General features: G+C 45.3%; 1 long non-coding RNA gene across 1 annotated transcript; it reads left to right on the forward strand.

The window, feature by feature from the left end:
• Positions 1-42,808: 42,808 nt before the first annotated feature.
• Positions 42,809-182,822, forward strand: LOC138498640 (uncharacterized). Its single transcript, XR_011278802.1, has 2 exons — positions 42,809-42,946; positions 182,340-182,822. It is a non-coding gene; the product is annotated as an uncharacterized lncRNA (long non-coding RNA).
• The last annotated feature ends 105,536 nt before the right edge of the window (positions 182,823-288,358 follow it).

The following is a 288,358-nucleotide window of genomic DNA, read 5'->3' on the forward strand; positions in this document are numbered from 1 at the left end:
GACCATAATCTTTCTCCACCACTAATAATGATGGCTGTAAATATCTTTCATCAACCTGTGGCCACAATCTATTTATGTCAGAAACAACAATTACTGTAAATCACATCCATGAGTTTTCAGCAACAGTCTCTCTGTGCCAGTGATAATGGACACTGTAAATCACTTGCAGGAGACTGCGGCCACAATGTATGCAAGTAATAAATATCATTGTAGATCACTTGTTCAAAGCAGCGGCCACATTTGATCAATTCCACTAATAATGGACACTGTAAATCAGTTGCATGAGGCTACAGCCACAATCTGTCTATGCCAATAATAATGGTTATTGTAAATCACTTGCATGAGGCTGTTAGGAAGAATTATATGCAGTACCCTTTGGGAACACCACACACAATTAGGACTACAAATGACAGTACAAATTCACCTTTGGTACAAGCCTGTACTACACAGTAAAGTGGTAGCGATGGCTGAGCAGCCAGACTTATCTCAAAAGTAAAGTGAGCAGTATCAGTAGTTGCAGAAAGTACAGCAATTACTATGATTCAAACAAACACTGACTCAAGGTTTCTGAATAAAAGAATATACATTTATTTACACATCAGCCATTAAACATTTCACTATTATCAAGCAGTTGAAAAATTACATTACTAATACACTACACCGACGTTACTAATACACTACACTGCACCCAATAGATTCTGGACAAGTTAGGCTCAAAAGGAAGTGTGAGCAAAATGGCACCCCAGCAATTTAAAAGGGAGGGAAAGACAACGTTAAGCAGAAACTGAGCAGCACCAACGAGTAAGTAAGCAGGGCAATCTAGAAAAAGGAACTAGAGCGAGGAAATCAAATTCAAAGGGCCCTAGCCCAAAGTCAATGGACAAAATCTTTGCAGAGGATCACACAGTTCTGGGTAGTTTGCGGTTAAGTCTTGCCAAGAGTTCAGAACGAAGTTGGTCAGATGAAAAGTTACTTCAAAGAATGGAGAAGGACAAGCCCTCAGTTTGGCGAAAGATTTCACACACTTTCACTGTGGCTGGACGGAACGAACAACCAGGTTAGCACAGTACCTTAAAAACAGAAGAATGCTGTAGCTGAGGCAAACGTTCCTGGCAGGTCCTGCAGGTTCACGGTTCCTGAATCGACTGTTGGACTGACAAGAAGGAGGAAGACTGGAGAGTCATGCACCGCTCAGGGAAGAAACCAGCAGTGGAGCAAAGCAACAAATAAAGGGTGCGCTCCTTAAAACCCAAGCAGGGTCTGTTCTTCCTGGCTATCTGGTTCACTGTAGCTCTATACAGCCAATTCGACCAGAGAAGGGAGGCCTGGCTTGTAGTTTGGCGAACTGGTTGCTCCCCCAGCTCAAGGAGAGAAGATTTCTTGCAGATCTTCCCTATCAACGAAGTTTGGAGATTCGGCCCTGCAGCAGGGCTCCACCGGGAGGTTCAGTCGTGGTAAGGGTCCTCTTCTTCCAGCTTCTCTTCGGTTCTCTCATTCCAGTGGCGACTCTGACTTCCAAGCCCAAGAGACCTTCTTTTTGAGCAATTTTCCCCCATTCATACAGACTAGCTGTCAATCACGCAGCAGGGTGGCTGTCCCACCAGGACAGTCATCACAGCCAATCATACCAGAGTGTGACATGGGTCTCCAAGGAGACCCTGTGCAGGGAGTCCTAAACCTCTCCCTCACATCCTGTCCCCCTCAGACATTCAGGTGCCTAAGTAGGGCTTCTGTGCCGAAGCCCGTGAAAGGTCGGCGAACAAAGGAATCAAACCTGGTTTGGCATGCAGAGAAGAACACGAGAAAGACTTTTACAAAAAGAAATGGTGACTAAACCCAGCCGGAACTGTACAAAAATCCATATGGACCAGCAGGTTTAAGTTCGAGGCTACTAAGATAGCCTAAAACACCACAAGGGCTATTTAAGATAACCACGGTAGGAAAAATAGGGTAGTTACCACTGCCACCAGCCAAATCTTAATGAAAAGGGAACGAAACAATGTTCCATGAGAAACAGACAAAAAGGGGTGAATATTAACACTTTCCAGAACTCTATGTAAGATAGTTTGTACTGGGTCTGTGAGATTAAAAAGACTAATAAAGTCAATGGCAACTTTACATGTTTCTGGGAGACAGTAGTCAGTCCTATAAAATGGAGTCAGAGTTGGGAAGTCTGAAAAAGACAACCTTGTGTCACTGCACTGAAGGTGCTGTGTAACACACAGTAAAAAGATAATGCCTATGGAGTAGGTGAGGGTCCACAGTCTATGAACACAAGAAAATGTAAAACATACACAGCAAAACACATGTAAGAGTGGGGAAAAAAGGCTCACACTCTTACCAGGTGAACAAATAAATCCTAGAAATCCAGCAAAGCTGCTGAGGGACTCAGTAGGTAAGGTAAATTAGCCATTCTGTAGAATTTTCCCTAACACTGCCCCTCCCCCCCTTAGACTAAGGGACAGGAGGATTTAATCCACTCCTGGATGAATCTCTTTACTCTAGTGAGTTAGAAACATCCTAGAGAGACATCAGCATTTTGGTGGTGACATCCTGCTCTGTGTTCAATGGTGAAATCAAACCCTTGCAGGCAGATTGACCATCTTAGAGGTTTTGAGTTCTCCCCTTTCATTTGCATTAACCATCTCAAGGGTTGGTGGTCAGTTTGAATCACAAAAGTAGATCCATACAAGTATGGCCTACACGTCTTCAAAGACCACACAATGGCAAAGCATTCACGCTCTATGGTTGCCCACCTTGTTTCTGCTTCCTTCTGTTTCTTACTGAAGAAGCAAATGGGGTGCTCCCTACCGTTCTCATCCAGTTGACTAAGGACTGCACCTATACCTGTATTGGATGCATCTGTCTGCACAATGAAGGGTTGGTGATAATCAGGAGCTCTTGGGACAGGAGCCTGACAAAGGGCTTTCTTCAGACTTTCAAAGGCTTGAGTGCACTCCGTATTTCATCTAACCTTTTTAGGGGATTTTTGAGAGGAGATCACATTCAAGGGAGAAGCTATGGTCCCATAGTTCTCTATGAAATTTCTGTAGTACCCAGTGAGACCTAGGAAGGCTCCCACTTGGGTTTGAGTAGTAGGGGTGGCCCAGTTTTGTACATCTTGTACTTTGCTAGGCAATGGCCTTATTTCACCTCCTCTTACCTCCTGACCAAGGTAGACCTCTTTGCTCTGACCAATTTGACATTTGCTTGCCTTCATGGTCAGATGGGCCTGCTCAAGAGCTTGCAAAACATACCCTAAGTGATCAATATGTTCTTTCAAAGTAGGGCTGAACACTGCAATGTCATCCAAGTATGCCATGCGGTTACGCTCACCTGATATCCCTGGGGGCATCTGGGAGGCTCTGAGATCTGGAACCCTGGATGCGTAGTTTCCCAGTGCTGAATAATGAATCTGCAATTACAGAAGGAAGGATTTGTGATAACTGTCTCTAATGGGTGAATCTCCCACCTCCCTCTGACCGATTCCCTTCCCACTGGGTTCTTTTTTCACCTTCGTTATTTGTAGGGTGAGCTATCCGTCCTGCGTTTCTTGTGCAGGGGCGCTTGACGTTTGTTGGCGAGCTGCCCGAGTTGCTTCACTGGTGCAGTATGCCTTCCTTGGGCCCATGCGTGCTGTGACCCCGAATCTGCTGGTAGGCAGGTAGGTTTGTTAATTGTAAGTCTTTGTTCTGTTTATGGTGGGAATTCATTAATGTCTTTATCTCCTTCTTTTCAGGTGCAAAGGTCTTGATGCTGGCGTGCCGGATGGAGAGGCACGTTTCTAGGTAAGAAAATCGCAAAGCGCAGCGCCTTTATTGTCTTTTAAAGCTAACCTCTGTTTTCTTCTTCTTCTCCTCACAGGCCACTGTGGTGCTGCGAGTGGAAGAGAGCGTGATAAAAAAACAGGCCTCCAGAATCTGTTAAGGTAAGTACAGCGCTGTGCGGTTGTTTAATATTGAAAGCGAACCTGAATATGTCTCTTTTCCTTTGCAGATGTTGCTGTGGTGCTCCGGATGGAACTGTCGCATAGCGCGATGGAATTCAGGTAAGACTGATGGAATTCGATGTTTTGGAAGCACGCATTCTAATATTGTTTTTCCCTTTCTCGTTATTGCAGGTGGCAATGTTCGAACAGCAGCTGTGGTAGCGGTTCGCCTGATGTCCTTAAGCTAATACTCGCAGGTGAGTGATGTTTCTTCTTCTCTCGGTTTCCACAGATTGCAGCTGAGTTGAGATGCTGAGTGCTGGATGGTGTTTTCTCAGGTAAGATAGAATAATCTTGTTCTTGTTCTTGCAGGATTGCAGAAAGATGCTGAAGACCAGGAGCTGGAAACAGTGAGCATCACGCTGCTGGTGGCAGAATAACACGAAGCATGTTCTGCAGTCATGTTGTGGTTTCTATAGCCCAGGTAAAGTAGTACCGGGGAAAGTAGTTCTAGGCCTGCCACACCCAAAACACTACACCGCATGGCTTGGTTCTTAGAACGAGACTGTGTGGGTGCTTCCATGTTGGATTTAAAGGCCCATGTACATAAATGGGACCTAGTTTGAACAGCCCTTCCTTCCTACATATGAGCCTGGTGCCAAAGGCGCAAGGACTGGCTCCAGGACCCGTTTTGCAAAGGTTTTAAGGCCCTCTGGGATCTGGTGGGAGCCTGCTTGTGGCACAACTTGTGCCCCCTCACAGTGGTCATGACACATGCAGAAGTCCTCCATCCCATTCAGAACTTGATTGACCATCCTTTGGAATGTTGCAGGTGCATTTTCTAATCCAAAAGGCATAACCTTAAACTGATAGAGGCCTGCTGGGGTTGAGAATGCAGGTTTCTCCTTGGCATGGTCTGTCAGGGCTATTTGTCAATAGCCTGACGTCAGATCAAATCTACTGAGGTACTTGGCTGAATCAAGTCTGTCCACCAGTTAATCTGTCCTTGGTAAAGGATGGGCATCAGTCTTAGTAACTGCATTTATAGCTCTATAGTCCACAAAGAATCTCAACTCCTTGGATCCTGCCTTTGGTACTAGAACAACTGGACTAGACCATGGACTTGTAGAGGGCTCTATAACCCCGAGATCAAGCATCTTGTTGACCTCTCCTTTGATGTGGATCTCATATGTTCTGACATTCTGTAACCTCTGCTTTTCACAGGTAAACAGTCACCAGTGAGAATATCATGCTGGCGCCAATGGGTCAAACACGGTGAAAGTGAAAACAGGGAGGCAAAAGGTTTAACAGAACTTTGCACTACTCCTGCTGTTCAGCGGTCAGTTGAGAAGAGAGAGTGACTCCTTCTATGTTCTCATCCAAAGGTTGGCCTCTGAGTAGGTCAGGTAGAGGTTCACTTTCCTCCTCCTCTTGAGCTGAAGCTAGAAGCAAAGCTCCCATTTCTGGTCTCGAGACATATGCCTTTAAACGGTTGGTGTGAAAGACTCTGAGAGCCACCTTAGGTCTGCCTGAGTCCACCAAATAGTTCACCTTTTCAGGTTTGCCCACAACCTTGAAGGGTCCTATCCATTTGTCCTGCAAGGTCCTCTACCTTGTTGGCACCATAACTAGTACAAGCTGGTCTTGAGTAAACTCAACCATGCTGGCCTTCTGGTCATGCCAATGTTTGACCAGAGCCTGACCTGCTTTCAGGTTATCACTAGCTTCTGCCATCATGTGTAACATTCTCCTCCAGAGACCTATCACATAGTCATTCACTCTGACTGGCTCGAGGGAAGGAGCACTCTCCAACCCTTCCTTAATCAGTGCTAAGGGGCCTCTGACTGGATGGCCATAGAGAAGTTCAAAGGGACTGTAACCAACTCCCTCCTGGGGGACTTCTCTATAAGCAAAGAGAAGGCATGGTAGTAGAAGGTCCCACTTTCTTTTAAGGGGTTCCTCTAAAGCAACTATCATGCTCTTCATAGTACGATTAAACCTCTCTAACAGTCATTTGTCTGTGGATGGTAAGCTGTAGAGAACGTATAAGTGGAACCACAGTTTTTCCACATGGCTTGCATGTAGTGGGACATAAAATTGGATCCCCTGTCGGAAATCACTTCCTTAAGAAACCCTACTCTGGTAGAAATACAGAGTAGAGCATTAGCCACAGCCTGAGCCGTAACAGTCCTCATAGGTATAGCTTCTGGGTATCTAGTAGTATGGTCTAATACAACCAGGATAGACCTGTTCCCTGAAGATGTGGAAGGGGCAAGGGGACCAACAATGTTGATGCCCACCCTCGCCAAAGGAATTCCCACCAGTGAGAGAGGCAACAGGGGTACCACATTCTTGGCTCCACTCTTGCCAGAGGTTTGGCAAGTGTGACAGCTTCTACAGAATTTGTCAACTTCTAAACCCATCTTAGGCCAGTAGAAGTATAAGGAGAGCCTTTTCTTGGTCTTTTTGAAGCTCAAATGACCAGCCAAAGGTATCTCATGGGATAACTGTAGGAACTGGAGTCTGTTTGCTAGGGGCACTACAATTCTTTTGCAGTCCCCAGGGATAGCCTCAGTCGGTTCACTGTATAAGAGGCCATCTTCCCAGCTCAACCTATGCTTTCCAACTTCTTGCCCATCAAGTTGAGAAGCAGCCTGTTGTCGAAGACCCTCGAGAGTAGGACACTCTCTTTTTCCTCTGCTGAAGTCTGTCCGGTTGGGTCCACCTTCTGCCAGTAAAGGCTGTAGCTCAGGATGGTCAACAGGGTCAATATCTCCAACCAAAACAGCGTCTTCCTCCAGATCTGACTCTTCAGAAACTGGATCAACCACACAGGGTTGTACCTCACACTCTACCTCAGCAGGTGGAAGGGTCACAGGTGTGACCTTGGACAATCTTGGGGATGTCCTTGTTGGTAGCACAGGGGTGCCATCTGTCTTTTTCTTGGAGGTCTTGGGTTTTCGCTTTGCCTCTTTCTTTCCTGAAATAGCAGTGAGCAACTCCTGTGGAGTCGGAGTGATAGTTCCCTCTCAAGGTCCTCTCCCTTGCAGGCCTAGTGAGCTCTTGTCTCCTTTTACTGGGAGGCCTGGGGGTACTAGACACAACTCCAAGAGTTTTCAGGTCATTACCCAACAGGACTCTCCCAGGCACTTCACTCTGCACACTAACAGGTATTTTGATAGTCATATCATTACACTGGATGAGAGCTGGTAACTGGGGTAGCATTTGTTTGGTTCCTTAGCAACATCCTCCACCTTGAAAAATGATTCATCCACCACAGTTATGCTGGCTCCAGTGTCTCTGATGGCAGGAGACTCCTGGCCATTCACAAGGACACTATCTTTATAATACTCTTTAGTATTATCTGGGATGGAATTATAGACATCTAAATTTTGTTGTTCCACCAAGCCCATGGACACTAATGAAACACTAGCTGAGACTCTCATGGGTTCATCAGCTAGTAGGTGAAGGTTTACACTTGCCATAGGTACTTCTTCCTCTGGGGAGAAGGCTAAGGAGACATTGTGGACCCATGAAGGTTTACCCTTACATCTGGGATCCCCTTTCACATGGTCAGTTGACCCACAAACATAACGTTTCCCAAATGTCTTGATGAATGGGGGTTTGTTCTGACCTCGATCCGGTTTGGGTACAGATGGTGCACTATCCTGATTTTGTTTTCCCTTATGTTGCTGTTTGTGGCCCTCTTTTGGATTGGAGGTATTGGAATTCTCCTTGTTATCTTTCTTTGGCTGCTTCCCCTCATCCTTCTTCTGAGTAGCCCCAGAATCCTTGTGAGTAGCCCTGTTGGCAATCCACGAGTCAGAAGCCTTAGCTAACTTCTTTGGATCTATCTCCTTAGAATCAGCCAAGTGCTATCTGAGCTCAGGAGAGCAGGCATCATAAATTTACTCCAACATAACAAGATTTCTCATACCTTCATAAGTGTTCACTCTGTAACCCTTAACCAAACCATCTACGTTTTTCAAAAATCTGCATACCCAGGTAGCCCAAGGGGTACCGTCATGCTTTTTGAGGGTCCTAAACCTCTTAAGGTACTGGGAAGGGGTCTTCCCAAATCTAACAATTAAAGCTAGCTTCACACACTCATAATCCATCCTATCCACTTCCCCCAACTCCATTACAACATCAGATGCAACAGTGGGTAGCCTAGAGAAGAGCCAAGGAAGCAACTGATTCCCTATAATGTCTTGAATCCCCTAGTTATATTCAAACATTGCCAACCAATCCAAAATGTCAAGCTTAACCTCATACATACCCACATGTCTTTAAGCATACAGGGTCTCATAGGACTGGAAGACCTAGAAGACTCTGGGAGAGAAGCATTTTCCAAAGACAACTTTTTCATTTCTAAGGCATGGTTCATCTCCATTTCTCTGAGCGTGTGTTCTTGATGCTTTTGTTCAGTTTGAGCATTTAAACGTTTAAATTCCAATTCAAGCCTCATCTTTTCTATAGCAACGAATTCAGGACTGAGTGTAGGACCTGTAGGGGTCCCAGTGGACAAAGGTTGAGGTTGCTGAGTAGGTAAGGGAGCAGTGAGGCCTACATTGTGAGACACATCTGCCTCCTCTAACTCATCAATAACAGACAAATTATCATCCTCATTATTTTCCACATTTGGTGAGGGGTCAGGTATTTCAAACCCACCCTCCAGACTTTGTTTCTCTAACAACCTTTCAATCAATTCAGACTTTTGCCTTTAACAGAGAGATTCCATTCTCTACACAGATTTTTCAGATAATCCACAGTGTAACTAAGGAGGGTCTCCTGACTGCAGCTTTCCATATCAGACATGATTAATATTGCTTTTTAATGATGTTTAGCCTTGTGGTTAGTTGATCCAAGGTAATAGCAGCACTCCAAGTGTAATCACTATACTTGATCCCACTGCTGCCACCAGTGTTAGGCAGAATTATATGCAGTATCCTTTGGGAACACCACACACAATTAGGACTACAAGTGACAGTACCAATTCACCTTTAGTACAAGCCTGTACTACACAGTAAAGTGGTAGCGATGGCTGAGCAGCCAGACTTATCTCAAGAGTAAAGTGAGCAGTATCAATAGTTACGCAAAGGACAGCAATTACTATGATTCAAACAAACACTGACTCAAGGTTTCTGAGTAAAAGAATATACGTTTATTTACACATCAGTTATTAAACATTTCACTAGTATCAAGCAGTAGAAAAATCACATTACTAATACACTACACCACACCCAATAGATTCTGGACAAGTTAGGCTCAAAGTTAAGTGTGAGCAAAATGGCACTCCAGCAATTTAAAAGGGAGGGAAAGACAAAGTTAGGCAGAAATTGAGCAGCACCAATGTGTAAGTAAGCAGGGCAATCTAGAAAAAGGAACTGCAGTGAGGAAATCAAATTCAAAGGGGCCTGGCCCAAAGTCAATGGACAAAGTCTTTGCAGGGGATCACACAGTTCAGGGTAGTTCACGGTTAAGTCTTTGCCAAGAGTTCAGAACGAAGTTGGTCAGACAAAACGTTACTTTAAAGAATGGAGAAGGACAAGCCCTCGGTTTGGCGAAAGATTTCACACACTTTCACCGCGGCTGGACGAAACGAACAACCGGCTTAGCACAGTACCTTAAAAGCAGAAGAATGCTTTTAAGGTACTAAGGTACTTTTAAGGACACACACTTTCACCGCGGCTGGACGAAACGAACAACCGGCTTAGCACAGTACCTTAAAAGCAGAAGAATGCTGTAGCTGAGGCAGACGTTCCTGGCAGGTCCTGCAGGCTCACGGTTCCTGAAGCGACTGTCGGTCTGACAAGAAGGAGGAAGACTGGAGGGTCCTGCACTGCTCAGAGAAGAAACCAGCAGCGGAGCAAAGCGACAAATGAAAGGTGCGCTCCTTAAAACCCAAGCAGGGCCTGTTCCTCCTCGCTATCCGGTTCACTGTAGCTCTGTACAGCAAATTCGACCAGAGAAGGGAGGCCTGGCTCATAGTTTGGTGAACTGGTTGGTCCCACCAGCTGAAGGGGAGAAGATTCCTTGCAGATCTTCCCTGTCAACGAAGTTTGGAGATTCGAACCTGCAGCACGGCTCCACTGGGAGGTTCAGTCATGGTAAGGGTCCTCTTCTTCCAGCTTCTCTTCGGTTCTCTCTTTCCAGTGGCAACTCTGACTTCCAAGTCCAAGAGACCTGCTTTCTATGCAGTTTTCCCCCGTTCACACAGCCTAGCTGTGAATCACACAGCAGGGTGGCTGTCCCGCCAAGACAGTCACCACAGCCAATCATACCAGAGTGCGACATGGGTCTCCAAGGAGATCCTGTGAAGGGAGTCCTAAACCCCTCCCTCACATCTTGTCCCCCTCAGACATTCAGGCGCCTAAGTAGGGCTTCTGTGCAGAAGCCCGTGTAAGGTTGGTGAACAAAGGAATCAAACCTGGTTTGGCACGCAGAGAAGAACATGAGAAAGACTTTTACAAAAAGAAATGGCGACTAAACCCAGCCGGAACCATACAAAAATACATATAGACCAGCGGGTTTAAGTTCGAGGCTACTAAGATAGCCTAAAACACCACCAGGGCTATTTAAGATAACCGCGGTAGGAAAAATAGAGTAGTTACCACTGCCACCATCCAAATCTTAATGAAAAGGGAACAAAACAATGTTCCATGAGAAACAGACAAAAAGGGGTGAATATTAACCCTTTCCAGAACTCTATGTAAGATAGTTTGTACTGGGTCTGTGAGATTAAAAAGACTAATAGCGTCAATGGTAACTTTACATGTTCTGGGAGACAGTAGTCAGTCCCAGAAAATCGAGTCAGAGTTTGGAAGTCTGAAAATGACAATGCTGTGTCACTGTACTGAAGGTGCTGTGTAACACACAGTAAAAAGATGATGCCTGTGGAGTAGGTGAGGCTCCACAGTCTATGAACACAAGAAAATGTAAAACACACACAGCAAAACACATGTAAGAGTGGGAAAAAGGCTTACACTCTAAACAGGTGAAACAATAAATCCTAGAAATCCAGCAAAGCTGCTGAGGGACTCAGTAGGAAAGGGAAATTAGCCATTCTGGAGAATTCTCCCTAACAGAGGCTGAGGCCGCAATCTGTCTATGCCAATAATAATGATCACTGTACATCACTTGCATGGGATTGCGGCCACAATCTATCTATTGGCAATAATAATGGCCAATGTAAATCACCTGTGCAAGGCTTTAACCACAATCGCTCCAGGGCAGAAATAATGGCCACGGAGCATCACTTGCATGGGGCTGAGCCTGAACACAGAACAGAAATCAGCATTGCTACTATCTTGGAACTATGCAAACACACGCATACCTTGCATTCATGCTAACAATCATATCCAGACATCCACACACTCAACCAGATGCATGGGAGCAAACAAACACATACCCGCAGACCCTAAGATTTACACTTATAGACATATTGTATAGCTACAGCCTCATGCAACTCTTGCACAGAAGCACACACACAGATACACACATACACACTGCATACATTAAATAAAAATATTCATGCATACATTACAAGTGAAACACTTACCTTTAGGACTTCTGCTCCGTAGAAAATATTCTCTTTGTGAAGAGGAGGGAAGAAATGGGTGCCGGGTTCAAACGAATCCACACAGTACCAGAGCACCATAGAAGAATCACAATACTTGGGAATGCAGGCACCGCTGATCAAGGTGGTTGCTTTTTATCAACTTAGGGGCAAATGTGCAATGTGTTTTAGTGTGTGTGAGAGCAGCAAGTTACAGAAGTCGGGGTGGGGGGTAAACTGAGTACCGAAGAGGGGCTCTCATTCAATCCCTGGCTCTACCACTTGCCCACTTAGAAGAGTCTATAATCATATTTTAGCCCACTGGGCCTCATAGAAGTAGAAATATCCATTTGTTTTGCATTCTGGTCCTGTCCCAAAGAACAGTCAAACACCGAAATGCTAAGAGATCGCCAATGAAGAAGAGTACCAGCAGCAACCACAAACACTCTTTCTGATTATGCATTATCAATAAGACGTGACTGTGGTGCTGTGTACCTCTATGCACAGAGGGTAATCATCTTGATAACCCTTACTAATTTAGGATGAAATCCCAAGCACTCCAAAATGTGTCAACCATGTGGGAGCCCCTCCACTGATAACAAACAAGTCCAAATGACAGATTCTTTAGAATGGTGCCCACTCAGGATGGTCTGCAGTCACATTTTAGTTCACGGTGCCTTGCCAGAGGAGAGATGGCCATTTGCATACCAGCCTGGTTTGGATATAATTGCCTCACAAGCAGCATGAGATTCATATCTACAGTGGTCTGCATATTCCAGTTGCCATGATTAGTGTGTGTGTGTGTGTGTGTATGTGTGTGCATGCAGGTGTGTATGCATGTCTGTCTGCCAGGGGTGTTGCTAGGTCTGGAAAAGACCCGGGGCTACGCTGATGTCGGAACTGTAGGGACTGGGGGCTAGCTAACCTTTTGGTTGTAGCTCCGGAGATTCTATCCCGGGCTACAACCAAAAGACCTGGGTCTATAGCCCCGTTAGCCCCCCCTCCCCCCATAGCAACGCCTCTGGTGTCTGCGCACGTGTACATCTCTGTGTCTGTGTGCGTGTGTAAGTGTGTGATGTGCTGACAGCTATGAACTAAATTACGTGTGTAGCTCCACAGGAATGATTTTATGATACAAGGTAATCTTCAAGTCACAGTCCATCCTGTTCACTGTTCCAGTTTCTTGAACAGTGGGAAGGGTTTGTCACATATCTCACTCTGTGTTTTAGAAACTTCTAAACAAGCGGGGATTCAAACCCGAAATCATTTTGTAGGACAAGTGCCTGTATGCAGTGACCTGACCAACTGAGTCTTAAATAAACCAAAGTATCATTTTGCTCAGTAAGTTATCTCTTGCTTTTCTGACTTGAAGGGCATACCTCTGTGAGGCTCTGATCAGTTTCATCATCTGCAAGATTGAAGCTATACAGAGATGCATTGCAAAGAACAACATCTTTACAAAATATTGAAGCCATGTTCATTTTCTTCCGATGTCTACAGAAGAAAAACTTCCTTTGTTGAATTGGCTTTGTGCCACCTATAGACCCTTGTTTTGCCCTTGCAGCACCGGCAGATAAGCGTGGAATCGTATTGCAATTTGTAAATCAACCATTGCAACTTGGTGAGATTCCTTTATCACTTGAAGAATAAGTGATCACACCCCTGCTAAAAAATAAAAAAGCAGTCTCAGGATCATGCAATTCTTAAGAACTATCGTTCAATTTCCAGCCTTCGAGAAAGTGGTAATGCTGCAGGTACACTAATGTGTAGAAAGTCAGGGAATGCGTGACATTTTTCAATCTGGATTTGGAATAATACATGGAATGGAGTCTTCTTTGGCTGCAGTCTGTGATGATATTTTGCTGAATGCTGAAAAGGCATTTCTCTCTTCGCTGGTTATTTATGATATCTCTGCAGCATTCCACACCCTGGACCAGGACATTCTGTCTTGTCTTGACGTAATGTAACCAGTTTGGACGAGGCTGACAGCATACATGCATGCCTCCTTGCATGTCAGCAACAGCGCAGGAAGGCGCGGGCTTCCATCAGTGGATGAAGGACGGCAAGGTGCATCCCCTCTGAGGACCTTAGGTTGTGGAGCGTTGCCCTCTGGTACACCACTCAAGACGGCACATAGAGTGGCCATTGTTGCGTAAAGCTATACAGGCCATAATGAGCAATTTGCATTTCACACAGTAACCAGTGCAGTTCAAGCAGTGCGGTTTCCATGAAGCGTGAAAAATGTTGCATCATTCGGGCAGCATCATTCTGCATCATAAGTCATTTCCCTATTTGACGCCTATGATGCATTTCCATAGGCCAAACTCATCAAGCCTATGTATGAATTCGGATTTTAGATGTCTTGCCATCATAAAGGGGCACAAACATTTAACTACCCTGAAGTAAAGCTACCCAAATTTAAAACTGTGACACTTTATGTAACACAGGATGCATGCACATTAATGCCAAGCAAAAACAGGATGCAGAAGCTGCATACTTGGGCAATAGGGATGTGATATAGACCATTTAATAGTGGCTGCTCTAACTCTCCATATCCTAACATTAGGCACCTTCCCGAACCAACAATGATTATGGCCAGTTTACCTCCATCCAAGTGGCGGCTTTGGTCAGGCACAATGTCAGAGATTTAATGACCATTTTAGGACTGCCCTTGAATGGGAAATCTATCATCTAAATACTGATGACACTGCAAGGAATGCCACTGAATGATATCGCCCAGTGGCCTGATTGGTCTGATACCAGAAGTGTCATACAAAGGGCAGTGTTGCTGGAAGCTGAGGTAGTCCCTTTGCAGGGTGCATTGATAGTATTAGTGGGAATAAAGTGATGTATGACAGGGATACATACATACATGATGTTCATATCTACAATGGGCCAGTATGTACAAGACTACATTGAGCAAATCGTTGTATTGATGATTGTTTCATCACTGTAGGGCAGGCAGGTCAGTTGGGGGAGTGAGTGTAGGAAGGGTGCTAAGCTTGTCCATTTGCAAGCTAACAGGTGGAGCTGAAGCCTGGCCACGAATAGTGCCGCAGACTGGATCGCTGTGATGACAGGGGAAGAGCACTGCGGGTCCACTAAGTAGTGAATGAGCAGACGCATGAGGCTGCACCTGGGGAGGCAGAAGACGGAGAAGCTGGTGAGAGTAGATGAGCACAGGGCCTGATAGTGGGAGTATAGAGGGATGCAGCTGGGAAGGAGTGGGCAGCTTTGCTGTGGCTGAATGTAAAGATGAGCAATAGAAACTTGAAGAGGCACCGAGAGCCAAGTGAGGGGTGCCGGCGAGATGAGGTGGGAGAGGATCTAGGTAGGTTGTAGAGGGCATGAGTAGCTAAGTTAAGTACTTTGTTGAGTGATGCGAAAGAGTAGGGGGGAGGGACCAGGAGCAGACTGGCTAGAACAGCAATCTAGTTTTCTGAAGCAGAGGGTGGAGATTATTTGTTTTTCATAGTGGTGGTTGAGGTGTGGGCTGATCTTCCTGATATTTTGAAAGTGTTCCTGGCCACAGCGGAAGTGACAGTACATGAATTAATGAGTTTAAGTTGGGTGACTAAAATGACCCCAACGCTGTGAGCTAACGATGTTGGATTTATGAGATCAGGCATAAAGGATTTAGGGGATGGGAGAGTGGGGTGGGCCTTCAAGGCTGGTAGAAATATGACTTCTATGGAGGAGTATAACATCAGGCGGCGTAGAGCCATCCAGTGATGTGTGGTGGAAGGCATTGTGTGATGCATTCTGAAATGCAAGGCATGAAGGAGGGACCAGAGAAGTAGATCTAGATGTTGTCAGCAAAGAGGTGTTTGTGGAAGCCAAAGGAAGTGATGGATTTGTCCACTGAGGAGGTTCATAGGGTGAAGAGGAGTGGGCCCAGGACTGAACCTGGAGGAGGTGTCGGTGTTCCACGAGATGGAGAAGGAAAAGTCATAAAGAGAGAAGGCCACCCAGTCTAGTGAGGTGTCATTGAAGCCTAGTGGGGAGAGTGTTTGGATGAGAAATGGGTAGTCCACAATGCCAAAGGCAGTTGAGGGGTCAAGGATGCAGGTGAGGTGAGAGTGGTGAACAGTGATAGGAAAGTTGGAAACATGGGTGAGAGCGTTTCAGTGAAGTATTTACTGTGACACCCAGGTTGGAGGGGGTGGATAGTCCAGATATATATATGCAACTTGTCTTTCAAATCTTATCCCTTAAAATTCCCACCCTTTTCAAGTGACCATTATTTCCTTCTCATTTCAGAGAAAACTGAAAGGCGAACAGATGCAAGTGACCATAGAAGTATAGACCTCTGGAGTGAAAGCTAGTATACAATGACATAGAAAAAGGCGAGGAGACATGGAAGGGGTGCTTAATCATTTGCCACGTTGGGGTGGTCTGGGGCAATTAAAAATGAACACCTTTGCTTTCTCTCAAATAACTGAAGGCAATACTGGGAATTGCCAATGCAGATCCAGGGACTAAACACGCCTCTACATCCCCTCTCTAGCCGTCAGCTGTACCTGAGTTATGTTACGCTCTGATACTACTGCTCATATATTGTAAGACTCCCAGAAATGGGAATGTTATGCTGCCTTTATATGCCCTGTTATGTACTGTATCTGTAAGCACTGACCTCCTCACCTCGAAGTAACATAAACAAGTGCAACTACCCAACTAACATAAGAAATATGTTCCTTATAATATAATTAATACGAAATAAAGAAAACATATTGAAAATCGAAGTGATTGACTATAATTGAAAGTGTGAATTCTAGAGTGAAAATCCCCCAACATGTCAGTGTTGCTTTTCTAAAGCCAGTAAAGGCTGGCATAGATAAAGGCAGGAAGAGCATCGGAAGACCTGCATAATGATTGGCTGGTCTACTGGTGGAGGAATTAAGAGGGATCACCTTCGCTTCCCATCTCACAGCAGAAGGCAAGGGAGGGGAATCACTGATGCAGATCTGGTGACTGAATAACTCTCTGTATCGCCTCTCCTCTTGTCTTTCTAATGGTAGCCTTAATATACGGCTGTTCTAATTGTATTCATGCTTTTGCACCCTAATACTGCATACCCTTGTTGTGCAGTTTCCTGTTGCTTCACAGCCAGATGTGTGCTATATAAACCAAACAGATACAATACATAAATTGCGCACCACTCCAAACAGCTCTGCAAGCTGGTTACTTGAGAATGAATTCTCCTGGTGATATACAGCCTTTCTTCTGATTAAGGCTTTGCTTTATACCCATTGAAATATACTCAAAGCTGTCTGGTCTGCTTCCTTCTGGCTCTTGAGCCAAGAGAGTGCTTTCTTTGGTATATTCCTTTGAAATCGTCTGAGCTGATGGGAAGGCCATGAAATCACTCGGGCTCCTTCTTGAAGGTATTTTGTGGATAGTCATCAGCGGGTTGCCAAAGAGAGGCCCATTATTTTCCAAGCAAACATCCAGGTCATTGTCCTTGGCAAAAAGGGTAAAGTGAGGCTTTCTGAAATGGATTAGGCTTGAGCATCCCCTTGTGCCAGACGCAGGTGGACAGAGATGCCTCTGATCTGTCAAAATCACCATATCATCTATCCATAAGCAGTAAAAAAACGAACTTCCCTAACAGATAACTCCAGGGCGAAAACTGGGTTGCGTCTATGTCAATTTCTAGTGAATTCGATCACGGGCAAACTGACGCTGCTGATTGATGTAGAGGTTAATTTGAATTGGATCGTGTTACCTTCAGAAGTAAACAGGGAGGACATTTTGGAAATGATATCACTTTCTGGTTTATAACCTGCATAAACTCATCTAAATTGTGATCGATTGCATTTAACCCGCCGTGAGAATTGTGCACTGTGCACACCCACCTGTTCTCTCCGATGCAATTTAGCGGTGCTGTCATAGGCTGCTCATTGTTGTCCTGCAAAAGAAATTGCCATAACTTGCTGTGTCGCTCACATTTTAGCTTGCCATGACCTTATAACCAACTATTTGAAGGAAGGAGAGGCCCATCACATGGTTGTACAGTCATTCTGAACTTCAGTGTGGCAGCCCGGTGTCTTGCCAGTTTTTATTGGTTTTCTGTCAGATCTGGGTCTATTTGGTGGGGTACAACATTCAGCACCCACATTTTTTCAGTGTTAGTCGGCATTGTGAATATCATAATCTCATCAGCCTTTTGCATTGTAGCATGCTTTCGGTCAAAACATTGCTTCTAAGCACTTACTCCTCCAGGTGTACAACTCATGGAGGATTGAAAAGTATTTTTTTGTCATTCTGATTTTTATTGGTATTATAAAATGTACAACAAAACAAGGAAATAATACATATCGTATAAGACAGTGGGTAGTTCATTTGAGACATCAAAATATATTTTTTTAAAACCTTTTAGTTATCTTTGTTCTAGGAACGAGTTATTGTACTACTAAGTTAATCGCTTGACACCCAGGTTCCAGATACTTCACCACATGCCAAGCACCACTACACTCATACACACAGCTCATTCAGCCCAGTGCTAGGTCACAACACATCTCCTTCCTCAAAAGAAGAAAACGAAAGCTGTCACACCTGAGCTCAGACTGCTCCCTAAGAGCAAAATAACGTCACTAACATTTTCAACCAATCAACATAAACCTTGCTCCTTCTGTTCAGGCCTGCCACGCCCAAACCCTAGACCTGCCATACCTAGGCACAACCTCACCCACAGTACAGAGCACCCCAGTCTCTGCGGTGTGAGCAAACCACACTAGCGTCCCTAAATCCTTGGAGTCATAACACAATAGCTCATTAAGTCACACAGAGGGTAACGTCCATTCCGTGCACACTAAAGCTAACCACAATCATTAAATACCACCACTTCTCCTGCAACACTTAAAAGAAATGAAAAGATAGGAAAGTCACAAAGAACACAAAGAGCACCCTCAACAGAGACGCTACCACACAGGCATGGTGCGTAGGGATGCACAGGCCCAGTGGGGAGGCCCACCATCCCACCCGCATCACCAAAATGTGGTATCTGGGTTCGCAGGAATCATGAGCCAGCATGCAGGAACCAGTTGAGAGGCAGGTAAGTGTACAATGAAAGATGGCTTTAATGTTTCAAGGACAAAAAGGAAGGTAAGTAGGGAAAGCAGGTAAAATGCATCTTTCCTCTTTGGCTCTCTATCACTCAGTCCCTCAACCATCATTCCTGGAACCTGGGTGCGACCCAGGTTCCAGATAACTCATCACTTTCCAAGCACCACTACATTCATTCACACACAGCTCATCCAGTCTAGGGCTTAGGTCAAAACACAAACATTATTAAGAGGTTCTCAAAGATCTGAGAAGACCCTGCTATAATTCAGGAAGAATTACAGGTTATCACTGACTGTTATCACCCTACTTATGTTGACCTGAATCATTTGTTACAAGCAGTATTTCCCATGGATACCTTTACTTTGCTTAAGGTTAGCTCAAATTGGGCAGCCCGAAGAACCGGCTACCAAAAGGGATTTGATAGGCTGGTACAAACTATTATTGAGATTTGACCTCAAAAGACAGATTGGTCAAAGATTATTGCATGCAAGCAAGCAAAGGGAGAAAATCTGGCGGAATATCTTGAATGTTTGAAGAGATGTTTTTTGGAACGGTATTCACAGATTGTGGATGCAGCGCTGGTGGCACCGCAAGCTGTGGTGCCCAGTTTGTGATGGGATTGACACTGAAAGTGTCTGAAGGAATTGAGGCAGTGCTGATAGCATGGGAAGGAAAAGGATTAGTGGAAGTTTTGGTGGCCATACAGCACTTTCATGAGAAGGTTGAGAAACAAAACAAAACTACTGAAGCCAAGCTAATGGCACTGCAGATACAGACTTTGCAGTCTCTCCATGCGGGGAGTCCCAGCACTGGGTGGCCCAGGGGGACTGGGAAGGGGAGAGGAGCGCCTCAGTCATTTGTACTGGGGCAACCGGCTGAAAGGTTTTACCCCAACACTTATAACGACCAATACAAATATTGGAGGGCTGAGTGTCCACATCGGCCTAAGGATGATGGTTGAGGCGGGCAGACAACCGCACCAAGGGAAATGGTGAGGGTTCCTCCCCCACCGCCGTTACTGTCAACCAATGTTTACGATTACTAAGGGGTCCTTGAACTTATTGCACCACTTATTACAATTGATCCTACTGCCCTGTATTGACTGTATTGTTGCAGGTCACAAAATGTTGTATCTATTTGACACTGGAGCATCACGCTCCACCTTTAAAACTTCTTAGTTTTCACAAACAATGTATTCTGATGAGGTAGTTAATGTGGTGGGCAAAGGAGGGACTCCAATACCTCAACCTGTGTCCACTCCGCTTGAGGTTACAATAGGTTCCATTTCTGACCAACATGCTTTCTTGCTGAGCCCTTGTTCCCCGGTGAATTTGTTTGGATTTGTCTTGTTTTGTAAGCTGAGCTGCTCGATTCACTGTTCTCCTGAAAGTATGTGTCTTGATATTACTGCTCACAAGAGGCACGAAGTTGCTGGCAGTATTACAGGAGATTGCCCATTTGGATGCTGTGTACCAACCTGCCACTTTCTGTCCATGGGTGGGGTCAGAATCAAATGATGGTCAACTCATGCAAATGATACCGGATATATGATTAATGCTAAGCCAGTCAAAATTACCCTGAACCCTGCCAAGCCCTTGCCACATGCACTGCAGTATTCCTTCTCTAGAAAGGCTGAAGAAAGTATTCATCCGGTGATAGAATCGCTTCTCCAGACAAGGCATCATTGCCCCCAATTGCAGTCTCTGTAATACTCCTATTTTACCTATGAAGGACCCAGGTAAAGAGGTTAATCATTTTATTCAGGACCTGCTATTCAGCAGCTGCTGGCTTTTACGGTTTTTCCCATCCAGCTAATATTTTGTCATATATTTCGTATAAAGGCAAATATTTTTCTGTTGTGGATTTGTGTCCAGCCTTTTCCTCTACACCTGTACATCCAGACAGTAAGTATATTTTTGCATTCACACATAAATCAACTCTGTACATGTTCGCAAAGCTTCCAGTGGGTTACTTGGAAAAACATACTGTTTTCCCAAACTTTTCAAGAACGACTTGGATTCTGTATACTTTCCAGGAGGGTCAACATTGGTGCAATATGTAGATGATTTGCTAATAACTTCACCCACCTTGGAAGAATGTGTGGAAGACATGATGGTTCTGTTAACATCGCTCACTCAGAAGGGTCGCAAGGCACCTAAGGACAAATGCAGTATGTGGGCCATGAGATTTCTGCAGGAGAAAGACACGTGTCCCAGGATCAGATTGCAGCGATCCAGAAGGTCCCTAAGCCCTAAATCAAGAAGCAGATGAGAGGGTTCATTGCGATGGTAGGTTTCTGCAGGCAATGGGTACTCGGTTATGTGTCCACAGTTAAGCCCCTTCAAAATCTCACGCATAATTCGATCCCTGAACTCCTGCCATGGTTTCAGGTAGCCGAAGATGCCTTTTTCACACTTAAGCAATCGCTCATAATGGCTCCCGGCCTTAGGGCTGCCCGATTATAGAAAACCCTTTGTCTTGTTTTGTGACAAACGCAAAGGGTTTGCTCAAGAAATGTTGACTCAGTTGCATGATGACAAGCATCGGCCTGTATCATATCATAGTGTGCTAGTAGATCCAGTATCCGCAATATTGATGGAAAAACAGACTCCCTGGTACAAGGCCATCATGTCACAGTTTCTGTTCCTCATGCAGTATTGTCATTGTTACTTAAGGGAAAGACAGAGCATGGGTTAAATTTCTGTTTTACACGCTATAAGACGTTTCTCACCTATGCTACCAATGTCACCCTGAATTGTTGCTCTATTCTAAACCCTCCTTCACAGTTATTGACCCCGGTGGATGGGGAGCCCCACGACTGCCGCGTTGTAGTGGAAACACCTTTGTCTCCCCGTGTTGACCTATCTGATGTATTGTTGCTCATTTTGTTTGTGGATGGATTGTTCATGCATCTGCAGGAAAAAGGGGAATTGGTTTCAAGGTATTCTGTATGTTCCCATATGCTGCAATAGAAGCATATCAATTACCAGTGGCTAAGTCCGCTGCAGTGGCTGAGTTTGTGACTCTCACCAGCGCATGTACGGTTGTCTGGGGTAGATCGGCCATGATCTACACCAATTCCAGGCGCTCCCTCATGGTGGTCCATGTCTTTGGAGTTTTGTGGAAGCAGTGAGGGTATTGAACATCCACAGGTACCCCATTCCTAAATGAAAAATATGTGTCAGCCATACTAGAGGCATTGTTCGTCTCCGCAGCAGTAGCTATTGAAAAATGTAAAGTGCATGGTCCCGTACTGTCATTTACGGTGCATGGAAATGATTTGGCTGATGTGGCAGCTCATTCTGCGGCCTTCAGAGGGCCCCTGACTCCTAATGAATGTATTGTTTGTGTTGTAGTTCCACGGTCACCTATACCTTCCCTGACCAATCTGGCAATACTCCAAGATCAAGCCCCTGAACTGAAAGGTGACCTTGATGCAACGTAAGTGTTCACTGGGAGAATATTCCCTGTGGCATTCCCCAAACAGCCGCCTGGTGGCACTCAAGGTACTTCTCCCCTACTTATTCAGCTGAAGCTCACGGCGTGGCCCATTCAGGTAAAAATGACATGATTGTACATGTAAAACTCAATTGGATTGCTCCTGGATTAGCGACTGTGGCTTAATAATCATTGTGAGAATTGTATTATATTTCTGACCAACAGTATTGGGAGAGAGGTGCCCACAAAGCTGTCTGCATGTCCTGTACCAGACGGTCAATTTTTACACGTTCAGACTTCATACAGCGCCCCACGTGCATGTCATATCTTTATTGCCTGGTCATAGTGGATGTGTTATCTGGGTGGGCGGAGGTCTATCCATGTAGCAAAACAGATGCAGTCACGGTGACCAAAAAACTGTAAGTAGAATTTATACCTCAGTTTGGATTGCCTTCATGCATAGGCAGTGACTGAGGTACCCACTTTACTGGTCAGGTGATCAAGGAGGTGTGTGAAGCTTTAGGGATAAGACAACAATTCCACTGTGCTTATCATCCTTATTCCAGTGCAAATGAAACCTCAAGTTAAGGCTGTCTAAAGTGCATAAGGAGACCAGGTTGAAATGGGCCCATCCTCTGTCCCTGGTTTTGCTTGCCATGAGAAACAATCCCCAGTGCAAACATAGATTGTCGGCCCACAAGATTCTTACTGGTCACCCTATGAGAATGGGAACTGCACCACCAGCAGTCCCCCATATGAAAAGTCTGTGACTACGGGAAAACAACTTGATGAAATATTGTAGGACATTAATCAAAACTGTTCGATCTCTTCATGCCTAGGTTAGTGAATCTCTTCTCGAACCGGCTGTGGGACCCTACCACCCTCAGCACCCAGGACACTGGTGAAAGTTTATCAGAGGAAGTCTTTGCTAAACACCAACTCAGCACTAAAGTGCGCCAGCATCCTGGCCTGGATTCACGCAGCACATTGCCACAATATCACTGCCCCAGCTGATGACATCACCTTATCAGCCACCAATCTTCTGTGGATTGCCTCCAGTGACCCACGACCACCGGCACCACTGCCAGTGATGCTGTCCAGCATGTGTCAGTCTTTGACATTTCCAAGGTTCCTGGAACAAACTGATCAGTATAAGAGGGTGAGGGCATGGCCCTCGATCAGACAATATATCTACATACTGAACTGGGATCCGCAGCTTCTGAATCTATTTTACGCAATAAGAACGAAGAGGGAGCTGCTGATAAGATCCAGGAAGGGATGACTCTGAGCCAGTTCCCATTGTTGGTATACCACCTCCAGCGGCTGCTTCCACTGAAACTCACAACTCAACCATCCAGAGGTATGCACTACGATCCCGCAGAAGGATATCTGAGAGTCAGTCGTTCTAACCAAAGGACAACTGGCCAAGTTACTCACCTATGGATGTGTCTCCCCAATGAGAGCAGCTGCCACTGCTGCTGATTTTCCAGTGTCTACAGGTTATGGACCTTGCTGCTATCATGTATTGGTCAGCTTTTCGTTACTATGACTCTGATATTCATGTGGCTCTGTTACTATAGGTGTGTGTAGCTTGGACTTGTAGGTGGAACAGCCGACCATAAACTGAGAGCTGGGGAGTTCGCTGCCTGACACATGGCCAGCATGGGGGAATCCTGTAACAGTGATACTCTGTGTGTTATAGAGTACAAAGGACTTTGTTCATAAAGCTACCTCCGCCCCTCCCTCCACCGGAAAAACTCTACCTCCCCCCAATAACACCTCTCCCTCAAACACATCTCAGACCTGCCACCAATTCCCGCCTTCCGATTCTTCCACATTACAACCACGAGCCATCCACCTGACTCCTCCAACAATCCCTCTCTTCACTACTGCTCTCACCATTTCAACTTTCACCCTCGCTCACATCTACATCCTCTGTGTGAATAGCTCCTGGTAATATTTCAGGTCACCCTCTTGCACATCCACAGCTTCATGCTCATATATAGACCCCTGGGATACAATAGACGATTCACAGAATCCCTTAGTGACTCCTTAGCAGCCATAATGGTCTCCCATCCCCTCTTCACAATACAAGGGGACTTCAATATCTGGGTTCACATCTCACACAACCCTATGATATGATCGCTAATGGACAACCTGGAAACACTACATCTAGCACAACTAGTGTTGTTATGTTATAAAATGTAAATGGGGCGGCGACCACCCTAAGGCAACATGGTGCTGAGGACAACCAACGAGAAACCGGAACAACAGTTGTGATTGAAGGAGAAGAAATTTAGTTGAATAAAAGTGTCTTCAGATGGCAACGAAAAGCCAGATGGTCAGCAGTCATTCACAACGAGAGAGGGAGCATCTTCCAGAGGTGGGTGGCGGCAACAAAGAAAGCTCTGCCGCCAGTTCTAGGCCGATAAACTCTGGGAGCTTAGAAAGTCCCATGATGAGCAGAGTAGCCATGCATGAAGGGACATATCTGCAGATGTTTAACTGTATATAGTCTGCACCCGAGCCATTAAAGGCTTTGTGCACTAAACACAGAGATTTAAACTTAATGCAGTGAGCCACAGGCAGGCAATGAAGTTTGCATAGCACAGGAGAGATATGGTCACAAATGGATAAACCAGAAACAACCTGAGCCGCAGAATTTTGTAGCACTTGCAGCCTGTCGAACAAGTAGGCAGGCTGCGATAGATATAGTGCATTACAGTAAGCCAAAGTACTCATGATTAGAGAAGCCACAACCGGAGCACACAAAGGGGAGGAAGGAAAGGAATAACTTTGCGCAAAACTCTAAGTTTGAAATGACCCTGCAGACAAACCAAGATGACTTGTGCTTCCATGGAAAGGGAGGCAGATTTTTTCACTCCCAGGTTTTTTAACACTGACACTGGCTGTGGAAAGGGACCTAAGGATGCTGGGCAGAAATGAGGCATCCAAAGGGAAATGGCAGAGGGGGCGAGCCAACAATCAACACCTCAGATGTGTTGCCGTTAAGCTTAAGCCAGTTCTATCAGGCCCTACACACTCTGCAAGTCACATCCTTGACACCATATTTAGCTCACCAGACCTCATCACTGCACTGCCACCCCACCCACTCATCTGGACTGACCATGCAGCCATCTTTATCAATGTTTCCATGGTAACCCCTGCCCTCCAGCAGCCCCGGTCACATGTACCCACTCTCTCCCGTGGAAGAAAGTCAAAGTATTACCTGATCTTGCAGAATCCCTTCTGGCCTCCCTGAGATCCTCAATCCTCCATTCCAATCAGATCTCCATCACCCACTTCGATTGCTGGCTCTCTGAAGCTCTCACCCATCTTGCCCCTCACAGATCCTTATCTAATAGGCAATGCCTTTACCCCCAATGGTTCGCCACTGCCCTTAAAACACTCAAATTGCAGAACCACACCCTAGAACGCATACCTTTCACCAGCAAACAGACTAGCGTACACCTCCAAGATTAGGACTTACCGAGCAGAAATACACAAGGCCAAAAAATATATTACTGGAATAGAATCAGGGAACTCCACAAGCTCATCTCTGAATTCTATTCACCAGCATGCACCACCTCCAGACCATATGCACAAACCCTCTGCGACTTCCTGTGACTTCCTCTCGGACCACTTCCACATAATAGCGCTAGAAAGAAAGAACAACATTGCATCAAAAAAACTTTGCTCACGCCTCCCTCACACCAACCTTAATTGATACATCAGTTCCTCCTTCCACCCCCCCACTGCTCTTCTCATCCTTCATCCTTCACTCTTCTCTCCCACCCGGAATTTACCAAGCTACTAACTAACAGCTGTGCCTCAGGATCCCCCGGAGACCCCTGCCCATCCTCCTCCTCTACTTAAAGAAATCCTGACATCCACCTGCATCCATTGTCAACACATCTCTTACCTCCAGCATTTTCCCAGCAGAATTCAAAAACCTCCTACATCAAGCATCTCCTCAAAAAGCCCACAATCGACCCCATAATCCCAACCAGTTAAAGACCCATCTGAAACAACCGATTCATAGCTAAACCTGCCGCCCAATGGCATATTCACAACTAGACCAGTTCACAGAATCGAACCAGATCCTCAACCCTGCCCAATCTGGCTTCAGACCCCAACGAGGAACAGAATCTTGTCTAGTTTCCATCTTGATGATCTTAAAAGACACTCAGACTCAGAAGGTTGTGCCACCCTAATCCTACTCAACCTCTCAGCAGCCTTTGACACCATTGACCACCCCACCCTCATGGTCATCAGAGACACAGCTCTGAAGTGGATATCCTCCTTCCTCTGCACCAGATCCCAGTTAGTACACCTGCCTCCTTTCTCTTCTACCCCCTGCCCGGCACCCATGGTGTGCCGCAGGGGGCCTCTCTCTCCCCACTGCTCTTTAACCTCTACCGGAGACCCCTTCATGCACTCATCCAATCCCATGTCCTTACCTCCTACAACTATGCAGATGACACCCAAATCGACTTCAAAATCCCAAAGGACCACTCCACCTCATCACTCCATTTTGCAACATGCCTCTCAGAAATTGAGCACTGGATGACTGTGAACCACCTCACACTCAACACAGGAAAAACTCAGATCATGCTCTGCGGGAAGGCTGCCCTCTTTCCCCATCCACTCCATGGCCACTCTCTCTAGGCCCTCCGCTCACCTCCTCGAACACAATACAAAACCTTGGATTCATCATAGTCGCGGACTTGACCCTCTCACATCACATCAACTCCATGACAAACAGCTGCTACTTACACCTTTGCATTCTCTGACGCCTAACCCCTACCTGACCTTGCCTTACAGAGTCTCCGCAATGATGGCTACCATCCTTTCATGCTTAGACTATGCTAACGCCCTATACCTGGGAGCAACCGCATTGCAACTAAATTAACTCCAACGGGTACAAAACACTGCTGCTAGGCTCCTCCAAACCCTAGGCTCTAGAGAACACATCTAACCCGCCCTCTGTGCCCTTTAAGCTCTCTATTGGGAGGCAATCACGTTTAAGGAATTGTGCATCACCCACCGGGCACGCCACAACACAGGCACGGAATACCTGCCACAAAGAAACTCACAAAATACAGGCCCAACAGAAAACTCTGATCAGGCGCAGCACTTCTCCACATCATATCTGTGATCAAATCAACTAGAATAGGGGGATCATCTTTCTCAGTCCAAGCACCCACCATCTGGAACTCGATCCCTTTAACCATCCATTGCATAGAAGATCACGTAGCAGAAATGCTCTCAAAACCTGGCTCTTCCCTTCAACAGACTGACAAACTCAGACCAACTCCTGGAAGAATCTTTCTCACGCCTTAAGGGAATGCCGTTGGACCTGAGAATTCAACAAGGGAGGACACAACAATCCCCCCACCCCCCTGAAGGAACACCAGTCTAGATTTTATGACATGCTCAGCAACATCCTCTCCAAACAGGTATCAGTCTCTCGTCTATGGAATGGCAAGCACGCATCCACAACAAAATATACCAACATCCGCACTGGGGTGGTCCACCCACCTGCATACCTATCAATAAACTCTACTTGATTACACACACCCATAACATGCATTATCTCATCGCATAGAACACAGCTGAGACCCACGCAAAAATTCAGACCAGCTGTTCACATAATCTGGCCCTTCTGGCTATCGCAATGCTCTGACAACTTGCCACGACACCCATTCTCTGACAAGATAGCTACGAGTGGCCGGAAGCAACCTAGCTACCGCGACACAACTTTGTGCCGGCTAGCTAAAAATGCGCACACGCATTTTAGAAATCCTTCCTTCACCTCTTACATCTCTGAATAAAGTCTACTGAAGGGCATGCAACACCACAGTGCTTCAAGGCCATACCAATTGCAGTAGGTGCGATACAAGTGACATATAACATAACATAACATAACATAACTTTGGACTGGAGGGTTGGTCCAGAGAACAGTTTCAGCCAGTGTGTGTTGTACCTTATCTACCTTAATGAACTAGGAGAGGAACTTTGTCGGCAGGCCACACACTATTGTCTGGAAGGTGTGGCTCAAAGTCTGAAGTGGACCGCCGTCGAATAGAACCAGTGGCCAAATGGTGTACCACACTTCTGTTAGTATATAAGTTATTAGAATGTTGCTATATGTTATTTTATGGTTATTGAGGTTTTTCGAACAACATGCCATGAGATGGACGGGCCTTCGCAGAGGCATAGACAGGGTAGGGCCTGCGTGGGTAAGGCCCACCCAAAATCTGTAAATGTCCACTGAGCATCTCTGTGTGAGCATTTACAGATGATAATGTCACAATGGTGGGCCCATCTACATTAGCTTCAGGCCCCACCTTTTAGACAAACTTGGCTACGCATCTTCAGCCCAGCCTTGGGTGCACAGTTAAAACACATATTTTCACCTCCCCTGGCAGTATGGGTGTATTTGTTATGTAACTGACTGCTGGATGTGTGCCCAGCAGCGCCCACCTGCCCTAGGACTTGTCATCACGATTCCCTATGCCACCAATCCCCTTTCAGTGGGTGGATCTCTGCTTGGATCTTAAATTAATCTCTCAGTTACAAGGCCCGGAACCATGTAGGGATGCTCAGTCGCTGTTAGGATTCACGGCTCCTGCAAATTTCCCTGAGCCAAACTTAGTGCACTGAAAACCCACTGCCCTCCGCCTATCGTCTCCAGCAGTGAGACTCCTGTGTTGTACTTACCAAGTGTCGGTGTTCATGGGGACCAGCAGGTGCCAATATTACCTGTCCACTAACACAAGTGTGGTAATTTACAATGTCACATTTGCATTTGACCAGAGTTGTTACATGGGATGCCACACCTCTACATTATTATTAATATTATTATTATTTCTTATATAAGTGCAACACGCTACAGGGCGCCAGACCCCCCTACCTGCCCACCCCTTTCCTCGCACTTAGCATGTGGACCCTCACCCCCTGCACCCCATGCATTCCCTGGCACTTGCCCACCTGGCCTGCCTTTAGCACTTACCTAGCCTCTGTGTCCCTTGCCCCCTCCAACTCCCCTATTCACTTGCACTTTCTCCTCTTTGCCCTGCACTCCCTTTCTCACCCTACTCACCCCCCTTGCACTTCTTGTTACTGCACTTGCGTGATGTTACAAGGCCTAGAAGGACATTATTGTTATCTTTCTCCCTTGCCGCCCGCCCCTTTTTTGTCTTGTGATGCATTGAAACACCATTTGTTGTGTAGACGCCTTACAAATATCCAGTAAATAAAATAGATACCTGTTAAGATGGATTTCTGAACTCTGACCTGGAGGGGCAGAGGTTCAGAAGGTCAGCCTAGTTTCTTGGAACAGGGTAACCTCTGGACAAGCCAGACCAATCAGGGTAGCGATGGCGGCGGTCAAGACTAAGTCTCAAGAGGGGTGAGGGTGACTGAAAGACCTCAATGAGCCCACAAAGCAAGGACACTTATGAATTACTCCAGACAGGTGTTATATTAAAAATATAGACACATTTATTACAAGGCCTTTGTAACATAGACCATAGCAAAGAATCACAGTAACACTAAATTAAACCAATACATCACAATCAATACAATATATATACAAGACCGAGGGGTCTAAGGAGTTAACAGCACGGAATATGTAGACCACATAGATGGGGAGGAAAACAGGCAATGCAGGTGATCTTTAGACCCAGTTCATCATCAGAAATACACCTAACTAAGAGGCAGTCCAAGCCCTGCGAAAAGAGGAGCCTTATGCTCAATAGTACCTGCACGCGCTGGTGCCAATGGACAAGATAGGGTCTCTTCAAGGGTTGCTAGCAGCTCAGGAAGGTGGATGCGATCGATGAAGAACAAGTCCCCACTACTCAAGCAGGACCTCCACTTGCGGGCAGAGGCAGGTTAAGAGTGCGGGATGGAGTCACTATTTTGCACCAGCGGTAGAAAAGAAATGGGCTCCTGCGCTAGGGGCAACCGGTTGGGGTATGGACTACTCACCGGTCCCGGACGCAGGTAGACCCAGACTTCGCCAGTTACGTTCACTTTACTGGCAGGTTCGATTGCGACAATCAGGACATCTCGACACTGTGTAGTTTCCGCAGTAGTAGGATTCAGGGTCAGGGGGTCACAAATGCAGCGAACGTGCACAGGTCGTTGCCACAGCAGAGCAACACGGCAACCGCGTTTACTCTGGTCCGGGCGCACTCATCTCACTTCAGACCTGGGAATGCCAAGTGTACGAAATTCGGTGTGAGGGTGCCGTGGACACAGAGCTAGTAGTATGCCAAGTTTAGAGGGCTTCCCCAAAACGGCAGCGGTGACAGAGCAAATGTCCCGTGTAAGCTGGTCAGCCCACTGGTTGGCCCAGGGACATTTCCGAAGAGGCTTACTTGCAGGGTTTGATGAAGGTCAAGACTAGTTGGTCCCACTATTTCAATGGGTCGAAGCATCTTCACAGACCTTCTAGGACGATCAGATGCAGAGGGGTCCCACTGGACGACAGCGGGCTCAGGGTGCCAAATCTTCCAGCGGATTACCAGCGGTTCCTCGACTCGGCTTCTTATTGCAGGATACTTGGCTCCTTATCCTTTGTTCGGTGTGAACACAGGAGATCGACATGGTAGTGGTGTTTCCAGCCTCTTATCCAAAGTTCCCTTCGCGCCAAAACGGAGAGGACCCAATGGGAGATCTGCTCACAAACACTCACTCCATACGTGGACCAATCACGGACCACAGTGGTCCCAGGCATTCAGGACACTCTAGACTCTCTGGCACCCAAGATGTGTATTAAGAACAGACATCCCAGCCCACATCCTGGAGGCACACACACAAGGCATGCAGAAGCCCGTGAAAGCATTGGGTTTTGCGGGAAAGTGCATGACCAAATAAGGACTGGCCCGGGTCGGCTCGACCTGGGGAAGGTGAAGGGGCAAAATGGCCAAAGGAAAGGACAAAGAACCTCGTGGCGTGGCCATTTTGTAGCCAGGCCACCTATTCGTGCCAAACACGGTTAATGCGGTTAACATGGCATAAAAGGGTTCAAAACATAAGATAAACGATAGCTGCCACCAGTCCTGTCCGTGACACACCTACACAGTTCATAAATAAGTCCAGCAAGAGTTTCTAGCGCCTTTGGAATGACTAGAGACCCAAGTGTACTGTAAGGTAAGTTAAATTGTACACCTGTTACATGTTGCACAAAGCTGCAACATGAGGAAAGGACTAAGGGAAACGAAGTCTCCCAGTACTGACTGTCTTAAGGACATGTCAGTTTCCCCATAAGAATTGAGCAAAAGCCCAGAGGAGTGCGGCTGAGGGCTGCGCTTCTCTGGCAAAAGTTAGATAAGGGTGTAGAGCAGCAGCAAAAAGTTTGGGGGTTGACACATGGAGGGAAAATGACATCCAAATATGAAATCTTTCCTAACACTCGCCCTCCCCAGACTATGGACAGGGGGAACTAATCCACCCCTGGATGAGTCTCTTGTTCAGGTCGGTTAAACATTCTGGACAACCCATCAGCATTGCTATGTTGGACACCTGGCCTATGCTCATAGTGAAGTCAAAGCCTTGCAGACTTATGGACCACCTAAGCAACTTTGTATTCTCGCCCTTCATGCTCATTAGCCACTTTAAGGGCTTATGGTCAGTTTGCACAGTGAAGTGGGTCCCATAGAGGTAGGGCCTCAGTTTCCGAAGGGCCCACACAACAGAGAAACATTCTTTCTCTACTGTGGACCATCTGAGCTCTCTGTCCTTAAGCTGGCAACTAATGAAGCCAATAGGGTGTTCCTTACCCTTCTCATCTTGTGATAGTACTGCTCCTATCCCAGTGTCAGAGGCATCTGTCTGCACAATAAAAGGTCTTTGGTTATCAGGGGCCCTGAGAACAGGGACCTGTCAAAAGGAGTCTTTTAAGCCATTGAAGGCCTTCTCACACTCTTCAGACCAAGTTACCTTCTTGGGTTTCTTTGGAGTAGTGAGAGCAGTCAGAGGGGCAGCAATGGTACCATAGTCTGCCATGAAATTTCGGTAGTACCCAGTGAGTCCTAAGAAGGCTCTCACTTGGGTCTGTGTAGTGTGGGTAGGCCAGTCTTGTACTGCTTGTACTTTACTGGGTAGAGGCTGTATCCTCCCTCCACCTACTTCATGTCCAAGGTAGACCACTGATCCTTGTCCAATCTGGCACTTACTGGCCTTTATGGTCAAGTGGGCCTTCTGAAGAGCGTGTAGCACAATCCCAAGGTGTTTCACATGGTCTTCCCAGGTGGCACTGAAAACTGCTATATCATCCAGATATGCAAGACATAATTCGTCCAACCCATTCAACACATGATTCACAAGCCTCTGGAATGTGGCAGTTGCATTCTTCAACCCAAAAGGCATTACCCTGAACTGGTAAAGGCCCTCTGGAGTTGGGAAAGCTGTATTCTCCTTGGCATGTTCTGCAAGGGCTATTTGCCAATAGCCTGCAGTGAAGTCAAACGTGCTGAGGTAGTTGGAGGCACACAAGGTATCCACCAGCTCATCTGTTCTAGGCAAGGGGTGTGCATCTGTCTTGGTGACAGCATTCAGAGCCCTGTAATCCACACAGAACCTCAATTCAGAAGTACCTGCTTTTGGAACCAAAACCACAGGGCTGGACCAAGGACTACTAGAGGGTTCAATCACCCCAAGATCCAACATTTTGTTGACTTCTGTCTTAATGTAAGACCTTACTTTGTCTGACATTCTGTATCCCCTACTTTTGGTAGGAACATGTCTCGTGTGTCTATGTTATGTTTGCACCAAGGTGTCAAACCAGGGAACTGTAAAAACAGGGGGGAGAATTGCCTAAGCAAACTTTTCACCTCAGCCTGTTGATCAGAAGTCAGATGAGGGGACACTCGGACACCCTCAATGGAGCAATCTGAAGGACTGCTTTGGAGTAGGTCAGGGAGAGGTTCAGACTCCTCTTCCTCAGCATCTGAAGCCTATAGCAGTGCTGCGATTTCAACTCTTGGAATGAAAACCTTCAGCCTATTTACATGGAACACTTTTGGAGCCTGTCCCGGCCTTCCAAGGTCCACTAAATAGTTGACCTCACCCAGTGATTCCACCACTGTGTACGGGCCTCACCATTTATCCTGTAAAGCCCTGGGCCTTATGGGATTCATGATCAGGACTTTCTGACCAGGTGTAAAGTTAATGAGGGAAGCCTTCTGGTCATACCAATGTTTCACCATAGCTTTTCCTGCCTTCAACTTGTTACTAGCCAGACCCATCAGGAGTACCATCCTTTTTCTGAGCCCTACCACATAGTCCACTACGTTGGTAGTAATGGAATGAGTAGGCCTCTCCCATCTCTCTTTGACTATGGCTAAGGGTCCCCGTACTGGGTGACCAAACAGAAGTTCGAAGGGGCTGAAGCCAACACCCTCTTGTGGTACCTCTCTGTAGGCAAACAGTAAGCATGGTAAAAGAAAATCCATTTTTCTTCTTTGAGGTTCTTCCAGAGCCCCAATCATGCTTTTCAAGGTCCTGGTAAATCATTCCACCAGACCATTGGTCTGGGGTGGTATGCGGAAGAAACCTTATAGGTGACCCCACATTCCTTCCACATATCCTGCATATACTTAGACATAAAGTTGCTGCCTCTGTCCGACACACCTTCTTTAGGGAAGCCAACCCTAGTAAAGATGCCAAGTAACACTTTTGCAACTGACTTGGCAGTCACAGTTTTCAATGGGATGGCCTCAGGATACCTGGTGGCATGGTCAACCAGCACCAGGATAAACCTATTGCCTGAGGATGTTTGGGGGTCAAGGGGACCAACGTTGTCGATCCCTACCCTCTCAAATGGTACCCCCACAACTGGGAGTGGTACCAATGGAGCTTGGATTGTTGAGCCACTCTTACCAGATAACTGGCAGGAGGCACAACTCCTGCAGTGACTTTCTACTTGCACCCCCATCTTGGGCCAGTATAAGTGCATGGATAACCTTTGCTTGGTCCTCTTAATACCAAGGTGACCAGCAAGGGACACTTCATGTGCCAGCTGCAGGAGGAAGGGTCTTACAGCAAGGGGAACCACCAACCTCCTATGGTCTCCTTCTGTAGACTCTGTAGGCTCACTATACAGGATCCCACCTTCCCAATAAATCTGATGCTTCCCAGGAGGTTCACCATCAAGCTGGGAGTAGGCCTGTCTCCTTAGGCCTTCCATAGATGGGCACTCACGTTGGCCTTTACTGAATTCCTCCCCGTCAGGACCACCTTCTACTAACAAATCGTTTAGTTCAGGATGGTCGTTGGGGTCAAACACTTCAGTTATCACCACTTCCTCGTCAGGTCCTGGTGATGGACCAACTACCTCCACCTCAGTGGTAGGTGAGTTAGGGGGAATATTCTCTTTCCCTCGTTTTGGTTTTTTGACTCCTTTAGCCTTGGGTTTCCCCTTTGGCTGGGGCAGTGCATTGGTCTTGGCCAGTGCTGCCCTTGTTTGAGACCTTGTGTAGGGTCTGTCAGCAGTATCTCCCACAAGCCCTAGAGCTCTGACATCATTGCCCAACAAGACCTTTCCTGTGACACTCCTCTGAATGCTCACTGGAATCCTGACTGCTGTACCATTGATAGTAAAATTTACAGGTATTCCAGGAAACATGAGAGGTGGGCCGTCAGCCAACTTAGTGGGCATCAGAGTAGCTCTGGCAACTTCCTCTGGGTCTACCAAGGTAGAATCCACTACAGTTCAACTGCACCCACTATTCCTAAGAGCTGGAGTATCTACTCCATTGATCAGCACACTGTCATTAAAGTAGTGCTTGGTGTTATCTGGAATCCTAGCATAAGCCCCTGAGACTTTAGGCTCCCAGGAACCCAGGAAAACTAAAACTATCTCAGCTTCTATCCCACTGGGGAAGGAGACTGAGGAGAAGGATGCTCTTGTAATCTCTTCTTCCTCATAGGAGGAGAAGGCCAGATTAGCAGAGTGAACCCCCAAGGTTTTGACCTTACATCTGGGATCCCCCTTCACGTGGTCAGTTGCTCCACAAGCAAAACAAGATCCATTGGGTCTGTTCACATAGGGAGGCTTACCATAACCAGAGTTCTGTTTCGGAGGCTGACCTCCACTACCCTGTGAGTTATCTTGTGTCTTACCCTTATTTTTCTTTTTGTGGCCCTTTTGGGAAGACGATTTATCTGTTTCCCCACCCTCTTTATCTTTGGACTTTTTCCCTTCCTCCTGCTTACCAGGATGAGACTTGTCCTTATGGGTCACTTGATGTGACACCCACAAATCTGCTGCAATGGCCAGCTTCTTCGGATCTATCACCTTTGAATCTGCCAAGTGCTGCTTAAGCTCAGGGGAAGAAGATGCAACAATATGTTCCAGCATGTCAAGACTTATCATACCTTCAAAGGTAGAGACCTTATAACCTTCAACCCAGCCAGTCAAGTTTTTTAAGGATTCGGTTACATAAAATACCCAAGATACATAAGATACCTTCTTTTTTCTTATACTCTCTGAATCTTTTTAAGTATTGGGCAGGAGTCTTTCCAAACTTTAAGATGAGAGACTGCTTCAACATTGCAAAATCTGCTCTCTCAGCTTTTGACATTTCCATAATGGCACTGCAGCCAGAATGGCACTGCAGCCAGAATGGATGGCACTGCAGCCAGAATGGGGCAGTCTGTTAATTAACCAGGCAATTTTATCAGCATTGTCAACTTGTTGAACTTCACATGCATACTCAAATGTATTCAGCCAGTCCATAATGTAATTCTTTTCCTCATACACACTGAGCAGATCTTTTGGAAAACTTGGATGAGAGGAGGCCCCAGACCCATGTCCAGGACCCTTGGATCCATTGGCAACTTGAAGCTTGGCCAGTTCCAAATGGTAATCCCTGTCTTTCTGTTTTTCTGCCTGCTCTATCTTTAGTTTGGCCATATTGAACTCAAGCTCCTTCTGCCTAAACAGCAGTTCTTGCTTCTTGAATTCAAGTCTGGCCTCCCCGTCAGCACTGGCAGAGGAAACATTAGACATTACATCCTCCATGTCCTCATGGTTGCTGTGGATCAGTGCAGCGGCAGAACCATCAGTTCTACCAGTGAGAGTAGCCCCACCTGCTTCTGCCCTGTCCTCAGAAGCTATAGCTCTAAGCTGAGCTTCTTGCCAGTCAATGATTCTTTGGATCATTTCCACTTTCGTGCCTTGAGAGGAGACATCTTTCTTAATGTGTCGGATTTAGAAGCATTTAAAGTTAACAAGGTACTTGTTTCCATACTGTTAGATAGGACTATGGCCTTTAAAAAGCTATACTACAACAATTCACTATGTGTCCTGGTGAAATAACTCACAATGACTTCACTAGTGCGCAACACTGGATACCTTCAGTCCTATCCGACCGCTGTACACCAATTTGTTAAGACGGATTTCTGAACTCTGACCTGGTGGGCAGAAGTTCAGAAGGCCAGCCTAGTTTCTTGGAACAGGGTAACCTCTGGACAAGCCAGACCAATCAAGGTAGCTATTGCAGGAGGTCAAGACTAAGTCTCAGGAGGTGTGAGGGTGACTGAAAGATCTCAATGAGCACACAGAGCAAGGACACTTACAAATTACTCCCAGACAGATGTATATATCAAAAATATAAACACATTTATTACAAGGCCTTTGTAACTCAACAAACAGTAAAAGAATCACAGCAATCCTACTAAACCAACAGAACACAATCAATACAGGATATATACAAGACCATTGGGGTCTAAAGGGTTAAAGGCACGAAATATATTCACAACCTAGAGGGGAAGGAAAATAGGCAGTGCAGACAGTCTTTAGTCCCCTTCAACATCAAACACACACCTAACCAAGAGGCAGTGCAAACCCTAAGAAGAGAGGAGCCTTATGCTCAATAGTACACGCGGTTGCTCCAATGGGCAAAACAGGGTCTCTTCAGGAGTCTCTAGCAGCTCAGGAAGGTGGGTGAGGCGATGAAGAATAAATTCCCACTATTCAAGGAGGGTCCTCCACTTCAATGCAGAGGTGTTTTCCAAGGTTCGGAATGGTTTGCTAATTTGCACTAGCAGTGGAAAGGAGAGGAAACCCCAGGGGCCACTCGTGCGTAATAATGGATGGAGGCGCTGGGGCCAACGGTTAAGGTTAGGGTTACTCACCGGCTGCAGATGCACTCCGTACCAAATTTCGCCAGTCGAGTCCACTTTGGTTGCGGGTTCTATTGCGGCAATATGACGACTCTGCGGCTTTCAGTTCCAAAGATACAGTGAGGATTCCCAAATGGGACAGTGGCGATTTCTCCGCTCCTGGTGTATGGATCAGGCCAGTTTCACTGCAGCAAGCTTCAGGGGAAAGAGGGCCACAAATGCAGTGCACCTGCAAAGATCGTTGCCGCGGCTGGGCAACACGGTAACTGTGTTTGTCTGGTCCTGACACACTCGTCTCACTTCAGACCTGGGAATGCCAAGTGTTCAGAATTCGGTATGAGGGTGCCGGGGACACAGAGTTAGCAGTAAACCAAGTTTCGAGGGCCTCCTCGAAACGACGGCAGAGACAGAGCAAAGGTCCTGGTTGGCCCAGGGACACTTCCGAGAAGGCTTACTTGCAGGTTTTGTTGAAGGTCCCGAGAATAGTTGGTCCCACTATTCTAATGAGTCAAATCGTCTTCACAGACCTTCTAGGACAACCAGATGCAGAGTGGGTCCCACAGTACGACAGCGAGCTCAGGGTGCCAAACCTTCCAGCGGTTCACCAGCGGTTCCTCAACTCGGATCGACATGGTATGGGTGTTTTCTGCCTCCTCTTATCCAAAGTTCCATTTGCGCCAAAACAGAGAGGATCCAATGGGAGATCTGCTCACAAACACACACTCCATACGTGGACCAATCATGGACCACAGTGGACCCAGTCATTCACAGCACTCCAGACTCTCTGGCACCCATAATGTGTATTGGGGACAGACACCGCAGCCCACATCCTGGAGGCGCACACACAAGGCATTCAGAAGCCCGCAAAAGCTTGGCGTTTCGCGGGAAACTGCACGTCCAAATAAGGACTGACCCGGGTCGGCTCAACCTGGGGAAGGCAAAGGGGCAAGATGGCCAAAGAACAGGACACAGAACCTCATGGCATGGCCATTTTGGAGCCAGGCCACCTATTCGTGCCAAACGCGGTTAACGCGGTTTAAATGGCAGGAAAGCGTTAAAATTACATCAAAAGATAAGCTGCCACCAGCCCTGTCAATGACACATCTGCACATCTCCAAAAAAGTACTACGAGAGTATCTAGGGTCTATGGAATTGACTATGAAACCCAAGGGCACTTTACTGTAAGGTACATTGTGCACTTGTTACATGTTGCATAAAAGTTGCAACATTGGAAAAGGACTAAGGGAAACAAAGTCTCCCAGTACTGACTGTCTTAAGGGCATGTCAGTTTCCCCATAAAAAGTGAGCGAAAGCCCAGAGGAGTACAGCAGAAGGCTGTGCTCCCCTGGCAAAGTCAGACTAAGGTGTTTAAACAGCAGCAAAAAGTTTGGGGGTGTACAACTGGATGGAAAATTACATATAAAATGAAATCTTTCCTAAGACTGGGGAACACGCGGCGAGTGGGGAACTTTCTCGCTAACCGTGTCCCGGACCAAGAAACGGTCAGAAGCCTAATACATTCCGGCCCGTGGCGGTGAGCACCGTATGGCCCAAAGTACGGAGTGAGACTGCACTGCACTTACAATTTTCACTGCAGTCATAATTTTACCGAAGAAACTGTTGGAAGCTGAATACATTCCGGCCCGCGTCAGTGTGCACCAGTTGGTTCAAACGACAAATCGTGAGGACACACGCTTTCATTTGGATTATTGAGTGAACATCAGCCGTCGAGACCCATGGAGATCCACTTTTTGCTGCGTCCCTGGGATGAGGGTTTGCCGTTATGCGTCGCCGTTTTGTTGTGTTTCAGTGATGGGAGTCTGCATTAAGTCTGTTCTGGCAGCATTACAAGGACTTTCATTTACCGGAAGAGTTTGTTTAGGTAAGCCGTGTAGTCGGTTGCCGTTGTTAGAGGGCGTTGTCTGAGCTCATTCTCCTAAAAAGGGGCATATCAGCTATGTTGGCGGTGGTAGCTGAGTGCGCCATCATTGTTTATAGGACGGGATATTTAGGTTGTGCTAGATTCAGGAAATGCTTGGAGTGACTAGGTGCATACTGTAGCCGGTATGTATTACTGCATCCAGGAAGGGGAGCAGTATTTTGCATTGGTTAGTTAGCTTGTGGCGCAATGCGAAAGTGTTGGGGCTTAAAAAATATCGATAAAAATATCTGCATTCTCGGTAAAGTGAAAATGTGCTCGAACTGTCGTGCAGTAGTATGTTTTGGCGTTCAGCCTTTCAGGGTATAGAACTTATGAGAGGAGTGTGTGTCGTTAAGGAAGGGTGCTGTAGTCACATGAGGGGTTAAAATAAAATGGGTGTGCGAGCTTCCCTGCATCTGTTATATTTATGCAGAATGCCTCCCAATACACATTGGCAGGACGGGCAGGAGGGCAGTGGGGCTGCAAGGTCAGCCTGCGTGCACAACATATGCCTAATATTGTTTAGGAGGGTTGAGAGGTTGGTTAAAACATCTCGATGTGCACCTGTCTCAGTCTGTCTGGACCTCACCTCTCCGACTGTTCGCAGGTTTGTGGTATTTTCTAATAGACAATTTGATTGGGTTTAAGGAAATTCCATGAGCGAGTTGCCATCTCTGCTTCTACATCTATGCAGGCCCTTGGCACTGTATCGTAAAGCAGCTGGTCAGGTGGTTCACTACTGCTCACTTGGTGTACTGGTGATGGAGAAGTCCCTTTAAGGGACAGAGCGTGTTGGTGGTGCATACTGGCAAGGCCCTGCCAAGCATTGAGGGAAGGTGGATGGGCTTTGGTTTAACTAACGCGCTGGATCTATTGCACTGGGTTGGAATTATGGAATGTCTTCGCTGTAAGTGTAATGTTGGCACGATATCATGGCCTGAACGCAGCTATGGTAATTCACATACCCTATTTTCTGGGGTTAACTCACAATGAAACAAGTGGTCATCCTGTTTTATGTTTAATCTGGTCCCAACCAACGTATAGGTACCATCTAACCCCTCCCTGGACACCCCCATACTTTTGGATTGTGGGCGGTGCAATATATGCTTGCCGGAACGGCCTTTGGGATGCGTGGATGGGTTATGGTGGTATGCACACTCAGCATGGGTTATTTTGCAGTCCAGGCAGGAGGTGTGTGCTTAGTCAGCTGTAAGGGAAAGTATCTGAGGTCGGGGAAGTAATTGGGAAGTGGCTCAGAGCTGAGTCAATATGCAGAGTCATGGGGGGCATACGTTATTATGGCTGCCTCCCATCTCCCCCCTGCCCCTCCCGGGTGAGGGGCGCATTGTGTTTATGCATTACAATTGCGACAAGTTCAATTGCAGCTCAGGTGGCTGGGAACTGAGCAAAGTGCTACACTACAGGCACATCAGTTATCACTCGCCTCCAGTTATTATCTGGATGTTTTACCCCCGTTTCAACCCGAGTTGCCTGTCTGTTGTGTTCAGTTTGCGGGACAGACGGAGGGGTCGGGTGCACAGGAGGTCATGGTTTTATTGCGAATATGTTATCAGGTTATATGGTGCAATGGTGCAGGGGTGGGCTTGCGACCCTGGCGACTGCAGTTCGAATCCCCAGGTCGGCATACGTTCAAAGAAGTCAGTAAAATGTTTTCGCTGGGAGGTGCACCCGGTTGATATTACCGTTCCTATTCCGCAGCTGCAAGTTTTTACTAGAGGTATATTGTTAGTGCACGGGTAGCGGGAAGAGTTTTGGGCAAAATGAATGGTAAATGAGGACCAATGTGCTCCGATCGGTGGTTTAATAAGGTCCCTTTAGAGCACCATGGTTGATGTACGATGATATTTTGTGCTTGCAACATACAATCGCTGCAGCCTTGTTTCATGATTTCAGGGGGCTTCTGTGTGGTTTAAGGCCCATTTAAAACATCCTGGTTGATGTGTTCTTAGTTGAATGTGCTTGCAACATCCAAACGCTGCAACCTTGGTTCATGATTTTAAGAGGCTTCTGTGTGGTTTATGGCCTATTTAAAACACCCCGGTTGATGTGTTCTTACGTTGAATGTTTTGTGCTTAACATACAAGCGCTGCAGCCTTGTTTTCATGATTTTACAGGGCTTCTGTGTGGTTTAAGGCCCATTTAGAACACCTTGGTTGATGTGTTCTTACGTTGAATATTTTGTGCTTGCAACATACAAGCGCTGCAGCCTTGTTTTCATGATTTTAAGAGGCTTCTGTGTGGTTTATGGCCCATTTAAAACATCCTGGTTGATGTGTTCTTAGTTGAAGGTGCTTGCAACATCCAAACGCTGCAACCTTGGTTCATGATTTTAAGAGGCTTCTGTGTGGTTTATGGCCTATTTAAAACACCCCGGTTGATGTGTTCTTACGTTGAATGTTTTGTGCTTAACATACAAGCGCTGCAGCCTTGTTTTCATGATTTTACAGGGCTTCTGTGTGGTTTAAGGCCCATTTAGAACACCTTGGTTGATGTGTTCTTACGTTGAATATTTTGTGCTTGCAACATACAAGCGCTGCAGCCTTGTTTTCATGATTTTAAGAGGCTTCTGTGTGGTTTATGGCCCATTTAAAACATCCTGGTTGATGTCTTCTTAGTTGAATGTGCTTGCAACATCCAAACGCTGCAACCTTGGTTCATGATTTTAAGAGGCTTCTGTGTGGTTTATGGCCTATTTAAAACACCCCGGTTGATGTGTTCTTACGTTGAATGTTTTGTGCTTAACATACAAGCGCTGCAGCCTTGTTTTCATGATTTTAAGAGGCTTCTGTGTGGTTTATGGCCCACAGCGTTGGATTGAGCAGTCGGCCAACCGGCCCGTGGCCGATAAGAATTGGAGCTGTCTGGACTGTGGGCCGGTTTTATTTAGCACTTAGGGGCCGATTTATTAGTCACACACACACACGTAATAAATCATTCATTCCATTAGCATTTCCACTCTGGGCTGCCTCTGCTCTCAGCCTGATGGCGCCGGCAGTGCTGCCTGGGCGGGCGTGGTCCGTGGTGTTGTTATTTTGTTACATTTGCTAAAAGTAACAGGCTTCGTCCGGCGGAGCGCGCCCATGTGCCCACAGGTGAGAGAGCAGAGCAGGCCATTTAGCATTCAGTTTCGTTTCGCTTCCTTTCGAATTTTGCATTCAAAAGGAAGCGAGACTTCGAGTGCTGACTGCCTGCGGAGAGGATCAAAGTGCTCCCTGCAGAGGCTGTGGGGAAGGCGTGCACACAGTCATGGGGAAAGAACATAATCCGGCGAGCTGCAGAGGTTAGTTGGGAGGCACGCATAAACTTTGTTCTCCTTTCCCAGTGCGTGTGCGCCAGTTTTGGGATTGCTAAATGATGTTCTTGCTGACTGGCAGTGGAGCTTCAAGCACTAATTGTGCAGCCCGTACTATAGAAAATAATAGATTTTTTTTAAACTGACGCCATTCCTCAGACATACTCATGAAAGCAGACTTTCCTATTTGCAATGAAAGTGTGTCCTGTATAATAATTTCACCGCATCAGCCACACACACACACGTAATAAATCATTCATTCCATTAGCATTTCCACTCTGGGCTGCCTCTGCTCTCAGCCTGATGGCGCCGGCAGTGCTGCCTGGGCGGGCGTGGTGTTGTTACATTTGCTAAAAGTAACAGGTTTCATCCGGAGAGCGCGCCCATGTGCCCACAGGTGAGAGAGCAGAGCAGGCCATTTAGCATTCAGTTTCGTTTCGCTTCCTTTCGAATTTTGCATTCAAAAGGAAGCGAGACTTCGAGTGCTGACTGCCCGCGGAGAGGATCAAAGTGCTCCCTGCAGAGGCTGTGGGGAAGGCGTGCACACAGTCATGGGGAAAGAACATAATCCGGCGAGCTGCAGAGGTTAGTTGGCAGGCACGCATAAACTTTGTTCTCCTTTCCCAGTGCGTGTGCGCCAGTTTTGGGATTGCTAAATGATGTTCTTGCTGACTGGCAGTGGAGCTTCAAGCACTAATTGTGCAGCCCGTACTATAGAAAACAATAGATTTTTTTTAAACTGACGCCATTCCTCAGACATACTCATGAAAGCAGACTTTTTCCTATTTGCAATGAAAGTGTGTCCTGTATAATAATTACACCGCTCAAGCAGCTACTGCTGCTTTTTAAGTGTCTCCCTTTGCAATGCCTGCCCCATCCATCCGAGAGGAGTTGTTGAAATGGGCAGTGCGCAAGCAACACAAACCCTGCCACTGGCAAATAATTTCACAGGAACTCAACGCAGCGCATAGGCTGTGTTTAACCACTGCTTTAGAGCAATTGTGTTTCGTGTTGGAGATAGACCCGTTTTGATGCTTTAGACAGTAAATAATAGATATATCTCAAAGGCTGTAACTCCCATTAAAATGAATAGATTGTATTAGAACTAGAAGGGATGTGCAGTCCTGTTATTTGGTTTGTTTTGTAACTCTTAAAAAGGATGGATATTCTTTTCTCGCAGTTTGCATTCTGCCCATCGATTTGTTTCTTTTTAGTTTTTATGTAGCGCTGAAGCCCACTTTACAGTCACTTCAAAGCACTAGTTGGCAATAAGGTAAGAGAAGAGGATTGGCAGACAGAAGAGAATGATGCTCAGTGGGAAGTCTAGGGAACCGTGTGAAGTGATTAACATTAAGGGCCTGATTCATAGAATTTTTTCATGATGCAAAGTGACTTTTCACTGGTGCAAAGTGACTTTGCATTGACAACAAACACCCCGATTCATGAAACTGTGCAAAGTGTATTTTTGCAGTGCAAAGTCACTTTGAACCATGCAAACAAGTTAATGAATCAGGCCCTATCTCTATAGTTCTAATTAGAATTTCAGAGTTTAGGTTATTAAAGGCCTGGTTGAAGGTGAAGAAGCAGAGGTACATTGTCCCCGAGACTGGGGGCATGATGGTGGACAGACCTACACCTTCTGTGCTTATCTCAGATGGTATGAGGCCAGGAGGTTGTGGGGGGGCCAAGGCTTGCTTAGCAGAGTGCTTGTGCTCTAGTCAGGAATTGTGGCTCATTATAGTAGTGGAAGGATTTGTGGTGCAGTCAATAGATCTCGCATTTATGTGGAGGTCTCCTGCATCCGTAGTCCCATCACACCTTCCATGTTGTGTGTGACACCTTCGGACCGTACTATTTGCCAAATTTATTTTATATGCTGGGTTTTGCTGGCACATATTTTAAGAAGGAACAACAGAACTACAAGTCCCAGAATACAAAGTGCTCTGTGTGGTGATAGATTGTCGGTCGACACGACAACACATGACTTCAGGGACAGGGCGAGGCGGGTCAGGCTGGGCATACAATTGTCTCGGGGACCATCAAAAAAATGTCCCAGGCCAGTTGCAAATAGCAATTAATTACTTTTGTGACAGACTGTTTGAGTAGTACCCAGGGATTTTTTGATAAAACGTAATGCTAATTGTGCAATTTAAAGAATATTGATTCAGCAACAATGGTCAAAACTATTAGTCGCATAGTGAAGTTACTCATTCAACTGTAACTGGGCCATATTGGTCAAAAAAGTGTCCCACAGTTGCAAGTGGCTATTAATTCCTTTGGTGACACTGTTTGAATAGTAACCAAGGGGGAGTTTTTTAAAATAAAATGTGATGTAAATTGTGTATTTTAAAGAATATTTATTCAGCAACACTGGTCAAAACTACTAACCCCATAGTGAAGTAGCTCGTCAAACTGGCCCACATTGGCCAAGAAGTGGTCTACTTTGACCAAAAAAACTGGCCTAAACCAGCATTTAGCATTTTTGGTCTGGTCATGGAGGAAACTGCACAGGGGGCCGTGAGTACTGCGCTGTGTGGGAAGGTTGTTGCATGCTTACTGTTACATGATAGGGTGAAAGAGCATCATCATTCAAGCCAGAAACTGTGCGAAACCTACTTGATCCGTTGCTAGTGCCTTCATATGAATCCACATAGAATGATAAATAGTTTACAGTTAAGTTGGAACCTACACAGTTGGGAATAGCATGTAATTTTGTTACTACCTACGAACATACTTGCAAACGTAGAAGTAATAGCCTGTATTTGTTATGCACGTGTTTAAGTGGAACGAGTTTCCATTCAATTTCATATGGGGCAGCACAATGGCAGCCCTGGGGTGGAATTCGAGCAGGGACAGCAGCTTTCAGCAATACTTGGACAAGAAGAGTGACATGGGTGGGGCAGAAGTGGGACAAGAGGCAGCATGAAAATGTGTTACAGTGGTAATGCAAGCACAGATTGTTAAGGCCAGTACGTGTTGTATGTTATCACTTTCTCAAGTGTTTACACAAAACATTACATGCAACAGACACATGAACCCTCCATGAGTAACTTTTTATGTAAAGTCGTGAATTGACGCGATTCACGGATGATGGTTTGAGGGCCACTTTTTTGAGGCGAGGGGTGGGCCACTTTTATTTGGGTGTCCGGGCCTATTTCTTGTCCCAGTCCGACCCTGATGGCCCATATAAAACACCCTGGTTGATGTGTTCTTACGTTGAATGTGCTTGCAACATCCAAACGCTGCAACTTAAAGGGCTTCCTGTGTAGTAACTCACAGGGTTATGCGCCTGTGCACACGGGCGGGTGGCGGTCGGTTGTTTTATACCAGGCCCGTGACAATAGCGAGCTTGATATCGTCGGTTGTGTTGCGTGGGGGAATGCGCTATGGGGGAATGAATACTGGGGACAGTAGCGAGTTTTGTTATCGGTGCTGGGGTTATGGTATGTAGGTTTAAACAGGGTGGTGGATTATTATCCCGCACCTTCCTGCTGTGGCAGCGTGACACCCTTGAAGGTCCCAGGGCTGCAGACATCGGTTTCAACATGGGACGCCAGACGCAAGTGGTCAGCACGGAAATGAGGATATTATTGTGTAGTTGCTTCACTGCTCAGGGGTGGGGTTGGGGTGCAACCTTCGGACACGGTACGTAGTTTTTTACTATCAGTACGGATCTGGAGGGGTGCAGAGGCACGTGGAACTCAGGAAAAGGGAACCGCTCAAGATACCCCAGTGGCTCTGGGCAGGAACATTTGGCAGTGGTCATTACAAATGCCAGAAGGGAATTTAGTGGGTAAATAATGTGCGAGATGACTCTACACTGGCTATGCATAACTTACCGGTACTGATTACTGGCTATGCATAGCTTCCTGATCTGCTGGCTGGGTAGCTGGCTGAGTGTAACAATATAACGCCAGGGGTATAAAACAAAAGGGGGGATACGTTAGCACTCGAGTGGGAGTTAAGTTTAGAGCAACATAACAGGAGTTGAAATTATCAAGACTTATATCATGCTTTGTGGGTTACGTATCATCCTCTTTATGGGGTAAAAAAGCAGCATGCATAGTACAAGGTTCCAACTGTAGGCAAACAGGACTCGTTAATGCTGCATCTGACCCAGGGAATATCAAGATTTCTGGACTTATGGCTGGGTGCCAAATGTCAGGCAGTAACAACACTTCAAAGTAAGTTGGTAGAAGGGGGGGCGCAGAGTTAATTGGGACCAAGATTTATTAACTTTGTGCATCGGGGCATCAGTCTTTAAAAAGAAAGGTACTAAGGCATTGGGGCACATAGGTAGCATCTTGAGCTGGGTTTTCAGAGTAAGAGGTTGTCAAGGCCAACTCAGCCTTTCATCCTTCCGTGGTCAATAAACAAGTAGCAGTGGGGGTGGTGCATCTGGTAGGTAGGGGTATAGGTTATTGGTAAAACGCTACTTGAGTGGCAGAAAGATTGGCGAGGGAGGCCTAAATAAAACACGGATAAGCTCTGATTCCCTGTGTTTGAACGCCACTCCTACAGCCTGGGACCTCCTGCAAGGGCGGGCAGTCCGCTGAGCTTTAGGGTGAGGGAGCTTGTGCTTACATGGCAAGTAAAGATGGAGATGGTTACCAAAAAAGAAGTGAACATTATGGACTCAGAAGACTATAAGTGAGCTTGACAACAATCAGGAGGGGGTTTCGCCTCTCCCGGGGTGAGATGACTACTTGTGTCAGTGTGAATTACCCCAAGAGAAATAGGTGATTCAAATTACCATAGGTGCAATCAGGCCATGATATCTTGCACCCCCCACAATCAAAAGGTATGGGGGTGTCCTGGGAGGGCCTAGATGGCACCTCTACTTTGGTTGGGACCAGGTTAAACATAAAACAGGATGGCCACTTGTGTCATTGTGAGTTAACCCACGGGAGACAGGGGATGCAAATTACCGTAGGTGTGTCCAGACCATGATATCTTGCACCCCCCACAATCAAAAGATATGGGGTGTCCAGACAGGGGTTAGATGGTGCCTCTACATTGGTTGGGACCAGATTAAACATAAAACAGGATGACCACTTGTGTTTGTGTGACGTAACCCCAGGGAGGCAGGGGATGTGAATTACCATAGGTATGTTAAGACCATGAAATCCTGCACCCCCTACAATCAAAAGGTATGGGGCTTCCCCAGGAGGGGCTAGATGGTACCTCTACATTGGTTGGAACCAGATTAAACATAAAACAGGATGACCACTTGTGTCAATGTGAGTTAACCCCAGAAACACAGGGTATGTGAATTACCATAGGTGTGTTCAGGCCATGATATCATGCACCCCCACAGTCAAAAGGTATGGGGGTGTCCCTGGAGGGGCTAAATAGTGCCTCTGCATTGTTGGGACCACATTAAACATAAAACAGGATGACCACTTGTGTCAGTGTAAATTAACCCCAGGGAGGCAATGGATGTGAATTGGCATTGGTGCATTTAGCCCATGATACCCTGCACCCCCACAATGAAAAGGTATGAGGGTGTCCAGGGAGGCGATAGATGGTGCCTTACATTGGTTGAGACCTGGGTAAATATAAAACAGGCTGACCACTTGTATTAGTGTGAATTAACCCCATGGAGGCAGGGGATGCGAATTACTGTAGGTTTGTTCAGGCCATGATATCTTGGACCCGCACTATCAAAGATGTTTCTGCTGTTCTTGTAAGTGTATGAATGCTGCACCTCTGGCACATGTGCATAGTATTCAGTGCTGTGACATGTGGTATGGGCCATGATTTTCCAGGGCACCATTGTTTCGATCTAGTGGTGCATATAGGCCTGATAAAAATGCTGATTCATGGAAGTTGTGCGCCAAAAAACGGGGATTTGTGCGCCATTCTGCCTGCAAATCCCTGTTTAACAAATGGGGATTTGCAGGCAGAATTGGCGCACAAATCCCTGTTTTTCGGCGCACAACTTCCGTGAATCAGCTTGAAAATATACTCTCTAAACATAATCCTCTGCAGGCCCGGGTGAAGATGTGTGGGGGACCATTTCAACATGATGGTTGGGGGCTCCCCTTACTTAGAGCAGAAAGCAGTCTGAGGCTCCTGTGGGGAGGTGGGCATACATTATAATGGAGATAAAGATAAAGTTAATAGCCGCCAATTATCCCGAGACAGCAGGGAGCTGAAACACTGAATGACTGCTTAATAGTTGTGAATGATCCTTCTTCATAAGAAAGTGGCTGACATGGAGGAAACAGTGTTGAAAGTAGGTGATAATATGTCTGTTTTCCTCAATGGAAGTGGTGTAAGGACAGGTTCCAGCATCAGCTTGTAAGGCGAGCACTGCAAAGCTCACACTGTAAGACCCAGAAATTGAGCAATATATAAAGGAATATATTGCTGTGTTATTACACTGCTGAGTGGCAATATGGGGGCTGTTGCTGGGGTCCCCCTGAGGCTTGAGATCCCTTTCATTTGAAAGAGTTGAAAGGCCCTGCCTCCGTCCCTGATTCTCTGCTAATGTGCTGTCCTTATTGCTTACTAGCAAAGTATACAGCAAACAGGGCTGGTAAGAATATAGCAGCTATGCACCCGATACGTTCATAACTGATTTTTAAATACACATGTACAAACTGAGCTAATTACAACTCGTCCATGGACCTGGATGTGGACGTTTGGCTGTAGATTGTGTTGTTACAGAGCTTGCTTGGTGCCCCCATCTTTGCTCCAAGACTAGCTTGCAGAGTTTAAATAAAAGGTATTACATGCAGACGTAATGTTCTAGTCCCTGCGCACTGGTTATTTTGAAGGGCTATTCCTGGCACCTTTGCTCCCAATGTCTGGTCCAACAGGCTCAATATCATAGCATAACAGGACATAGAGTGTAGGTCAGTACGCTGGACGGACCAAGCAACTTCAGTGGCTGGGCGCACCAGGGAAGAAAATGTAATGTTGGTTCTACCACAGAATTACCATAGCATTGCGACGCTGGACTGCCCATGTGGGCGGGACAAAGACTAATATGCAAATGGGTATTTCCCATCTGTGAAAGGTACAGTGAGCAAAAAGCGTGGTCTACAAACTCTCATCTCAGAACAGGTTATCATGCCATGTTCTTTCTGGAGAGGAGCGCCTGCTACCTTTTTTGAAATGTCTACCTAGTTCCTTCACCATTGGGGATCTAAATGTAATTGAGACCTTAGTCACCCTAGATCGTGAGGTCTGTTCATAACCATGTGATGTGGCTCAAGATTTAAGCATCAATCCACTTCATTTGAATTTTAAAGAACTTAAATCTAAGTCTAAATTCACCCCTCAATTGTCTGCAGACAATGTCATTGAAACCTTCAATCAAGCACTTACACAAGATATTCATTCTTATTTGGATAAGCAGGTTAACGCATATAAAAACAAAAAAAGTAATCTCACTACTAAACAAAGGAAAGCATTACAAAACTTGGCGAAAGACCCTTCAATTGTTATCAAGGAGGCCGATAAAGGGGGCAATATTGTCATCCTTAACACTCTTGACTATATAACTATGGGCTGCAAACACTTACATACCCCTGGTTGCTACGAAACCCTTGAATCCAATCCTACCAAGCGTGTGGTAACCGGTCTTCTTGAATTAATTGATACTTGGCATTATAAAGGCTTCCTTACTGACGATGAGAAACAGTTTTTGTCTAATACCAATCCTACTATACCGACTATGTATTTTCTGCCAAAGATACATAAAACCTTTGAGACCTTACCTGAGGTTCGGCCCATCATGAGTGGTATTAATTGGGCTACTGAAGGCCTCTCAAAATATTTGGACGAGGTGCTCAAGCCTTTTGTTGTACAAATGCCATCCTATATTCGTGATAGTACTCACATTTTACAATCTTTCCAAGATATCATTTGGGAACCAGATTACTTGTTGGCAACAATTGATGTAGTTGCACTTTACACCAATATTAATCATGATTTAGCGCTACAGACAATTGATTATGTGTTTAGGAACACCTCAGCATCTTATTCTTATCATGTTTTTATGTTGAAGCAATTTTTACAATTTGTACTTGCGAATAATATGTTTATTTTCAGTGACCAGTTCTACCTGCAGGTGAGGGGCGTTGCCATGGGGGCCAAGTTTGCACCCTCTTTGGCTAATTTTTTACGCCAAATGGAGGCAAAACTTATTTGTTTATTACGTTGTACCACACGGGGTCTAAACACAGACCACGAGATGTCTGTTTTTCTATAATAATTTTCTTAAAAGAGTCACAATGGATCTTATGTTTTTCAAACAATACTTGGAGTTGCACTACGCCGGAACCATTCCATCATGCTCGTGAGCACTAGCACCCATTAATTTTAACCTGTTCTATTCTCATTTTGATTTATATACTTTATATGTCTTACCTTTGCAATAGGTAGTTCCTTTGGTCCTCTTTTTACTTCTGCAATTGTGATTTGACCCTGTCTTTCATATTTTGGCAATGATTCTAATTGCTATTTAGAGTCCGGGCTATAAACATTTTTTTGTTCAAGTATGAATTTACTCGGGAAATACTGTCTTTCTATTTTTGTGCTTATTAACTTATTTCTGATTTATTATTGTTCAGGTACCAGCCTCTCATTATTGTTCTTCTTTGCATTCTTCCAACATGATGTTTCTGTCGGCTTAGTTTTAACTTCACTCTCAATTCAGTTGTTTGTTTACAACTTACGTCATCAACGCGACGTCAGATGCGTGCAACGCCACCAACGTCACCGCTGTGATGTCGGCTGCTTCTCTTCTACTTCTTCCTTACCCTTTTATTATTATTCAGGTACCAGCCTCTAATTATTGGTCTTCTTTGCACTCTTCCAGCATGACGGTTTTGTCGGCTTAGTTTTAACCTCACTCTCAATTCAGTTGTTTGTTTACAACTGACGTCATCCACACGACGCCAGATGCGTGCGACGCCACCGACGTCACCGCTGTGACGTCGGTTGCTTCTCCTTCATTTCTCTCTTACCTTTTGCTTGGACGGCTGCTTCGGGGATTTCCTCTGTAATTGTGAACGCTCGATCTAGCGAGTAAGTTTGGTTCCTTGTTGCTCAGTATTAGGTAAATTGAATCTGGCTGTAGTACTTAGCTACTTTGTTGATTTATTTTTTTTATTTTTTTTTAGGCTATATATTGGTTACGGCCATTACGGCACGGACTCAATTTCTGAATGTGACATCAGCGTGATACTTACAACGTCCTGTTCTTTGTGGTATGTGGACTCGAATACTCTGATTTATAATTTATACCTCCATACAATTGTTAGAACCGCTCCCTATGCCCTGCACTTATTTGACACTGATGATTATTTTGCACAGGGATTACCCATCATCGACTTTCTCGATATATTTGATTTGCTTGTGGTAAGTTTAGTTTATTACTTGTACTCTATTTCGTCCATCGGACACTGGCTTCTGGCCAATCTGTGGCCTTTTCCTTTGGTGCCTAATAGACTTTTACTTCACTGCTTTTTCGGGTGTTTTGTGCACACTATGCATGACTGGAGGCTCCGGTGTGGCTGCGTACAGTTCAAGAGGACTTCTGTTTTTGTTCCCCCATACCCGTAGTGATGTATTCACTAATTACTAAAGCATGTTACTTACCGTATATCTCCTGTTTTGTTTTATCATTTGCGACTGCCTGTGCTTCTGCTTGTTCCACCCTCCAACCATGGTTTACGGTATGCCAACAACTTTTTATTATACAATGTGTTGTGTTATTCGGTTTTATTTAAATCATTATCTAATGTAATGTGATGCGGTTGTATTTGTTCATATTTAATGTGATTGTGACATTTTGGATCTTGCTTTTGTTATGTAATATCAATGTTGCATCTAAGTACTCAGCCTTGAAAACGACCTGCGTGTCGAAACACGTGTTGGCTGTTCCTGCTACAATTAAAGCATCAACTGTACTACTAGTGTCCCTTATTTACATAGTGTTTAGCGCATCTCCACCTCAAACCCCTTTTTGTCTACCACAGTTAGTCCGCTATACTAGAATCTCTGGTGCACTGACTGGATGGTGAGACTATGTCTGCCTGTCAAATCAAGTTATACGAGACTGGGGGAGGGCCATTGCAGCAATAATGCAATTCTATGTGAGAGTATTGGAGCCACTAGCAGAGGAGCACCAGGGTACACTAATTTGTCCCTACACTTATTAAAACTGTCCTATTGTAAAGGTGTAAACGTGATCACTTATAAGCACTCCAATTATGGCAGTTGAAGTCAGCGTGAGATTACGTTATTTGCCCGGGATCACACGCTTACGCTAAACATCAAAGCTGGGATTTTAACCCACTCTGCAATTTGGGCACGTGTCAAGACCTAAAATAATACTGTCCTATAGAGTTAACTTGCAAAATCCACAAATTGCATAGTAAAGCATCATGACAACATGTAAAATACTTATAGCAGCAGCATATTGGGCAAAATAATATAAGTGTACCTGTATTTTCCACATCCTGAATGGAAAGCTATAAGATGCAAAAGGCAAAGTATCTATGTACCAACTTTATTTTCAGCGCTTTAAGACACACAATAAAAGAGGTGTAAAAAACACACTTAGCTTTGGAGGAAACTTCACCTTTAGCCTATCAAGCTTATAGACGTTATGGGTATGAACACCTTTCCAATGGGTACTTTATTGTGTTGCTTGCTTTAACTGTCACAGATTTGCAGGGTGACTGGTGGCCTTTCAGTTGGAAATTCACCATCATGCATAAGAAAGGCTATGCTGCTGATGACAAAAGATTTGTGTTGTCGAGTTCAATGCAGCCTGGGTGTCTCACTGGGACTCGGGAAACGTGCACTGCTTAATGAGCCGAGCCGAGCAGATAGTAGATTTGCCTCGGAAGAAACAAAATGCAGCCAGAAGTATGTTCAGTTGAACTGTTTAGGGGCACGGAAACACCGAGCCCGCGTTGCGTTCCTGGTCTTCTATGATATTCTGCATCCCCGACAGATGACGGGAATCGGCAGGGGTGGAGCTACAAATGTGCTCACTGGCCAATCCCAGGAACAGATCTGTTGGAGGGCGGGCTATCAAGCTGTAATTACATATTCTAATTTTTACACTGTTTGTATGGCTGTAGCCATCTGTGGGTGGGTGGGGTATCCAAGTGAGCGTAGCTATTACCGAACACTGCCTCCCTCATGCTACCATACCATGCAGGATTTCCATCACATTGGGTGACTTTCCTTTATCTTCCATCTTGCAAGGGTGTAGAGATGTTTCCTAAGCCACACCCACTGTGGCCATCTTGCACATCTCACTGCTGCACCGGTGTGGGAGCCCAAATCTCTCAGCACATTCTTGCAGTGTTTACAACCTTTTGGTCTGCTATCCCTGACTAGTGGTGCAGTCGCACCTGTCTGCTCCTCTTACGTTTTTGGCAATGCCACTTCTTCAATTTTCACAGATATTGTATGGTTTTGGGCATCATAGGGCTCAGATCTTCATCGCTTGGTTGCAGGCCACAAGGCACCAGGATTCTTCTTTTGAGGTGTGAAAAATTCTCGAATCGTATGTAAGTATGCTTGATGTCTCCTAAATCATCTTTTTATCTTCCCAGGCAGACTGAAGCCCCTATTTCTAGAGAAGAAGACCCCATATAAAAAGAACAGCTTGTTGGGGGTCAATCTAAGCCCCCTCGCGATGCCCGGGAGCTCCCAGCACCTCCACAGACTCAGCCACAAACGTCCGTTGGGTTTGGGCTCCCCAGTCGCAATGTCGCGGCCGGGCATGCCCTTTTTATTTATAGCGCACGTGGCAGAGTGCACCGTCACTCTGCCGCGTGCCACGTCCCTTAAAGGGGCAACACCACACTCCTCCTTTTTCATGAAGACAACAAACTTTACTATATTAAAACTACTCACACTTTACTATATTAAAACTACTCACACTTTACTATATTAACACTACACAACCCACGAACATGTCAACCAATTTGACCATAACACATCACAAAGCGGTACCCCTTTAATAGCAGCCACCCTCGGTCCCCATCTGACAACCACGCCCCCTCCGGGCCATTCAGGATACCTGTCCTAACATGTAGTCACTGAGGCGAACAGGTTTTCCCTCGCCCTGTCCTCAGGGGCTACCTCCTGCTCGCCTGCGGCACTGGAGATCCATCAGCGGTCGTCCCTCGGCTGCAGACGGAAGGAGGGGTCCAGCACCCCTGCCCTCGTCAGGCACCTCCCCATTGTCCGGGTCCTGGGGCATATCAGTTCTTGTTTCCCCCAGTCTCTTGAAAAAGCTCACATTCCGGGTGACTGACGATCTGCCATCCGAGTCTGTCACCATCGAGCCTTTCATGGCTACGATGTTGAGCAGCTCTGGCTCATAGGGTAGGGACAACTTCCCATGGGGGTGCCTGTTCCTGATAAGCACCTCGTCCCCGGGCACCAGGTGTTGGGGCTGAAGTCCTCTCCTGGCGTTCTCTTGCTAGGTCCTCAGCCGACGATCTTGCTCTACTTGCTGGTCATCGATGACCCCTGGTTCTTTCTCCCTGACCTCTGGCAGCATTCCCCTTGGGCACCGCTTGAACAGTGCTTCCGCTGAGTCCACCCGCATAGATCAGTGGGGAGAGGACTGGTAGACCCGCAGGAATTGGTAGAGTGCTCTTCTCAGGCACTGTCCTTGGCCTTGGGCTATGCGGAATGTCTTGTTCAGAGTTCGCATTAGTCTTTCCGCCTACCCATTGGCTCTCGGCCAGAGCAGAGTGATCATTCGATGTTGGACCACATCACCATCCATCAGCTAAGCGAACCGCTCTCCCTGGAAGGACACCCCATTGTCCGAGGACAGGGTAGGGGGGAAGCAGTGAGATGTAAAGACTTTTTCCAGGGCCACTACGACATGCTCAAATTCCACCGACTCAATGAATTCAACCCTGATTATGTCATCAGGGTCGCCCCATGCACACGTCAGCGACAGCCACCTGAGACGGCCATAAAAAGTGTCCAGCGTCTCATCCTCCTTCTGCCTGGCTAACAACATTACAAACCGTTCATAGTCTGCCTTGGTTAATGGGAGAAAGTGATTGCGGAGAGATGTCTTTGCAACGTCATAGGAGCCATTAGCAGGCTGAAGAGATTCAAATATTTCTTGCACAGCAGGCCCTGCAGCATACAACAACGTAGCCAACTTACTGTCGTCGTTGGTCTCCATGGTAGCCCTGAAGTACATGTGAAGGCGGTCAACCCACTGCTTCCATCTGGGCTCCAGACTGGATGGCGGGCCAGAGACATCAAACTCAGGGATCGGTTGGAGCGCCGCAGGAGGCCTCATTTGGGCCATGATTTGAGGTGCTGGCACAAGCCCCGGCATGGGTGGAAGCTGGGGCGGGGGCTGCTGTTGATCCGGAGCCTGCCCACTGTCTTGGTTGGCTGGATCACTCATGGGTTAGAGCGCACGAGCACCCCCTCTGGTGTAGCAGGGGCTGCAACTCACCCCAATGACGTGGCTTGGAACGGGCCTCCAGGTGCAGCTGGTCGTCATCAGGACACAAAGTGCAAATGAGTCCAGCAGCGCGGCAGCATCCAGATCAGCTACACCACCATGGAGAATGATAAAGTCCAGCACATGTCCTCCAAACTCACAGCAAGGCCAGATGACGCAACACCCACACATCAGCACATGCGGGCCCAGAGTCCAGACATGGGTGTCCCAAAAATAAGTCTGACCAGAGATAGCTTCCCGCTATCAGAATATCCAAAAATTGGGCTTGGATGACTTGCGTGGGCCCTACCGGAGCTCCGCGATCATTCCAGGCCTCAACATGAAAATGGCCGCCGCCACGTGGTGACTACCCGGCCCACGGTATGGAACGAGCGAGATCCTTCACTCAATCAGGACAAAAACTTCAATAAACATCACCGCCGGGCCAACAACCGGACTCGTCGCCACTGTTGTAGGTCAATCTATTCCCCCTCGCGATGCCCGGGAGCCCCCAGCACCCCCACAAACTCAGCTACAGACGTCCATTGGGTTCAGGCTCCCCGGTCGCACTGTCATGGCCGGGCATGTCCCTTTTATTTAGAGCGCTCACGCCAGAGTGCAACGTCACTCCGCTATGTGCCACGTCCCTTAAAGGGGCAGCACCACACAGCTCTTCCTTGAGAGGTTTAGTTACCTGGGTCTACTTCTACCATTGCCTGCACCGTATTATGCTTAAAGTTGCTTTCAGTATATGGTATCCCTCACAGAATCAAGCTCACCCATACAGGTTTAGCTCTCACGGCACACGCCCACCTTTCACTAGCTTTGTACGATATACAATATCAGATAAAAAAATTAAATGCTCTGGAGTTTATTGTTCTGGTTCAGCACTCGCCAGTACAATGCATCTCTGGACTATAATCTTTCTATTATAGACCACATTATTTTATGTTGTCTCATATTTGTGAGAGGATGTAGATCCAATTATGGAGAATGATGATTCCAAGAAGCTTTAATGGAACAATGTAGTTCGTTACATGGTCTTACTGAGGTGTTAGGTGAAGGGTTCAATAATTCCAGTGCTTTGGGTCAAATGGAGACCAAGATTTGCTGCCAAGTATTCGTTTTCTTGCATTGAAACTAGCAGAAAGATATGTATTTCTGATGCAAATGGCAAGGTACGTTTGGGTGTATGGTTTGGTGTCAGTTGTATTAATTATTTGAAGCCTACTGATCCGCTCCATGCCGAAAATCAATAATTAACATAGACAAATCATTCAATGCAATTAAGATTTAGTATCTGTTAATTTGCTAACGTTTGTGTTCACCCTAGATTCTAATCAGTAAAACAACTTAGCTGTATCTAGCCTAAAATGTTACCTTTTGTGAGCCATTACCATATTCCCTGAAGCCCTTAACAGCAAGGTTGTACAGCAGCAATGTGCAAATGTAAAGTGGGCCAGCGAGATGAGTGGACCAAGTCAAGAGAAGTGATTGCATGTGCAAGGCAATGAGTCTCTGAAGACCTTCCCCTTATACAAGGCTTTGGCAGGCAGTACAGTTATAATTAGTGTCTGGACATACAGCATGTGCTCTGCAACACTAGGGTGGTTTTTTTTTCTCCCCTCGCAGGATTCTCAAACTTAGGTGGCCCGGTACCTAATACGCATTACTGTTTGCTCTGATTTGTGGTATACTAGGGTGCTTTTTCTCCCCTCGCAGGATTCTCAAACTTAGGTGGCCCGGTACCTAATACGCATTACTGTTTGTTTGCTCTAATTGTGGTAACTTGTGCTTGCCGCTCACTTCCTGTCTGCGTGCTCTCGTTTCGTCTGTCTCCCCCCCTCCCTCCCTCCTACTCAATGGTGCTCTCCGTCTCGCCTATCTTCTCTAACTGCTTCTCCATTGACTATCCTGCTCTCCTCACTAAATCTGGTAGGAAAAAGTTTAAAAAGGACATCCTGGTCTCCAATCCAGGCCTCCCTATCGCTGACACCTACACTAATGCCTGCTCTAAGGAAACTCTCACTGACATCCTCTTTTTCGTGCCTTCGCCTGATCTATGGACCCTTCATATGGTCTCTGTGCTCTCTCCTTTCTCCTCCTCTCCCATTAATGGTGGCACCCGTTGGGATATCCTCTTGGCCCCCTTCCGCTCCTCTAAGGCCATCATTAATGTCTACACTAATGGGACCGTCCTGGTCCAAGGCCCTCAGGCCAACCTTCACCTCTTCGATAGACGCTTCCCACACCTCATCAACTTCCTCTCCTCTCCTGCTGTCCCCCCTCCTCTATCCTTGGCTACCTTGCCTCTACCCTCCCTCCCTGCCCCCTCTCGTGCTCCTTCTTCACCTCCTTCTTCAATACCTTCGCAGGGCGTACCTCTGATCTGTACCCCTCCCCGGAAGTTCTTCAAGGATGGCAGCCTTCTCCACATTGCCACACTAAATACTCGCTCTGCCATCAAGCACTCCTCCAATATCTGTCACCTTCTTGAGGAACTGGACCTCGACGTCCTTTGTCTCACTGAGACATGGTTCACAGCCAGCTCTGCCACCAGCTTTGACACACTCCTACCTGACGGTTACAAGATCCTCTCCATGCCCAGGCCCAACCGTGCAGGGGGGGGGTGTTGCCCTTATCTTCCCTGAGTGGATTCCTGCCACTGTCACTCCTACGCAGACCTACTCCTCTTTTGAATGTCTTGTCTGCAGACTCTCTCTCTCTCCTAGCCATTCCCTTACCGTGGCTACTATCTATCGGCCACCTGGTAAAATTTCCTCCTTCCTCTCTGAGTGGGCTGACCTCTCCTCCGCACTCCTGTCCTCAACCACTCAACTCCTCTTTCTTGGCGACTTTAACATCCACCTTGATGCCTCCAGTCCCCCCACTGGTCTCTTTCGTGACCTCTGCGACTCTCTCTCACTCTCTATTCTCCCATCTGGGCCTACTCACTCTGCTGGGCACACTCTTGATGCTCTGATCTCTTCTGACCTTCCCCTCTCCGTCCCTCTCTCCACTCCTCTCTCCTGGGGTGATCACTTTCTCCTATCCTCCCACCTCACCCTGCCTACCCCACAGGCAAAGCCACCCTCTTCACTGCCACCCACCTTCTCGGTCATCCGACCCATGAACCGTGTGTCAGTTGAGGCGTTCGCTGCTACCTTCTCGCCCCCCCTGCCCCTTCGGCTGACTCCCACCCTGACACAGCCCTCTCCATGCTCCACTCTGCTATATCTGTTACTCTTGATATCCTTGCCCCCGTCATGAGAATCCGCCTGAAGCCCAAAGCCAAATGGAACTCCTGGTATGACTCGGATCTCGCCACCCTAAAACGCAAGTGCAGGGTTGCAGAGAGGAAATGGCGTGCTTCATGTTCATCCTCTGACAAACTGGCCTGCCGCCTGCTCCAAAGGCAGTACCGGCTCTCCGTTCTCACCAAGAAGAGAGCCCTTATCCAAGCCCGCATCTCTGCGGCATCAAACAACTCCGCCGAACTCTTTAAAATCTGCAAGGAGCTGGCCAACCCTGTTGCAGTCTCTACCTCTCCTGTCCCCTCCCAGGCCCTCTGCACTGCACTGGCCTCTCACTTCATCTCTAAAACTCAGGACATCCTGTCCTCGCTCTCCTCCTTTCACCTCCCTCCCTCCCTACCCAGCCCTTCCTCTGGCCCTTCTGCGGTCACCCCTCCTCCCTCTTTCTCTGCCTTTCCACCTTTCTCTGCTGACGAGGTTTCCAGACAAGTCCGATCAATGAAAGTCTCGTCTAAACAGGTTCACCCCTGTTCCTCCAAAACTATCAAGGACCACATCGACTCCCTGGCTCCTGCCCTGGCTGACTTTTGCAACCACTCCTTCGCCTCTGGAGTCTTCCCTTCCCCCCTCAAGCACTCCCTTGTGCACCCTCTTCTCAAGAAACCCTCCTCCGACCCCTCCTGCCCGGCTAACTATCGCCCTATCTCCATCACTCCCTTCCTGGGCAAGCTCCTGGAGAAACTGGCCATCTCCCAGCTTAACCTCCATGCTGAATCTGTTGGTAGTCTTCATGACCATCAATCTGGCTTCAGAGCTGCCAGAAGCACGGAAACTGCTCTCCTGAACATCCGTGAAGACCTGCTCTTGAACCTCGATTCCAACACTCCGTGTGTTCTCATTCTGCTCGATCTCTCCTCTGCCTTTGACACTGTCAACCATGCCATCCTGCTCAACCGTCTCCGGGAAAACCTGGGTATCACTGGTCAGGCTCTGGCGTGGCTGACCTCTTTCCTTTCAAATCGACCCTCCCAGGTCTAACTGGGGTCCTTCCTCTCCGACATCTTTTTCTCCACCTGTGGTGTCCCCCAGGGATCTAATCTCTCTCCCTGGCTGTTCAACCAGTATCTGGCACTCCTTGCCCACCGCATCGCCGCTCTCTGCCCTAATTTCCAGTGCTATGCGGACGATACCCAGCTCATTTTCAGGCTACCCTCAGCCTCCCCCTCTCCTTCCCTCATCTCTGACTGTCTGTCTGCTATCCAAGAATGGTGTGCCGCCAATGACCTCTGCCTTAATGCCAGTAAGACTGAGATTCTACTCATCGGTACTCCCACTCCCTCCTTCCCTGCAGCTCTCTGGCCTGCCTCCCTTGGCCCCCTCCCTGCTCCTACCTGCAAGGCAAAAAACCTTGGGGTCATCTTCGACTCCACACTCTCCTTCTCTCCTCATATTTCTGACGTCGCCAAGAGGTCACACTACCAGCTGCACCTCCTCAGAGGTATTCTTCCCTTCCTCTCCTTCCCCCAGAAGCTCATTGTCTCCCGAGCCCTGGTTCTCTCGAAGCTGGACTACTGTAACAGCCTCTATCTTAATCTGCCTGCCTCCACTCTCCGCCCTCTGCAACTCATCCAGAACAGAACTGCGAGACTTGTCCTTGGCCTCAAGCCCAGGGACCGTATCTCTCCAGGACTGAAATCTCTACACTGGCTCCCAGTGGCTGCGAGGATAAAGTTCAAAACCCTCTGCATTGTCCACAAGGCCTTCTGGGGCCTGGGTCCTAAATACCTTCAACTCTCTCTTCCCAAATATCTTCCTTCCCGAGCCCTTCGCTCATCCGCCTCCAATTCCCTCAGTGTTAGCCACTTCTCGAAGCAACGAGCTGGGGGTAGATCTCTCTCCGCGGCAGGGGCCTCCCTCTTGAACAGCCTTCCTGCCTCCCTGAAACTTGAGGAGAACCATCTCCGGTTCCGGAAGCACCTCAAAACCTTCCTCTTTGCTTCTGCTTTCCCTCTCCCTCTCCCCTGCTGAACAGCTAATTAATTCTTCACTGAAACTGCACTTATCCTGCAACTGGACCACTCTAGACGGCCTCGGTCCTTGGCCCAGCCACTCTCCTCTTGCACTGATGCCCTGGAACCCCTTTGCACTGTGGGACTGCCTCTGTATCCCTACAGCCCCCCCCCCTTCCCCAGCACTTGCTCTGCACTTACCTCGCACTTGCCACCAGCTGGCCCTATTTATTTATTACTTTACGCCACTTACCTTGTACTGCACTTCCCCCCTCCCCTTCCCCTTGCACTTTTCCCCCTCCCCCACCCTTGCACTTGCGCGATCTGAATGACACCTGGCCTAGTAGGATTGTTGTCTGTCTCCCCTTGTCCCTCCCCTCCCTGCCTCGTCGCGCCTTGAAACACCTGTGTATAGGCACGCTACAAATACCATATCATATCATATCATATCATAACAGTCTGTTCAGGCACCCGTTTCAAAATCTATTCTCCTGCACAAACACAAACAAATGTAAACAAAAAGCTTAGATGCGCGTTCCTCTAACTGTGTGATTACCTTCAATGACGTTATAAGGCCAGTTGCAGGAAGTAGCACATGACCTTGTTTTGCTCGCTACCCACATTCACCTATTCTTGTCTTTACTTCTCATTATAACCACAGCATGAAGCAATGCTATTTCGAAGGTACAAGGGAGTCTTTTGTCCTATCTCAGTGTGCCGGCCCAGTGGTTTAGCAGCATTCTTGATACTTTTTCTAATTGTATTCAAGTGTCAACATGCACAACCTTTTCTGAGGCCACGTAACCTAGCTACAACACCCTCCATATCTCCAGGGACAGGTGGATGCAGGACTTGTGTTTCATTTGTAATGCTAAGCCACCTACTATTTTCATTGAGTCAATGGAACCCCAATCAGATGCTCAAATATTTCCAAGACCCGGAGTCTGAGGTAAATGCACTGCATGTCCTTGGCATGACTGTGAGGAATTCGACCATCCGCACGGGGAGAGTGTACTCGCCCAGGATTTTCTAATTTTTTAATAATGAAAATGAATGATGGGAGACCAACTCCGAGAAATGTGCGGGGCCATTCCGTGCACATTTCATCTGCTTCCTGCACAAAACGCATAGTCACATATACTCCGGGAAGACACAGTCTACAGGCGCCTTCTTCCCCTGTCATATTCAGCTGGAATGTGACAGCCCCGGGTACATCAAAGCATTCCAAGAAGGGTGAACGCACACCTTCCCCCAACCATGAGCAGCCTAATTTAAATATCAAAGGCTCCATGGATCTGCATTTCCTCTGTCTAATTCGGCTGGTGGCAGTGCATACTACCTTGATAATTGAAGTAAGCCTGCTGAGGGGGCTTGGTTGCCAGATAGACAAAAGGAAGGCGGGACTAACAACCCTTTGGTATGCAATGTGTCAACTTGAAGCTAGTTCCCACCTCTCTGTATGTAAGGCATTGAATGGCCTGTCTGGGTCCAGCAGTTAGCACAGGTGTCCATGCAGAGCAGACCCCTTTCAGAGGGGAGAAGTATGTGATTTGGGGGAGACAGGAAGTCTGCTCCCACCACATACTTCAAGGGAAACCTGCACCTCGATCAAGAGTCACAGAGGGCTCAGTTAAACAGAGAGGCATTTTCATCTATAACTGACAGGAAAATGGGTGGGACTTAAGAATATGTCATCACCCCTTGTCTGTCCTGTTGTAGAGCACTTTGGTCATTACCTTATGCATAACAGAAGATTGTTGGTTGGGATATAGGATTGGTTCATTAAGGTAGGCTTAGCCTGCACCAATCACTGGGGCCCATTTGACTTTAAAGAGGGCTTAACCCCTCACTTAGTAGATCATTTGAAGACTTTGAAAGGAGTAAGAAGAAGGACTCATTTGGACCCGAGCTGAACGTACAGTCTACTTTACATCTTCCTCCAGTGAAGGAAGGCCAGGAGTTCCAAGAGGGAAGCCAGATCCCTCCCCTAAACATCTCCCAGGGAACAGAGGATGATACCAGACTCAGAGGACCCATCCAGCAGCTCCAGAACCAGTACCCAGCCAGCATACAACGTGCCCTGCTAGGTTCTGCCAGCAAGCTTCCTATGTGGGAAGTTCCGGAGAGTCTCTGAACAAAGGACCAGGCTGTTGCCTGCAATCACTCTCAGGGGTTTTGGGCGTCCGCCTTGAAAGGCCATGAGCCCTGCGAAGAAGCTAGGAGTGCCACACAAGCATTATCCAGCATCCATCTTTTAAGGACATTTTGGAAACAGTCTAGTCCTCCAACCGCATCTGGCTGCACCGCTGACTGTTGTCACACCACAGTCACAAGAGTTGTCCGAACCTCCTCAACCAGCATTCCAGATCCGTCAACCAGCACAGAGACAACACTTCTTGGCCCCGAGCCACTGCACCGGACAGCCCACAGACGTCCATACAGCCTTGCTTGCTGAACTGCCTGCTGCCTGTTACCCGCAGCGGTCTCCCACCACTAACTCTGTCTCAAGGGCTGCAAAGCACCCTGAAATATCCTCAATGCTGTCAAGCACCAAGAACTTCTTCAGCACCAGATATATTGTGGTTCTGCTCACCTGGTCCTTCTCCAAAGGCCCCTACAGACAGTTATGACCCTTTTTCCCCTTGGTGCTGAAACGAATAACCTTGAACTGTATGACTGATTACTTCTGTCAGTATCCAGAGTGCATCCCTTTTCCTTTGTGAAACTGTCTGTCCTCTGTGTTCCTTTACAGGGTGGTCATATTTGTAGTGTGCTAGAACTGTCTGTTGTAGTAATAATAAAGTAGATATTTTTATACAACCTTGACTGGACAGTCCCTTTTATCATTGAGTAATAATTGTATTTGCGCTGTGTTGCAACTAACTAACGATCTACGTCCTTGCAGAGATAAGCCTGCTGTTCCATCCACGTTACCAAATTGGACAAGGAGGTCTTTTAATTCACTTGTATTCCAATATGTCTGAATCCCTTCTGGTGTACTAGAGATGTGGGGTTGATTGATGGTTTAGGAACCGATATTCATCCCTGGACCACTGGTGCCCCAGAAGTTGGTTTGTCACAATGACAGTTGTCTATCTGAGAGTATACAGGGATGTGCTGAGCAGCGAAGAACTCTTTTATATGATTATAACAGGAAAATACATAAAATACATTTGTCTATGTAGCATCTGGAGAAGTACAGACATAGGGCCTCATTACAAGGCAAGGCTACCTCCAAACTCGCATCCGGGTCCAGCACCCGCGAATGGGCAATTACCAGGCTTTTCTGACCCAGCCGGACCTGGTAATTGCCCTTTTGTTGGTGCCTGGCACGGTACATCCCCATTCCCATTTGAGGCCCAGAGGGCTCAATTGGAATGGGGAGGGTGGTAGCACCGGTACCGTTAACAACGGTACCGGTGCTACCATCATGTTCTGCTCACGGGTGCCGGTACGGCCAACAGGTCAGACCTGGTGGCTGCAAGGGCACCCCTGCGAGCAGAACTCCTAGGATGGCATTACGTTAGCAACAGTGCCGGAAGCGATACCGGACCCGTTGTTTCCTTCCCGCCATACTTGTAATGAGGCGCAGTGGACCTCATTACAACACTGGCGGTAGCTGTGCCTGTAGAATATGCACGGCTGCCGCCAGAGTTGGATTTTTTCCGGCGCCTAGAAATGGGCAATTACCGGGTCATTACGGCCTTGTCTGACCCAGTATTTGCTTATTCCTGGGTGCCGGAAACAATTCTTCCCCATTCCCATTTGAGCCCCATAGAGCTCAGTGGCAATGGGGAAGCCGGATGCACAGGCATCGTTATCAACGGTGCCTCTGCATCCGGAATGCTGTGCTCGTGGGTGCCTTTCATTCCGCCAGGTCAGACCTGGCAGAATGAAAGGCACCCGTGAGCACAACTCGGAGTTTGCCAGTCCGAATACAACGGTACCGGCAAGCTTACCGCTACTGATGTATCTGGACCGGCAAGCTCGTAATGAGGCCCATAGTCAGATACAGTGTATGTATGCATGTATGTATGTCTGGATATATGTGTATATGTATGAAGTATGTGATGGGTTTATGATAGCATGAAACAAACTGTGAAGCAACAGAGCACAATACAACCAGGGAATAAGGAATTACGGTAGAATGATATGGATGCAATTTGAAGGATACTATATTAACCCCTTAGGTGCCAAGGACGAGCATGCTCGTCCTTTTTGCATAGACTTGCATAATAGCAATAAGCACAAACCTAGATGCGAAGCAACGAAGCGCTGTGCAACAAGGTGATACAGAAGTAGGGCACAATAATATGGAAACAATTTGAAGGATAGACTATTAAGAATACATTTGGATGGATATAGAAAGGGGGACTATAGGGTTGAAGACAGGGGATACAGGTAAAAGCAGGAAAGGTACACACAGTCTTGATTAATTTGTTTGTGTTTCACTGAAGCTGGCGGAAAAAGTGTCTGACATTGGCATTCTCCCCATGTCCCTCTCCAAAACCCTGTCATTGTCCCTACATGGGAAGTTGTCCATTTCTAAGACGGCGGTTTACTTCAGGGTGGCCACATGAGTGTCATAGAAACGGACATGTTAAAATGGTTGCACTTCTTTTTCAATCGATCAGGACCGTTGCCAATAAACTGAGAGGCTGGTGATTTCTTTCAGATACCAGTACATTTTTATAAATGTACAATGAAATCAGAAAAAAGAAAAGGGAGATCAGAATGTACTTAAGAAACATGTGTAGACCATTGATTATTATATACATATGTTTTATAAAGGCTTTATTTGGTTCAACAATAAAGAAAAACCTTTTGCCTTATATAAACATTTAAAACCATGAGGTAAAAAAAGAATAGATGGATGGATTAAATGTGGAATAAAAACTATGACAGTTAGGAAACAAGGGAAGCAAAGTTTCAGATAGTGTCTAAAAATGCACAAAATGAAAATAAGGATCACAGAAGGTCAATTAATGTTCAATGGCCTAGTAAAGGGAGATAGCCGAGGCATCTGAGCAAACACGAACAACAGCCATACAAAACATCTAACTGCATCCCTGAAAATATCTGGGTTGCCCATTTCCAGGAGGTATATGCAAAGATGAATGAGCAATGTGCTTATACACCAGGAAATGGACCTCATCTGTGGTCATTACATTTTGAACAAGAGCAGCTTGAGATAGTAATGGGTCACTTAAGAACATCCGGGGCTTATGGTCTTGGTGGATTCTGTAACACAGTCTTTAAGGCTGATGTTAGATTATGGGGTGATATTCTTATGACCTTGTATCAACAAATATTAGAGACAGTCAAGTGCAAGCCCTAATAGTGCCTATATAAAAAAGGGGGATAGAACATCAGCGCTACATTTTTTATATCACTCTTCATGCCAGAGTACAGCCTCTAAGTAGGGGACTGGGTATCAAACCCATGTTGCTCAGCGTTTTCTTCTTTCCATGATAAGCATGTTGCCCCTGAGCTATCCTCCCAGCCCAAATTAAAAACCGATTTCCCTAATACACATCATTAGTAAGGTACTGGCAGCTCTTGTTCTGAAGGACCTTATAAAATTAGCAGATTCATTTTGTAGGCTCAGTATTTACCAGACTGGATTTCATAAAGATGTGGGAACGTCCCTCAATGGGTTCATTTATTACAAGTTCTAGTAGGAAGCCACCAGAGGCAAGGGCTCTACTCTCTATGTCTGGGCCTGACTTCCGCCTTTAACAGTGTAAATCGAGATTTGCTGTGGAGGAAATTAGACTCCTGGGGTGTCCTGGCAGGTTTACTAAATATGCAATTAATGTTTCATAGGATTCCACACTTCAAATAACACTTGACAAGCAGGGGTCTGTATCTAGGGAGGGAGCTACCTTCACAGGTCTAAGACGAGGGTGTGTCTTGGCCCCGTTTTAAATTAATATGTATGTCTCTGACATACAAGAGGTTTTTGAAAAGTTCAATGCCTTCCCTCCAAAATGTGTCTAGGATGGTTGTCCAACGCAAATGACTATATAGTATTGGACACAACAATAATTGAAAGAAATAGGAAGTTTGATGGCTTCATATGGAAAGTTAACGACGTTCTGCTTGAAGAAGTGAAACAATTCAAATGCCTAGGTATTTTTCATTGCCCACAGGCAACATATCATTTTGACCAACAACAAACTAACTGTGAAAGTGGGGGCTTGTATTGCACACATGGAAATGATGCAGCTTTCCAGCTCCCAATGCATTATGGCAGAAGGAGCAATGGTGGCAGCAACACTGGCCATGAACAGCTGTCCTCCAAGAACCTGAAGTTGTTGGAGGACAGCAGCAGCAGCACTGTGGAAGTGAGGAGCAAGGTACCCGGTTACAGCCCCCATTGAATGTACAGGACACTCTACTGGGGAACACACGCAATATATCAATGCTTCAGGTGGCAAGTCACAAAAAGCACAGAGGGGCCCTTCAGAAATGGGTGCCCCCAATGGCAACACTGAATGTGTAGCACGTGATACAGTATGTAAATAGCCCACTGAGAATCACGCACTGTAACCCTGCCTAAATGATACTGGTTATTATGCCGGGAGCTTCCATTTGATTCACATCATAATTCATGTGCTGGGTAATAAATATGCTTTCAGAACTGCCAGAATGTGTATTTTACAGTGCTCTATGCCACTTCACATGTTCCCCATAGCAAGTGCCCCTTGATGTGCCCTCTGCCGCTCACATTGACACTAAACTGGCCCATTCCACAACACTTCTCCTTTTTCATCCCATGCCATGTCCTATTGCTCCCATTTTCATACACATCGTTCAAATCACTCTCAAGATGCAGTCCATTCACCTTGCACTGTAACAATTCCCCATGTCCCTTTCATCATTTCAACATTAAACTCTGGGATAAGCGTCATTTGCATGCACTCACTCAGGCAAGCTCTCCCTCAGAGAGACAGACAGACACACACACACACACACATACAGACAAGCTCTCCCTCAGAGAGACAGACAGACACACATACACAAACACACACACACACAGAGGCAAGCTCTCCCTCAGAGAGACACACACACACGCACACACACACACACACAGAGGCAAGCTCTCCCTCAGAGACACACACACACACACACACACAGAGGCAAGCTCTCCCTCAGAGAGAGAGACACACACACACACACACACACACACAGACAAGCTCTCCCTCAGAGACACACACACACACACATACAGACAAGCTCTCCCTCAGAGAGACAGACAGACACACACACACACAGGCAAGCTCTCCCTCAGAGAGACAGACAGACACACATACACAAACACACACACACAGAGGCAAGCTCTCCCTCAGAGAGACACACACGCACACACACACACAGAGAGGCAAGCTCTCCCTCAGACACACACACACACACACACAGAGGCAAGCTCTCCCTCAGAGAGAGCGAGAGACACACACACACACAGAGGCAAGCTCTCCCTCAGAGAGACAGACAGACAGACATACACACACACACACACAGGCAAGCTCTCCCTCAGAGAGACAGACAGACAGACACACACACGCACATACACACACACACACACAGAGGCAAGCTCTCCCTTAGAGAGACAGCCATACACACACAAACACGCACTTAGATACTTACAGTACAGGCAACAACACACAAACATTTCATTTATCCTACGAACAGCGCCTAGATGCCTCCGGGTTAGGAGCGCTATACAAATTGCAAAATAAATAAATAAATCCTCTTGACAGCTATTTCCTCTGCCAGAGCCAATGCTCAGATGGTGCCTGCAAGAGGCATAAATCTGGCAGTGGTGTCAATCACTCGTCTCCCTGTTTGCTCTTTTCTCGGCAGCTACCTGAATCTTCAATTGGATGTACTTCTAGTGTATTTTTTGCTCATTTGCTAGCAGAAAAAGTCTCACCAATTGCATGACCTGGTCGAGGCGTGCCTCACTGTATCTTTGAAAAGACAATTTGCACACACACTCCCAAATGTGGCTGGGTGAGCACTGCGCTAGGCAGGATGTCTCCCCCAGGACGTGCCCATTCATCGTGTGTGATGTTTGGGGTACCATGTAGGTGATATTCCTCCGTAATGTTCCTGGTGGCAGAGAGTCCTGCTGTGCTTTCTGGGCACCCCACGATGTGTGAAGGAGCACTCGTTCAGTGAGAAAAAAAAGGTCAGACTGTACAAAAAGACCGAAAATGCATACCAACAAAAGTCTGAACACCAAAAGTTCGAACCTTTGATGGCGTGCATTGTAGGTAAGTAAAAAAAAACAAAAAAACACCCCATTATACTGTGTGGTATAGTGAGCAGGGTGTTGCGGGGGGACAGCCCCGCAGCACACCCGAGAACAAAAAATATATATCTTTTTTTTAAAAACCCGGGGGCTGCGGTGGTGTCCTCCACAACACCGCCACTCACTACACATTACAGTATAGTGTGCAGGGATTGCGGGGGAAACCCCTGCAGCTGCATGTAAAAAAAATTTAAAAAAAGAAAAGAAAAGGACCCTGCGGTGCCGGCTCCCGATTACGGAAGTGAAAGGGAACTGGCGTTGCAGGGACACAGCGTGAAGAAATGGTAAGTAGTGTATGTTTATGTTGGGGGTGTAGGTGGGGGTGTGTTGAGGGTGTGGGTGAGGGGGTGTCGTGGGGGTGTGGGTACGTAGTTATTTGCAGTATTTGTGCGCATAGGAAATGTACAAACCTTTGGTGGTGCGTACATTTCCCATGCAATCTTTTCCGTGACAGACTTTTCCGTGACGGTAATATCACGCAGATCCACTGAAACCATGTAAGTCTTCATCTGTGGAGATTCGTGAGAGAGAAGAGTGTTTGGACTACACTTCCTAAAATTAAATCGGCTGTAAACATCACTTGGGAAATAGCTATTTCAACAAATTGAGTGCATTCAAAATGTTTTTAATGAGGTAGTGCACCATGTTTCCTAATGTGCGCATATTTTCCTTAAATATCTTAGTTTGAACTGACCATTATAGATTATTACAGACTGTATTTTATGTCTAAACATGTAGCCCTCTTAAAAAAAGCTGCTAATACAATTCACATCACGCCATCTGTACTAGTCCAAAAATAACATATAGATTATAGACCACACAAAGAGAAACCACAAACATTCTCAGACCTCACAATAATAACCTTTAGGCCAAACAAACTCTAACTTACATGCAGTCCAGGACACACACATGAGCCCCAGTGCAGCAAACACAGGCATACCTGGCTAAAAAGAGGATCACTAATCCCCCAAATAGAATGTACACCACTAAAGACTCTGTACAATGAAACAAAACGAAAATAAGACAATAGCGGAGCACAGATGCCTGTGTCTTTCAGCACTATAGAGATGCCATTCTGAGTTATGTGTTGAAATGGTACATTCCATGTATACCGATATTGCATTTCTCACCAGTGCTGTTACCGAGTGATTATGCGACTACCACCATGATCACGGCATTAATAGGCTGGCCTGCTATCTGCTAATGACAGGGACACCACGTGTCTAATCCTGCCCTACTTATGCAACTATGCAGTGGTATGTGAACAGGAAATCTGGAACTACCTAAATAGTGACATTGAGAGATCTAGTCGGCCTAAACATGCAAGTACAGCGACTGACAAACATGTCCACGTCTTTTGCAATAGCGCAAGGCTGGTGGCTGCAGATCATGGCACAGAGCGGAACAGCTTGAAGATGAGAGACCAGTTATAAGCAGCATGCCAGTCATTGCCTATGAATGCACAGTTGGCATTGGGCCTCATCACAAGTCCGGCGGTAACCCTGCTGGTGCTACCGGCAGGTTGCCGATGGACTTGCAAGATTTACCAGTGCCTGGCTTGCCAGTAACACCGGGGGATTACAACCCAGCGTTCTGGGAAGTCAGGTACCTGTAAATTGTAAAGCCTGGTAATGGGGACCATGGAAGCACCAGCACCGTTAAACTCTTCTTCCGTGAAACACTGCGCGCCGAGTCGTACTGTGCCGGTACGGTAACAAGGTGCTGGTAGGTTTACCGTCACCGTTGTTACCATACCGGCACAGTTGTAATGGGGCCCATTGCCACTAATATAGCTGCTTCTGCCATCACTGTAACTACTTCTGCCATTGCCATCCCCATACATGTCAGATGCATACATGATTGGTGGTTTCGTAAAGCAAAAGAGCTTGACACGAAATAGAGTAAAAACATGTGTTAAAGAAGATGTCAGGAGGTCCGGACCTCTAATGTCACTGTGTGGGGAAGCCACAGTTCTTTCTTTCTCCCTCCCCTGGTGGCTTGTCAGGGTTTGGGTTCCAGGTCGCTATGTTCTCTGGGAGATTTCGTTGGCAGGGGAGGGCAAGTGTGCGTTTGATAGTGTCATGATGCCCGCTCCCGGGGAGCCGGTTCAAGCCCTGCGTCCCCAAAAGCGGACATCCAGTCCCCAAGGAAGGACCCAGCAACCCCATATAGGGGCCCTTTGGACAGTGTCCTGGCGCCTATGGTGCCAGGCTCATAAAAGACATCAGTCCTGGCGCCATAGGCGCTAGGCTCATTATGGAAGTGCTTGGGTGCACTTACCTGATGCAGACCATGCTGCAGGATCCCGGCCTCCTTGAGGCCTGAAAGGAACTACTTTACCTGGGGGACTAATTTACCATCCGGGCGTGGCTAGGGAAGGATACATACCTGATTGGAGGAAGGATACATACCTGGAACTTCTTCCAAGGCTATTTAAACCCCACCCGAACAGCCACAGGTGATTCGCGTTGTTCTGCATCTGGCAGCTGGACGCTCACCGTGTCTGCTCCTGCATCCTGACTTCTGCCACGCCTGCCAGCATCCTGGATCACCTGCAAAGGAAGAGAAGAAGAGAACAGAAGAAGGAAAAGTCCTTACCTGCTAAATCCGCATCCCGGAGACATCTCGCTGACAATCCTGAAAAGGAAGACTTTTATTTAAAAGCTCATCGCGTCGATCGCTGCAGCGCCGCATTCCACTCACCTTTACAGGGCGCCTCCATGTTCAGCAGCGATCATCCGGATTCGCAGTCACGCCCCAGCGCCGAGGGAGAAAAAGACGAGAACAAAAGGTGAGAGAGAGAAGGGAATAAGGAAAGCTAAATCTCCATGTTAAGACTTACCTGTTGATTCATTCCCTCTTCATTTCGGGTCCGCACCGCATCCTGGCATTTCCGGACCCCGGCCCCTAAGGGGAAAAGAGACATCAGCGTTAATGAGCGAATGAAAAGACATTACCAAAAAAACGCTCATTGAAGACTTACCTGATTTCTACAGGGATTTCACCTCTCATCTCGGGTCGGTGCCTGTTCCCCGGCATTCCGTACCCCGGCCCCTATGGGGAAAAAGACACTAGCATTAGTACATTAATGCATGGACACAAGGGGAACCTCTTATCAAAAAACTTACCTGGAAGCAAAGCAAGTTTGGTTCTCACCAATCCGAAAATCCAGTGAAGTAACTGGATACCAACGCGCCCCTGCATCAGAAGCAGGATGGAGAGCTTGTCCTTCCAGACCCTAAGGTGAGACGCTACGAGGAATCACAGAAGGGTTTTGAGGAGGGTGAGAGGGGAAAGTGGGAGGCTGATTGCATTACCCCGCAGATAGTTAATCCCCTATTTTCGCCTACAGAAGAATACTTCTGCGAGCCAGACAAGCCAGATTTAGGGGGCCAGGTCCAGTCCGTCTTCCGAACCCTGCGCATCACCTTAGAAGAGGTCACAGCAGCGCGAACCAGGCCAGCGCCTCCGTGGGAGTCAGGTGAGCGTTACTGAATGCGAAGCCTTCCTACAAATTCCCACCCAGGCGCTATGGAAAGTTCTGAGACTGATCAGTTGGCCCAATTACTGGGGGAATTACGGGCCGAAGTACATGCTGCTCGTCAAGAGACTAATGCCCTCAGGAGGGAATTAATAATATCAAAGGAAAGAACTGATGACCTGGCCAGACAGCTTTTGCAAGGTCAAGCTGGGCAAACTCCTCTACCCGGTTCCGGAGGGAACCCCGCTCCTGTGGTTTCCAGTAACCCTGTGCAGATTAATCTACCTGGAAACATGCCGCTGGCCCCTCCCGAACGCTTTGCTGGGGACGCCAAACGATTCGCCGTATTCATGAATCAGTGTCGTTTGCACTTCCTATGCAGACCTGGGGCCTTCCCTAATGATCAGACCAAGGTAGCCTTTGTATTGTCATATCTCAGCGGCTGCGCTGCCGATTGGTCAGTTCCACTGGTTACTCAAGATGACCCGATTCTCCGTGATTTTCAAAGGTTTCAAGCAAGCATGGAAAGGTTATTTGCTCGACACTCTCAGGGGCAGGCTCTGGATGACGAACTTCTATCCCTGCACAGGGCAATCAGGACCTCCTATCCTATATTGCAACCTTTAATAGACTAATTGTGGAAGCGGGATGGCCAGAGGATAAAAGAGTCACGTTGTTTTATCGAGTCCTACGCGGAGAACTTAAAGATGTCTTGGCCCAAGTTGTAAATCCGCCCCAAGAATGCACAGAGTATATAGACTTAGTGGTCCAATTGGATCACAGACTTCAAATCAGAAAAGCAGATCGGTCCAGGTTTGAGACCCGGGTGTTGGTCAAGACCCATGCTAATCCCAAGGGAGTTGATGTCTCTGAGCCTATGCAAATTGGAGGGGTTAAAGGACCCTTAACTCAAAAGGAACGTGAAAGGAGGCGGCAGTTAAAATTATGTCTTTATTGTGGGAATTCTGGACACTTTCTACGAGATTGCCTGGCAAAAGCGCCCCGAAAGGCGGTAGGAGCCGCTGATAAAAACCATGAAGACTCTGTTTCGGGAAACGACTCCGCCCGACAAGTGTAGGGGTCCGCTTGCCGAGCTTGAAAACTAACTCTCAGACCTCGCATTTCATTGTGCCAATGGTTCTCGTAGATCCAGAACAGCCTAAGCGGTTGCATGCAATAAAGGCATACATCGATAGTGGGGCTATTGGAAACCATGTGGATCGTGAATTGGTCTCTAGGATTAACCTCCCTCTCCGTCCTAAAACTAGCAAAGATGTCATCACCACAGTCGATGGAACTGAAATTGCCTCTGGACCGGTAACACATTCCACTACTGAGGTGACTCTTATTGGTCCCGACGGCCATCGGGAGGGTGTTGTGTTTGATGTAATCAAGGCTCCACAGTTTCAGGTTATTCTTGGAATCCCTTGGTTAGAGACACATAATCCTCGAATTGATTGGCGAACTAAGAGAATAACCTTCCCGGATTGTACACAAACCTGCTACCCAGAAAACCTGAAGATTAATCTAGCATCTGTAACCTCTGCCTCCATGCAACTACCTCCGGAATACCAAGACTTTCAGGACGTCTTCCAAAAGGAATAGGCCAACACGTTACCTCCTCACAGATCGTACGATTGCCAAATCGATCTGGTGCCCGGTGCACAACCCCCTTGTAACAGGATTTATGCCCTTACCGAACCTGAGAATCAGCTTTTGAGACAATATTTGGATCAATACCTAGCTAATGGTTTTATTCGCCCGTCAAAGTCCCCGGCATCCTCGGCTTTGTTCTTCGTGCCCAAAAAAGAAGGCGACCTTAGAACTTGTACCGATTACCGCGCATTGAACCAGATAACGGTTAAAAACCGTTATCCTCTGCCTCTGATCCCTGAACTCCTTGACCAGGTGAAGGACGCTTGCATATACACCAAGTTAGATCTCCGGGGGGCTTATCATCTGGTACGAGTTAAAGAAGGCGACGAATGGAAAACTGCCTTCCGTAATAAATACGGATTATTCGAGTACCAGGTGATGCCTTTCGGATTGTGTAACGCGCCGGCTGCCTTCCAATACTTCATGAATGATGTCCTTCGGGAACTCATCGATGTTTGTGTTGTCGTATATATCGATGACATTCTGGTGTACTCCTCTTCGGAATCTGATCACAGAAAACACGTCAGGGCAGTACTTGAAAAACTGCGCCAACACAAACTATTTGCTAAATTGGAGAAATGTGTTTTCCATACCACAGAAGTCGAGTTTCTAGGTTTCATCCTGACACCCAAAGGAGTCCGAATGGACTCAAGAAAAGTGGATGCCATCCTCAAATGGCCATCACCTAGCTCTGTAAAAGGGGTTCAAAGCATGCTCGGCTTTACCAATTTCTATCGCAGGTTTATCCCGGAATTTTCACGCGTGGTACAACCCATTACTGCACTCTTGAGGAAAAATAAACGTTTTGAATGGTCTGAAGAAGCCGAGCAGGCCTTTCAGGATTTAAAAGCTAAGTTTACCTCCGCACCTGTATTGAAACACCCGCGTCCAGATCTCCCTTATGTCGTCGAGACTGACGCATCCAGCCTAGCCATGGGAGCTGTCCTGTCCCAAAGAGATCCCGAAACCAACCAACTGCATCCCGTAGCATTTTGGTCCAGAAAATTCTCAGCACCCGAGGTTAATTATGCAATCACGGACAAAGAACTGTTAGCCATTAAGTCTGCTTTTAAAGCCTGGCGGCATTATCTGCTTGGCGCTCGACATACCATCACAGTGATCACTGATCACCGGAATTTACAGTATTTGAAAACCGCCAAGGCTCAGTCATCACGGCAGCTCCGATGGGCTTTGTTTTTCGCTGAATTTGATTTTGTGATTACCTATCGACCTGGCTGCAAGAATGGCAAAGCAGACGCCTTATCCCGAATTGGAATAGGAGAATCTGATACAAACTCAGAACCAGTACCAATAATTCCCGAACAGAGGATTCTAGGCATGACTTCGTTACAGACGCTTGAAGACATTCAAGCCAGAGTGAAACAACTCCTGGACCCTGCAACCTTACAGGATTGGATACAAAAGGGATGAGACTTTACTATAGATAATGGTTTACCTTATTTCCAAGGACGCTTATTCCTGCCACATAAGGAATTACACGAACTAGTTATTTCCGGTTATCATGATGCATTAATAGAGGGACACCCCGGTATTGCCAAGACAGAGGAAAAGGTGAAACGACAATTTTGGTGGCCCTCTTGGCGAAAAGATGTTAAATCTTTTGTGATGTCCTGTGGTGTTTGCGCCCAAAATAAAAGTCAAAAGAAAAGACCAGCCGGTCTCCTTCAATCTCTAGACATACCGCCAGCACCCTGGCACACCCTATCAATGGATTTTATTACGGACCTGCCTCCTTGTTCGGGGTACAATACTATTCCGGTAATTGTGGATTTGTTTTCCAAAATGGCCCACTTTATTCCTTCAGCTTCTGTCCTAGCCAAAGAATTCCTCGAAAATATTGTTCGGCTACATGGATTCCCATCTATACTAATCTCTGACCGGGGAAGCCAATTCATTTCCCACTTCTGGTGCAAATGTTGTCAAATGGCGCAGATCGACGTAAGCTTATCGACAAGTCACCACCCTCAGACCGATGGTCAGACCGAGAGGACAAACAGACCCTTGAGCAATACTTACGGTGTATGTTACAGCAATCTGAAAGCAACTGGAAAGACATTCTTTGGATAGCCGAATACGCATATAATAATTCGGTACACTCTGGAACTGGCCACAGTCCTTTTTATACTTTGTTTGGGCATCACCCTCGAACCTCAAACCTTGACTCACCTCAGAACCTCGGAATGCCTGCAGTAGAACATCTGCATTCTACAATTACCCAAGCCTTCAAAGAGGCAACTACGCATTTACAACAAGCCAAGAGAAAATTCAAGGAGAATGCTGATCTACATCGGAGTGAAGCACCTCCGTATCAGATTGGGGATCAAGTGTGGTTAGCTACCAGACATTTACCACTCAAAGGGCTTCGAACTTTTAACCCAAAATATCTGGGACCTTATTCTATTACGGCAATAATTAACCCAGTGGCTGTTAAACTTGATTTACCAGCTAGAATGCGAATTCACCCTGTTTTTCATGTGTCACTTCTGAAACCAGTGGTACCCGGAACCCGACTACTCAAACCTCCAGAACCTATTCTAATAGATGGGGAGCCCGAATTCGAAGTGAAGAACATTTTAGACTCAAAAATGTTTAGGTCAAAACTGTTCTACCTAATTGATTGGAAGGGGTACGGACCTCAGGAGAGGTCGTGGGAACCCAGCGACCATGTGCATGCACCTCGATTAGTCAGGAAATTCCACTGACTCTTCCCAGACAAACCAAAACCCCCGGCGGGAACAACCTTGGGAGGGGCCTTGGGGGGGGGAGTGCTGTCATGATGCCTGCTTCCGGGGAGCCGGTTCAAGCCCTGCGTCCCCGAAAGCGGAGATCCAGTCCCCAAGGAAGGACCCAGCAACCCCATATAGGGGACCTTTGGACAGTGTCCTGGCGCCTATGGTGCCAGGCTCATAAAAGACATCAGTCCTGGCGCCATAGGCGCTAGGCTCATTATGGAAGTGCTTGGGTGCACTTACCTGATGCAGACCATGCTGCAGGATCCCGGCCTCCTTGAGGCCTGAAAGCAACTACTTTACCTGTGGTCTAATTTACCATCCGGGCGTGGCCGGGGAAGGATACATACCTGATTGGAGGAAGGATACATACCTGGAACTTCTTCCAAGGCTATTTAAATCCCACCCGAACAGCCACACGTGCTTCGCGTTGTTCTGCATCTAGCAGCTGAATCTCACCGTGTCTGCTCCTGCATCCTGACTTCTGCCATGCCTGCCAGCATCCTGGATCACCTGCAAAGGAAGAGAAGAAGAGAACAGAAGAAGGAAAAGTCCTTACCTGCTAAATCCGCATCCCGGAGACATCTCGCCGACAATCCTGAAAAGGAAGACTTTTATTTAAAAGCTCATCGCGTCGATCGCTGCAGCGCCGCATTCCACTCACCTTTACAGGGCGCCTCCATGTTCAGCAGCGATCATCCGGATTCGCAGTCACGCCCCAGCGCCTAGGGAGAAAAAGACGAGAACAAAAGGTGAGAGAGAGAAGGGAATAAGGAAAGCTAAATCTCCATGTTAAGACTAACCTGTTGATTCATTCCCTCTTCATTTCGGGTCCCCGCCGCATCCTGGCATTTCCGGACCCCGGAAATCAGAGACATCAGCGTTAATGAGCGAATGAAAAGACATTACCAAAAAAAAGCTCATTAAAGACTTACCTGATTTCTACAGGGATTTCACCTCTCATCTCGGGTCGGTGCCTGTTCCCCGGTATTCCGTACCCCGGCCCCTATGGGGAAAAAGACACTAGCATTAGTACATTAATGCATGGACACAAGGGGAACCTCTTATCAAAAAACTTACCTGGAAGCCAAGCAAGTTTGGTTCTCACCAATCCGAAAATCCAGTGAAGTAACTGGATACCAACGCGCCCCTGCATCAGAAGCAGGATGGAGAGCTTGTCCTTCCAGACCCTAAGGTGAGACGCTACGAGGAATCACAGAAGGGTTTCGAGGAGGGTGAGAGGGGAAAGTGGAAGGCTGATTGCATTACCCCGCAGACAGTTAATCCCCTATTTTCGCCTACAGAAGGATACTTCTGCGAGCCAGACAAGCCAGATTTGGGGGGCCCGGTCCAGTCCATCTTCCGAACCCTGCGCATCACCTTAGAAGAGGTCACAGCAGCGCGAACCAGGCCAGCGCCTCCGTGGGAGTCAGGTGAGCGTTACAGATAGGTGTTGTAAGACTGGATGATTTTTAGTCAGACAGTCTGTAAGATGCAGTCTAGAGTCCTTGAATTCTCTGGACTAGTCCAGGGGTGAGTTGAAGCTGTTATCGCCAATGGGTGTTTTTTCTTTAGGATCTCAGAGAGATTTCTTTTAAGCAGCTTTAGTCAGCAGATGGAGGGTTGTTATACTATGCCGACCTGGGTGATGAGATTTAGGTATGCCTCCCATTTTATCCCAAGATTTCTAAACCTTCAATTCCTTGAGTGCACTTTCACTTGGTGGAAGAAAGATGCATATATATGTGAATGATTGCCTAGAGAATGTAGATGGGAAATGTAAGTGTAAGTGAATTTAAATGAGCATTAGAAGATTATGTTGCTTTAAGAAGGACTAGAACGTTCAGCACCATGCTCACAGTAGCTTAGCGAGAGGTCAATTTTGAATTGTATGCTTGCGGTAAAGAAACTTGCCACACCAATGCATTGTTCACTTGCACACTTTCTGTTCTGCTGCCTTGTCACAATTATTCATAACCCTGCTTTTACTGTCAAAGGTATACTCATGTATTCCTGACAGAAGAAACTTTAAACAAATGATATTCGAGTATGAGTCTTATTCATAGTTGTTGCTTTCACACAAGAACTGCGCCACATGTATGATTCAAATTCAAATTTTGTTTGATATCTTTAGGAATTTGTCATGTCTCCCGAAGGAGAGCCCTTTTTGGATGGCACGCGTTTTGGCACGTCATGCGCCTTTATCAAATCAGGGCATGTATAACATTCACATATGTCTCATTCTTTCCTTCTTTAGTAATAGTCGTGGTCGGAAAATGTCTCGGGTTATAATCCCACCTCAAAAGTATGTGTTTCGTCTCTATGTGTCGGCTTCTTAGTTCGAGTGGCCGAAACACGTGTCATCCAAAAGGGCACTCCTGCCGGAGATATGACAAATTCCTAAAGTTATAAAACAAAATTTGAATTTGAATCATACTTGTGGCGCAGTTCTTGTGTGGAGGCAACAACTTTGTATATTGACAACGGTGGTGGGGAAGTGGTGTCTCCGATTTCTTTTACACACACGTGACATGGGACACGGATGCACTAGAAAGTGAGACTGGTCGCAAGACCGAAGAAGTTGATACTAAAATGAAACCATCAAAACATTCTTGAGTCTTATTCATGACAAGGGAGAACATTTGTGCTGGTTATCTCTGGAAAGTGAGGAGTGACATTGGGAGGCCAGGCTTACCTGTCTCCTCGTAGAATACCTTTCTGCTAACTGGAAGGAGTGAAATCCTCATGACTGGAGTCTTAGAATCTTCCACTCCTATTAAAGTCAATGCACTGACAACCCATAATAGTTGCTGTTAAAGGGTTGGGGGACACATTGCTTGTGGATTGTGTTCTAACCATTCCTATGTTCACTCTTTTACCCAACTAGCCTCACCTGACAATCGAGTCCTGCATCTGATTTCTGCAACAGTTTTATTGCCTTCAGCTTTGGATTTGTTGGTTAGGGGGTGTCACGCAGGAGTTGCGGATGAGCCTCTCATAGACACCCCTGTCCCACTAAACAACGTTTAAAGGGTGATAAGGAGTAAGTATTCTTGTACAGATGACTCTTGAAAGAATGTAACTAAAATAGGCCTGTGCACAGCGCACAGCGCAAAGCCACTGAACATGCACTGTACCTCTCCCCGAGGCTAATAAGCCATTATAGCTGACCAGGTTTTCGCTTCAGGGCTTGTAGCAGAGAATAGTGTAGAGGTGCCGAAAAGTGACCACATACAATAGTTGGTTGTATACCCACTTCTTGTGTGCAACCATAGACCTGATGCTGCAGCAAGCGTGGCTTTGCTGAACACTTTATTTATTTCTCTAGAGTAGCTGCAGTTCTCGTGTTTTCCATAGGAGGCACCAGCGACCGAAACGCTCGACTGGCCATTATTCTATTACTATATTTCTGTTCTTTCATTAAAAGCGATGTAATCTAATCAGGCTTTTCTATCTTTGCCCTTATGTGTGTGTGTCCTCATTGTCTGCTTCCCTACCCTGTCTATGAACCGCTTATGGTGCAAATGGTGGGTATAAACCGTGTCTCGACTCGGTTTGCACAAGGCGTGGTTTCATGAGCTCCGGCGGGTTTAGAAGCATTTCAATACTATAGTGTGAAGCATTGAAAAAGAGCGGAACACTTTCTTACAAGTCAATCCTTTCCTTACCTCTGTGAGAATGGTAACAGGTCAGACAAAGCAAGTTCCACCTCCCCCTAAGGGAAGTCCAGCTCATTTTGTGTTCGCAAATTGTTTGCCAAAGTCCTGAACGTTTCCGCATAAATGGCAATATTTTATCTAACAAAGCAGTTCCTACAGGAAGATGCATTTGATCTTGATTAGATTTGTGACCTAAGAGGAGCTCTAGAGACCCTGGGATCAGAGGTTTACCAAAAGCAGAGGGCTACCTTCTTTGACTAGTACAAAGACACCACTAAAAGGCCTTCTGAGTAAAGAGGAGAGCTCTGAAAGCTGCCCAAGGGACACCCCAAGTGAAGTTCAAAGAGCAAAGAACTGAAAACAGAGCGAGTGAATTTGGCCATCTTTAAAAACAGAAAAGTGTACAGCAGTCACTATCTGGCACTCCGATGGGGGCCTCCACTGAAAGAAACTCTGAGAGTCATTGAAACTGCAGTCCATCTGGCTACTGATGACACACCAGTTTCCATTTTTATGGCTCATGGTCAAGCAACCACATCCTTGCCTGCCCTGATTTGCTCTGTTTATTACCACTCATCTAGTGCTCTGTCTCACCCCTCATCCTCCTCCTACTTTTACTCTGAAGTGACCATTAGTGGCAAGAAGGGCATTCCAAAACTCATCATAAAATGAATGCAAATACAACTGTATTCCGGATCAATATAGCCAGCTGAACTTCCATAATCCCCAACTTCGTGCATTCTGAAAAAACAGAGGACCCTTCACCTTAAATTGCCAGACCATCACCAAATCTGTAGACTATTAATATGCCCCATACATCTGTGTGCGCTACTGTGTACACTGATTGTTGTTCTGCTGAAGGCAATATTAGGCACTTAAATAATAGTGCCCCTACAAACAAGGTGACAACTGTAGTGCATGGGGTGTGATTTGGTAATTTGGGGTTCTTCCTGTTAGGAAGCATAATATACAGAATATCACACCCCACAGAAAGCATTGAGGAAGTATACGGTGATCTGAGTATACACCTTTTAGCTAGCGAGGCTTCATTAAAGGACCTCACTCATGTGACCACTAAGGTGTGTTTCCCAGACATTGATGACCCAGGACCCTCCACAGAGCCTGTGGTAAGGATATTCAAGCAGAGTTGATTTGAGAACAAGATCTTAAGAGAGTGCCGTGAATGAGAAGAGGTTGCAGTTCCACGTTTGATGAGTAACGTGCATCTTCTCAGGGGCGAAGAGGCATCTGTGCTAGTTTCCATTGAGAGAGATTAATTTCTCTCCAGCCTGAGCGACCATCCATTAATGTCAGTGGAGGATGCCTCATTGAGACATTTAGTGAACAAGAATATGGCAACAACAGATTATGCAGGGGCTCATCGAATCTTGCAAGGTCAGCCCATACACCAGCTAATATTTATTTATCTATTTATTTATATAGCGCTTAAAGCCAGTACGCATCAAAGCGCTCTGATAACACAGAAGACACAACCAAACACATAAAACAATTCACCAGAGGTCAATAAATAAGACTCACAGCAGGATGCAGAATACACCTACGTGAAAGATTCAGAAAAGAGAAATGGTTTCAGTCATTCCCTGAAGGAAGAGAGAATGCATTTGGATCTGACACACATTTGTAGTGATTTCCATAAGACAGGTGGAAGAAATTGAAATGACCTACCACCCGCTCGGGAACGCTTAATGAGTTTGTTAAGTAATAGCTGCTGCGAGCTGGAATGCAAGACACAGGGGCCTGTACCATTGTAGGGCAGTCTTTAAGATAAACTGGTGCCTTGCCATATAGGCATTTGTGGGTTATAGGATTCTTGAACTTGATCCGCTGCATGATTGGCAGCCAATGGCATTGTTTTAGTACAGGAGAGCAGTATGCTTCATAGTCTTTATTATCAGTCTTCCAGAATCTCCTTGATTTGATTTGATTTGGATTTATAAGGCGCCAAAGCCCAAAGGAATCAGAGTGCCGAGAACCCATCAAGAGTGGGAAAGCCAGAAGCAGATAGGCCTAGAACAAAAAACGAAACGAATCAAACAAAATAGTCTTTAGCCCCTTCCTAAGTCTCAAAAGATCTGTTTCTGAGTGTAAATCCTTAGGCAGCTGGTTCCAGAGAATAGCGGCACGGACAGTAAATGATCTTCCCATGCCCCTAGTTCTTCTGCTTATTGGAAAAGAGAGGCACACTGACTCACTTGCTCTAGTGGATCTGAGGTGATGCTGAATTGTAACACAAGTTCTCAGATAATCCAGAGCCTTATCATACAGACATCTATGAATGATAGTCAAGGCTTTAAAGCGGATTTGTGCTTCCACTGGAAGCCAGTGACGACTTCTCCTATGTAAGGTGATAGGCTGATGTCTGGGGTTCCCCTTGACTATACACACTGCATCGTTCTGGAGGACTTGGAGACGCCTGATACAGTTTTTGCTATCTCCAATCATCAGAACGTTACAATAATCGATCCTCGGCATGATTAACGCAATGCACGAGGATCTTGCAATTAGCCTCGGTTACATACCGCTTCACTCTCCTGAGTAACCTGAGAAGATATTGAGCTTTGTTGCAGACATAGTCAATGTGCAGCTTAGTATTCAAAGAGGCGTCAAAAATGACGACCAGTGTTTTAACTCTATCTACAGTTCTAATAGAATGATTTTTCAATAGAGAAGCTCTCATACTGGCCATGCAGTTTGGATATGGCCTTGGGAGAGCCGAATGGCATAAGCTCCGTTTTAGTGGAGGTCAAACACATCCCATTAGTAGCCATCCAATATTGAATTGCTGTGTAAACTGTATTTATGGGTTCCACATCCTCTATATACGTGCCGCTCAACTCAAAGACAAGCTTGGTGTCATCTGCATAATTTGCAAAATGCACACCCAGCCTGTCTAAGAGTTCTCAAAGGGGGCGGCAAAAGATGTTGAATAAAGAGATGGATAAACACGCGCTCTGTGGGACTCCATATTCCAATGATTCATAAGGGGAGTGAGCACGACCCCACACTATGCAGGATTTGTGGCCAGTCAAAAAAGATTTTAGCCAAGTCATAGCCTGAGTGGAGTTGGAGCCCTCTAGGGCCAGTGCAGCCAACAGTTTCCCATAGTCGACAAGGTTGAAGACTGCTGATAGATTCAACAACATCAGCAGCCCCACCTTGCCCTTGTCCATAATCTGAAGAATTTAATTCTTCATATTCAAGAGAGCACTCTCGGTCCCGTAGCCTGTTCTAAAACCAGATTGGTTTGGGTGCAGTTTTCCATACAATTCCAGAAACTCTTGTAGCTGGAATGTTGCCACTTTATCCAATATTTTCAAAAGAAACGGCGCATTAGAAATAGGTCTAAAATTTGCCGGCAAATTCTGATCAAGGCCCAGCTTTTTCAATAGTGGGATCACAGAACCTTTTTTAGTACCATAGGCACACAGGATTCCCTAAAACTAGCATTTATCAAACAAGCTAGAAAAGGTAGGAATAATTCTTTATTATGTAAAATAGCCTAAGATGGGAGGAGTTCCCCTTCACATGTTAAAGGTTTCATCTTTTTCATAATATTCGGGAGCACTTCCTCTGATATGTCCCTGAAGGAAAAGGTTGGAGGCATATGTTTAACCAACTCCACACCCAAATTCTGAATGTCTATCAAGGACATATTAGTAGAAATTTGCGAAAGAGCAGGTGATATTTTCAGAGCCAGTGCTTTCTGTATAGCTTCACAGTCTGTATCTGAATGATGCTTCAGTTGGAACATAGCCTTAGGTTTCTCCAGTTCTCTAAGAGTCTGGAAGAGTTTGCGGTGAGTGCAGGGTGTGCTGCCAGTCTCTAGGCCATGCACAGTCAAGTGGATCTGCTTTCTGACTTGTCTTTTAGTGGTATCAGACCATTCATTCTGGGTATGTGTGCTTCAAGTTCATCAAGGTGTCATGTGCACATATAGGACTGGAACACAGAACCATCCTAAAAGACAGTGCTCAAGATCCCATTTCCGGATGCCAAGTTATTAGTGGGCTAACTAGAGGAAATTATTTGATTATTTAAGGAGCGGAAGCATGCAATGGTGTTCAGGCGTAAATGCAAAGAATCTTTACAACTGCCAAGACCCTCACATGCCTTTCAGCCACCTGCTTGGGTTCAATTTCCAGGAAGCAGAGGAAAATTTAAGCCAAAGTTGGGACTGGCTCATTCACCACAGGCCAACAAGACATGTTCATTGCAGCAGTCAATGATCTAGCTTTCCCATCTATGCTAAAACAACCCAGGGCCGGTAGGTAAACCGAGGCAGATCTAGTAAATGTTGATGGGTGTGCAAGTAAACCATGGATATGGCATGGTGTTTGTCAGTAACCACACTCAGGCAAGTCACAACCTAGCTGTACAATCCACTGAAGAGAAATGCACTGTTCCTTCGGATCAATGAGGGTCAAGGGTGTACTCCACAATGTGTGTGGTGGCAAAGGTGTCAGAGGTTCTCATTTGACATTAGACTTCGAGAAGATAAATACTTTTGTCAGCACCTCCCATTTCAAATTGGAGACCCTCACATGTATTATCCCTCTGATATCAGGCGGATACATCCTGGCATCGATAGGTCTTATGGAAGCATATCTACATGTCCCCATGTGAACATTACATTTCCATTCTCTGAACTTTGGAGTCAGAGATCTCCATTATGAGTTTAGGATTTTTACCTTTGGTCTAAAAGCAGCTCTGAGATGATTTACAAAAGGCCTGACTCAAACCGTAGCCATTCTACAGCAGGAGAGAATGTGTCTTTATCCATACCTGGGCAACTCGCTGCCTTGGGTGACTTAGGAGGACACTCTGGAGACCCACCTGAAAATGACTTGTAGGTGCTTCAGGACTTTGGATTCATAATAGGTTCAGAAAAATTCAAATCCATACCAATCTCAAGACCTGCTGTTGATAGGAGCTATATTTTACACAATACGGGACTGAGTACTATTAGCAGAGGTAATAATGGAGATGCTCAGGCAGTGGGCCTCATTTTAATTTGGTGATATCTCACCAGTAAATCTGCCGAGATACCACCAAATGCAATTATCGTTGCCATCACTTGGTCTCTCGGTATTACCGCCGGATTACAAGTGGTGGTGGCGTTGTTTGTCCCCATTTATTTGAAGTCCATAGGACTCCATGGGGCATTTCAGCACAATTACCACAGCGGTAATGCTGCCGAAATCAGGTGGAAATTTGGCTGATTTACCTCCAGTTCATAGCTGATGGTGAATCCTCAAGCTTTCCGCTGAACTCATAGTTCGGCGATGCAGTAATGCAGCAGTATATGATAATATTGCTGCATTTAAACTACACCACCCAACTCGCATTGAGGCCCATTGTCTTTTTTCCACCAATGCACCTATCCATCAGATGGTGCAGGTTAAGAGTCACATGACATGTGTGTTTGTTGCACCTTGAGTGAGATTTCACCATATACCTTTTCTTTCCATATACTTCCACGTGGTTTGGGATCCAGTGTCTCATCAGTGTTATGACATTTGGATTCCTGCTCTCCAGGTGCTCAGACAAGAACTACAATGGTGTCTAGAGCAATCAAAATTAGAGAAGGGAGTTCCTCACAATCCTTAATATACCCCAATCGTAAGAGTGGTTCCAGTCCTGTCAATCAAATCAAGGAAGGAAATGGTCAATGTCCTACAACTTGCCCAATTGGAAAGAGCTGGAATCTGTCATTATGGCACTTCTTTCCTTACCTCACCTTGCATCGGCAAAGGTAGTTGTGGTACAAACAGACAGCAACACAACAGTGACATGTGTGATCAGGCAGGTGGGCACCTGATTCAGATTGCTAAAACAACTGGCCTCATCTTTTGAGATCTGGGGTGATCTCCATCTCCTTTTCTTGAGAGCAGTCCACATCAGGGTAGTGGACGATTCCCAGGTGGATCAAAAGATATGAGGTTTTCACATCTGTAAGGAAATGTCTTTATGCACAGAGGTCTTTCTCCAAAACTGCAGGTGATTCGGCCAATCTTTGGTGAATATTTATTTACTCCTAGATAGTGCTCGCCTCCCATTACTTTTGCATGAGGTCCTCACAGCAGTTAGCATGTGGGACAGGTGCATTGACCTTGGCTTAGCACCAGTGATTGCATTATGCCTTCACTCCCTCTCCCCTGATTTACAAGGTCCTCTTGAAGATCAACAAAAATAATTAACTATGGCTGATAGAAAGAACATTCCGTTCTTGGATCTATTTAGGGTGCTCGTTCTTGGATCTATTTAGGGTGCTCCTAATGCTAATGATGTTAATGGTGCAGGTTTGTCTCCTTTACCCTTCATTTAGAGGCACTGTACACCTCTGCCACTTTTAAATGTAACTATTGATATGGATTACCTGATAGTAAACTTATGCCAAACTTTGAAAACTATTTAGAGCTCTCAAAACATCTTGTGTCAGTCAAACATGTGTACCATTCATTTATTTATGGCAATTGTCAAATATTAATGTTATTACATAAAAAGTACAAACAATAGTTTTGTTTCAAACAAACACAATCATTTATTAATGCTCAATAGATCTATTCAAGCCACACGTGGTTCGCCCTCAGGGGCTTTTTCTTGGCTTCATAAAAGTATTTTAAATAGCACATATAAATTATTATCAGTGAAATAATGCTTTCATTTGTAAGTCCTCCTTTCATGAAAGTTTAAGTTTGTGCCCAACTCCTTATAGATACCTATCACTGGAATGCTAGTCTGACGGAATGCCAGAGTAAGATCCGAACAAGGCTGAGTTGTACAACATCTCGCTACAAGAACTATTAATGATACAGAGTACCAGCAATCGGCTATTCTGGCAGAATTAAAATGCTAAGGAACAATTTGTATATTATTAAGACCAACAATCCGTCTGTGTAGCATTAAGTCAGACTATAACTATACTACTTTGTTCTTATGAAATCTATGAGTCTAAAGATCCATTAAAAGGTAACTCTAAGGAGCTGTGAACAAATCGCTTGAAAACAGGACATATGAATGAAAGTATTATTTCGCTGATAATTAGTTATACATGGCATTTAGAAGACTTTTATGAAACCTTGAGAAAGCCATAAGGGTTAGACGCCTTCTGAAGATCAGGCAGGACCTTAGAAAGGTGGTTTTAGTAGTCCCTTTTTGGCCAAGAAGATCCTGGCTTCTCCTCCTCGTGAAGATGTTAGTCTTTGTGGATGGATGCTGCCTCTAGCTCTAGCTAAACTCAAGGGTCTGCTTCCTAAACACCTCATTAGGGGGGAATGGTCATTCTGATGGTGGAACAGCAGGGCTTACAATGTCACTCCAGAAAACCTCCTGCTGCTATTCACCAATCTAGATGTCCATCAACTTCCAATCCTGCTGCAACGTTAGGGTAATGCCTCCGTTGACTTGGGGAATCACGTCACTTTTATCATTTCTTCAGGATGTGTCCTCCCTGGGTGTGGCCCAGCACTATCGTTCTCAATTGACAGCAGTCAGGACCTTCAGGATATCTAGGATTTTCAGGGCAGGGCTGTTGGTGGGGAGACATTTAGAATGCTTTCCTTTCTTCGGGCCCCCAGTCCTCTGGAACTGGGACTTACCTTTGGTACATAACAACCGGCAGAACCATTCACTTGGTGATATTAAGGAAGAAAATGCTTCTGGTTACAGAAACATCTGCTGAAACAAATAGGAAATTGAGCAATCTTCTTTTTTCTCCTCCTTTTCCAGTATTACTCCATGACTCTATGATTCTACAGTACGATCCGGCTTTGGGCCTAAAGGAGAACATTTTCCTTCCTTCTTTCTTACCCGGAAGGTAGGAATGGTACACCCATGTAACATAGGAATGCCCCTACTAGTAGAATGAGGAGAATGATTATTTTAGGAAATCACAATGTCTATGTTTAACAGTTGGCTCTTCTACTAAGGGAGTGGAGGCCTCTGCTGGGTGCCTGAGTAGTGGGCTACAGATTCAATGTTGCACTTCTACACATTGTCAGATCACTTATTTCCAGTAGAGATCTGGGACAAATCCAGCAAGAGTGTGTCATTATCTTTAGCTGCGATGCAGGGGTTCCTTTACCTGTAATCTGCAGAGCCCCCAGATGGTCTAAACCGGTGGCATTTACCAATCATTCTTTTCTACATATTGATAACCCAGACTCACAGTCACTTGCATGCCACTATAAACACTGGTATCCTTTCTTTAAAATAAATTACTTCTGATGCACAAGCCGTACTCCGGTGTCATAGAGGGACTTGGTTTTTTATGGCCTCAAGTTAATCTCAAATGCAAATCACTCCTAGTTCTACTCTCCTCTGTCACAGTACCTAGACCCATCACCCCCACCTCAGGGTAGGGAGGTGTGTTCCCCAGGCACTTGGGTATTATATGTGGGGATCATGGGGATAGAGGATTTTTGATATCACCCCCTTTTTAAACAAGTGTCGGGGCATAGCGAAGAAAGAGGGAATTCCTGTGTCGGTGACGAGACTACTGTGATACAGGAGTAAAAGATTCAAAGTGATTAATTTACCATTAGGTAACCCAGGCATTTTTGTTTTAAAGTTGATGAAGTGTAAATGATTGCAATATTCTAAAACTGTGTTTAAAGCTGAAAATATAGAATAATCTTGGCAATATAGAGTACAGACTGTAGGATCTCTTGCTCACACAGGCCGTGTCTCTGATCCCTAGGCCCACGACTCCCCGTGCATGTGACCTCTCCCGCCCAAATGATTAAACCTCTGCATTGTGTACAGCACATTAAGTTGATTATTCTGTACAGCATTCAAACATCCGGAGGCCTGGGGGAAACGGATCTACATCCCTGTACAAGGGAACAATTGCAGGTTGGCACATCTCACATCAAGCTCTTCCAAGTTTCAAATCAAATCAGGTCAGCTAGTTTGACTCTTCAGTTGAAAATGTCACAGTGCCGTTAATATTCCCCCTTCCAAGTATCACAAACCCAGATTTAAACAGAATATTTAAACTTTCATCAAAGCCTTAGTCTCATTACCCGGAAGCAAAAGAAAACAAACATTTAAATCTATGCTAGCAAGTGGATCCAAGGGACTTTTGTTTTAAGCACACCGTGCTATGAGAGTGGTGTTTCTGTGTTTTTTTTTTGTGTGTGTGTGTATGTGTGTGCCTGCAACAGCAGAGGAAAGGGTGAGAGAACGGGCTTACAGAAGGGAGAGGTTGAACCATATCGTGGAAGAAGTCTGTCAACAGTCATTCTCTTGCTATCCAAGTGGTTCATCTTAGTGCAGGGGGACGATTTGCTCTGCAAGAAGCCCTTTTCACTAAATTGACATGGCAGACAAAATGCGTCCAGACATCCATGTTGCATCGATGCCAGCATGCCCCGTGACATTTGGGAGACACTTTACTCCTGGTTGGAACTTTGCATTATCAGACTTTACCTGGGTTTATAATGGAGAAATTTAGAACAACAAATCACAGAAGTCAAAGTTAAAGCCAGGACTGTAGTAATATCTCCCGAATGGAATGGGGCTTGTGGGAATGTATGCATTGTGTAGGTCTACTCTCCCACATCTGCAGCACAGGCCCTCTTGGTCTCCAGCTTTGCCCCTTTCTTTACCCCAGCATACTTGGTTCATCTTGTGTCCGTCCCATAGCTATTTGAATTCATGTAATTTCTTTTCTTCTGCCACTGCTGATGAAGGCTGGTAAATGCACTGACTGCCCTTTCCAATAGTATTTCTGTTAGCTACTTCTCCTGTTCAGTCTTTAATGTTCAATGTACTGGCTTTTTGCATGAAGTACATCGCACTTTATTGCTGTTGCTTTTAACTTTTATCTATACATTCATAGTCGCAGGATTGTGTTGATCTTCTTTTGTAGGTACCGTTTCTCCTCTGCTCGTCCTCTAGTGGGAGCAGGTTTCTTCCCTACAAGGAATACTGTCTAAGTCCTGTCATCAGGGCGCTATTTATTCAGATCCTAAACACCTGAAGGAGATCTTGCCAGTCATCGATTAGTATAAAAGGGGTGCTAAAAGCACAGTGTACCGTGTATTCGCTGCCCTTTCTCCCTTCTAATAATGTGCCCCTCTTGTTGCAGTTAGACGACTGACAGTGTTAATTTCTCCACTCCCTTCTCTGTCTCTGCAGCCGTCTACAGATTGGCTTAGAATGTGAATGTTACAAATGGTATATCATTCACTCATCCTCAAATAGAGGCGCGTTTACATTGACTGCAATGTACAGTTCCTTACATATTTATTTATAATTGGTTATTTTGAATGTGTAATACCCAGAGGTTTCTAAGCGCAGACCCGGGATCGAACCTGTGTTGCTCTGCGTCGTCTTGCTGAGCACGTTGCCCCTAAACTATCCACCCGAGACATATCCATCACTATCGAAACAACCAAAAAAGCTTTATAATATATTCATCAGCTTGGCCTCTTTTTTTCAAGGCTGAGTTCTCACATTCATCCATTATGTAATCAGCCACATACAAAGGATCCTCGTAAAGTTGTGTGTGCTTCACAATCACCATTGGCAAGGAGAGGGTAGTGATAAGAGTCCAGGCGGAGTTTCCTATTTCAAGACAGGGATCTGTAACACTTATGTGGCCGCCATTTAATCTTGCATGGGAGCTATGAAAAACTCAGGTTTATTATTTTCAAAGGTCATTTGCATTTCTCCTCCTGGATCAATGGTTCCCAGAGACCGAATTCAAATGAGTCTAGTAGAGGGAAGTCTTTTTGTTTTTCTCTCCGATGGAAGCAAGGCTGTGAGTGGGGCCAATATCGACATCATCTTTATGAGGCCGCTAGTCCGGAGCTGCTCAGTGGATATCTGCAGCAGAAGGGACGAAGATGAACCAGTCTGCGACAGTCCTCCACACTGAGCTCGCGCAGAGCACCAAAGATGCTGGCCCATTACAGGCAAATAAGCATGTTTGTTTTTCAATATTCCAAGTCCCTGCTTGCTCACAATCCTCACAATGGCTGTAGTTTTCTCAGATTAAAGTAGCTGCTGGGACAGTCAAATCTACTTGCTGCTTGTCAAATACTTGCCACCCAATAAATGGCAATACAAGAATGACAAGTTTCATCTTTTAACCACGAAATTCGCCTTAATATCGACAACCCTTGATGCTGCTGCTCCCCTGTTTATTTTTCATTTTCAGGGGTCCCTCCAAACCTCTCTTACTAGGCCCCCTACATCCTCTGTGGCCCTCAGCTCTCTACACCTCCTCCCCTTTACCAGTCTCTGCCAATCTTTTATCTTTTCAGGGCTCCCCCAATATCCACATAGTGAAACCACTATCTCCTCACTAGCTCAAAAACCCACTCCTCACTCCACCCACCACCCATGCCGGCCTCCTCTCTCCCGGCTATTGTGCTGCTGTGTTCAAGAATTAAGCGCACTTGTTGTGGTGTATCAATGTTGTCCTGTCCTGCTGGCCATCCATGTATGTTCATAGAATGTTAGTGCTTGGAGTGATTGACAGCTCAGGCGAATGTTGTTGAGGGTTTGCTGGTGAGAGTTTTTTCTCACTATCTATTGCAGGCAGCACATCATTCATCTTTCACCTATACATCTTTAGAGCGGCCAGCTGACCACTGGCTTTTCTCTTTTTAATGACAGGTATGGGACTTTTTTGTGCATGTACACATAGATATTTGACACAATATCGAGTGACATTGAGATTTTGTAAGTGGTATACTTATGGTTTTTACCATCGCATGGTTCCAACATTTTTTTTAGATGCAATCATTTTGTAGAAGGACAGGTGCATTTACTTAGCATTGTTTTATTTTAATGGGCAGTTGTATATATGTCACTGATTATTGTTTATATTGGGTATTTGAGGATGTACTGTTAGGTCCGAAATGAATCGGCACTGGACTCTGCATCATTGTAATAAAAATAAAAGAAGAGCACCAATTAAAGAATTAATTTCTTTTCTGTTAAATCGTATTGATTATTGATTTCCCTTAATATGCAGTAGTATACACTGCACCAAAGGCGTCCTCAGGTCTAGTGATTGTAATCAACAGAAATTGTTGAGAGTTCTGAGAGTGTCTGTTGAGGCGTGATCTGGTCTGCTAGAGGATAGCCTGTGGGCGTGTCTGTCTCCCTGTATATACTATAAGAGTAACTGGAACCCCTGAACTGTACATATGGAAATAATGAGTGCCTGGTTCTTCATACTCAAGTGGCTCACAGCTGGTCTGGGCTTGGACTACATCTGCCCACCTGGTTACAACATAGTGGCGACGAGGCATGAAAGAACCTGCAACTGAAAGTAAGAGGAACAAGGAAAAACAAGTAAGGAGAGCTGCAGGGGTAATGGGGGGAGCAGCACAAGTGAGACGACCCACCGTTTCCCCAAAGGTCAGATCCATCATCAGAAGGGACAGAGGGACAGAGCCAGGAGAGGCCGACTAACACTTGTGTACAGGCGCGTCATAAATGACATATCATATCATGTAACAGCTTCACCTTGGGACAGCCATGCCTGCGTCATGACGGAACACAGGGGTGAAGGGAAAAAAACATGGTAAGCTAAGCTTTCTCTCAGAAATGAGTATTTCTTCTGCCAATGATTTTGGCAGAATGGAGAGCTGCACAAAGAGTAAGGCTTCTGGATGACTGGGAGAGGAAGCAGGACCTGTCCAAGATTTTGAAGACGACTGGAAACAGCAAAGAACTGGTAAAGTTACGGATGACTACGTTTTGGAGCCTTGTGTGTGTACTAAACGTATCATTTTAATACCAATGATGTGGCGTGTGAGTGAAACTGATGGTTTATTAACGTTTTCCTGGCGCAGGGCGCAGAAGGAAAAGTTTGTGTGCATTGTGGACATGACATTTCCTTTTAGGTTAAAGTTTTATTTTATTTAACACCAATACCTTCACATGCGTGTACAAAAGTAATACAAACATAACATATCGACAATTGAACTAAGCAAATATTGTTGAGCATTCTATACATGTTGGGAATCGATATTGGTCTCAAAGTTGAAAAGAAAAAGAAGAAGAAATAAATAAAATAAAAACCTATCAAGATGTATCAATATCAAACCCCTTATCCATCAGACGAGATATTATTGTAAAAACAGCAACGTAGCCAGATCATTAACGATACAATTCAGGAAACCTTCAGAAGATACATATTTCATGAGGCAAAAAGAAAAAGAAAAAAGGAACATGGTGTTCAACCATAACACTCCAGGAAAAGGCGCCAGAGGTCATTATATTTGTCATATTCTCCTCTGTGTTTAAAAATTGCCTTCTCATACGTGGACACAGTCAGCAGTTTCTCCACCCAATCATCAATGGAGAAGCTGTTTGGGGGATTTCCTTGCAGATAAAATATTTTCTTTCGCACACATGCAGCCTCTTAACACTCACAATTTCTTGGTAAATGATAGGTCTTGCAGTTGGGTGACATCCCTGAGAATCAGAAGTGAAGCCTTTCTCGGAATAGAGCCCTGCAACTCTAGGTCTATACTCTCACACACACCCTCCCATAAATCTTTGGTTTTTGCGGAAGACCAAAGCAAGTGACTTAAAGTACCTATAGATCGATTACACTTCCAGCATAGATCATTGTCAGAGAGACCTCATCTGAACGTTCTTTCTGGTGACCAATATGTCCTAAAAAGGAATTTAATGTGTGGGCCCTCCGACCCCAGTCCATGCTTGAAAAGCGAACATTGTTACAGCATCGCTGCCAACATTCAGGACTGACTTCTTTGCCTAGTTCATCAGTCCAGACACTTGCAAGATCTGAAGCCCCCTCTCGTTTGGATGCTAGAACATTATACATAGTGGCCGCAGGATGACTTGCACTGGCACAGAGTTTCAGCATTAACCAAGCCTCACTTTGCTCGTAGTTCTGTGGTGTTGATTCAAGCTTTGCAGAAATTAGACCTCTTAGTTGCCGATATTGGGCATAGCTGCAATCGTTCAAATTAAACTTCCTCCGTAACTTTGCAAATGTAATCCAAGCTCCATTCTCAAGGAGGACTTTGATGTATTGGATTCCTCCCAGGTAACAGGATGGCCAGAAGAAAACTTTCCCTTGTTTGGTTATTGAAGGGTTTAGACAGATGGATGCGTCAGGGCCTGGGAAAAGAAATGGGTCACAATTCATGCATTTGGAAAAGGAGTGCCAGCATTCATGCACAAACACAGTAAGAGGGCTCAGCTGGAATGATGGTCTTCGTAGATAACAATGCTCGGGGTTCCAGTTGAAACACCGGGTTGGTTTTGAACTTAGTCCACATGTCTTGCTCAGGCTCCATCAGATGACACAAATGTCTCCTTGTGAATGCTAAGTGGTATTCCAAAAACTGTGGTAAATTCATTCCACCCTGCTTCGATGGTAGTTGCATCTTCTTCAATGCAAGTATAGGATGCTAGCCATCCTACAGAAATGTCTACATTAGTGCATCAAGCTCCTTAAATGTTTGTTTGGATCTTTTAAGTAGGAGCAGGGAAAGGATAAAATTTACTCTTGGTGCCATGTGCATCTTAATACAATTAACCTTGCCCCAAAGCGAGAGTTTCAGGAGCGACCATCGATCAATGTCCGCTCTTAGTCTTGGTATTAGGCAATCGAATTTGTTGTCAAACATATGACTCATACATGATCCAGTGATCGGGAGAATCTCGGACTTGCACCAATTGATCTTGTATCCAGAAGCTTCAGAGAACATACCCAAATCGGGGTCACGCACAACCACTAACAAATCATTCCCTTTGTGTACTGTCAGTTACATAAGAAAAAAAACAATTTAGTAGAACCAAGTTGAGATCAGTTCAACATATAGCGTTAAGGTTGGTTACAACAAATGTTTGGCGATATCGAGGTTCTGGCATGGGTGCTGTACATGATGCCTCAAGTTAAAGAAAGTATGTTTAGTAATGTTAGGTAGATAGCATTAAGTATGTTGGAAGCATAGGACTAAAGTGTTAGGGGAATAGCACTAGACGTGTTAGCATTAAGACTGCTAGTGTATAAGTCGTCTTCTGGCCCTTGTCTTGTGTGAATGGATGATTAAATGTTATCTGTTGTGCCCTAAAATGTTAGGTTTGGGTCAACGGAATTGTTAGATCAGGAGTGCACTACATTGTTTTTGAGGATGCGCATAGTTAGCGAAGATGCTTACAAAATAAATGGGCCACCCCCTGACATAGATCAGGGTTACCCAGACTGGTGATTAGATTATTCACACAGTTTGCCGTATTTTTGGCAAAACGAAAATGTTTGAATCTGTGTCTATCAGGCTTTTTGCCATACGACAAGCACAGCAATGGATCCTTATTATGTAGACAATAATGGGACAGTGGTTTTATGCCTAGATGCTGGCATCTGTTAGGATAGCACAGAGCATGACCCAAAAGTCATTTAAAATGTATGTCTACTAGTCTCTCATATTTTGTATTCAAAACCACATACGGGTCAGTCGCATTTGCATTTAGCAGGTTTTGGATGAGTTCTCTTATTTCTCTCTCTGTATTATCATCAGCTGTCACTTCTGCAACTGTAACAGAGAGAGTACATGGTACATATATAAATAAAGCTACCTGGTTCTTCAAACATAAGTGGCTCACAGCTGGTCTGTGCTTGGAATACATCTGCCCACCAGGTTGCAACACTTGTTTCTGCCTTATGTGCGACTTCCTGAACAATACAAGTGGTGTTCTCTGTCCCCAGTATTCCCACAGAGTGGCATTTACAGAGCGGCCTATGTTGTTGGTCGCAGCGTGCAGATGGTGTAATCACATTAAATTATGTTTCTTATTGGTAACGCTATAACCCTGATTTCGACAATTCAATCAAAAGGCAAGATGTTTAAAGGCAGTCTAATCTATGCCCACTCAAAAGCATAAGTCAGACTGGGCATTCATGGTCTTTGCTTGAATGATAATTTAGAAGTATTACCAATTATTGAGTCATTGCTCACTGACTGCCTTTGGTATAGCTGCAACAATGCATTTAGCTTAGAGAATAGTTCACATATGCCTCTCTGTTGCACAGGATAATGCAAGAGTAGCTTTGCTTTTTTCGGGGGTACTTCCAAAAAGTGTCAAGTAGAGAACTGGGCAACTGCAAAAAGTGGTGACAGCGCCAAGCACGAGCCAATGCATCAAAACAATGAGACCCAACCTCACTACCTCCCATGTCCCCACCACCATAAATCTCCTCCCCCAAATGCTAAACAACATAGACTGGAAATTCCCCAGAGAACGAGTAAAAAGGGTAAAAGTAATTCCAAATAAGCCGCACACATGTGTTAGTCTCACCAATGTTATGATTCCATTAAAAGCTTTAGAACAAAGAGTGGGCCTTCAAGACCCACGATAAGATCTTGAGAAGAGAAAAAGAAAAGAAAATGTCGGAGGAATGGACTAATCGCTCCAAAATGTTCTCTTAATTGTAACTGAAGAGGCAATTAAGTTCCTTGTTGCCAACGGAGGGTTCAAGAATTGTCCTGCATGATGACAGATGTAGTTGAAACACGGCACATGTATGGGTTTCATCAACCTCAGGTCTTGTGATCGGTTGCCCAAAGTTGAGTGGTGGATTCGTAATGGTCATGTAAACTATGACCATAAGAGTGAATGTCATTTTGTTTCTCATGGATAGAGTCCTTTGTCAAGGACCAAACAAACTGACTAGCTGTTAAAATGTAATAATTTGGGGCATTACTTGTCAGAATGCCTTATGTTTTCGCACCACTCGGGGATATGAAGAGGATCTGCATCATCAGTTTCACCCCAAGAGCTTGTCTTGAGTGAACCAAAATGAAAATGATACAAGTTCTATAAGGTGTAAAGTTTCCATGCAGTGAAGACATGGGGGGTGTAAATATTGTAGCTTCTGTTCGAGAGATCATTTATTTTCATGTTTTACTTAAGAAATTATCATCCTCATGTAAATCTATTTAGGCTCTGCTATTATAAGAAGGTAAATGATAGATGTGTGATGTGAAATACTTTGTATAGATACACATATTGTTAAGGATTTTAAAGAGACGTCACACTCCAGACCAGGACTCTTTCCACTGGTAAGGGATGTGGCGCACAATAAAACGCTTTTAAATTTATGAATTTGGATTCAACTTTGAGAAGGCAGCCAACCAGTCTCACACCCCGTTTACCGTAAACACTGTGTCGCAATGGACCATGAACCAGACCGGTGTGTAATTATGAAATGTTTATTTATTTTTAATTATGAATGAAAATCAAACACATTCAATATAGGGCAGCAATCACCAGGCTGGTGATAATTACACAGGAAAATGATAGAATACACTTAGTTGAACCTTCTAACCTAAGATACACAATGCACAATTGAAAGAAAGCAAGATTACTTTTGGATAGTGCTTTTAAATGGCACCACAGTTAAGAATTCCCCCTGCAACACTCCCTCAAACCCCTGTTAACCAAATGTTGTGTGGCTGGAAAGGAGTAGCAAGGAGTCAGGTATACTATGCAAAAATCGAATTGAAAATCTGACCTACCGTCCCTGTATGGGAGGCCAAAATCGGATTAACCTCACTTGAAAAATGAGCAAAATGGCACTCGGTATTACTGAATGGATAAGGCAAGAATGTGTATGGCTGTATCAAAGAAGCAAGAAAACTTGCAAGCTACAAGGCAATGTACTAAACAACAGGCCTACAGTGTAGAAACTCACCTTTGGAAGGAAACACAGTGCAGCAAGAATCACACGTGGCAAAATTTCAATTGCTACGTTTCACGGGTTTAAAATAGCAAAAAGGCTTGGAAAATGAGCTTGACAGACAAAATCGGAATGCGGTTTTAAAGCTAAGGTACAAAGGCACATAGCAGGTATGATATGAAAGTGAAAGGGTGACTTTTGATAGGTGGCAGTATGGGATTCCTTAAAGGAAATGAAATCGGGATTTAAAAGGGAAACAATTTTGCGGGCAAACCCGGTTTTGTTAGCAAAAATGATTTGTTTACTGAGACTATTTTAGTGACTATAATTAGTGAAAACACTCGACAAAATTGTTGTTTTTGAATAGCAACAATAATAAACGTACATTTTCAACTGGGAAATTAATTGATTTACTTCAAATAATACTAGGGACTTACACAGATAACTGAATGAGTTGGAAAGAATTGCTCTAACACATAGAGGCTAACTCAGATTTTTCTAAGCACATGATACACAGAGGATTCTATCAATTTTAAGAAGTTACTAGATTATTTATAGGATTTCTATGGGATTGGACATAATACCAGGTAACAAAGCAAGGAATGCAGCTTTTTGGTTACTGGGGAAGGAAAATACTTACAAAAAGCACTGGAATGGGTAGTTTGGATAAGCAGCCGGGCCTCGAGACAAGGGACAAAGATCTGGTCACCTGGGCAACAGCTGGGCTCTCCTCTAGGGACACAGCGGGGAAACTTGGGTCTGGTCACAGTAGACAGTGGGGTGCATCAGCTGGGCTCTCCCTGAATGATTGGGATTTTTATAGGGTTTTAATTCTGGATCAGTGGTTCCGCCTGGATAGAAGGTATTGCATGGATCAAGATCAGCTACCCTTGGCCTGGCACTGCAATCTGGAATCTTGCCGGGTGAATGTGGAATGTCTGGATCTCTGGATGTTGATTTATGAATGCTGGATGTTCTTGCATTCGGTCTGTCTGTATGTCTCCACCTTATATAGACCGGTTGACATCAGAGGATTTTTACTATGTGAGCAGAACTAAGCTGGACATACCTCTAAATCGGATAGGTCAGCCTGTAACTTTCGCCACGGCCCTGTAAGCAGATTGGACTGAAGGAAGTGACTCAGTTTTATTGTGTGTGTTTTTATGAGGTGCATTGTTATGCCATAGTTACTTTTAGCAAAATAAGCTATGCCCAAAACCCCTATATTTACAATTGTTATGCTCCTGAAAATCAGATAGGCAGACTCCATATTTTACAAGGAATATGCTGTTCCAATGCCAAGTCGGTGTGATGCTGTTTAGTCATTCCGGCAATCTTTTGCCATTTCCATGGAAAACATTTCCCCTAAAATTCTACAATTGTCTACATATATACATATTATCACTGGGCATATTTTCATTAAGTTTCAAAACTGTACCATGTACGCTTTCCCCAGAAATCACATTTTACTGGGGTGTGCGTCCACCACATGTCAGAAAAACCTACAGTGTCTTATTTTAATGGCGCAAATTAAAACATTTTAAACTGTCATAATTTCACATTACTGTTTCTTTAGACCACTGAAATAAATGTCATGATATGAGCTGTCTTTGAAATCAAATGGGCTGACTGTGTTTCCAAATATGGGCAGTCTTTCCAAACCCCAGGCAAATGTCCTTCCCTGATCAGCTTGCACATGGGGCAGCTATGACTCCTCTTTGATACTAGGCAGTTTGAAGCTAAGGAGAGGTGTCAGAGGATTTCACACTTTAGTGATAGGGCAGTCCATTGTCCTGGGTTGCAGAAATGTTGCTAAATCTGACAAAGTGACCACATCCCACACTTCAGGGCCATTCATGTTGTAAGGGAACTTCCTTGCCCATGGGGCTGGTACATTTAGAAGTGCCTGCCTTGCAATAACTGGTTTGGCAGCAATTTCTGGGCCTAGCCATGATGTTGAAGTTCTTTTTGTGGGGAAAAATACAGTACACAGAGAGCAATTTGCTTATATTTTGGCAGCTTTTCTTCCCAACATATATAGTTTTGTTTATTTCCATTGAGCTTGTAAAATATCCACTTACTGCTTTGCAGAGCAGTACAACACAGGTTAATTTTGACTTTCCCCGGTCATTTACAAATGCGATTTTTCTCGCATCTTTATTCTGAACATTTCCATAGCTCTGGTCAATTTCTAACACACAGTAATCTGTTCAGAAACAAGGGTTCTTTGAAACTGACATAAGCAAATGGAGAAAGAGAGCTTTGTGTGAGGAATTTTGCCAGTGTTACTTTGTTGCAAGAGTAAACGCTTGCAGTGCGGCCTGAAGCAAATGTCTCTGTTCTTTCACAGATGATACTTGACACACATGCCATTCAGTGAGGAATGCCCTCCTTTGCTGGTGTACAACCTGAAGATAGATGGGCATCAATGTGTCTTATATGCAACCAAACTGTGTAATGTTGAAAAGATGGAAATAGCATCAGTGCACAGTCATTTTAAACACAGAACATTTTCTCTTTCAGTTAGAAACCTTGAGCTTTCAGCATAGCAGCACTGCACCAGGATGCTTTTGAATTCTTTTTGTTGCACATGAAGACAATAACTGCAGCAATTCTCGGGGTGTTCTATGATTCATCTCACCCCATATGTGCAACAGAGCCACCGCAGCCATTATTTTTGGTAACTGCTAAAAACACAGTTTTGATGCAAGGGAATAACTGCTGAGTGCAGGGGAGTTCTGCTGGGCTGGTAAATGGTCTGCCCACAATGTGTACTTTTTGGCTTTTGTCAATCCAGGTTCCTCCCGGTGCTGGTGTCCAAACCGGGTCCCCGGATATTATGGGAAGGAAGATCGGCCCCAGCCCTAGTCTGTGAAACAGTAACTCAGCCAGAGACTGGAAGCCCTCTCCCAACACCACGGAAGGGACCACCCATGTATTAACGTGGTGTCAGGACAGTGAGAACACTGATGTGGGCACCCAAGATGACAAAGGAAAAAAGGTGGCCAGGAAAAGAAAGAAGGACGGGCAGGAAGACATGGCCCAGAAGAGGGCAACAGGTCCAAGGGAAGGGAGAAGACAGAAGAGAGCCCTCAAGAAGGAGAGACAAGAATTCAATACTGGCAAAAACCTGGCAAAGGAACAGCAGAGAGTGGCACAGGAGAACAGAAGGGCAGATCAATTCCTCAAGACAAGGAAAGTTGTCTTGCACAGAAAGTAGCATCAGGTCCCCTTCTGTATCTTTGTACGAGATCAAGGCTCCATAGCTTTGTCGGGTTGCCCGTAGCAACCACAACAAGCTGTGTGCACCACGCTAGTCTCCCACACATGTGCACATTCAGCAAGATGCAAGCCCCGATGAAAGGGGCCATTGAGGAGGACCATGACGGCTCCCGTAGGAGGCAATCACCCAAATGCCAGCAGGTCCTGCAGGAAAGGTAAGCACAGCGCCACAAGAATCCGGATTTAAAGAGCTTTCCAGGTGGGAATGTGTTGGGCCAATTACTGATTTGAATAGTCTGAATCAAAAAATCTATTTGGGAAGAGAAAACAAGGCATTTGGTGCAGTGGGGATGCCCAATGGTATAGAGAATATTTTGGACAAATTAAACACATTCTTGTTTGAGCTGATGTCGTTTTTTCCTTTATTTATCAGTCTTTTTCTTACTCCAAATGAAATGGTAAATCTGGCATTCTAATGCAATTAAAAAAGGACACTGGAAGATATGATGATGCATGTCAAAAGGAAGCATAGTGATTGTGTTAGAAATATCGTTTTTAGATAGCTAGTTTGGTCTCATAAGAGATGAACGAAGACACTCATTGATATGGAGGAGTCTTTCTATCATTTTCTTCATTTGGGAGGAAATCACATTTAAGCATTGCATCCCTATCCTGTGACACCGCCCTTCCAAGAGAACTGTCTGAACTGTTATAGTTGAGGGAACCATAAATGTGTTTAGCAATGTAATCCTGTTTTTCTGACACAGATTTTATTTCAGCAGAACTTTGCAAATTAATTCCCAGTATTAATGATCTCAGGCAAGCAGCAGTCACGATTGCAAGCCAGATCAGAAGATCATAAGGATGCATCCTAAAAGGTAGCTCTCTAGCAACTGAATTCAGAATCACCATTGGCTTACTACAGATATTTCCAAAGCACACAGTCTCAGCAGCAGCTTGTGTGGTTGTATTCCAAGATGTATTGTTGCAACACATTCGGGAGTGACTTTTGCACTCCCTGACATACATCAGGGTTACTCAGACTGATGAATATCGTATTTATTTAGTTTGCAGCGTTTTGGCAAAACAAACATTGTATTGTATAGGATTGTTTATTTATATAGCGCCTATACACAGGCAAGTGTTTAAACGTGCTCAAGGAGGGTTCGGAACAAGGGGAAAAATAAAAACTTTCGCTCAGAGCCCTTCAAATTCTGAGACGATAATAGTCTGCACAGGCAGAGTAAGTGTGTAAAAAATACATTTAACAGTTTGGGATACAGCAAATAGGCCTGACGGCGATTCTTACAGTACAATTAGGGGGTGAGGACAAGGGGGAACTGACAGACGATCTTCAGGCGTGTTGAGAAGGGATTGAGCAAGTGCACAGAGGGTGACAGGGAGGGGGAGGATCGAGTGCACCAGGACAGTTGAGTCTGGGGTAAGTGCAGAGAGCCACTCTCTAGTGGTCATTTCTCAAGTGCATTGAGTGTGGGGGGGTGCTGTAGGGCCCCGAGGCAAGTGCGAGAGAGGACTTGCGGGGGTGCCGGGGACCAGTGAAACTCTGAGGTACATCAGGCAGCCAGTCAACATGGTGTAGGAAGAGGCGGAAGAAAGTGAAAGAACAGGAACTGAGTTAGCAGGATAGAGGGAGAGAGAAGGAAGAGGAGAACAGGAGGGCCTTGAGGAGTTTCTGGAATTTAAGGAGATCCGGCTCAAGACAAAGGGCGGCAGGGAGGCTGTTCCAGAGTCAGGCACTTTCTGAGGATAAGGATCTCCCTCCAAATCGCTGTTTGGAGAACCGCTCGCTTGCAGAAGGTTGGAAGTAGACGGGCGGAGGGCTTGTGAGGGACGGTATTTAGGTAGGCAGCATTTCAGGTATGTCCCAAGTCCCAGAAAACCTTGTGGAATATGCAGAGGGTCATGAACTTGATCCTTGCAGCCACAGGGAGTCAGTGAAGAGATTTCCGCACCGGAGAGATGCAGTCCCTGGCCTTGAGTCCAAGGATAAGTTTTACAGTTCTGTTCTGGATGAGTTGTAGAGGGCGCAGGGCAGAAGAAGGGAGGTTGAGGAAGAGGATGTTGCAATAGTCCAGCCTAGAGAGAACCAAGGCTCTGGAGACAGTGAGCCACTGGGGGAAAGTGAAAAAAGGAAGAGTACCTCTGAGGAGGTGTAGCTGTTAGTTAGACTTTTTAGAGATGTCAGAAGTGTGAAAGGAGAAGGACAGAGTGAAGTCGAAGATGACCCCAAGGTTTTTTGCCTCGCAGGTCGGTGCGGGCACAGGGCCAAGGGAGGCCGGCCAGAGCAAAAGTGGGAAAGCAGAAATAGGGGTCCCAATGAGAATGATCTCAGTCTTACAGGTGTTGAGGCAGAGGTCCTTTGCAGTACACCATGACTGAATAGCGGACAGACAGTCAGATGTGAGCGAGGAGGAGGGGGTGGCTGAGGGTAGCCTGAAAGATAGTTGCGTGTCATCCATGTAACATTGGAAGTTATTGGTGAAAGTGGCAATCACACGTGCCAAGGCAGCCATATAGACATTGAAGAACCAGGAGGAGGGGTTAGATCCCTGGGGAACGCCACAGATTGAGAGAGCAGTAGTGGAGAGAAAGGCTCCTAGTTCAACCTGGGATGGGCTGTCAGAGAGAAAGAAGATTAACCACGCCAGAGCCTGACCTGTGATTCCCAGTGTGTCACGGACACATGCGATCAGGATGTTGTGGTTAACCATGTCAAAGGCAGAGGAAAGGTCAAGGAGAATGAAGACAGAGGAGTTTTAGTGTCAATATTTAAGAGCCGGTCTTCACTGTTGTTCAGAAGAGCAGTTTCCGTGCCTCTGGATGCTCTAAAGCCAGACTGATGGTCATGGAAGCAGCCAATTGATTCAGTGTGGAGGGTCAGCTGAGTGATGGCCAACTTCTTCAGGAGTTTGCCCAAAAAGGGAGTGATGCAGATAGGGCGTTAGTTTTCCAGAATGGAGAGGTCGGCAGAGGGTTTCTTGAGCAGACGGTGCACAAGGGAGTGTTTAAGGGCGGTTGGGAAAACTCCAGTGGAAAAGGAGAGATTGCAGAGATCAGCCAAGGCTGGGTTGAGGGTGTCAATATTGTCCTTTAAGGTTTTAGATGAGCAAGGGTCCACCTGTTCGGATGATGCCTTCATACACCGGACGTGTCAGGTGTGATGGGTGAGAGAGAGGAGAAGGTAAGAGGAGGGGGGCCAAGGGAGGCTCTGGTGTTGGTGTATGCTCTGAGGTGGAAGAGAGGGTGGAAAGGATGTCTTGAGTTTTTGTGATGAAGTGAGTAGCCAGGGTCGAGCATAAGTCCTGGATGGATGTGACAGAAGAAGAGGCTGCTGCAGGATTGGCTAGTTCCTTACAGACTTTGAAAAGCTTGGCTGTGTTGTTTGATGCTGCGGAGATGCGGGCTTGAATACAGACTCTTTTTCTTAGAGCGGTGCAGAGGCGGTATTCCCATTGAAAGAGGCTGCAGGCCAGTTTGTCAGATGTGCCGCCCCGATGAGTTCCGTTTCCGCTCAGCTGCACTACATTAGAGTTTAAGGGCAGCCAGATCAGAGTCGTACCAAGAGTTGCACTTTTTGGAAGACTTCAGTCGGACCCTCATGGTAGGAGCAAGAGTGTCAAGAGTGTTGGAGAGAGAGAGGTTGAGGTTAGTGAGGGCTGTGTCAAGGAGGGAGTAAGCCATAGGAATGGGAGGAGGAGAGTAGGTGGAGGCAAAGGCAGCCACTGTCACTTTTGTTATTGGTCTGGTGACTATGAAACCGAGTGTCAGTGCTGGGTATGTTGCTGCAATAGGAGATGAGAGTGTCAGGTGTGTTGAGAGAAGAAAGTGGTCGATCCAAGAGAGAGAGGTAGTGAGAGGGGTAGAGAGAGGGATGCCAGTAGAGATGAGAACATCTAAGGTGTGGCCTGCTGTGTGAGTGGGGCCAGAGGGTAGGATAGATAGGAGGAGAGAGTTGCATAGGTTGTGGGAAGGTCCTGAGGACTCAAGAGAGTCCAGAGGGATGTTGAGATCACCCAACAGGAGGAGTTGAGAGGAGGGGGAAAATAGAGAGGAGACAAGGTCAGCCCATTCTGAGAGGAAGAGAGTGGACTGTCCTGGTGGCCGATAGAAGGTGGCAATAGTGAGAGAAGATTTAGGGGACGGTGAGAGTCTGCAAACTAGGCACTCGAAGGAGGAGTAGGCCTGAGTGGGGATGATGGATATAGGTATCCATTCTGGGAAGATAAGCACCACTCCCCCACCTAGGCACATAGAGGATTTTGCGACCTTCAGGGAGGAGTGTGTCAAAGCTTGTGATGGAGTTCTCCTTGAACCAGGTCTCCGTGATGGCAAGCACATCAAGATCCATGAGATTGAGGAGGTTGCAGATATCGGACGAGTATTTGTCGGCCGAGCGAGTGTTGAGAGTGGCAATGTAGAGCAGCTTGCCATCTTTGAAGGTCTTCCTCAGGGGGTGGGGGGCACAGGGCACAGTGGTCCCCCTGATGGTGGCGAGAGGGCCAGGAGGATAGTGGAGGATGACAAGGGAGCTGGGACAGCACAGCAAGGCAGGGGTGCCTGTACAGAGGAGGAGGAGGGTACAGATGGCAATGGAGCCTGGACGGAGTGAGAGGTGAGGTTAGAGAGGTTAGGGAGGAGCCTGTTGAAGAGAAGAAGGTTGGGTTGAGGACCGTGGACCATGATGGTTCCATTGAGATAGACATTAATGGTGACTTTGGAAATGGCGAAGAGGTCAAGGAGGACCTCCTAGCAAATGCCTCCATTAATGGCAGTGGAGGTGATAGGAGAGAGAAAGCTGACCATGTAGTGAGTCCATAGGTCAGAAAAGGATGTCAGTGATAGTCTCTCTTGCAGAAACCATGACATAGGTGTCTGCAATAGGAAGGCCTGGATTGGAGCACACTATGTCCTTCTTAAGTTTCCTCCGGCCAGATTTAGTAATTGGAGAAGATAAGGAGATAGTGAAGCAGTTAGAGAGGATAGGTGAGATAGATAGCTACATGGTTGGCTGCAGTGGCGGGGACACTTACCAGTCTGAAGCACTGATGCACTTGGAGGACGGGGGTCGGGTGCGGTGGGAGGCACAAGAGAGGGGGAGACAGAGGGAAGCACACCAGCTTGTGAGAACACAAGCAGCTACAAGGCACAACTAATTTCGAATTTCAGCAGGACAGGCAAAAACACATTCAGCAAATGGGCACAACTAATTTCGAATTTCAGCAGGACAAGCAAAAACACATTCAGCAAATGGGCACAACTAATTATGAATTTCAGTAGGACAGGCAAAATCCCATTCAGCAAATGGGCACAACTAATTTCGAATTTCAGCAGGACAGGCAAGAACACATTCAGCAAATGGGCACAACTAATTTCAAACTTCATCAGGACAGGCAAAAACCATCTAGTAGCTGAGAACAGCTAGATAGCTGTAGTCCATATGAGATGAAGTGAGAGGAGGGACAAACCCAGATGAGAAGCAAGGATCATTGAAGTTAGTTAAAGGAACTGACCTTCAGATGAATTAAAGCTGTTCCATTGATTACAGTATGTCCAGAGAGCATGGCGGTCACCTCAGCCTCCATTGCCCTTGCACAGGCCCGTCCAGGCAATGGATAGGGGACAGACAGGGCCTTAGAAAGTGAACCTTTGAATGAGGGGGCCGGCTAAATCCTGACTGTCCCTGATAGCCCAATTTGTGTGTCTCCCGAGCCTATGGGGATTCACGTAAGGTGGGGACGAGGAATCAAAGCCTCCTGCAATGTTGAACAACGTAGGTGGCCATCTTGGAAGGTTGCCACGAGGAACAGAGGCAAATGGGCAAATCTGCTAAATCACCCCTTGGCCTGATTGTGCGCTGCACCAGTGTGTAGATCGGCAGTAAGAAGGTAGCACGGAGGTCGCCACATTCCAGAGAGCGCTCCAATAAAAATATTCAGATTTTTCAATTTGTCTTTTTTTTCTTCCTTTAAATGTCTTCATGCCCTTGTTTGTGCAATCCTACATCATGTACAGGACAGTGCAGGAGGAGAGACCCAATGCGGCGTAAGGAGAGGCTGGAGCACCCTCTGGCTGCATAGAGAGAGCCTGCAGCGTTGGCATGGCTCAGAGGAGGGATAGAAAGAAGCAAACATGTTTAAATCTGTGTCTATCAGGCTTTTTGGCATACGACAAGCACAAGGATGGATCGTTATTATGTAGACAATAATGTAATTGTGGTTTTATGCCAAGATTCTGACATTTGTTTGGATAACACAGAGTATGGCCCTCATTACGACCCTGGCGGAAAGTGACTGACCGGACCGCCACAGCGTAAATAGCGTTTCCGCCATTGCACGATGGAGCAAAGTGCGGCTCATTCTGACCCATCGGGCACAAGCACCACGCCATGGCGGAAGTGCAAAGTCCGCGATGGCGGAAATGACCCCAAAACGGCCCACACCGCCGCCGTACGGCGCCCTAGGTGCAATACCGCCACCCATCTTAGCGGACACCGCAGTGAGCGCCAACCGGAAAGTACGGTGACCGTAAATATACGGAAACGGAAGTAAAAGCATGGTCCCGGAACGGGAAACATCACGCCGTACACCTATAAAACCACAAAATCCACACAACCATTAAAAATACTACCCTGAGACACATCCCAACCCGTCATCCACCCTAGTGAAACCAAGAAAAATGGGAAAAGTAGCGAAGAAAGCGTGCGACCGCAAGCGGCAGGTCCACTTCTCCCGTGAGGAACTCACCGTACTCACAGAGACCCTCCAGGAGAATGCTGCCGTCGTCTTCTCCACGCAAATGACCAGGACGGCACTTGCGAACAAGAAGGCCATATGGGCCCTGGTGGCACAGCGGGTAAGTGCGGTGGGGACCGCACCCCGCAACCCACAGCAATGCAGAAAGCGATGGGACGACCTGCGGATACGCGTCCGTAGCATACTTTCTGCCAACCGCAACATTGCCACAGCCACCGGGGGAGGATCGGAATCACCCATCAAGTTGACCCCCTGGGAAGAAATCTGTGCCTCCACCATAGGAATGGAGAGCATAGAGGGAGTCGGAGGGATGGAGAAAGGAGTGCAGACATCCAAAGAATCAGGTAGGTGGCCCAAATAAAACAATGCCAAAACCACAATGTCCAATCATGTGAAGTACCAAGTGCCCACATAGTGCAACAGTAACACATGTCCAGGAGAACGTCCACATACATAGGCCTGATAGCACACTTCAAAACTCACATCAAATACATAAATAATTAAAAATCCTAAAAACACCCTCTACACGTGCAGCAGGCACACCCTAACTGCAGGCTGCCAAACAACTGCACCCTCACTCCACACACAAATGAAACCACCTCCAAGGCCCCGACCCACAACACCCTCAGGTACCACCCCAATGCATGTGATACATTGCCATTCCAATTCCCACAGACCCATTAATAACGCTCGCCCTCCTTTACTCCACCACAGGGTCCGATCCAAACGACGAGCTCCAGGACACCCCTACCAGCACACCTGCAAAGAGGGCCAAGACCAACGGCCAAAGACCCTCCACCTCAGCTGCACGCATCAAGACACGGCAGCAGCACAAATCAAGTGGCAGCACAGAGGAGGGAACTCCAACAGGCACCCCAGCAGCCAGCATGCCCACACCACCACCACCACAGGTCCCCCCAATGGATGCCACAGTAGGCACTGCTTCTGGTGGCAGCAGCACCATAGGTGACACTGCATTAATGGCAGCATGCTCCGACACAGAAAACGGGGATGTCGAAGTCAGATCCATCCATGACCTGTCCCAATCCCCCTGTCTGTTCCATCCCGTACACCATGAGGATACCACGCAGGGGCACCCACAAGACGACGACTGGCCATCCCCCACAAGCCCTGTGGCAGGGCAACATGAGGCGAACAGCCACTCTGTGACACCACCGCAAATGGCCATGGCCCAGCAGAGGCAACAGTCCCTCGACCAGTTAATCGTGCAACAGCAGCAACTGGCCACGCTCCTCAAGGACCATGCCGATGAATGTGGGGGCACTAAGGCAGACATAGAAACATCAACTGAGACACTTAGGGCAGAAATGGAGAGAAGTACAGAGACACTAAGGGCACAAATGGAGAGTAGCACCGAGTGCCTGAGAGTCCAAATGGAGAGTAGCACCGAGAGCCTGAGAGTACAAATGGAGAGAAGCACCGAGAGCCTGAGGGGGGAACTGCATGCGACGTCCAAAGACGTATGTGCCGAACTTGCCGCAGTGCGCCGTGTGCTCACTGAGCTCTCACAAACCCTTAGGGACATGCATGGACGTGAGCAGGCAGAGACATCATCCGTTGCAAGTCCCGTCCAGGGCAGCCCCCAACGTAGATCTGGGAGGAACCTGCGCTCCACAGGCAGGGGTGCCCCTGATACCCGCAGAGGGGGCTTGCAATAGTGACTGCCCACTGACAATGAGCATCTTTGGACACTGGTGTTCGGGGGGGAGGTAGGAGGGTGGAGGGGGGGTGTTGGGCTCACTTGGGTGGCGGGTCGATAGGGTGTTTAACATGATATCACATATGCCATTAACAATGCACGATCAACCAATGAGATGTGTGGACATTGATCTTTGTGTACGAGGCCATTATAGGCGTACAGTCCATATTGTGCATGTACCAGACACACACAGTGCCACGAGTCCCGTGTCCATGTATCAGCCACCAGGCGTGAGTGCTAGAAGCATGCATCTATGAGATGCTGACGAATGTCACGGCCCTCCTGTGCCTCGCAGACTCCTTGAGGTGCTGCCACATCCCCACCCTCATCATGACCATCTTCAGGTGCTTGCAGTTCTGCGTCAGGGGGCATGGGCACATTTCTACGTACGCACATGTTGTGTAGCATGACACATGCCATCACCATCTTCGCAACCTTCACATGGCGGTACAGGAGTGCCCCGCCAGACCTGCTGAGGCACCGGAAACGAGTCTTCAGTAGGCCGAATGCCTGTTCTATGACTACACGGGTACGTGAGTGGGCATGGTTGTAGTCCTCCTCATGCTGGTCCCGTGGGTTCCGGACTGGTGTGAGGAGCCATCTCTTCAGTGGATATCCGGCATCACCTGTATGTGGACGATAAACGAATTATGTGGAATGCCATTGCTACGTACGCACCCTCCCCCATTCCTGCCAGGTCATTGCCGCATCACATACCCCACATCATCATGCATGAAATGAGACTCACCGAGTAGCCAGGATCTGTTCCCTGCGTGTCGCTCCATGTAGCGTGGTATTGTAGAGTTCCTCAAGACCATAGAATCATGGGTTGATCCAGGGAATCGGGCACAACAATGTGTAATGATCCTGTTGGAGTCACACACCATTTGTACATTCAGAGAATGAAATTGTTTCCGGTTGCGGTACTGGGCCTCCATGGCATGTGGGACGACCAATTCCACATGGGTGCAGTCGATGGCACCAATGCAACCCGGTATGCCGGCAAGTGCATGGAATCCCACTTTTGTGTTGGTAATTTCCTGCTCCGAGCGTGGTAGAGAGATGTAGTCGTCTGCGTGCTGCAGGAGGGCATCGAGCACTTGCAATAGTGTCCGTGAGAACAGTGGCTGTGAAATGCCATGCAACTGTCCGACTGTGTGCTGGTAGGTGCCTGTGGCCAGGAAGTGGAGTACAGACACCACCTTCAGTAGGGGTGGGATGGCGGTTGGGCTATCTATCATGCTGACAAGGTCAGCCTGTGTCATGTCCACAATGGCGGTTATGGTGTCCCGGTCCAAACGGTAGAGGGTGTGGATCTGCTCATCAGTGAGGTTGAACGGATGTGCTCGGAGGCGTGGGATTGCGGGCTGCCTGCGTGGTGGTAGTGGCTGTGCTGGCGGCCCTTGCTGGCCCTGCCTTGCCCTCCTCCTCCTCCTGCGTCTCCTCCGTGCGGCCGGTTGTAGTTGGTGTTCGTCTTCTTCTTGAAGTTGGAGTACTTGCAGTGCTATCAGGTCCCCCAGGGCCAACATAGCTAGTCCTGCCGGTAGCATTTCGGAGTGGGTGTGGTTGTGGGAGGAGACTGGGTGTGCAATTTATGTGTTTTCAGGCTGTATGGCCTCCACCTGTGGTGATTCATTCCACCTGTGCAAGCTGCTCTCCCCTTTGGGCGAGCACGTCCCGCACACAACGCTGCAATTCGACGAATGGCATCTTGCTATTGCAATCATGTATTTGTACCCGATGGCAGTGTAACATTGGTTGATATGTTCATTCGGCTATGGTCCCATTGTTTCACATACTATCTTTGCAGTCGCGAACAGACTTGTGAAGGGTCAGTGGAACGTAGTACTCGAGTAACGGTGGACCCTCATGCATCACTGTACCGAGGTTCAACGACGGGCGAGGCGTCCCATTTGTGAGTGAAGGCAGTTGCCATTTTCACACACAGCCGCACTAGATGGATTAATTTGTGATTTCAAGCGGCCACAGATGCCTTTTCGACGTGATGTTGCAAATGAGGAATTCGAAGGGCGGCGCTTTCGGTTTTCAGCTAGCGGCGAGGAGATGCCCACAGGTCTGACTGCAAATATAAAGTTCTATTGTTCAATGTCCTTGGGACAGGGGCCATGGCGAGGATGCAATGATTGATATGAATAGTTTGGGATGCGCAATGGCGAAGTGGACGATGAGGCCGGACGTTCCCAAATACATGTTACTTCACAACACTGGAATTACGGGCTGGGGCACAGTGGATTTTGCAGGCTGCATAACGCACAGACTCAATGGAAATTTCACATGTTATGTGAGTATGGAAACAGGCGTTTTCATTACGGGATGAGGGAATGATGAATGGATGCATGGACAGATGATTTGATACAGAGTTTGCCATGTACAGGGCTTCTTGGAATCTGTCCGCCTCCCCTGCGCTATGTGATGCAGGGCTGCCATAGTGGGACCATCGTCTATCTGGCCTTGTTGAGCCCTCCCTGTCTCGACGCGCCTTCAGACACTTGTGTCTATGCACGTTACCAATCCCATCTGATGGATTCTGTTTTAACAGACGCATGCACAGGTACACTCGTTTGTGATGGTGTTTTCACCTCGATATAGATAGTTATGATTCGCAAGTGGTTTTTGGGTGGTGATGATCCTTTGGAGTGGGCTAGCATGCATATGGCTGTGGATTTGGTGTGATCATTGAAGTGAGTAATTCAAATGTAGTTCTGATGGCCATACTATTCTTTTTCATTTCATTTGGTTGACAGGTATCTCCTCCCCTTTTGCCACTGCCATCTGTATGCCACTCCTGCAGATGGATTTTACTCCCGACACCTGCTGCTTCGTGTTAATCAGTGGAGCAGCATTACGATCTTATGGGACGATCGCCAATGGGCCACATGCCCTTACGCAGTACTAGTGGCTAGGAGCAACATTTCGGCCTTTCAGCTGGACTAGTGCCTCCCTATTGGGACGGCCCTGCGGTTCTAGGCGCTTCCATGTTGCCTTTTCGTACGAGAATGTAGCCCCTGTGTACCATGAAGGAACAGGGCGTCACACAAGAAGTAGCTGGTCATTTATTGCGGATGCAGCCCACAATGGTGAAATGTGTTTTGGAGTTCATGGCCTAATGGCTGTATGGGCTTGGTGAATTTGTTGTGCATTAAATTTCTATTCTGATATGGACCGTGTAGCGTTCTTCTTTGCAAGTGATGTGGCATATTCCTATTTGGGGAGCGATGTATTGTGAGGAGATCTGCATTGGGTTCCAGCTTCGGAGTATAGTTGCGTGGTACTGTGCTGGGCGCGTTTGCCTACGAAGCCCAGTGAGGTCAGGGATAAGGGCTGCCAATATGACTGTTTTAATGATGTCATGCTCAGGGGCGGGGGATTAGCTTTTGTGTAACAGATGCCGGTCAGCCAGGTGGATTGGTGGAATGATGTGATTTTCGGAATGTTGCTGGTCACAGGTGCCTGTGTTTGCGTGCGTTTCTTGGTGGGAGACTGAGGTCATGTCCATTGGGATAGCTTCTGTATTCGTGCCATCTGTGCCCTGCAGCTCCCATTGGCCCCTCTTGAGATTCATTTGTTCGTTGGCAGGCATGGATGACTAGTACATTTCACTGGTTGCATTGTGTGACTTCATTGCACCTACGGGGAGTTGTACAATGTGGCCAGGGAGCGGTGTACAGGCACTCAGTGGGGCCGTTTACGGTTGGTTCGCGATGCCGTACTTCTCACCATGGCGGAATGGTACTTTCCGCCGTGCTTGATGGCGTTAGGTGCATGTCCGCTAGGGTCAGAATTCGCGTACCGTTGCGCCATGGTGGTAATTACGGTTTGGCATGGCGCGCGCGCGTACTTGGTGCAGTTAGCGTTGGCGTTCACTACGGTGTCGCTAATGGCATCGTACTTTGCGGTGACGGGTCATAATCGCACCGAGCGCTATTCGATGGCGGTATTGCATTTCCGCCATCGTTTTTCGATTTCCGCCAGGGTCGTAATGAGGCCCTATGACTCAAAGTCATTTAACATGTATGTCTACTAGTATTTAATATTTTGTATTCAAAACCCAACCCGGGTCACTCACCTTTGCATTTAGCAGGTTTTGGGTGAGTTCCCTTATTTCTATCTTTGTATTATCACCAATTGTTAATCCTGCAACTGTAACATAGAGAGTACATGGTACAGAGAGCAGCAAGAACATGTAGCAGCTGAGTTTCTGAAAACAATGAGTTTGCATGCAACAGTGAGAGTAAAACCCCAAGAAACCCCCTTCAATCTTCTCTTGGTCATGGGTAATGATCTGCCGTGCATTGTGATCTTTTATGATTGCAAACTTAATTAATTAACTGACAGGTGCCTATTGTACTCTTCAAGTTCATACTGTTCACAGTTATTATTTAATTCTGCTTTATTTAAGCCATAATGGCAAGAGTGATGGGCCGTTAATTCCCAGTGTGGCCCATCAAACTCACCATTATGGGTATTAACAACCCAGATAAGAAAGTTACCTGCATACAATGGCAAACACTAGAACTCTTGACAGGTTCCCAACCTATCCACCCCATCTTAACACCCACTCATGATTACTATTCCCCTACCCTCCCTCTCTATCACTCTTCCCCTCCCCCTTTCCTTCCCTCATAGCACTCCCTCTCTTGCATGGATCGACTAGAGAATACAGTAGACCCTGATTAACAGGCCACCCTAGCAAACATACGAGGGACCTGCTAAGAACTTTATCCTCCTGATCAGAGTGCAGCTACCAGCTAGCCCTCAGGGGTGCTTAACATCTTGTGTTATAATAATATTAATACTCATATCCAAGGAAAAGCCTTTCCTGACATTCATATGGGGCATTGATCGAGCCTACCATAAGCTCATGATTTCCACATTTATGGAAAATGAGCTAGGCCTCCAGTTGGAATGTGCAGTTTCTATGGCACAAAAACGCTGCTCCTCTTTGTAGTAGATGCCAACACTATATTGGGAAATGTTTGGTGAAGTAACCTGCCTAACAGGCAAGCTGAGGTTGTGAGGTCGGAAACAGGAAGCTGGCTGGACTTCAAGTACGAAAGAAAGATTTTATTGACATTCCAGGCAAAGGATGCAGGCAAGTGACTCCATTACAGGCACCCTCCAAGTAGTAAAGCCTCCCCCGTCTCCACTGTCACACACAAGTGACCGCACACACCAATATTACACAATCTCTGTCATGCCTTCACATGAAGGATACCACACTTAGGTTGCATCCATATGTGATTGTGTTTTAATATGTGTGGCTCCTGCATTAAGACAACCTCCACCCTGCCCTCTTCATGAATATGGACCATTCAGGACCATTTGTACAGAGTTCAGCTTCTGGACATTAATGCTCAGGACTTAAACAATAATTTTGCTAACACAGCCTAGGAAACCCCAAGTTACACAGAGGATCAGTAGCCACCAGAAAAACCCAGACTCAATAACGGAAATAGACAAAGTGAAAGGCAAAACCTTGTTTTATTAACATCCAAATAATGCAGGGACAGCATACAAGCATGAAAAGTCATTGCTCTCAGCGTACTTATCAAAAACAACAGTTGTTATACTATGAATGTGTCATCAACAAAGTCATAACATAATAAGAGTTTACAAAACCTACGGGTTACGAGGATTGGTTGAGGGGATTGAACACAAATAATTTGTATAGGGGTTAAACTTCGAATTTGATTGACAACAATCTGATGGCTCCTCCTGAGACCAAATCTAAACTGATAATAGTAAAAAGACATCATTTCTACAATATATTACTGGTTGGCATAATACGTACTGGGAGGCCTAACACTGAGGGTTTTGATTGGTTGGCTTTCTACTGACCAACCTTGGGCAACTGACAGGTCGTCAGGACATGAGCCAGACAGGAGTAGGGGGAGGGAGGTCCATGGACTGCTTTCCTTTCAATTAAAGAAGATAACATCCTAGACCATGAGCCAGGGTGAACCTTTTGTAGTTGGTCTTGTACAGTGTCTCGTGTCTGTAAAGGTGTGTAAGAAGAGAGGCAGTTGTCATATCTGAATCTGTTGCTAATGAATAGACAGTGTTCTTCAGTTATGGGCCACGTGTGGTGAGACCTCATTTGGAATTATTTCACCCTGCATTTATTGGGATTTTAGCTAATATTAATGTGAATGTCACTGTTCCTTTTACCACTTGGGACATTCATGGTTTATTCCTCATGGAGTCTTTTGGCTTCTTGTTGTCCTGCACCTGGCTTACAAAGGCTAATTGTACTCTTAATTAACCTAGGAATATATGGCATGCGTCTTGGATATCATTATCTCGTGCTTCAACTGCAATGTTACTAACCTCCATTTTTCATGGTAACCTTGGCTTGGGTTGCTAGCTACTGCCATTGCTCTGCACGGATCAGTATTTTGTTATTTCAGCATTTTCAATTCTCATGAAGCCTTGATGCCTTTCATTCACTTTAGAAGTGTGTCACATTTCTATGTTAGTGAGCTATATTCACGTATTGTTCATGTTGCATTCAACAGATACATTGCTTAGGTTAGTATCCTTAATATTCTTGATGTATAAATGCATATTACCTAGTGTTTGCGTAATTCATGTTGAGTGCACACCCTCTACCTCCTTCCCTTCAGCTCTCTGGTCGGCCTCTCTTGGCCCTCTTCCTGCTCCCACCTGCAAGGCTAAAAACCTCAGGGTCATCTTCGACTCCACACTCTCCTTCTCTCCTCACATCTCCGAACGTCTCTAAGAAGTCACACTACCACCTGCACCTCCTCAGAGGTATTCTTCCTCTCCTCTCCTTCCCCCAGAAGCTCACCATCTCCAGAGCCCTGGTTCTCTCTAAGCTGGACTATTGCAACAACCTCTATCTAAATCTGCCTTCCTCTACTCTCCGCCCTCTGCAACTTATCCTCTACTCTCTGCCCTCGGCAACTTATCCAAAACAGGACTGCGAGACTTGTCCTTGGGCTCAAGCCCAGGGATCGTATCTCTCCAGGACTGAAACCTCTGCACTGGCTCCCGGTGGCTGCAAGGATTAAGTTCAAAACCCTCTGCATTATTCACAAGGCCTTCTGGGGCCTTAGACCTCATTACCTTCAACTCTCTCTTCCTAAATACCTTCCTTCTCGGCCGCTCCTCGCTCATCTGCCTCCAACTCCCTCAGGGTTAGCCACTTCTCCAAGCAACGAGTTGGTGGTCGATCCCTCTCCTCGGCTGAGGCCTCCCTCTGGAACAGCCTTCCTGCCTCCCTGAAATTCGAGGAGAACCATATCCGGTTCCGGAAACACCTCAAAACCTTCCTATTTGCTTCTGCTTTCTCTGCCTCTCTCCCCTGCTGAAATTCCCTGCCGATTCTGCACCGGTTACCTGGCCACCCTTTCTGAACTTGGGGCCAGGTCCCGCCCTTTGCTCACCTGCCCTGCCTCCCTGGCAACCCCCTGCACTTGGGGACTGGTTCTGAAATCCCTTCAGTCCCCTTACCAGCTCTTATGTCTGCTCTTACCTTGCATTTGCCACCATCAGGCTGTTTTAATTATCGTATTTATTCTTCTTTCCCGTGTACTGCACTGCTCTTTCCCCTTTCCCTTCCCCTTGCACTCTTCCCTTTCTCCCTACCCTCGCACTTGCACAATCTGAATGACACCTGGCCTAGTAGGATCGTTGTCTGTCTTCCACTGTTTTCCCCTCCCTTGCCTCGTCGCGCCTTGAAACACTTGTGTATAGACGCGTTATAAATGCCATATCATATCATATCTGTTTTGTGTCTCGTGCATCCACATGTACCACTGTCAGTTTATTTATTCTCACCATCTTTAGCGTAAAGTGTGGCTATCTTCTGTTGTACCTGCCTGGGATAAGGGTGTTACGGTTGCCTTAGTGAGTAGCGTTTCTCACCTGCGTGGTATTGGGCTGGGGGAGGGGCAGTAACCATTGATGATGTAACCCTCTGCCTCCCAACATCTTCCAGATTCCATGCCATCCATCGCTATGTTATGTGTTTCTTGGTGTAGGAATTCTTGAATATCTTGTGTGCTCAGTTTAAGACCCTAATTTACCAAACACCCCAACCCCTTGTATCAATAACCTTCAAAAACCTATTAAATGAATTGTGCGGAACATATGCCTTGCCAATTGAACTCCCTCAACTCACCTGGCCAGACATCCCTTGACAGAAACCATAGTACTATTGTTTCCCAGGAAAACAAAATAAGTCATAGTGACAGTGCCTCATCCTCTTCATGATTGGTGGCTACCCACTACCAAAAACTGAGTTAGGATGAAAGGTAGAGGAGCAACAATGGGGTAGGACCAGCCACCTCTGAATGACTATATTGATGAATTGTTTTGGGGACGCTGTTGCAGTTCGTCACAGTATCAGCCCCCAGACCAATAGGTTATACATTTTTGTCCATGTTTTTCTTGGTTTCCCTCTTTCCTCGTCCTTCACTGGATCCCAGAGTGCCGTTTCTGGCTATCATCCCAGATGGGGAGGGATAAGGTACTATTCTCAGCTAGTCATGAGTTCTCATTACATGGAGATGAGCTTGTGTTGTTAGTTAAGTTGAAACGAGAAGCCACAGGGATGGTCCATTTATATTCTATCCTATCCTGCACACGTTTATCTGTAATTACTTTAAAATACTTTCTCTTCTGCAAATCTCAAATCCCAAACCATCTGTACTTTACAGTCCATTAATTCCCTTAGACCCGTGTCCCCAGCTGCTATCAAGAGTTTTTTCTCCAGGCAATCAATATGTCATGGGATTTATCAGAGTTAGAAACCAGCCTGGGTCTTATCCTGTGGGATCTGTCCATCTCAACATTATATTTCATTTTGAGGGAGAATACTGCAAAGAAGAGATGTTTGCCACCTCCCCAGTCCTAGATTGCCCATCCACGAGCGTTCATCCAACTCTTCACATTTTTAGAGCACGAGAGTCATTTTGTATTTGCATTTTGTATTTGGGTTTCATATACCACAATCCTAGCCAGAAAGCAATAGAGGCTGTACATGTCATTGAGGATCAAATATGGTGTAAAGCGGCAAGTTGAAATATGTTGCATGGGATGTTGCAGCCATGGGGGGTGAGGTGGGACGTTCCTGAAGCACATCACGTTTGTAATAAACCTGTGGGAACACATTAGAATGTGTTGCTTTAGTTTCCATGTTTCCATGTGCTCATTCTCCTAGGAACTTCCCCCACAGCTTGATAACCTTGAGAACTTCCAAGGCGATCATGCCTCACTTGATGGTGCCCTGCATGTTACGGAGGCATCTAATCAGGCCCCTATCCATGGAGGGGAATACAGGCGTGTAGTGTTCCTCTGGAGGTGTCAGTGTTGCTCTCCCGCCGTCCTGCATTTCCGTTCATTCAGCAGTTGCCCTTATTACTTTCTCCTTTGTTGCTTTATTTGGAGCATATAGGCGCTCAAACAACTGTTAGTACCTTTATGATATATGATATGGCATTTATAACGTGCCTATACACAAGTGTTTCAAGGCGCAACAGGCAAGGGAGGGGGAACAAGGGGAGGACAGACAAGGATCCGACTAGGCCAAGTGACATTCAGGTCATGCAAGTGCATGGGAGAGCTTTGAAGAGCTTCCTGCACTTGTTCATATTTGGGGAGAGGTAGGAGGCTGCCATGGACCCCACAATCACAGCAACATGAATGGTCCGCCCCTGGGACTGGTAAGCTGAGGTAGCAGGCTGTTCGTATTTTTGAGTGGGGAGAGTAGGTGACCACCCGTCTGATGTGAATGGGAGCTGGGATGGTTCTTACCCTGACACAATGAAGCGCAGAGAAGCACAAACATAGTGTGATATGCCTGTTTCGTGTGTGGGCGACTGCTTCTCTTCCTCTAGAACCGCTCCCTTTGTGCACCACTAGTAGCACCCCTTCCATAAATGTACACTCTCTGGAAACTGCTTAATGAAGAAGGTATAAGGGCTGGCGTAATGTGAAGTAAGCGTGTCTATTCAGGTACAAGCACAATCAGTGTCCTGGCGGTCTTGCTTAAGGTCCATCAGTTGTGGATTGGCTGTCCACCTGCGTTTTTCCAGGTTTACGCATTTTGAGAGCAGGAGGGTCATTTGTTCCATAAACCTGTGGAGCTTAGATTAACACTGTGGAACCAGACTAGGTGGTTTTGACGCACTTGCACCAGGGACGTTAATTCTAGCTTGAATTGTGGCCTTGAAGATATTGCCTTCCAAAGCAAGGATGTTGTGCTTGATGCTATTCTGTAGGTCACGTGGGCAACTCATCAGGTCTGCCTTAGAAAAGGCTACAGGTTCATAGTGGGCCCCGACCGGCACAACTAGTACTCTCTCCCACTTGCATCTCAGTAGGATAAGTAGGATAAGCAGTAGGATAAGCAGTTGATATTGTGGCTTTTTTGTTTCCTCACTGGGAGATCTGGGGAGCACAAAAAAGTCCATACAACCTGTTGATGGCTTTTTTGGATTCCTTACATTTCCTTGCCATATATGGGGGAAGGTAGGAGACCGCCCAACCACAGCAAGACAAACAGTCTGTCCCATGGCCTGCTGAGGTGGGGTAGTAGGCTGTTGGGTATTTATATGGGCATAGTAGGTGAGTGCTAACCTCCATGTAAATGACAGCGTTGCTGCTTCTTACTCTCACATCAACATGGCATAGAGTCAGGGTAGCCAGGAGTGATGAAGGGTAGAGTGGCACTTTATGTCGATTTCAGGATGAGTCTCAACTGAATATAGTACAATAACTGCTTTAAGTATGGGGTATCTTTCTCTGGGTACCCTGCTTCTGTGCAAAGGCACTTAACCAGTAGCATTCCCTCCAATTAATACACAGGTCTCCTGGGCACTGCTCCTCCTCCAGGGCCTTCTAGTCTCTCCTCCAACCTTCTCCAAAACAGCTCCTGTCTTCAATATGTGGTCTCCAGCTCCTACTCCAACTGCTTCCACTGTCAGATTGACTTGTTGGGTTTTTAGAGGGCCTTAGTCCCGCCTTCAAGACTCTCTCCTGAAATGGGACTCAGGTGTGTCGGTCTAGCCCTTTTTCTCCCGAATGCATTTTTGCCAGGTTTTTTTGGCACTCGTTTTGGAGCAAAATATATATGGTAATTGGGGGTAAGGTATATATGGGGATGGGTGGTGGGAATAGTAAAGGGGAGGAGCAGGGGTCTCCCTCCGTATTTTACCACAAACAAAGCGCACAATTCAGCGAAAATGCATTTATCTAAAATGCATTTGGCGAAATATGTGCGACAAAGGTTCATAGAAATGGTGTGTCAACTCGAATGGGACTGGCTGTTGGGCTCTGTATGAGTTTTGGGAGTGGCCACTGGGTGGTCCTCACACGCTGGTCCTGCCTTCAAGTCTCTTTCTATGGAAAGGGAATACAGGTGTGTCTCATCAGGATGCTGGTTTAGGGATGGCCTCATGGGCCCATACCCTTTTTTTCTTTTTATTGTTTATAAAATGAACGTAATTTAAGGGCAGCAGAGGAGAGCTGTACAAGTTGCCAAGCCAACGTAGAGTATTAAGAAGTAGTGCAGCACTGCGGGTTCTTTGTCGACTGTGATATTGTGTTGGTATAGCCAGGATTTTAGTGCTTCCCAGAACTGTACGTTGGTGGGGGCATTCGACTGCACATCTGGATCGTGTTCTGGAGTGTTGGTTCATGGCAAGAGGACTGTTTGCCTCCATCTTCTTCACAAGCAAAATTAGTTTCTAACCGTTTGATGGTTTTGCTGTGGGAGGAGTGATAGCCTCTGGAGGTGCAGAGTTCCCCTGAGGATGCCTTCCAATTCTTATTTGGGACTTGAGGCTGGCTAGTCACTCCTCTTGGGGTTTCTTCTCTCTTGTTGGCACTCCCTAACCTTTCTCCCTGAGTGGACTCCTTAAGATGATCTGTTCCTAGCTGTGTTACAGTGTGCTCCTTATACAGTGGATGGCTGGTTGACAGTTGAGTTTCCCTTCCTAATTCAGGTTCCCTTTATCTCGGCGTATTTCATTCCTACAGCTGCACGCGTGGAACTAAGCATGCTGGCACAACTGGCTCACTGTCCATCAATTCCTTTAAGGGCCAGTAGCTGCAGAGTCACTTTAGCAAAAGCACAGTGCTTTGGGTTTGGGTTGATCCTGATTTGGCTGATTCAGTAGCGCCCCTGTGTTCCACGTGTGGGGTCTGCACCCTGTCAAGGAACCCTGTCTCTAGCTGGCACCTTGTGATTGTCCCCTTCCCTGAGACCGGAACTAAGGGGGAAAGAATTTGGGATCCTCCACATACCACCCACAAACATATAATTTGCTAGCTTGGGGACGCATGTGGCCCCCTTGATGACCGCAGTGTAGGTCCCCAAAGTGAGGCAGTGGACTTAGTCACAGTCAGGGGTCAAGTCCTAAAAATTAAAGTGGGGGGACTCATCAACAAATGCAATGTGATGTGACGTCACCAGAACTTAGCATATGAAGGTGAATATATACACATTTCATTAAATTGGCTTGGCATAACCACCCAAATTGAACAGGACGAATGACATTTGCCTTTCATAAAATCAACACACACAAAACCAAGAGAGGATATTTTCTTCTAATAGTGTTTTTGAAAACTTTAAAAGATGTGCACGTTTTAAACTCCAAGAACCAATACAAATGTTTTCCCTGGAACTTGATTATATAGTGGAGTTGTGAAGTCGCCGGGCTACAAATCTACACTGCGATTTGATCCCAAGGTTGGCTTTAATTCATAAATTCAAAGAGGACGTTCAATGTTTATAATTTTAGCTGGGGGAACTGAGTCCCCCCTCTGAATAAAGTGGGTGGACTCCGTCACCCTGCGTGTACCCTCAACTTGAGCCCTGGTCACAGTACACTTAGGGAAGCATTTAGCTTCACGGCTTGGTAGCCAAGGTCATCTGCCACCTGTACACGTGACATCTGAACGTAGGCCAAACACGGAGCAAAGTACCCAAGTTCAGAAACTGACGATGAGAAATGCTGTATTTCTTTCACCTCAACAAACAGTAGTGCACTTGTTAATCACTAACATTGACGCCAAGCTGATGTATTTAAATGGGTGTTACTGTTTGCTCTGAACATTTGATTAACTATCATGTGAGTTATTTAGGACTACATGCCCATAAAGCATTTGGCAGAGAAGTTAAATTGTGTGCTGCTGTTGTGTTTGTGTGGTGAGATTAGCAGCAGCTACCCACAATCACACTGCTCATGTGCAAGTTTTTGGACATCCCTAACATACTGTCCTACAGATCAAGCCATCATCATGCTAGTAATGAGGACATGATAATGTTTGGTGACGTTCCAGGCTGTCTCTAAGACAATGCACGTTTGTGCAACCTTCAGAGTCATGGCATTGACCTTCAGAGTCATGGCACTCCGCCCAGGGGATTAAGCCAGAACATTGCTATCCTAGAGTCCTTCACCGGCCTGGTTAATTGCCTGGGCAAAACCCCTGACCTAGCTGGGACCAGTATGCTGGTCTGATATGTCTCCTCTGAAGTCGAACCTGAGACATTGCCCCTTAGCATATATGTGCAAGACCCAATAGTGCCCTATTTTCTTTGGGCCTTAACCACATCCAAGTACTCCTGTGCTACGCATTCAGACCCCTCTACAGCAGACGTTATGTACACACTGGATGGAGTCTTCGGATTTAAGGAATATGGCGCTGAGCTGATGGTGAAATACTATGCAACCTGCCGCCAACCAGATGAGAAACTCTCTAAGTATCTGTCCCAGATAGAAATGATTCTTCAGCTAGACCTTTAGCTTGAACCTGGTCAGGCTGCAACATGTCATGCGTGGAGCAGGATCATTGCTTCTGATGCTGATTTAGCCGCTACTGCAGGAACGGACCCTGAAACCACCGTAACCACCTCCCTTTCAGTAACTGCTCTGGGAAGTGCGTACTGTGGAAGGAGAGATGGAGGGATCCATGCACAGCATTCCTAGTCAGCCGGTTTCCTCATATACAGCCCCTGACCAGTGACATCAATTGGAGGAGCTATGCCAGATCATCCAGGCCATGCAGTTGGAGAGAGGCCTGCCACAACGCCACCTATGGTGACACCCAGACCACCATAGCACGCATGAGGCTCTGCAATGCCATCCTGGATACAGAAGGCGCACTTACAGTGCAGCCAAGAGCCACAACAGCCCAGAGAGTACCAACGGACAACTGCTTAAACCCACTGATGGATCAGCAAGGAATATCGAGGCTTAGTGCCACCAAAAATTGATTCCGCCAGTCACAAAGTCAAAGTTATGAATATAACTTCATTCTGTACAGATACAAATATCAAAGCAGATAGCTATCTGTCTCCCAAGCAACTCGCAGTGTGTACCAGCAGACACAGTGAGGGGTGATAGTACTTTGTCATCACAAAGCATGCCGTATTTATACACAGTCCTGGTCATTGCCCAGCCCTTCTCCAAACTAATAAGTTAAAATTTGGGTTTGTGCCCAGTTCACGCGACAAAAATAACAATATTAGTTTACACTTTTGACATGTTGTCCTATCCTTGGAGATTCAATGGCGATGTTGGTTCTCCAGCTCAAGTTAAGCCCAGTTTCAAGAAACGTATTGAATAGTTTATTGCAAAGGCACATGGTTTTAGCTTGTCTGTCATTCAGTTCTGATGTTTGTATATGGCTGAAGCTATTGATGCAGACAACACTTGAATTGAGGTTCACTGTGGCTCCAAGGTTCCTTAAAGATACAATACTGGCAAACTTTGTTGTATTCAGCTGTGTAGATCTTTCCTTGTTTCTTGAGCTTTAGGATAAGTCCTGTTCCAAGAGATGCATAAAGGATTTCTTCCAAAACACACAGCTGTAGTTGCTTTGCTTTGTGTGTCGTTGATTGAAAGAGGATGAGTCTTTAGGCACAGATAACACTTTGAATGGAATTTCATTTTGACTACAAGGTCTCTTTGCACAGGACAAACATTTCTGCTTTTGGCAGTCCTAGTGTTGACATAGGCTCATAGGCTTGAATACAAATGCGAATGTGTTAGGCCAATGTTCATAATCAGGCGGTACCTATGCGAATATGGTTTAACAAAACCTCCTTTTGGCCTAAGCCAAGAGCATTACTCAGACATTTGCTTTACTCAAAACCCCACGCCTCAATGTCTGTACATCCTGAATCATATTCTTCAGAAATATCAATCGCCATAAGTTCCTTGATAGTAATATCCTTCATTACTAAAACATTAGTAGTTTCCTTGGGCGCATGTATCTTAGGTCCTAGTGTACCTATCGTTTGTGCACAACATCCTCCTAACATCGAACATATGGCAGGAAGACATTGGGCCTCATTACAAGTTTGGAGGTAGCCATGCCATTTTTACCGGCATGGCTACCCCAAAACTCAGGTCCGGGTCCCTAAATACGGGAATTACCGGGCCAATCCGACCTTTGCGGGCCCGTTAATTGCCATTCGCGGGACCCAGACCAGGTACGTCCCCATTCCCATTTGAGCCCTGATAGGGCTCAATGGGAATGGAGAGGATGGTAACCACGGTCCTGTTAATAACGGGGCCGTTGCTATCGTCCGGTACTGCTTGCGGGTGCCGCTCTGCACGTCTGGTCTGACCAGGCGTGCATAGCGCCTCCCGCGAGCAGAACTCGTAATGTTGCAGTGAGGTAACAACGGCACCGGTTGCACTACCGGCGCCATTGTTGCCTAACCGCAACACTTTAATGAGGCCCATTGTACACAACAACAACAAAACAGTAGAACACTAAGAACTACCATTAGGACTGCAAAGAGTTTCCAACCCCATGATCATAGTAAGTCCCAGAACCAAGCACTAAGATCCCAGTTTCCCTCAGGGACATGTACTTCAGTACTCAAGGTATGCAGATTTTGTATTGCCTTGAATATAGTAGGGGAGGAGTCAGCTACAAAAACACAGCACATGGATCCCACCAATTTAGATACCCCACCACGCTCAGCTAGGATGACGTCTAGCACCATCCTGTTTTAGAGGGCTACTAATCTAAATGCCTTTTGCTCCACCGTCATGGTGTACATGATATTGGTGGTCCTATTGATGGTTTTTTTCCAGTACCCTTGCTAGGCTTCTGATGTCCTCAGAATTCATTATCTGTCCCCAAAATGGCACAACGGATTTTGCTACATCACCCATGACTTGTGAAGGAGTATCACCATTCTCATCCCGCCTTGGACGAGCTCTAGAGACTTCAGTGGTGGTAGCCGCATATACCCCTGGTAACAAGATACCCAAATAACAAGTACCCTGCCAATCTCTAGGTAACCAAGGATAATCTTCAGTACCACAAACAAAGTAAATGGGATCACCTACATACAGAGGTCTGTCCTCACTGTTTAGATTCGCAATATTAGTACAACCCTCAAATGTACCTATTGGATGAGAACCTTCCCTTTGTATACAGAGGGAAACAGAGTTAGGGCTGTGATTAATAGTATAGGAAGGAGGCATGGCATCCCGGTTGCCTACAGGAGCCATCTTGAAAGAAATCAGCGATTGGAAAGATCTAGAAAGTCTATCAGAAGGCCTAATAGAAGCAACTTTGAGTTTGCTTCTATTTGCGAAGAGAGAACATCCCAAAGGCTAACGCCTTTTTCAAATTCATTCAGATTAGTCTCATCGAAGTTCCCAGAAATAATATCGGTCCAACGACGAAGTGTAAAGGAAGGGGATGAATATACCAGACAAGTCCCTTTTCCCTGTGTTGTGGCAAGTGTGAACACACCCAGCAATTCATTCTGTTTAGAATCGCATGGGTCACATTCATGATCATTAGGAGAGTGTTATTATGATAACCCTATCTATGTTGGGAGTCTCGAGGAGGAAGAGTGTGCAGATGCATGAAAGGTGGAGACACAGTGGAGATTATTTCAGTGGGTAACAAAGTTTCAAACGGATGCACCCCTTCCATGTACCAGAACCCAAGCGCAAATATAATTACTAAACAAACCAGTACTGTGATTACAAAACAGTGGGTCCTCAAGGACCATGATCTCTGATGGACAGGTTCTTTGTCAGCCACACGACCAATAGCTTGTTCCACATGAGTGGATTTAGGAAGGGACATTGTTTCTCAGGGTCCGTTTAGAAGCCTCTCCGTTAGGCTCTTTTAGTTCAACCATCGGTGGCTCCTGACCACGTGGCCTATCTTGCTTGAAGGTGACTTTGCCGATCCCTGCCTCTGATTTATTTTTCAGCGAAAGAGTGACAAGGGACTGGCTCAACAAAGATTCCTTGTGGGCACAGCTGTGCTGTAAGTCCAGTGTCTCGGACGCAGATTGTACCTCAAGAGTCAAGGTACGGTGTGATCTGCGAACAGAGTGTCATCGCTTCCTGAAGGAAGTGATGAAGCAGAAGCAAGATTGCTCAATGGTGAAGAAAGATCCGAAGAAGAACTTGAAGGCAAAGCAGCAGTCTCTCCAGGCCCCACAGGCTCAGGAAGGATTTCCAGGACACCCTTGGTCTCGGTTAGAACAGGCTTGTGATGAGTATCAAAATAAACAATCTCCTTCTCTTCCCCTTTGTTGTGGGGCAAAGGAAAAGGTACCTTCTTGATGTGCGTGGATTCAGTGTCATTTCCCTTCCACTTGTACAGCGGTCTGTGTGGCAAAGAGGACTTGGTACAGTCCTCTCCAGCGAGGTGTTAGACAGGAGGCTCTTTCAAACGATTTAACGAGCACCCTATCCCCAGGTCGGAGTCGATGAACTGGACCCTCATACTTTACTGGGAGGGCTTCTCGCACCTGTTGATAAATCAAATAAAGTTTTGAGTTAACTGGTTATAGTACTCAGAAAGGAGCAAATGCTCTACATCCTTTAGCCGCTTGGGTTTGGGTATATTCCAAATATTGGCTGGTCTCCCCATGATTATCTCATAGGGAGAGAGCCCTTTCCTAGACTGTTCAGTTGTCTGCATGGACAATAGAGCTATCGGTAAGGCATCTGGCCACTCAAATTGCTACTCGCACAGAATCTCTGGCTGAAACTTCACTGGTTACCTGGCCACCCTTTCTTTCTCAGGCCCAGGCCCCCCAGTTGCACACCTGCACTGCCTCCCCAGAACCCCCTGGGACTGTTTCTTGTATCCCTACAGTCTCCCTACCAGCACTTATGTCTGCACTTACCTCGCACTTGCCACCATCTGGCCCTTTATTATCTTATTTATTCTACTATCCCATGTACTGCACGTTCCCCTCCCCCACACACTCTCCCATCTCCCTCCTTCCCATGCACTTGCACGATTTGAATGACACCTGGCCTAGTAAGATCGTTGTCTGTCCTCCCCTGTTCCCCCTCCCTTGCCTCGTCGCGCCTTGAAACACGTGTGTATAGGCGTGTTATAAATGCCATATCATATCATATAATTTTCACCATTTTATTCTTTAATATACCGTCATGGCGTTCTACAAGTCCGGCACTCTGAGCGTGTCTGGCCGAATGGAACCATTTATCGATCTGCAATCCGGCGCATACTTGAGGGATAACAGCAGCGATAAAATGTGGACCATTGTCCTACCAAATGACTCTCGGCAAACCAAACCTAGGAAAATATTCCTTCAGCATGGTTTACGCTGTCGTCATTGCTGTGGCATCTTTTAGAGCAAAAGCTTCGACCCATTTACTGAAAGTGCAAATAACTGCTAGAACATATTTGTAATTCTGACAATACTCCATTTCAATGAAATCGAAGTGTATAACCTCAAAAGGCATAGAGGGGGGACCAAAACTACCCCTCGGTGTCAATGTACCTTTCCCAGCATTACGTTGTAAGCATACCATGCAATTTTGGACAAAATGCTCAGCAGCTTTCGAGATATTTACATTCACCCAGACAGGTTCTAACAGTTTACAAATCTTTTTAGCACATATGTGAGTTGGACCATGAACCATCATAACCATAGTGGTGACATAAGCATCGGGCAGCATCCATTTTTGTTTCGCATTATCTACCCAACAACCTTCATCGTCTAAACTTGCTGAACCCTCAGCCCACTGTTTAAGTTCGTCTGGAGTGGCATCAACCTGAATGTCTTTTATACAACCAATTCCTATGTCTATCACACAAGTGTTAGTGACCTCTTTCGTTATATACATTTTGGAATGCAAATCAGTGGCAGTCTGTTTGGCTATTCTGTCAGCAAAAGCGTTTCCTTTCCCCACATCATCTGTTACTTTCTGGTGTGCTGCACACTTCATTATCGCTAACTGGGTAGGAAGCGCAAGTAGCCGAACTATCAGGTTACCATGTTGTATCTTAGTTCCATGCGAGGTCAAGAAACCTCTCTCTGCCCATAATCGACCAAAGTTGTGAACCACCCCAAAGGCATACAGACTGTCCGTAAAAATATTCACTCTAAGCCCTTCGGAAAGTTCAGAAGCTCAAGTCAGTGCAATAATCTCTGTGGCCTACGTGGAGTTATGCGGAATTTCTTTGGTTTCCACAATAGTGCTTAAGGTAGTGATTGCATAAGCAGCAGTGGATGTACCATCTGGAAGTTTGAAGCAGGAGACATCAGAAAACAGCTCCCCTTGTGGATCTTTTAATGGTGTATCATTTAAATCAATTCTGACCTTAGTCTCTTGTTCTGTGGCAGTCATGTGACATCTTGTCACTGCAAGCAATTTCTTGCAGAAGAGGCAATAGTTTAGCCGGATTTAATGAGCAACATCTCTTAATTTTGATATGCGGTGCAAATAGAATCAGCTTGTATCTTGTTAATCGTGCTGATATGAGATGTTGCATTTGCATTCTGTTTAATGGAATGTCTACAGAGTGAGGTACCATCACGGTTAAGGAATGACCCAGAACCATACCCTCACTTTGTTTTCCCGATGCAGCGGCAGCAGCAACAGCTCTCAAACATCTCGGCAAAGCGCATACAACAGGGTGAAGCGTGGAGGAAAAATAACCGCACAGTCTATTCTTCCCTCCATGCTCCTGCGTTAGCACAGCCAAAGCGCATCCATCACATTCATGCACATACAAAACAAAGGCCCTGTCGTAATTTGGTGTGCCCAAACCTGGTGCTGAACACAACACAGCCTTGAGCAGATCAAAAACTTTCTGGCAATCCATGTTCCACGGTAAAGGCAAAGAAATGCCCTTCTTTGTCAATGCCAACATTGGTTTTATAATTAATGAAAAGTTAGGGATCCACTGTCTACAGTATGAAGCCATGCCTATCAAGGCTCTGACCTCTTTCTGTGTATTTAGGACAGACATGCCAGAGATGCTTTGTATCCGTTCAGGTGTCAGTCTTCTCCCCTCCTTTGACAGGAGAAAGCCTAAATAGGCGACCCCCTGTCGACAATATTGAAACTTTTTCAATGAAGCCTTATGCCCATTTTCTGCTAGATGAATAAGCAGCAACACGGTGCCCTCCTTGCAAGCAACTTCTTATTCTGCAGCTAAAATAAGATCGTCAACATACTGCAACAACGTACAGGTGGAAGGCAACTCAAGTGTATCAAGCTGTTCCTTCAAAGCTCTACTATAAATGCTTGGACTCTCAGTGTACCCTTGTGGCACACAAGTAAATGTAAATGAGCATCCCCCTAGGGGGAATGCAAACAAATATCTACTGTCAACATGTACAGGAATACTAAAGAAAGCATTCTTTAAATCCACAACACTAAAATGAGTAGCTGAAGCTGGAATCATTGTTAATATAGTAGTCACATCAGGCACAATCAGAAATTGTGGAGAAACAATCTTATTGATAGCGCGTAAATCAATAATAAAATGGAAAGGAATTGCATTATCCCCTTTCTTATACACCGGTAGAATCAGACTATTACACAAGCTTCCTGCAATTTCCTCAATCACTCCTCGATGTACACAATCAGAAACTATACTCTTCAAAGCTTGTTCACTGTCAACTGAAATCTTATACTGTGGAATACGTGGCAATTTAATACCTGGTTTCAACACAATTTTAACAGGCTCAATTTGCAAAATACCAACGTCATTATCATCTACTGCCCATAAACATGCCGGAACCTTATCCAATTCAGTCGGTAAAGGCCTAGTCAAGAATTGTGAAACAGAAGTTTGTTGAGGTGAAATCATTAGATGCACTCCATCCGGAGAACAGTAAATCACAGCATTGAATTCTTTCAACAGTTTCAACCCCAACAAATTTTCGCGACAATTCGTTATCAAAAGAAATGGACATGAATCTGTGAATGGCCCCAGTGAAATCAGTGCTGGCTGAGACACCGGACTAACCACTAGCGTACCAGAGAACCCTACAGAAAAATTATTCTGCCCTGACAGTGGAATATCTGGAACCCATCTTCTGTGCTCCTGTATCTATCAAAAATAGATGCTTCCTATTTCCCACCTTCATTTCAATTTAGGGCCCTTTCTGATCGACGGAAATAGGTATTTGTTCGAGACTCTGCTTCGGGCTGTCCTAACGGAACAGTACATCAACAAATGCAAGATCCTCAGAAAAATAGACAGTTGAAGGATTATCAAAAATGTTCCCATTATTAACACTATGCTACGGACTATCCTGTGAGAATGACTGTTGATTCTAAGCAAACTGACTTCTACCAGGACCCCCTACCTGAGGACAGCTCTTGGATCATCTACCCATGGTACCATATGTGTTATTCGATTGCTGCTGAAGGATCGGCATTGTGCTCGCCAATTACCTTCTTGTCTGCAATAAGCACATTGGTTCATGTATACAGGACCCATCTGCACGTTATTCTGTGGTGCAAACTGTCCTCTAAACTGTGTATTCCCACCTCTAGTTCCTCTTACTATTTGCTGCAACCATACTTTTGTTTTTAAGTCTCCCTTCTTCTTTTCTATCCTCTCATTTTCAGTATTGACTCTATTTTCATAATACTGAGCCATGTGCAATACTTCAGACTGTGATTTAGCTTGCCAAGCGCTTTCAGAAGTCATAATTTGTGATTGGATATCAGGCAACAATCCATGCACAAATTTGTCTACAAACAGCCTTTTTCCTGACTCAGTACTTAAGTCCTCACCGCAATAATCTGAAAACACTTGTTCGAACCGATTAAAAATTCAGTAGCGCCCTCAGATTTCCCCTGAATGCAAGCTGTAAGCTTGCCCCAAACTATTCTTCTCTCTGGAACCAAAGTTTTTAATTTAGTTACTATTCTGTCTGGTAGTGTCAATATCACCTGTGGTGGGTTCTCACCAGCCTTCCTTTCTCCATCTATCCATACCAAGTTAACCCATGTGTCACCCAGCCCTGCCAGATCATCTATAGTTCTAATCTGTTTCCATAAATCAGCAGGTAGGATCACAGGGAACAACAAGTCTACATCACCCAGCGTGAAAACTGACGAATGCAAGACAGATTCAATTTCTTTATAAAATCCTATTGGATTTTTCCTGATATCTGGAATCGTTTGTCTACTGGTATTCACCTCCTGTCTAGAAAATTGCACATGAACAAACTGTGAGACATAATGAGCTTCAATAGTAGCGGCTGCTGCGCCTATTGCGGCATTAGCTGGAATTTCTACTTTAGGAGCAAATGTCGGAGGAACCTCCCTCATTGGCAATTGAGGAGTAGGCAATTCTGAACGTTCATTAAGCAACAAAGCTAAATCAAGTGACAAAGTAGTCAAAGCAGTATCGGGTGAAAAGGCTCTCTTATAAATGACCATCAAATTTGCGGGACAACAAACCTTTTTCTTCATAAACTCATCCTGATGGTACCTGTAACACTTTCCTTTGCATTGCCGGAGCATACGGACTGAACGTGTCATATACTTCAATGGGAGAAATTGAAACATCCGAAATCCATCTAAGAGCGTCCCTTGTGCATATGGGTGTTTCTTCACTCATTGGTTTCAATGAAGGAAGAAATTGTTTCTGCACATATGAGGCTTCCAATCTATTACCATCTAATTCATCATTCTGTAACCGATCTAGCTCCCTCTTAAACTCAAAAACCTTCTCAACATGCTCATGTACTTTCTCCGCAGTGTCCCTTGAATGGGCAAGGGCATTCAAATCCCTCAACCCCTGTGAGACATTCATGTCTGTCAAATCACTCCAAATATCAGCTAAGTGTGTTCCCATCCCCTCTATCAAAATAGCACGTTCGGAAATACTTTCTTGGACAGAAATCGCAACTAAAACAGCTGATTCTTCACCCTCTTCTATATATTTCTTAGCCCATGCATACAATTCTCTCTTTCTAGCTTTAGATACTGTACTATGAGATACTATTCTTGAATCAGCACTCGCCCCTTCAATCGCTACAAGTGGAGCAGAACCACTTGGAAAAGAAAGTTCAGACAAATCTTGTTCAATAGGCAGTGGAGACACTACCGTTGGTGGTAAGGACGGAATTAAGAGAACAGCAACTGTCGGTAAGGGCGAGGATGCAGAAGGGGTATCAACAACAGGAAGAGGAGCAACAACTGGAGGAGTAGTAACAGTGGGAGATAAGGGAACAACAACAGGAGGAGGTGGAACAGTGAGAAGAGGTAAAACAACAGGCAGAGTCACATAAGGAGGTGGTGCAGTGGCAACAGTCCTAGGCTCATTCAAAAGATTATTGATTAGTTCGTCTGAGGTATGAAAATCCTTAGACGGATATATTTTCTGTACTCCAAGTTGAAAAGCCCTACCCATACTTCTAATAGATTCCTACTGTTTCTGTTAATAATACAATAATGCTTTTTCAGAGTTAGACATATGTCGACGTGCATGTTTCTCTTTACTCTTAAGTTGCTGCATAGCTTCCTTTCTCCAATCCTTAATTAAATCAAATGCTGCAGGCCTAGCCTTTTTCTTCAACAATATAGACTCTAAATACTCAATTTCAAAACTACCATGAACTGGCCACGGGAATTCGGAAGCATGTCTAGTTTGTCTGTGCCAAATATCGTTAAATACAATACTATCTAGGCCATACTTACAGTACATATCACATGAAGGTGAACCAACAGGTTGCGCCGGTTGACCTTGTCCCAAAGATTGTCTGTCTCTGTGGAATAAACCCCTGAAACAGGCAGACACTTTCCCAGGCATGTCAGATCACTGGTGTTACTTGGCGTCATTTGTACTTGCAAGTGCAAAACTGCAACCAATATCAGGATTCTTAGGAATCGGGGCACGACTCACCTGATTTCAAAATACTAAGGAGGTCCGATCGGATTACAAAGGATCGACGTGGCTGGCGATTTTGGTAAAAATACCTGCCTCGATATGGGTACCCTCGTCAAGATGTCCTCTCAAACCACTTGCTCACCGTTCAGGGATCAGATCGTGCAGTACTGTCGAGGTGTCACCTCTCATACAAAAAGGGGCCCCTTTTTCACACTCCGATCCCGGTGCGGTAGCCACATCCTTGATTAGCGAGGTGACATCAATCTTGAGGGTCCCTATTCGGGCGCCATCTGATAGATCAGCAAGGAATATCGAGGCTTAGTACCACCAAAAATGGAATCCGCCAGTCACAAAATCAAAGTTATGAATATAACTTATTCTGTACAGATATAAATATCAAAGCAGATAGCTATCTGGCTCCCAAGCGCCTCGTAGTGTTTTCCAAGCAAATACATTGAGGGTGTGAGAGTACTGCTCATCACAAAGCATGCAGTATTTATACACAGTCCTGGTCATTGCCCAGCCCTTCTCCAAAATAATAAGTTACAATTTGGGTTTGTGCCCAGTTCACATGACAAATATAACAATATTACTTTACACTTTTGACATGTTGTCCTATCCTTGGAGATTCAATGGCGATGTTGTTTCTCCAGCTCAAGTTAAGCCCAGTTTCAAGAAACAAATTCAATAGTTTATTGCAAAGGCACATGGTTTTAGTTTGTCTGCCATTCAGTTCTGATGTTTGTATATGGCTGAAGCTATTGATACAGACAACACTTGAATTGAGGTTCACTGTGGCTGCAAGGTTCCTTAAAGAAACAATACTGGATTACCTTGTTGTATTCAGCTGTGTAGATCTTTCCTTGTTTCTTGAGCTTTAGGATAAGTCCTATTCCAAGAGATGCATAAAGGATTTCTTCCAAAACACACAGCTGTAGTTGCTTTGCTTTGTGTGTCGTTGTTTGAAAGAGGATGAGTCTTTAGGCACAGATAACACTTTGAATGGGAGTTCATTTTGACTACATGGTCTCTTTGAACAGGACAAACATTTCTGCTTTTGGCAGTCCTAGTGTTGACATAGGCTCAAAGGTCATTCTGCTCAGTGGCAGCAGACAACATGGTTAATCATTTCTGAACAGGCAGCAGGAGTTGGGATCAAAATGGCGGATGTTTCAAGATGGCAGCAAAGTCAATCCTATCTGAAACAAGTCAATCATAGGTTTTAATACAAATGTGAATGTCTTAGGCCAATGTTCATAATCAGGCGGTACTTACGCGAATATGGTTTAACAGGAGTACTGGCATATCTTCTGTATGTTCATGATCCCACCAGGTTACACTAAACTCACAGAGAGATTTAGGGTTTTTAATATTCAAGCATGCGCAATGGTGGAAAAAGCCAATTAGGACCAGGAAGTAGAGCACTTGAATCCTCTACTGTACTACGCTCAGACTGAGTAGAGAAGAGAGACAGGAAGTCGGTGCCACCAGACAGGCACCAAGGCTGCAGTGACACCACCCACTGGCAAGTTATCTAGGATCCAGCATCCATCGAGCCTGGCTAGTCCACCTGAGATAAAGATCACCTCTAGACGTACTACCAGCAAGTGCAGTACCCAATGAAGTACCAGAAGGGCATGTAGGACCACTAGCCACCATGACAGTTACCATCGCCATACAGCAGGCACAAGTAGTACGGGGTAGTGGCTCACAGGTGACCATTATGAACAAATCATTTTACAAGACACATCTGGCGCATATCCCATTGGAATCCTTAACTAGGCTGAAACGTCTCGGTGTGGGAGACAACACTTGCAACTATCTTGGTTTCAACCAAGTCAAACTGCAGTTTCCACATGATGTAGCTGGAGTCAGCGCCCCTTTGGAATCCTAGCTCTGGTCTGCAGCAGTCGGGTTGAAGAACCCACAACACTAATGGTAATAAGAACCAATTCCTCAATGTTTGATGCCAAGGCTACACTACGTTGAGAGATGGCATGATCGCAATATGCCAAAATGCTTCGATGCACTCAATGTGCCAGCAGACATATATACAGAGAGGGACCAAAACCCCACAAGATGGAACTGTTGGGTATGTTTGCACCACCCAGTTTGTGCAGATCACTTTCCCAGTACACAGCACTGTGATGGTTCCTTGCAGAGTTCGACTAAGCGGGGAGAAATGCACAAGCTATCTGTTGATGGAGGCATCAGAGCATGGGGATCCCCCAGGGATGTTACTAGTACAGTGGGCCCTGGTGACAAACGATTGTATGGACCTGAAGGCTATCAAGGTACTGGTCATAAATATGACCAATTTGACTGTTTACCTGGATGCACCCTTATCACACAATTATGCTTCTGTAGCTCCAGCAAGGGTGGCCACCAGCCCATCTGGGACAGTGTGGAATCAGAAGACACTAAACTTTTAAAACTTACCAATATCGAAAAGAGACATGGGTGTGAACAATTTGTGCAGCATGCAGAGTTTTTCTACAACAGCCCCTGAGACATCAGCAAGGCGAATTGAACACAGGATCTGTGTGAGCATCAGAACACCCTTCGGGATTGGGAATTCTGGTGCACAGGTCTTGTCTGCCGAGGATTGCAATAGATTGTGTTTTTCAAGATGGCCACCTCTGCATTTCTCGTTCTGGCACGATGACGTTACTTCCGGTGCCGGTAATGACGAACCCGGTAATGACAGACCCAGTAATGATGGTACCATTATTTAGGAGCACAGCAATGATGGAGGAGGTGGAAGCGCATTTCTTGATGCCACGTTAGCAGCGATCGTGACACCCAGCCCCAGGAGACATTAAGGATGTGCTCCACCACCTGGACAACCTTCTGCAGGCAGGGATTATTTAGGAGTCCAGGAGCCCCTGCACAAAATAACCTGTGGATAAAAAATAAAAACGTACATTTGACAATGTATACACTATAACCCAATGATGGCAGATACAAAGGGAATATGTAAGTAAGCTGGATATAGGCACACAAAAGGGTGATCTCAGCAGTGCCTCCAAAAAATGTAGCCTGGGATGGTTTACTTTACATGATACAGGAGAGGTGGGCACACTAAAACTCTTCATCTGCATTGTAAATTTGCTCTATGTCCTTTAACCTGCCGCTTACCTGTCTCTGGCATACCTGCATTACCTGGATTCTGTGATCACCCTGTGTGTGACACAATGGGGAAAAGGGTAGGTCAGGAAGGGAAGGTGACGATTGCAGGGAAGGTCCTGTGAGGAAGAACCACTGAGTTATCTTAAACACAAAGCAGCAGAAGGATAGCCTGGCAAAGGTATGCTGGGGTATGGTCGCTTTGTGATCAGGTGCCTCCAGCAGTTGTTTGTTTAATATAAAAAGGGGGTAAACAATAGAGATAAAAAAGGATGTTAAAAAATATATATACATGCAGTCTATATAAATGTCAGTTTAAAATGAATTTATATTCACAGAGTTCTTACTTGTCAGGCAGCCTGGCCAATGCTGTCTGAACATCCCCTTCACAGAAAAGGGGCGTGGAGGTGCTCCTGAGCTTCACTATTCATAAATGTCCACCTCCCTAGTGGTGTGGGGGGTCACTTGCAATCCTCCTAATCCGCACATGCCAGGGATTGCCCAGCACGTTCAGCAGCACCAAGGGGTCCCTGCCAGAGTGTCCTCTCTGGCTCATGTGTGCCAGGAGCAGCCTGGCACTTGTTTACATCACTAGGGCTACCCCGCAGAGTCCTCTGACAAGGGCTGTGTGCCCGAAGAGGCCCATGGACTAAGCACAGGCCTGCCCAGGAAGGGAGTGGGACCAGCAGCACTCATACAGCACTCCCCTTCCTAATGGGGAGTGCCACATGAAAAATTAGTGAGTCCCTGCTAACCTCAGAAAAAAGGTCAAGCAAGCCAAGCAAGAGTTGGACAAACTTGAAGGAGAGGACATCATTGAAAGATGGTACAGCCTCACCCCACGGGTGTCGCCCACTATGATTGCGATCAGGAAAAAGAAGCTAGAATCTGTGAGAAATTCTGGCTTGCACTCAACCAACAAGAAATCAAGCAGGAGCACCATTCCACACCCACTGTAGACAATATTATGGTTAGCATGCAGGGGCTGACACCATTTTATAAAGTGTACCTCAATGACTCGTATCACAAGGTCGTTTCACGCCCCATGGCTTGCTACATAACAATGTACTCTATGCACAAAGAACTCTACCAGTACAAATGGCTTAGTTGTGTAGTGTTGTTAGCTTCCGAAGTTTAGACACCATCAGGAATGTACTCTATGGCCTCCTGGTCAACAAATGAGGCAGAACACCTCGAATGCCTCAGAATGTCCCAACGTACTTCATAGATTGCATTGACAGGGATTGAGTCTGTCAATTCATACAACCCAATATTCACTTTCTGGGTAATGTGTTCTAAGCCTCAGGTCTGACAACACACTCCACAAAGATGAAAGGCATGCCATCAGCAGCTGCACCTAAAATCCCCTCCAAAATGCCAAGCTTCCTGTGGTCACATACTTCGAATGCCTCATTAAAGACCTAGCCACCCTGCCAGAGCCCCCGGGAAACCTCACCAAGAAATTCTTCATGGAGGCATTGTCTGCTCTTCGAGAAAGGCTTTTGAGGGCATGAACCAAACCCAGCGCAATCTTGATGGAACAGAAGAAGTCGGCGGTGTCCCTCCTCAATGCAGGAGAAACGTGTCTGCTGTGGGGCAGCAATGCTCCCAGACTGAATGGAAGGCTCTACTTGAACTGTGGGGATGCTGTCGGTATAGTGTATGTATCTACAGGCACAGTCAGCGGTGGTTGTAATGGAACACAAACCACTCCTCCACATTATGTCAGGTGCAGCACTTATTTATCCCCCAGCGAGAATCGAGAAATAGCACCAGGAGTACAACATCACACTGATACACCGGCTACAGGCGCACAATCCAGCGGATTTTCTGCAGCTCCATCCTAGGCACCATTTTGAGGATCAAAATGTTGTGGACTCTAAGAGATGGTGGAGACCTCTACACAGCACAAGTTATTCAAGCTGCTGGTTGTAGCTGAACAGAGTTACTGAAATCCCAAGAGCACAGACACCCGAAGCAAAATCCTTAACGGGTTTGTGGAATATCGATTAAGATCTGACATGATTGCCAGAGGGCCTGAGGTAGTGAGGTACTCCCAAATTGTTGTGCCATCACTTTTGACTGAGAAAATAATACTCCTGTAGAGTATTACAGTAGAGAAGGGACTGTGCATGGTGGCAGGCAAGAACAGCTCCCAACCCCACCATGAACAAGTATGAGTATGGACTTTGGCACCATCCTTACAAACAGTTTTGCTGGTGGTCGGCAAGTGGTCCATATAAGTGGATGGTTTAGTTTGTGCAATCGTCCGCAGCTGGAGTGCTAACTTCAGTCTTGGAAAAGATCTTCGCCACCCATGGGTGGCCAGAGGAGGTAGGAACGGACAGTGGTCCACCATCCAGGGGCAACAATTTCAAGAGTTTGTGGATACTTTGGAATCAAGAAAACCGGCTAGAAGCAGAAAAGAACTGGAATACCAGCGCGTGTACTGAAAGTAAATGCACCTAAAGTTTGCGGGCAAGGGCTGCGAATGATTGTGTCCAAAAGTGGAGCCTCTGCCTGCTTACGGTTCCTCAAAACAAAATGAATCAATTACAGTGAAACAACCACACTGTGCCAGTTAGCCCTTAATATTGTATTTAATTTATTTTTATTTTTTGACAAGGCGATGCAACTTCTGAACCAGCCGACACGTGTTTCGAGCGCTGCTCTTTCTGAAGGCTTATGTTCCTCTGCAAAGCATACAGTCCTAGGACAATTGCGAACAAAAATGTGAGTCGTTACCCAGAGGCTTAGTCTATAGTACGTCGCTGTTGCGATCACTTATTTTATTCTGAACAGACCTTTCGGCCGCGATGTCTGTGTTTAGCCTAAACAACAGGAACATAAGCCTTGAGAAAGAGCAGTGCTCGAAACACGTATAGGTTGGTTCAGAAGTTGCTTCGCCTTGTCAAAAAATCAAACAAATGTAATACAATATTGAGGGCTAACTGGCGCAGTGTGGTTGTTTCATTGTAATTGAATTACTTTGGAATCAAGCCAAGAGGAAGGACACTGGCATGGCCCAGAGCTAATGGCAATGCTGGAAGGTTCATGCAATGCCAAGTGATACATTACAGATCGCTCCAGATGAAGAGAATGAACGGGAGAGTCAAAGATGTGACACAATACCAGCATCCCTGCAAGTTGTGAAGAATAAATATCCATGTTCAAACTGAGCCTGCCTTAGGAACCCCCTCCCTGGACAGTAAGCAGAGCTCAGAGATCGATGGTGGCAGTTCAAAAAGGGACACACACTTGAACCAAAAGCTGCAGATTCCTTAAAAGACATCAGCCAGCAGAGGTCGCTAGGAGGGAGGGTAACACGAATCAATGAGAAGTGACCCCACCCCTTTGCCCGCAAGACCATGAAGAAGCGAGCCTTACAGAATTGCCATCGGTAGCTCCACAGCAGGTGGAACAAGATATGCCACCTCGAGATGCTCCAGTTGCGCACACAGAATCTTCCAGATGCCCGAAGAGACTAGGCCCCAAGGTCTCAGAGACCACCCAACATATGATCACTCTTCACTGCAGACAAACACCTGCCGTTTAAAGTCCCATGTAGGCCTGCCAGTAAATGTGTTTTTGATGAAAAGCCGCTACAGGTAGTTGCCACCTCACTGAAACGGAAGGACTCATTCATTCATTCATTGGTGTAACGTGTATATGCAGGTGTGTGTGTGATGATGCTGGTCGCACCACCACGTTGCCGGAATACAAGGGGCAGGCTCGTGCACAGGTGGGCAGACTTGGAAGGACACACCCCAACCACGGGGGTGGGGGGAGATGCATCAGGAGGAGTGCTGTCTTCACTCAGGATTCCCAGAAGAGCAGCCTGCTGTCCTGTGTGAGGCGCATGTCCTCCCACTCCTCTGACTGATGTCTCGGACCCTTTTCTGGTGCCTCGAGGCCCGTGCAGCTTACTGAGTGCATGCACAAGTTGTGAAAGGCTTCAGCGGGGACACGCACCCCCTCACAGTCTGTATGTGAGGGACAGGATTGCTGTCCTGAGACACACAAACACACACACACACACACACCCTCCTTTTCTGGGCCACCTCTGATATCTCCAAGGTCCTGCACGGCAATAGACGTCAGTCGCCTGCGAATTTGCATATGTATCAATTTCCCGCCACCAAAAAAACCGATGTCCCAAGGAGATGCATGCGTGTGTCCTTGATGCTCGTGGAGATCATGAGAAGTTACTTTGCAAGAAGCCGCCATGATTGAGCCAAATATGCCTTGTGATGGCTAATATGTCAATGGTCACTATTATTATGTATGGAACAACTCTATGAGTGAGGCTTTTTTGTTGGGGAGACAGAAATTGTGCACTAAATCACTTGTAGGGACTTCTCATTTTGGCAGATAAAGCACAGTGACAAAAAATTATATTTGTCTTGGGAGGATAACTCAGTGGCAACCTGCTCACCTTGGAAGCAAGACGACACGAAGCAACACAGGTTCGATCCCCGGGTCCGCGCTTAAAAACCTCTGGGGATTTAAGCGCATTATAAATATTAAACTAAGACACAAACAAAAACAATTCCTGTAACAGCGCCTCCATTCCCGCGGGCTGTGTGAGAGCTTTAAAAATGCAAATAAATAAGTATATTCGCAGCCACACAATTAAGTGGTGAAGCCGGATTTGAGAACATTCTGCCGCTTGGGCCTTTCACAACATATCTTTTTTTCCGGCTATAACTGGTTGAGTTAAGTGTTGGTTTGCTTTTGGGAATGCTATGTTTTAAAGAGATGAGTTGAAAAGTACCTAAATCATGATAAACACTCCGACAGCCATGCCAATCCTTATGGAAACGCACTGAGCGAAGAGTATGATCGAAGCTTTTCCCTCATTTTAAATGGAAGAGTGCAACAACAGAATACAAAGCAGTGAGAGCTTAAAAGGTTGGGTCCAGCGGGGAAGGGAGCGGCAGAGGATCCTCTCCAGGCCCACAGGGTGGATTGGTGGAGGAGAGTCTGCCTAGGCCAGGTAGCAGCAGGCCCTGGCAGTTGCCACACCATGCTATCTTTTGGTATGGAATGGGGATGGGAGCCTTCAGTCAATTGGTTGCGCCTGAACCTGATCAAAACAGGCATTGAAAGAAATGCAGAACTGAACCTATCACTCTAGTGCTGTAATTGCGCATCTGTATGTGGAAATATGGACATCTTTGAAACACCATTGCATTGACTTTAGAGTAAATGTTATGAGCATTTTTATAAAGCTAGAAGATATGTTTTTAATGATATCTTAGAAATTAAAACCCATCCATGAATAACAAAGATAGTGAGATGTATGTTCTTTATTGGCAGTCACCTTGATGACATCATCAATACTACACGCCACCCACCAGAAAGGAAAACCATGGCAGTAATTCATATAGAGCTAGTTTATGGTGTCACATAACCAGTAGCAGCTTTTTCTCACTAAAACTGCCAGGTGGCATGTTCTTTCTACATATGCTCCAGTACTAATGTATGTGATAGATGTTCTGTGCTACCAGTGCTGTACGTGTTTCATGTGTGAGAGGCACTTGTCATGCTTTTACCTGTGCCTTATATCTTCTGTGTGTGAGAGTTCACTGACCTTAAACTGCTGCTGTCTGTGGAGTATATGTGCTGTCTGTGAAGGAGAACCGCACTTCTTTATTTTGTTATTATTAATTATTATAATTAGGGTATTTATTGAGCATGGACCTAGGTCCGGGAAGCAACGGAATGCTTTTCAATCATAGGGGGGAGAACACAGTATGGGAAGCAGAAAAAAAGGAGCGGGGAGCAAACAGGGGAGTGTGGGCAATTGGTAACATGGGGGAGACAGTGGGGAGCAGATCACCAAGTCTCAGATAGGGTGGGAGGTGCAGGGTGGGTGGACCCAGATGTTAAGAAGGAGACATTCCTTGAAGAGGAAGGTCTTGAACTCTTTCCTGAACTGGAGACCTGATGGGACAAGTGTGATGTTGACGGGCAGGAGGGTCTAGTGTCTTGGAGCGTACACAGAGAAGGCCCGTCTTCTGTTTCTTTCCGGGACTGTTGTGATTGAAGTCTGCACATTTCCTCACTTATGGTGGATCGCATGTATCCGGAGATGCTGAGCTTCTCAATGAGGTAGCTTGGGGACTTCAGGATGGCAGCCTTGTAGATGATGAAACAGGATATGAAGATGATACAGGCTTGTAGTGGAAGCCAGTTCAGTTCGATGAGGGTCGGGTTGATGTGGTCGAATTTTCACAGTCCTTTAATGATCCTTGCTGCAGCATGTAGAACACATTTCAGGGGTGCCAGGGTAGTCACCGGAAGGCCACCATCCACTTCTGCTGCCCCATACTGTGCCAACTAGGCGTGTGAGGCTCGCTTATTCTGCTGCTGCATGAGCTGTATCTGTTTTGTGTTTAAGAGCAGTTTGCACCAGTGCTGGGATGTGGGTGTGTGACTGTGTGATTTCTGTACCATGCTGTGCTTTTTCTGAGTGTGAATTGTTTTTTTCTTCTGGTGCCCATGCTGTACTTATTCTCTGTGAAGTTGAAGTGCCCTGCTGATGCCCGCGCTGTTCTTAATATGTGAGAAGAAAAATCTTAAACGACTGCTGTTCGTCCTGAACGTGTTTAAAAACCCGTTTCTGCTGACACTCTAGCAGATTTGAATGGCGTATTCAATAAAGTGCAAGCCTATTTCCCCAAATCTTTTATTGCCGATGTATTTGCATGAAGATAATCTGAACATTAGTTTAGATGCAGTGGTATTTCTATTGTGGCATGTATCTGGACGGATCACACATGATTTGAGATTTAAACTACAACTGGCGTTTCAATATATGGTAACGATTGCCATCTAGTGGCTGATTATCAAATCTTCGGACAAGGACAACTCGAATGCTCGACAGCAGATCATCGGTTCTCTCCAGCAAACAAAGAATGCATTTAGTATTGTGGTGAAAGTGGCTCGGTGGGGACGGGGTGCAAAATAAGGACTCTTTTGATTTCATCATGTATGTTCATAGTTAAGGGCTTTCTAGTCTGCCTCCATTATACCCTTTTGGGAGCAGAGACTGGATCACATTTCCAAGGGGGATGATGGGCGGTTCCTCAAGAGAAGGAGATTTTCTTAGTGATGGGTGTTAGAGCTAGAAGCCAATTTGTGTGCGTTGATTGATTCTCTGAGAGGGCACGAAGTGATAAGTATTGTTTTTTATTGATGGGGCATAATTTAAGATTATAAAAATATACCTAGGCCCCCAATGTATGTTTACTATTCATTTATAAGGGATCCAGAGAAACAAGCATACGTTATGAAGTGAAAAAAAAACACTTTTTAAAATTTGGTATAGAATACTAGTAATGTAATTGGTGTGGCCTCAAAGCGCCGTTGGATGAACACCATTGGATGACAGAAGTCCAAAGTATGAGAGATTGGTCCAATGAGATTAGAATGCGTGGGTGCATTTTAGCCAGTTCAAAGGTAGGTAGGGGTGGCTATGTCCCTGTCAGTGAGCCAAGTCGAGTTGTCTTGTTGTTGGGTGCCGTGAAGTCTATCAGGAGGGTATGTGAGTCAAGGCGACTGGTTATGTGTCCAACTAGACCAAATTGTTATCGTGGTACTCAGCTGCATTCTAGTGGCAGAGGTGATATGCAATGGAAGGTCGACTAGCGGGTGATTTCAGATGTTTGTGGGGGGTGGCCTTGCTTGGGAGGGATGCGCTTATATGCCACCGAGATGGAGTGTGATATGTACCCGTGAGTCATGGCTGATTGATTGTTTTGTTGACGGAGTGCCGGTCCTGTCACATATTTGGTCTTCTATAACCATTTTCCAGAAGAAAACACAGTAAGTAGAAACAGCATGCGGGAAGGAGGTGGGTGTAAGGGTGTTTGCAGCTATACATAAGCATAAGAAGACCTACAGAACAAAAGTAAATAGCAAAACCTGTGCCTGTGTCACAACTCTTCACTTCCATACATGTATGCAAATATCTGTCCTGGTTAACAAGGTTTTGCGCTGGAGCAAATGAGGTGATGACCGCCAGCAATTCAAATGTGCGCCTTCCTCCATGATTCCCAAAGCCTAAAACTGGAACAAATGAGGATATTTCTGGAGCATCTTTGACGTATTCATGTGCAATGCATTTCACAAATATTTGCTCAAGGGCATGTCAGAGATATTCCAGGCATCTCCAGAGTTGCTCAGGTTTAGACTTTGTGAATCACGTATAAGGGAACATCTACGGATCTGAGATGCTCGCGGGTATCTCCTAGTATGCTCCAGTGTGGATTTGTGTGAATTAGCCCAATTGTATTTAACATTAAGCCCTTAATACAACACTTGTTGTATAAGCGCCTTACAAATACATAATAAAATAAAATAAATAAAATAATAATATCACATTTTCATATAACTCTTCCTGCCCATTCATCAGTTTTCAAAGCGCTGTAGTGAAATGGAGTTATGACCTAGTTTATTGACCAGGCAAGGATAAAGAGCTGAGTCCGCTCTGCTGGAATTTAAGCCTGTGATTGAAGGGTGTACATACAGATGTGGGAACTCGCTTAGCTATCTCACCAGTTTACAGAAAGGAACACAAACACATCTACTCATTTTCATTTAGTAACAAATAAAATAATAATAAATGAACAACTGAAACATAAATACATGTGAACAATGAAAGAAGTCGGGGAAAATGAGGCATAAGAATCAGTGGTGGTGTAAACAGCAAACACATCTATAATCAATACAATACATTAAGCATAGCTGTCCAATAAGTCGTCCCACTTTTTTGAAGTTTTATCTCACACGGATGGTATGAATAGTGGTCATGAAAGAAATGCTTATCTCTCGCCTCTTGGACTGCCAGTTTCAGTTTTAGATGAAGATGTGTGGTGGAACAGATTGCTGTCAGGGGAAAAGTCAAAATGGACTATTGCAACAACAAAACAACAAAACTTTTGATAATCCTTTTTGACAAAATGAAAACACATGAATCATAGAGAGGCGTAACTAATATAACAGCAATATAACAGCAACAGTAAATACTAAATACGTTCACCAAGTCGTCTCCACATAGATCGACTCTGAACTCGAATAATGAATGAGACTGGTTTTGTAAAAATCACAAATTAATTATACACAATAAAAAAAAAATAGTGATAAATATTCACAGATTTGCTAAGAGCCTTTAACAAGGCATCACAATTAACAAAAATATAATTGCAGAAATCTCTGTACCTGTCCGTATTTTTACATGAGCCTAACCCTTTCAGGTCAGGGCCAGGGCCCTCACCTACTGCCAGAAAATCCAGAGAAAATCATCCCCAGGAGCACCTGTTTCACATTCCAAGAACATTGTACCAAGCACACAGACACAGGTTCATGTGTGGAGCAGGAGCGACTCAGCAGGCCATGTCGGGTTCGCAAGCTCAGGTATGGACCGCAACATTGAGACAAGCAGAAAACATACACAGTCCGAAGAACCACTTGCAGCCAATGGTTTCACTCAGACTGGAAGGGCAGGAGGCAGGAATGGGAACTCATAAGAGCACAAAGTAGTGGCATCGGATACCCGGGAATGCCAATCATGTAACCCGATCCCAACATAGCAACCAAGGCTTTAAAACGCTCAGCCACGGGGGCCGGTGCATGGGCCAGGTCGTGGTGCCTTTTTCATGAACAGGGAAGACGCCACCAACTCGTCTTTTACGGGTTTTAGATCTAAGTTGACTTTTACGCCAGGGGACATTGACATCCCAACAGAAAGTCAGATTTGAAAAGATGATTCTTCGGGCCCTACCGACAGTACTTTCGAACCAACCGCGGTCGGGCTCCCATTATAAGTAGAGAAGAAAATCGAGCTTTAAAATCCCTGGCAGCAAAGACATTGTAATTCAGCGAGCGGATAAAAGAGGTGGCATTGTGATTCTGGGCAGAAATCAATCCATTACAATGGTACAAATGTTGATAAATAACAGGAACCTTTGCTCCAAAATATCCGAGGACCCCATCAACGAACTAATGGAAGAGCTCCAGGAATAGAACAGGGGTTTCTCACTCCAGAAGTTGCTTGTTTTTAAAACTCTGAGAGGCTGTCGGCTACCTACGCTATATGCGTTGCCAAAGATCCATAAAAATCGGGAGCACCCGCCAGGTAGACCGATAATTTCTTTATGTGGGTCAGTATTGGAACCGTGTGGCAAATTCATAGGAAAAGTCATACATGAATTGGCAGAAAACACTGTCCTTTATTTAAAAATGTTTTTTAAAACTTTCTTTATTGGCACTCTTAAGCAAGAAATGGCACAGATACTGTGTGATAACAATGTTGACAGGAAGGACAGAGCTGGTAACAATTACATTCAGGCATTGTCAGGTACATCTTAGAAGTACCAGGGTACATCTTTGGGTGGAATGTATCAATCTATGATGAGGGGGGCCGAGCCCCTAGGACCGAGGGATTATGTGGGCTGTGTGGCAGCGGGTGAGTCAGGTGTTGGGCCTGTACGTAGAAGATACGTCTTAAATGGAGCCCATGTGTCGATGGGGTGGGATTGGGGTGATTGCACATGTGACCATTGGTCTTCCATGTTGTTCGCCCACACTACATCCTTTAGCCAGTGGTCTTTGTTGGGGAATGTGGACTAGTCCATCGCAGCAGGATACATCGTTTAGCCAAAAGGAGACAGTCGTACATATTTACACACGTTAGCCAAAGAGGGGTAGGAGATGTAAAACATGCACAGTAGGGGGGACGGGGTCAACAGTTTTACAAATCATTTCAGATAATATTGCACAAACATCATTCAAGAATGGCATCATTTTGGGACATTCCCATATCATATGAAAATACCCATATCATATGAAAATACCTAGCGTTGGGGAACAGACAGCATGGGCGTGCTCCGGTACCTTACTTGTTTGTGCACACATATCAGACCAGAGATCATCTCTCAATTCGAATTGGAGGTCCACAGACCATTTGAATCATGCGTTGCAATGTGGTGCGAAAGAGTGAGTCTGGATCATGTAATATAACAATGACACATGCCTGCGGTTGTCACCAGGAGTCACCACGTATCCCAGTAAAGGATTATTTTCCGGTATGACTGGGAAGCTATCCCACAGCCTCTTACAAGCTTTGCGCAAACCAGCATATTGCAGCCACTGCGAGGACTTGCCACAAGCCAGTCCCGGTACATCAGAGGCCTGTATGAAATTGCCCTCCATGAACAATGACCCAAAGATATTAAATCCCTGTTGTTTCCAACTCCTGCAGGAACCTGGATCTACCCATGAGAGCGAGGGAGCGAAGTTTTAAAGGGGGACGTTCTTGTGGAATGGGGCTGTAATGCCCGTCTCCCTCCAGATTCTACACCAGGTCAGTGCCGTGACACGGACAGGGTCAAAGCCTCCATCTTCTGCATCCCTCCCTGTGAGTATCCAAGACCGGAGATCGCTATTTCCGACCGAGAGTCTCTCAAGCAGTACATGTGGGAAGGGAGGGTCTTCCATGAACTAGAAGACTGCGAACTGTGCCTGTGGAGACAACCAGTTAAACCGGAAATTAGGTGCATCGAAACCCCCCTGTCAAATGTTTGTGTTAAGTGTTTCTCATTTGAACCACACAGCGCCAGAGTGCCATACAAATCTGCAGATTTCGCTATCTAATTCCTAGAATAACTCCCTCCATGTCCACAGTGGAACGTTTAAAAACAAATACAGGATTAAGGGATTGTTGGAATTTTCGGAAGTGCTATTTTGCCGGCGATTGTGATGGATAGGTGGGTCCAGCTCGCAAGTTTAGTTCACAGTTGCGTCATATACGCTGTGTAGTTGTGGTTGTATAGCGAGAGAAGGTTAAATGCAACCATCACTCCCAGATACCGAATGGTTTCAGGAGTCCACCTAAATCCCTGAAGATCTTGAGGGGGTTAGTAGCGTCGGTGATGGGGAAGAGCTCTGATTTGGTGCAGTTTATTCGGAGGCCCCAAAGCTCCTTCAAAGCTTGAGATCTCTTGCATGGTTTATAGTGACAATTTCGACAACAAAAATGTCGAAAGTCAAAATTTCGAAAAAAAAATGTCGAAAAAAAAATGTCGACTTTTTTTTTCAATGCATTTTTTTTTAAAATGGGGGGGTTCCCCCCAACCCCCCTTTTTTAAATTTTTTTTTTTAATTGTTCCCTTTTTTTTTAACTCCCGAACCCCTAAAATTAATATATAATTAAATAAAACGAAAGTCGACATTTTTTTTTTCGACATTTTTTTGTCGACATTTTTGTCTGTCGACATTTTTTTTTCGAAATTATGACTGGCCACCCTCTTTGCATAATAGACGCCAAGTGCCTCTGTGGGTCGCGAACATACAGTAACGTGTCGTCCACGTACAGTGAGATTATTTGTGGGTCTCCCACCATTCTGACCCCCCGGTGTCTGTGCCTAAGTCATATCATATCTGCCAGAGGTTCGTTGATAATAGCAAATATCAAAGGAGACAAGGGGCATCCCTGGCGAGTGCCTCTGCGGATCATGAACTGCAGAGAAAGCAGGCCATTAGTATAGACCCTGGCCACCGGCAATGCATAGAGGAGGGAGAGCGCGTTCAGGAATCCGTGGCTGAAGCCGCATCTCGATAATACAGCGTACATGAATTGCCAGGACACAGAGCCGAATGCCTTTTGGATATCAAGGGCGGCAGTTAAACACTAGTATGTTAAACAGGCGTCGCAGATTTAGCACCGTAGACCTGCCCAGGATAAATCTAGATTGATCCATATGAATGGTGTGTGGAATGGCTGGCATCAGTGTAGTAGCAAATATTTTGGCAAACACCTTCACGTCGGTATTAATTAAGGAGAGGTTTTAGTAGGACCACGATGACCGCCTCTTGCATGGTGGCTGGGAGTGATCGGGACTCAAGCGACTCCTGCCACACCTGTAGAAGGCAGGGGCCATAGATCTCCTTGTAGCGTTTAGACAGTTCAGCCATGAGGCCAATCGAGCCGGGTCCTTTCCCGGTGGGAAATTGATCGATAGCTTGGGTAATGTCGAGGAGGGAAACCAGGAGGTCTAGCTGAACTTTAGTGTCTTGAGAAAGGTAGCTAAGCGGGAAAGTGTTGAGATACAGGTCTATCTCCTCAATCATGCATGAGTTCATGTTCATGTAGAGGTCAGTATAGAAGTTTGTGAAAACCTTGTTTATGGCAGTTGGTGTGTGTGCTAGGTTGCCGGAAGCATCAGTCACATCAGCGATGGATCCACTGCCGTTTTCATAACGCGCCGTGTTAGCCAGTGATTTGCTTGGTCTGTCGCCCTCCCCATATCTTCTAGCTGCCGTTAGGACGTCAAAGAACTTTACCTCACACTCTGCGCTTAATATAAAGGTGTCAATTGCCTGTTTGATTTGTGCTAGAGTGGCCGAAGGGGGGTCAGCCAACAGGCCACGCTCCAATTCCCTAAGTTTAGCTTCACACTGTTGTATATTATGTAGTATTGTTTTAAGAACACTGAACTCAGAGGATAGTACTATCACTCTCATGTAGACCTTAAATGTTTCCCACAGTGTACCGGGTGAAGACACAGAACCCACATTTTTCCTCAAAGAATAATCATACATGTTTGTCTATGGTGGATGCAAACACAACATCCTGCAGTGCTAGAGATTTAAATCTCCAGGTGTTGAGTGGTTTAGAAAGTGACGGTAATGTCAGGGAGTAGGTGCGTGGTAGTATATAAGTTTCCTTAACTCCCCCAAGGAGCGTCTCTGAAATAAGCCACAAGTGAATGCGGGAGGAGGAATCATGAACAGATGAATAGAAAGGGTAGGATTGTTCCTCTGTATGTAATGTCCTCCAAGCATCGACCAGTTTCAGTGACTGCATGCCCTCCTTGACAGTGGTGGCTGCACGTGTAAGAACTCTCTGAGCGTGGGTGGACCTATCTAAGCATGGGTCAAGGATGGTATTACGGTCTCCGCCACATAATATAGGAACCAGTGGATACCGGTCGAGTTCACCAATTACTTCTTTGTGGAATTGGGGGTCGCCTATATTGGGGCTGTATATGTTCATCAATGCCATCTCCCTCCCTGCAAGAAAACCATACACTAGGATGTATCTGCCCAAAGAGTTCACTTTTGCATATTTACACTGGAATGGAAGGGACGTGTACCAGGGTCATGACACCTCTAGATTGCAAGGAGTAAGATGTGTAAAAGTAATGTGCAACCCAATTATTAACAAACCCTTCGCAGGTCGGAGAGAGGGCATGGGTCTCCTGCAGGAACAGGTTTTTAGCCTTGTGCCTCTCCACATAAAGGTTTACCTTACGCCATTTAATTGGGTTGCCCGAGCCCCGTACGTTCCAACTAAGGAGGACTAAATCCCCCATCTTGGTATGAATCTTGTAGTAGCTTTGCCCACAATGCTTTGCACCAACTTGCCCGACAACTCTGTGTTTCGTTACTTGTCTGTGTACACAGTGTGTACCAAGTGCTTTTGTCTTTTGTAGAAAAACCCCAACGGCCACCCACCGGCACCGGCCCCAGATGGGGCGATGTAGCACGGCAAGAAACACCCACAACTGTAATCGCAACATTGCATTGGGAGGCTGATGCACTGGCCCACCCGGGCCATCTTCGGACATAGGTACAGTAGAAATAAGGATATGTACTAACAAGCTATCGCACTGCACATCTCAAAGTAGTGGCCTGGTCACTGCCCGCCACATCATAGTAAAGTAGGAAGGCTGCTTTTAAGAGTCTTTAATGGAGGTGTAGAAGCAATTCGGGGTGATAACTTTGACTACCCAGTGGGGATCTCAGCAAGAGTGCTAGGTTTAAAGTGGATAGCCAACATGGACAGGCAAGGATTGGTCCAGGAACTTCATAGCTTCATCTGGTATAGCGAAGAAGAAGGTTATGTTGCTCCATTGGTCCCGCAGTTTGGCGGGGAACAGCATAGCATACTCGATTTTGTTTTCACGTAGCCGCTTCTTCACCACCAGGAAAGTCGAGAAGGCTGGGCAAATATGTATCCTGGTGGAGCCCAATATTAGATCGCCCTGCTCCCGAGCCACCCAGAGAATTGCATCTCAGTCGTGGTAATTAAGTATATGATATGCCTCCGGGAGGGCTCTGGGCTTGGTGACAATGAGGGGTTTCCTAAAAGTCATAGTAGGGTGGATTCTAGTCATTGTTCGAGGGGGGATTCGGAACTGCACTCCGGGACACCAATAATGGGAATGTTGTTTTCGGCGGGACCGTGATTCCAAATCGTCATTCTTTTTCTCTGCCTGAAGTACCTGCCTGGAGAGTGTAGCTAGTTCAGCTCTCATGGATGACACGTCCTCTTCCACCATGCCCACCCTCGTCTTGGCCGGCGACAATCGTAGGTCTGTTTTGTCAATATGGGTTTTGATGGAGTCAATGGTGCTGATCATGTCATCTAGTTTACTGTGTACCTTAGGAAAACCCTCCTGCATGCACGCCATCATTTGCTGGGTCTCAGTAAGTTCCATTACGACAGGTTCTGGCTTCTCATCAGCAGGCATCCTGTTCAAGGTTGAGGATTTGGGTGTCAATTTGGTATAGTCACTCATTGAGCGCTGGTTTTTGGACCCACCATGGCATCCTGCTCAATTGTCTCCGTGATAACATGGGTATCACCAATCAGGCCCTGGCCTGGCTGACCTCGGTCCTCTCTGATCGACCACCCCCATGTACAACTTGGGTCCTTCCTTTCCTCTGTCTCACTCTCTACCTGTGATGTTCCCCAGGGGTCTAACCTCTCTCCCTGGCTGTTCAACCAATACCTGGCACCTCTTGACCAGCGCATTGCCGCTCTCTGCTCCAACTTTCAGTGCTATGTGGATGACACTCAGCTCATTTTCAGGCTCCCCTCTGCCACCTCTTCTCCTTCTCTCATCTCAGACTGTCTGTCTGCTATCCAGGAGTGGTGTGCTGCCAACGATCTCTGCCTTAATGCCAGTAAGACTGAGATTCTCCTCATCGGCACACCTGCACCCTCCTTTCCTGTCACTCTCTGGCCAGCCTCCCTTGGCCTTCTTCCTGCTCTCACCTGTAAGGCTAAGAACATCAGAGTCATCTTCGACTCCACACTCTACTTTTCTCCTCACATCTCTGATGTCTCTAAGAAGTCAAACTACCATTTGCACCTCCTCAAAGGTATTCTTACTTTCCTCTCCTTCCCCCAGAAGCTCACTGTATCTAGAGCTCTAGTTCTCTCTATGCTGGACTACTGCAACCGCCTCTTTCTAAATCTGCCTCCTTCTACTCTCTGCCCTCTGCAACTCATCCAGAGCAGGACTGCGAGACTTGTTCTTGGCCTCAAGACCAGGGATTGTATCTCTCCAGCACTGAAATCTGTGCATTGGCTTCCAGTTGCTGCAAGGAATAAGTTCAAGACGCTCTGCATTGTCCACAAGGCATTCTCGGGCCTAGGTATTCCATACCTCCAACTCTCTCTTCATAAATACCTTGCTACTCGAGCTCTTCTCTCCTCCACCTCCAACTCCCTCAGGGTAGGTCGCTTCTCCAAGCAATGAGTTGGTGGTAGAGCTCTTTCTTCGGCTGGGGCCTCCCTCTGGAACAGCCTTCCTGCCTCTCTGAAACTTGAGAACAATCTCCGGTTCCGGAAGCACCTCAAGACCTTTCTTTTTGCTTCTGCCTTCTCTCTTCCATTCCCCTGCTGATTTCCTGTCTGATACTGCACTGGTCACCTGGCTACCCTCTGATTTCAGGCCCAGGTCCCTGCCCACCCAGTTGCACACTCGCACTGCCTCCCGGCAACCCTTGCACTTGGGTCTGTATCTGTAACCCTATAGTCCCCCTACCTGCACTTTTGGACACCTCCTGTCTGCACTTACCCTTGCACCTGCCACCTGCTGGCCGCACTTCTTGTTATTGTTTTGATCCCAAGTACAACACTGCCCCCTCCCCTTTCCCCTGATCCTTTTCCTCTACCCATCCCCTGCACTTGCGCAATCTCAAAGTCACTTGACCTAGTAATATCGTTGTCTCTGTCCTCCCTGTGTTCCCCCTTCCCTGCCTTGATGCACCTTGAAACCCTTGTGTATAGGCGAGTTACAAATGCCATATCATATCATATCGCCCTTGGTCATCATGTGCAGAAGGGCAACGGATGGTGGTGCACTGAGGGTAGAGGGTTTCGCGGTTAGTGAGACTCAACTGCGCAATTTGTATCAAGCGCTCTGGTGCTGGGTAATAAGTCAGTGGGCCCTAGTGGGCGGACACCAGGCAATCTTATCTGTAGTCGCAACCTGCGCAGAGTGGTCAGCCGTGGACACGATGACCTTAGATGTTCGAAGCCCTGACAGGGTTTGGTTGCCGGTGCATGTCCAATTAATGTTAGGACTGAGTTGGGTGATGTGAGGGACAGGATTGCACCAATGCAGTCGCCGGAGCCCTGCAGGGTAAGTTACTTGGCATGTCAGCAGGGATCAGGTCTGATGAGAAAGGAGTCTTCACAAAATAATTCCCCCTGTCAAAGCAGCAACACGGCCAGTCAACGGCCCGGTGCTGGTGAAGGGGTCTGAGGCTATTTCAATAGCAAGAGGAGCATTGTAGCTATGGGTGCAGAGTGCCGGCTGCCGCATGTCGTGGTCTCCCTGGGAGAGGGACTATGGTGCCGTGGGTTGCACAGCGTTCGCGCTCAAGCAGTGTGGCAGGAGAGAGTGTCTCCCACAGGGCCTCACCTCCAATGTACACTGCAGACCTCTCTCGCAACGAAGCAGGTGCTCCAGGCTCGGCACACTCCTCACCTTTCTCCATGGCAGGGAGTGGGGTACACTGCACCACGAGCGGGGGCCCGCCAACAATCCAGCCTTCTGGGTGTAATCTGACCCAGACTCCAGGCCACACCCCGGCCACTGACAGCCAGGCGAAGTAGGTCCTCCACCGCCCACTGTCCCTCACTCGGTGCCAATACCATGGCTGTTGGTTTTCAGGCACCCGATACCTAAGGAGTGTCGGGAGAGGACCCCCTGGTAGCCCAGGCTATATTAGTTGCTCCGGTAGTCATCTGGTGTTGCAACAGTTTGGAAGTGCATATATTCATCCTCAGACGGCGTCAGGAGTGGGAGCGCTTGGAGAGAGCCACCATTTTGGACGCCGTGCAACAGCGCCCCCACACACCGTCCTTTTTGAAGGACACCACGGCAGCCATTAACTCATTTGAAGATCTACCATTTGACCCAGAAAGTAACCTGTTGGTGTCCCTTGCAAATACCAGCGTTGTATACAAACATCCCTCGGAATGAGGCTCTGGACACTCTAGAACTGAAACTAAACAATCGACCCACACCACATGCTATACGAACAGGGTTTATTTTGAGTTTGCTCCAGAAAGCTCTATGTAAAAAACTCTTTTCAATTTTTAAATGAACTCTATGTGCAAAAGCATGGAACCGCTATGGGTGCAGCCTTTGCACTGAGCCTCACCAATATTTACAAGGCACGCTTTGAAGATCTCTTTATTTACAACAACAACCCCTTTGGCAATCAAGTCCAATATTGGAAAAGATATATTGGCAACATATTCTTTATTTGGCAGAGAAGTAGAGCAACATTAAATGAGTGTATCTCTTGGTTAAATAAATGCAATGGCAATTTGGAACGTACATGCCACTGCGATAGTGTGTCACTACCATTCTTGGATTTGCTCATCTACCATCAAAATTGACATGTATATACCACTTTATATTGCAAGGAAACAGTCCGGAATGCTCCTTTACTGAACTCTAGCCGGCACCCTAGAGCACTTAGGTATAACCTACCCTATGGGCAGTTTTTGAGCATGCGGCAGAACTGTACTTTGAACAGTGATTTCAAACAGCATGCATTCAATCAAGGAGCCAAACTACCAGAGAGGGAGAATCCTCGCAAATTAATTAAAAGATCTGCCAAGAAGGCACGGTACACTGAGAGAGAACATCTGTTGAACAATCGAGAAGAAAAAGCAAGAGTCAGACCGAATTGTCTGTGTTCCCACTTTTTCTAAGCACAGGGCACAGTTGAAGAATCTTATCAGACAATACTGGAACCTGGTAGCACGCACAGGATGTACAGCAAGCCCTCCTATATTTGCACTCAAACCTGGTAGGACATTTTGTGACAGATTAGTGCACTCCAGACTGCAAATTCCGTTATCTACTTTGGCACAAAACACCTTGCGTGCAGCTTGGACACATGAACGTGTGCCACTTATGGCCCACTATTCATTTGGCACATGCAGCATTTGCCAATTGACCACAAAAACAAATGTTTTCACTCAGGAAACTTTGTCTTGGGAGCTGCAGCAATTTACGAATTGTCAATCCACTAATGTCATACATGCCATTGAGTGACCTTGTGATTTATGGCACATAGGTGTGACAACAAGAAAAGTCGTGACCAGGATTAATGAGCATCGGTCATGTATTCTTACAAAGAATATGACATCACCATTGGTGCAACATTTCGTCATAGCCGACCACACTGAAAATGATATGCTGTGGCGATGCTGGCAACTATTTGCTGTCCAACAGACTACTCAAACGGGAACAGCGATGGATTCATTGCTTACGTACACATGTGAAGGGCCTGCATGACCAACTACAGTGGCCGGTTTTGCTGGCCTAAATATAAGCATCCCTTGAAGGAGCTGTCGGTAGAACATGAAATGTATACTTTGAACAACACATTGGGTTATTGCACAATGTTTTGACTCAGGGGTCTACCGAACATTGGTTCTAAATGGGACTCATTCCGGCATATGCCTACTGGAGGTATTTTCTATGCTGAACTCAGTGTGCATGGTAACCCCTTTTTTCGATCTTTCAATATATAGTCCCAGATTTTTTCTATTTTAAGGGGAAGTTCATTTTTCAAATTTATATTCCCAGAACATATACGGGATGTGTGTTGGAGCCTAAACCGGTATAAAAATACTTCAAATACGGCTTCCCTTGAGCCCATATGGCAAAATCTTCTGTGCAGGTTAGCTCTCCATAAACAGGGAATTATGGGCTGTGTCTTGGAGCTAAGCCGTAAAAAGCACGATAGTAGAAAAATACTTCCAATATGGCCTCCATGTAGTCCACACGTAAAACAGTACGTGTGGGCTAGTGCTCATCAAATAGGCGACACCAACATGAGAGCCCCAGCTCTCTGCTTTTGAAAGTAAATGAGACACTGGTCGCCCTAGTCGGCCACGCCTCCTGGAGTTAACAGGGAATATAAAACCAGTAAGTAAAATGAGCGAGCACTAAAAATCTGTGACGCCTGGGCAGGCAGAATGATCGTTAAGCACATTGACGTGATTCTATTGTGCATTTAGTACTTTAACATTAACTATGTTAAACATCTCTGGTTAAGTAGTGAGCAGTAAACCAGGCTAACGATTCCAGACTTTAATGACCCGAGATATAGGCCGGTCCTTTGAAGTGGCTTTGTAGTCTCTTCACGAAGGCTTCTGACTAATGGCATAATCCAAACCCCTTTCAAAATAGATATGTGTATCTTGTTCTGATTTGCAGACTTGTGTTACCTGTGATGCATGGCACGTTTAGGTAGAAATTATATTTCTTGACATCTAGAACAGAGGGACTCTACACCTCTTTGAGGAAACCTTTTTCCTGAGCGGAATTTAAAACCAACAAAGGTAAAGATTAAAACACGACTTATACACACTGTCAATAGGCTGTAGGTGTTATAGTGCATGCTTGCAAAAAGGGATGCGATGCCTTTAGGCACCACCCTGGTAACCATGAAATGCCAAGACAAAGCTTTGTGTGACAGCTTGTGCTGCTCCAGAAGAGCTTGGGAGTAATGATATGGCCACAGACTTCGAAATAAGGTCTAAAAAGGGCAGTAAGCTTGTACGTGAGGGTTCAATGGTGGAGATGTATGGTGTTTGGGTTAAAATGGTAAAATTACAGAACACATTTTTAAATAAATGAAGTTTTCAAGCAAATGCAGTTTGCACTGAAATGTAGAATAGCGTTTTACAAAAATGTATCTCAGTTATATGCGATGTAGGCCATTGAAAAAAGGAGCTGTGCAATGGTGGTTGTTTATTATTGTATTTTTGCACTTGAGGAGGATATATAGGCCCTCTCCTGTCATTTTTACTAGTATGTGGTATGATTGCATGTAGCAGGAATGTTTGATATGGGATATTCGGTTGATGAAAGTAAGCACTTTATTATTTGTTTTACTATTGACAACATTAAGGATGAACTATGTATTGTGAAAAAATGGCTAAGCAATTCTGAATAAAATAGTATGAAATAATTTGGTACAAATGGCATTTCCTTTAAAAAAAATGGCTGTCTAGCAAAGGTTTTGTTTAAAGTAAGTAAGTTTTCCCTTGTATGTGTTTCCGATTGTAAATCCATGCACAACACCAGCAGGCAAAGCTAAATACAGGCAAAAAATTGGGGAGGAGGGTATCATAATTGGAAAGCGGACCGACGAACCAAATCCCTCATCAATCTATCAGCACCTATATAAACGTGGCATAAGCCGCCTGACTTGGTGGTTGTTAGGATGGTGTTCTAGAGGGAAACTGGTGGTATAGTGAGTAGAGAAGGAGAACCAGGAGAGCTGAATTTGAGTTCGGCAAGCCAAAAAGGCCAGGTATTGACAGGGAGACAGAGAAGGAGGTGGCTGTCGGCTAAACCCGAGCATAACTGAATCCAAGGGAACAGTACACACTGAGATGTCAAGTGAGAACCTGGACACAAAGGTTGTAAGAGATCAAACCTTGAGGAACGTATTCAGAGTGAAGCCAGCTTTGGGCTCTAACCCAGACTCTGGTGGCAGTGGTGAAACTACCTGCTCACAAAACAGCCTAGCCAACCTTTGAGGGCTCAGGTGGGTATGGAGAAAATCCTCCCCAGAAGTACCCAAGTAGGAGAGAATTGTGACACAAATCCATAAAGACCCCCCTAGTGCAAGAGGAGTCTAAAACTGGCCTTGCCCCAACAGCAGCTTTGAACATGTTACCTCGTCCTAGATTCTGAGCCAAAGCCCAATTCAGCTACAAAGACCAAAAACCATGGCAAAGGAGAAGACAACTTTGCAGAACGCTCATTAGCTATGGAACTCATAAGTAACGTCTGTAGCCATGAAGAGATATACAGATCTATGCCCGAAGGCCGGCTACAAATGGCTGACAATGCGGATTCCAGACCACAAGGCAACATTCCACTTGATTGGCCTTTTGTGACCAGCCCTCTCTTGGTTCCTTTTAGAGGGGTCCGGTGGGGCTCAAAGGCAGCCCAGACAAAAAGGGAACTGCATTGGGCTTTATTGGGCCTAAAAAGCAGAGCATTCAAAACACACAGAGAGGACTTCCAAATTGAAAGGGCAACAATTCCTTCTCAATTGCTACATCAAAATGCAGTTTCCAGTGAAATAAAATTAAATGGGTCTAGAATTGCAGGCATACTGTCCTGGAAAGGTGAAAGCACAATTTTGACTGGCAGACAGACAGGCCAGTAGTTCATTTCCAAACTGTAAAACATGGAAAAGCTGTTTCCTTTGAAAAAACAGAGAGGCTATGGAAATGTGGACTTTCTGCAGATTGAAAACCACACTAAAATGCTGTTTTACAGTGAAAAGAGTACAAAAGGGGCCTTGTAAAGTCAATTGTTAAAGCCAAAACCAGAGGCCTACTTTTCGATATAAGTGACTGAGGCCCAAAGTGCACTTTTCCCAAACGAAAGATGCCATGGAGAAATGTGGGCATTCTGCAGCCTGGAAGGGAAGGAACTGTTTAACTCAGTGAAACTCCCTAGCCTGAACCATTAAAATGTATATTACAATGTGAAGTGGTCATTTATGTAATGATTCGAGATATTACAAGGCCTCAAAAAGAATAGCAACATTTGAAAACATTAGTTTGCTGTTCATGGAAAAGATGTGTCTAGCCCTAATAGACATGTTCTTGTGAGATTCACAGGCACATAACTGTTCACTTCCTCCAACAGATCCAAGGCGGAAGCTCTGCTCATCTATCTCCCAAAAGATCTCTTTGAAGCTTCGGCAGAGCCAACTTGTGTTGAAGTAAAGCTTTGATGAGGTCGACAGCTGACCCCTGTGACTCCAGAAGATTCACTTAATGAAATGAACTCTGAATAATTCCCCAGAATTCAAGACAGTTGTGGTCCATCCCTGGGCTGGCTGAGAGATGGCCTGCAATAAAGAATGTCCCATGATGTTAGAGACCCATCTGGCCAGAGAGAATAAATCCCCTATGCAGACCTTTTGACTTTGCAGGAATGCTAATAGACTTTATTGCAGCCAGAGTCAACAAAGGAGCTGAGAGCCAGAAAACCAATTAAAGGATAGTTCCGGGACTTTTTTTTTATTGTCCCTACGGTTCGGCCATGTGTTTTTAAGCATAAATCGGTAGATCGTAGAAAACTTTCCTGTGGACCTTACCCGACTTTTCGTCCATTAACGCACTCGAAATCAGCCGCCATTTTCTGATAATCCTATCATTTCCCCCCATCGCCCTGGCTCACCTGCTTTTGCGGCACTAAATCAAATCCCCCGCCCCTGAGCCTGACATCAGCAGACGCGTACTGCCCATTTCCCAACGCCAAAGCACGTTTCGTGTCAACAATCGCTGCGCCTCAGCTAATGAAGTGTCGCCATGGAAATGGCAGGATGCCTCTTTCCTCTATAAGTATAAACACACCGTTTCACAACACACAGCAGCAGATTTTCGATTCCATTACTCTCTCTGTGTTACTTTGAGTATTCTGTGACTCGTTTCTGTGCTCTGGTCAGCTACCTTCGCCGCTTCTAGGCCTTGTGAACACCTGTACCATCTCTGTAAATTATTTTACTTTCTTTACCACACAATGGCTACAATAATGCCGTATATGTACGAGCCCGAGTACACCGAGGAAGAACTACTGGAAAGGCAAGCACGCAAAAACGATGGGGATTCGGACGGCAGTTGGGAGGACCAGTCAACGGAGGAAGAGTCTGGACCATGTCGCATGGACGGCGTCTCCACCTGGTGCACGTGCAATCGGTGCGAGCTAATGCCAACTGAGGAGGAGAACTGCTGCTGCCGTGAAAATTCCGGGTGCTTGGCCTACATTTCGGAAGGCGAGCCAAGTCCGCAATGCATCACCGAGCTGCCAGAGTTCAGGGAAGCCTGCCTCTCACGGACCGTGTTGAGGATGATGATGGTGCTTATGCACGAACTTCGCTGCACTGTTCGTCCGCGTAATCCGAGTAACGAGTAAGTATACTCTGGTTTTGATGTCAGTGATGCCACTACTATGTCATGGTCGTCTCCCACATATAAAATTACATCTACATATCATTCGAATGCATGCAAATTGGTTCCATATTGTGCATTTTCTAGATAGAATTTTTTTCAAAGCAGAATGTCATTTTTTACCTGAATCGACAGTGATAAGAAAGTTTTGTCATTTTAATACAGTTTGCATCTTTCATTTTCACAGGTGGTACAGGCTGGTGGCCTATCGTTGCTTCACTTGGTGGCTTCACGGGAGGCTCGGACACCGCGTTCGGAGAGTAATACCTGCCTGTGCGGTACTTGCCATTAGACAACATTTCCCCAGCGACAGTGGACAATACCGCGGATTTCCCCTGGATGTGCTGCAACCGGAACTTTACAATGTGTAATGTTTATTATTTATGTTCAATTGAAATTAAGATCTAAAATAAAACCCAACATATATTTTAACAATGGTTGTTTTGATTTTTTAAATGAATCTAGTGTGTCTCCACTTTGTTCAAGCGTTGGCAATAAAAGGAAGGCCGTTGGATTTTATTGATACAAAACATGGTTATAGGTAAATAATCAATATGGTTGATCATAATAAATCATCCTTTTGGGCACCGGGTACAGAGATGACCCCCTCTGGCCCGTGCCGCCTTGCCACCACAGGCCAGCCTGCTGCTGACTAACTGCCTAGGCATCCAGGGTCTCCAGGGTGAACTGCACCCATATATTCTCCTGGGAGGCTGAGGTATTTATAAACTCACCCCCCTGCCTTCCATGTACTAGATCCTTCAGCCTGCCTCTTACATGCAGTTAGATGGCCTCTCCTTGGTGAGGCCCTGCGGCAAACGAGTCTTGTCTGCACGACCAGCGCCCTAATCCACACCCCCCCGCCCTATCAAAGGCAGTTCGCACCGGGGTACTTGCGCTGCCAAGTGGAGCTGTCAGGGAGCGATAAAGGCCAAGAGGTACCAAAGACCATGTACACTTCAAAGTGGTCTATAGAGCATGGGTTGTTGTTCCCATGTCTACCTCCAGACCCCGTGTCTCCTGCCAAGCATCCCCCCTCACGCTGGACGGCCCCCTGCAATCCACATAAGTGTGTCTCCATTCACGAGTCTTCCTGTGTCTTGTCTGCACGACCACCGCCCCAATCCACCCCCCCGCCCTATCAAAGGCAGTTCGCACCGGGGTACTTGTGCTGGCAAGTGGAGCTGTCGGGGAGCGATAAAGGCCAAGAGGTGCCAAAGACCACGTACACTTCAAAGTGGTCTATAGAGCATGGGTTGTTGTTCCCATGTCTACCTCCAGACTCTGTGTCTCCTGCCAAGCATCCCCCCTCACGCTGGACGCCCCCCTGCAATCCACATAAGTGTGTCTCCATTCACGAGTCTTCCTGTGTCTTGTCTGCACGACCACCGCCCCAATCCACCCCCGCCCTATCAAAGGCAGTTTGCACCGGGGTACTTGCGCTGCCAAGTGGAGCTGTCAGGGAGCGATAAAGGCCAAGAGGTGCCAAAGACCATGTACACTTCAAAGTGGTCTATAGAGCATGGGTTGTTGTTCCCATGTCTACCTCCAGACCCCGTGTCTCCTGCCAAGCATCCCCCCTCACGCTGGACGGCCCCCTGCAAACCGCATAATGCCACGACATATACACGTCATTCATTCACAAACACAACCCTGTTTCGAATTCTTTATAACCCACTTCATATTTCTAATGAGCACTTCTTTGCGCTTTGCTAGTCAACCCGTGAAGGTGCTGGTTATCTGCTCTTCGTCTCTGTGAACTTCCGTGACCACTTCGAGGAAACTCCTCAGTTTGCAACCTGTGAACTGCTCCCTGTTCTACGACAAGAAACTACTCTGATCCCTGCATCTAACTGTTTGTTCGTCAAGGTAAGGCCATGTACCATAATCATTTTGCGTCCAATTTCTTTTCGTTCAAGACAGTACATGCAAGGAACTAGTCACATGTTCTGAGTTTACATTGGTATTCATAGAGAATTGTTGATCTTTACTTTTCGGAACTTTCCACAATGCCTGTCTGTTCCATTGGCGGTTGCCCTTCGAAGACCCATAATAAATCTGAAGGTACTATGATGCATGTTTTCCCTAAGACAATAGATCAGATAAGAGAATGGGTCCGATATTGCGGATATCCACCGTCTGAGCTTGAAAGTAGAGTCCTAGAAGTCTTTGCGGACAAGAGGGGTGATCGATACCGCATCTGCAGCAGGCACTTTACCTCTGACATGTACTCCACATCATTGCTAATAAAGAAGAACACACCGCGAGCGAGGCGAAAATTGCTCTCAACCGCTATTCCCACTCTATTCGTCCACATCCCTCCACTGGTGAGTCAAGTTTACGTATTTATCTCTCGGACTTGCGGTAGTGTGTAGCATTAGCTAACAATAATTTCCCCATTTATGTATCCACTCAATATGAAGGCGGAAGATTCTCCATCCGTGTCGTTATTGCAGTCATCAGCCACTTCAAGCGCCTATCGGGTAATCTTACTTGGCTATTCTGCCACTGGCTTGTTTTAGGCATGTAAATCAATAGTTTTAATTTATCGTGTAATTATTTTACCTAATGGTACACCCTTGTACTCGTCCTCTAGTCTTTCTTTTTAGTTATAATTATTGTTATCCAAAATAATGCAAGTACTGTCTTTCAGGGAGATGCTGAGGAGTCCAACGTATTGACGACTACCGTTGATGTCACTCAGATGCTCGAGGTACGTTTCCGGACAGTTCCATCGAAGGAGATCATCAGATCTTGCATTCTTGTAGCGTGATTGTTACACACAATGTTTCTTTCGTTTTTAGCCATTGATATGTCCTTCTGTCGTCGCCCTCCTATATGTCTTCTTTTTTCAATATTGTGTTCATTACTAATGAAAGTCCTATGTTTCAGGGAGTCGATGGAGCATTAGTCCAAGAAGAAGGGGGAGCATGCAGTTACGGGTCGGCGCAACAGCTTGCAGAAGTGTGCACCGCAGTTATATCGTCCCTTGATGTTCTTATGCATTTCGAGGTATGGATACTGACAGTTCGATCAAGCGAAATCATATGACGTGATTACATCCGCTATACTTCCTTCTTTATTAACGCAAGTACTATGTTTCAGGGAGATGACGGAGCTTCTTCTACAAGAACATCACCCCTAGTAGTTGATGCAGATCTCTGGGTGGTGACACTTCCAACGATCGAGCAAATCGAATCATATTTAGATATCCATTATTTATTTTAGACAACTGATCATTTGTGCAGGTCTATTTAGATGAGCCGTTGACGCCTGCACAAAGTTTCTGTTCTTTTTATCAAAATAGAAAACCATACTAATGCAATTACTGTGTTTCAGGGAGTTACTGAAGCATCATCTTCAATAATATCATCAATGGAAGTCTATGAGGAGCCCGAGGTATGGATCTTGACAGTTCCATCTAACTAGATCAACTATGCGTGAATAATTGTCGTTTGAATGTTCTACACAAAGCGTTCATTCGTGTTTTGCTATTGAGATGTAAGTGGGTATTGGTCCCCAAGTATATTTTGTGTTTTCGATATTATTATACATACTAATGAAAGTTCTATGTTTCAGGGAGTCGATGGAGCGTCAGTGCGTGATGGATGTGCTTATCATGAAAATATAGTCGTTGCAGCGCAAGAGGAAGTGGAGACATGCACACACGAGTCAGAGCAACAGCGTCCTGATGTTGAAGTTCGAGGCAAGAAAGTTTCAAAGAAAAGAAAGCAAAAGAAGGTTAGTGTCCTGGTCACTATATTATGTTGTTTTTCACTGTTAATAGTTCTATACTGTAAGTTGTGTTTAAACTGAACATCCCTTTTCCAATCTGTCCTCTAGTTGCGAGTGGGTGTACGAACTAGATCTACACAGACAGTGAAGCGAACAAGAGATGTTGCTTGTCAAACCTTTTGGCAGGGACTTGAGACTGGAGATGCATCGTGCCAATGGGAAGAATATGAAGTGATTGACGACGGAGCTATACCACATCCAGCCATTGATAGTGAATGTCCTCATGGTAGTTCGGATGAGGTCGGAGATCAATTCACAGAATCCGCACCCGCAAAAACTAAGACTGCGAGAAAGTTGAAGAAATTGTCTTATTCACCCATCGCCGGAGAAGGAACAGATGTTGCAATGGAAGAGAATGAAGTGGACGACAATGAAACACCATCAATATCACTGAACATAGCGGAAGACGATATCAGAGATTCTACCTTTCATGTGAGTGACATGTCCTCAACGTTACAGGCCGAACCAGCTGGGATGCAGAGTGACAGTATAAGGAAAGAGGCCAAATTCATTGTATTCGATAGTTGTTTGATTGATATTATTATTCGGATGAAATGTGGGCATTCGGTTGGTGGGGAAGTATGTGGGGAGCCATTGATTAATGTGACTCGTGCAATTCGAGGCACTAACCTTAAAATACATGCCACCTGTACAAAATATCATCCTTTCTCATGGTCTGCACAACCCATGCTGGGGCAACTGCCAGCAGGCAATCTACTTTGTGCAGCGGCTGCACTTTTTAGTGGTTCAAGTTTTAAAAAGTTAGAGTCTTTCTTTCAGTTTGTGGGAATCCATTTCATTGCGAAAACTCAGTTCTACAAATACCAAACCGATTATCTATTTCCAGCCATTAGCGAAGCTTGGAGAATGGAAAAAATGTCTATTGATAGTACATTCGCGGGCAAACGGTTCAGGCTAGCCGGTGATGGACAGTGCGACAGCCCAGGATTTTCAGCCAAGTACTGCACCTACCACTTTCAAAAAGATTGTATTTGATAAAACTATAACAAGAGATTTGAGGGGACTCACGGAATTCTGCCACACAGGAGATTTGGAGGTGTTCCACAATATGTGCCTAAAGTACAGGCCAAAACGATTGCATTTTGGCATGGAGGGCATGATAAATCGGACTCTTCTAGCGGTCTTGGCACATAACCATAATGTTGGCCGTCAACAAAGTAGGACGACCGGAACTTTAGGGACGCTTCGCTACAATAAGGCCTTCACTAAAAGAAGTAAACAATGGGTGATCAAACCAGTGTTTGAGGATATGCAATATGAGTTTATTGAGAGACTTATTGTTGACGTCCTAGATAGGCACATAAATGGAGTTGTGAACGAACCTGTGCAGGGGACAACTGCATTGCCACCCAACATTGCCTCTGTTCCATGTCCACCTAAAGAAGAGCTCATTGAGAAATACACATCACGGTTTAAATGATTGTAATTTGATTGTCTGTTCTCTCGAGTCTCCTCATGTCGCAGGCCCATTGAATATGTGTATCTATGTAATGTGTAAATAAAAGTGATTGCTCAGTGTACATGCAATGTGTCTATCCATCCTTGTTCATTTGCGCATTAAATTAAACCAAACAGTAATATAAATCATTTTTCAAAAAATATAGAATGTCTCAGTATTTATGGTTCTCTGGGGCTGCAAAGCACGCAGACAAAATGCAAAGATGGAGTGTAAATTTCAAGTCCTGTGAGATGGCCTTACACTGAATGTAGCTAACTAGGAATGTGTGCTCGTTCAAAGTGAAGGTCAGCTGCTTTGATTTTTTGCTCGGGTGCCGGAATGGCCCACGACTCAGTATAAGGTTCTATTGTTATTTGACCTTGACAGGCCGGGACCATCCCGAAAGACTTCTTTTTGGGGGTGTGGGGCAATAACGTAAGAAACGATAATGAATATAATTTCAGAAACGAAAGCCATTTAATGTTCGTTCATTAGAAGAAATAACGTCGGCATAGAAGGAGTGGTATTTCGGGGCTGCCCTACGCACAGACACAATGGAAAATGCAAATATAATGTAAGTAACTCTTTAGATGAGTTTATACCGCAATTTAATTACTATACAGTAGCTTTAAAGACGGGTTAAGTTGTACTTGTTCGTTCTATGTGGCATATTGTTTTGTACCGCACACTATCTTGAGGAGAACCATCTCCTTTTACGGAAGCACCTCAAAACCTTCCTCTTTGCTTCTGCTTTCTCTCTCCCTCTCCCCTGCTACAACTGGTCCACTGTCTGCGACCTCGGTCCTGGGCCCTTCCACTCTCCACCTGCACTGCCTCCCTGTCAACCCCTGCACTGGGGGACTGTCTCAGTATCCTACAGCCCCCCCTTGACGTATAATACCCAGTTGCACTGTCCTAGCTATGAAATAATTTCCCGACCTAATATATAAAATGAATAATTTTAATAAAGATCTGATGGTGAGACTAATTTCATTTTTTATGTTTTTCAAACAGGTACATCATCCATTATTGCATGTGTCACGAGTACCAGACACCGGCGGATGGGTTTTTTAACCGCCAGTTGCTTCTCCGCGTGAACAACGTTACCACCCTGACCATTTTATGGGACGATCGCCAAGTACAAGTATGCCCTTACGCGGTACTAACGGCTAGATGCAACATACAGACCGTTGTGGTGGCCTAGTGCCTCGTTGTTGGAACAGCCATGCGATTATCAGTGCGACCGAAGAGCTTATTTTATCGTAAACCAACACCCTGTATTCTGCACACGAACATCGCTTGCCTCAAGACGAACTATTTTTGATCGAGAGCAAATAAAAATGCAAATCGCTGAATATTCTCAAAACATTTGATGTCAAATAAATGTACTTTGCCAAATGTACAATCTTGCCGTTTGCTTTTAAACCACAGTTTCATATTCCGAATTGTGGCGCTGTATTGTGAGATGATCTAAGACCCTGTGTACAGCAAAGGAACATCGCGTGCCTCAAAACGAACTTTTTGGAACGTGAGCAAATAAAAATGCAAATCGCTGAATATTCTCAAAACATTTGATGTCAAATAAATGTACTTTACCAAATTTACAATCTTGCGGTTTAATTTAAAAGGACAGTTTCATATTCCCAATTGTGGCGCGCTGAGTTGTGTGAGCTCATCTGTGTTGATTTCCTGGTTCTGTGTGGACTCGCGTAGAAGACGCCTGGGCGCGTTTGCCTACGCAGCTCGGTCACGTCACGGATAGAGGCGGGGAATATGAATGTTTTGATAAAGTCTGTTTCAGGGGCGGGGGATTTGATTTAGTGCCGCAAAAGCAGGTGAGCCAGGGCGATGGGGGGAAATGATAGGATTATCAGAAAATGGCGGCTGATTTCGAGTGCGTTAATGGACGAAAAGTCGGGTAAGGTCCATAGGAAAGTTTTCTACGATCTACCGAGTTATGCTTAAAAACACATGGCCGAACCGTAGGGACATTAAAAAAAAAGTCCCGGAACTATCCTTTAAGCTTGAAGGGCTGTAATGAAAATTGAAGTTAAAATACGCGTAATTATTTTGCCATAGATTTTAATTAAGAATCATATTTTGCTTGTTATCACAAGATCTGTAAGTCACAGAAAGATAACCCAGTTATCATTGGAAAGGTTATGAGAAGACTCTTCTATTGACACCACTCCCCTAAAAAGCACGATGTTGCAGGTTCGAGTGAGGTTTATTCATGATTTCCTCAAAAAGGATAAAAGTTGCGGCCACAAAATGTTATATACAATTAAATACTTCACTAAGCTACTATCTCCAAAAATGTCCGCTTCGTGACATTTTCTGAGAAGCTACCATCACATTTCAGATTATAACTTCAGTTCCCAAGACGTGGGTCTGGGGATGCTTGTGGGATTGTGCCGAAGAGATGTGACCTAACAGTTTGGGCGGGACTGCCCCTTTCAGGGCGGGATGAAGGCTGATTTGCATATGGTCTTTCCCCTTTCTGTAATGGCTTGGCAGGAGAAGAACGATGGTCTGGAGGGTTACCCAGAGCAATTGCCAGAGGTTTAATACCCACATTGATCCATCTGGATCAGTCTGGCTTTGTACAGGGGAGGCAGATATTCAACAATATAAGACAGGTAGTGCATCTGGACACCAAGAAGGCCTTTGATCGAGTGGAATGGCCTTATCTATATTGGGTGACGGAAAGGATGGGGTTGGGAGGGAGCTTCCTGCAAATGATTCAGGCAAACTATGTCTCCCCAATGGCGCGCCATCTGATTAATGGCTCAATTACCAGTTGTATTCAACTGAGCATGGGGACTAAGCAGGGTGTCCCCTATCACCCTTTTTATACCCCATATAATTAAAGCCATTGGTAGAACTAAAAAGGGAATCAGATGAGGTGCATGGGATATCATTCAGTGGAATACAGCATAAGGTAGCAGCCGTTGCAGATGATATGCTCCTAACTCTAGCACTTCCCAGGGAATCGCTGATGGCAAGCAGGGAAATCCTAGTGGACTTCGGAGCAGCCTCAGGCCTCAAGATAAACATAACCAAATAGGAACTACTGAATCTCGCGGTTAAGGGCAGAAAGGTGGTGGGCTTGAAGGCAGAGTCACCATTTATGTGGAGCACAAGGGGAATAAGATACTTGGGAATTAGGATTACTCCAAACTTGGTGGATTGGTACCTGGCCAACTACCAGCCCATGCTGGCAGCCATTAAGATGGACCTCCTATAGCGGAAGGCGCTTAAGATTTCCTGGATGGGTAGAATTGCTGAGGTGAAGATGGTGACGCTCCCTAAACTCCTCTACCTATTTCAAGCACTCTGGCTGCCAGTCCCGAACACATTTTGTTTGCGAGCTTAGGAAAGCAACGGGTGATTTTATATGGGAGGGCAAGGATCAGTCGAGCATTACTAACGTCCACAAGGAGGGAAGGAGGGATAGTGCTCCCTAACTTCAGATTGTACTATGAGGCGTCCCAATTACGGATCATACAAGAATGGTTCTCAGGGGAAGCAGGGAAACAGTGGGTAGCAATTGATTGGGCAGTGGTGAAGTATGACCTGGAGGCAGCGCTGTGGCTGCCGCGACAGCATAGGCTAAAGCACATGTACGTGAGCACTATTACTAGACTAGTAGCGGAAACATGGGACAGACTAGCAAGGAAATACAGGATCATGACTTTCCCGACCCCATTCACTCCCATATTGAACAACCCAGACTTCTCACCTAGGACAGAAGCATGGGCCTTTAAAAAATGGCAGGTGGGGGGGGGGGTTCAGAAAACAATGACATGTTTTAGGGAACAACTATTAGGCCATTCGTGGAGTGCAAACAGTGCTTTGGGGTGGGTGAAAATCAAAGGTATTTTCAGTTGAAGCATATTGCCTTCTAGACCCAGCGGTTGAAGCGGGGGCCGGCCGCGACTTTACCCAGTTTGAAAAATGCTTCCATGGGGATCATCTCTAATCTATAAAAAACCTTGGACAAGACTATTCCCTGGGCGATTTGACTTTACATGGAATGGTGGGAAGGAATGATGGCGAGAGACCTTCTGAGGGAAGGGTGGGTGAGACTATGGAAAAGGATACCAAAGGTAGTTAAAGCAACCCAGTTACAAGAATGCTGGTATAAGCTACTCTATAGGTGGCACTACACACCAGGTAGACTCCATAAGGTATACCCTGGGGCATTGTGGGAATGTTGAAGGGGGTGCGGTGGGGAGGGTACATGGTCACATACATGGTGGAGATGCCCTAAACTTGAGCGTTTCTGGTGGGAGGTACAGGAGGCCTAGGTCCAGGCCTTTGGGGACAAGGAGGCCGTACCACCGGAGGAGGTCCTATTGTTGATGGATGATAGTATAGAGGCGAGGGAGAGTTGGGGTCGCAGAAAGGCAAGGATGATGCTAACTCTGGCTGCCATGCTGCTAATGGGGCAGCGGTGGAAGAGCGAGGCCACCCCTACGCTCCAGGACTGGTACCGGAAGGTTTGGGACTGTGTGGCGGTGGAATGGGCAACATACGCCATGAATAATAATATCCTGTTGCGCTTCTCCAGAGACTGGGGAGAGGTCCTAACCTTTCTAAAGGAGGATTTGAGAGGGTAATGGTGCCCCCAATATCTGAAATTACCAGACTTATGCTGGAATGGCTAAGCAAACCGGATATGCACCGGCACAGATCCTGGGGCTAGGGGAGGGTTATATCCGAGTTGTATATGAATATGAAAATAAATTTAAAAAAAGTTTAAAAAAAGATGAATACTAAACCTTCCAGCCATCAACTCTGTGTTTTCCAGTGTAGCAGTGAAGCATATCATAACCCTACCACTCTTGCAGTACCAACATTCCTTCCCCTGGGAGACTTCAAACACCTCTGAACGAACTCCCAGAACATTCTAAAGGCGTCAAAGTACCCAAAATTCGGGTTCTTTGAGATTTACACAAACCAGTTCATGGAAGTGGTGGCGAAAGTGGTCTGCAGTGGCTGATATGGGTGCAGAGTAGTATTCTTTCTATCTTCATTGCAGTTGAAGCACAGTTGGAAGAGGAACACTTTCCCTACATAACACCAGTCCGGGCGCGGAGCGCAATGCAGAAGTGGTGGCAAAAGTGCTTTTTCTTGGCAATAACGCAAAGTGCATCCCCCGCAGTCTGCCTGGATTACCCTGCAGTTTTGGTGAGTGAAAATTCCAAATGAGGGCTCAAAATAACTTGATAGTTTACATTTTCTCTAGTCTCCCAAGGCTCCCAATCTCTGGACCTCCGCTTTGATTGATGTAAATGGACATTTACACGCTAAGGTCAGGCTATAAGCTCTGCTATAGTTCCAACCTGGCTTGTAAAGGAGAGAATGCTGTGTGTCTGGAAAGAGCAGCCATGGCCCTGTCGACTTCAAAAAGCCCTCCCCCTCCGTCTTTGGCACAGTCTTCAATGACCGACACAGAGCTATTGAATTTATCCTGTGTTAATAACAACGTTGGTGTTCTTGAGGCTGGTCAAGATGCAGACAACTCAAAAGGTGGTGGTGTATCACCTAAATCAGTAGCGACTGTATCTAAAGCCCGTCAAATTTCTTTTTCTCCAAGGCCTCAATCAACCACTGCTGCTAAACTTTCGCAATCAGTGTCTTTCTTCACATCTGGGCCCCTAAGTAACAAAATAATGACATCACCATCTTTCCCTGTGGGGTCCAATGCAGGAGGAGGATGGGTTTCCCCATTTACACACAACATTACACAAGGCTCCTAATACACCTGGGTCTGCCCTTACCCTCTCTCAAATGATGAATTCTTACGACCTAATTGCGTAGGAGTTCCGCAACCTCTTAAATGCAATATCTTCTAAACCGGCTTTTTTGGAAGGGTTTATCCATGGGAGGGTGCAGAGTATTGGGGAGCTTACACAAGTCCCAGGAAAAGTCCAGTCTGGCTTCTTGGGGGACTTAACAGCTAATGTTCCTCTTGGCTTGACAAATAAAAAACTAAATGAGAATACAACTAATGGTGGTGCGAAACGCCCAACGGCTGACATGGCAACCAAAACGGCTGCTGAGGCAACGTGCTTGAAAAGGAAAAAAATAAAGAAATCTAAGAAATTCCTCTGAACAAAGGCAGAATGGGTCTCGTAGTTTTATGAGGAACTTGTGGCAGAGTCAGACTCTGTCTCCTACAGTTCAGGAAGACGTGTTGAGTGACTGTCTGGCAAATCAGAATGAGAAGAAATTGACGTCCTATAAGGAATTATTAACTTTACTAAGGAAGGCAAAGAAGAAATTATATAACGTAGAGAAAAGAGTGTCTGAAGGCCAAAAGGGCCCCATACACAAATATGTAAAACTATCATCAAAACCACTGGAAATTTTAGACCAAAGCATCTAGTCAGTATACTCTGAGATGGAGAGTATAGGAGAACCGTCCAACTTAAGTTTTCCCATTGTGGAGGAACATTTACCTACTTCCTCGCTGGTGAATGCATTGACTAGATCCACTGCAGGGGCTTTTGTGCCAGTGAGTAATCTTGCTGTGGATCAGAGTGAACTACAAAGGATGGTGCAAACATTGGCAAGTCATTTTCTACCTCTGGCCTAAGTTGCCTTCTAAATCATGTAAAGCAAAATTAGGTTGTCCTCAAACAAAGGTCCATTAGTTAAAAGCAGTGAGCAAAATTGCATGTGCAAAATTTGGCAAACAGGTATTTTGATGCTCTATTGGTTGTTTTTGAACAGTCGGATCATCGGCCCGAGTCAGAAAGACTCATTGCAGCCATCCTTTCTCACATAAGAGGAAAGAAGGCAAAAGGTTGTGTTTACCAACCCAGGCTCACTCAATCCCGGAGGAACTAACTCAAGTTTGCACGTCAGCCCCCTGTCGCTCTTTGGTGATAACTGACAGGACGTCTATAACAGAGGTCAGCATCAAATGGGTTGGGGGAATTTTTGGAACCACTCAAATATGTACACCAGAATACAGTCTTGGGCAATTGAACTCATAATGGCCACAAAGAAAGAGGGGGAGATTTCTGCCCTCAATCATGTCATGAGCCAGGGACTACGCTGAGCCAACTTTAAATTAACAATCAAGGAGCCAAAGGTAAAACAACTCTCTCAGAGGAACACACATTTATCTTTAGCAAGGTATTCCCTAACAGGGATTCACTCCCTTTAAATCAGAGCTACATTTTGGCATTGTTTTTAGAAATACCTAGCTTAAGACTAATTTCCTCTAGTGATATTGCTCTGGTCCAGTTTCCAGTGAAGGGCAGACAAAATTTGGCAAAGCTATACATTTCATCATGAATGTAAGGACTCTGGTTCTTTCTGAGTTAGAGTCTTTTTTAACATTGGGCTATGAAAAAGTATGCTGTGTTGCAGGCCCTATCTGAAACAAAGACTCTGTCAAATGAGGGTTCTCTTGCAGTGACTTCCTGTCCCTCTATGAATTTTCATGACTTGATATCTTGTAATCCACTTTCAATTAACATTAATACTCAAGCTTTAGGTCAGCGAAGAATTATCGATGAAAATCAAACAAGATCGTCAGCAGTTTGTGATTGGAACTGTTTTGTCTGTTTTGCATGGTGGGGGGAGTTCACAAAATACCTGTAGGTGAATAGACTACCTTTGTTTGGCCTCTTGGAATTGTAGAGGACATAGGTTCTTAGAAATAGTCGTTTTTCACTCTGCCACAATAGTCTTTGTCATGTTTGCAGGAATCATGGTTAACCTTGCGTCCTATAATAGATGGATATGTCGTCTTAACAGTGGAAATCATGCAGGGAGCACGGGGTCGACCTATGGGGAGTCTTCTATGTGCCCTGAAAAATGGTATCAGTCTAAAGATGTCTACAGGATATTCAAATGGTAAAAGTGGTGGGTGGTTGTGGGAACTTGACTAACCTTTGTTGTTATGTCTGTAATGTGTATTTCACCCCAAAATCTGTGGAGATTGAAATATTCTTGAAAGCCATTTCTGCACTTGTGTCAAATGTTCTAGAAAATGATGATGTTGAGATTATCATATTGGGTGACTTCAATAGTGAATGCTTGGATCCCAAATGGTGCTGTGAATGAAATAGGCTTGAGGTATCTTCATTGTCAAGAAAAAGAGGGAGGCTAATAAGGTCAGAATTAAAAAGCTGGGATTTAATCCTCGCCAACGGAAATCTTATGGAGGATAACCCCCCTGCCACGCTGAATTCAATTGGGCAAACAGCATCTCGAGATCCACTTTGGACTACGTATTTTTATTCAAATCCTTATTCTGGAAATGTAACAGCCTAAAAGTGACACCCTTAAAAGTTTTGATCATGAAGCAAAATTGCAATGATTGTCAAAGTATAAATTGCCTGGTGGTGGTGGAGGTTAATTCGAGAAGTCAAGCACTGACCTAGAAGCCAGCATTATCACACCACTTCAATGAATCTATTTTTATATGGGACCTAAAGAAGATGGCACATTTTTTAATCCAGCCACCTATGGTAAGGCAATTCATAGAGCCTTGGGAAGTTTTATTCCCCTAACTGGAGGAATAGAAAGAAGGCAACTAAGAACCGAGGCTATACGCATAAGTATGATACCCTTATTGCGGGAAAAAAGAGGGAGTTTAACTAAGCAATGTGAAAACTTCCATTAGATTATGAGGAAAAAATAAAAACTTTGAGACTTCACCATAAAAATGGGGTCAATGGCCATTAGTTTCTGCTTTATATTAATGATACAGAATCAATGCTTTGCTTGTTTATTCCCAAAGATGTGTCTTCTTTTTGGAAACCGATTAAGAACCGTTAGAGCAATGTTCACTCCAATGTCAGCCTGTTCCCTCGGGTGTGTGGGAGACACACTTCTCCTCCATTTATCGTGAAAAGGAGGGGTTGGAGGGGTCTCCCTCACTCAACAGTAATTGGTCAGAATAGGTTAGGGTTGATTTATGGGTGGTAGAGGAGGCTATTAGGAAAAGCAATGATCCGGGTGCGGATGGCTTGGAGAATGTTACATTAAAGTCAAACCAGAACCCCTGGGCAGCTATTCTGTATGTTTTGTTTTGTGAAATTGTGCAGGCCAAGAATTTGCCATCCTCCTGCAAGAAAGCAAACATTGTAGTGATTTACAAGGAGGGAGACAGGGCTATTGCATCTATCACCCAATCGCCCACTTTGATGCCGCCAATAAAATCTTTGGGCTGTTATTTTGGATCATCTACATGTGTGGCCAGACAAGAACAGTGTTATTGACAAATTTGATTTTAGGCCAGGATTGAATACTGCACATAATTGCTTTGTAATCAAGCTTCTGCAAATGCAGGTTAAACAGGATAAAAGGGTACTTATTGTGCATTTTTGGATATTTCTCAGGCGTTTGATTGAGTTAACCGTCGATGCCTGTGGGAAACGTTAATCTAGGTGGACTGTCCTACAGGTTTGGTAGACAGTCTGATTGCTTTGCACACCAACACCAAGGTGGAGGGTGAGTTTAGACCAAAAAGGGAATTACACAAGATACTAGCCTGAGGCTGCACCATCTGCCGTGCGCTTCGGAGTGTGTGTTTCTCTCTCTGGCAACGGATACTGGGTCCTGCTCTCACACATCACAGAATTGCCAACTAGATATCTGCTGAACTGCAGCCCAATGTCATTGCTATTCCCCGGAGCAAAGAGAAGCTTCCTGGCCAACCGATAGTTTAACATTAAGCAGCACATAGATACATGCAAACGGTCATGTCTTTGCTGGCAGCCCAGCTCCAAACAGAGTGTCTTTAACATAATGTTACCGAGGTACATTATTTTAGAAAGCATTTAGGTGAATGAACCAATGGACTTTGAACACATAAGGAGCACAAGGAAAATGTTGTTTTAATACAGATGCAAAACCTTTTTTATCCCCTTCTTCTGTTTGTTAATGACTCTTGGGGTGGCTTCCATCACACATGAAGGTCAGCGATCCCTTTCAGTTAATTCCTTATGTGCAGTTTTATTTGTACCCCAAATATATTTAAATATTGATAGTTTTTCCTGAATATCTGGTTTTTCTTCCAATCTCCATTGGCTCCCAGTGGCTGCAAGGATCAAGTTCAAGCAGTGGCGGCCGCTATCATAGGGCGGCAGGGCGCCGCCCCCCCTCCACTTATGCCCCCCACCAGGTGTTAGTACAGGCAAATTCAGAAGAAGTTCAGAAGTTCTTCTTCTGAATCTGTTTATATTTTTCACCTCGTGGGGGCACTGTGGTGAGCCACTGGTGACAGTTACATCCTATTGTTGCAGCCGGCCCATGAATAGGATTCCTTTTCATGGGCCGGCTGCAACAGCGGGCGCGCCCCGTTTTACATTGCTTTGCTTATAGTAAAGTGCGTGGAGCTTGCAGCTCCACGCACTTTACGTAACCCATTTAATTAGGATGCTGGCGGGGCGCTTGAGGGGTGGCCCCGCCAGTATCACTATGTGCGAAAACAGCGTGAAGATCTGTAATCTGCAGGGAGGGAGGGACTAGTCTCCTTCCATCCCTGCATAGATACAGTAATCTCATTGGCTGTTTGCCAAAGGCTGGCAAACAGCCAATGAGATTACTGTATCTATTCAGGAGGCAGCCAATTACTTCAGTGTGGGGGTGGGGTGATGGCCCAGGGCCCCAGGCTGCATCCACCCACGCTCCTCTCTCTCTCTCTCTTCCATCGTCCTCGTGATTGGAACCTGTTGAGCTGCCTTGCTGCCCACCACCAGAGAGAAAGAACAGTCTGCAGTGTAGGCCGAAGAAGTTTGCCCTCTCCGACTCTATGTGTGGTCTAGGTGAGTGTATCTCAGTGAAGTGTGTGTTTGCCTATGTCCCATCTTCTCCAGTTGGTGGAGATCGGGGCAGCCAGACTTCACCCTCTCAGGGGGCAGGAAGCATGCATTGCAGCAGTTTGCAGGCTCTGAGGTAACCCAGGGTCACGGTGTCGGGAGACTTGAGCCCAAGACCATCACTGTGAACTGGGGTAATCGAAGAGCCCATCCATCGAACGAAGCTGTTGTGCACGGGAAGGCCAGTGAAATTTGAGAAGAGTGGGACTTGTTCCTTTCTCACGAGGAAGCAGCGCATGGCGGGGGTGAGCAGTGTGTCTAAGCACTATCTAGGAGGGGCCTGGGCATAGGAACTTGTATGAAAAGAAAGGGAACGGAGGGGAGGAGGTGGAGGTCAGAGATCGCCTGACCGTCAGAGATGTGGGCTGCAGCTGCAAACCTTTGCCTGGCCCGTGTTAAGGCACGAAAAGGCAACGCTGCATGCCATGCCCATGGGCCTGGGACTGTGTATCTGTCCCGTGGGATTCAGTGCGAGAGGTGTCAACGCTGGATGATTTCCAGTTATCTCTTCTTTTGTGGTCTGATTTTTGAATTTCGGGTGCACATCTGTGCCAATCCTATGTTTGCTCTTGTAGTCCGTTATGTTAAACTAGTAATTGCTTTTTCAATATGAATTGCCTTGTGTTCACAAGTGTACTCTTGATGCTTAAAGAAATGGGAAAGCTATATCGTTCACATGGTGTTGATGAAGGGGCCATAGCTAACTGGCAATGCCAGAACAAATGATATGATAGGTTGTTTATAACGTGCTTAGTTAATATCCAGAGGTTTCTGAGCGCGGACCTGTGTTGCTTTGTGTCGTCTTACTTCCAAGGCGAGAATGTTGCCCCTGAGCTATCCTCCCGAGACTGAATGCAATGAGACCTCTATATGACTGGTTTCATTAAGTTTGAATGTTGTAGACTGCACGTTGGGTTTTTAGTCCAGAGATTTGGTGAATCGTTGATGGCACTACTCTTCTGTTAATCTTCAATTTACTTTAAGTACTGTTTACCATTTTTTTTCAGAGAAGCTCGATCCTGAGCAGCAAACATGCCTTCTGTTCTTTTTTTTTTTTTCTTTTTTTTTTTAAATGGGCAGGATCCATCTTGTGACCATTCCTCTTATTCGTTACAGGCCCAAATTCTCATGACTGACTCCAAAGGCTTCTCCCTCTTTTATGTAACATCTTTATTGAATATAGCTGAATAAATCAACTTTTTCAATATTTAACAAAAATTCATTTACATAGTACATAGTACATAGTACATTATAATCAGCAAATATGACAATAAAAATGGAATAAAAGGTTAGAAGATAAGTCAAAACAATCACAAAATCTTGCAGAAGATAAAAGATAAAAATAAGGAAGGGAACAAATTATACCAAACCTGGCCAAATACAAAAGGGGAAAGTGTGACAATTTAAATTCCATCTATTTAGTAATTAAACATAATCATGACTCCAAGTTTCCACCCAAGTATAATTCCATAAAGAGAGTCTCTTGATGGCTCAAACAAAAGTATGCCATAAATCAATTTTGCATAAGTTACACAGACTTTTAAAACACAAGGACCATTCCGAGAATGACTTTCCCCAAACATTACATGAATTCCCATTTGTTCGTTGGGATTAATGAGGGCCAAAGTTCTTAAGCCTGTGGCCTGCAACCAGAGGTAAGCAAACTGTGGCCACCTGCTTCCAGTCCTGATTCTGCATCAGACTTTCAATAGAAATGGCACTCGGCCCAATCTTACTAATGCTCACCACTTTCATCCGTTACTCCGCCTCAGCGTTCATGATGTTACTGTTCAGCCTTTGTGGAGTGATATGTGAGGTGGGGCCAATTGCACGGCTGCTAAGGATGTTGAGCCTGCAACATTAGATGTTATTGGCTGCTGACGTTTGAGGTGGCTGTCAAGCCTTGGGGATGGTGCAAGAAGATCACACATGTGTCTAGTGCCCTCACGCTCGCTTTCTCTCCCACACACACTCCCTCTCTCTGCAATCTTTCTCTGTCTCTGTTTCACTCTATGGACCGTATTACAAGTTTGGAAATAACAAGAAAAAGTGTTGGCAAATGGAATTGCTGCCACATTTACCATTCTGCCAAATTTCCAAGCTCCTTAATTTTGGTGTTAATTTCTGCTGTGCTAATTCTTCCAAGGGCATTAGCGCTGGGCACTTGACATGTACTTACATAAATGATTTCGCTTTATGGACAGGCTAGCTGTTCCAGCTAGATGTAAGTCATCTATGGAAAAGGCTCTGGCATTGCATATAGAACGCATATGAATGCCAGTAACAGCATGACAAAATGATATTGTTCCATCATTACTAATACTGACTATATAATGATGAATTTCTTTATGCATATATCATAGTACCAGCTATTCTCAATACAAGCTGCTGTAAATTGCACTTCCACAAGTAAGGATAATTTACCACCATTAGTATGTAAAACCTAATGCTTTTTATATTATATTTTGGTGGGTTTTGACAGTAAATAGCACATTTTGGAGGCCATTTTTCAAAGATTTTCAAGCGGGGCGAACCCCCTGGGAACTTATCGCCCCACCAGCTTTAAGACTCACTAGCCGCCACTGAGTTCAAGACCCTTTGCATTGTCCACAAGGCCTTCTGGGGCCTGGGAGCCAAATAGCTCCAGCTTTCTCTTCTGAAGTATCTTCCTACTGGAGCTCTTTGCTCCTCCACCTCCAACTCCTTGAGGGTCAGTCGCCAAAGCAACGAGTTGGGGGGGGCAGATCTCTCTCTTCAGCTGGCACCTACCTCTGGAACAGCCTCCCTGCTTCTCTGAAACTTGAACAGAGCCATCTCCGGTTCCGGAAGCACCTCAAGACCTTCCACTTTGCTTCTGCTTTCTCCCTGCTGATCTCCTGTCTGATATTGCACTGGTTTACCTGGCTACCTTCTGAACCACAGGCCCAGGTCCCAGCTCTCCCAGTTGCACACCCGCACTGCCTCCTGGCAACCCTGCACTCGAGCTGTATCTGCAACTCTTCACTGCCACCTGCTGGCCGCACATCTTGTTTTCGATGACTGATCTTATGTCTTGTACTTGCTCCTCCTCCCCTTCCCCTGGCACTTCTCCCCATCCCTCTCCCCTGCACTTGCGCATTCTTAATGTCACTGGGCCTAGTAAGATCGTTGTCTTGTCCCCCCTGTTCCCCTTCCTTGCCTTGTCGTGCCTTGAAACACTTGTGTATAGGCGCGCTATAAATAAAATATATCATATCATATCATAACCAAAAAATTTCAAACTCATTTCTTGCATAGGTTCCCTATTCTTTTTGTAATCTGTATTCTTATATGGGGTTAACAACTTCGAACAGATCATATAACCAGTGCATATTCTTTCATCCACACGTTAGGAACATCCTCACCCCCCAGGCCCTAATCTCCCTGCCCTTGTACACTTTATCCGCAAAAAAAGGAGTGAAATTGAAAGTGTCTCAACACACGACTCCCAGATTTCCTTAACGCGTTCTACTTAGCAGTTCATATTGATCTGATTTTAAATGTCTCACTGATTATTCCTCTTTGCAATACGGATAGTGTCCAATTTATGGCACCCACTTTTTCTCAGCATTGCATTCAGTCCTGTGTGTCCGGATAGTAATCTATTTAGTTGTTTTTACAATACTGATATTGCACAAAGCACAAAGCACAACTCGCTAAGGACCACGCCTGCCTGTCAGACTAACCTAGATTCAACCCTTTGAATTATGGTACAAGACTCCTTGTTTGACTCTGGTCTATTCCACAACAATACAATTTGAGGCACTCCCATTATCTTGTTTTGGGTTGTGTGTTGCCTGACAGGCTCCAAGTGCCTCCAAGGTAACTCCAGGTTACTTCCTCACTGTGCAACATGGTGTACCCAGGGTCATGTTTAAGCAAAGCACTTCCCTGCGAATGTAGGTGGAGAGCAGTGTTCAAGTTCCAACAATAGCTTGCTATGGTGCTGTTTTTACTGCGTTACCACATCCGTTGTCTCATTTTAGGGAAAGGTAGTGGAAATTAAAGGAGGACAACAGCATTGGATGGCAGTAGTCTGTGTACAAACATACGCATCAGTGCAAAAAACACAATACAATGCAGCACAAAAGTGGAGATACTTCAGTTTACCAAACATCATGCAAACAACACACACCCTTTGAAGCAATATTCAGCAAATTTCACATCAGTTTTAATAGCTTCACTGCCTCCTACAAAATGGCCACTGCTGTAACAGAGATTCGTGAAGTGAAACCTACCTGTGCATGGTCCTCCTATTTATGTGCACCTTGCTTTTTACAGGTGACGTCAAAAGGCACCCAGGTCTGCATTGCATCTTCCCCTGCAACTGGCTTGCTGCCTAGACATTGATATCCAGGAACATGCCTACTGGAAGTGGCAGCCCTGCTAGAGCTCTCTGGCAACCTTCCTGGCTGAAAACGGCAGAAGAACAACTCGTCTTATCTTCTGACACCCTGGATAGGGTTGCACAACACAGCAGGGAGCTGCAGGAGGGACAAGACCTGCCTATGCCTTACAACTGGTATCCAGGACTATGCCTGATGGAATGGCATATCTGCAAGTGTCACGGGCAACCTTCCTGCTAGGAAGGGCAGAAGAAGCATTAGCCTTTCCTCATAGAACCCAAAGGTAGACACGAAGGTATCTAACAATGGATATGTACGCCTGGCCTTGTTCTAGGGGTGATAGTGACAACTAGGACCTCATGTTGTACCTCAGACATATCCTTGAATTTTAACTTGCAATAAAGACTATTTGCCTACACATCACTGTCTTCTTGACCTGAGTGCCAGTTTCAACCAATATTCTGTATATTCTGTGCATTTCGTTACAGGGCTGGATTGTTAGTGTTGTTATTAATTTGTCTGTCCATTCAGTTTTATTACATTCTTGCATTTTATAGAACACTGATTGGGCATTTCTTTTATTTTGGTACCACTGTAGTATTGCTATTTTGGATGCCTCCTTGCTGGCACAGACCCATTCTGAATAGTATAGCCTGCCCTCGACTTGTGCTATCCTAAGAGGTGAAGGAGGTGTGCCTCTTTCACCTTTATGATTGAGATCACTGCTGGTTTTAGTAGTAGTGTGGGGCTGAGCAGGAATTTAGAAACCATTACTCAGCCCAGTATTCCTGCAGATCTGAAGTCATTTCATCACTTGATTAAGAGCAGCAGAGCTAGAATGGACATTGAAGGTAGGTTGGGGTTGGTCAGCTGAGTGAAGGGGGAACAGGGCTCTGTGGAGATTCAGGGAGAAGCAGGTCCGAAGTGACCTGAACCCAACTGAGTGCAACCGTGAAGGCAAGGAGGGCAGATCAAGGGGATATTTGGGAATGAAGAAGGACAATAATGGGCTGAGACAGTGAAGGGCACACAGAAGGATAGTTCAGGTTTCTATTGGCATGGGCCAAGATTCTAATGCCAATTGCACCAACATCATAGCAACCATTTCAAAATATGGCCGTTCCTCAAATGCACACTATGCTGGTTAAAAGGATTCAAACCTGCAATTTCTATAAGTGCTTTCTTACCAAAGACAGAGGTGCGCCAGCAGGCAATCAACAGTTCAAAATTTCGCCATTTTACTTTCCAAAATATTTGTAAAATGCAGTTTTTGTATCCAGGCAAATTCCCACAGGTTGGGTTAATGAAGAAGATCTAGCGCTTCCCTGCACCTGCATAAACATTTTAAAGGCCTCCTAGGACTTGCGTTTGAAGCAATGCCTTGAAAAAGAGATCAGGTTATATTTGGGTGTCAAAGTGTATACTTTGTACCTTATTTCATGGGTCAGTAAGTAGTATGTCCCATGCGGAAAGAAATCCACGAATTAGGATGGCAAGGCTTGTGCAAAGCTTGATTGCACAGCTGTCTGTGCTGTCCTATTGGGCGTAACATTTTATAACAATCATTTTAATAACTCCAAATGATAAAGGGCTGAGTCGGCCCTCCTTGGATTGAAATCAGTGACTACAGTTGCAAATAGATGGCAACATGTGTCTAGAGAAGATGATGGAAAAGACCACAATGGTATAGGTGGTGTCCCTATGGGCAGACATGGAATTGCACAGTAGTAGTCTGGTGTCTGTTTTGTGAGAGATGGAAATAAATGCAAAGGCTGCTTTATCCTGAAACAGAATGGCCCTGAGCTTCAGGGTGTTATTGGGGCAACGCTACAGATGGAGGTGTGAACTGTCCGGCTGTTATGATTGGACTACTGCAAGAATACAGCTACCAGCTCTGTTGACTTAATGTTCCTGGGGCTCCGACTTAGTGCCCCTTGTCCCTGTCAACCTCTGCCCTTGTCATGTCACAGAGTCTGAAGATTCAGCAACAGGCCCTGTAGTCTCGGGAGGATAGCTCTGGAGCAACGTGCTCGCCTTGGAAGCAAGACGATGCTGAGCAACACAGGTTCAATCATGGGTCCGCGCTTAGAAACGTCTCGGTATTAAGCATGTTATAAATAACCCATTACATTAATGCTGCCAATCTGAGTGTCAATCTAACAGATGAATGGAAGACAATGCCTGCCCAGTTGCCAATGCAGTACCAGTTATGTGTGTGACTTGCACTGCCTCTGTCTGTGCTGTACTTGATTGTTCTAAATGAGCTGAAAATGTGTTTTTTGTGCAAGCAATGTGTCTTTTCAGTATGTGTAGGAACCCTGCAGTGCTGCTGCCCATGTTGCATGACTTTAATGTGTGAGTGGGGCTTCCTTGTCTGGTGTGAGATTGAACCTTGCCTTGTTGCTAGCTGCTGTACCTCTTCCATGTGTTAGATATGCTTGTCATGCATATTGTGAGTCATCACTGATGCCCCGGCTGAGACCTCTTCACATGTGTTTGTTTGTTTGTTTATTAATTTAAAATGCGCGCCAGACCCAAAGGTAACCGGGCGCAGCAGAGAAAGAATATGCGAAGCTTACAATGTTACAAGAATCAGGAATTTACAAAGTTACAGAATTGACAATAGTGCAGAGATGTCCAGTTTACATATTTACATTGACACGGTATAGGCAAATGGTTAAAAACAATTAATATACAGGATGCAGAAAGGTTTACAATCTGTGTTTAGGTTATATACAACTATAGAACGACTTCTAATAATACATATATAGTGTCCATTTAGGCTAAGGATCTACGGGGTGACTACACATTTTTAGTGTTGATGTGTTTGATAAGGTTCCTTCTAAAGCAATTTTCCACAAGCAAAGCATTCCACAGTTTGGCAGCTGTCACAGGGAAACTGATGCCACCAATTTTGGCAAGTTTAAATCTTGGTACTACCAGGCAGCTGAAGTTGACAGTTCTTGTCGGTCTGCTAGATATTTTTCTCTTTATTTTATCCGTCAGGTAGCTGGGAGCCATATTATTGAGAGCGTTGTAGGTCAGGGAGATCATTCTAAGGGCATTGTTTTGCAGAGTTTTAAGCCTTTGTGTAATGGCTTTGTTGGCACCACTGTAAAGGGCATTACAGTAGTCAAGTCGGGAGAGTATTAAGGCTCTCGCCAGGATCATACAGCTAACATTGGATAGGAAGGGTTTACCTGCTCTTATTAATTTACAGGTATTGGCTGTGGTTGAAGCTGAGGAGGTGACCTGTTTCGTGAATGACATGGTAGAATCAAGGTAAAAACCAAGCGTTTTTACTTCCCCAGAGACCTTAATGACATTGCCGTCTATACTGAATGCGGAGAAGTCAGGGCCTAATTTGTTGATATTGGCCTGTGTGCCCAGAATGATCAGCTCTGTCTTATCATCATTCAGGTATAGACCATGAGTTGCCATCCACGCCTGAATGATGAGATACACTCTATTCACCAACACCCTGTCCATACCATGATCCCCAGAAAGCAGGAGGAGAATCTGTGTATCATCTGCATAGTTAGTGTAGATGATACCTAGATGGTCCAAATCATCGAAAAGAGGTTTGGTGAATATATTGTATAAGGTTGGGGAGACACAAGAGCCCTGGGGGACTCCACATGTGACCGGTACGGGGTCTGCTGCTGCCGAAAGGGAAACGACTTGCATAGTTCTCTCGCTCAGAAAGGATTCTATCCATCTGATAGCTTGGGTGGAGAAGTGAGCAACAGAGTCCAAATGTCTACAGAGGACCTTGTGGTCCACAAGATCGAATGCAGCTGAGAGATCAAGTGTGAGTAGGAGTGCTGTCTTTTCTTGATCTCTCAGTTCATCTGTTTGGGTCTTTAAATCAATGAGGGCTGTTTCGGTTCCATGTAATGGACGGAAGCCGGATTGTCTAGCTCACAGTAACTTATGTAGTTCAAGGTGTTTTTGAATTTGTGTGTATGCCACTTTCTCCAATATCTTCAATAGAAATGGTACCGTGGTAATTGGACGGTAATTGGTAGGGATGAGAGGGTCTAGTGTTTGCTTCTTGAGAAGCGGGAGCACCCAGGATTGTTTTAAGTTGGCGGGGATATTGCCTGTAGTGAAGGAGGCATTAATAAGTTTGGAAATGAAAGGTGATAAATCTCTGGCAGCGTCTTTTATTATCTGTGCTGGGCAGATGTCAACTTTACAATTAGAGGGTTTAAGGGATAGGATGATTTTCTCTATCTCTATTGTGGTGGTTTTGGTGAAGGAGAATTTGTTTGTTTGGTCATTGAGGGTAACATTGGGCGGTGACTGAGGCTGATTAGGAAGGTTTAGTGAGTCTTTTTTTAGTTGAATTTTATTTTGGAGAGTGTTTATTTTATTTACTAATGCGTGTTGGATATCTGCACACCAGGTCTGATCCTTGGTACAAGTGTCTGGTGTGGCAATGGGTGACTCAAGTTCTTTCAATATGGAAAAAAGTTCCTTCATACTCGAATTAGAATTGGCAATGCGAACATTGTAGGAGTTTCGCTTTGCCAGGCAAACTTCATGTTTATAGTGGCGGGAGATAGAGGTTAAGTTCTCCTTATTCTCATCAGTTGGGCATAGTTTCCAGGTCGATTCACTTTTTCTCTTTGTAAGGCGTAGAGCCTTAAGTTCAGGCGTGAACCATTTATTTAAATGGGCTTTGGGTTTGCTTGTTCGCATTTTAGGTGGGACAATTTTGTCCATAGTGTCAAGCACCATTTTATTGTATTCCTGAACTAGTGCACTAGGGTGTAAGTTGTCCGACGGTGCATTTAGGGTTGGGAGGATAGCCGGAATGATGATGTCCACTGTCATGTTCTTTTTATTTCTAGTAGGGCAGGATGGTGCCGTGGGTAGGGCTGTGGTAGATGGTCGGGTGGTTAGGAGATTAAAGGACACCAATGAGTGGTCGGTCCAGGGTAATGGCGAGATGGAAGAGATGGCAGCTGTGCAGTTGGAGTCGGCGACCCAATCTAATATTCTGCCCTTCAAATGGGTAGGAATGTTAACTTTTTGGGATAGTCCTAGTGAGTTTAGAGTATTAGCAATGGTTGAGGTGTGCACGTCTGCTTGGTCGTTAAATCCTAGGTTAAAGTCCCCTAGTACCAGCAGTTGTGAGGTAGTTTTAACATTATTGGATAATAAGCTGTGCAGTTCCTCCTCAAAGGTCCCAAGTGGGCCTGGTGGTCTGTAAATTAGGTGAATGGTTAATGATTGGGTGTTGTTTATAGGGAGTTTAGCGGTGAGGGCTTCGCAAGATTGCAAGGTTTGGGTAGGGGCTAGCCTTAGCGATAAGTTTGTTTTGGATATGATGGCAATGCTACCTCCACAGGAGTCCTCTCGGTCTTGCCTAGTTATTGTATAGCCATCGGGGATGGCCAGCATAAGTGATGGCCCTGCTGCGTTATGTAGCCAGGTCTCAGTTATAGCAATGAAGTCCAAGTTGGCTTCAGTGATTAGGTCAGCTATATCAAGGGCATGGGCAACTAGTGATCTTACATTGAGGAGCGCTCCTTTGTAGGAATGAGCTTCCATTTCCACTTTGATTTGTACGAAGTTTGGTGAACTTCTAGTACTAGGCTTAGGCTTAGATTTAAGGATTTGGGAATTCTTTGTGGCTATTGGGGCAAGAGGGAGATTAGGAGCATTACATTCCCTAATCTGTTGGTATTTCATTTCACGTTTAGTAAAAGGGAGAAGTCTTCTGGGCAGCTCGTGTAGTTTGTTGAGTCTGGCACGTAATTTGTTATTTCTATCATTAGTTAAGCTAGGCTGGGAGGCATAGGTTCCTGGTCCTGGTACAACATGGTGCTTTGAGCCGACGTGGTCAGAGTTGTTACTTAAATTAGATATATTTGGTAGGATACATGCTGACTCACATAGGGGGATTCCACTGTGGCAGTCCTGATTCCTAGTGACAAGGAATGTAGACATAGCTATTATACAATATATGCTGCGTAGTCTTGACATTATGTGAGGCTATCACTATGGAAATATAGCAGGTTCTTAGACAGTCTAGATGCGATTTTGCTATTGTAGCCAATAAGCAGGCAGGTAAGCAAGTTTCAGGAAATCTGGGTACAATTTGCTAGTCAGGCAATCTAGATTTAATTTACTAAAATAGTCCAAAATGTAGCAAGTTTTTTTAGGCACTCTAAATGTGATTTTGCTATGGTAGCCAATAATCAAACAAGTTTCCAAGCAGTCTAGATACAATAGTACAAAATGTAGCAAGTTCTTGGGCACTCTAAATACGATTTTGCTAATGAAGCCAGTAATCAGGCAGGTTTTCATACAATCTAAATACAATTTGCTAAGAAAATCAGACAATCTAGACACAATTTTCTAAAATAGTCCAAAAAGTAGCAAGTTCTTAGGCACTCTAAATGCAATTTAGCTAATGTAGCCAGTAATCAGGCAGGTTTTCATACAATCTAAATACGATTTGCTAAGAAATTCAGGCAATCTAGATACAATTTTGCTGATATGGACAAAGTGAGGCTAGTTTTCAGGCAACATGCATGCAGTTGTGCTGATTTAGGCTGGGATGTGGTGGGTTTTTACGCAGTCTAGATACAACTTTGCCACTGTAGGTCAAGCAGGTGCTCAAACAGTATTCAATACAGCTATGCTACTATGGGCAGGTATAAAATGGGGGTGAGTAGCAGGTATAGCGTGTAGGAACAGTGAAGCAGAGGAGGGGGTGAGTCACTAGGGATACAGCGCTCAGGGAGAAAGGCTTCCTTCCCATTGAGGTATTCTGAATGAACGTACACAGTGAGAGACGCAATGATAGCGTGCAGACGGCAGTGGTAGAGCTATGTGAGTTTGAGAAGGTTACCTTGCATGGAGCCATCGTGTGGCAGACAGGGGGTCTGGCAGACGGCAGACACAGGCACAAACAGGCCTTGTGTGAGGTGGGCCGGCTTCGCCTGCCGGCGGCCAATGGGAGGGCAATAGGCAGGGCAGCCTATCAGTAGAGATTGCTGGGGCCTCGGGGACGGAAGCCGCTACCTGATGCTGACCCTAGGGTGCCTATATGAGAGATGATCACATGTGAGGAGACAACCTCTGGGGAATATCATGGCTTCATTGGATGAGACACGGTATCCTCCAGTTGCCTTTGAAGATAATCCTCTCATACCCAATACTCTCATGGCCTATTGCCATACCTCTACAGCTTCCCCTTGGAAGAATAGAAAAGATGTTTCACTAAAGCATACAAATCCAATTCCCAACTTTGGTCTACCATCTATTCATCACCCAGAACTGCTTTACACTCCAGGTATGTTGAAAGTGATTATCCAAAACTCTTTTCATCAAACATCAATAGTGGACTCCATGTCCCAGAATCCTCTGAGTACTGGGACGAGGAAGCGTCCTGGCAGAAAAGTGTACCAGGCAATATCCAGAACAGGACTGTAAGACCTGTCCTTGGCCTCAAGCCCAGGGATCATATCTCTCCAGCACTGAAATCTCTGCATTGGCTCCCAGTGGCTGCAAGGATTACGTTCAAGACCCTCTGCATTCTCCACAAGGCCTTCTGGTATCTGGGTCCTCAATACCTCCAACTTTCTCTTTGTAAATACCTTCCTACTCAAGCTCTTCTCTCCTCCACCCGAACTCCCTCAGGGTCAGTCGCTTCTCCAAGAAACAAGTTGGTGGTAGATCTCTTTCTTTGGCTGGGGCCTCCCTCTGGAACAGCCTCCCTGCCTCTCTGAAACTTGAGGAGAACCATCTCTGTTTCCGGAAGCACCTTAAAACCATCCTCTTCACTTCTGCCTTCTCTCTTCCTCTCTCCTGCTGATTTCCTGTCTGATGCTGAACTGGTCACCTGACTACACTCTAATTTAGGGCCTAGGTCCCTGCCCGCCCAGTTGCACAACTGCACTGCCTCCCGGCAACCCTTGCACTTGGATCTGTATCTGTAACCCTACAGTACCACTACTTGCACTTTTGGACACCTGCTATCTGCACTTAACCTTGTACCTGCCACCTGCTGTCCACACTTATTGTTATTGTTTTGATCCCATTTACAGCACTGCCCCCTGCCTTTTCCACTGGCACTTTTCCACTCCCCCATCCCCTGGACTTGCGTGATCTCAATGTCACTTGGCCTAGTAAGATTGTTGTCTCTGTCCTCCCTCTGTTCCCCCTGCCATGCCTTGTCGTGCCTTGAAACACTTGTGTATAGGGCCGTTACAAATGCCATATCATATCCTATCATATCATGAATATAAGTCCTGGCAGTAAAGTATACCAGGCAATTTCAAGTGCATGAAGCTAAGAGGTCCTGGCAGGATAGTATACCAGGCAGCCACCAGGGTGAAAATACAAAAGGTCCCAGCAGAAGAGTATACCAGGAAATGTGCAAATGTATGGAAACAAGAGGTCCTAAGCAAGGATATTAGGACTGTGTGGGCCAGACAAATTGGAACAAAATCATGCTCACAGAACTCCAAAGTGACTAGAACTACAGAACTGTGTGTGAGTAAGAATGCCACTGTGGGTCAGCAAAACAAAAGAAACTGTTGTATAAATAACTATTTGTGATAAAGAGGAATCCATGGGAAGGGAGTCACCTTCTCAAACAAGGATTCTTTATCCCTGAATAACTTTTGAGTTGGTGGTGCGTATTCTTTCTTCACAAACACGTCTTTGACGAGGCACCATAACTGTTTATATTAAAGACCAATTCAGGGGAACGGAGTCACCCTCTGGAACAAGGATTATTTATCCCTGTAGAGCGTTTGAGTTGGAACTACTTATTCTTTCTTTACAAACATCTTTTCAAGATGCATCAAAGGTTAAAGACATGTCCCTTTTCATCTTTTTGTTTAGTTTATAGTGTGAGGGTCAAAGTAGAACTTTTGGACACAAGGACAGCTGTGATTTTGACATCCTGACACAGACTGAACCTTGGTTTTGGTTTAGATAGGGAAAATCCTCTTCAAGCAGGATCAGGGAGGCCTTTTCCCAACCCTTTCTTTTGTTTAATAAATGTCTTTAACCAGAAACATAACTAACTTGCGTGCAAGTTTCATTCCTGACTCCTCACATACTTCAGATCTGCATTTGAGGGACACATGCACTTCTGCTGCCCAATGTGAAGGGATACCCTCCACAAATAACCATCCTGACTCAAATGGCAAGTCCAAGGGTGTTTATTGGATCTTTACAATGAACTTGGGCCAGGACATTTGGGTAATTCTCAGAGCTAAGCGGGTCCATGGGGAAATGGAGCTAGGGCCAACCCTGTCTATCTCGACTTCCCCGGTCTTGCCCACCTCGCTAGCCCAGGAATCCTTTCTGGGATGTTAGTACTAGTCAATGATAACACCTGTTTGCCTGCTTCTGACTTAGGCTAATAGTGTTTTTTAAACTTTCCCTGACTTACCCTGCTTAGTGTTCTAGGGAGATGGGGGTGGTGCCTTCTTTCGCTCGGTGTCACTCTCCCATCTTCCATGCACGTTCTTACCTATCTCTTCACTACAATGGGTACCACAATATGCTCCTCCCACCACCCAACTCTCCCTCCAATCTCTCACTCTGCCTTTCCACATCCACCCTATCATCGTACTCCTGTTCTTACTATCAATCTTACCCTGAACAACCCCTCTATGTCTGTTATTTTCTCCTCCCTCCTTCCTCCCACTCTCCTTCCTTGCCCCTTGCTTTTCTTGCTATTCTCTCTGTACCGCTCTACTCTTACCACAAGCTACTCTCATTCTTCCACTCCCTGTCGCTCTTCCTACTCTCCCTCTATTGCTCCCTACTCTCCCTCTATTAGTGATCTTACTCCATCATCACTATCCCATTACTACCATCTTTCTACTAGAACTATTATCAGTCTCTTTATGTTTCTACTCACTAGTGCACACTATCCCCCTCTACTACCAGCTATACCTTGTTTCTTTCACTCGCTACTCCTGCTACCTACTGTCTCTACTCCCAGCTACTACTACTGCCAGCACGACAGCTCCACTAATCCTACTGTACCGCGAATCCTCACACTCTCTACTCTCACACAGGAATACTCCACAGACACCCTCTCTTAAATAGCTTCTGCACTCTGCTCTCTGCTCCTCTGGTCTCTCAGATATCCTTCACCAACTCCTGTCCTCACCCAACTAGGGCCACACTTAAACATTCCCGCACACCTACTTAAATACCCAAAACCTCCCAGGTTTGGCCAATTTACCTTAGCAAATCACGTACCTGTCTTGAGGAGGGATGACAGGGCAGGGCCATGTGGAGGGCTTAAAAGGGCTTGTAAGCCCCACCCTTTCCTCTAGGCATCTAAGACTGGAGTCCCTATTGGATAAGGCTCTCTGAAGGGCCTTTTAATGTTGACTTCCCTGGTGAGCTAGTGGGACTTTTACTCCCCTGACCGTTATGGCGATCTTTCTGTGTTGCCTCCATGCACAGGCTCCATCAGATGCTGTCTGCTGCAGCCGCGCTCTGATGCAAGAGTCCGCTTCTACTTGAGAAACCTCTGCAGCATCCCCTTCCCTGGAGGCCAGTGTTGATGCGTGTTTGGCCTCCCCTGTTTTTGTATACCGCTCCTATGCTGTCTTCGTCTCTGCTGGCTCTGCTCCACTCCTGCTGCTTCTCTGCTGCCGTAGGGTCTTCCCGCAGGGCTGCCGCCACCAGATATGGTAAGGAGGGGCTGGGCGGGGCCTGGCCTCACACAGATACCAGGGAAGGATGTTGGGGGTCGCCCCCCCCCCTTGTCTGGCCCTGTGACACCATGATGTCCTGTCCTTTGTGCTAGGAAAGCCTTCCGTGCTTGCTGTGTTTACTTGTTGTGCATGGATGTGCTGTAACTGACCTGTGCATGAGAGCTGCCCACACTGCTGCTTCCAGACTGATAAAGCATGTACTGCTACTGTCCTTCCTGTACTTGTGTGTGCAGGTTAGACATGCTCTGATGGTGCCCAGACTGTCCCTGGTCTATCTGTGGATACAATTTGTGTGTGTGCAAGGAGCACACGTTGCAGGTCTGATTGAAAGCATAGCTGACACTTCTGCTGTAACTGGTCATTGTATGATGGATGCTTGCACAGCTGCTTCCCAGAATGTTCTTGTCCTGTGTTACAGAGGCTCACTACTAATTAATTGGTTCTACTGTTCTGCATGTGCGGGATGCCTGCTCTGCTCCTGACAGAGCTGTGAACATTGAGTGTGTGAAATGAGCTCTGTGCTGCCAATGCAGTACCTAATCTGTGTATGGGAAGCACTTGCCCTGATATCACCTGTGTCTGACCGTGTCAGTGTTTGAGAGTTCCTTAAACTGCTGCTGTCTGTGGTGTACATTGGATGTACGTGTTGTATAACTGCACTGCTACTGTCCATGCTGTGCCAGCTACCTATGTGAGGTGTGCTTGCCCTGCTGCTGGCTACGCTGTATCTGTTCAATGTTCAAGAGAAACTTGCATACTGCGGCCAGTAGACTACATCTGTGTTGCAACTGGTGCGTGTGTGTTTGTGAGTGCGTGCGTGCATGCGTGGGTGTGTGCCTCTCTGCAAGGAGGTATTATAATTAAGAAGCTTAGGAATATCCTTGATTCTGGAATCCTCTTCCCTGGATCCAATCTCTTACCCAAAGTTAGCTATGAATCAACTTCTCTTTGAGGATATGTATGCACTTCTCTGCCGTAGCTGCATAGTCTTTTTTCCATGTGCGCCAGGCAAGGTCACACGTTCAGAACAGACTGCAAACTTTAGCAAATAAAATCAATATTGATTTTCCCCATCATCTGCTACTATTCCTTTTGAATTACCCTTCCCTTCCCACAAACATCTTGTCATGCAACAAACAGAACAGATGGCACAGCCTTTCATGAAAAAACGAATGATCCAGACGTGAACCCGACAGGGTTATTGCTGAACATAACTTCAATGCAATTTACATGTGACACGAGGGAAGGAACCAGAATGTTTAACCAGCATTAAAACATGTGTATAGCTCTGCAAAACTTCCCATCCATTTGAACAATATGGCAAATATCTATAATATGCATCGTTTTTTTGGGATACAAGGTCACATGCAGACCTCTTCTTAAGGAATGAATATTTCCATATGATTATATCACTTAGCAAACCCCCAACCAGTCCTAACATTCCTGACTGCCCCCTGTCTGTTGAGTATCATGCCAGCAGGGGGTGCTGAGCTTAGGTGCTAAATTAGCATGCCCTTGAAAGGCATTCTGAAAAGCTGAAGTATTGCCTGGTGTGAGCCCAGCCAGCAACATGCTTATTTACACTGAATCCTGCCAGGTAGCACTCACACCCCATCAACCCCACTGCAAGCATTGCTTATTGCATTCCCAAAATGCACGCGCGTCTGTCAAGTACCGTAATCTGAATAAATATGTGTATGTAAAAAAAAGCATTGTGGAAAACATATCTTCTATCGATCCTGGAAGCTTTATCGCAGATGGTGCTCACTTTATTGTAAAGCAGCAAAACAGCATTAACATAAAGTGATCGACTTCTTGAGAGGAAAAATGGCAGCCTACTGTACTTCTGCCACTGAAAAGGTATCAACATGAGATCTTGAGGACATGGATGGGTGGATGGTCAGGGATGTGGATGTCTATAGTAGTGCAATGGTCAAGGGCAAGCACTTGGTAGGCACATAGCCACACAACACCAGATGGCTATGTTTGCCGCCTCACATGCCATTGGTGTAAATTAAACACATTTGCCACTGCTGTATTGTATAGTACCCCATTAGATAAATATCATATGTGATCTGTAGGGTATTTTGTGGAGATTTGGGGCCTGACGGTATTTTCTTACCGCCGAAATATAACTTAGCAACAATCACTCCTTGTATTCAGATTGGGCCATGTACAACAATAATACAGTGAACATGCATTATTTCAGCACCCAGGCATGCATATTTGGCAGTAGTGCTGTACTCTGTGCTGTTTGCTACCTGTGTAGTAGTGCTGTACTCTGTGCTGTTTGCTACCTGTGCAGTAGTGCTGTACTCTGTGCTGTAACATGCCAAATATCCTTACATATACCCTCCTTTTGTTTTTAGAACTTGGCTACAATCCAAGCCAATTCCTAAAAACAACTTGTTCTCTCTTTTTTTCTTTTACAATATAGCAATCCAACAAAATGAATATTCATGTGCATCAATGAAAAATTTGCAATCAACACAGTATTCATCTGAGTTCATTAGTTTACAAAATATTCCACATTTGCCTTCTCAGTTGAAGTGGCATTACTTTAAGTTTAGATTTTCCAAGTCAATTAAAAACAAAGAAATAAAACAACTAACTAAAACAAATAATTAATATAACAAATTAAAATAAATAATTAAAATAATAAATACGTGGAACTCCATATGTCAGTATTCTTGTCCGCTTCTGATATGTCCCGACCAGCGATGTTATTCGGTTCATTCGAGTACACTTCCATCTTGGCAATCTTAGATCCATAAGAGTCATCCTTTTTAGCATTCTGGTTATCTTGTCTTCACCTCCACCTGGAGGCAGGCATCTTTTGGTCTTCATCCAGGGGACTCCAGGACTCCATCGTCTCTCCCGTGGGCTCTGATCTCGGAACCTCCGACCAAATAATGTTAATTGTCTAAATCAAAATAGAAATTACACAAATTAAGTACATAGCATAATACTAACTTCATCCTTTTGCCAAAAATAAAACATGCTTGGTAAAAATATTTCATTTTTTTTTTTTTTTCCTGAAATTAAACACAAGTTAAAAGAAAACAAGTAGATATTCAATATTTAACACACTTTCTCTCTGCACACCAACCATGAGCTTCCATTATATGTGCATTTATTTATTTATTTATTTATTTATTTATTTATATTATATATTTTTACATATATTACAGTGTTTATGTACCATCATAACAATCAACTTTTTTTTAACTTCTTTGTCACTGCCTCCTGATTACACCCATTTATTTTCTCTTTTTGTGCTCAAGGGACTTTATCTGTTTCTACATGCTCAAGCTGCCTGATCTCATGTCCGGGATGGCATGGTTTGATTTGATTTACATGGACAAACTGCTCTATTGCTGTTTCACCTTCATTTTTCAAAATTTTATAAACCACTGGAGAGACCTTATCTATAATTCGAAATGGCCCCTGCCAGGCTGCTAGAAATTTAGAATTTTTCTGTTTACTTTTTCCAAAATTAAACTTGTATACCTGATCCCCTACACTGTATTCCTTTACTGATGTCTTTTTATCATAATACGACTTTGCACTGTCAGCAGCTCTTTCCAGATTTCTCTGCACAAAAGCAAATGCATGTTGCAAATGCCTCCTCAGTTCATCAATATATTCATGAACTGTGGATGCACTCACAAGGGTTTGCTCATGTGTTCTGTATAGTAGGTGTTGTGGTAACACCATTTTCCTACCTGTTAAGACCTCATGGGGGCTAACACCTGTTGCTTTGGCAGGAGTCGACCTGATTGCCATCAAAACCAATGGTAAATGCAAATCCCAGCTGGAACCTGCTTCTGCCACAAATTTCTTTAAAATATCCACAACAGACCTATTGCTTCTTTCAACTGTACCTGAAGACGCCGCCCGATATGCGATATGTAGTTTCCTTTTCACACCTAGTATTTGCCATACCTTACTCATTAGAGTACTTGTGAAATGACTTCCTCTGTCTGACTCAATTCTTTGTGGCAACCCAAACCTTGAGAACATATGGTTCACCAGCAATGTGGCTGCTGTTTGCGCACTACAATCCGGTGCAGGAATGCATTCAATCCACTTCGACATCAAACATACCACACTCAAAATATAACGGTGTCCCCTGCTCGACCTTTTTAAAGGACCTACATAGTCTATTTGCAAATCTGACCATGGGAGAGTTAGGCCTCTTTTCATCAATGGTGCTCTATGCATTGGTGAAGCAGGTTTAAATTGGGCGCATACTAGACATCCTCTAGTATATAATTCCACATGTTGGGACATATGTGGCCAGTAAGCATAATCTTTTAGTATTTCTAATGTTTTTTGTGAACCTCTATGGCCTGCAGTTATGGCATCATGTGCATGGTGTAGCATTAGTCCTCTGAATGAAAGGGGTACTGCCCACTGTATTTGCCCTGTTATAGACTCTCTAATCATGAGTCCATCCTGTAATCTAATTCGTGTTTTGTTCTTTAATAACACCCTCAACTCTTCTTTTCCCATACAATCATTTTCTGTTAAAGGATTTTGTTCGGGGTCTATCAAATGATTATAATAGATTCCCAAAATTTGATCATTTTTTTGTGCCTCAATCAAATCTTGGTCTGGCGTGTCATGACTCCACTGCACCACCGGTTGATCTACCTCCTTTGGTGCTTTAGAACGTGTGACTGCATCAATTTGTATTTCACCCATTAAATAATCAATAGGTAGCAATTCTCCCATCACAGCCCCAATCTTAGCCAGGTGGTCTGCCTTATCATTTCCCTCCTTATCCTCTCCTGGTGTTTTTAAATGCCCACGAATTTTTCTCCAGTATATTGTTAAATTATTTTCTGACACCAATTTGTCTATGGCTTGTATCATTTTTCCATGTTTAAGTGGCTTTTTGTTGTATGTAACCATGCCTCTTGCTTTCCAACCAGGCAAATACTCCACAAAGCTATTCCGTGCATAGTCAGAATCAGTCACCAGGACAATTTCACTGAACTTTTTATCAACTGCAGTAGCAATTGCTTTATAAATGGCTGCCAATTCCGCCACCTGACTGCTCCTATCTCCAATCCTCATCCCTATACTGGGGACACCTTCACATTTCAACCAGACATTTCCTATTCCTGCCACTAACTGTTTATTACTGTCATTTTCAATGTGAAAAGCACAACCATCCACATATACAGTTGGCAAATCCTTGCATGTTTTTTCATCAAAAGCTTTGTGTGGTGATTGTTCAAATTCCTGCAAACTAGTTTCCACTTCCATTTCATTTGGTATTTGTTCAGCTGCACAGTCATGTAAGTCAGCTAACCCTTGAGCAATTGGGCTCTTTTTATTTTGTCCATATCTCACTTCTACGGGAAAACCTTGTAATGCCAGCGTCCATGAAGTGATTCTGGATTGTGCTAGATTGCCTGATCTAATTCTTTTACTCTCTAAAAATTGCAAAGGTTGATGATTTGTTTCAATAATCACCTTTTCTCCCTGAACAATGGGGCGGAAATGTTGTAGCGCCCACACAGTGGTTAATAGGGCCTTTTCACATTCATTAAATTTCATTTCAACTTGGGAAAATGCCTTACTTGCATAGGCAATGGTTTTGTGATTCAAATCGTGTTTTTGTGATAACACTGCTGACATACAATGTTCAGAAAAACCTATTTCTATAAAGACATCCCTGTCCTTTATGGGGTATGCTAAACATGGTGCCTTTACAAGACATTCCTTTAATTTAGCCACTGCATCAGACTGCCCTCTTTCCCATTTCCAGGGAGTATTCAGTTTAAGCAGTTTAGTTAATGGTTGAGTGATTTCTGCATAATTCTCAATGAACTTTCTGTTATAGCCTGTCATCCCTAATAAACTTTTTACTCCTTTCACATTTTTAGGATCTTTTAATCTTTGTATGGCCTCTATTTTCTTCCTTTGTGGATTTAGCCCATGTTCAGTCACTTCATGCCCTAGAAAGTTCACTTTTTTCTTGCACCATTGTGCTTTTTGCAAAGATACTTTGGCGCCTGCTTTCTGCAATTGGCCAAGTACATGTCTTATTTCATCAAAATGGCTTTTCAGGCTTTCATTTTTTATCAGGACATCATCCACATAAACTATTGTTCCTCTTTCCGCTGCATCCGGCATGGCCTTTCTCAAAAATATGCCAAATTCACTCCCACTATTGATGTACCCGAATGGAGCTCTAAGCCAGGCATATTGAGTCCTGTCAAATGTAAAGGAAAATAAGTGTTGTATCTCCTCTGCCAATGGCACACACCAATATCCAGAGGTGAGATCTAATGTGGTAAATACATTTGAACCATGTATCTGAGCTAGGCCCTGATCAATGAATGGCAGTGGCCATCTAGATACTGGTACTCTTTTATTTAACTCTCTTAAGTCTGCACACAGCCGCCATTGACCATTTGGCTTTAACGCACCTAAAATAGGCGTATTGGATGTGCTATGAATGGGCCTGATTATTCCCCGTGATTCCAAATGTTTAATAATCTCTGCCAATGATTCTAAACATGCCAGCGGTAGTCTATACTGGCGTACAAACACTGGATTTCTGCTACAACCTTCTGGTAGTGTGGCCACATGTAAATCAGTTAAACCACAATCATAAGCATCTTTTGCAAATACATCCTTAAACTCCATAAATATTTCCCTCAGGTCGTCCCTATCCTTATCGCTTTCACATGCATCCGCTAAGGAGATCTGCTCTTCTACCATTCTGGAAAATTCTGGAAACTCTTCTGGTAAAGGAATCTCAGCGCTTTCCTCTAACTGTGTGGCTGTGTCTTTTTGTAGAGCTGCCACTTTTAAATATTTTGGCATATCAGCTTCCACTTCAATGGACTAATTTCCTGTTTCATTTTCATTTAAATTAAATATTATGCAATCCTCTTGATGGCAGCACACCGTCTCATTTGAATCATAAGGATACACAGAATGAATTTTAAATATTCCTTTGGGCTGAGAGTCCAGGTGTTCTGGCAACTCGCCCTTGGCATCTGCATATTTTTCAGGAATATTCCCAATCACCATGTTATTTAAATCTGCCGTATAATGTGATTTTTGTATGGCCATTCCTAATGGGGAGTTTTCCTCTAAATGAATATCCTGACAACCTTTATTATTTACCATGATTTTTACAGATCCCTCACCAATGTCTACCAATGGAATGTATTCATAATCCAGGCCTTGCTGTTTTATGGATTCATTCAGGCATACAAATGCATCAGAGCCTTTCATCTGCTGTCCATTTTTGCATTTCAGTGTTATTGCAAACTGTTTTGTAAATGCAGGAATAATAGTATTTTTCCTTATTTGTAATTCGATTGCATAAGGAACCAGTTGTGCACAATGATAAGCCCTTCTTTTGTCTTCAAATTCAAGTGCTGGACCACCTAGGCGTGACCATATTTTTTGATTAAGGAAATCTAACACCATACACATTCTGTGCATGATGTCATTGCCCATGTAAAATTCATTTTGTGCTCCACTCACTATCCATACATTATGGTAAATTGTTTTCTGCCCAATGCTAATTTTAAGCATGCATCTGCCTGCAATTCGGTTTTCAAAGTCTGGACTGTCCAACCCAGAAACATATTGGTTTTTAATCCTAAATTTCGGGATTTCTTCCCTCTCCATAATTTTTTGCAACAATTTCTCATTAATGAAACTCCTTTCATGTTCAAGCGCTAAAGTGGCTTTTATTGTTTTAAGATAATCATTTATACCAACATGAACCCATGGTTGATCATCTTCCATGTGTATTTCTGCCAGAGTGGTAATGTGTTTTTCTGAATCTGTTTTAGGAACAATATTCTGTTTGCATGTTTTCTCTTTTAAATAGAAACGTAATGTGTGCTCATCTATGGCAGTATGCCAATCTTTCCTTGGGTCCAAGTATATTTGTACAGGTAGTTTTTCATTGTCGCTCTGCATTTTGTCTTGACACATTAATATAACAGTGACACTAGGTATGCAGCTATTCTGGAGATATACCTCCACAGCATCATTTGTTTTGGCAACGGTGTGACATTCATTTATATTGCTGTTTTGTGATTTTAGTTTCTTAGGCCTCAATGGTTTTTTGGTTAAGGACCACAGCACTCCATTCACCCCATCTATGAGAGGAGACAATCTTTTCAGGCAATCTGTCCCCATCAGAAATGGAATTTCACAAATAGATGTGATCAATACCTCTTGTTTCATTCTGTGCTTTCCTATTTTTATGTCAACCTCAGTTACACCTATGATGGGCACCTCCTCCCCATTAAAGTTATGCACTGGGCCTTGATTTTCCTTCACTGTGATCTGACTCTGTGGGGGTCTCCCTTCATTGATACTCTTTACCAGCTCCTTGGACATAATTGTGGCCTGTGCGCCAGTGTCAATCATAGCAAAGGTGTGGCATTTTTCTTCTACAGTGATGGGTGCATAATATCTGTCTTCAACTTCCTCTAATACACATAAGAAATGTGAATTCTTACTGATTTCAGTGCTCACCTTTCTCGGGTCTTTTTCACTTTTGGCTAAGCACATTGGTAAATGAAAAGACATTTTTCCCTCCTTTTTACCCATTTCTGTGCGAGATATTTTATTCATTTCTCCATGTTCAGAGGTTTTTTGGAGTGTGGCCACTGTTCGCCCATCCATCTGGGTAACATCAGAGACCACATTACAATCCTCCAACTGAACATGTGTAACAACATCATTCAGCAATTTGTCATTTTTTAAGTCTGTGCATTTGTGATCATTTAGTGTGATACCAGCCCTTTCAGCCTCTTCAAAAATATGTGGCTCAAAGAATTCTTCAGGTGATTGACTTGTACCCTCCTTGTGAGTATTTCCTTTTTCTGTCTGTGTTTGGTCATTGTTTTGCTTGCCCAGGGAAGGAGCTATGGCATCCCCACTTACTCCCTGTTCACTGGTATTCCCCATGCATGAGTCATTTTTCTTAAATCTGTCCCTTTGTTCTTTTGGAATTCCTAATGTTTCTTTTTCATTTGTGCAAATCTTTACTGTTTTATTTAGCTCTAAGTCAAACCGTACCTCTTTTTTAGAAGTATTTGCACTTTCTGTCACAATTTCATTTACTGGTACTTTCATTTTTAATCCATTAGACATATCAGAGTCGTTATGCAAAATTATATCAGAGCAATCTGTCATTTTGGCACTGCAGTTATCATGAGTACTTAGTCACTTTTCGGAAGCCCCTCGGTCATTGCTATGGCCATCAGCCCCCTCTTTGGAAGGTTGTTTTTGCGCTGTACATAGCTTTCCTATTTGCTCAGCTAACATTTTCACTTGGGCCTCAAGGCACTGGAACCTTTCCATCTCTCTAGGATCCTCTTTCTGTGGCCTAGGTCGATGTTGTTTGTTTTCCCCCTGATTGGATCTATTCTGATACCTCTCAGGTGATTGATGTCGGTTGGGATGGTTTCTGAACTCTTGATTCATTTGTGGAGGGGAGCGGGTTGCACCCATCCTTTTGATTATAGTCCCCTGGTGGGGAATCATTGTACTGGCGTGGACTGTAGTTCACGTTTTGCCTCATGTCCTGTCTCTCAGATTCTGGGTACTGGCCCCTATGTTGATTTCCATTATCAGTAAATCGATCCACATATCGGGGCCTATCCTGATTACCATATATCATGGTGTTGGGATCAAACCTACTCTGTGTCCCCAATGACTGGTAGGGACCATCATTTCTTTGATCTTGATTTTGTCTCTGGTTATTGTTCATACCTGCCATATCAGGCCGATATCCTACCCGGGGTCTATCCCCTAAATACCTAGGGCTGATGTAGCTCTCTCTATTACTAGGATCATGTGTTTGGAACATTGGTACAGGAAATGGCGATCTTTGTTGATTACCCCTTTGTTTAGGTGTCACATTATTTTTACCTTGGCTTTGAGCAGACTCAAGGGACATTTTGGCTGACCTGATTTCCATTACTGTGGCTGAGGGTTCTTTAGATTTAGGCCTAGTATCTTTCATTTTATCACTTTCTCTACCCTGACAATAGAGTACCTCATATAGCTTTGTGCTTTGATGTACAATCCATTCAAGGGACTTGTCACGGTCAAATTCACGGACCAATTGGGATATGATGTCTTTCTGTAGCCCATAGAAGTATGCAGTTTTAAACTCATTGGAATTTGAGTCAAAAGATACATCAAAGCGAGAGAATGCTCTTTTTAAGTCTTGTAAAAATTGGCGAGGGGATGTATTAGGTCCAGCAGTAATTGTGTACGCGACTTTCTTTGCCTCCTGCAATGACTGAAAAGGAGAAAAATGACGCCTAATTTCCTTTTCAAACTCCAGCCATGTCATATTCTGCTGTTCATTTAATCCCCTTATGATGCTGGCCGTCGGGGCATCTAAAGTTAAATGAAAATATTGTCTGTACTGTTCCTTAGGTATCTGGAGTGCTTTAAAAATGTCATGTACCGCTTCTAAGTGATCCTCAATGCAGCATTCACCTCCCTTTTTAAATGGTTTGATCAGGGCTTTAATGGATTTCATTATTTTTATGGGGCTACTTGTTGCAATACGTGGAATTCCACTATTTTGTGATTCAATCCTGTTTTCAGGTGTATGATATTGGTGGCTGCCCCCAATGGGAGCATCAAATCCCCCAAGGGCGCTGCAACCAAGTTCAGTCACCGGCCCAGTCACTGGGGCACTAGCTCTTTGGGCAGAGCTAGAATTCACCTCCACTCCATTGAATGTGGTACCCTGCCGCCTCTCCTGGGACCTGGGAATGCACATTTGCTGTTCTAAGTCCTTACACTTTTTAAGGAGTCTGGTTGCTTCATTTTGCAAATAATTATTTTCATCACTCATTTTATTAATCACCTCCTGCATTTCGCACATTTGCATTTGGCATTCATTGAACTCTTTATTTCTCTTGTCTCTTTCTTGGATCATTTTAATCATTTCTTGTTCTGCACTCTGGAGATCACCTTCTTTTTCACAATGTTCTTTTTGTAAAATCTGCATTTCTGAAACAACCTCATCTTTATCCTGCCTAATGTGATCCACTAAGGCTTTTAAGTGTGCCAATTCTTGCTCACTATCTTCAAATTGTTTCTTGCTTTTGGATAACTGAGTATCAAAGTCTCTGCATTTTAATTGCATGTCTTTTTGGCATACATCCAATTCTGCTCTCAACATTTCCTGATTTTTACTTGCCCCCTCTAATTCAGTCTTTAACCTGTTAATTAGCTGAGTATCATTCTCTTGCATTCGCAGGGACTTGTTTAAAATAAACCATATTTTGCCGCATAGCCGTATTAAACAGTCTTTCTCTGCACTTTTATCGGCTGCATTCAATAATCTTGTAAGGTAGACCTGAATTATGCTGCCTTCTGCAAAAATATTGTCTAGTTTTTCTTTCTGCACCTCACCCTGAATGCGGTTACTCCATTCTAACGTGCTATTCGAAGACCAATTCCCATGTGCAAATAACTTTGCCTCTAAATATTGCACTAGATCTGAGAATGTGGTTTCCCTTTGTGACATTCTGAAATTCGTTTTTAGTGGCACACTGCTATTATAAAATGGGTTGCCTTTAATGTGCAAATGGCAGTGTGAGACACACTTGCCACGCCCAGTAGGTACTCTATGATCACTTTCCCGGCCTGCAACGCACCATAAATATGTAGGGTATTTTGTGGAGATTTGGGGCCTGACGGTATTTTCTTACCGCCGAAATATAACTTAGCAACAATCACTCCTTGTATTCAGATTGGGCCATGTACAACAATAATACAGTGAACATGCATTATTTCAGCACCCAGGCATGCATATTTGGCATGCGTGGGTGGTAGGCGTGGTTGGTGGTATTTTGGTGAGCATAATTCCCTTGTTTTATTTGTGGCCCCAATGTCCAGAATCCCTTATCTTTGCTTAGATTTTTCGTGTAATCACTAGAGAGACCTCAGACCTACATTTTAGGAATACCACATTTTTCAGTGTTAATGTTAGTGTGCCACCATGGGCGATCTCACTGACATATTTACGACAGAGAGCTATATATGGTAATCTTGTGGTAATTTCCACTACCTTATATACAGTAGGGAGCTATGTTCAGAGAGTCTCTCTTCCCGTTGGCTCATGTACCTCCAACGAGCTAGGCTACAGTCACTCACAATTGTTCATACTGAATCTGACATGCACACATCTGTCTTAAAATGACCATTGCACTGTTTAAAATCTCCCCACATCATCAGCATTGTAATGGTAAATAGTAAATACACCACCCGTCTGTTTTCAAATATTTTTCTGTATTATAAAAGTTGCAATTAAACACGATCTCATTCTTTACAGAAATAAATAAAATGGTACAGTAAAAGCATTGTCTATGACACACTGCAAAGAGTGGCGGAGAACAGAACTCAAATTGCAACATTAGCATTTGATTAAGGCATGCACAGGAATCCTACACTGACTGCATATTATCGTACACACTCAGCTCCCACACTTCTTTAATTACCTTATCTTTTTAGTTGTTCTCTTTGGCTGTTCTCTTTCTGAATGTGGCTCCCTTGAAGATTAACTCCAGTAAAAAGGAACGCTTGCCTTCTCAAACCGGGGTCATTGCCTGGAATTCTCAGCTTTTGCAGATAGGAATGCCTCAGCCAGGGGAAAGGTCCTTCTTTCAGCTCTCCCCAATCTTGACTGCCCTTCTCCTTGTCAAACTCCCCCCAGCCAAACCTGATCACTCCCTCTAGCATGATACTTGCTATGACGCTGCTCCAATCAGAATTAATCCCGCTATCTCCTCCTTCTCTACACAATGGCTCATTTTTATAGTAATACTTTGTAACCAACTGATTTCCTGTTCTTTCGAGCCCATTTGCTTCCTGTAGTTATGTGGACAGGGCAGCAGAGAGAACAGAAAAAAAAATGGATGTGCGTTTAAAAGTTCACTTTCAGAATAGGCCTAATTCTGCAGTGGAGACACATTTTTATTAGTGGATTATGTTTCATTAGTCAGGTTAGTTATAAGTTATGTTAGTTATTATTTTCAAATGTGTCTCTCGCACCATAGGCATTTCAGGTGAAAAATAGTGTGCATTTTTGGGTGTGCACATGTGCTTTTAACTGTAAAAATAGATTTGCATCTTATATGTTAAAATCGTTTTTGACTGAATGGCCTGTCTTTCCTTGTTAATCTGGTAACACATATAGCAATGCACCGCACCCTTGTGGTGGTGCTGCAAAAAAAAAATGTGCTACCTGTGCAGTAGTGTTGTACTCTGTGCTGTTTGCTACCTGTGTAGTAGTGCTGTACTCTGTGCTGTTTGCTACCTGTGCAGTAGTGCTGTACTCTGTGCTGTAACATGCCAAATATCCTTACAGATCTCAACTCATAATTAGTTCATATATTAAAATATAAGCTGTATTGAAGGGGCCACGTGTACCATCCATACTCATAATGAGGCCTTGAGTGTCTGTTATGGAGTTTGCAGAATGTGGTCTTCATTTTTTTGGGCAGGATACTGATTCTTATCTGTTGATTCTAATTACTTGATAACTTTTCTATTATTTCTCAGATATCATTACTTGTAAATGTAAATGTAATGATATTGCCATGAATGTGCATAGAAATGTATCGAATTTATCACAAAATTGTTATTTAGTTGTTCAGATTTCAGCTACTTTTTCGAATTTCTATATGGCTCATTATTCTTTTTTTGCATCTTTAAATGCATATTTATTTGTTATTACATGGCCAGCTATATATTTGCTTATCTTGCTGCTACCAGAATGTTTTCATCATTTTATAATGGTTGCTTTTTTTTGTGTTTGCTTCTTTCGTGGTGCTCCTAGGTCACTGGTGTTTGGCAACTGCATTTTCATTTGCACATCACCTTTCTTCATACTTCTGCAACAGCTGCCATCATTTTTGAAGGTTCTACATGTCCATCATCCCAGATGTTCTAATTCTCACAGTGCAGCATACTTTGTGCACACTGTGATGTACATCTCTGTGACAAAGAGTATGCTTGGAGCCACTTTGTGTGGCAGGTACTATTGCAGAATATATACCTGGTAATAGCTTGGTAGTTTACTTAAGATTATTTAAACCTTTATGTTGTATTTTTATCCAACATGGAGAGAATTGCCAGCACCAAAAATCATTGTTGCGCAGATTCCTAAATGTTTTTGAGGAATCACACTTTTCTCCCAGAAAAAAGAACCAGCTCAATCGACAGAGGGCATCTGAATGCATGCCTCTTAGATGCTCTTATTAGCCCCTTTGGATTTTGGTGCAAATCAAGGGAGTTCACTGCACGTTGAAAGTGCATCATGAATACATAAATGGGGCGTGATTTAAAATGCACAGAAAACTACGATATCTCCATGCACCTGTTTGAAACGGGAACAAACGGGTTACAGCATTGCATGACAGGGTCCGTTAATTGGGGATAGAAGTGTTTTTTTTCTTTTCCTCGCATTTCACAGGGATAGGCCCTTTAACAGCCTGTCTCTGTGAAATACACTGGGCCTCATTACGACCCTGGCGGAAAGTAACTGACATGACCGCCATAGCGTAAATAGCGTTTCCGCCACTGCACGATGGAGTAAAGTGCGGCTAATTCTGACCCATCGGGCACGAGCATTACGCCATGGCGGAAGTGCAAAGTCCGCGATGGCGGAAATGACCCCAAAACGCCCCTTACCGCCGTCGTACGTCGCCCTAGGTGCAATTCCGCCACCCATCTTAGCGGTCACCGTAATGAGCGGTCAGCGCAAATTACGGTCACCGTAAATATACGGAAACGGAAGTAAAAACATGGGGCCGGAACGGGAAACAGCACGCCGTACACCTATAAAATCAGAATCCCAACACAACCATCAAAAATCCGACCCTGAGACACATCCCAACCCGTTAGCCACCCCATTTAAAAAAATAAATATGGGAAAAGTTGCTAAAAAAGCGTGCGATCGCAAGCGGCAGGTCCACTTCTCCCATGAGGAACTCACCGTGCTCACAGAGACCCTCCAGGAGAATGCTGCCGTCGTCTTCTCGACGCAAATGACCAGGACGGCACTTGCGAACAAGAAGGACATATGGGCCCTGGTGGCACAGCGGGTAAGTGCGGTGGGGACCGCACCCCGCAACCCACAGCAATGCAGAAAGCGATGGGACGACCTACGGATACGCGTCCGGAGCATACTCTCTGCCAACCGGAACATTGCCACAGCTACCGGGGGAGGATCGGAATCACCCATCAAGTTGACCCCCTGGGAAGAAATCTGTGCCTCCACCATTGGAATGGAGAGCATAGAGGGAGTCGGAGGGATGGAGAAAGGAGTGCAGACATCCGAAGAATCAGGTAGGTGGGCCAAATAAAACTATGCCAAATCCACAATTACCAACCATGTGAAGTACCATGTGTCCCCATAGTGCAATAGAAACACATGTCCAGGAGAACGACCACATACATTGCCATGACAGCGCCCTTTAAAAGTCAGATTAAATACATTAATAATTAAAAATCCCAAAAACACACTCTACATGTGCAGCATGCACACCCTAACTGCAGACTGCAAAATAACTGCATCCCCAATCCACACAAAAATGAGACCACCTCCAAGGCCCTAACCCAAATCACCCCCAGGTACCACCCCAATGCATGTGATACATTGCCATTACAATTACCACAGACCCATAAATAACGCTCGCCCTCCTTTACTCCACCACAGGGTCCGATTCCAACGACGAGCTTCAGGACACCCCTACCAGCACACCTGCAAAGAGGGCCAAGACCAACGGCCAAAGACCCTCCACCTCAGCTGCACGGATCAAGACACGGCAGCAGCACAAATCGAGTGGCAACACACTGGAGGGGACTCCAACAGGCACCCCAGCAGCCAGCATGTCCACAACAGCAGCACCACAGGTCCCCCCAATGGATGCCACAGAAGGCACTGTTTCTGGTGGCAGCAGCACCCTAGGTGACACTGCATTCATGCCAGCATGCTCCGACACAGAAAACGGTGCTGTCGAAGTAGGACCCATCCATGACCTGTCTCAATCCCCCTGTTTGTATCATCCCGTACACCATGAGGAAACCACGCAGGGGCACCCACAAGACGACGACTGGCCAACCCCCACAAGGCCTGTGGCAAGGCAACATGAGGCGTCCAGCCCCTCTGTGACACCACCGCAAATGGGCATGGCCCAGCAGAGGCAACAGTCCCTCGAGCAGATGATTGTGCAACAGCAGCAACTGGCCACGCTCCTCAAGGAGCATGCTGCTGAATGTGTGGGTTCTAAGGCAGCCATTGAAACATCTACTGAGACACTTAGGGCAGAAATGGAGCGAAGTACCGAGAGCCTGAGGGGACAAATGGAGAGAAGTACTGAGAGCCAGAGGGGACAAATGGAGAGAAGTACCGAGAGCCTGAGGGGACAAATGGAGAGAAGTACCGAGAGCCTGAGGGGGAAACTGCATGCGACGTCCAAAGACGTATGTGGTGAACTTGCCGCTGTGCGCCGTGTGCTCACTGAGCTCTCACAAACCCTTAGGGACATGCATGGACGTGAGCAGGCAGAGACATCATCCGTTGCAAGTTCCGTCCAGGGCAGCCCCCAACGTAGATCTGGGAGGAACCGGCGCTCCACAGGCAGGGGTGCCCCTGATACCCGGAGAGGGGGCTTGCAATAGCGTCTGCCCACTGACAATGAGCGTCATTGGACACTGGTGTTCGGGGGGGAGGTAGGAGGGTGGAGGGGGTGTGTTGTGCTTCATTGGGTGGCGGGTCGATTGGGTGTGTAATGTCATTTCACATCTGCAATACAATTCTTCATATTCATCCAATGAGATGTGTGGACATTGATCTTTGTGTACGAGGCCTATCTTGGGGTACAGTCCACATTGTGCATGTTCCAGACACACACAGTGCCACAAGTCCCGTGTCCATGTAACAGCCACCAGGCGTGAGTGCTAGGAGCATGCATCTAATGACGTAATTCACGGGCCTCCTGTGCCTCGCGGACCCCTTGAGGTGCTGCCACATCCCCACCCTCATCATGACCATCTTCAGGTGCTTGCAGTTCTGCGTCGGGGGGCATGGCCACATTCCTACGTACGCACATGTTGTGTAGCATGACACATGCCATGACCATCTTTGCAACCTTCTCATGGCGGTACAGGAGTGCCCCGCCAGACCTGCTGAGGCAGCGGAAACGAGCCTTCAGTAGGCCGAATGCCTGTTCTATGACCACACGGGTACGTGAGTGGGCATGGTTGTAGTCCTCCTCATGCTGGTCCTGTGGGTTCCGGATTGGTGTAAGGAGCCATCTCTTCAGTGGATACCCGGCATCACCTGTATGTGGACAACAAAGGATGTTTGTGGAATGTCATTGCTTCGTACGCATCCCCCCCCCTTCCTGCCAGGTCATTCACGCATCACCTACCCCACATACTCATGCATTAAATGAGACTCACCGAGTAGCCAGGATCGGTGCCCTGCGTGTCGCTCCATGTAGCGTGGTATTCTAGAGTTCCGCAAGACCATAGAATCATGGGTTGATCCTGGAAATCGGGCACAACAATGTGTAAAGATCCTGTTGGAGTCACACACCATTTGTACATTGATAGAATGACATTGTTTCCGGTTGCGGTACTGGGCCTCCATGGCATGTGGGACAACCAATTCCACATGGATGGCACCAATGCAACCCGGTATGCCGCCAAGTGCATGGAATCCCACTTTTGTGTTTGTAATCTCCTGCTCCGAGCGTGGTAAAGTGATGTAGTCGTCTGAGTGCTTCAGGAGGGCATCAAGCACTTGGAATAGTGTCCGTGAGAATAGTGGCTGTGAAATGCCATGCAACTGTCCGACTGTGTGCTGGTAGGTGCCTGTGGCCAGGAAGTGGAGTACAGACACCACCTTCAGTAGGGGTGGGATGGCGGTTGGGCTATCTATCATGCTGACAAGGTCAGCGTGTGTCATGTCGACAATGGCGGTTATGGTGTCCCGGTCCAAACGGTAGAGGGTGTGGATCTGCTCAGCTGTGAGGTTGAACGGATTAGCTCGGAGGCGTGGGATTGCGGGCTGCCTGCGTGGTGGTTGTGGCTGTGCTGGTGGGGCTTGCTGGCCATGCCTTGCCCTCCTCCTCCTCCTGCGTCTCCTCTGTGCGGCTGGTTGTTGTAGTAGTTGGCGTTCGTCTTTTTCTTGAAGTTGGAGTACTTGCAGTGCAATCAGGTCCCCCAGGCCCAACATCGCTAGTCCTGCCGGTAGCATTCTGGAGTGGGTGTGGTTGGGGGAGGGGGTTGGGTGTGCAATTTATGTGTTTTCAGGCTGTATAGCCTTCACCTGTGGTGATTCATTCCACCTGTGTCAGCTGCAATGCCTTTCGTGCGAGCACGTCCCGCACACGACGCTGCAATTCGACGCATGGCATCTTGCATTTGCATTCATGTTCTTAATCCCGATGGCAGTGAAATATTGGTTTATATGTTAATTCTGCTATGGTCCCATTGTTGCACATACTATATTTGCATTCGCGAGCAGACTTGTGAAGGGTCAGTGGAATGTAGTGCTCGATCAACGGTGGACCCTCATGCAGCACTGTACCGACGTTCACCAACGGGCGGGGAGTCCCATTAGTGATTGAGGCCAGTTACCATTTTCACACACAGCCGCACTACATAGATGTATTTGTGAATACAAGCGTTCACAGATGCCTTTTCAACGTGATGTTGCAAATTAGGAATTCGAAGGACAGCGCTTTCGGTTTTCAACTAGCGGCGTGGAGACGCCCACAGGTCTGACTGGAAATATAACGTTCTATTGTTGAATGTCCTTGGGACAGGGCCCATGACGAGAATGCAATGATTGATATGATTTGAATGGGATGCGCTATAGCGTAGTGGACGATAAGGCAGGACGTTCCCAAATACATGTTACTTCACTACACTAGAAATCCGGGCAGGAGCACAGTGGATTTTGAAGACTGCATTACGCACAGACTCAATGGAAATTTCGAATGTTATGTGAGTAAATATTCAGGCATTTTCATACCGGGATGAGGGAATGATGAATGGATGCATGGACAGATGATTTAATTGGGAGTCTGCCATGTACATGGCTATTTGGAATCTATCCCCTTCCCCTGCGCTATGTGATGCAAGGCTGCCATAGTTGGGCCATCGTCTGTCTGCCCTTGTTGAACCCTCCCTGTCTCGACGTGCCTTCAATCACTTGTGTCTATGCACGTTGATGATCCCATCTGATGGATCCTGTTCTGACAGGCGCATGCACACAGACACTCGTTTGTAATAGTGTATTCACCTCGATTTATGTCGTTATAATTCGCAAGTGATTTTTGGGTGCAATTGATCCTTATGAGTGGGCTAGCATGCATATGGTTGTAGGTTTGGTGTGTTGAATGAAGTGAGTAATACATATGAAGTTAGGATGCCCATGCTGTTATTTTTTTCATTTGGGTGACAGGTATCTCCTCCCCTTCTGCCGCTGCCATCTGTACGCCACTCCTGCAGATGGCTTCTACAGTCGACACCTGCAGCTTCGAGTTAATCAGTGGAGCACCATTACGATTTTATGGGACGATCGCCAATGGCCCACATGCCCTTACGCAGTACTAGTGGCTAGGTGCAGCATACCTACCTTCCAGCTGGACTAGTGCCTACTTCATGGGACGGCCCTGCGGTCCTAGGCGCTTCCATGTTGCCTTTTTGGACGTTGATGTAGCCCCTGTGTACCATGAAGGTACAGGGCGTCACACAAGGGGAAGCTGGTCATTTATTGCGGATGCAGCCCACAGTAATGATGATCATTTGGGAGTTTATGTTCAAATGGCTGTATGGGCTTGGTGATTTTGATGTGCATTAAATTTATATTCAGATATTAACCGTGTAGCGTTATTCTTTGCTAGTAATGTGGCATATTCCGATTTGTGGCGCGATGTATTGTGAGGTGATCTGCATTGGGTTCCGGCTTCTGGGTACAGTTGTGTGGTACGTGCTTATGCTGATGGTTGGTTTGGCTACTGGCAAGTGTACAGGGCTGGTGCAGTCTCCCTCAGGTTACTGCTTTGAATGTTGATTTACATTGGTGGCAAGCGATGGGGGACTGTTGTTGTTTTGTCTCATGGGATTTTCAGTTCATTTTGGTGTACTTGCACCTTCAGATGCCTGTGCTGCATCAGTACGGCAATGGTGTGTTGCCAAATGTGGATGGCCACTCACAGGGCACTTGGGGCCCCTGCATGCATTTGTTCGTTGGCATGCATGGGTGACTTGTAGATATCACTGGTTGCATGGTGTGACTACATTGCGCCTACGAGGAGTTGCGCAATGTGGCCAGGGAGTGGAGTACAGGCACTCAGTAGGGCCATTTACGGTTGGTTCGCGATGCCGTAGTTCTCGCCATGGCGGAATGGTACTTTCCGCCATGCTTGATGGCGTTAAGTGAATGTCCGCTGGGGTCAGCATTCGCGTACCGTTGCGCCATGGCGGATATTGCGGTTTTGCAAGGCGCGCATGCGCGTACTTGGTGCAGTTAGCGTTGGCGTTCACTACGGTGTCGCTAATGGCATCGTACCTTACGGTGACGGGTCATGATCGCAACGGGCGGTATTCGATGGCGGTATTACATTTCCGCCATCGTTTTTCGTATTCCGCCAGGGTCGTAATGAGGGCCACTGTCAGCAACAAAACATTTATCAGGAGCCATTCATACGTGTGTTGGGAGTAGGCTCCCCACTCTATTGTATGCAAGGGATCGGGACAGCACAGCTTTTGGGTTGGTGTTGAGCCCCCCCTCCCCCGAGTTGTGCAAGCTACCTTTCAGAAAGAGAGGGCCTCCGCATTTTTGATTTGCATTAATTTTGGAGAATATGCCCCTGTGTGTTTGCTTCATTGCATCCTGGCAGTGGACTGCTATTGTTAGGGAATTACTTAAGTTTTTATTTTGTCATTTAAAATGAATTGCCTTTTGTTAAGCTATGTTTTGTCTCACTTTTTTCTGAAGATTAGTAAGGATAATTACTGTTGTATGCATTTAAAACACACCTTAAAATAGATAACCTGTGGGGTTTATCGCATACCTGTGGCTTGGGCTGGTTGCATGAGGGTGAATTGTAAAACCTTCTTGTATTGCCTTTCAAGTTCCCGGTCACAGTTATTGTGAAATACCTATAGTGTGTTTGTCTGCGAAGAAGTGACTGGGCAGATAAAAAGTAGAATAAAGTTTAAACACGAGATCAGTGGTCAGACCTAAGCTTCCAAAAAAACAAACCACATATTCATATTCCCAACTGAGTCATAGGTGCTCCAAGGATCGATTGGCCCTCTATTTGCTTGTGCCAGGCCTTATGGAGGCCGAATAAATGGTTCAAGGGAAGTGAAGCAAGCTTAGTTTGGGTATGTATGGTGTGTGTCTTCTTTGCTACCAGTTAGTGTCATCATATGCCCAAGTTGCTCGCCCTATTTTCCATATCGTCAAATGTTCATATATTAGCACTATTTCCCAGGTATTGCATCATAAGGCTCTGGCGATCACAACATACGGCAAGCAACACAAATATATGTTTGTTATTGGGATTATGTGCCCAAATGTTCAAATGAATTGCCAGGTACTTCTATCAAATGCCTAGGGACTAGCACCACATGTCAGGTATTGCTAACATATAATAACTAGTGCCATTATTTCTGAAATTACTTACATGAGGCAAGAACTTTACATGGCAGATACCCACATCCTATACTGGGTATGTCATCAAATGCACAGGTACTGATATCATATGCCAGGTATTGCCATTCTAAGCCCATATACTCACTGTTTGCCATATATTGACAACCCACATACTGCCATCAATCACTTTGGTACTCACATAGTTGACCAGGTAGTGTCATTCAATGCCTAGGTACTCATACCATTTTCCAGTGATTATCATATAAGTGTTGACACCATTTGGAAGGTATTGGCATCATACTCTTACAGTTTGAAGATAATTGTATCATTGCTAAGTGTTCACATCATTTGCCAGGTTTGTACCATTCTATGGTCAGTTACTCAGGCTTAGCAACCATATTCCCAGCTAGTCACATCATTTACCAAACACTGACATCATATACCAGATACTCACCTACAACAGGCCTTACAATCAAGCACCAGGATACTAAATAACAATTGCATGAGCATAAATAAAATCACATATAATGCAACACTATTTAAATTGCCATAAATATCTTGTTTCTAAAGTTACCAAGCACTAATTAGCAGTGCCTCCCATATGCAGTACAATAGTGCCATTGTAGTTCATTGATCTGTGCAAATCCCAGATTGCAGGGTACTTCTACCTTGACTGATATAACCTTTTTGCTGTAGAAACCGAAACAGAGTGTTGGTGTTAACAATAAAACGAGGGAGAGGATGATTACAGAGTCTAAAGGAATGTACATTCCAAATTAGCAATGCATACTGACATTATATACAGAAGCTATGTTTAACATGCCATATAATGCCATCATGCTGCTGTCAGATGAAACAGTTAAATCCTTTAGAACCTGGGGACCAAACTTTGCTGATTTACAATATATCATCTTAATGTGATCAGAGAAATGACTTGCCAGTTAATGAATTGGTAATAACTGATTGGTGGCTGGTCATAGACACAACGGTTCAAATCTAATTGCATAGGCAGTCTAAAGAAATGAAGTGTGCACTATCAACTTCTCTCTCTTCTGCAGCCTTACGGTTGGAACCATTTGAGTGGCTGTAAAGCCCCACCAAGGAGCCACAACTAAAAGCTGGGAGTACAGAAACACCCAGCCTACTCCTTAGCTGATCTCCCCAACAAGATGGAACCCCCTAGGGAGCCAACCAGCATTTGCTTTAATGCTGACAAGTTTGTTCTCCTCAGTCATAACCAGCTCTTGGGCTGAGAGTGTTCTTATCAAAATGTATTAGGATATTACTATTTGCTGACATTATTCACCTCAGGTACATGTGGTTTATTTGCACTGTGAAGTGGTTTTGGTTGCCAAAGAGGTGGTGAACTGTACTTGAGAGTGACATCTATAAATGTTGCCCGTCTTTCTTTTTTTACTAGCTGAGCAGGCCAGCTCACTGATACCCGTCAGCACTATTTTGGTATGAATGTTTCACCGATTCAGGCATAGCACAGCTTTTCAAGATGCTATTTGGTCATTTCACCACTACGTGGCTTCTTGTCATGCAACAGGTGTCAAGGTCCCAGCATGCCCTGGCTGCAAACATTCACAAATCCCCTGTGAGTAGGAGAGCAGTGGGATGTTGATATACTTTTAACTACATAGGAATTTAGGTGCTTGACATTTTCTGTATTGTTGGTGGTCCTGAGGTTGAGGGGCTTCTCGGTATACCTACAATCATTTGGGAACCAGGGTTTGATTCTAGTGACCACAATCTAATTTGTTGCACTTAACTCCTACAACAATGTGCTAAATGTAGAAGCACTTTCAAGCACATTAGCATTCCGGAACCACTCATTCCCATTGTGCTTGTAGACTTGTGAAGAAGTCACACATCTGGGACAGTCACACATATGGGACACCCTTAGCCAGCTGGTGCCAGTGTATCACAGTTCGATTCCCCTGAAAGATTTGACACTTTTAAAATGTTGTAAATGTTTCAGGTCACTAATACTGTTATGGCAATTTGTTTGCAAACATATTTTTTTCAGCCAGATGTAAACACGACATTGTGTATATAAAAAAACACTGCGGTGGGCATGGCATTGATCCATTGAACTGGCTGAGGCCTGCAACACGTTACTGTAGCACCTGTTCTAAAGAATATGCTAATAAATACAGGGCCTCATTACGAGTTTGGTTGTAATTTGGCAGTAAATCCGCTGAATTACAACCAAACCTGATTAACATCACTGTCACTTAGTCCTGTGGGTTTACCACGTGATTACAAGTGGTGATATGTAATTTCCCAATTTCAACTCCATGGGGATTTTTGGTGGATTTACTGTGCAGTGAATCTGCTGAGTTTTGGGGGCACATGAAGGATTTACCTCCAGTTTTTTTGCTGGTGGTAAATCTTCCACTTTTGTTCCAAATATATCATTCGGAAGTGCAGAAAAATCAGCAATTATTCCATTACCACCCAAATAAGTAGCACTAACAGAATTAATACCACTCTTTTTCCTGAACAGCCCACAGTCATAATCTGTATGCTCTATTCCTAGTGTCACTGTAAAAAATGGGGGGTGCTGGTTTGCAGCTGAGCCAAGATGGCATATTTCGTCTAAGCTCTGTGCAGTGCCGGAGCTCTTCATCGAAGATTCCCAGACCTGACAATTTAAATCAGTGTATTTTGTGTCAGCTTGAATATCCAAATGCGGCTGGAACATCTAGACCTGCTGTTCAGCAGGATCTGTTTCAGCGTTCCTGATAGGTGATTGAGGCCGCTGCAGGACGAGCCTCGGAGCAGCCTGCTGAAGGAGCTGTGAAAGTGCAGAGCAGAGCAGGTGCAGGGTTGCCGCAGCTCCCTGCTTAGCCGAGGGGCAGTTGCATTATGGTGGGCGGATTTGCTTCATATCAGAGACTTATCTCTGCATCTGCCTGGAGTGCCCTGAGGGGGACCGGGATATGGGGAGTCGCTCTGTCCCTGGTGTTGGTTACCCGCCGAGTCCTGGCACAGATGCAGGGCTGCACTCTCGCTGGAGTTATCTCTGCATCTGCCTGGAGTGCCCTGAGGGAGACCGGGATATGGGGAGTTGCTCTGTCCCTGGTGTTGGGTACCCGTCGAGTCCTGGCACAGATGCAGGGCTGTACTCTCGCTGGAGAGCCCTTTAGATGAGCAGCCGCCAGACCCAGGGACAACACCCTCTACTGATTAGCCCAGTGTTACTGGACTTCTACAGGTCATGTGCTAGGAGACATTGCAGTCCCTTGTGTGTTGTTTTATTTTAAAATCCCCCATGTGTCTGAGGCAGCCGATGTCAGTGTCCGTAAGCCACCATTTTATGACCTCTGAGGTGAGGAAGGGTGGTGCTGAGTGACTTCTGGCATCATGTGTGATGTTTATTATGCTGGCTCCCCTGCATGCTTAGGGTTTTGACCCATGCTGTTTTGAGTGTAACTGCAGCTATTAACCATATGGCTGTGAGCCTTTGGCTGGTGGGAGGTCTCTATACTTGTGGTTGACTATGTTCTCCAATATAGGTCATATACCCGGAGCACCAGCCTAAGGGACCTCAGTGGTGCAATGGTTCCCCGATAGACCAACTCATTCACTGACAGCCCGGGTGAGGGATATATATAGAAACTGTCTATGGCCCCTGGTGGATGCTCTTTTCATCTGTGGCCCCTGGTGGATGCGCTTTTCATCGCAGGTGTAGACAGGTGTTGGGGGAACCTGACTGGGGGGTCCACCAGTGTGGAGGTGGTGACATGTTTTTCAGATCTACTTGCTGTTAACCCGGTGATGCTGATACCTCTGCTGATTGGAGAAGTCATGTCCATTACTGAGTCCTTTCGAGGATGATGAAAGGGATTGACAATAAAAAGAGTGGGAGAAAGCATGGATCGGTTTGCGAGGTCCACTCCTATGCCGTCTGGCAGCACCACTGTCTTGGTGCATACACCGGATACCTCCACGACTGCTGCAACCGCCGCACTGCTGGATATGCATCAAATCCTGGAGATGATGCAGCATGGCTTGGCAATCAGTGAATACAAAAACTGGATGATATCAATACCAATGTTGTCGCTACCCTGCACACTCAACTGGAAAAGGAGACATTGTGGATTATGGTGGCGGAGGGGCAGATTATCTCTACTGAGGATGATGTCTCAACTTTACACTCCAGTGTGATGCAGGGATAATATTCATATAATAGAGGTGCCAGAGGAAGCACTATGTGGAGGTGGGGTCGAGGAGATGCTCTGCAATCTATTGGATAATCCGACGTTATCACCACATTTTACAGTGGAGCGTGCCCACAGAGCTCTTATGACAAAGCCCAAATCTGGTCATTATCCTCAGCCCATTGTTGCATGTATCATGAACTATTGCAACAGAGATCTAATACTGTGCTGGGCCACAGAATAGCAGGATCTTTGACTGGACTGCCATTTGATACACATCCCCCGATTTTACTGTGGCTGTTACACGGGAGCGAAGCACATTTCTAGGGGTCAAAAATATGCTCAGTGAACAAAATATCCCTTATGCAATGCTTTTTCCGGCAAGACTCAAAATTCAGTTCAATAGTAAGTTTTACTTTTTTTACGCTGCCAGAAAAAGCAGTATCCTTCATGGAATCGAGGATCCCTTTTGAGGGCCCTAGTGCTGGTAGTGCCTCTGGTTCAAGATGAGTTATGCATATTATCGCTGTATACTGATCAATGCTTGAGTTCATTGTAATATGCGGGGAGGTGGGCCTGGGTTTGTAGTCACATCCTGTAACCTTATAAAAATGGTGGAGTAGACTTCCAGACTGCACGACAAAAGTTGGCCCCTGTGCAAGTGCAAATGTATTGGTGTTTTGTTGAGTTATGGGAGGAGGGATATACACTGCTATTGTTTGGGGGTAATGAGGGTGGTTTGGGAGGGGGTGGCGATAGAGATTTGGGGGCTGTTAAAAATGCACTTGGTGAAAGTAGACACTAGCAAGAATGGAGAGTGTTTGCAATTTGATTATCAGTATTGGTTTCTTCTGTATCTAGCTCTCTACTGATCAGGGTGAAACACTGAGATTCTACCACGCACCTTCTCTTACCATGCTCCCATATTGTTATCAGTGGGGTTTGTGGCGGGTGTTGGACCTTGCACAATATGGCGATTTAAACCTACTCCATTGTTAGATGCAGCTTTCTCACGGAACCTGCACAAACAAATCTCCACTTATTTTGGTGGGTTCAGTGCCCCCAGTAGTAACTCTATGACAGATTCAAAAAATGGGCTCCTGGTTATGGACCTATTCTACCCAGGAGGGTTACTTTAAGACAAAAATTACAATTGAATAGGTACAAAGAAGAGTGCTCTAATGAAAACACACTGTTTCACCCCTTATTACCCTCTGCATTAAAGGAGAAAAAGAAAGAAACTCACTTTTTTTGTTGTTTGGAGAAAATAATAGTTTGTTTATCTATGCAGTTGTAAAAATCAACATAGAGTGAACAGTTCTCCAAACAACATAACATCACACGGTTTAATGAAACCAACCGTACAGGCTTATAGGATATATTTACAAACACATGGGGTCACATAGTTTGACACAACAGTCGTGTAAGTAATACAAACTCAATCAAAATACATAGTTTGTTATGGTGATTCATATACTTCAGTATAAAACAACACAATTAGACAAAGTAAGCAACAACAGACAAAAAAAGGGGTTCGTGAATTGACAATTGGTAGTGGACAGTGACAATGCACTGTTGTTCGGGGTGCGTCTACACCAAGGTGTTTCGGCCGTTTAGGTGGACCAATTATGTCCCAGCATATGTACGGCCTTCATCAGGACGAAGTGCTGCACGGGGTGGAATAGGTGCTGTGGATAATTATTTCCACTGGCACGAATTTCTAGTATTACGCCAGGCGTGGGAAGGATCTTAGTGTAATCCTCACTTGTGAGGATCTTGGAGTGGGATGGACTCTGATTTAAATATGCGGTCCTCACGCGGGAACCTTTGTGCATGAATCACAAATAGCGGGCCAGTGGAGAGCGCTGTAGGGATGTGCTGACTCACTCCGGGGCTCGAAAGGGGCCTGGCGGCATAGCTGTCTGTTGTTGCTTACTTTGTCTAATTGTGTTGTTTTATACTGAAGTATATGAATCACCATAACAAACTATGTATTTTGATTGAGTTTGTATTACTTACACCACTGTTGTGTCAAACTATGTGACCCCATGTGTTTGTAAATATATCCTATAAGCCTGTACGGTTGGTTTCATTAAACCGTGTGATGTTATGTTGTTTGGAGAACTGTTCACTCTATGTTGATTTTTACAACTGCATAGATAAACAAACTATTATTTTCTCCAAACAACAAAAAAGTAAGTGAGTTTCTTTCTTTTTCTCCTTTAATGCAGAGGGTAATAAGGGGTGAAACAGTGTGTTTTCATTAGAGCACTCTTCTTTGTACCTATTCAATTGTAATTTTTGTCTTAAAGTAACTCTATGACAGGCATTCAAAGCTTATGTACGCAGGATGGCCATGTTGACTTTATTTGGGGTCATCAGGAGCAGGGGTGAATTGGATTCCAGAGAGGACATACTTTCAACAGCAGCATTACGTGTTAAGCCCCTCACTAGAATTAGATGCCTTTAGAGAGGTAGCGCACAGGGAAGTAAAATATATGGATAGGCCGGTACTTGCAATGCGATATGGTGAGGTGGACAGGCCTGGTTGGACACTTGCACGCCTATTGAAGGCGGAGACAGGAAATACGCACATAACGTTTATTAGACGTCAGGATGGTATGACAGAGCACATTGATGAGGAGATAAACAATATTTATTTTCAATTTTACTCAATCCTATATCAGCCCAAAGGGGGTGCTACCCCCCTTGAACCAGAACCATATTTGAATTGGGAACCAACTACTTTATTGTCCAGTGAAGATAGGGAGGCCCTTGAGTTGCCAGTTGAAGAAATCAAGGCTGCCATGATGGATCTACTGAATGGTTAAGCGGAGACAGGAAATACGCACATAACGTTTATTAGACGTCAGGATGGTATGACAGAACACACTGATGAGGAGATAAACAATATTTATTTTCAATTTTACTCAATCCTTTATCAGCCCAAAGGGAGTGCTACCCCCCTTCAACCAGAACCATATTTGAATTGGGAACCAACTATTTTATTGTCCAGTGAAGATAGGGAGGCCCTTGAGTTGCCAGTTGAAGAAATCAAGGCTGCCATAATGGATCTAATGAATGGTTAAGCTTGTCACTGATAAAGAAGGTCACGATCTCCCAGTACCAGCTCAGCCCGGCTCGCCTCCCTGCAAGTCAGCCTGCCTGTCTGCCAGTTTCTGAACCTCTGTACTGCACGTCTCTGAACATCTGACCCCACACCCTTTCTCTCAGCTACATTTAAAGCCTCCTACTGCCAATCACAAGGACCTGCCTCTCTTCCTGAACATGTCATCCCATCCGATCTGCTCAGTACTTTTCTAAACGCCTGCTAAACTACAAATGTATCATCTCTTTTCTTCCTGTGAAAACACTAAGGCCTTTTTAACAGTGCACATTTCATATTACGCAGCTCGCCACACAAACTGCTGTTATTCTGAATGAAGCCACACAGCTGACCTGCCTGCACGTTTAATTCCATTTCAGAAGATCAGCTCAAAATAATTTCTATTTTATTTCATCTGAACCCCTTTTGCACTAATTTCTTAATGACAGGTAACAAGTAATTGTTTAGGGGTTGTTAGTTGATTAGCACATATTAGAGCTGCTCTACAGGAAAAATGTAATTGCGCACAGCCCAGTCAATAAGCATTATTTTCATATATTCCTAACATGGCCATGTTGTTTTGGTGGCCATAAGCCACCACTCTGATACAATTTGATGTGAAGGTTTTCTGACTCCAAACTCTAGAACCGACTGCTTCATAAATGTCCATTTCAAAGCTGTGAATTCAGTCACAGAGGACAACACTACCATTTTAATGAACTACTGGTCTCCACAGTCTATAAGTACTTGTGTTGTTGTGCTAGGGCATACAAGTCACTATCAAGTTCTATTAGGGCACACTCCTAGACTACATACATGCACAGACTGGTATCAATGAAAAGCTGCAAAGTGTTCCATGGTGTAGTAAACCATATTCTGAACAGGAATGAATTACAGGTCCTGGGCTGTGACTTGAGAGTCAGTATTTTTTGTGAACACTGATGAAGGCATTTATCAATCATTCCAAACTGATGGTGCCCAATGTCGCAAAAAGTGATGAAGGATCCCTTCCCACTCACATTCAAAGGCATGGAGCAGAGCTTTTACCCCCCACTAAATAGAATAGGTGCCAGGGCAGTGGAAATGCTGTGGCATTTCTATTAAAACCATTGACTCTTCCATTATAAGTGCTAGTAAAAAGAAGTTGTTTCGAGAATATATAATTAGTAACATCATATCCATTTGGCATATTATGTTGAGGAGAGTATTTTGAGTGGTGACCTGACTCATCCCAAGGGCCAAGTAAGGAACACTGTACACTGTGGGTGGGAGCAGTTCACAGACACGCAGAGATACTTCAATATCGAAGTCAAGAGACAAAGAATGGGTATTTTGAAGAGCATCACAATGTGTTGTACTCCAACATGGCCACTGCTGAAAGTACGCAGAAGCATCTCTTTGAATTGTTAAGTTAGGGCTTGTGATGAATAATCAAGGGTCTACAAGGAAATGCCAAAGCGGGTCCTTCACGGAAGTCGGAAATGTTATGATGAGAATGAAGATATGTTTAAATGCTCAAAGGATGGTCCAGCCACCACGCATTTGGTGTGCTTTACAGTCTGAACAGCCAGCAGTACTCCTTTAACCAAATACTGAGTTTCTTTAGGCAGGCAACAATCTTTTTAAAGAGATTTGAAGGCATCCCAACAGGTCGTGTGTTGTTGAATACTTTGCAGTCTGGAAAAAATGAAAAGTTTGAGGATTTATTTCTGTGGTCTGAATTTCTTTGTACTGGAAACAGCACCAGAATTGCAATTGCCCTAATGACTAGCAACGATACACATGCATACTTTGTAATGTGTCTTGAATCTGTTTGATGCTGTTCAGTCAATCGTAGAAAGCCTCTCCCCAGGCATTGTAATCAATTCGTAGTACAACCTGATCAAACAGGCATCAAAATGAGACATGCTATTCCCCTTTCCTTTTAGGGATGCCCACTCCATTCCCCGTGCCTTAATGGCATATTGTGATAAACCCCTTCCACACCCTACAAAAGCTGCTAAGCTGCTGAGAGAACTCGAACATTTTACATCTTTTGACACAAAATGTACAGAGACGAGGAAACAGACTGCAATGAGCAAGAGTATGAATCATAATGTGAAGTCTAATGTTTGGGATAGTGTGATTGTCCAGGACACCTTCCAGTCTGGAGGCAGGAGTTTAATTCAGTGGCTGTGAGAAGATGGAAGGACCTTCCCTTTTCAGGTGTCAGCTTGGAGGCAGACAGGAGAAAAATCGTGCAATAATGAGTTGACGGTATCCCAAGCTGGAGGCAAACCCCCGAGGGTAGGTGAGTGTAAGTGATGAGAGAGGGAACCGATGCCAGTCGCGGTACTCGGGCAGACCAGGAAGTAGGTGGAACGAGAGAGAGCCGTGGCTGCACAGTGCTGCCTGTGGGAGAAGAAGTGAAGAGGCGAGCTGCGGACTGGCCACGTAGTACAACAGTGCTGGTCAACCGGAGAAGCACCCGAAGAAGGAAGTCGCGCAGGGAACTGGAATCCAGGACAGGCTTCATTCCAATGCAAGGAGCAAGAATGCTCCATGCCACTGACTGGGGAAAGCAACTTGAGGCCAGTTGACACTGAGGCGAGTACCCAAACAAGTGCATGTTGTTTGAAAGAATTCAGAAGTGGTCGCTGAGCCCAGAGGAGAGAAGGAGGCAAAGAGACAATGGAAGAGTGAATTAGTTGCCAAATGTGGGGGAACAAGTAATCCTCATTGGAGTCAGTGTCATCTTCATCGTCCAGTACAACAGTGCCGGTCAACCGGAGAAGCACCCGAAGAAGGAAGTCGCGGCGGGAACTGGAATCCAGGACAGGCTTCATTCCAATGCAAGGAGCAAGAACGCTCCATGCCACTGACTGGGGAAAGCAACTTGAGGCCAGTTGACACTGAGGCGAGTACCCGAACAAGTGCATGTTGTTTGAAAGAATTCAGAAGTGGTCGCTGAGCCCAGAGGAGAGAAGGAGGCAAAGAGACCATGGAAGAGTGAATTAGTTGCCAAATGTGGGCGAACAAGTAATCCTCATTGGAATCAGTGTCATCTTCATCGTCACAGTACTTTGACATAACATAACTGGGAGAAGACCCATTCCCCCTTGTGCTGAATGACAAAGAGAGAGTGCATTGTAAAGTCCTGGCAAGAGAGTATAGCAGATGAAGAGTGGTTCTGGTATTCACACCCATAAATAATTTTTAAAGTAACTGTACAAAGACCCATGCCCACTTGTTCTGAATGAGAAAGCGATTGAATTGTAAAGTACTTGCAGCAGAGTACACCATGTAAAGAGCGCATCTGGGATCCGCACCCAAAATAAATTTTAAGAGCCCAGAGGGGGAGTATACCAGGTGTTTGAGTGAGAAGAGAGATTGGATTGTAAAGTGAAGAACGGGTCTGGGATTCACACCCATGAGAAATTGTAAAAGAGAACCTGGCAGGGGAGTATAGCAGGTGTTCAGCTGGTCTGGGACCCACACCCAGCTGTTATCTTGGAGTTGCTTGAAGTAGGGAATCCTGGTGAAGGGAGTAATTTCCCCTGGAGAGAGTTGCAACTCAAGGAGGGAGTTATCGTCTTGATCGTTACAACGTGGCTATTCTTTGAACTTTTGCTTTGGTGGAGGGAACCCTGGGGAACAGAGTCATCCATCCCCTTTGGAACAGTGAACATTGATAATTGATCATTGGAAAATCTTTGTTGGAGTTATACCTTTTGTTGAGCTTGAACATTTGTGCACTTTTACAGAAGACAATACACCTTTTACACCTCAGAGTTAGTTTTAGAATGTGACGTCTAGGATAGGATTTGGAACACAGGACATTTGTTTTGGAAATCCTGGCATTTGACAGACCTTTCGTTTTGGTTGAGGCAGGGAAATGCCTCCTAGATTCGGCACAGTGAGGCATTTTCCAACCCCTTTTTCATTTCAATAAAATCTATAACACCCACCATGAATCCTCTGTGTCCGTGTCTCATTCCTGGCTCCTCAGAGCATGCTGGTTTAATTGAAGTCCAAGAATTAAAAGTGCTTTCTATGCTGATTAGTGGCACATGATCACACACTAGCAAATAGTCGTTGTGCCACGCCATTAGGCATCTTTATGATCATTGATGAAGATTCAGGCCTTGCAAGTGGTGTACCTGTTGGATGTAACACAGTGCAAGAATGATCATGAATGTGATGGAAAACCCACTGAGTGTGGTAAAATGGTCCAGTGTACAGAGAGACTAAGGCATGTTACTGTTACTCAGTATTTTCAGTTCTACCACAAATGTGTCAACACAAAAAATCAAATGAGAGACTTAGTCTGATAGAAAATGGACAAAGCAAGACATTTTGCCAGTTTGTAAAATGAATATCAGCTTGCCACCCAATCTAACCCAACCCACCTCCAACACCGCCTTTCATTATGCGTCACTTCCGCTAAACCTTTCCCACCCCATTATGTCACAACTACTCTTATTGTTTATCTCTTTAGTCTGTCCTCAGTTTCCATCGGGATTCCCTCTCAGTAGTATTATTATTATTAAGGTATTTATTGAGCATGGACCTAGCTTTGAAAAGCAATGGCACGCTTTACAGAGGTATACAACAATACAGATACATAATATAACGCTTAATTAACTGAGGTATAGAACAGAACAGACGCTTAACAGCATGCTTTTCAGAGGTAACAGCAGAACAGATATACAGTAGGCTGCTGGGATACAGAGGGGCACAGAGGTGGGGTACAGCTGTACAGGGTGGCAGGGCGGAGAGGGGTGCGGCATCTAGCAAGTCAGGTGGAGCTTGGGGCCATTTGATGGCTTAGGTGTTAAAGCGCAGAGATTGAGTTCTTTTCTGAATTGTAGGAGCATGGGGGCAAGTCTGATGCTGATGGGGAGGAGATTCATAGTTCTGGGAAGTAGGCAGAGAAGACTTGTTTTCTGGTCCTTTCCATTTTTGCAATGGTGGATTTCAAGTCTGCACGTGTCCTAGCTTCTGGTGGTGTGCTGTCCGCTGGAGATACTGAGTTTCTCTTCAAGGTAGCTGGGTGACTTGAGGGCGACTGCCTTACAGATGATGCAGCAAGACTTGAAGGTGATTTGTGCATGCAGTGGGAGCCAGCGAAGGTCGATGAGAGCCGGGATGATGTGGTCATATCTGCATAGACCCTTGATGAAGCGTGCAGCCGCGTGTATGACCCTTCTCAGGGGGCAAAAGGAAGAACGACAAGAGACCTGCAAGGTGTGCATTGCCCTCATCCAGGTGGGATAGGACCAGTGCTTGAATTGTGGATTTAAAATCTCATGACATGGTCTTCTACCGGGTCGGTCGGTCCCTCTGGTCTGACGATATCCAGCATCCACCTCCTTCAATGATGGGCGTTCAGCCACCACCTCCTGACGTGTTTTCAGAAATGAATAAGAACCCATTGTCTTGTCTAGTCCAAACTGGCTGGATCCAAGATGGAGGGCCAAGTGGCCTTCACCCAGCACCCCGAGAGCTCCTCAAAGCGATATCTCAGGAGTACTCATGCGCATGCTTTGGCAGAGGAGCTCCCAGGGCTCGGACAAGCATTACAAAAGCCAATAGGTGGGTTTTCCCTATCCAATGTCCACTAGGATTGAAAAGAAAAAAAGAAAAACATTCGGGCTTTGTTCTCATGACAAATGATGCTTCATATATTCAAATAATTTCCCAGATTTCTGCCATATTTTTATTTACCTTCCTACGTGTTCATTGCCACGTTCATTGCCACCATGCACCATGCACCATTATGAGGAATGTCTCAACACAAATCATAGCCCCACCCCCAGGAGGTCCTCAAAATTCACAAATGGAATAAACATAGTGCTCAAGAATTCCTTACAGATTTGGGAATTAGTAAGTAGGTTGTCAGACACCATTAAGATAACTAAATGACAAAACAATGCTTGTGGGAAACTTTCAAAGCTGGAAGCAACTTTTGTCAGCAACAGACTTAAGAGCTGGCATGAGGAAAAGGGTGCTGTCAGTGAAATGGGAGGGGATCTTCCATTAGAGACTTCCTTCTGAAACAAATGAGGAAAAGTCAAATGTAGGCAGTGTGGATGGACACTGAGGGCATAGCTGCAGAAAAGGAGATGGCTGCATCCTCAGCGTACAGGAAGGAGCAGCTAAACAAAAGCCCAGCAGCTCCAAAAAGGGAATAATGTCTTCACAGGAGGAAGTTGCCTTTACATAGTATGGTAGAGGATACTGGATTGCAGACAGGTGCTTGCTTATAGGTGTTTCATTAAGGCACTTGAAGATGAATGTTTTGTGAAGTATCCAAAGTTTTTTTTTTTTTTAATCAGCCCCTGTCAGGTCTGTGTGGTCTGTGTGTTGTTAATCAGATATTAGGTTATGGCAGGCATGGTGAATTGAAGAGATCCATTCTTTAAAAAGTCAAGTGGGAGTGTTTTAATGTAGGTGAGGTGATTAATCGTTACACAAAATACATATTTAGGTTGCTTAACTGTCATATATCAGGAGAATAATTCCCCTATCCATCATGGAGGGGGTGGACTTGGTCACTGATTGGATGAGAGGGGTTCTTCAGGACTGCAGTGACATTCTAAACTGCCTTTCATTGTCTGTACCTGAACAGGAAGGTCCTGTTTTAATTTTCTCTTGAATTAAGGCCTATGTAAGTATAATAGGAAATTGGGCCAGGTTGGTGAGAGCTCAAGATCATCAGGACAAGCAGCGTGGGACAAGAAAACCAGTTATCCTGGTGGGAGCGCTGCTCTGCATTTAAATTAAAGATAATCTAACGTTTGCCCAGCAACAGCAAGTAACTGACAGGCAAGATAAGCTTGCAAAGGAAATACTTCACTTGTATTCCTTTTTAGTTGAGTTTAGGTATTTAGATAGGAATTGTTAAAGACTTCGACATAAGGATTTAAAAGTTATCAGCTGCCTCATCTGGTGGAAGTGACATTCACTGTGGAACTCTCACACACACTGCGCAGTTTCTTCCTTCTGAACAAAGGAGTTACTGTTTGTTCGGTTCCTGCTAGTTTCTTCAGGCAATCATAGTCATTTTAGATAAGGAAAGAACTGTAGTCCAAAAAGGCTCTGATACAATTGGAAACTGCTTGTGTGTGTGGCGAAATCATACGCTGACACGCGCGAGCGCCCGAATTACATTTTTTGCGCGGCGAGCATAAACTCCTTCAGAGTCAGCTGGCCGTCATGCGTATGTCATCAGAGACCAGTGTTGCTTATTTAAGTGTGCATGTCAGAGGAGGCTAGTGTCGAGACATTGAGCAAGTGTATCTCGTTTGAGGCGAGTGTCAGTACATGAAACATGCTATGCACATGTTTGTAGAGTTAAGTGTTCGGACACGGAGTGTGTGACTTTCCACTACGCTGTATGTGTGAATGTCGGCTGCCATTGAATGAGCGTGTTAGTGAAAGATAAAGGAATAGACACTCAAGCTAAAGGGATTAGTATCTACCCAGGACTAGGTATTTGAGCAAAGACACTGTTTTGAATTACTGAAAAGTTCATTGCATATGAACGCTATGATGCACAGGTGAGACAAAAGACTGTAGTGTCTCAAGCACGTTATTAACTGCAGAACTGATTACCAGGAGTGAGACAGTGATTACCTCCAGACTTTTGATGGCAGTGTTCGTGTTTTGATTCAACAGCAGTAGCAGTTTGCTAGTGAAATATGTATCACATTCTAAGGAGAACACATTAAATCCGTTTCAGTTATTAATGATCAACCAAGTGAAAAGACACTTCAGATTTCTAAAGACATTTATCTGAGGGTGCCTTTTCCGTTTTGCGAAAGACTGTATTAAGGAACTTACATCCCTCTAGATTATTTGCAGATCTACAGCATGCAGATAAGGTTTTTTATCTCATCACAAGAGTAGAGTTTAACTTCGATTACTTACTAAACGCCTTGCAGCTATTCAGGAAGGCAAAACAGGTATTCATGATTCTATGGGATTTTGGTGAGTTTGGTTCCAAATATGGTGATTATAACGTACCATTTTGTCATCTGCTGCAGGTGCTCATCTAGACGGATAGACAGAGAGTGTTACCTGTGTCCTTTTTGTTTTATCCACTTCCTCTTTTCCCTCTGAGGTGTTGAGATTTCTGCTGTTTACCTTTAGTAGTTGACTGGACACCTTGGGAGGATCTGTGGGGCTCAGCAGCTCCTGCGGACGTAGATTCAGGACCTGAGAGCCCCTGCTTCAGATCTGGGAAATGCATACATTGTAAAAAAATGTTTCCCTTTGATCTTGCCAACTAAGCAAGCTCAATCCACTGCCAGAAGCAAGACTATACAGAGTTATGAAAGGTGTGAGGTTTCCAAGGGAAAATGTCAGTCCTTCCATAACCAGCTAATTTTCACAGCAAATCTTCTGCTTGTTACTAAGAGGGAGTCTTTGGTCCTGTTGCTTCAAAAATGAAACCGCAGTTAAGCCCAACCACCACGACAAGGTAACTCCCGAGGTTGGGAAAAACGACAGTACACATTTTTGTTTTGAGCAGGGTTACTTTATTGAACTTATATTTGACATTCCAAATGCATTTGTATACAGGTGTTAACAAAGACTGACAACTTACCTTAAATTAAGTTTAGTTCTGACTCCCTGCCTTTCAGACACTTATGTTTATTGGGAAGGCAGCAGCTTCTTGAGATGCACATTTTTTCATTGCAACTATGCTACAGCTGAAATAGGGAGGTCTTCAGGCTTGATAGTTACCAGCTTTGATGCTTGTTTTGACGTTCCTGCTTGGCAATACAAAAAGACTAGTTTACCATCTCCCCATGTGGAATTTGTATCCTGTAATGGCTGAAGTATTAACAGACTACTCAAAACGTTGAATTTCAACTTTCTATATTCTTGTGTCTGTGATGCAGATTCAGCAGCATGTACCAGTGTTTTCTGATTTGGCACTTTAGGAACAGGGTTGTCAGTGCTGCTCTCTTTTTCAGGGTCTGGGGCTTCACCTTGATTGGTAAACAGCCACGCATAGTCTCTGGGACTTCACTGCAGTCTTTAGCCAACCTTTCTTGTTCTAGGTCTTTGTTCGCTGATGCAGAATCCACATTGGCCCTTCTGGATTCTTCTATCAGTCTCAGTACGCTTGCATCGTTTGATGGGAGGTTTGGAAATACACGTGGCAGAAACTGCTAATTCAACTACCCCCTTCTGTGAAGACTTTAATGGACATTCTCTTGGCGGTACACTAGGTCACCTCCTCTATCCTCTTGTCGTCAATGTCCTCTGGTCCTTGGTCCAGCTCCATGTTCACTGGCGCAGAGGCATCTTTCTTGCCTAGATTGTAAAGGGCACTCCTTTTTCCTCCCTCCTTTTCTCGTCCTGGCTTCCTCCCTCCAGTTCTCTATTCTTTGTCTTTGTTACTTCCTCTACACCTTCTGTCATCTCATCACCCTCTCTTTAGGTTCCTCTTCTCCAACCTTCATCTAAGTCTTTTCCCTGTTCCATTTCCTCTTCTTCCACTTTAGGTGTTTCTCTTTCGCCCCCTCTCCTCTCTTGGAAAAATCACACCATTGCTTTCTCCCTTGCATTAACAGATGTCAGTTTCATTCCAGGGTAGTGGACTGTTTGTGGTGTCTTGTTTTGACACAAGTGCAAATGGATGAACAGAAGGCCAAGTAAGGCACTAATTGATCTTCTGTGGCGAGGGTGCAAGAATGCAAAGTTTTTGTATTTTCCAACTTTGATCGATAGTTCATCAAGACTTCAGGACTGATATCCTCCACAAAAAGGCTTTTGAAAAATACCTGAAGTTTTGTTGGTCTGACAAAGGGGATCCCCCATTTGGTTTCATGAAGTAACTAATGTGTTCTGAACCAATACTGTAATCAGAAACCATTTTTAGTCTAATCAGAAGCCTTCACTTGGGATTTACAGGATGCTCTGTCTAATTAGATGCTTCCACTTTGGATGTACAGGATGCTCTCTCGAATACACACAGCAATGAAGTCAGTTGCATCCTGTTGTTTTTAAAATAAAATGCAAACTGCAGCAGAGGCTATTTACATCATGTTGGACAAGTAGCTCCTGACCAAGGTTGCATTTCGGGAATGGACACACTATTGTCTAGGAACTTTGCATCCTGTGACCATCTTTACTGATTATCGGAATCTGTATTCTGCCAAAAAATGTAACTCAAAGCATTTGACAAGACAATTAACGTAAACGCTGAGAAGACAGAATGGTATAGTGGACTCCTTATCACATCAATCACAGGGCAGCCTGAAAGACGAGCAGATGAGTTAGAACCAATAATACCTTCTGGGCACTTTGTGGACAAAGTCAGCTTTGGGTGAAAGTCACTCCATTAAGGCTGCAATGAGAAATGTGGGAATGGGAGGTACAACAAATTTGAAGTGGTTAGCTTTATGGGTTCACATATTTGCTGGTGGAAGATATGCATCAGAGAGCTTTCGGGGAGCATCATGGCTTTCTTTTTGGCTTGCCAATCACTGTGCTCTGAGACTTTAGACAACATCCAAAGAACCATGCACTGGGAAGCCGTGCATTCTGAACTAGTGAGCTATGTGACTCATGTGAAGTGTGTTTGTGAGGGCAAGGTCAGGCAGGACCAAACCACCTGGCATTTTTGCTAACCCTACCGCCACTACCATCTAGACCATGAAATACTTTTTCAATGGGCCTCATAGTATACTTTCCCAATGATGAGGGATATCCATATATACTGGCCACAGTTAATTAAGGCTAGTGACTTCATCCCAGTGGAGGGGAGGGCTAGTTTGCCAGTTCTGGTACAACTATTCTTTCCTTGCCACACTGATTCTGACAGGTGAACTGAGCGGGAATTGGCTGTAGAAGTATTGCCACATGTAGCAGCTTGGTCAGGGACATTTTAGGCATTTTATAATCCGGTTTCCTGACATATTCTCATTGGCTCTTAAAACTCAGATGATTCTGGGCCTAGGCTCTAAAGTCCCGGGCCATTAAGTGTGCATGCAGCCCAGGTGAAGGGGAGAGCACCCCTGTGTGTGCCACCAAAGGAAGGGCTGTGGATGCATTCCCTGGCACCATGCAAGGAGGATAGCTCAGGGGCAACGTGCTCGCCTTGGAAGCAAGACGACACGAAGCAACACGGGTTCGATCCCCGGGTCCGCGCTTAGGAACCTCTGGGTATTAAGCGCGTTATAAATAACCTATCATATCATATCATATCAAGTCCACTTCACTCGTCCATTTCACTCCCAGTGGAAGAGAAAAGAAACTGCAATATAATGTTGTGGCCTTGTTGTTCATGTCAGCATGGGCCATGGAGTAATGGCACTTTGCTGGGGTCATCCAAAGACATAAGACCTGTTGTACGTTGCCACACTGACTCCACTGCAGATTTCTAACCTCATTTGCAGGATTTCTTAGATCGTGCTGCTTCAACAGCAAAACCAGTTAAGCCCAAGCACCACAATAGGGTAACCCCTGAGGTTGGGAAAAACGACAGTACACATTTTTGTTTGGAACAGGATTACTTTATTGTACTTATATTTGACATTCCAAATGCATTTGTAGAGAGGTGTTACCAAAGACTAGCTACTTACCTTAAATTATGTTTAGTTCTGATTCCCTACCTTTCAGACACTTATGTTTATTAGTGAAGCACCTTCTTTAGATGCAAATTTTTTCATTGGAACTCTGCTACAGCTGAAAAAATGTGATCTTCAGGCTTGGCGGTTACTAGCTTTGCTGCTTGTTTTCATGTTCCTGTTTGGCATTTTTGAAAAATACTACCATATTCCTCTATGAAATTTAAATCCTGTAACGGCTGAAGTGTTAACAGACTACTCAAGACTTCTATGTTCAAGGTTCTATATTCTTGTAATGTCAGTGGTGCAGATTCAGCAGCATGTACCAGTGTTTTCTAATTTGGTACTTTAAGAACAGGGTTGTCAGTGCCTCTGTCTCTTTCGGGGTAAGAGGCTTCACCTTGATTGGTAAACAGCCATGCATAGCCTCTGGAACTTCATCATAGTCCTTAGCCAACCTTTCTTGGTCCAGGTCTTTATTTGCTGATGCACAATGAACAGTGACCCTTCTGGGTTCTCACTCCAGGTAACGTCATCTGAGTACCCTTGCATCGTTTGACAGGAGTCTGGAATTACACATGGCAGAAACTGCCAGACCCGATGAAATTCAACTTCCTCCTTTGGTGACGACTTTAATGGACATTCTCTTGGGGTACACTACATCACCTCTTTCCTCTTGTTGTCAATTTCCTGTTCCTTGATCTGCCTCCATTTTCACCAGCTTGGAGCCACCTTTCTTCCCTCGATTGTAAAAATCTCTATTTTCCTCCCTCCTTTCTTCTCTTGGCTGCTTCCCTCCAGTTCTCTCTTGTACCATATCCTCTCCTTACACTCTACGAGTTTCTCCTCTGCCTTCTCTACTCTCTTGCAAAACTCACACCCTCACTTTCTTCCTTGCATCAGCAGATGTCAGTTTCATTACAGGGTATTGTATTGTTTGTGGTTCTGTTTTGTCACAAGTGCAAACGGAAGCCTACGTCAGGCACTGATTGGTCTTCTTCTGTGGTGAATGCGCAAGATATACCTTTTATCATTTGCCAACTTCAATCGATTGTTCATCAAGACTTCAAGACTGCTATCATCCATAATCAGGCTTTTGAAAAAGGTATGAAGTTTTGTTGGTCTGGCAAAGGGGATACCCCATTTGATTTCCTGAAGTAACGATTCAATTCTGGACCAATACTGTAATCAGCAACCATTTTTATTATAATCAGATGCCTCCACTTTAGGTGTACAGGATGCTCTCTCGAAGACACACAGCAATGTAGCAAGTCGTATCCTGCTGCTTTAAAAACAAATGCAAACTGCAGCAGAGGCTAATTACATCATGTTGGACAAGTAGCTCCTTACCAAGGCTGCATTTCAGGAATGGAAACACTATCTTCTAGGAACTTTGCATCCTGTACTGTCATTACTGATTATCAGAATATGTATTCTGCCAAAACATTAACCTCCAAGCATTTGACAAGACCATTTACGTACACACCGGGAAGAAAGAATGGTATAGTGGACTCCTTATCACTTTAATTTCAAGGCAGTCTGAAATTCGAGTAGATGGAGTTAGAACCCATGATACCTTTTGGCTCTTTGTGGACAAAGCCAGCTTTGGGTGAATGTAACCCCCTTAAGGCTGCAATGAGAAATGTGGGAATGGGATGTATAAGAACTTAAGAGACAACTTTGAGGTGGTTATCCTTATGGGTTCACATATTTGCTGGTGGCAGATATGCATCAAAGAGCGTTCGGGGAGCATCATGACTTTCTTTTTGGCTTGCTGCCCACTGTTCTTTGAGACTTTAGCAACATCCAAAGAACCGTGCACTGGGAAACTATGCATTCTGACATAGTGAACTATGTGACTCCTGTGAAGTGTGTGTGAGAGCAAAGTCAGGCAGGGCCAAACCATCTGGCTTTTTTGCTACCCTTACTGCCACTACCATCTAGACCATGAAATACTTTTTCAATGGTCCTCAAAGCATACTTTCCCGATGATGAGGGATATCCAGATATACTGGTCACAGTTAATTAAGGCTAGTGACTTCCTCCCAGTAAAGGGGAGGGCTAGTCTACCAGTTCTGGTACAACTATTATTTGCTTGCCACACTGATTCTTACGGGTGCGCTGAGGGGAAATAGGCTGTAGAAGTACTGCTGCTTCAAGCAGCTCTGTCAGGGGCCTTTTATGTGTTTTATAATCCGGTTTACTGTCACATTCTTCAGTGACTCTCAAAACACAGAAGATTCTGGGCCTAGGTTCTAAAGTCCTGAGCCATTAAGTGTGCACACAGCCCAGGTGAAGGGGAGAGCACTTCAGTGTGTGCCCCTAAAGGAAGGGCTGTGGATGCCTTCTCTGGCACCATGCAAGTCCACTGCACTCGTCCATTTCACTCCCAGTGGAAGAGAAAAGAGAAAGAAACTGCCACATAAGGTTGTTGCCATGTTGTTCATGTCAGCATGGGCCATGGAGTAACGGCACTTTGCTGGGGTCATCCAAAGACATAAGACCTGTTGTTTCTTGCCACACTGACTGCAGGGCAGATTTCTAACCTCATTTGCAGGATTTCGTAGGTCGTGCTGCTTCAACAGTGAAACCACAGTGAAGCCCAACCACCACAACAAGGTAATCCCTGAGGTTGGGAAAAACGACAGTACACATTTTTGGTTGGAACAGGATTACTTTATTGAACTTTTATTTGACATTCCAAATGCATTTGTAGAGGTGTTAATGAAGACTAGCTACTTACCTTAAATTAAGTTTAGTCCTGACTCCCTGCCTTTCAGACACTTATATTTATTGGTGAAGGCAGCGCCTTATTGAGATGCACATTTTTTCATTGGAGCTATGCTTCCGCTGAAGAAATTTGGTTTTCAGGCTTGGCAGTTACTAGCTTTGCTGCTTGTTTTAACGTTCCTGCTTGGCAGTACAAAAAGACCAGTTTACCATATTGCTCTGTGAAATTTAAATCCTGTGACGGCTGCAGTGTTAATAGACTACTCAAAACGTTGAATTTCAACTTTCTATATTCTTGTGTCTGTGATGCAGATTCAGCAGCATGTACCAGTGTTTTCTGATTTGGCACTTTAGGAACAGGGTTGTCAGTGCTTCTCTCTTTTTCTGGGTCAGGGGCTTCACCTTGATTGGTAAACAGCCACGCATAGTCTCTGGGACTTCACTGCAGTCTTTAGCCAACCTTTCTTGTTCTAGGTCTTTATTCGCTGATGCAGAATCCACATACATTCTCTTGGCAGTACACTAGGTCACCTCCTCTATCCTCTTGTTGTCAATGTCCTCTGCTCCTTGGTCCAGCTCCATGTTCACTGGCGTAGAGGCATCTTTCTTGCCTAGATTGTAAAGGGCACTCCTTTTTCCTCCCTCCTTCTCGTCCTGGCTTCCCCCCTCCAGTTCTCTATTCTTTGTCTTTGTTTCTTCCTCTACACCTTCTGTCATCTCATCAACCTCTCTTTAGATTCCTCTTCTCCAACCTTCATCTAAGTGTTTTCCCTGTTCCATTTCCTCTCCTTCCACTTTAGGTGTTTCTCTTTCGCCCCCTCTCTCCTCTTGCAAAAATCACATCCTCACTTTCTCCCTTACAGTAACAGATGTCAGTTTCATCCCAGGGTAGTGGACTGTTTGTGGTTTCTTTTTTTGACACAAGTGCAAATGGATGAACGGAAGGCTAAGTCATGCACTAATTGATCTTCTGTGGCGAGTGTGCAAGATATGCAAAGTTTTTGTATTTGCCAACTTCAATCGATAGTACATCAGGACTTCAAGACTGATAACCTCCATAATAAGGCTTTTGAAAAAGGACTGACGTTTTGTTGGTCTGACAAATGGGATCCCCCATTTGGTTTCATGAAGTAACTAATCTGTTCTGAAACAAGACTGTAATCAGCAACCATTTTTAGTCTAATCAGAAGCCTCCACGTTGGATTTACAGGATGCTCTGTCTAATCAGATGCCTCCACTTTGGATGTACAGTATGCTCTCTCGAAGACACACAGCAATGAAGTCAGTTGTATCCTGTTGTTTTTAAAATAAAATGCAAACTGCAGCAGAGGCTATTTATATCATGTTGGACAAGTAGCTTCTGACCAAGATTGCAGTTCAGGAATGGAGACACTATCCTCTAGGAACTTTGCATCCTGTGACCATCTTTACTGATTATCAGAATCTGTATTCTGCCAAAAAATTGACCTCGGAGCATTTGACAAGACAATTTACGTACATGCCGAGAAGCCAGAATGGTATAGTGGACTCCATTTCACATCAATTACAGGGCAGCCTGAAAGCCGAGCAGATGAGCTAGAACCAATAATACCTTCTTGGCACTTTGTGGACAAAGTCAGCTTTGGATGAAAGTCATTCCATTAAGGCTGCAATGAGAACTGTGGGAATGAGAGGTACAACAACTTTGAGGTGGTTAGCCTTATGGGTTCACATATTTGCTGGTGGAAGATATGCATCAGAGAGCTTTCGGGGAGCATCATGACTTTCTTTTTGGCTTGCCAATCACTGTGCTCTGAGACTCTAGACAACATCCAAAGAACCATGCACTGGGAAGCCGTGCATTCTGAACTATTGAGCTATGTGACTCATGTGAAGTGTGTTTGAGGGCAAAGTCAGACAGGACCAAGCCGCTTTGCTTTTTATTACCCCTACCACCACTACCATTGAGACCATGAAATACTTTTCAATGGGCGTCACAGTATACTCTTCCGATGATGAGGGAAATCCAGATATACTGGTCACAGTTCATTACAGGTAGTGACTTCATCCCAGTCAAGGGGGAGGGCTAGTTTGCCAGTTCTGGTACACCTATTCTTTGCTTACCACACTGATTGCAGGGCAGATTTCTCACCTCACTTTTAAGGTTTTTCCCCACAACTGCCTAGAGCTATTATCCTTAGAGCGCCATCATCCCCGGCACCCACCTGACGTTATTATATTAGAGAAACAAGCCTTTCATTTGCATGTGCTTGTGTTGCAGCATGTTGTGTTGATGTTCACAGGTGAATCAGTGTGCTCATATGCTTGCACTTCTATGTTACCCAAGTCCATTCCTGTTTTAATGTTTTCATTTCATAATGATTCACGTGTTAGTGAGGTTCATGGTTCCAGAGGTGGAAAAGTAATTACTACTCTGGGATGCTCTGTTTCGATGGGTTCATATCAGAATGTAACTTATTTCTTTGTGCTCTGGGTTGACATTGTGTTAGTTTGCACATGGGAGTGGAAGCATAATTGTTTCCGGTGTAAGGTGCATTCGTGTTTTACTGTGATCTTTCACATGACGTTTACGTGTATGCAAGTGTCAGGCCCGGGCAGTGATGCTCATGTTACACATGCATGTTTTTCATCCTAATATATTTTTCTTAGAAAGTCTACATTGCTAACTTAGTATTTTCCCATCAATTTTTACCCTGAGACCTAGCTAAAAATCAGCACACGCTGGACGACCCAAAAACCCTAATGAACTGATGCTGCTCTGATTTTGCCCTCACATTCAAATCCTATGGCTCTCCGAATCAGTATGTATGCTTCATGTCACACACATTTTATTAGGGCAAAATTTGCAAAAAATTAAAAGAGCACAAAGTCAAGTTTGCATTATGTACTTTGTGAATCAAGCATTCAACTCTGTTATCAGACATATTTGCCAAATATAACGACATGAGTCATTCTTATGGTCCCAAAATGCGCTTTGATGAAATGCAAGCCTGGAATCCTCACTGGGGCTACTTGTCCCCTTCTGCTTTTTCATAGGAGCATTTCTATTGAGTGGACTAGATTATCAATCTTGGAACAATAGCCTGCATTGATGTCAGTAGTCTAAACTGCCAATTTTTGCTATTCCCTGAAAAATGAGCAACATGTTTGACTTTTCTTTTTCTGAGATTTTTGAGTTTTGTCTTAAAAAAGGCCCATGCACTTCTTTACACCGAAATCCTAACCCCTGGGCTCGTCCTTTTCCTCCTGGTTTTCACACCTTTTATTTTTCCCTTCTTCACACCTTTACGGACCTTGCAATAGTAACCACATATATATAACCTCACATATATGTATGGCCAGTATGGAAAGTTGTCAGAATGGGGTCAGAAAATCTGGATTCATGAATTCTGTATTGGTTTTTTGAAAATATTAGACATGGTTAGTCTACATTTTGATAATATGCTTTTTCCGGTAAAACAAGTGTAACATTCCTTTTATGAATATGACATGTACTGGAGGTGATCATTGGACATACACATTGTAAAATTAAGAGAAAGTATACAATGTTAATATAATTAAATATTGCCATCTTATTTGTTGTTTTTGTAAAACAGTCCTCCAGCAAGATCTGTTTTTTTTCTCTGTATGCTCAGCTGTCAGCAACTGGTGGGGTGCAGATAGAATGTCTTTTTCTGAGGCCTCACACTATCGGGTCACTAGGGTCGGCTATGCTTATTTTTTTGGTCAGTGCTTTTCTTGGAATAAAAAAGTGTTCCAGCAGTAGAGTGCGTTCAAATACTCAGTTCATTGTTTTTTTTATTTATTTTTACGGAATATGCGAATTAGGCGTGAATCTCCATGTCTAGAGCAATAATTGATGCACTGTTTTTCGATCCTTTTAGCAGATTTTTTCAATTATCTCCTGTTCATCCGTTATATGAAAGGTTGTTTGGTAAGCAGTGCTCCAGTGGTGTAAAATATATTGTGATCTTTGATGTATTAGTGTATTCATTTGAGTTTTCTTTCTGTAGAATCAGTATGGTATCTTACAGATGTCTTTGAAGAATGTACTAAGCTTATTTAATGTTTCCACTTTATTCCATGAATCGTGCCTTTTCAATTTCCAATAGTTCGACTATGAATCACCTATTACCTTGTTTTTATGGTTTGTAAGACTAAATAATTAGTGGATGTCAAGACTTTAATGTAAGTGGTATATATTTCGATAGCCAAACGCAAATGAAATGTTGATGTCTTTATTTGTATAAATGTACTTCATTTAGTAGCTGGTTGATAGGTTCATATATTAAAAGTGACTGTTTTAGCTATGCAATTGTAAAGTGGTCTTGCATAGCTCATTTGGGCCGACTCATAGCGCATGGTTCGGTAGTAAAGGGAGGGAAGTAGAGCTTAGTGGGGTGGGAGGAGAAAGAGGCAGGTTTGAAATGTGAGGTATTGGTGGGTGAATGTTAGTACCCGAATACTGTGTGCTGGTGTGATTCTACATGGTTTGTGACAGTAGCAATAGCAAATCCATTCAGAATGATAAATCTGAAAAGATTTCTATCCACTAAAAACTAACACAAACAGAACAATCTACCCCAGTGAGTCTGCCTTTGCCTTTTCTTGTTTGCATTGCAGTGCAGAAGATTGACTACCCACTACAATCTATACATGACACAGTCCACTGGGTCCTATTATTGAAATATTTTACTCCAAGTGCTGGCAGAAACTCCCCTTTTTACCGCCAAGGATTTCAAACAAAGGTTTAGAATGTCAATCTAACATTTCGATTATTTACTATTTTGTCAGCCATAGATTGATCTGCCTTAAAGAGGTCATCTTTGAAGACTAGAATAAAGGTTGTATAACTCTTCCTTGCTTGGGAAATACTATACAAAAAATATTATCCCTTCAATTGAACCTACACATGTGTGACCATTATTTTCTTGCTCCTGGCCAATATAGTGTTAGTGTTGATTGTAGTACAGGCGTTGTGACTCTGCAGCGGCTGGATGCTGTCTATTATATACTAATCCTGGAATGCATCCAGTTGTTCCTGATATTGGACCTCTCATCTCCATTTGATATATCAGCTATGAACGGTTCTCATTTAGAAAAGCTTGCTTTTGACATGTAAATGTGAGCAGTGAAAGCCTGCCCGTGTCTCACAACCATACATGTTCAATCTGATCGCCTGTACTAGTACTAGTCATTCTATATATGATCCATTGGGAGGACTCACAATGACTTTATTTTATTGTTTTGCATTTTATATAGCACTGTATTTTTTTCTGGGCACTTTACAATACTGCTGCATGCTGTAAATCCCAGGAAAAGAATATGGCTCCGACAACCACCAAAAACAGCAAAATTACAAGTTCAGCTCAGGCTCTGTGCCATTTCCTGCTCTCTTGGCAGCCTTGCCACACTGTCCTTTTCCTTTTGAGGCTCCACTGGTGGTGCAAAGTTCTCAGACCTTCTGGTAGTCACTTGAAGATACCACACCTTCCCAAACCTCTTCCCTGTTGGGCAGTTGACTTCTTGCACTGAAAGGGGACAGCAGGATGGACCTTGAATGTGAGCTTAAGGGGCTAAATGACAATTGGAAGCATAAGATCCCAAATCTGCTATAAAAATAACCAAGGATCTAAGAAGGTCCCAAATATTCTGTAGGGTGAGGGGAGTCAGGTACCCCTATGGGAATGCTACTGCAAGGGCATCCTAGTACCTCTGTACATAATTCACACTCAGCTGTAATTATGCCTGTAAGATATTGTACATCCGATGAATGTCCTCAAGTTATGGTAACCAGGCATTGCTTGAACTATTAACAAAACAGAGTTCTATTGCTCCCTGCACACTGCCTTTTTGTACATCACATGCAACCTGTGGCCCCAGAAGGATGTTGTGAAAAGAAAATGGCGATAATTGATTTGACATCAAAGGCTAGCAACATGTAGTAATATCTATAGAAATGCATTTAATAGGCATTTTCTAAATATATATGTTGCAACAAAACAATCCTAATCCTCTTTCACCATTGTTTGCTAGCTTGGTAAACTTAAAATTGCCCCAAAAAATGCAGACTGTTTTGTTCGATCTTCTATCCTAGGATTTATGTCTCCCAGGATTATGACCTGGCTCCCGTTGCCCAAAAGCCCTGGAATTCTACATGGTATTCATCTTAAAGGAAGATTTATAACAGAGATTCCAGGTTTCATGGTTTTCCATACGTATTTATCCATATGTTTTAGTCATTTGATATTTATCCACATTCATAAAGAATCTTCTTAATTTATTCAAATTAAAAGTAGCACTTCGATGTCTGTAATGGGAAGCTCATAGAGCTCGATTCTCGCACATCAAGCCAAGATCAATTTTTACCTTAACAACATACACCTGTTCCGCATGATGATGTCATAGACATCTCTGTAGCCGTTTAAACTATTTCATAAATGTATCACTTTTTTAGTCTCTCCACTGTGTTCCTTTGCACAGACATTGGCTTGTAAGGCATAATTGACAAACTGAAGAGATACTCAAGAGATAAGAATGTTTGCAACTATTTTTTACAAATACATGCTGAAAAGAAACAGTGATTTCCATCTGTATGTATAAAAATCCGAAAAATAAGAACACTGGGAGCCCTATGTATCACTGACAACGTCTTGATACTTGTTGAAGCCTTTACTGAATAAAGGAATGTCCTTACTTTTGTAACTAGAAAATAATGGCGATTTCACTAGTTGTAAAGCCTGATATTTGTATTTTGTGAAGGACGACAGACGCTGGCATTATGCAGAATATCTTCAATAGCCACTCCAACAGTAGCAATTCACAAAGAATAATAGAAACTGCAACCCAGTTTAGCCACAGAAGAAGCGCAGAAAAGGATAAGTGAGAGCAAAACAGGTAGTGAACTTGAAAAGAACATAAAGAAAACACCAATTACAGTGAGTCAATTTCTCAATCTGAGTACAAGGAAAAAATGCAACCAGGCAACCCCAATTACAAGGAAGTAGAAGTTGCAAGAACAAAACCAACAAAAAAATCAAATGGCCAATGGTAAACAAACCTTCAAATCAAGTGTAGAATAGGTAGGTGTTTCAAAATAAAGCAGCCAGCTGAACCGGTTTCTTCGCACAATAAAAAGGTGATGGGGAGGGATGGAGTCCAGGCACCCTCCAAGTACAAGGAAAAAAACATTTGGGTAAATGTGGGCCCAGGCACTCCCAAATACAAGGAAATAAATACAAGCTAAAAAAACAGACAATGAGAAATTAATATTCAAAATCAAATAAAGATAAAACAGCAAACAGAGAGCCAAATAAAATTAAGAACTAAAATAAAAATAAGCATGGTGCTCAAGAATAAGCAGCCAGCTGCAACATTTCCTTCTGTTGTGGGATGTGCAATGGCAAAACACATGTATAGCACCATTGAGGATGTATCAGTGAAGGGACGACTGGGACTCTTCTCAGTAGCCTTCCATCTTGTAAAGGTAAGGGCTGCAGCCCAAGAGATGGGAGAAGAGCAACATACTGCAAAGTAATAAAACAGGTTGGAAGGTAGGAGTCCAGGCAAACTCCAAGTACAAGGAACGGAAATAGGACAAAATTAGGACCAGGCAATCCCAGATACAAGGAAATACATTCAAATTAAATGAAAAGGTGAGAAATTGAAATAGTGCCTCAAATTATGAAAATGATATGGAAAAATAAACCAATAAAATAGGAAGAAAGTGGAGCCCAGGCAATCTCCAAGTACAAGGAAAAGAACAGGATTAAACATTGATGATGACATCCCAAATAAAAAGAAACGAAAAGATGAAAGTGAAAATGAGAAATTAGAACCAAATTCAACAGCTTCTGATAAAAAAAACCAATTGCATAATTTCCTTTTGTACTGGGGATGCTCATTATATGGCCACATAAAGGGCAGATCAGACACCTGAAGGCAGGCACTGCAGCATTGATCACTAGACCACCATCTTAGAATTGCAAAGGCTGCAAACAAACGAAAACAAGAGGACATAATAAAATAAACAGAAAGTAGACGGACCAGTTCACGAAAAGTACAAGTCTTGGGTAAGAAACATTACCAATGAGCTGGGTTTGGAAATATAAAAGGCAATACAAAATACAAGTAGAAAATACAGGCTAGATAACAGGTAGAAAATGTAAATAACAAATCAACTGCAAGAACAAACATGAACTACATGTAGTAAGTAAGAGGAGAGACCTTTACGAACACATGGACGTAAGACCAAAGAAAACAGTATCCTCATTGAGGACAAGCATAAAAAGGCAAGGTAGAAAGAAAAGTCCTTTGTTGTCTAAGGATCTGCAGCCATTAAGGCTATTATGGCCAGAAACTGATTGGTTTTAAGAGTTTGAGATTCTGTGTTCTTCCTTGTGACATGATGTCATTGGATATTGCTTAATGCCAGTCTGATTCACCCACAAACGCTTCTGATCAGTGCTACTGCCTTTTGCTTTAAAATCAACACTTTTTACAATATCGAACTTAGTTCCATACAGACTATCCTGTGCCATTGTATACTGGCTTTAAAACAGTCTTCAGTTAACATTGAACATTCACGCCTTCCTCTTCAATAATAGAATATATGCTTTGTTGCAGGGCTGGCATTTGAAGATGCACCTTTATGGGCTATATCAGTCAGTTTGAACATCCTTTTGGAAAGGTTTTAAGAAATTATTGTCCTGGGCCTGGGCATTTTGCCGTTGAGAATGTTGCTAGTGTCATGATTTGCCATTCATCAGGCTAGTGGGGTCATCTCATGCTTGGAGGTGGCTGCAACTAATGGTTGCAAATAGCTGAGTTTCTTCTTACAGAATTTGTTTTTAGTCCATGCATATTTTCAATAAACCTAAGCTTTGCTCTGTCTCTCCAGACTCTGAGCATCACAGGTTTGGTCTGTGGTATAGATTCAGTCTGTAGTAATGCATTCAATCTACATAACAGGAGTCTCACAGGTCCCAAACGATTCCTGATTGTTGGGTGGCCTTCACTCGTCTGTTTGGAGCAATGTTTTTAAAAGTTTAGTCTTCTGCCATGCCAGGAAGAGCCCCGAGTCACTCTACTTTAAAGCCCTATTGTCACTGCAAAGCCTGGTGCTTTTCTGAGGGCATGACCCCTGCAGATTTTAACACCCGGTCCCAAAACGTGCCTCACGTGTGCAACACCACGAAGACAGGAGCTGCAGCCCCGGCATCCAGTGCATGTGTGACCTGGGTGGGACCCCACTTAATGTTAAGTAGGTCCTTGGATACTCAGCACATTATAGTAATTCAAATGTTCCTGTAATGTAAAATAAGCACCCAGACATGTCTACATGTAAAACATCTTAAATATTACAAATGATATATAACGGTCAATGGCGCCAGCATTCTTGATTTAAAAAAAGGGACATTAGCCCAAGTGCCCGGGCCCACTGCTAATCTCCTAACCCTAGTGAAAACCCATTGAGGTCAGTAGTATCACCTCTTTTCCCCATATTTCACTTTTTATTGTCACGTTAGTCTTTCAGCACAACATTTTACGTGCTTACATAGAAGTGCCCATCTTGTGCCTGGGATCCCCCATGGCCCTCAGGCCTGAACCAGGTTGGAATAAGAAAATCCAAGATTGAAAACCAGGCATGTCCTTCATACCCATCTTGCTTGAGGTCGATTCTGGTCCATGCAGCCATTCCACCCAAGCTCCTTTAAATATAAGGTAAAAGAGGTAGCCGTGGCACCCTGCGCCCTGTCTCAGATACCCTCGGGAGGGGTGCGCTATACAAATAAACTAAACTAAACTCAAATCTTTTGAGTGTCTTGCTTTGCTGCAGGCCCTTTCCGTCAGACACCCCCTAGAAAAATACCCTGGGGCTTTTGGCTTCCATGTGTATGGTCTAGGAAGCGCAGGGATCATGGGAACATGTGAAATGGAAACACAAAGGGCAGTAGTGCTTAATTTGGAACTGTTTTGGGGTGCATTTTCTGTAAATGTGCCCTCAGTGTTCTAATTGTAACACATTACCTGCATTTTGTATAGGAGTAAAAAGTCTGTATATGTGAAATGAAAATGTAAAGAACAATGGTGGTCAACTTGAAATTGTATTAGGGAGAGTTTTCTGTAAATGTGTGTAAACAGTCTTTATATGTGAAATGAAAATATAAAGGGTGATGGGACTCAATTTGGAGCTTTTTTAGGGTGGGTTTTCTGAAAATGAACACTTGCAGTGTTCCAACTCTAATACATTACCTGTTTTATGAGAGTGAAAAGTCGTTATATGTAAAATGAAAATATAAAAGGCAAAGGTATGGACTGTATTAGGGTGGTATATATGTAAATGTGCACTTGCAGTGTTCCAACTGTAATATGTTACCTGTGTTTTGTAAAGTCTTTATATTTGGAACCATGTACGAGTAGCTTTTCTTTAAATGTACCCTCAGTGTTCTAACTGTAATAAATGACCTGTGTTTTTATTTTAGGAAACATTCTTTATGTGTAAAATGAAAATATAAAGAGAGGCATGATGCTATTGGACATTTCTTAACGCCACTGATTTGCCCACACAATATTATGGTCAGTGCTACTACCTTTTGCCTTAAAATCCACACTTTTACAATATTGAATCTAATGCCATATAAATATTTATCCTCGGCTGCGGAATTGATCTTAAATCAGTGTTCTGGTAACATTGAAAATTCAAGCCTTTCTCTTCCAATGAAATGCATCCTTTCTTGCAATGCTGGCATTTAAACAGGCACCTTTATGGGCTATTTCAATTAATTGGGAAAGTATTGGCTTGGGTCTCATAATATTGCCTCTTAGAACTTTGCTAGTCTCCGGATTTACCATAAGGCTAATGGGGTTATCTCATGTTTGGAAGTGTCTGGAACCTGCTATTGGAAGTGGTTCTTACACCTTCTTTCTCTTAATCAAGGAAAGTGGTTCTTACACCTTATTTTGCTTAAGCCTCTAATGGTTGCAAGTATCTGGGTCTATTTCTTAAGAAATTGGTTCTTAGTCAATGCGTATTTTCTATAACTTTAGGATTTTCTGTCTGTCCAGAGTCTGAGCATCAGAACAGTAGTCTGTAGTATAGGTTCAGTCTGTAGTAATGCACTTCTACATCACACGGCGTCTCAAAGGCCTAAAAGCTTCCTGATTGTTCATCCTTGAAGATGGAGTTAACAGGTCTGTTTGTAGCCATGCTTTTAAATAGGCAAAGGTACTTCATTTTACAAATGTCATTGAAATGACACTACTTAAACAAATAAGGCATGTTCTAGCAACAGGTTACTCCTGGAGATCTCATTTCCTGCTGGGCTGTTAGCTGCAGAACTAGTGCATGTGAATAATGAAATAAATTTATTTTACTACTAAATGTAAAGCAATGCCTCTCATTTCAGGGACGAAAACAAATGAGGATAATACGAGATGCAATTCTGTAAACTCCCTTTTCACTCTTGTCCTGTCTGTTTTGTGCTTTGTGATTTTAAAATATAGGTATTTGTTTATGTCCTTATGTGTATGTTGTCCTATGTTCTTAAACCTGACATGTCATCCCATCATTCTCTAGGATTGAACAAGTTGAACTGCCTTGTACCACTGTGCCCATACCAGCCAACATTTGGCCTGAACAATACAGAATTACAGGTTCCAAGTTGTGAATTTGAAGTCCGAGTTAGTATACACTGAAACAATACAGAATCACAGGTCCCGAGTTTTTGATTTGAAGTCTGAGTTAGCATACACTCAGTAAGGCATTGATTAACCCAAAGTCATGTCTCCCAACTCAGGGTAAAGAACCCACAATTCAAAAATAACTGTGACTCATGCCTGAGAACAGAATCCAACTATCTTCATTTCAAGAAAGACTTGAAATCTGCTGGCCTTAGACCTGTATCCAGTGTGTATACTTTGTCAAGTTCAGTACTCCGAACACATCAGAAAATAAAAGCCACCATGGCAAGTGATTGGTTAACTTTTTTGACTTACCTAGTTCCACTCAACTTGCCTACCTGTATTTTGTATGAAATGTGTGTTTGCCATGGAGCCTGATGAAGTGTTGAAATATAATGTAATACAGTTTTGCAGTTTTGCATACAGCGCTTCTACCATTTTTGTGGGCTCAATGTGCATGGTTCTGGGATAAAAGCTGATGGCAGCGAGTTTTATGTATGATTCTACATAGTGTGTGGTGGAGACACTTGTGTATTCTTTTATTTTATTTGGTAGAGAAAACCGAAGACTGATTAGTGGCCGATGCTGGGACACAGGGAATGCCAGTGGTAGGGCAGGAGATGCTAAAGATATTGCAGGCTTTTCAGTGACATTTAGATTTAAGTGCCTTAAGGGTAATTAATGCATGGTGCTTGCTGGAGCAAAGCCGACGTTGAGTGGAAGTCTATATATAGATTGGAAGTGATAGTAATATGAAAGTAGAATAGGACTGTTGGGATCAGAGGGATTGGTAGTTAGGGAGAAACCTGAGGCCTTTGGACTACATAGTATTACACATATAGAGTTTCTCTAGTGATAAAGCAATTGATTGGGTTCCAGTCTGGGGTTCAAATTGAAGATCCTGAAGTATATATATTAATCGGGTGGTGAGTTCTTGCTCATCTTGGTTTAATTTCATTATACTTTGGGACTGCAGAAAATGTGTTTAAGAGATTGGAGCGACTTTCAATGGGCACAGCCATATACTGACACAAGCTTAGCTGGGGATTTTATTATTATTATTAGGATATTTATTGAGCATGGACCTAGCTTCAGGAAGCAATGGCACACTTAACAATCGTAGGGGGAAGAACACAGTGAGGGAAGCAGAGAAAAAAGGGAGTCAACCGGGAAGTGCGAGGGTGGGCATTTGGCAGTCTCAGGTAGGGTGGGGAGAGCAGAATGTGTGGACTTATGTGTAAGGGTGCGGGTGGGAAAAGACCACTCTTGACGCAGAATAACTTTAACCAGTAACCTTTTATTAAACTTAGAGTTCAACCTTACTCTCAAAGGGGTTCGAGCCCCCTGTGTTCACCCCAACCAAAAAAAAAAAAAACATCAATACAAAAACCAGTATTGTTCTTTTCCTTTCTTTCCTTTCTTTTCCTTTCTTTTCTCATTGGAGCAGAGTCCTGACTTTCCCTGGAAGACCCTCCCATCACGACATCATCTCCTTCTGACATCACAATCCCCTCAGCTTTCCTGCCTTTCTGGATGACTTGCACCATCATTTAATTGGCTCTGATAAATGCTCTGATCCGCACCTTTCCCTCTAAAACTATCACATTTCCCCTCCATTAAGCCCTTACGCTCGGGAAGGGCATGTATCCTAGACAGGAAATCTGCTTGAGACATCTTGCTTCCAGATTGGTGTACAGTCTGGAACGAATAAGGCTGCAACGACAGGAACCACCTCAGCACACAGGGGTTGGTCTCTTTGTTTCGCGACAACCAGACTAGTGGCGCATGATCTGTAACTAATGTGAACTTCCGGCCTAGTAGATAGTACCTCAAGGAGTCAATTGCCCATTTTACTGCAAGGCTTTCTTTCTCTATCGTTGCATACTTCATTTCATGCGGCATCAATTTTCTACTAATAAATAGAATGGGTCGTTCATCCTCCCCTTTGTTCTGAAAGAGAACGGCTCCTATGCCTGTTCCCAATGCGTCTGTGTGTAGATAAAAAGGCACCTTAAAATCTGGGCAGTGAAGAACAGCTTTGTCCGATAGGGCGTTCTTGAGTGCCCTAAATGCTCCTTCAGTTTCAGGATTCCTCCACTCCCTTTTTGGCGGGGCATTAGATTTAAACAAATTCGTCAAGGGTGTTGCAAGAGTTGAAAAGTGTGGTATGAACCGACGGTAATAACCCACAAATCCTAGAAATGCTCTGATCTGTCTTGTATTCGCTGGGAACTGTAACTGCTGGATGGCCTCTACCTTCTCTTGCTGCGGTCTGATGGTTCCTTGTCCCACATAATATCCCAGGTACGTGGTATGTGAGTTTGCAACATTTGTCTTCTTTGGATTTATGTGTAGACCTGCTCCCTTTAGGCTTCGAAAGATTGCCTCCAAATGTTTCAGGTGATCCGCTCAGGTTTGGCTATAAACCACAATATCATCCAAATAGGCTCCCACATACCCCTCATGGCCTTTAATTAGGTGGTTCATCAATCTATGGAAAGTGGCTGGGGCCCTGTGCAAACCAAAAGGAAGGACGGTAAATTGGAACAGGCTGCTGGGCGTAGCGAAAGCAGTTTTTTCTCTATCCCCGGGAAACAGAGGAATCTGCCAGTAGCCTTTGGTTAAATCAATCGTTGTCAGAAATTTTGCTTCACCCAGATTCTCTAGGAGGTCATCGATTCTTTGCATGGGATATGCGTCAAATTTGGAAACCTCATTCAATCTCCGAAAATCCATGCAAAAACGGATGCTCCCGTCTGGCTTTGGAACCATCACAAGAGGAGAACACCAGTCACTATGGGAAGGTTCCACCATCCCTAGCCGAAGCATCTCTTGAACTTCTTTCTCCACAGCTTGCAACCTGGCCTCTGGTATTCTATACGGTCTTATTCGCACTTTGACCCCTGGATCAGTCTGAATGCGATGGCAAGTCAATGTCGTTCTCCCAGGCACTGAGGAAAACAAATCTGCATAGAGAACCAACAACTCGGCCAGTTCCTTTTTTTGGACAGGTTCTAACTGTGAGTTGATGTTTAAAGCCTCCATACCAGCTGCCTTCTCCGAAGTCGGTAGATACTCTGTTGCTCCCTCTTCCATGTTTATCATGGCAATCATTACGTCTGGTTCCACCCACTTCTTTAATAAGTTGACATGGTATGTCTGGAAAGGAATTTTATTATCAGGTTGGTGTACCTTATAGGTCACCAGTCCTTGCACCTTCTCCACTGTATACAGGCCCCTCCAAGAGGCTAACATTTTGTTTTCAGAGGTGGGTAGAAGTACAAGGACCTGATCTCCAACTTGGAAAGTACGCGACCGGGACTTTTGATTATAATATTGCTCTTGCTTCCTCACAGCTTGTTGCAGATTCTCCCGTGCCACCGCTTGAAGCTTCTCCACTCTTGTCTTTAACTCTGAAGCGTATTCCGTTATGGTGACCTCTGGGTGAGCTTGGTCCTCCCATCCTTCTTTTAGAATATCTAAGAGAGACCTCACTGGTCTTCCGAACAAGAGTTCAAACGGGGCATAACCCGTTGAGGACTGAGGTGTATTCCTTAATGTCATTAAAATCCATGGTAACAGTCTATCCCAATTTCTCTCTGCAGGTTGTACAGTCTTCCTCAACATCTGTTTTATTGTCTGGTTATATCTCTCCACTAGGCCATCTGTTTGGGGGTGATAAACGGCAGTTCTCAGTTGTTGAATGTGTAAGGTGTCACATACTTGTCTCAACACAGCTGACATGAAGTTGCTGCCTCTATCTGTAACTATTTCTTTGGGAATACCCACTCTTGCTATAAACGGAACGAGGACATCACATATCTGTTGCGCAGAGGTGGAGCGTAATGGAAAAGCTTTGGGGTATCTGGTCGCATAGTCAACTATTACCAGCAGATATTTGTGACCTCTACTGGTGGGATCCAAGGGACCAACAATGTCCATTCCTATTCGTTGGAAGGGTTCTAAAATCAGTGGCATTGACTGGATAGGGGCCTTGACTACATTTGCTTGATTCTTTTTTTTACATTGCAAACACTGTTGGCAGAACCGTGCTACTTGACCATATACTCCCGGCCAAAAAAATCTCGTTAAAATCTTTTACGTGGTCTTCTCTACTCCTAGATGACCTTCCCCTATTTGCAGATGGGCGACCTCAAGAACAGTTTGGTAATATTTGCTGGGTATCAACAACTGTCGTAGGGATTCTTGGTTAGGACCAGTTGTCTCTCTATAATATAACCCCTTCTCCTTAACAAAACGTGGGTTCTTTCCACTCGTATCTAGTCCTATTGAGTCTCTCGCATGTTTCAGGAGGGGGTCGAGTTCTTGGGCCATACGAAAACTATCGCCTTGTTCATCTATTCTCCAGGCTATGGCGACAGGGCACATGTTCTTCGTGATCCACGCTTGCTTTTCTACCCTTCTCTGATTTTTACTTTTTCTATTTTTATCGGCTTGTGGTATCACTTATTGGTTATAGAATGGGGCCTCCTTTAACCATTGATTCTCGACCTTTCTAATTAGTCCTGGTAGATCAGGCACATCAAAGCCAATTAACAAGGGTTCTGGTAGCGTGGGCATTATTGCTGCCTTCACAGTCATCTGTTCCCCTGCTAGTTTAACCTGGATGTCTTTGACTGGATATCTTTAACATCCCCATGCACACATCTGATGGAGATTCTTTCCTTCAGCCTCTCGACCCCACCTACCAGTTCAGGATTCACTGCCGTCTGCAAGCTCCCTGAATCCAGCATGGCTCTGGTAGGTCGTCCCTCGACCTCGGCTTCACATACATAAGGATACGTGATCTTCCGGCTTGGAGCAGCCTCATATTGGTTGACCTCCTTGGTTGTCTCAAGGACCCCTACCCTCCATCGGCTCTGCTTTAGCCCTTCTGGGACACAGCCTGGCCAAGTTACCCCAATCACCGCACTCAAAGCATTGCAGTCCTTTTGCACTGAGGCTCGGTGGTCTGTTGATTTGAGAGGTCATCGGGCCTTCACTAATAGGCCGGAATCGGCCTCCTTCCCAGTCAGGTTTTTTAAGCATTGAATTGGGCCAATGAGAAGTGGACATAGGTCGAATATTCATACCGGGGTGACTTCCTCCGTTCTTAGGAGTAGATGGGTAGAGCATTAGCTTCGCCTGTCCGGCCTTCTGATATGCAGAGGCGATATTGACTGCCTCAATCAAAGTGGGTCTGTGATGTTGCCATACTCATCTCTGCATTGGAACTGGTAAAGCCTCGACAAACTGTTCCATTATGACCTTCTCGGCTACCTCATGAGTTGTTGAGGTTGTCGTTTGCATCCATTTTTCGCCTAATTCTTTTATCCTGTAAAACAGTTGGCGGGGTGTCTCCTCTGCCATGAGTTTAGCCTCACGAAATTTGATTCTGTAGGCTTCGTCATCATGCCCAAGTCGTTCCAGGACCACCCTTTTCATATCGGCATAGGCTGTGTCTCCTGCAGGGTTTGCGGCCTGATAGGCGCTTTGCATCTCTCCGGTCATAAGTGGTGCGATGTAATGGCACCACCTCTCGGCAGGCCATTGTGCATTCCTGGCTACTCTCTCAAAATTGACAAACAAATGGCCGGGGTCTTCACCACTGGAAAATTTCTGAAGGACTGACGTAGGCAAGGGTGTATGGTTTCTCATGTTGGTAGCCTATAACAACTGGGCCTGCTGGACTTGTAGCGCTTGTTGGAAAGTTTGTCTGTCTGCTTGGGCCTGTTGGCTTTGAAGTTGTAGGACCTGCTGCAACAACTGTTGGCCCTCACTCAGGGTCTTGATTAGTTCTTCCATTGTCTCCGTGTTCCGGTCTATCCTACCGCTGCCACCAAATTGTATGAGTGCGGATGGGAAAAGACCACTCTTGACGCAGAATAACTTTAACCAGTAACCTTTTATTAAACTTTCGAGTTCAACCTTACTCTCAAAGGGGTTCGAGCCCCCTGTGTTCACCTCTCTTCTCTTCTCCCCAAGACTTTGAATTGGGGAGTTTAGGATTTTGGAATGTCCTTCTGTGGTAATTGACTCTGTTTGCAGTGCATGAGCTTTGCTCCTCGGAGGCTACGACTTCATCTGATAGTTGGAATTCACCCTTTTCGATCAGAGTGTAAATGTGGCTCTTTTAACTACCTAGGGTCGGCTTCAGATAATCAGAAAGAATAATTGCTCCCCTCAGAGTCTATGACCCTCATTCAGACCATGAGCCCTTTTCAAAGTTCCCTTATAAATGTTCATGCCTTTCTGTATAACAGTCTCTCTTCACAGTTCAAATTGCCCCTTTTAAACGGTTTGACAACGGCCCTTTACCTCTCTTTGACAACTCGAGGTTTCGTCTCTCCTCACCTCCTTTAGGCCCTCTGGCTCCTCAGCACGGCCGATGAAATCAGGTCTCGCCTCTCTCTTCTCTCCTTCTGTCGTTGGGAGATCGACTATCTCCAGAGTTCCTCGTTTGACCAACGTCTTCGTTGTGCGATCAGCCGCCTACTGCCAGCGCGGGTCTCCCTAGTTTGTGAAGCCGCGTCGCTTCAGTCCGCTCCATGAGAGACTCCACCCCTCCAACGGTGGGGGCCGGAGCGCAGGAGTGAACGGCGCTCAGCTGGTGTACTGAGCGGCTGGGAGACACAGCTGACTGACGGGCCGGCTTTGTTTCAAGTTCTGACAAAGGCCTCCCGGCGTCGGTTACTTAGCAAACTTAACTTGTAAACTCTAACTCTTTTAAACGTGCTCAACGGAACTTCTAGCTTAGTATACAGTCTCGTAATTAGTAGGCCCATTCATACGCGGCCACTTCTTCATGTGGGTCTCCTTCGTCCTCGCCGCTTCCAGCTACCTGCAGAGCCCACCAACCAAAACAAAAAAAAAACATCAATACAAAAACCAGTATTGTTCTAAGAAAAGCACCCTTTCTTTTCCTTTCTTTTCTCATTGGAGCAGAGTCCTGACTTTCCCTGGAAGACCCTCCCATCATGACATCATCTTCTTCTGACATCACAATCCCCTCAGCTTTTCTTCCTTTCTGGATGACTTGCACCATCATTTAATTGGCTCTGATAAATGCTGTGATCCGCACCTTTCCCTCTAAAACTGTCACACTATGTAATTAGGTTTAAGGGTGAGGCAGCTTTGACAATGGTACTTCTGTGGCTGTGGATCTGAGCCTCCATTGAACTCAGCGATATTAAGACCCACTTGGCAAAAATCAGGTTCTGAGGTCCAGTGGAATGCAAGGTGAAAAGATAGTCAATTAGAGCCCTTCCAGTCAAAGTCTGTCATAATATCTTAAAACGAAGTTGTTCAAACATAGAGAGCTGTAGCTCAAGCATACAGCTCACCAACTATAAGCGTTTATTTTAAATGTCATATAGGTATTCTCCAACAGAATGTGGAGGAGGTGGCCAGGTGACAAAGGAATTACCTTTCCAAATGTTTGTGTTCTTCTGACAACACTAAGCAAATAAAAACACAGTCTACTTTGTCCCTTGACGAGCATATGGAAGGTTTTGAGCCACATGGATTAAGCTCTTGCTGATACACCTGTCCATAAGGGTCCTGTTCAGCTCACAAAAAGGTTTGTTCTGAACCTTAAACATGTTGCCACTCAGCTTGCTGAAGGAATTGTAGTTACTCCTCTGGTGCCCCTCTCCATAAAGGAACCTGCATCGTATCATTTCCAGGGAATGAAGAGGACAAGATAAAAAATGACCTTTGAGGAGTTTTGTGCTCTTCCAGCCAACAATCAGGATTAAAAAAAACAGTTTGCCAGCCGAATTCCAGAGCCACTGTGAACATCATGATCCTGGTGAAAAAACCTGGGGAGGTGAGTTTATCCACCGCTTTACCCCATCTGCTGCTTCTTAGTATCACTTCGTTCTTTCTACATCAGTATTTCTTCATGCTTTGGTCCCCCGATCATCTTGGGCTTGGAATAAGCATTTCTTAAGCATAAGCATACAATGTGGAGAGAAAAGTAACATGGTTCTTCCAAACAGTCTTCTTGGGGAGCTGGTGGCACTGGCAAGTTGGGCCAGTTAGAGTACATTCAAGATGGAAGCCCAGTCATCTCCCGGTCGACCCTCCTACTTGCTGTTAATTCAAATCCATGCAGCCTTAACTCCCATACTCCTTTGTGGTAAATTAAAGGCATGGTTCATCCATTGGCCATTTTTTTGTTGCACTTTTTGATGAAAGTTTTTTGCTGAAATAATCATCGGAAAATATGGAGGGGGTAAGGGCATATAAAGGGTATGGTGTGGTGGGGCATAGGGAATAAATAATAAGGAAAATTCAAAAAATAAAAAATTAAACGTATTTTTTTGGTAAAATATTTTTGGCAAAAAAAAGCTGTGCAAAACTGGGGCTTAATGAACATAGAACCAAATTAAAGTACCCGCTGTGCCCCAGGCTTTTTGCTGCAAGCCCTCTGCAACATGAATGTAAAAGAAACACTAACTCGCATGGAAGTGCTCCTACATGTGCTGGTGTGTCTTCATTACCTTAACAAAGCACATATAACATCAGCAGTTGGTGTTATATTTGTATTCTAAGTTAATGGATCTCAGTGGCACATTCCTGAAAAAACTAGTTTCATACCCAAAAACCTTTAACTCTAGAGCAAGCCAGAGGGTGGGAGTTTGGTTGCATTCACATATGCACTCAACATGGACTGGGGATACAAATTTCCCACAGCTCGCGCTCTCAACCATGCCCACCAAATACATAATACATAATGCAATAAATTGTCCAGCACGGAGACTGGCCTACCATACAGCTTCTGGTCACTTTCTCCATCAGTCGAATCCTCTCAAATGACTTCAGATTTCCGTGGCTGTTTGGAAAATAACAAGCTGTTAGACATCTACACACATTGTTTTCAATCTGAGGTTGATGGGTAATACATGTTTATGGTTCACCCACTTTCATATCCTGCACTGCATCCATATATCATCCCCTTAGTGTTCCATTAGTTAAGTGCTAAGCTGCACCTGCCTCCCAACACTGGCCTTTGTTCTATTTTATCCATCACCTACAACTAAGATGCATTTTGTTATCTACCAACTGCTTTACAGCCTCCCCTTCTCCTTCACATGTTAAGTATCATAGATACATGCTTAGATTGGGACCTCTAAACCAAAGAAACACATTATAGTTCCATTTGTAACAAAACTATGGCTGGACACCCGCAACTGACTGAAATTGAAACCCCAAACTAAACCCTTTTCTCTGCTAACAAAAAGTGTTAACTGCACTCTATGACCCCCAGCTTCTGGGCAATCCTAAAAACATTGTTTTGGTAGAGTGCACACAAAAACAATGCAAGATCCTATGATTTTATATATTCTTAGTCGCCGCATTAGCTTTCCTTCCAGATACCTTTGGTTGGGTCTTTGCTGACCTTACCATGTTCATGTCAGCAAAGCTGACATCAGTGCTGATTTCAGTTTTGCTGACATGAACATGGAAACGCTCTTCCCAATCCCTGGGTCGGCATTGTGCCAATCAATATATCCCAAGACCTTCAGCCATTAATGCTACTTGCATTACTCTTTCATTACCACTACCTTACCTAATGGAATGTTATTTGCCAATTGTGATCTTGCCACTGTCAGGCCCTAAATCTTGTGTGGTTACTCATATTCTCTGTCAACAGCCGTAGCAGAACTTGGATGCCACCTAACTAATCAGGACTGCAATTTTCTGGGATTTGTTATTCTCATATAACATTGAATGTGCAGGTCTTGGACTGTCACTATGCCTAGCTTTTCTGCCTTCCCTTTTTCCTTTCCATAAGTGCTATGAAGGGCTTACTGTGTTGTTCACGCTATACAAAACTACCAACTTCAACCTGTATCATTTCCCAAAGAATTGATAGTTTGAGGAATTTTGTCCAACTATTGCTGGCACTCCGTAAACAATTTAATAGATTCCCAGGCTGTGCAAGTGGTGGTCACTCTAGATTTTACATGAAGTGCTTTTGTATTACCTTTTTTCCCCAATATCAGAAAAGAAATGCTTTGAAATTTTTGGCAGACCTTCAAACTATGAAAATGGCATAATGGAAATCAGAACTGTCTAGGTTTGATCCAAATCCCTGCGGATTCTTGTCACCAATGGCACACGTCTCCAACCCGCCACAATGCCCCCACCCATAAAAGCTATGCCAATGGTGACAACTTTGGTTGATGCAGGGATAGAGAACTTTGTCAGGACTCAGGCATTTCTCACAGGCCAACAAACTCCAGTAGATCATGTTGTGTCTTTTTAAAAGCCTTGTTGAAAGTGGGAAAACACACCAATCTAATTTAAACATGTAATCTCCTTCAGCAATGGGGGTGGGCACACATCTGATTCCCCCAAACATTCTTGAAGGATTGACTAGATTAGGGGTATATGAAAGAGAATGTACACCATTCTGTATAATGAGGCCCGATGCACCGCCCCCTATTATGAAACCTGTGTATACCAGTGTAATGAAGGCATGGTATCAAAGTAAGACAGACACAAGTGACCACAGTTCAAGGGGGTTTATTGAACCTTATGAAGGGTGTGATAAATGCCTATCTAAACCTAAATCTAAGATGGGAGCAAGCTACGACCATCAAATAATAATAATAATAATGCATCCCTAGTGGAGTCTTGTAAAAAATAAAAGGGCCTATACTATAAAACCTATTGCCAATCCTTACCGCTAATTTACAAATAGTGTGGGGAATGTTCATGCAAACGAAAGAAGTGTTCACAAAATGATAAGTCAGGATGTTCAAGCCGTTGGCCTCCCCCACGTTTTCAGCACGGGACAAGGCGGTTCACTCGAGCAAAGCACAATCTTGGGCTTCTTTGGCACGAAGACAAAGTTCTATTACAAGCATCAGGGCCTTCTATGCCCAAGACTCTTAGGTTATCAAAAGTATCTTGATCCAGAGGGCCTAATGAATCAAACAAACAAAAAAGTTACTTTCCAAGTATTCACGTAGGGTGATTCACTCTTCACCCTGGATCCCCCTCAGCCAGGCTAAGGTACACCCTTTTGTACCACAATCCTCTCTCGGGTGACTCACGATTCACCCCGGATCCCCCTCAGTCAGGCTCAGATCCCCTTTTCATAATTAGTCTCCGTCAGTCGGGCTTGGACCAATTACAGTCGTGTATCTTTTCTTGTGTGACTTACGATTCACCCCGGATCCCCCTCAGCTGGGCTCAGATCGCCTTTTCACAATTAGTCTCTATGAGCCGGGCTCGGACCAATTACAGTTCTTATTTGCTATAGAAGACTTTTGAATGTACACAGGTTTGGCTTGACCCATTGCAGGACCACTTCGATTTTACAGTTTACCATTTTACACTCTAAGGTGGATACCTTACAGAGACCTGCGAATGAGCACCCATGTGACGCCACTCTGTCTATGGCATCTACTTTGGTTTCAAAAGTTCATTTACTTCTTGGATATTCAATTATATTTGTGTTGCTCATCACATATGACTTAAAACTGTTTTTCTTCATACAATGTTGCTGCTTGCAACCTTGGGTCTAACACAGACCGGTCTTCTATCAGTCTCCCTGACTCGCCAGCTGTGCTGTCTTTACTGGGGCGGCTTTGTTGTCCGAGCCAAGGACAGTACCACAGTGGCAATTGCTCCTCCCCGCCTCGGGCCAATGCGGGAAAGCCCCAGGTACCTTTGACACACAATGCACCTTTCTGCTGCTTTAATTCCCGGCCTTATGTTTCTTATCCTCGAGGGCTTGTGAAAGTAACGGTTTCTTTCCTCTGAAAAGGCCATGGGAAATTCACTCCTTGCAACCCTTTCTGGTCTTGCCGTCTTTCTCCTCGTATTAAACTGCCATCTCAGAACTGCTGCTTCCTCCTGTGTTTTGCCTTGTCCAGAGTAGGCTTTCGTGTTCCGCCTTTTATCCTTGTGGGAAGTGTGATGGAAGTCAGTTGTGTGTAATTATAGGTAATTGCCTGACTCTGCCTGACCCTTGTGTTGGGACATATCAGGTAAATGGCTCTGGTGTTAGTCCGTTTTCTCTCACAATGAGCTGTCTGTGAAAAAGTGTGTCGGGAAAGGGGATGGGGGTGGTTTTGCGTTCATTGGTATCCGACCTGGTAGGATGGGGAAAATGTGTAATTGGGACAGGGATAACGCTTCTCTCACCTTCCGGTGTCCAACTTCCACTCCCCGAAGACCCCTCATCCAGATGATCCTCCCGAACTAGTCCACCCCCAGGAACTGGATCCAAAAGCGATGGCCGTGTCCTGGCCACCTGGATGACAGCTTCAAGGGGACTGGCGGGTGAGACACCTTCAGGTTTCTCACAATAGGCACAGCTGTGTGCAGCAGGTGGTGGGGGCAGCAACCATTACACACGGGGAAGATGAACAGGCAGGCAGATACAGAAGCCTACAATGTGGAGAGAAGAGTAACATGGTTCTCCCAAACAGACTTCTTGGGGGGGTGTAACTGGCAAGTGGCGCAAGTTAAAGTTGGTTGCTCCACTCAAGCTGGATGAAATATTTATCCTATTTTGCTGCATTATCCACAAGATCCTCTTATTCTCGTACCCCTCCTGCCTCCATGTCCACATCAAATAACATGCTCAGACCCTGCTAGCCAGTGCTGCCAAATCAAGCAAACTGAGAAAAGGGGAACAAATTGGAATGCCGTATCACTTGAGTTCATACTGAAACTGTCCCTTCCCAGTTTTAAAATGGACCTTCAAGCGAGTCTCTGCTCCCAGATCTTTAACTATTGGTGTACCCTGTAGTGCCCCTTCTGAAAAAACCCTTCCCAATCCTTGTGTTGGAACTGTGCCAATGTATCAATTGTGACTTGCATTACTCCTTCATGTAAAACTACCTAACAATGGATTGTTATCGGCCCATTTTGACCATGCTGCTGTCAGACCTTAAGCAATCTGGTAAGTCTCATAAGTAAGCAGAAATAGGATGCCACCTAACTAACCATGCCTTCACTTTCCTGGGTTGTTATTCTCATGTTACCTAGGAATGTACATGCCTGGGACTATTACTGTGCAATTGGCTACCTTTTTTATCTTCTTTTTCCTTTCTCTTTCCATACCTCGTTGCCCAAGGATTGTAGTGCGCTTTACAAATACAAAATAAATAAAAATAAATAAATAAGCGCTGTGAAGTGGTTACTGTAATGCTCACACTATACAAAACTACCAAATAACTTAACCTTGTGTCAATTCTCAAAGAATTAATAGCTTATGTGTTTTTGTTCATTTAATGCTGGCACTCAGGAAACAATGTAATCTATTCCTAGAATGTCCAAGAACCAAACAGTGCTCTCTAGGTTTACCTTAAGTACTTTTTTATTACCTTCTTGTTCTCCGCAGTATCAGAAAATACACTTCAGAATCTTTAGCTGCGCCTCCAAACACTATGGCATTTGGCTCTGGACCCTTCAAATGGAATTCGCAGAATATGGCATAATAGAAAACAGAAATGCCTACAGATTTGATCAAAAATGCTGTGGATTGTCACAAATGGCGCAAGCTCCAAGCCCGTCACTCTGCCCCATCCAGAAAACAAGCATTGACAATGCCAACAGCTTCAGGCTGATGCCTAGGCATCATCGAAGGGAACTTTGTCAGGACTCAGAGGCATTTTCTCGCAAGCCAATAAACTCCAGTGAAACATTTTGTGTCTGTTTAAAAAACCTGTGGATAGCGGGGAAGCACAGTCAATCTAATTTAATCATCTAATCACATTCAGATTACATATCTAATTCCAAAAAACATTTGTAAACGTTTCTAAACGCATTGAAGGGAAGGGTTGACTAGATTAGGGAAACATGCTGTCTGCTCTCTCCTGCTGGGGGCTCTGAATGTAACCAACTAAATGCACCTAGTACCAATAGTGAAGCAATGTATTTCATCATAAAGGGCTCACAGCTCATGACATCATGCGCCAATACACAATGATGCTGATGCCCCAACCGCCATTATGAAACCTGTATATGCATAGGCATAGCTGTGTGTAGCAGGTGGTGGGGGCAGGCAGCATTACACAGGGGGATATGAATAAGAAAGCAGATACAGAAGCATACAATCTGGCGAGAAAAGTAACATGTTTCTCCCAAACATTCCCAGGGGGCTCTGGCAAGTGGAGAAAGTTAGAGTTGGTTTCTCTGCTAAAGCGGGAAGAAATATTTTTTCCTTTGGCTGAAAAAGCCAATTAATCCAGGATTGGACAAATTGCAATAACCTCTACAGGAATGTTGGCAAACTGAGATCTGTTTTGGCATCCAGATGACCAGGTCCCCTTCAACCCACACACTAAACTCACATCCCAACAGACCCATTCCCAACTTCATGTTCAAAAACATTAGACACTTTATACACATGCCAACCCTTGCCAGGTCTCAGCTAGATTCCTTCAAAAAATGGGCTTCAACAATGGCTACCCACATCAAGAACAACTGCTTAAAAACAAAGCCACCAGAATTATCTATCTCAGGAAACATTTTCTGCTGCATTAAAGTCCTCTTCTGACAACTCATTGAAAAGTACATCCACCTCAAATCACTATTATCCTCGTACCACTCCTACCTCCATGTCAGCATCAAATAACAGGCTCAGACCCTGTTAGCCAGTGCTGCCAATACAACCAAATCTTTGAGCTTGAGTTCATACTGAAAGTCTCCTTTCACAGATTTAAGATTAACCTTCAAGTGTGTCTCTTCCCCCAGGCCTTTCGCTATTTGTGTACCCTGCATTTCCCCTTCTGAATAGACTCTTCCCAATCCTTGTGTTGGCACTGTGCCAATGTATCCATTAATGTAAATTGCATTACTCCATCATTTAAAACTACCTAACAATGGAATGTTATCATCCCATTGTCAGACCTTGAGCAATCTCAGAAATCTTCTTGTGTTGTTACTCACATTCTGTCAACAGCAGAAGCAGAACTAGGATGCCACCTAATCATTCGGGCCTGCACTTTTCTGAGTTTTTACCTGTGGATGTACATGCCTGGTACTGTCACTGTGCAATTGATTACTTTTTTGCTATTGTCCTTTTTTCTTTCCCAATATCAGAAAACACACTTTAGAATCATTAGCAGTGCCTCCTCCAAACTCTGTGGGATGTGTTACTGGACCATTTAAATGGAATTCCCTGAATATGCCATACTGAAAATCAGAAATGCCTACACGTCTGATCCAAAATGCACAAGCTCCAAGCATGTTACTCTTCCCACATCCAGAAACAAGCATTGACAAGGCCAACAGTTTTGGGCTGATGCCTAGGGATTGAAGGGAACTTTGTCCGGACTCAGAGGTGTTTTCACACAGGCCAACATACTCCAGTGAACCATTTTGTGTCTGTTTAAAAAACCTGTGGCTACAGTCTAACTTCTAAGGCACACATCTGATTCCAAAGACATTTCTGAAATCATTGATGGAAAGGGTTGACTAGATAAGCGTAATATGAAAGGAAATGTACATCTTGCCTGTTATCTCTGCCTAGCTGTCTACTCATTCTCCGAAACACTGTTCTTGGGGGGGACTCTGGCAAATGGGGCCAATTAGAGTTGGTTGCTCCACTCAAGCTGGGTGAAATATTTTCCCTTCAGCTGCAACTTTGTCGGCTTGTTTTTCTTCCTAGGTGCAATTAATTCAGGATTGGAAAAATTACAACAACCTCTACAGGAATGTTGGCAAACCAAGATCCTTTTTTTGGTATCCCGAATTTGTTGCAGTCTGTCGACCTCCTACCCTGTCCACCTTCTCAAACTACCCTGTCCACCTTCTCAAACTACTTCTCTCAAAGGTAAAAAGCTTCATTATCCCGGATGACCAGGACCCCTTCAACCAACTCACATTCCAATGAGTCCATTACCATAACTTGAATTGCTCCTTCACTTAAAACGTCTTCCTTACGTGCTGAAAAGGTCTTACTGTAATGGTCACACTATACAAAACTACCAACTTAAACTTGTATCATTTCTTAAATAATTAATAGCTTATGTGTTTGGCCAACTAATACTGGCACTCAGGAAACAATGTAATAGATTCCCAGACTATCCAAGAACCAGACAGCGCTCTCTAGGCTTGCATGAAGTACCTTTGTGTTACCTTCTTTTTCTCCCCAATATCAGAAAACACACTTAGCAGCGCCTCCAAAGCGTTGGACCCTTTATATGGAATTCTCTGAATATGCCATAGTGGAAATCATAAATGCCTACACGTTTGATCCAAAACTCTGTAGGCATTTCTGATTTCCATGTTGGCATATTCAGGGATTTACTGTGCTGCCCCGCTATACACAGGTTTTTGAAACTCACAAAATGTTTCACCGGAGTTAATTGGTCTGTTAGAAAATGCCTCTCACAGTCTAATCTACGCCAGTGAAACATTTTGTGTGTTTAAAAAACGTGTGGATAGCGAAGCATCACAGTCAATCTAACTCAGGGTTCTGCAACCTGTTGCTGTCCAGACATTTTGGACTGCAATTACCATGATTCTGACCATTAACTATGCTGGCTAGGGCTGATGGGAGTTGTGGTACAAAACATCTGGAGAGCCAAAGCTTGCAGATCCCTGATCTAACTGAAACATCTAATCTCGTTCTGCAAAGGGAATGGGCACACATTTGATTCCCAAAACATTTCTAAATGCATTGAAGGAAAGGGTTGACTAGATTAAAGGTATATATATGAAAGGAAATATACACCTTGGGGTTACCTACCATCTCTTGACTGTTCCCTCTACCCAGCTGTCTGCTCTCTCCTGCAGGGGGCTCTTAATGTAACCAACTAAATGTACCTAGTAGCTATGAGACGCCATTGTATTTCATCATAATGGGCTCACAGCTCATGACATCATGCACCAACAAACAATAAGGATGATGCCCCACCCCCTATTATGAAACCTGCCTATGGGCATAGCTGTGTGGAGCCGGTGGTGGGGGCAGCAACCATTACATAGGGGGATATGAATAGAAAAGCAGATAAAGAATACTATGTGGAGGGAAATATAACATGATTCTACCAAACACTCCGATCTGGGGGGATCTGGCAAGTGGGGCCAGTCAGAGTTGGTTTCTCTGCTGAAGCTGGATAACATAGTTTCCCTTTGGCTGCAAATTATTTGGCTCCTTTTTCTTTCTGCGTGTAATTAATCCAAGTTTGAACAAATGACCAGCTCTACAGGAATGTACAGGATTGTCTGTTTTGCATACCAACTATGTACAGATGACCAGGTACCCTTCGACCCACACACTAAACTCGCATCCCAACTGATCCATTCTCAACTTCATGCTCAGGAAAATTAGACACTTTCTAAAACTGCCAACCCTTGTCAGGTCTCAGCTAGATTCCTTCAAAACATGGGCTTCAACAAGGGCTTCCCACATCAACAGCACTTGCTCAAAAACAAAGCTACCAGAATGATCTTCTCCCAAAATTTTAGGACACATTTTCCCCTGTGTTAGAGTCCTCTTCTGACACCTCATTGAAAAATAAATCCACCTCAAATCACTTTTATCCTCATACCCCTCCTACCTCCATGCCTTTCAGTATCAAATAACAGGTTCAGACCCTGATAGCCAGTGCTACCAAATCAGGCAAGTTGGGGATAGAGGACAAATCAGAATGCTGTATGACTTGATTTCATACTGAAACTGTGCTTTCCCAGATTTAAAATTAAACTTCAAGCGCGTCTCTTCCCTCAGGCCTTTAACTATTTGTGTACCTTGCATTTCCCCTTCTGAATAAACCCTTCCCAATCGTTGTGTTGGCACTGTGCCAATGTATCCATTAATGTAACTGGCATTACTCCATCATTTAAAACTACATAACAATGGAATGTTATCCGCCCATTGTGAGTTTGCTGCTGTCAGAACTTAAGCAATCTCGTAAGTCTAGTGTTGTTACTCGTATTCTGTCAACAGCAGTAGCAGAACTAGGATGCCACCTAACTAATCAGGCCTGCACTTTTCGGGGCTTTGTTATTCTCATTTTACCTTTTAATGTACTTGCCTAGGACTGTCACTGTGCCATTGACTACATTTTCTTCTTTTCTCCATTTTCCTTTCCCAATATCAGAAAACACACTTTCAAATCTTTGCCAGCGCCTCCAAACTCTGTGGGATGTGGCTCTGGAACCTTTAAATGGAATTCCCTGAATATGCCATAATGGAGATCAGAAATGCCTACACTTTTGATCCAAAACGCTGTGGACTCTTGTCACCAATGGCACAATCTCCAAGTCTGCCCACATCCGGAAAACAAGCATTGGCAAGCCAAGAGCTTTGGGCTGATGCCTAGGCACAAAAGGGAACTTTGTCAGGACTCCGAGGCATTTTCTCACAGACCAACTCCAGTGAAACATTTTGTTTGTTTAAAAAACCTGTGGATAGCAAGGCGGCACAGGCAATCTAACTTAAAGATCTAATCTCCTTCAGCAAAGGGAATGGGCAAACATCTAATTCCAAAAACAATTCTAAAAGCATTGAAGGAAAGGGTTGACTAGATTATGGGAATATGAAAGGAAATATACACCTTGGGGTTACTTACCATCTCTTGACTGTTCCCTCTACCCAGCTGTCTGCTCTCTCCTGCTGGGGGCTCTGAATGTAACCAACTAAATGTACCTAGTAACAGAGTGAAGACAATGTATTTCATCATAAAGGGCTCACAGCTCATGACATGCACCAACAATGAGGCTGATGCCCCACCCCCTATGATGAAACCTGCAAATACATAGGCATAGCTGTGTAGCAGATGAAGGGGGCAGCAACAATTACACAGGAAGCATAGGAATAGGTAGGCAGATACAGACGCCTACAATGTAGAGGGAAATGTAACATGGTTATCCCAAACACTGTTCTTAGGAGTTATGGCAAGCAGCGCCAGTTAGAGTTGGATTCTCTGCTCAAGCTGGATGAAATGTTCTCCCTTTGGCGTCTTTTTCTTTCTGTGTGCAATTAGTTAAAGATTGGGGAAATGAGAACAACCTCTACAGGAATGTTTAAAAAAACGAGGTCATCTGCTTTGCCATCGCAAATATGTCCCAATCTGGTGACCTCCGACCCTGTCCATCCGCTCCAACTCCTTCTCTCAAAGGTAAAACACCTCTGCATTGTCCCAGATAACCAGGTCACCTTCAACCCACACAGTAAACTCACATCCCAACATACCTATTTCCAACTTTATGTTAACCACTGGTGCACCACTTTTTTAACACTAATCTCTAAAATGTATCCGTCTGGACCACACCTTGCGCTTGCTGTTGTTTCAAAGTGGAGTGCAATCAGAATTGCAAGAAGGTCCTTGGGTATACCAAGGTTACTAAATTCTTCCCGTAGGATTTCCCTTCTTACATTAACAAATACAGAGGTCAGGTCCATGCATGCAAGATTTACTGGAACTCTATCTCCACAAACATATTTTACACATAGAAGATACAGGATAAATCCCTATTGTACCATGCCCAGATTTACTAAAACACGTTATATGTCAGATAGACTGTTAATATCTAGCCATACCATCAGTCTCCAATATATTATTTGTTTTGTGATTCCATTAATTAATGACATGGAATGATATGATTTTGATTCTGTACACATCCCATTCTTATATGTACTATAATAGTGGTGCTCCATTCTGCTGAAATCCTGTTACACTCTATAATCTTATATAATCTCAATAAACACACATCAACAGGGTATCCCATAGAGATGGCATATATTTCAATAGGTCTAGAGGTACAGTTTACAGGCCATGACTCTTGTAACGAAGCCCCTCAACGTTCACACCGGAAAATAAAAACGCTAGGGCATAAAGGCTCAGCACACCTCTTGCAAGGAGAACAAGTTTTATTTCCATAAAAAAGACAAAGACGAACCAGCAAAGAACTTTTCTGCCACGGAGCGCTCCGACAAAAAAACAGCATAAGCAACAATTTATAAAGACACAAAGTGTCATAAGTGATGTAGATTGCATAGGTTACAGATCCGGTTGTCTGGTTGGTGCGACCCTACACATATGCTGCCTACTCCATGGGGTGTGCCACGCCGTTGGTCCCAGCTTCTCCTGTCTGTCTTGTTCCACGTGGGGTTCTTCTTGGTACATCACAGGGCGTGAAGCTCCTAATTGGCAATTATAAGAACAAATCATAGCATTTCTGTTACGCTCACCTGGTCTCTGCGGAGGCGTTGGGGCTTGGTTGCAGCCCTCCCGGTGGTGTGGTCGCTCGGGTCCGACTTCACCCTCTCTGCTTATGTGGTGACTGGTGGTAATAGGTGATGCTGCTCGGGACTGCTCCTGCGTGGAGAATAGGGGACATGAGTATGCTAGCTTGTGTGCCTGATCCCCTTCCAGACCCCTTCTCCCAAACCGTGGTACCTGTGGGATGCGCTCTCCCTGGAAAGCTCACCTGTTGATTAGTTTTGGCGAGCACTCCATCCTGCTGCTTCTGGCAGGGGCGCTTGTATGATCTGGACCGAGTTCCTTCACTGGCCCCTTGCACGCGGTAGTCCAGTCCTGCTGTGACTAAGCCACTATACTTCAGGTAAGTGTTCCTGTTTGCCTTTGTCTTTCCTCGTCTGTTTTTGTTGTATTGCAAAGTTTGTTGTCTTGTATTGCTGTCCGTTCCGCTTTTGATGTTTGCTCTTTTGCTTTCTTCCCTTGCAGGTGATGTTGCCAGCCCAGCAGGAGCTGCGCAGCTCGAGGCAGCAGCCGGAAAGAATGAGGAGCGAAGCTGCAGCGGTACAGTAGGTGGTAAGTTGTTAACTAGGGCCGCGTGGAGTTCAAATGCGGTGCGGCCCTAGGATGGATGTTCTAACCTTGTCTTTCTTCTTCTTCATAGAGTCCGAGTTTGTGGACGCAGAGTGCGGTGCTTCGGCGTCGGGATCAAGATCCCTGGATGTCAGGAGATGAGTCTGCAGATGAATCGATGAAGCACCGGTTTCCTGGAGGTGAGTATTCAGGAGAATGCCTGGTTTCAAAGGTAAGTAAACTGGTCCAAGCGGCGGTGAGCGTCACGTTGCACATGAGTGCACAGTAACGCAAAGCACTGGCCTTAAGGATGTAGCAGCTTATATAGCTGATCTTCTGAAGCCACGCCCACCAGGTTCAGCCTGCCTGACACACCCTGCCACACCCAATGAGTCAGCACATGAAGACCAGGCCTAGGGAGCCACACCCGATGAGTCAGCACATGAGGATGTTCTCTGGAATAAAGGCTTTCAGCTCCTCAAAAGTTCTTGTAAAATAAAAGCACTCCTGCACTGAAATAAAGTGTTCCTGCTCACATCTCTATATGAGCCTGGCGCCAAAGGTGCCAGGACTGAGTTCAGCCAGGCCCCCTGTGTTTATGGGTCCCAAAGGGACATAACTGAGTCAAGTGACCCATTGCCCCCATCACTAGATGGTGTGGTTTTTGTGTTCTGGGGCCTGTGGCCATGACAATTTCCTACCTATGGCCCAATGTGCACCTTGTACTGCAGACATGGGCGCAGAGGATACTTTTGAGGTCATGCTAACTAGCAAACACCAGTTCAAACCCAGACGCGTTAGCGCCTTCCAAAATCTTATCACCCTGGTTTTAGGTTTGTTACTTTTCCCCCCTGGTACCTCGCAGCACAAATTACAGGGGTCCTGGACATTGTGAACTAATCTTTCTGCTGTGATCTCCCTGATAGATTGGCAATCTAACAGTTTTATGGTTGGTGGTCTGAGGCTGGCTGGTACCTTGGAATGCTGGGATCTTGGGACGGGGGCATCTTTGCACTATAACTGGACTGGTGAAGGTTGGAAGCTCGTTCCCTCCTTCTTGTGGGATAACTGTTCATAGAGAACTCTCAGCCCCCTCATCGCCTTGCAGGGCGCATTCCTTCTCGATTTCAAGTGCCAATAATATGAGATGAGAGGTTCATGAATTTTCACGGGTTTGGCCTTTCTCACTGCTGCCCAGGCTGCAACCCTACCCTGCATTCACAGACGCATCTCTATGTTCTGTGTCCGGGCCTACTGTCTTGGCTGTAGCGTGGCACCAGGCCTCGATTTCAAGATGGCTGCTATTTTCTAAGATGGTGTTTCATTCCTAGTGCAATCTATACTCAATAACATACTAACCTACCCATAATGCAGCTTCAATCGACACCCACTCCCTCTATAACCTCCCCAAGCATCTACAACACACTCTTAGGCCTCTGGCACATTTAGAACCTCTAGGGGGCCTGGGACTATCGTCCCCGCTTCCCAACACTCTTGCCTGTTGCTTGAGTGCTTAATGCCTCGCAAGTCCTTTACAGTGATGTTTGAACATTTATAATTTCTCATAATCAAGCACTCCCCTCTTGTGATATGCTGCATAACCACATCCTCACTGAATCTAGGGAACACTAATGCCTCCACTATGTGTGCCATGTGTGCCATATTCATCTATGTTTCTGTGGTCAAATGTGCTGGGAGATCTATGGTTTGCATTTTCATTTGGGTGCACTCAGCTGATAAATTCCAGAAGCTGAATGAATCATTTACCCTAGTTGCTGCTTCAGTCTTGTCCCATGTTTCACCCTGGCAGATGAGTTTCCTTTATCTAAGAGCACATGTGTAGCTCGTTCTACAAGCTTTGACCTTTTCTTCGTCTGCTGGGTAAGCCTTTGATGTTTCTAGTAGAAAACATGTTTTTCATTCTTACATTCCTTATAACCAGGATTACTTTCATTGGGACTCATGCATACTTTTCCCCTTAGTCATTAAAGAGCCAGACTCACTACTCAATGCACTAGATGCCCTTAAATGCTCTGTCCTTCTCTTGTCCACTTCCACACAGTCTAGTTTCAAGGTCCTTCACTATTCTAAAATGTAGCCTGTCTCAGTTCTCAATTATGCACTTAATATTTATATGTGTATGATTATTTGTTAAAACAGGTAGGATGACATTTTTGACTTCAGTCCTGGGACTTATTTGTTATATTCCTATGTCAATATCTATGGATTATGGTCATTCTCACTTCTGTTCGCAGCCACAAAGATTGTAATCACTTTCCATTGTGATAGGAATACCAATTGATAATCTATTATATTTCTTGCTCTGCTGTTTTCAAACATAACATGACCTGGGTTATCACAAATGTATCGGCCATTCACTGTACGTAATACCCCTTGTAATAAGATTGTCCATGGGCCCAAAACTTTGTATTTAGCTATCAGATGTAAAAGTAACTCAAGTGTAATATCAAAATCCTCATCTTCAGATAAATCCCCTATTAGTTCTGAGATATCACTTCATTTTCATGTGGATGCAGTTATTTACTTATGATGACCCAGGGGGTATGCTGATGCTATGCCAGGCTAGCACCTGCCTTCCCATGGTACTTTGCAAATTGTGCAAGAAAGGCGTGGGTATGATTTACAGCCCCCGAAAGAGTTACCAGACATGGCAGCCTCACCCCAGGGAGATTCCAATCCTCTAGGTCCTCTTTGTACACACATTAGCAGATTCCTCTTTTATTAGGTTGTTCAGGCCAGATCATTATTCTCTGTCACCAGGGCACTAGTGGTCATTAGGCCAGAGGATATCCAGGGATCAAGTGCCTAGCTAATGGCCATGGTCTCACTGCCTCAGGTCAGTTCAAAGGAGGCCATCCCATATACCAGGTAGTAGGTACAGGCTGAAAATGGTGTTCATTTGTTTACATTTTTCTCCCACAGGACTTATTATTACATAAACTAATACAGAAAAAAAGAAAATGGAAAGTGTATGTAAGTGAAATACACCATCAAGAAAAGAAAGTATACACATTAGCTGTCACATGCTTTACAAATCTCTCTATCCACATAATAATGAGTGTGTGTGAGAGTGTGTGTGTGCGTGTGTGTGTGTGTGTGTGTCTGCCCATCTTAACCCAACTCACACCGATTACAGACACTTTAACCATGTTTTCAATCAGATGTATGTCTCACAGAAAGCCTGTGATGTGCAGTTAATTGACACTAGAGGAAATACGAAACTGAAACACGACCTCATATGGATACATTATTGACTCCCCCCTGTGAGGTCTCTGGCACTTGCAGGCGAAATCCTGCTTGTTTGTTTCTTTTTTTAATGTAATGTTTGTAGCCTATTTGCTTTTATTTGTTGAGGTGGATAGTTTGGGTCTTTTTTCCTAGCTGCCAGAGCTTTTTTGCAGCATGTCAGCAGTCTCTGTAGAATATTGAAATATAGGGAGCCATGAGCTAATTTGGTTTCTATTGCATACATAGACACACACTGCTGCAACAGACACACTGCCTCTTCCCACATCCACTGCACCACATACACTGCCCTCTTGCACACTGACCCCACTCACACTGACTGCCCCCACAAGCAAACACACACACTGCCTCCCTGCATGCACTACCTGCCCCACACAAGCTCCGACTCCCCCATACACATAACCCGCACACATGCACTCTCCTACCACACAATTACGCACGCTGTCCCCACACATATGCACACACTGAGCACCCTGAAGCCCATTGCCCATATACACTTTCCACACACATTGGCTACACACCTGTTGCCCATTAACACTGCCCCAAAACACGCTGCCCGCTTACACGCAAACTACCCTTCAAACACTGGTCTTTTCCACACACACATACATAGCCACCACACACTGCTCTCACACCCACACATTGCCCCAAACATACTGGCCCTGAACACTGCCTCAACACATTACCCCACCACACAGGTGCACCCTGCCTACACACACATTGCTCACCACACATGTTCCCCCACCCCTGTACACTGTACCCACAAACACACTGTGCCGACACATGCACATCCACTCCCTCACACAACAAAACAATCCAACTACTTCCCCAACAAACTTTTTACACACTGCCCCAAACACTACCTTACCTCCACTGCCCACATACGCCACCCCAGCACCCACACAGAGTCCCCAAACACAGCACCCACACTGCCCCACCACACACACTATCCCCACACACATTGCCCCATACAGACTTCCCCTTATACTCATTGTCCAGCATCACATATGCACCCATTGCCCACAAACACTAACACTTCCCCCACACACACACTTCCAAAATACACTGCCCCCCACAAACACACACACCACCCCTACAATCTAAAATTGATGCTGCACACACTCCCCCTTCAAAACTCTGCAAACTGTGGCATGCATACACTTCAGACACACACAATTGCCCTCACACTGTGGCAGACTATCCCCATTGACCACACACACGTTCCACACACACACACACACACACACACCTCCCACACACACTCACTGCCCACATACACTAACACTACAAGCCCACACTACACCCTCTCCACACACACTATCCCAAAACACACATACTCTCCCCACAAACACACAATGCCCAGAACATACTGACCCCACATACTGTCCAGCACATTGCCCCACCACACACACGTAGCCTGACTCTACACACATTGCCCACCACATATGCTGCCCCACCGACATACACGGTACCCACATACTGTGCCAACACATGCCCCCTCTCTCCCCTCACACAGAAAAACCCTCACACAAAAACCCGCACGCACTTCCCCCACACACACTGTACCAAACACTCCACCTCACACCCACTGACCACACATTACCCCTCCACCCACACACAGTCCCCACACACAGCATCCACACTGCCCTCCCACACACACTGTACCCACACACATTGCCCCAATACAGACTTCCCCTTACACACACACTGGAAATCATCACACATGCACTTATTGCTCTCACACACACTAACACTGATACCACACATACGCTTGCCAAATCCACTGGGTGGCCGGTCAGAAGAAAGAGTCAGACTCAAAATGGACATTTGTAAGTGCTTTATTTGAAATAATAGAAAAGGCCAAGCTTGCCCTATTACTATGGTGGAATTTCCTACCTAACTAAATTAAACTAAGGTGCTTGTCAGTCATCAGGGAGTCAAAAATCAAAATTGTCCTCCGTCCTATCTGACTCTACCACTAATAATACTAACTAAACTGGGCCCAAAAGAATCTCTCTCTTCTAGTGGCTTCCCCTTTGCCTTTTTTGTCTTGCGACTTCGCCCAGGGTCTTCTGGTTTCATACAAGTCTGTAATATCTAACTGTCTCTTGTATCACATAAATACTTCTTATGATCTCCCCTGGTACTGAAATGTCTCTTTCATGAGCTCCTGCAGCTCTTCCCAACTGTTTGTGGGTCGTATTTTCCTGAGAAAATTACCCTTACTATTGTTCTCTTGAATATAGTCTTGTACACACTTTCCTTTCACTCTGGGTTGTTCCTTTGACTTATAGTTTTGAAAGTTCCCGGCCTCTGAGATGACTTTACCTAGTTCCTTCTTTCTTGGTGTACTTCACTTTGTACTCCTAACTCACAATATGTTACACAACTTTCCTTACAGGGGTCTCCCCACTCCTTAACAATTATCTCTCTTGAAATCACTTCTTGGGTTATTCTCTCTCTTCCCCACGATAGTTGTTTCCACTTTCTTAACATTTCACAACCTTTTTCCTGCTATAGGCTTTTGAATATCTCCTCAGACATCTGTTTCTGCTCACTCGGGATTCCGCGAATACATGCATCACAATCATAGTCTCTTTGCTTAATGTATCATCCTCCTGGCGGTTGCCCGCTCCTCCAGAACACTACTATACCTGCATCAGCCTCAGGTGACTTTGCAGAAGTCAGCTCATACTCGGGTAGGTCAATCTCCTCTCTTTGCTTTTACTTCTCGGTTTCTCGGTTGCTCTGGTCTCGGCTTCTCTGTAGCTTGCCATGTTCTCCCAAACAGTGGTGGGTGGAAACTTTCCTCACTTCTTATCATCTATGTTTTGGCATATTTAGGAGGGCTCCAGGACCACCACTGCACCTCCACGGTCACGCGACCTCCTCGGACGGTTCCTCTGATTCCATTCTGACACTGCTTCTCCAGCTGTCTGCTATACCGGTCCTCTGGCGTCTCTGAATAGCCTTCCCTGCTTCTCTCAGTACCATGGGCACCGTGGGCTCCATGGCTGCACTCAGCTCTGCCTCTCCCTGGCTTTCTGACATAAGGGGGCATCCCCTGTGTACTGTTCTCTCTCCTCGGTTACCTAGCTATTTCTTATTAAAGTGATGTATCCTTTATTTTCAGATATATTGGTTTCCATATTACCTACAGTCACACAGGAGGACGCAGTGTTTTGGATGCAAGGCAGTCCAATATATGCAGATAAAGTGTCCTGCACAGGGAGTTCCCTTTGGGAATGGGGGGCCTTGTCCCCTAAAGGAGAAGTAACTCCCAGTGAGGTCCCACTTGCCCAGACCCCTAGGGGTCTTGAAGAGTGTGCTCACATGCCTAGCCTCAAAGGGGGTGACTCCCCCTTGGGGAGAAGGGACGCATACTCCTGATTCCTCACAACTGCCAGTACACTAACACTGCAAGCACTCACTGCACCCCTATACACACTGCCACAAAACACAAATGCTGCCTACTCACTGCTCACCCTAACAAACACCCTACTGGCCCCCACAGAAACTGCCCCCATGCACTCCCCTCTACCCCTCCTCACTGCCCCACTACACACTCCCCCACCACACACTCAAACACTGACATCCACACAAACTGCCCCCACAGACACATTTCCCACACACACTTCCACATAGACACTGTCCACATACATGTGCGCACACACACACACACACATACACTGCTCTCCCAAACACACTGCCCAGCACACTGGACTTAAACACACTCTCCCCATCCATGCAAACTCTCTCCCATCAGTCACAAAAACTTCCACACACTGCCCACACTCATGTTCAACACACACTGTCCCTAAACACTCTCTGTGCACACGCACTGCCCACACACACTACCCTTGCCCCTCACACACAGCCACACCAAACACATGTCCCCATACAGACTTCCTCTCACATACATTGCCCAGACACACTAACAATGCTCTAGCTGACAAACACTTCCCAAACACTGCCCCCACAAGCACTAACACAGCTCCCCCACACACACTTCCCCAACAAATTGCACACCATATGCACAATGCCACCACACATACACTGCCCTCACACATATGCATCCTCCACACATATACTACATACGTACATTGACACCCAGGAACACTTCCCCCACACATTGCCCAGACACATCACTACACAAACTCACTGCACACATGCATCAATACTACCAACACGCAGTTCGCCCTCCTGCTGCACACACTGCTCCGAAACACACACTGATCCTTTACTCACAATCTGCTCACCCCAAACACTCACCATGGACCCTATACACTGCCCACACACACAGTTGCCGCCACCCTCCTCTCTCACACACACACACTGCCCCACAGGCACATCCCCCACAAAAACACTGCCTCCACGCACTGTAAACCCACACAAAAACATTGCTCCCCATGTTTTGCCCCACACAGACAGCGCCCACCCACACTATCCTCCCATACCACTGTCTCTCTAACACACTGCCCACACACACACACACACTGCCTGTCCCTGACACACTTCCACTCCCCCACACAGAGAGCCCCCACACATGCATTACCCCACCAAACACACACACCACCCCACACACACTGCCTGCGCATTCTTTACACACACGCTGTCCACACACAAACACCCGTTGCCCATACACACTAACACTTCCCCAAAACCATTGGCCATACATTCCCACTGCCACTAACACATATACTGCCCTCCAATCATTTACCGTCTACACACACACACACAGATTGCCCCCACACGCTGCACTTGCCTCACTATGGGCCCCCACACTGGCCCACCACAAATACTACCCCCACACACTCTTCACCACACATAATTCCCCTTAAACACAATGGCCAGCATCACACATGTACAAATTGCCCACACACACTAACACTTAACCCCACACAAACTTCCCAAATACACTGCCAGACACACACAAACACACCCACCACGCACATACTACCCTTACATTCTAGCATTGGCCCCACTCACACTTCCGCTACAAATCCACACACACACACTGTGCCATGTACACACACCCCACCCACACTGCTCCCACATGTACACTGCCCCCGTAGATTCACAAACACACATTGTCCCACACCCATGTACCATGTACCCTCATAACCATTCAACCCACACACTTACCCCACACACACACACTATCCGCACACTGCCGCAATTTACTCCCCACAGACACTCACTACCCACACACACTAACACTGCCATTACACACTACACCCCACATACACTGCCCCACAACACACACCCTGCCTACTGCTCACCATCTACACACACTGCCCCTCACATACTCCCCCACCCCAGGCGCTGTACCCCGGAGACACGTCCTCAAGCACACACACTGCCCCCCACTTGCTGTCCCAATTACACATCCCCGACCCATACAGTACTCCCACACCACTACCCTTCTACCACACTGCCTACATACAGCACACATGCACACACTGAACCCCACACACTGCACAAATATGCACATACTGCCCCCCCCTCATCCCCCGGCCCCCGCACACACACTGTTCACATTCATACACACATCACAATGTTGTGAGTACCGGTCATTTAAAGTCAATCGCTAGCGATGATGCACGTGCTTGTAAATATGAGGTTAGTGTCTGTCAAAAGCTGCTAATAGATGAGCAAAGGGGGGTAATACCTGATAAATGAGTGTAGGTTGCTATTGGCTTTGTCACTGCTTGTTTACGTGGTTATGTCTGTTCAGTGGGTCATGAAATCATGCCGGTTTCTGGCTGTCTATCATACCTTGCTGCATCTCTGCTGACCATGCTGCATGGTTTCATGACATCTATATTTGTTAGGGACGCTTGAAGCTCTGGTAGTGAGGAAGATTTCCTAGGATCGAAAACTGGCAAGTGTGTAATCCCGTTTTCCGGATCCAGAGAAATGAAAAGCACATGCCTAGCTCCAATGTACCTGCAGCTGTTCCCACGCTCTGCTCCAGTTTTTCATTGTTTTGCAATTAAGCGCATTACCTCAATGTCCCTCTTCCTCGTCACAGTACATTCTCCTGAAGGCAACCTTTCTTCCGACAGAACTCCTTTCCCACAAATCTTCAGAATGTTGTCTTTATGGCCGCCCCCCCTCATGTGTGAATTAGAAAGCACAGGACCTGTCCCAAAATACACCGGTTGTCTTTCTATCCTTTGGGCGTGAACACAGAGGTAGCCTGCTGGGCTGGCCTCCACTTTCCTGAAGGAGGCCCACACTGTTGGTCTTCCTGTTTGTTGATTAGTTTTCCCCCCTCAGTCACTGCTGGGCTTGTGTTTTGGAGGGGCAAGGCATCACTGTTTGGAGGGGCAGGGCATCACTGGCATAGTGAGTATACAGGGCACCTCTGTGGGTTCTAGGTTGGGAGAGCCCCACCGGTACCCGGCCAGCAGGTGGCTGTGGAGAGCTCCCTCTGCTGCCTGGGGCAGGGATGGTGCACCGGTGTTGGAACCGGGCTTGGCAGGGGTAGCGATGGCGCAGCAAGAAATAGGCAGGCACGGAGCTCTGCATGCACACATCCTCTTTATTAAACATACAACTGGAACTACCCTTCCCCCACCCCCTCCGAAGTCACTTCGCCTTCTGCCACACTTCACTTGTTCCTCCCGCCCTGTTGCCTTGGTGATATCAATGTGACATCTCCCCCCTTTTTAAACAGTTACCAGACTCTTCGCAACGGACGACGGTCTGGTGGGCCTCTAGTCCATTTCCTCAATCCATCGGCGAGGTCTGTTCCGGGCCGTCTGCAGTCGTGCCTGACTCCAACCTGACGGCAGTCCACTCTCAGCATTTTATTTCCCCACGTCTGGTTCTGACTCATCCGAGTCCCACTGATCTCCTTGATAGGGATCATATGAATCATAGTCCAAGTGAGCCTGCACTCTCCCACTCAGACGCCTGGCTCCCGTCTATGGAAGTTCTTTGAAGTGGGACGAGTTCCTCGTGAAAGATCCCTCTGACCCTTGGGCTGTGATCATGGATCCCTTCTTCTGGGTGACAAGTAGAGGTTCTTCGCGGAATGCTGACGTGTGCTTGTGCGTCAGCGGCTTTCTGACCACCACCACATCTCCTACCTCTATTTGGGATGCCTGTGCCCGCCTGCGGGTGTCCACGCATTCCTTCATTCGGGCTTTTGCTGCTTCATCCCGCTCCCACACCACCGGGTCAAAAGCAGGAAGTGGGCTGATCGCCTAGGCCTGGGGAATGCACGTTTGTGTGTTCCATCCAAACATCAGTTCAGCCGGGGTCTTCCCTGTGGTGCTATGGAGAGTCCCCCTGTAGTCTCTCATGAGTTGGTTTAGTACCTGTTTGTATGGCTGTCCCGTCAACCGGGAAATCTGTAGGGCTCTCTTAAGGTTTGCCATAAATCGCTCAATCATCCCATTGGCTTGGGGCCATAGGGGAGTGATCTTCCTATGATGAAATCCTAGGTATTCGGCGAACTGGGCGAACTGGGCAAACTGATGCCCGCAAAACGGGGGTCCATTGTCCATCTTAAGTACTTCTGGTACTCCATAGGCCGAGAACATGTGGTCCAGAGCGGGGATGACATGATGGGCTGCGGTCAATGATATTAGACGAACATCAGGATACCGTGAGTATTCGTCCATCATGGCCAAGACGTATTTTCCTCCTTCAATAGGTCCAAAGAAGTCGGCCGCAACTGCCTCCCATATTCTCTGCAGGAGCTCTGACATGACCAGTGGTTCAGGGTGGCGGTTTGGCGTGATGAGGCAGCATGTAGGTCACGCTTTCAACGCTGCCTCTACCAAGCTGTCCATGTGGGGAAACCATACGCTCATACCACAGCAAGCCCTTCCTTCTCTGCTTGAGAGTACGCCTGTCCGGTGGTGGACAGGCTGCGGCTGGCGTAGGCCACAACGTGTTTCTGAGAGGGGTTCTTGGGGTCGAGTTGCGCCAGGATGGCTCCCAGACCCACCGGACTGGCGTCGACCGTTAGCTCGGTCTTCCTGCTGGGGTCATAATACGACATGTTTTCCGCTTTCGCGTCCCTTTCTCTTATCAGTTTGAATGCCTTTTGACAGTCACTGGTCCACTCGAATCTCACATCTTGATGTGTTAGGTGTCTCAGCGGCTCGCTGACCGACACAAAGTCCCGTATGTATCTATTGCAATAACTGGCCAGGCCCAGGAAGGACCAAAGTTCTGGCACATTGGTTGTGGAGGAGGTGTCATTTAGTGCTGCTACCTTTTATGGGTCAGGAGTCATTCCTGATTCAGAGAAGATGTGTCCAAAGAACTTTAGTGTGTTTTTGCAGAATTCGCACTTGTCCCTGTTCAAGGTGAGATTGGCATTGTGCAGGGCCTTGGATACTTTCATCAGGGTCTCATCATGCTTGTTCACGTCTGTTCCAAATACCAGTATGTCGTCCGAGTAGTTGAGGCAATTTGGGATGTGCTTTATGATGTTATGGACCTCGGCTTGGAATGTTTCTGCCACCAAGGACACCCCAAAGCTCAGTCTTTTGTACCTAAAGAGGCCGAAGTGAGTGACAAAGGTTGTTATGTTTCTACTTTCGGGGTGTAATACTAGCTAGTGGTAGCCCTTTTGTAGGTCGAGTTTGGAAAAGACCTTCGCCCCTTTCAGTAGGTGAATCATGTCCATGATGCAGGGCGCAGGGTATCTCTCCCGTCGGATGGCTTGATTCGGGCGTTGCATATCTACGCAAGTCTTATGGCCTCAGATCCCTTTTTGGGGACCGGGACAATTGGGGATACCCACGTGGTGGGTACTGTGGCCCTTTCAATAATGTCTTGTTCCAGTAATGTCTGGAACTCGTCCTCAACCTTTTTTTGAATGTTGACCGGAACCCCGCGGTATGGTTGGTATACAGGGCGTATGGAGTTGTCCACATGGAGCATGATTTGCCTATTTTTGAGTTTGCCAATTCCTTTGAATATTTTGGGATATAGATTGTTTATCATTTCGACCGGGTCTATGTATTTGTGGACCATTATGTTCTAAAGAATATGTACCAAGCCCATGTCAGTGGCCGCCTTAAAGCTTAGGATGCAGCCACTGTCTGTCTCTGTGGCCAGGACGTGTATCGGTATCCTCATTTCATGACCTTTGTAGTGACAGAGCCCACTGAATTGTCCTAGACACTTTAGGGGCGTCTTGGCCCCGTATGCATATATGTCAACGGTCGCTGGATGTAGCTTGGGTTTCTGAGGGAGGTCAGTGTAGACTTTCTCACTTACCACGTTGACCGTGGCTCCATTGTCTATAAGAAACTCTTTTGGTCTCTCTTGCAATTTGATGATGAGTGTTGGACTATGCGCTGTTGCGGTGGGGTTGCCCAGCGCGTATACGTAAGCCTTTTTCTTCTGGTCGCTCCCTGATGAGCTGGGGTCAGAGTCTGTGGGGGATTGTTCCACCAGGTATCGTACATGTCGTCTTGACCTGCGCTCAGGTCTTGCGTGCATTACGAACCTTCTTCTTTCTCTCCTCTTCTGCCGGTCGTCTCCAGACTCTCTGTCTCTCTGGTCACCTGTGGGTTGATTCTGGGTGGTCGGGGTACTTGGGGCTGGGTTGTTGTTTGACGACCCCCCCTACCAGCCTCTCGAGCGGGAAGGGTTGTCTTTGGTTCGGTCTCTCCCTCGGTCTCGGAGCAGCCTACGCGCGCCTTTGAAGTGTCCTTTTTCGCCACTGGAGGTGCAGCATTGTCCAATCGCAGGGCATGTTCTGTCGTGCGCGTATTTGAATCCACATTTGTAACAGAAAAGCTCTTCAGTTTTTCTCTCCAGTTGCAGCCTGTTTAGGTTTTCCCCTGCGTTGGTGCTGCCAAAGTTCTCCACTTGGGTGTCAATGGCTCTTTCGACTCTTGCTAACGCTAGAATTTTCTCCAGCGTGCAGGGCTTCAGTGTTTGAGCAATTTGCAGTGCTTTAACTTGGTGCGTAGGCGCATCACATAGGCGTCCATGGTTTTCCCTTTTGCCTGTTTGGTGCTGTGAAATAAGTGTCTTTCATAGTCTACATTAGTATGCCGTGCAAAGTATGCTGCTAGTGCATCTTTGAGGTCCTGGATCGAGTCTATGGAGTCCGTGGGCATTTAGTCAATTATGTCTTGTGTGGGGGGCGTGGCTAGCGCGCGAACGATGCGGACGTGAGCCGAGTGAGCTCCCGTAAGCCGATACAATCCGGTACTTTTATCCTGATTCCTGGGGATTTCGGGCGACACCAACGCCACGATTGTGCCCGTGAAGCTGTGGGCTGGGATCGACTGAAATCTGGGCACCTATCTGCCCACCCGGCGGGCCAAATCTACAGTTTGCTGAAGGCCGGCGGCCCCGTCCGAACTGTGAAACCAAGATGGCCGCCGGGGCCTGAGGGCAGACCTCCTCCGCATGACTGGGGCTTGGGGCGGCCTGACGTGGTGCGGTGTGGAGCGGTATACGAGGCGGACACCAGTTGAACCTGCTGACATCCGGAGGACGCCCGGACAGGCCCGAGCCCTCCTGCGATGCCGGTGACAGGCGGCTCCTGCTCTTGGGCCGTCTCGACTCAGCGCCGAGCGGTGGACAGCAGCGGCTCGGCTCGACTGCGCCAGAGGTAGGTGGGTTCCCCCCCCCTGCTCCATACAGAAAGCGAACTCTGGTGCAGCATAGGAGGCATAAGGGGACCACCACTTAGCGGGTGAACTGTGAGATACACCAGAGGCCTGCACGGTTTCTGGAGGCTCCGTGAAACCCCAATAAAGGACGCCGAGCCCCTGCTACCCAAAGTACATATTAGCCTGTTGGAGGACGCTCTGGGGGACCCGCGGCTATCCATCTGACCCGCTGCAGGGCTGCAACACCACACACCGGAGAGGATCCAACTGAGTATAAATAATATCATTCGACCCATTGTGCCGGACGCTCCACGGCCTCTGGAGCTATGGGGAAGGACAGGCAGAAAAAACCATCCACACAGAGCAGTATGGACCAATTTGCCGTCGCTACTACCCCGGCCCCAGCGGGCCCAGCAACATGACCGAACTCCCCCACGGGGGACGGCTCTCTTTCCCTACATGACGTAATGGCGGCCATTGCTAACTCCCGATCCTCCATGGAGACCAAAATAGACAGTATGGCGGCGGATGTTTCCTTCCTGCGCCACAACCTGCAGAAACTAACTTTCAGAACAGGAGAGGCGGAACACTGCATCTCTGAAGTGGAAGACAACGTTGGCGGGATCAATCGTCAACTGTCCCAAGCCTTAAACCGCCTTAAAACCCTTGAATCAAGAGTGGATGATGGAGAGGGAAGATCCCGCCGCAACAACGTCCGCATCCTGGGCCTGCCGGAGGGGGAGGAGGGACAATGCATGGAACTATTCTTGGAACAGTGGCTCGTGGACATCTTGGAGGCCACATCCTTCTCAAAGTTTTTTTCAGTGGAGAGGGCTCATAGGATGCCACCGGGCAAACCACTCCCGGGTGCTCCGCCACGTACTATCATTGCCCGCCTACTCAACTACCGAGACAGGGATGCCCTCCTGCAACTGTCACGATCACAAGGGTCGATTACTCATAACGGCTCCCGAATCGCCTTCTTCCCGGACTATACCCGAGAAGTGCAGCGGGCACGACAATCGTTTGAACCACTCAAGAGACAACTGGCTCAACTGAATGTGAAATACGGCCTGCTCTTCCCGGCCCAACTAAAGATATACCATAAAGGAACTACTGGTGACTGGACTGCAAGACCGAGGAGACCGAGAGGAAGACCCCGACCGAGGCCTAGGCGAGCTTCCCCGAGGAGAAACCCAGACCGGGAAGGACAGGAGATCCTGGAGCCAGTGGCAGAACAGGAAGAACACTAAACAGACTATTGTCCCCTACTCCGGGGGCCTAGGAGTCTAGGAGCAGTGCTCTGACATGTGGGCGTGCACTTTTCGCATCTCTGAGCCCGACGCATAAGTAGTCCACCATGAAAGATGTTGACATTGGGCGCAAGGGAGGGAACTCTGGAGGAAGCTCTCATGCCCCCCTAGTCAAGCCCTTTCTCCTTCCCTTTCCCCCTCCTCTCTCTTTCTTGCTTATCTAGACCCTACCGAAGGGTCTTTTTTTTTTTTTTTTTGAGCTGACACCTTAAGTTGAAGGTTCAGCTATGTTTGGGCGACAGGTACTTCGTGTTGGGGTGGAGTATAGGCTGGGGGTGAGTTGGGAATGTTCAAAACCTTGTTTGTTATTTCAAGACTGTCACATGCTCATAGGTCAAACAAACCATTATCTCTGGTTGAAGACGCTCTGTACCACTTTACAGAGCACCCCCGCCCCTCTGATACAGGCGGGTACCATATCGCCATCTTTCACTGATCGCTACACCCTTGAAAACCCCATCATGTGTAATAAGTATCCTCCGCACAGACTAGCAGAACACCCATGCGACATACTAAATCTCTGAAATTCCTTATTTGGAACGTGAATGGGATGGGGTCGGGAATTAAACGGTGTCTTCTCAGGCAATTTTTAAATAGACACTCCCCTGATGTGGCCCTTCTGACAGAAACCCACCTGGCCGGATCAAACTGTGCCTTTTTTCAGAGGACTAACTACCACCTTGCCTTTCAGGCGGGGTACACAATGGGCTCCAGGGGCACCCTCATTCTGATACACAAGCGCATCCCATTTATTCAACAAACTGTTGAACGGGACCCGAGGGGCCGATATGTGTTCGTCATGGGAACGATCTGGGGTCAGACGGTGGCTATTGCCTCAATCTATTCTCCACTTGGGCTGGGACAGGAGTTACTGGACGACGTCACTATCCTTATAGGGAAACACCACCCTGATACTCTCGTTCTGGGGGGAGACTTCAATGACACCTTGAATGATAACATTGACCGTTCCCATCTCCGAAATCCCAACCCAGACACTCCTACTAGATTAGCCAACTTTACATCTGCTCTTGGGCTCCGAGATGTATGGAGGGAGTTACACCCGAATGCTGGGAAGTATTCTTTCCACTCCGGCACTCATGGCTCCATGTCCAGACTGGATTACCTCTTTCTACCACATAACGACCTTTACAGGGCAATGTCCGTAGATCTGCTCCCTCGGGGCATCTCGGACCACTCACCTCTCTTAGCTGAAATATGTATGCAGGGTCCCCTTCCCCCTAGAACGTGGAGACTTAACAGCTACTATCTAGGGTTCCCGGAACTGATAGATCGCCTAGAGGAAGTATCTGCCTAATACTTCGAAATTAACGAGGAGTCGGTGGACAACCCTGTGATACTATGGGAGGCATATAAAACAGTGCTCAGGGGTGAAATTCTCTCCTGGACGACACGTAAAAGAAACACCCGGCTTCGGGAAATACTAAAAGCCGAAGAGGAAGTGAGTAACTGGGAGACTAAGCATATCTCTGACCCTATGCCCGAGACTCATCGATCCCTCCAACGCGCCCAAGAGTGCCTCCGGAAAAGAGTGATGGATGACGCTAAGCAGGCCCATTGGCAGGCTAGAGCGAGGGTGTACGAACTAGGGGACAAGGCGGGTAAATTGCTCACCTGGCTACAGAGAAGGGACGAAGGACAACGCCATGTCCGGGAAATAGTTACACCACAGGGCGACAGCTATCACTCAGACGCTGGGATTGCTGGGGCCTTTGCAGAGTTTTACGCAGACTTGTACCGAGCCCCGACCTCATCGCTAAACCCCTCCCTCTTAGATGTGGTAACGCTGCCGACTCTCTCGGGGCAACAGAGGGACCAGCTGGACTCTGCCTTATCGGAGGCTGAGATTTCAGAGGCGCTATCTCAACTCCAATCAGGGAAGGCACCAGGCCCGAATGGATTCCCTGTTGAAACTTGGCAAAAGCTAGGGGCAGATAAAACCGCGGCTCCTCTGCACAGAATGTTCCTTGCTGCCCGGGAACAGGGGACCCTCCCACCAGATCTTTGCAAGGCGACTAACGTGGTCATTCCCAAGCCTGGCAAACCTCCACATGAATGTGCCTCCTATAGACCTATATCACTGATCAACGGGGAGGCTAAGGTCCTCGCTAAGTTACTAGCGAACCAATTACAATTAGTTGCACCCACCCTGGTCCATCCGGACCAATGTGGATTTATGCCTTGCAAATCGACTCGGATGAATCTATGCCGCCTCCATCTAGCATTGGAGAGATCCCCGATTATAAACGAACCCTTGGCCCTGTTGGCAATCGATTTCGAAAAGGCGTTCGATTCCATTCGATGGGACTGCCTCTGGGAGATCATGCGCCGTATGGGATTCGGAGAGGCCTTTCTGGGCTGGGTGCAGTTACTTTATACTAACATCAAAGCTGAAGTGAAAGTAAACGGTTGGTCCTCCAGGTCTTTCCCCCTGGGTCGGGGTACACGACAGGGATGCCCACTGTCCCCTCTCCTATTTGCCCTTGCAATCGAACCACTGGCTCTTTGGCTTCGCCAAAACACCGCCTGGAAAGGATTCAGATGGCCGGAGGGACATGAGGATCGTACATCCCTGTATGCAGACGACCTCCTTGTATATCTGGGTGACCCGCCAAGGTCTTCCCCCATTGTAACACAACTGCTCATCCGCTTTGGGGAATTCAGCGGACTCAGAATCAACTGGGAGAAATCAGTTTTCTTTCCGGTAAAGGGTGGAGAACAAGCAATTCCCCAGGAGTGCCCGTACTGGGTGGAACGACAGGGCTTTCGATACCTGGGAATATGGATATCTGGGGACCTAACAAGTTATATAGAACACAATCTCCGACCGATCACAGACCGCTTCATTATTGACGTCCAACACTGGACGCTGACACTTATGGGATGGGAAGAGCGGCACTCTTTAAAATGATGACCCTTCCCAGATTCCTCTACATTCTTCAGAATGCCCCACTTAAAATCCCAGATCTGGAATTTCACCAAGTGGAGACACTTCTCAGAGATCTCACATGGGGGGGGGAGGCCAGCCACGAATTGCGTTAACCACACTTCAAAGATCGATCTGGGAGGGAGGAATAGGAGTTCCCCGTCTCCAAACGTACTACTGGGCATCACAACTGGCAGTGGTTAATGATCTTCTTCATGGAAACCGAGACCTACCCCATATACGTGCTGAGATAGCCACTATGCAGAACACCGACCCGCTGTCCCTCCTCTATCAACCCCTCCCGAGAACTCCCCCACCCACAACCACAACACACATGATTACAGTATGGAGACAAGCACACCGATTCATTGGGTGGGAAAACAAAGTTACTACCGCACAACCCCTCTGGCAAAACAATAACCTAGCTGAGACCCGGAAGTTTGAGCCATGGCCCAAGTGGGTGAAAGCGGGGATCATTAGGGTTGGGGATATGCTCACGGAGGGGAGATTGACCTCATTTGATGACCTGCAACTGCAATTTCAGATCCCAAACACGGAACGATACCACTACATACGCCTGACCCACGCCCTAAGACCTTACCTAACAATAGATACACAGCTACCAGACTATACCCCTATAGAGCATAACATCCTTCCGGCGTATATTCCCACCAAATGCACCTCCATCCTCTACAATGCCATATCCTCCTTTGCTACCCCTGAACTGAACGAGCTGAAGGCGAAATGGGAAGCAGATGTGGGGGAGATAGATCCAGAGGATTGGATACAAGTCCTCATGCACCCCCGAGAAATCGCTATTTCCTCTAGGCTTCGACTTGTGCAGCTGAAAATACTGCACCGGGTTTATTACCCTAGAACGCGCCTATATGGCTGGAAACGGGCCCCAAACCCGAACTGTTTGCGATGCGGGGATGAGGAGGGAACCTTCATTCACATTTTGTGGGCATGTCCCCGGATACAAACTTTTTGGAATGCATGTTGTAGGGAACTCTCCTGAGTTTTGACCCGCACCATACCACTGGACCCAAGGGCCTTACTCCTGGGTGTGCCTGACGAGATAGAGGCTAATAAGTGGGAGAGATTACTCCTGCACACGGCGATGGGACTGATCAAGCGCAACATAGCGCAGAAATGGGGAGCCCCTGATTCCCCAACACTGGACCAATGGAAATCAGATATGGACATATGCGCTATGATGGAACATAGGATTTACTCAGCACGAGGCTGTCCCAACAAAGCCTCGAAAATATGGGATAGATGGGAGGAAGCAGCGACCTGAGAATCCCTCCTACAAGCTGGGGAATGTGCACTGGGTGTTTTGTATTACACATTACCACACGTACTGAGGAAGCCGCTTGACTTCTGATGTTATGGGTACTATCTCCACTGATTATGAATGACCAT

This window comes from Ambystoma mexicanum, chromosome 5q (genome assembly GCF_040938575.1).
Source record: "Ambystoma mexicanum isolate Mex_15411 chromosome 5q, UKY_AmexF1_1, whole genome shotgun sequence".
Classification (NCBI taxonomy): Eukaryota; Metazoa; Chordata; class Amphibia; order Caudata; family Ambystomatidae; genus Ambystoma; species Ambystoma mexicanum.